This window comes from Dipodomys merriami, unplaced genomic scaffold (assembly GCF_024711535.1).
Source record: "Dipodomys merriami isolate MVZ:Mamm:240054 unplaced genomic scaffold, mDipMer1.0.p SCAF_6, whole genome shotgun sequence".
In the NCBI taxonomy this organism is placed as follows: domain Eukaryota; kingdom Metazoa; phylum Chordata; class Mammalia; order Rodentia; family Heteromyidae; genus Dipodomys; species Dipodomys merriami.
The window spans coordinates 20,393,137-20,633,754 of record NW_027206179.1 but is presented as its reverse complement, the minus strand read 5'-3'; the positions used below and the strand labels follow the sequence as shown (position 1 = coordinate 20,633,754).

The following is a 240,618-nucleotide window of genomic DNA, read 5'->3' as shown; positions in this document are numbered from 1 at the left end:
GCTCAGTGGTAGTGTTTGCCTAACCTGCACAAAGGCCCTGGATTAGATCACCAGCACCACCAAAAAGAAAAGAAACAATTTCAGAGTATGTCATTTTCAGATTAGTCTTCAACCTGTAAAATTATTAGAGAAAAATTCAGCTTGACAGGGATAGTGAGGACAGTGGCAAATCTCCCAGACCATCTTGAGGGGTCAGCTGCTGGTACTGGTTTAGGATGTTCTCCCAGCAAAGTGCGCCTTGCCCATGGCACATGCTGGTGGTCCCTGAGCCCTGTAGCAGTGGTGTTTGTGATATGAGTGTCCAGGGGGCCTTGTAGCTGAAAGCTCTTGTGAAGGAAGCAGATACACTGAAGGCCTAGAATGAGAGGATCAGCATTTTCCAGCTGGAGCACTGTTTAAGGAAAGTGGCCTTTTGTCTACCCCATCTGTTGTCTAACACATCAAAGTAATAAGATGGCACCTTGATTGCCTAGAATTTCCCATGGCTTCTCGCTCCAGCTATGTCTGCCCCACATCCCAGGTGAGGTCAACCTTACCTGGCCTTTCTGGCTGTTCCCCCCGAATCCTCTTTCGCCAGTTTTTCATGAGTTCAAATCTTCTCTCTCCTTGGTAAGTTGTTAAATATGTTCAGCTTTATGATAATGTTTATATGTTTTGTTTTTCAGTGCTGATACCAGGGCTTGAGTTCGGTGACACAAACCCTTACTTGCTTTCTTGTTTATGACTGATGCACAATCAGCACCAGATTTTTTTTTTTTGTCAGTCTTGGGGCTTGAACTCAGGGCCTTTGCACTGTCCCTGAGCTTCTTTTGCTCTACCATTTGAGCCACAGTGCCAACTCCTGGATTTTCTGTTTATGTGGTACTGAGGAATCGAACCCAGGGCTTCATGCAAGCTAGGCAAGCACTCTACCACTAAGCCACATTCCTGCCCCCTCCTTTAAAAAAAAAAAACAAAAAAACAGAGCTGGCTTCAAAACAGGATCCTCTGATCTCAGCTTCCTGAATAGCTTGGATTATAGGCATGTGTCACTGGCATCTGACTATGATTGGATTTTTAATAAGAATAAACAAGTAACAATGAATTCCTCCTTTGCTTGTAGATAACAAGACATTGTTGTGCTTAGTACCTAAACTAAGAAAATGTTTCTCCAAATTTATATTTTTTCTCCTGTAGTAGAAACAGATTGTAACCATAGTCTTGGCCTGCAAAGATATGTGTAGAAAATAACCCTTATCTTTCTCAAATACTCTTACTTTGATAAAGTGAAACCTTCCTTCTGATTTGATTCTTCTTAGCTATGTGATTTGAGTGTGAACACTTAAAAATCATTTTTTTGTACTTTAATTCTGAATTTCTTCAACTTGTTCATTTAAACTTCTTACCTACAGTCTTATATTTTGGTATACATTTCTGCTTTTATTCTTGGACCCAAAGACAATTTAACATTCTCATTCATGAATTATCCTGTAAAGAAAATATGGCTCTAAAGCTGTCCTGTTTTATCCTTTGAGTATGTTTAACAAAAACTAGACCGTATGAATGATCTGGACCTTGATAATCACCATCTAAGAAGAGGTCACAAGTTGTTGCACAAAGTATAGTTTCCTGAGGACTTACAGAAAGACTCATGGTCATAGAGCAGCAAGACCCATGAGTCCCTGCAACTTAGGTCAGAGGGGAGGGGCTTATATAATGACCAGGACAAAAGTGGGTTTCATCCAACCTGGACCATTCCTAGGTTGTATGGAGATACCACTGAATACATCAAGCATGCTGTCACTGACAGCACCAGGGTTGGGCCTGAAAGCTACACATCACTGCTTGCGTTATCTGTAGTGTGCAGGAAAATGGGGAGTAGGAAAGGTCGGGATACTTGGAGGGTTACAGCCTCACTATAGTTTCAGGCAGATCAAGCTGGATTTTAATAATACTTTGTATATAAAGGCATGTATTTGTTGACTGGACTTTTGATGATGAGTAGTACTGATTTGAACATTTTAAATTAGTGTATAAGGACTTAAAGACACCATTCCAACATTTCTCAGATTTTGAAACGTGCTATTTGATTCCAGAAAGTTACGCATTTTAAGATACATAAAGCAACATTGACTTGTATACTTGTTCTCTGATCACTGACAGTTGTTAAAACAAATCAGCACTGGCAGAACTTGGCCAGCTCCTCTCCACACTTAGTTTGAACTGTTACCCATGGAACCAGCCCAAACAAAGCTACAAAGAGGCTAATTGAAATCAGAATGCTGGGTCACTTCTCATTCAAACAAAACAGATGGCCCTTCTGCCATACTTCTGTCAAACTTGGGGAGCAGGGAGAGCCTTTAAAGGCATTTTTTACCTCCCACACATGCTTAACTTGCTCCTTAAAGGAATTACACATTGTTCTGAAATGCCTGCATGGGGGAAGGGAGGCTTTTCTAAAGCAGAGCTTTTTCCCTTTATTCCAAAAGTTAACTGAGAAAGCATTTTGGTAAGGACATTCAGAACTTGAGTTTTCAGCTCAGATTATGGAAATTTGTTTTTATTTTATTTTTGTACCAGTACTAGTACTTGAACTCAGGACCTGGATATGCTATCCCTTAGCTTTTTCTCTGGTGCTTTACCACTTGAGCCATACCATCACTTCTTGCATTTAGTAGTTAATTGGAGATCAAGAGTCTCAGATTTTCCTGCCAGGCTGCTTCTGAACATCAATCCTTGTATCTCAGTTTCCTGAGTAAGATTACAGATACGACCATGGGCTCCTGCTAGGGTGCCATTTTGTAATAGAAATCATGATGACCTCTGTCCTTCGCAGTATTGAAGTTTGTAAACACAGTAGCTTGGCATTTGCAATATTTATCCAAATTTTAGCTGGTTTTCTATGTTTAGAGTTTCTGTATATTATAAAGAAAATCATTATTTTCCTCCAGATTATAATGTGACCTCTGTGGAAGAAGAGAAGATGTTGGAGGCAGAAATGAGAGCATCTTACATCATCTCCCTCCAGCATTGGAGAAAGAACTGACTGGTAATTTATTCTGAGGCAAGTAGCTGATGAGGGAGGAACTAGTCCCTTTAAATCAAGGGAAGGGACAATGATTACAGGCCTATAATTCTAGGTAACTTGAGAGGTAGAGATAGGGGGATCAAGGTTCAAGACCTGCCTGGACTTCAAAGCTCACAAGAGACTCCATCACAGCTAATATCTAAGTATGGCAATATGTGACTATGGGCAAGCACGATGGCTATGTGCAAATGTACCTGTCACCCAGCAAAAAAAGGTAGCACAAAGAGGAGGACTACAGTCCAGGCTGGCCCAGACATAAAAAATAACCAACATACAAGCCAGGCACCAGTGGCTCACTCGTGTAATCCTCACTAGAAAGCTAAGACCTGAGGATTGTGGTTCAAAGCCAGCTCACCCAGAAATATCTGTGAGATGATCTCCAATTAACCACCAAAAAGCCTAAGTGGAGCTGTGGCTAAAGAGGAAGAATACTAGCATTGAGCAAAAAAAAAAAAGCTCAGACCTTGAGTTCAAGCCCCCAGCTCCCCCCCCTCTCTCTCCCTCTCTCTCTCTCTGTCTCTCTCTGTCTGTCTCTGTCTCTCTCTCTCTCACACACACACACACACACAATAAAGCCAGAGTGTTCAAGCAAAAGAGCTCCTACTTAGCAAAGCACAGGTCTTAAGTTCAAACTCCTATACTGCTTTAAAAACAAATTAAAACAGAACTGAAATAAAAGTATCCATCTGGCAAGGTGTCCGTGTAATCCTAGCTACTCAGGAGGCTGAAATCTGCCAGCCAGGGCAGGGAAGTCTGTGATACCTTCAACTACCAAAAAGATGGAAGTGGAGGTCTGACTCAAGTGGTAAAGCACTAACCTTGAACAAAAAAGCTTAGGGACAGCGTTCTAGCCCTAAGACCAGCACAAAAAAATATATATATATGTATATATATGTGTATATGTATATATATATATATATTCGTGCATGATATATGTGTATGTTATATATATATGTATTAATATGTAAAATTATAATTTTATGTATATATAAAAAATATATATATATCTCCATCTGAGGGAGCTCTAGAGCCTTTACTTCCTCTGTCCTAATTTGACTCTAACCTAGATAGTGAACAAATAAGGGCTGTTTTCAGGACATGACTCTCAACCTTTTGTCAAAATGATATTCCTTATTTTTAGTTTCTGTTCTATTGAAATTTGGATCCTGACCACAAAATGCCTTTGCTGCACTGAATGCTTTTGACCTCCGTGGGTGTCAGCAAATGTGCAAGGCTAGGCAGGCAGATGCTGAATGGCCCATTGACCAAATCCAGCCATGTTCTAGTTAGTTCTGGATGATGGGGCAGTGGGGCCACAGCTGGACTGAAGAGGGCTCACCCTGTCCCTACCCATCTGTAGGCTAATGATGGGACAGGAATATTTTGAGTATTTTTTCCAGAGCCTACTACACAGCAGATTGTCCTCTCCTCTGGAAATTGTCATCTGAACCAAAAACATAGAACTGTTTCCCTTGTGGTCTCTACTTCCAGCCCAGACAGAGAAATATGACTTCTTAGACACTCACTTTTTCTGGTGGCTCTCAGCGGGTTTCCAGGCTCATAGTGTCCATATTGCCTAAGAACTTGCTAGAGATGCCCAGTTCTAGACCTGCTGACTGGCAAATTACAAGCTCTGCAGGTGGGCCTAACACTCAGGCTTCAAGACATCATCCAGTGTTTCAGATGCCCACTTGTGTTTGAGGACCAGACTTTGAATTGTGGGAGTCTGCAGCAATTTGCAGTCTCAATTCTGCCTGGCCAGCTGCTGCTTCAACATGTTCTATTTGGGCTCCTTCTTCAGACAGTATCAGGCAAAAGATATCCTATAGATCTGAAAGTCATGGGAGTGTCAGTAGGTGGTTGTTAAAACCTTAGATGTAGCCAAGTGGTCACCAAGTGGCACATGCTTGTAATCCTAGCTACTCAGAAGGCTGAAATCTGAGAATCACGGTTCAAACCCATCCCAGGCAGAAAAGTCTGAGACTCTTATCTCCAAAAAAGCCAAGTGGCTCAAGTGGTAGAGCTCTAGTCTTGAGCAAAAAAGCTCAGAGACAACATGCAGACCCTATTCCAGCACTAGCATATATGTGCACACACACACATACCCCTCAGATGTGGTAACATTGGTCAGGACAAATAGTAGATAAAAAAAATCATCTGGGTACCGGTGGCTGAGGCCTGTAATCCTACCTGCTCAGGAGGCTGAGATCTGAGGGTCATGGTTCAAAGCCAGCCAGGCAGGAAAGTCCGTCAGACTCTTATCTACAATAAACTACCAGAGAACCGGAAGTGGTGCTGTGGCTCAAGTGGTAGAGCACTCACCTTGAGCTGCAGAGCTGAGGGACAGTGCCCAGGCCCAGAGTTCAAAAAAAAAAAAAAGAAAAGAAAAGAAAAAAGAAGCCTGGCACCAACAAGGCCTAGATGAAAGTCAGTGAAGATTATAACATCTAGCTTTTATTGAACACCTACTGTATTACAGGTTCTATATTTTTACCTACAATAGTGACTGCCTCTTTGTTTAATTTTCTGCGTGTAAGTAGAATGTTGTAGATGTGGTCCTTGCCACACAAACCTGTGTGGGCCCTTGTCATGGCCCCTCATGGGAACAGGACCAGTAAGAGACCTTCAACTGAAAACAAAGCGGAATGCAGAAACAGCAGATCAATAGGCTGGGCAAGATGGCAGATCAGAAGGATCTACCATTTTTATCTCCATGAATGAGAAGAGTCTAGTAACTCAGAAGAGACTAGATTCTGAAGAAGAAAGGAGAAGATGAGAACTAAGGATAGAGATCGTGAAGGTGGAAAGGCAGAAAACTAGAGAAAGCAAGAAGGTCATGTATCCCATAAATCTTAGACCTAGTATCAGGATTTGTGAGCCAGAGATTATGGTATGGAAGACTAAGCAGTAAAGAAGGCATTGTGTCTGCCCCCTTATTTTAGAGGGCCTTCATAAGATGTCACTTTGAAAGAGGTATTGTTGGAGATTGCATTACCAAGAAATAATCTTGGTTCAAAGAGTCTTGGGACACCTTGCCATAGAATTTGGTGGAAGTCAGTCTTAGAGGTAGATGAGAGGGTATCCAACAGGGTCTTCAGAAGTTTAAGCAGAAGGAACTACATTAGAACCTTAGATGCCAGAAGCAGTTGCTTGACATGGCCTGCTGGAGACAAGGGACTTGGATTTGGAACTCTCAGAAGAGATGCATGGTATGAGTTAGCTGCTCTGCTCTGTAGAGGAAAACAGTTATGCCCCAAAACACCAGCAGAGGCACCATTCAGGGCAGTGGTGTGGATGCTGAAAGTTTGAGTGCTGCAGTAGATCAGAGGCCAGGGCAGAAAGACAGGTTTCAGCCAGAAGGATGCTAAGTATTTAGTCTTCTGTCTGTCCCTGGCTCCATGTGTCTACCCTCCAAATCACATGACAGCCTCAGCCTCTTGTATCCACACACAGGTTTGTATATGCACACAGCCATGTATATGACAATTTCGGGAAATTCACATTTTTGATTTTTTAGATAAGTTGGTCTATTGTTAATGTTTTAGTTGTTTTCCTTTTTTATCTACTTGTCCTTGTTGATTTTTCCATACATCTGATGTAGGTAGTTTTGTACTGTCCATCCTATTAATATTTCAGTTCTGTTTTTCCCTCCCTCCTTTACTCTACCATCATCATATCTGACTCAGTACCTTTCACTATAAATCTTTTGGGTTTTTTTGTAATACTAGGATTTGAACTCAATCAGAAACCTAATTAATAGAACACAAGCTGAAAATAGGGTATTAAAGACTTAAAGTTAAAACAGAGAAATCAGATCAATCAAAGACATTGAAAAAACACAAAAAATATGAGTGGAATCTATAAGGCTTCTGGAATACCATTAAAAGACTAAATATTGAACAGGTACCAATAGCTCATACCTGTAATCTTAGCTACTCAGGAGACTGAGATTAGAGGATTGAGGTTTGAAGGCAACTCCCAACAGAAAAGTGTATGAGGCTCTACCTCAATTATCTAGCAAAATGCAAGACTGAAGGCATGGCTCATCCTAAGTTTCAGCTGTGATAGCAGTGCATGTGTGCACACACAGACACACACAGCTGAGAGAGAGACACAGAGACAGACACAGAGAGAGAGACACAGAGAGAGAAAGGCGGTCATGGGCATGAAGGAGAAGAGATTCAAACTAAGGTATGGCTAATATATTTAATAAAATAAGAGCAGAAAATGTCCTTAACCTTCAGAAAGAGAAGGTTATCCAGGTTAAAGAGTCTTATACCACACCAAACAGGCAAGATCATAGAAGACCCTAAACTATAAGGATCTATGAGGGAATACTTTGAAAGGTATACTCAAACTAGAAAATCTTGCCATACAATGGCAAGCCCTCTAGAATTACAACAGATTTCTCAGCACAAATTCTAAATGCAGTATGGCATGGAAGGACATAAAAGCTTTGAAAGGTAACAATTGGGAACCTGGATTGTTGTAGCCAGCAAAGCTAACCTTTATAACTGAGGGAAAAATAAAAAACCTTCCAGGATAAACAAATGCTAAATCATTTATTACCATTAATCTGGTATGGCAATTTAATTTTTCTGGGTCCAAATTCACTGATTTTTTTTTTTTGTCTCATTACCTGTACCTTTAGAATTTTATACATTCTTCCCAGCCTCAGGAACACAAAGTTGTTTGACATTTTTATACTGGTTTTATGTATTTACCTTCACAGTTAGATCTTGATTATCCAAAATTGTCCTGTATATATAGTATTTATTTTTCTCCAAATAAACTGATTTTTCTTGTCTTTTCTCTTTTTTTTGGTACTGGGGATCGAACCCAGGATGTTGCACTTGCTAGGCAAGCGCTTTGCCACTGAGCTACATCCCAGCCCTAAACTGATTTTTCAACAACCATCTATTAAAAAAAAAAAAATCTAGCCAGGCGCCGGTGGCTCTTGCCTGTAATCCTAGCTACTCAGGAGGCTGAGATCTGAGGATCGAGGTTCAAAGCCAGCCTGGGCAGGAAAGGCCGTGAGACTCTTATCTCCAATTAACCACTAGAAAACCGGAAGTGGCGTTGTGGCTCAAGGGGTAGAGCGCTGGCTTTGAGCTGAAGAGCGCAGGGACGGTGCCCAAGTCCAGAGTTCAAGCCCCACGACCAACAAAAAAAAAAAAACAACTTTCTCCTATGTTTGTCTTATTGCTTTTCACATGTCTTAAAAGATTCCTATGTCTTTCAATGATGCAGACTTCTTTGTACTTTTTTCTGCTTCCATCTGGCTTCTAGCCATTGCAGGAAGAAGACACCTTATTTTGTAATACACAAAAGATTGATGGAGACCCTAATAATCCTCCTGTGATCTGTAATAGTAGAAGGAGTTCTTCCTATCTCTCTGTGTTTTGGATCCGTCTTCACCTCATTTCCCCTTGACTCTAGTAACCACTATTTTCTACTTCGGTAACAGCTGAAAAATTGATTCTTAAAAAAAAAAATTGATTCGTGCTTAGAAATAGTCTCATTTTGTATTACTGGGACAGGGAAACATAACAGAGAACTTTAAAAACTCCAAGACTCAATGAAATTGATACTTGCTTTACTTAAAAATTTCCTGGTGAGGGGCTAGGAAGGTAACTCAGTGGTAGAGTGCTTGCCCTTGCATGCATGAGACCCTGGGTTCGATTCCTCAGCACCACATAAGCAGAAAAAGCTGGAAGTGGTGCTGTGGCTCAAGTGGTAGAGCGCTAGCCTTGAGCTGAATAGCTGAGGGACAGTGCCCAGGCCCAGAGTTCAGGTACCATGACTGGCAAAAAAAAAAAAAAAAATTTCCTGGTGAGCCAGGTGCCCGTGGCTCACACCTGTAATCCTAGCTACTCAGGAGGCTGAGGCCTGAGGATCACAGTTCAGGAAAGTCTGTGAGACTCTTTTTTTTTTTTTTTTTTTTTTTTTTGGGTCCGGTCGTGGGGCCTGAACTCTGGGCCTGGGTGCTGTCCCTCAGCTCTTCAGCTCAAGGCTAGCGCTCTACCACTTGAGCTACAGCGCCACTTCCGGCTTTTTTCTTTTTGCTTATGTGGTGCTGAGGAATCGAACCCAGGGCCTCATGCATTGTGAGGCAAGCGCTGTACCACTGAGCCACCTTCCCAGCCCGAGACTCTTATCTCCAATAAATCACTCAGAAAACTGGAAGTAGCCCTGTGGCTCAAGTGGTAGAGCACTAGCCTCGAGCTAAAGAGCTCAAGGACAGAGCCCAGGCCCAGAATTCAAGCTCCATGACCAACCAAAAAAAAAAAAAAAAAAATTCCTGGTGAGAGCCTTGCACCTGACACCCCAATGGAATGAAACAGAACAAGCAATGCATTTTTATTGTTACTGGTGTGAGCTTATGTTCACTGAGGGTTGGCTGTCCAGGGCTAGTTAGGCTGGACAACAGGCTGAAGCATCTGGGTCAGTTTGGTTCAACTGCAACTCTGTGCATCTCTGTTCCATGGTCTTTCATGCTCCTAGATTGGTTGGCTTGCGTAGGACATGCTTTTCTTACTGGGATAAAGGCAGAGTAAGCAAAAGCATTCAAGTATCTTCTAGGCCTGAAGTCTCCCTGGCCAGTGTCTGGCCAAGCTCAAACTCAAAGGCAAGGTGTGCCTCACCACACCTGTAATGAGAGAAAAGGAAAGAGCTGCAGTCAGCACACAATCTACCGTGCAGATTGAAGTATAAACTCCACTGTCTGGATTCCAGGATTCTAGGGCTGGTTTCACCCCATCTATGCAACCCAAGCTCCTCACTTTGGGCACCCTGGGAGTCATACAGAAGCTGGGTAGAGCAGGATATTCCAGTACCAAACCTTACATCAACCATAGGCCAAATTTCACATAGCTTCTCACTACACAAAAAGGGGCCATCTGGGTGCACTTATTACTAGTAGTTTATACAACACCAACATTGAATAAGTTCTGCTCTAGGAAATAGACTGAAGCAGAAAGAAGGATCTTTGTCATTTTTTAATTTTTTACTTTTGGGGTTAAAAAGTATCTCAATGGATTATTTTTTCAATAAGTAGTGGTAAACATTTATTTTTGGTGGCTGGACTTGGATGCTCCCAACTTCCTTTTTTGGGGGTTTGAAAGTTTGACTACAGAATTGAGAGATATGGTTTAATTCGTGTGTGTGTGTGTGTGTGTGTGTGTGTGTGTGTGTGTGGTTTCTCTGGCTGGAAAATAAAAGCTCTATATTTTTTCTGTATCCAATATACTTCAAAGTTTTAAAAATTTGGATAAAGCACATCAGGGTTATGGGTGTTCTAGATTTTTGTCTTTTTATAACTTCTTCATATTTCACATTAGTTTGACCTTGGGTTAAAGGAATGCTTTTGAAAAGAATAATGATTTGATCCTAGCAATAGATATAGCAAAAAATACTGGGGTCAATATGTTAAAAGCTTAAAAAAAGAAGATGAAGAAGAAAAAGAAGAAGCAGAAACCACATTTTGCAAACTTTAAACTTAGGACTACATGAATAAGAGAATTTCCAGGCTGTATTCTTTTTTTTTTTTTAATGTATGGTGTGAATATATTTTCCAAAGTTTATCAAAGTAAAAAGTTTGAATTAGGGAAACTCAGCTCATTTTCCCAGGTTACATAGGCAATTTTTCTGGATTTGTCTTTAACATTTTTATGGCTATTTTGTTTCTTCTTTTTTCACACAAAAAAGTTGAACATACCCACATGTGTTGGGATTTTACAATATGGCCTGAAATATATGTTTCAGCAATGTATTGAAGATAGAAAAAGCTAGTTTTAAGATAGTATGTATTGCCGGGCACCAGTGGCTCATGCCTATAATCCTAGCTACTATGGAGCCTGAGATCTGAGGATCATGGTTCAAAGCCAGCACAGACAGGAAAATCCATGAGACTCTTATCTCCAATAATCCACCAGAAAACCGAAAGTGGTGCTGTGGCTCTAGTGGTAGAGCACTAGCCTTGAGCTGAAGAGCTGAGGGACAGCGCCCAGGCCCAGAGTTCAAGCCCCACAATTGACAAAAAAAAAAAAAAAGTAATATGTATAAATGACTTTATTTTTGTTAAATCCAGACAATATAATAACTTACCTCGCTTTTGAATATGAACTTTCTCCTCAAATCCCTAGTTTTTGTTGTTATTGTTTTGCTTTTGTCGGTCATGGGGCCTGAACTCTGTGCCTGGGTGCTGTCCCTCAGCTCTTCAACTCAAGGCTAGCGCTCTACCATTGAGCCACAGCTACTTCCAGCTTTTTCTACTTATGTGGTGCTGAGGAATTGAACCCAGGGCCTCATGCATGCAAAGCAAGCACTCTACCACTGAGCCACCTTCCCAGCCCCCAAATACAAGTTTTTTGTTTTGTTTTGTTTTGCCGGTCGTGGGGCTTGAACTCTGGGCCTGGGCACTGTCCCTCAGCTCTTCAACTCAAGGCTAGCACTCTACCACTTGAGCCACAGTACCACTTCCGGCTTTTTCTGCTTATGTGGTCCTCAGGGCCTCATGAATGTAAGGCAAGCACTCTACCACTGAGCCATCTTCCCAGCTAGTTTATATATATATTTGTCTGTGACAACTATTATTATTTATACAATACTTAGTACTGTATTGCTTTTTAGTTTTGTTTTTGTACAATGGGGTTTCTTTTCGTTGTTGGTGGTAGTGGTCATGAAGCCTGAACTGTGGGCCTTTGCGCTGTCCCTGAGTTCTTTTGATCAAGGCCAGTGCGCCTTGAGCCACAGCTCCCCTTCTTTTCTGGTGGTTAATTGGAGATAAGAGTCTCACAGATTCCTACCAGGAATATCTGGGCTTCGAACTGCGATCCACCTGAGTAGTTAGGATTACAGGTGAGCCACCAGTGCCCAGCCGGGATTTTCATTTTAACGTGTCCATTTGGGAATACAGTGTGTCTTGATTATCCCTGTTAGCACTATCCCCACCTTTGGTCTTCAGCTCCACCCAGACCTGAGCTCCTCCCTGTCCTGGAGTTCTCGCCCTACAGCTGGCCACTCCCTCTCACCGGCCAAACCCACTCGCGCATGCGTTTTACCTCACTTCTGCCCTGGCTTTCCGGAGCCAGACCAGCAACGTGGATGGGGCAGATATTATGTCCTCTCTCCCGAGGGGATATGGCCCCTCTAATAAACCCTGTGCTGCCTGCCTCTGCGTGGTCCTCTGGGAGGGTCCTGAAGGATTCTTACAATCGCCTCTATCATTCTCCCCCGTCCCATATATACACATACATATATAATATATATATATATGTATATATATAATATGTATATGCTCATATATAATGCACTGGGTCAGATACTGACTCATATATAATATATGATATATATGAACATGTACATAGGACCATGTATTTACACATAATTTTCATTTTTAGGTCTAGCATTTGTATTTGAGAGAAAACATGTATCCTTTGTCCTTCTGATCCTGGCTTGCTTCACTCAACATACTGTTTTCTAGATTCATCCTAAATGGGATATTTTTTAAAAGGAGAATTGAATATCTAATCATTTGGCATTTTTGCATGAAGAATTCTAAAACATCCCTAATTCTAAGGAAACTAATAACCCTCTAGTTCAGGTCTTGTTTTAATCATAGAAATTATCTGGCTAGCAGTAATAGCAGATATTAGGTGGAAAATTACAACAAAGGATTGAGATGGGAAAGTCTGAAATACCAATGTGTGCCTCCTTCATACCTCCAGCAGGGAATAATGGGTTCCCAGAGTAACCTAAGTGGCCCATATGCCCAGAGTTCTGGTCTGGGTTTGTGCTTTGGAGTTAATTGTCGTTACATGAAGAAGCTAAAAGACCATGGGTAGGGAAGATCCTGTCGTGTCTGCTTAGATATCTTCTCTGGTGCAGCCATTATTGCCATATTAAAATAAGCTTAAATGCTAGGAATGTGCATTGCTTTAGACTTATGCATATAGTATTTAATTTCTTACAAATCTAAAGGAAGAGAAGATCTAATTTAAATTTCTCTCTATTCCAAATTTCTTCTACTAGAATTCAGATATCTGAGAACATTTCCCTAGATTACTTAGGAGAGTTATGAGCAGCAGGGCAGTCTCACTCATGTTTTTGAAGGTCCGTTATGTGGCATTGCTCCCTTACCTAGTAAAACAGAGGAGTGAAAAAATGACCTTGGCCTTTCACCTTATCACAGCAAAAAGTTTAAGATTTGTTTTGTGTTTTTGATTCAAATAATTCTGAGAACAGTTTTTTAAAAAAGAATAAACTGAGAATCTCAAGCCACATGAACAGTTACAGGCCTTTTGTTGGATGGACCGTTTTCTATCCCAGATCAAGATCGTTGATGCCATTGTGGGCAGGGGTGCCCAGAGTCAGCAAGTGAGGATTAAGAAACAGCTCCGAGCAATTAGATCACATAAAGTTCCAAATGTCTAGTTTATCAGAATGAATCCAAGTTTGGCTCCTGTTGCTAAAAGAAAAAAAAAAGTGATGTACATATTACTTACAAGCAAACCCAGGGGCATGCTGTCTATTATCAGCAATAAACAGATTTGATTCTTTTGTAAATGAGATTGGCAGGGCCCCAGGGGATTTGTCATAGTCAGGATAATCCTCCAATCATCTGCCTGCCCTATCATGGTAATAGAAAAACTGTGGGTAATAAGGCTGGTTAACAATCTTCTTGTCTGGTGCATTAAAGATAATTCCACAGAACCCAGAGGGTCTTAACCAAATGGCCCCCATGACATGGTTCAGCATTACACATCTTACCAGGCGTCATCTCCACCAGGGCTGCCAGCTTCCTATCAACTGTGCAGGTTGCTCAGCCCCTGCTTTGTGCACAACCCAGGCTGAACTGCATTTGGACTTGAATGCAACATGGGAGATGGAACTGATCCAAAACTCAGTGGCCACAAAGGTAGAAATGAAGATGGTATCAAACCCTCCAGGGGCAGGGTGGGAAAGGAAAGGTTCCCTTGGGCCAGGGCTCACTAGTGATGGGAGCTTAGTGAAGGTGACACTGCAGTTCCTCTTTTATTTTGTCTTACTATCCAGATGACTTAGGTGTACTATTTTGAATAAGCAATACATGCACATGTCTCAGAATTTTTAATTGCAAAGGAACACCATGAAAACAGTCATCTATCCTGTCCTACTTCTGCTGGCAGGTGACTTTCACCAGCATCATTTTATCCTTTAGTTAAAAAAAATACAAGAAAGTACGAACAAGCCCTTAGACTTCATGCTAACTGAAATAAGCCAGTTGCAAATGGACAAACATATTCCACTCATATGAAATCTTAGATTTATAGAGACAAAGTATGGTAGGCAGTAGGACTAGAGAGGGGACAGAAGAGGTAATTTTTAATGGGGGCAGATTTCTAGACTGGGAGGTGAAAGTTCTGTAGAGGGAAGGTGGTGATAGTTGCACAACGTTATATGAACATGAATGTGCTGCTTAATGTTTTGTGTGTGTGTGTGTGTGTGTGTGTGTGTGTGTGTGTAATATAATTACCCTGCATCTAATCTAATTTTTTTCTCACTACCTTATTTTTTTTACAAAGCTAGAGAGGCTTATTAGTTGTATTAACTTATTATTTATTAGAAAGTCCTACTAGCTTTCATTATATTGCTCCAGATTTGGAGCACTGGTTTCAAGGACACTCAGGAGCAGGTATATGAATACAAAGCAAAGGGAAGCAAGAGCAAAGAAAATACACTCTCTAGATGACAGCCTGGGCAGGCACAAGGAGAATGCTAAACTGGAGTCCCCAAAACTCAAAAACTTTTATTAGGGTCTGTAGGCATGGTCGCCCTGGATGCAGGATTCTGTGTCACTGACTCTCAAAAGGCAGCTATGCATCTTCCACGTCTCCCACGCCTCGCAGGGAAGTTCCATGGTCAGGCCAGGGTTGTCATTTTCCCTGGGTGACAAAGGGTTTCAGGTCAACAAGACCTCCCTGTATGTCACACACATCTCAATAATAGCAAACCAGTATGTGATTACTCACCAACATCCAAGCCATTATCATAAGATCAGTTTCCCAACTCTACCACCAACTCCTATGCAAAAGAACACTAACGGAAGATAGCACCCATGTAAGTGCATAATGTATTTTCAGGTAGCCATATGTGACCAAGGTCTCTAGTTAGAGGTGAACAATCCTTTTAAGACCACACACAGAGAAAAGGTTCTAAATATCATCTTGAAAAATTTCTTCCAGCCATGGCGGCACATACCTGTAATCCCAGCACCAGAGAGGCAGAGGCAAGAGGATCTTGAGTTTGAGGAACTGCATAGAGAGACCCTATTTCAAAAGAAAAAAATAATCACACACACACACACACACACACACACACACACACACACACACACACACACACACACAAGCAAAACCAAAGTCAAAACAATTGAAAGTGCTCTTGTAAGAAACTTCTGTGCTCAGGCAAGCAAATGTTTGTTGATTGTGCCTGGCACCAGTAGATGATGTCTGCAATCACTGCAGTCACGTATTGGGGTTTAGGAGTGTTTTGAAAGCAGGCCTTTAAAACTCGTTGGTAGATGGAGGAACCTCTGGGAAAGTTTTCTTTTACTAGGTATTTCAGGGTCCTATTGTGTTCCAATAAATTACTGCAAGCCAGGTTGCTTCAAACAACATAATTTGACCATCTTACTATTCTGAAGGCCAGAGAAACAGCTCTTGTGGGGGTATCTCCCTTTGGGAGGGTGGAGAGGGGAAGCCATTTTGTGGCCTTTGCCAGCTTCTAGGGGCTACCTGCATGCGTGGCCTGCAGCTCCTCCTTACACCTTACATGCTTAATATATTTCCAAGCCACATTCCTGTCACTCTGACTTCACACTCCTCCTCCTCTAACTCCTCTTCTTCCTCTTCCTTTTCCTTCTTTTTTTTTTTTTTTTTGCTGGTCATGGGGCCTGAACTCTGGGCCTGGGCGCTGTCCCTCAGCTCTTCAGTTCAAGGCTAGTGCTCTACCACTTGAGCCACAGTGCCACTTCTGGCTTTTTCTGCTTATGTGGTGCTAAGGAATCAAACCCAGGGCTTCATGCATGCAAGGCAAGCATTCTACCACTGAGCCACCTTCCCAGCCCCCTTTTCTTTCCCTTAAGACTTGGTCTAAAGCTGGGTGCTGGTGGCTCACACCTGTAATCCTAGCTACTCAGAGGCTTAGATCTGAGGATTGAGGCTTAAAGCTAAACCAGGCAGGAAAGTCTGTGTGACTCTTACTTCCTATTAACAGCCAGGAAACTGGAAGTGACAATGTGGCTCAAAGTGGTAGAGCACTGGCCTTGAAGCAAAAAGAGCTCTGGGACAGCACCCAGGCCCTGAGTTCAAGCCCAAGACCACCACCAACAACAAAAACAGACAAGGTTCAACTGTGTAGGCAAGGCTAGCCATGCACTTGTGATCCTCCTACCTCAGTCTCCTAAGTGCTGGGATTACAAGTATGTGCCACCACACCCAGCTCCTTCCTTCTTATAACAAACTCTTGTAATTATACCGGGTCCATCCACATAATCCCTCTCCCCATTTCAAGATTCCTAACTTAAAACTTTACACCTACTAAATGACATGCTGATAGGTTTGGGGACATTAGGATGTGCAGATACCATTTAGAGGCCAGTATTCAGCCCACCACACTAGGAAATTAAGAAAAAGCAGAATAATGATCAGTCTACAGAGCAAGCAAAAATAACAGGAAATTATGGAAAGAATACATTTGGCATAAAATGCCTCAAGATTCAACATTTTGAATTCAACAAATATGTTTGAAGCATCTGCCACGGGCCGGGCCCTGTTCCAGGTGCTTGGGAGACCCAGGGATTAAAAGGCCAAAACCCTCCCCTCCTGAGGTTTTTGTTCAAAACATGTGATAAATAAGCATGAAGACTTGGGTGTGGCTCACATGGTGTGGCATTTGCCTAGCAAATGAAAGTCCCTCAGTTCAACCCTTTGTACCTCCAAATAAATGTGAATAAACAAGCACTTTAACAATGAGATGTAAGAAATGTAATGGGGAGTGGGGGGGAAGAGGGTGGTGGCCGGGGCACTGCCCGCCTACTGACGCTAGGGGGAGCTGAAGTGCAGTTTTGGCGACTGACGTTGGAAAGTCAAAAAAATCAGACTTAAGAGCGTTTGGGAGCCAGAAGGAATTTTAGAGGTCATGTATTCTCACTTCTTTAGCTTACAGAAAGGAAATGAAGGCCCGAAAAGCCCACAATGTGGTTGCTAGTTATTCTGTATTTGGCCTAAATCTCAGAGACAGTCTCTTCCTCTCTCCCGAAGGAGCCAGACACAACCACCACCCTTATCAAAGGCAGCGCTGCCCAGGAGGGCGGCTTGGAGGGTTTTGTATCATAGCAGCAGGAGGGAGGGATGATCTCAGAGCCAAGTTCTATCTGTGCCACTGTTTAAAAATCATTCCACAGAACTTCTAATAGGTCTCTTTCTGAGTGCAGGATTCTGAAGTCTTAAATCAGTGACTCCTGCTCGCTCAGCCTTTGAGACTCAACTTTGGTGAAAATAACCTACATTGGCCAGACACCAAAAGGAAGGAAAGAATAGATTCTGATAAAGAGCCTTTGGTGTTCTTACTGGAAGAATAAAGCAGCTTCATTTTCTTAATTGTTCTGCTCTTTAGGACTGGAAAGTTATTTGAATGTGTCAGGAAACCCATAGATATCTTTATCCATTATATCCTTGGGTGTGCCTATTTGCCAATACAGAGGCCAGATATTCCTCAAGTTAATGATAAAAATCCTTTGAGCTGTATTCCAGGACAATCCTTCCAAGACCCTGTGGAAAAGAGGAAACTCATTTCACCCAGGAGGACTGTATTTGTTGAGGGCGATGTTGTTCTGAGATTGGAGTACAGGCCCTGAGATCCACCAGCAACACAGCATTTAAAAAAGCAGTTAGATCATGAACAGTCAGCTCCTAGATGAGTCTCTGATCTCCTCTGTGTTCTCTCTTCCAGTTCTACTTTCCCCTAAAGACTCACCCATTCAAATCTCCATCACCATCTCCTCTAAAAGTTGCTCCCTGGGCCCTGTCCTCTTCTAGCAGAAGGAATTAAAATATTCTATCAATCAATGTATTTAATCAAAGTTTCACCAGACTAGAGAGACTTCAGGAATGAAGATCCAAAGGACCCCCCCCCCCACACACACACCAGTGTTTTGTGCTTGGACAGCCATGAGAAATATAATTAAACAAAATGATATGACCTAATGGTAATAGCCTGAGGCCTCCTGCAGGGCCTGTCAGCTCAAATTCTCCTAGGCCTATGTGGCTTTCTTCCTCCAGGGTGTGGGGCAGGTTCTCCAGGAACGCAGGTCTCCCAGGGAGAAGGGAGAAAGTGACCTCTCTAGGTTTTGTGGCTTGTTTTGGAAGTAAGCTGTGGTTCGTTTCTATGACCCTCTTTGGGGAAGAGGAACTCTAGTTTTTGTGAGTCACATTAGGTGCGGACTAGAATAATCAGTAATTAAAATGACATTCAAGACAATGTTCTGAACACCAAGACAATGGGAAAATTATCATGAACCAGGTATCAACATCCGAATTGAACAAAGGGTATTTCTGGGTTTTGCTTAGCCCCGGCTTCACGGTGGCAGGGCGGGGCACTGGCTGGGCCGAAGCAGGGGAGGCCTGGGGTGGGTGCGGTGTGGGAGCCGAGGGGACTCAGGGAGGGGCTGAGCAGTCTGTCCTGCTGGACAGGGATAGAATAACACCTCCGTCCTGCGGATACTCGCACCCACGCTCCCGCTCATCTGGACTTTTCCCCAAGTGTGGCTGGCCACCGGCGGGATGTAAAGGGCGGCCTGCCGCCGGGCTGAGCCCGCACGCCCGCCCCGAGAGCGGCCGGCGGCCGCTGACACTGGCACGCGCTTCGCAACGGAGTCTGCACGGTCGTTCTCGGATAGCTAGCAAGCCATGCCTCCCGTGAGGCTCACAACCGTTGTTTACCAGTTGAACACAACGAAGAAATCCCTAGAAAACTGGCAGACAAAGTTCACTCAACAGGACAGAGGGAATCGGTGCGGTCCACGGAGAGGCCGAGAGGTCGCGGAGAGCGCGTTCAGGGTGCCAGTCCGGTCCGCAGGGGACGAGAACGGGCGTGGCTACGGGGTCTGGTGGGCGTGGCTACGGGTCTGGTGGGCGTGGGGAGCGGGGGCTCGCCACAGCGGGAGGGGCGGGGCTAAACTGCGACGGGGCGTGGCGGGGGCGTGGCGGGGGCGTGACAGGCAGTCGGGAAGATGGCGCAGCGTCTGTTGCGGAGGGCGGCGCGTGGAGCGGTGGCAGCGACGACGGCGCAGCCCCGGCTGTGAGTGCAGGTCCCCCGGTCCCTGGGCTCCCGTCCCGGGCTCGCGAGGTTCAGCTTCCCGCCCGCCCCCCCACTCCACCTCGGGCCCGAGCGGGGACCGGCGTGCGCCTGCCCCCTGCGGCGGAGGCCGGGCCTCGGGGCGGGAGGGCCCCGGCGTGGACTCGGAACGGGTGCAAACTAACACCGGGCGACCGGGCCGGCCGGCCGGCCCCCCGGGGCGGCGCTGCGGGTCCTGATTTCGGGGGCTCTGGAGCTGGCCGCGGTGCTTGCCGCTCGGTCCGGGCTGCCAGCGCGTCCCACACGTTTAACGCGCCTCACAACTACTGAGGGTCCCCAGGAACTTCCGCTCTGTCTTGTGGCCAGTGGAACAGGGAAGAAGCGTGTCAGACCATTTACGAATAACAAGCCAGTCCTACCTGAACACAGATGACGTGTTTAGTGAAAAATACACTCACTTTAAATATTTGAAAAAGGCCTGGAGCCCCTGGCTCACTCCTGTACTCTTACCCACTCTGGAGGCTGAGATCTGAGGATCACGGTTCAAAACCGGCCGCGGGGGGGGGGGGGGAAGGAAGGACAGGGGGGCTGGGAATGTGTGTGTGTGGGAAACAAAACAAAACAAAAACAGCTGGGACAGGAAAGTCCTTGAAACTCTATCTCCAATTAACCAACAAACCTGGAAGTGGAGCTGTGGCTCCAGTGGTAGAGTGCTAGTCTTAAGCACCAAAGCCCAGGTCCTGGGTTCAAGTCCCAGTACTGAGGAGACAGGAAAACACGAGGGATTAATTTTATACTTTTCGATTCTTTTTTTTATTTTTAATTTAAGAAAACACAGCAAGAATAAAGCAATTCAAACCTCAGTATTGGGGGGGGGTGAAGACACCTACAGTCCAATAGCAGGAACCCTCACAAGAGTCTCAGAGACCCACCAGTGCCCTTGAGCCTCACCTTGAGAACCACAGGCCTAGATTTGCTCATTTGCTGACTATTGGCACACACAGTATCATTTGTTTTCTCTGACCCTTGTGTGAAGAAGTAGGTAGTCATGTTTATTATGGCAGCAGAATCAAGAGGCTAAGCTTCTCTCTCACAGCCCTCTGGCCAGTAGTGGCAGAGTTAAGTTCTTGGCTCCTTCAGATTCTGTGGCCTGTGAACAGTGACTATACTCCATCACTAACTCTGATACCTAACAGTGAGTGCATTCCATCACTGTCTCACCCAGTGCTCCGTGCTCGTCACTCCCTAGCACACATCCTCCATCTCAGCACACCTTACACACACCTTATCAAGGTCCTGAGCTTTGCAAAGCTTCATCATGGATCCTGGTGCCTTCACCAAACTCCAGCATGCATTTGTATCACCACTCCCCATTGGAAAAAGTGTGTGTCCCAGAGGACTGTACTTATGTGCACTTGCTCCCCCTTTAGTCTTCCAGACTCCTCTCATTTCTAGCATTCCTTTTTTCTGCCTGTGAGAGTGAGGTGGTTTCAGGCATGGGCAACACACTTAGATGCTCTGGTTTATTTTAAAGATTGCTTTACTTGGGCTGGGAAGGTGGCTCAGTGGTAGAGCGCTTGTCTTGCATACATGAGGCCCTGGGTTTGATTCCTCAGTATCACATAAGCAAAAAGAAAAAAGACGGAAGTGGTGCTGTGGCTCAAGTGGTAGAGTGCTAGCCTTGAGCTGAAGAGCTGAGGGACAGCGCCCAGGCCCAGAATTCAGGCCCCAAGACTGGACTCCCCCCCCCAAAAAAAGATTGCTTTACTTCCCAGATGGTTTTTTAAATTGAAAATCTTAAGCTTTGCAATTTGACTAATGCACAATATTACATATCTACCATTAGCAGTAGTGTATCAAATCTTTAGTCCCTAGAAATCCTGTGGCACTCAATTATTCACCCATGCCCTCCTCCCTAGTCCTGGCCATTCCAGCCAGATTATTCCCATGTCTGTAATTTGTTTTTTCCAGGGTGTCACATCATGGGAATCACACCATATGTAGTCTTTGTAGATTGGGTTCTTGGACTTAAAATATTCATGTGAAATTCCTTCATGTTTTTTTGTGGCTTGATGCCATTCTTTTCTGTTGCTGAATATAAATGTACCACAGTTTATTATTGAAGGACATTTGGGTTGTTTCCATTTTGTTGTTTATGAAAAAGCCTGATCTGTTTATAATATATAGTATATATTATAACACAAGTTTTTGTATGGACATAAATTTTCAAATCAACTGGGTAAATATCTAGGAATACTGAATGTAATTATTGAATTGTTTGAAGTAATCTGTTCTCATCTTCTGCACATTTCTCAACTGAGTTGTGTGATGTCTATATATATATATTTTTTTTTTCAGTCCTTGTCTATAGGTAGGAATCCATTATCTTATTCCTAAGCTGTTTCTGGCTCATTCTTGAGGTCATGGGAATCTCCAGAGTGATGAGTGGACTCAGTGTTTTTGAGTTTTCTTAGCTTGTATTCCACCACTTGAGCCATACTGCCAGCACAGCTTTTTCGTGGCTGTTTCAAGGAAAAGTTACAGACTTTTCTTTCCCTGAATTCTGACCTTCCAGGTCTCAGCCTCCTGAGTAACTAGGATTACTGGTGTGAACCACCAGTGCCAAGCTGTTTATTTGTATTTTCTTTAAATTCATTCATTTTTTTAAAGTAGGAGCTGCCAATTTATGCATGACCTCCCTGCAGTGCCCCTCCCTCCCCACCAATGGGGAAGTCCCCAGGTAAAGTTTTAGGGATACAGGTTTCCAAGAAGACCCGGAGAAGAAGGTGGGCTTCTTGGGGTGGGGGTGGGCCTTCAGTAAATATAATGAAATATTTTGTGAAGAGTTGGTAATTGGAAAAACAATGTTTTCCCTACCCCTGAATACAACTGTAGCTGTGTTCTGTTGTTACACTTTGCTTGTTTATTCTGCTCCACATGACTTGTGATCTCAGCAGGTTAAGTTTAGAATTTTATTAGGCAATAAAGGAAATGTTGAGGAAATGGTATTTTTGTTGTCATATGGGTCACACGGGTATGATTTGAAATCCATTGTGATTCAAACAGGTTTGAGTTATTTTGTGTTGTTGGTTGACTGTTTTATAGCTTATTGCTCTGGTTTGAATGTGTCCCTCCAGAGCTCATGTGTTGGAAATTTAATCCCCAGAGCAACAGTGTTGAGAGGTAGAACCTTAAAGAGGTAATTAGGTATGAAGGCTGTGTCTTATGAATGGATTAATGCTATTATTATGGGAATGGGTTTGTTATAAAAGTGAGTTTGACACCCTACCCCCATAACAGGATTTGAAATCAGGGCTTTGAACTTGGTCAGCTGGTGCTCTACCAGCTAGAGCTATGCCTCCAGCCCAGCTTTTGACTGGTTATTGTGGATGTATAATTTTTCTTAGATTTTTCTGCTCCTATTGGCTTTGAACCATATACTCTGGCTCTCAGCCTTCTACGTAGCTCAGATTATAAGCGTGTGCCACAGGTGCCCTCTCTTACTGTCTTACCTGCCATTGAAGGATGATACAGCAAGAAGCCCCTCACCAGATGCTGTTGGCACATCTTTGTCTCCCAGCATCTAGAACTGTGGAAAAAAATACCTTTTTCATTAGTTTTCCCTCTCCCCAGCCAGACAGGTTGTCACTATGCAGCTCATGCTGGTATTAAACTTGTGATCCTCCTGCCTCAGCTTTCCAAGTGTTAGGATTACAGGAATATGCTGCCACACCTAGTAATCAGTAACTTTTCATAGAAATTACTCAGGGTGTGGTATTCTGTTATAGCAACACAAAATGGACTAAGACAGTTAAATAACTCTGGTGAATGACTTAGATAATAAAAGGCTCAGAATGGAGATTCATTCTTTCCTTTCTCCCTTCTCCCTTTTTTCAGTTCCCCTTTATAAACCAGGTTTAAAATAGCTTTCAATTTAGCTGCCTTGATTTTGTCCTGTGTCTATTTTTTTTGTCAGTTGTGGGGCTTGAACTCAGGGCCTAGGTACTGTCCCTGAGTCTCTTTGTGCTCAAGGCTAGTGCTCTACTACTTGAGCCACAGCACTACTTCAGTTTTTGAGTGGTTAACTGGAGATAAGAATCTCATGGGAACTTTTCTGCCTAGGCCGGCTTTGAACCACAATCCTCAGATCTCTGCTTCCTGAGTAGCTAGGATTACAGGCATGAACCATTGCTATCCACCTTTTTAAAAAAATTTTTTTTATTTTTAGTATAAAGGTGATGTCTATTTTAGTTTGTGACTTAACAACCCAGCATTGGTGATGCTCTTGTTATACCACATATCAGTACACACAGTGTGTACACACACCCACACACTCACACTATACATATTATATAACCATATATTCTTTCTTGGAAAAGGTAGAGGTAAATGTCCCTGTCCACAGATCTGTATAGATGCCCCTATTATATCCACGGAGATGAGTTTATATGTGAACTTGCTAGGTCAAGGGTATGGCATTTGGTACTCTTTAATGCTTGCTATCAAATTACCTTCTAGAAAGTCACTCTGGCTGGACTTGGGGGTTATGTCTGTAACTCTAGCTACTGGCTTCAAATCCCACATCCACAGGATATGACCATCTGATTTGAAGCCAGCTAGGGCAAGAAAGTCTGTGAGACTCTTATCTCCAATAAACTACTCAAAAAAAAAGCTGGCAGTAGAGCCATGGCTCAAGTGGTAGAGCCCTAACCTTGAGCACAAAAGACCAGGGACAGCACCCAGGCACTGAGTTCAAGTCCCACAACTGATTAAAAAAAAAAAAAAGTTGATCCATCCCTGGCTTGCAGGTTGCCTGTTGGAAGCTCATCTGCACCTCCTAGTTGCCACAGGCCTGTGCAACAGAGTTCTGACTGGTTGTACATCTGGCAGCTGCACACCTAGAAAGAAGCCTGTCCCCTGGCTGTTAGCACTGGCACCTCCCTTCACTCCTGCTGCCTCCACTGGCACTCTGACCCAAGCTGGAGCATCCTGTGAGTGGCCAAGAAAGACTTACCCCTCTAGCAGGCTCGCTCTGAACGATACTCCAGGCAACATCTTTCTCTTAACTAGGCTTTAGAGACTGACAGAGGTGTGCCTTAATACTAAAAGAATGGAAGCAGGTCGCATTGAGATTTTAATAGAAGACTTGGCACGGGCCCGTCTGTCAGGATGCCGCCTTCCTCTCGCTGTGACTTGGCTAAGAAGGAAGAGGGGTTTGTATTTGCCAAGTTCTTGCAAATATTAGTACTTTGCTAATATTAGCTTTCAGAACCACAAATACTGGAAAATTTAAGAGAACATTTTCTCCTTTACTGTCCTAATTGATAGTGCTATGTTGCTGGGCACCGATGGCTCACGCCTGTAATCCTAGCTACTCAGGAGGCTGAGATCTGAGGATCTCGGTTCAAAGCCAGCCTGGGCAGGAAAGGCTATAAAACTTTTATCTCCAGTATACCACCAGAAAACTGGAAGTGGCGTTGTAGCTCAAGTGGTAGAGCACTAGCCTTGAGCTGAAGAGCTGAGGGACAGCGCCCAGGCCCAGAGTTCAAGCCCTATGACCAACAAAAAGAAAAACAAAAAACGTTTTCTTTACTTTTTGTGCCAGCACTGGAGCATGGGGCTTAAACTCAGAGCCTTGTGCTCTTGCTTAGCCTTTTCTACTGAAGGCTGGGACTCTACCACCTGAGTCACACTGTACTTCTGACTTCTTGCTGGTTAATGGAAAATAAAGGTCTTGGATTTGTCTGCCCTGGGTTGGTTTGAACCACAACCTTCAAATCTCAGCCTCCTAAGTAATTCGGATTACATGCATGAACCACCAGTGTCTGCTTTTTAAAAACTTCTGTGGCCAGCCGGGCGCTGGTGGCTCACGCCTGTAATCCTAGCTACTCAGGAGGCTGAGATCTGAGGATCACGGTTCAAAGCCAGCCCGGGCAGGAGAGACCGTGAGACTCCTATCTCCAATAAAACCACCAGAAAACTGGAAGTGGCACTGTAGCTCAAGTGGTAGAGTGCTCGCCTTGAGCTGAAGAGCTAAGGGACAGCGCCCAGGCCCAGAGTTCAAGCCCCACGACCGACAAAAAAAAAAATTAAAAATAAAAACTTCTGTGGCCATTAAAACATCATTGCTGGTCTGGGAAGTTGGCTTAGTGGTAGAGTGCTATCCTTGCGTGCATGAGGCCCTGGATTCATATCCTTAGCACTACATAAACAGAAAAAGCCAGACATGGTGCTGTGGCTCAAGTGGTAGAGTACTCGCCTTGAGCTGAAGAACTGAGGGACAGCGCCCAGGCCCAGAGTTTCAGGCCCCATGACCGACAAAAAAAATTATTGCAGGGACTCCAGTAATACAGAACCAGCCTAGCAAGTGCACAGCCAAGTATTTCCACCACATTACCAACCAAAAAAATCAATAAGAGCTCACTGTGGTACTTTGTGCCATTTTGGTTTGGAAATAGTGCAGACTTATGTAAAAGCACTTACATTCAATTTGCTTTCTTATTTAATTTCTATCTTTTTTATGAGAAGGAAAATACTTTGACATTATTGGGGGGCCAAAAGCAAAAATATAGGATAAAAAAACGGCACTCCCCCCCAATCAATCCTATGCCTCGTGTGGTTTGGCCCTAAAACACTGGAGGGCGCTGTAGCAACAGGAGAGCTAACTCATTTGTGCAACTACCCCTTACACAGAGCCGCTCTCCCTGTTCATTTTTAAGGCAAATCAAAGACACATGGATGGGAAAAGAAATATTTCTAATCTGCCCTATAAACCATCCCTTTAAAAGTTTCTAACAAGAAGTAGCTCTGAGCTCCAGCCTGCTCTCCAGGCTGCCTCTGCTGCTCTGGTGATTGGGCACTCTATCCCTTGAGTCTCACCAGAGAGATTTTACCTACCATCCTGCTCACCCAGCACCCCACTCCAGCACATCAGCCACTGCTTCTGTGCTCTGCCCCCCTCTGCCTAATGTTTTTTCCATAGCCTTGTTTCCACCAGTCATTTGTATTTATTTGTGATCGTCTGCCTGCCCCTTTCCACCCCCTGAATATTCATGACAGCAGGAATTTGGCCTCATTATTCTATAAACCTCAACCCCCAAAAGTCAGCATTCCATTGTCCAGAAAGGAATTACTGCCCTGAAACAAGAAGAGTTTGGAGAATTCTGAACTATAAAATAGTGTTTTGAGCTTTGAGTTATTTTGGTCCATTTGAGCTCATTTTGATTAGACCTTGAAGACGATAAAAAGCTCTATCCCAAACTTACCAGTACAATCTGTGCTCTCCCCCTCCTCGGCAACTCTCCTGGGAATTGAACCCAGGCCCTCAAGCATGCTGAGCATGTACTCCCACTGGATCATCTCCCAAACCTCTGCACTTCGTTGGTTTTTTCTGCTTTTCCCTGCCATGGTAGGAGATCTGTATGCTCACATGGTGTTGCTCCTCTGTCTCTATGTCCTCAGAAGGGATGGCACCTTCATCATGTTCCCTCTCCCCAAAGAGGAGCTGCCACCAGGTCCTCGGCTTGAGTCTGTCATTCCATTCCACCTTCTCTCTCAACCCCTGTCAATTTCAGCATTTATCTATGAAATAGTCTGGATATTTCATACAAATAGGATCATACAGTATGTGCCAATCTGTGATGGGCTGCTTTCCTTTAGCATATTTTCTAGGTTCATCCATGCACTAACAACAGGAAATATTAAGCCTCTTTCTGGGAGAAGATGACTACCTGGGTCCAAGGACACAGTCTCTTCCTGCCCGCTGTGCTTCCTGGGAGCGTCCCGTGCTTCCTCACACCTACCCAGCTTATCCTCAGATGGGAACATGTCTGTTTCCCTGTTACAACTGGAGAACCAATTCACCTTGTGCCTGTGCCCAGCACAGTGCCTGGCACGGAATAGGCACGGGCTGAGGAATCGGAGAATGAGCGCATCAGATGGGCGCAGAGGCAGTTCCACTGCAGAGGGGGGGAAACAAACTTTTTATGTGCAAGTGTGGGTGTGTGTATGTTTTCCCAGATTATAGATTTGTCTAAACATTCTTGCTAATTGAAGATGTCAAGGCTGAAGGTTCTTTCTTGGCTTGAGTTTTTGAACACAGGCCAGGGCTGTTTTCAGATTCCTCAATATTCGCTTCTCTGGGAAAGAGTTATCAAAAGTATATAGGAGATGTCTCCTGTACGTACTGGCTAACATTGTTGGTTTACTCATTTGAGTTCTGGGTACACAGGACCCCTTATTGTCTGCGTGTGGCATTACCCAGCCCTGAGTTGCTCTGGAAGACCCTAGCCAAACCTGTAACTCCTAAGGGCACACTTCCCTGCCTCTAATTAGGACCAACTCAGCACCTAAAAGACGCACAAAAAAAATAGCTATGGTTTAGGGGCCAGTTACTGGTGAGGCAAAAAATCCAGGTCTGAGGACAGCCAAGGCTGAAGTGCAAGACCCTATCTGAAACTCAGAACCCAAGGAGCATGGGCGTGGCTGCAGGGGTCAAGGCTCTCCATTTCAATCCCCATACTGAAAGAGAGGGACTGAGAGAGACTGATGGATAGACAGACATAACAGAGACAGAGTGCCGTGGTTTGGGCTGAGCGGTAACTTTATGGTAGAGCACTTGCCTAGCATTCAAGGCCTTTCATTCAAGCGTTGATCCCAGTATTGCAAAGCGGGGAAAGCCATGGTTTTTCAGCCCAATGAAGATTGGGCTGAAGATTCCCAGGACCCAAAGTAGCATTGACTTCCATCCTTTTCAGTTTTTGTTTTTTTCATCAGTCCCCCCACCCATACCCATACCCCTGTGACCAGGGCATAGCTTAAGAACTTACTAACCACTTGGCTTTTGAGTGTCTCTTCTCAAGCCAGTCCACAGCCTGTGTGGAGCATGAGTCCCCACTGGGTCTTCTCTGCAGTTTGTTTGGTGCCCCTTGGGCGACAGGTAACTGGTCGGCCAGGTGCTAGTCTCCTCATCCCTGTCTCCTCTCAGCACCTGGGTGGAGCTGTGCTGCTAAGTAGCTGTTTCTGAAACCAGCTGGAGAACTCCAGCTCTGTATGGGAGCCACTGGGCACTGAGTGTTAGCAACTAGCCAGTGACCAGCAGGGATTAGCAGATTTTAGACTCCACAAACATTTCATGTGTGAAATGCGGATTCCAGGCACCAGCCCACAGAGCAACTTAGGAAGATGGAAACAGCACCGTGGGCACAGGTGGGTTTCATTAATTAGTACACTGTTTGGAGGGAATTAGCAAAGAATGTTAATATTTCCCGGATTATTGTTAATGAGGGATGAGAAACTCAGCTTTTTATCTTCACAACCATATGGTTTGCCGCTTGATGTAGGCTTTCTCTTTTTCTGAATGTTTTTAAACTTGATTTTTATTTTAGTAAGGACAGAACTTTTCTTGCAGAATGCATTTATTTTGTCCAGCAGGATTTTATTGTGTGGGAAAGTATTTACTTCATAGAACAGCTTGTCACACAAAACGTTCTAGAACATATCAGTGGTAATGTTTTTGAGTGAGAGAGATGTATGACACATTTCTTTTTATTAGACACAGCGCATGCATACTTTTGGAAAGCATGAGAATGGTGTCCCTTCCAGGTTCTGCGTAGAGCTTCTCAGAGGGGCGACGGGAGCAAGTTCCAGGATCTTTCTGTGCTGGCTCACCTCCGTTCTAAGATGCATCCAGGCTAAGGCTGGGTGGGAGAAACACCCAGGGGAGCAGAGTAATTCTACCACATTGTCTGGGTGCAGATAGTCAGCAACAGTGACTGGACTGAAATTTCATTGCAAGTGGTGATGCAGGCAGGGCTACATCCAGAATCCTATGGAATGCCCAGGTGGGACGACTATCGGGCATCTGGACCATTCCCGGAAAAGCCAACTTCTGAGCAGACCTTAAAAGATGACAGGAGAAGTGGTACTGTGGGTTCAAGTGGTAGAGTGCCCAGAGTTCAAGGCCCACAACTGACAAAAGACAAAAAAAAAAAAAAGGATGACAGGATAGGGAAGGGTGTTCTGCTGGTGAGAGAACCACGTGTGCAAAAGTCAGATAGGATGCGATAGGGTGTGAGCTGCCTAGAAGCACGGGTAGGGCACGGGGCTGAGCAGGTGGGCTGGTTCAGGCTGAGGAGCAGGCAGGCCTGCCTGGGACTTGTAATTTACATCCTGTGGGCAACAGGAAACCAATGTAGATGTGTACTGTCCGTCTACCCCCATCAGGGCCTTCCCTGTGTACTGTGGTCTAGAGGGTAGTTCCATGTTTTTTCAGCTCTTGCTGCTTGTCTTACTTGAATTCCACTCCAAACGAACCTTGCGGCCTGGGAGGTCGGGGTGGGCAGGGGTCCCTCCTCTACTGTACTTGCAGCACTTAAATAGTTGTTGTTGCAAGCAGCTTTCAGGTGACTTCATTTCTCTAGGACAGCACACTTAGCTTCCTACATCTGCAGCTGATTTGTGAAGAGGCCTTAATGAGAAACTTCAAACAGTTTAAATGTCAATTACCAAAAAAGTGAGGTTTTCAAGTTGCAGTATTCTGCTGCATTGGTCATCAGAATGTAATCCCAGGTGGATGTAATTTAAGACAGATGACATTCCAGAGCTTCAGTTACAAAGGACTTCTGTATGTGAGACTCGGCGCTGGCTCATCGCTGCGCTTCCACGAGGACTTACCTCTGGGCTTACAGTCCCGTCTGGCTCTGTACTGCTGCCTGTGAATCAGAAAAGGACCAAAAGCTGCTGTGTGCATAAAAAATGTCAAGTACACAGTAAATGTTGTAATCATTCCAGTTTCAGCCCCTACACTTTCAAGAGGGAGCAAGTATACATGATCTGGGCATACATAGTAGCGCAGTAGTTGAGTGCTGGATCCCATTCCCAACTCTTACCATAAAATAAAAACAGGAACAAACAGGAAAAGTACTTGTGATGTTTTTGTCAGAGGTACAATTAATAGGATAGTATAAATGTCTAACTCAGAAATCCTGATTTGTTTTTCCTTTTCTTTCTTGCCACTGCGTCCTTTTCTTATGTTCTTTCCTTTGTCTCTATTTTTTTTAAGTTAAGATAAAATTCATGAAGAAAAAGTTGAATGTGGTGATGAGTCTTACTTTAGCAGAAAGTAAAACCAAAAACATGCAGAATAAATTAACCCTGCATTTTCCCGTAGGTCAGTTAGTGGGTGTTACATCCTTAGTCCTTTGTCCTACAAAGTAAGTAATTTTTGGCAGCTGGTTTGGTTTTCACCACTTCTAAGCCTGTGACAAATGATCCTGGAAGATGTTTGGTCTTAAAAAAGGAAAGCTTCTTGTGTGCGAGTTCTAAGTTAAATTTTGTTGTTTTAGAAGGCTTTTTTATGTAAGCCATTTATATGGAATTTTGCTTCATTTGAATTGGAAAGTTTTTAAACTAGTTAGAGTCTGACATACTGAACTGTTTTTCATAAGTTTTGGCATCTGAAAGTTAATTTATCTTTTCTGTCTGTTTCTTTGAGACAAGATTTTGCTATGTAGTCTAGACTGGCCTCTAACTCATGGTCCTCCTGCCTCATACTTCTAAGTGAAGGGCTTACAAGCATGTGCCATCACAGCTGGCTACCTTTTCTATTTTTAAGATACTGGGAACTGCACACCAGTGGCTCACGTATATAATCTTAGCTACGCTGGAGGCTAAGATCTGAGAATAGCAGTTCAAGGCCATCCAGGGCAGGAAAGTCTATGAGACTCTTATCTCTAATAAACTACTAAAGAAGCCAGAAGTAGAGCTGTTGTTCAAGTGGTAGGGTGCTTGAGCTGTCACTCAAATGGCACAAGTTCATGTGTGTGTGTGTGTGTGAAAAAGCACTTATTATTTCTTAGTAAACTGCTCTTTTGTTTATTCTGGTCCTGGGACTTAAATTCAGGGCATAGGTGCTGTCCTTGAGCTTTTTTGCTCAAGGATAGTACTCTACCACTTGCTTGGTACCACTTGTTCACACTGGGGGAGGGGGGGAAGGAGAAAGAGAGAGAGAGAGGAAGGAGAGAGGGAGAGGTCAGGATTACAGGTGTGAACCACCAGTGCCTGGCTCTAGTCAATGGCTTTTGAAAATTGAAATTTTTTTACGTTTGTTTTTGTTTTTTTTTTTCAGGCAAAAGAATGTAGATAAAATCTCTTAGACCTGACAGTCGATTTCAATGCCAATAGTCAAACAGAAATATCTGAACATGTGATTTCATGAATTTTCTGTTGTAAAGGCTTCTAGGCATTGGTTTCTTTCAAAAGCAGCTGATTGGTGCTATATTTGGCATGTCACATGGTGTTAAAAATTCATATAAACGTAGAAGTAGTAAAATGTTAAGTTTATAGACCCATGGGGACCATTTTGCTTGTATTGCTAACAGGATTACTTTTCCAACTTAAAATAATCTTTGTGTTGTGGGCATGTTTAAAGTATTTGAATGTCTAGCTTATCTGATTAGAATATGAAGTTTAATATTTTCCAATACTTATTTCTCATATGCAGGACCAACTATATCTATCAAATGTGAATATTTAACTATAAAGGATCAGACTTAATCAGCTTTATAGTTGTGAATTTAGGAAGTGAATTCACATCACCTCTATCTCCAGAGAGGCTGTTTGGTGACTTATTCCTGATTCTCCAAGGTAACACACTAGAGCTCATTTGAATTAATTATCAGTCTGGGGAGTTGTAGCATTCATTTGAACTATTGAGTGGAAAAGTTTCTTGTGCTTAGAGAAGTCAGGGGCCAGAAATAAGAGAGGGTCCCGTCCTTCCCCGGCCGCTTCTCACCTGTGACATTGCACCAGGGTGGCAATAAAATCACAGGAGCTCATTTTATGTGAAACCATTAGCAGCCTGAGAATTCAGGACTAGCTGCCTCTCATACTTTAATACACTGGAAGGTGTCATTTATAAGCATAGAGGGCCAGCAGGAAGGCAGAACAGGCTTGTAAACTCGAGCTTTCGGCCCCAACAGCAATGATTTTGTAATATAGTTTAAAGTCTTACGTTATCAGAATTACAAATGTGTCTTTTAAGTGTGGTAGACAAGTCCTGTGAAACATCTGTCTATAAAAGGTGACACAATGGCCAGGTATTTATGACTCACTATTGTGGTAGTGGTGCTTCTGTTTCTGATGTCGTAGATTAGGAAGACTGGCAGTCCCTTAGTGTGAAAACTAAGTAAAATAGTTTCTTCTTCTTTTTTTTTTTTTTTTTTTTTTGTCGGTTGTGGAGCTTGAACTCTGGGCTTAAGAGCTTTCTCTCACTCTTCAGCTCAAGGCAAGTGCTCTACCACTTGAGCCACAGGGCCACTTTTGGTTTTCTGAGTGGTTTATTGGAGATAATAGTCTCATGGACTTTTCTGCCCGGGCTGGCTTTGAACCACAATCCTCAGATCTCAGCCTCCTGAGTAGCTAGGAATTTAGGCGTGAGCCACTGGTGCTTAGCAGTAAAATAGTTTCTGTTTGTATGTGTGTGTACGTGTGTGCTGGCCCTGGGTCTTGAACTCAAGACCTGGGTATTATCCCAGAGCTTGTTGTTCAAGGCGAGTGCTCTACCATTTCAGCCACAGTTCAGCTTCTGGCATATTGATTAATTGGAGATGAGGAGACTGATTAATTGGAGATTGATTAATTGGAGGGCTGGCTTAGTGGTAGAGTGCTTGCCAAGCATATATGAGACACTGGGTTCAATTACTCAGTACCATATAAATAGGAAAAACCAGGCCGGGCGCTGGTGGCTCACGCCTGTAATCGTAGCTACTCAGGAGGCTGAGATCTGAGGATCGTGGTTCAAAGCCAGCCCGGGCAGGAGAGACTGTGAGACTCCTATCACCAGAAAACCGGAAGTGGCGCTGTAGCTCAAGTGGTAGAGCACTCGCCTTGAGCTGAAGAGCTGAGGGACAGCGCCCAGGCCCAGAGTTCAAGCCCCACGACCGACAAAAGAAAAAAAAAAAAAGAAAAAGAAAAAGCTAGAAGTAGTGCTGTGGCTTTAGTGGTTGAGTGCTAGCCTTGAGCAAAAGAAGCTCAGGGACAGTGCCTAAGCCCTGTGTTCAAGCCTCAGGACTGGAAAAAAAAAAGTCTCATGGACTCTCCTGCCAGGCTGGTTTTGAATCTTGATCCTCAGATCTCAACCTCCTCAATAGCTGGGATTACAGATGTGAGCCACTGGCACCCAGCAGTAGTAGTGTTCATTGAAAAACACATATATCACCATGATAGTTTTTTGTTGTTGTTGTTGTTTTGTTTTTGGGTCCAGTCATGGGGCCTGAACTCTGGGCCTGGGCTCTGTCCCTCAGCTCTTTGCTCAAGGCTAAAATCTCTAACACTTGAGCCACAGCGCCACTTCTGGCTTTTTTCTTTTTGCTTATGTGGTGCTGAGGAATTGAACCCAGGGCCTCAGGCATGCAAGGCAAACGCTCTACCACTGAGCCACCTTCCCAGCCCACCACCATGATAGTTTCAAGCAGCATAGCTAGCAGGGAGATTCCTGCCTGGAAATCTAGAAATGGTGTCTGGTGCCCAGTCCCTGCTGCTTGTGCCTCCAATACTTCCAAAACTGACGCAAGGGTGTGGCAGGCCGAGGTCTGGGGGCCAGAGGAGTAAGGAAGCATTTTTCAGTTTCCCTTTGGATCCTAGGGTGGCGGGCTCCTGATGTGGGGACAGGATGTGGTGTTCTGAGGAGTGACCAGTATCCCTGACAGTGAACCAGCCCAGCTCCAGTATTCCTGTTGTTCTTTAACTGAAACCCTGAAGAAAACCAAATGAATAGGTGAGAATTTAGAAACCTGTTCTGTAGATTGAGAAAAGCATCCAAAAATCGATCTGAGCATAGTGATGCATATCTAGAATGTTCCCAGAAGTGCTCCCGGCCCGCACCTGCCTGTGCTTCCCACCTCCTTTAGTTGGTAGAGGTGTTACTTGGATTGCCATGTGATCTGATTGGTCCTCACGATTCTAGGTCCTGATGTATTAAGAGAGATAGATCCCTCTGCAGCTCTTCTCTGCACTGAAGCCTTCACTGCTTGGCCTTTTCTGGCAGTGGGTGTGTATCTCCTGAGTCTCAGGGGTGTCTGAAAGTAGTTCCCACCAATAAAGTGTGAGCCAAAGTAACATTTCCATCCTTTATCCCAAGGTCTGTTCGTTTCCAGGAAGTGCACATGGGACAGAGCTCAGGTGATGTGACTGCAAACCAAGAGATAGTTATTATCCCAGCAATGCAGACCTGGGCCTTGGTCCCAGTTGCTCAGGTGCCTGGTTTAAGTTCAGTTCTTTGTGAAGACTATGCGCCAGTGCCTTTCTCTTTAAAGATGATGTTTATTAGTTTAAAGACAACTTCTGTGAATGCACCTGTGTAGAGTCAGGTACAATTTCCTCTAGTTGTGTGGCCAAAAAAGCCATGTACAGCAGAGTCCCCTCCTAGCCCCAGGCTGAGATATTCCTGGAGTTGTACACCTGGCTTCTCTGTGTAATAGGTAGCCTTGTGTACCTGTCAGGGAGGGTGTCCAAGCGCCCTCAAGTAGATGCTATTTGGATGGTGGATACAAATCCTCACCCTTGCTTTTGAAGTGGTTTGTGATATGACTGTTTAACCTTAACCTTCACTGAGCCCCTTACACAATGCCTTTTGAGAGGGATATTGTCCTGATACACTGTAAAGTGCCTCATCCATGTGCATCCTGGTGCTTCATTGGCCTTTGCCTCTCTTTCTTTCCTTATGTCCACTTCTTTATTCAGGAGACACTTACAGTGTGGGCATTCATGTGACCGTGGCATGTTTTCTTTTTGCAGTTGAGGGTGGTTTTAGTAGGGCTGCTGGTTAGTATGCTTTCTGAAAAATAGGACCAGTTATCACACAGGCCCCAGGCTGGCAGGGGTGCAGATGGTTCCGAGTGTGCTAAAAGGGGAAGGCTGGAGTCCGGAGAGTGCTGGCAAGGGGAACTTTGCTAGTTTCACAGGTTTTTACTAAAGTAGTTCTGAACAAGAAAAGCGTTTGATGAAATCTTACCTAGTTCAAAGACATTATTTTTGGCCTTTCTTTTTTCTTCTCTCCTTTCTTTCCTTCACCTTTCCCCTGTGACCTCCCATTCCAGCTGAGCCCTCTTGTCCCCAGTTGCCCTGTACTGCTGATCTTAACCCCATCTTTGCCCTCTGCTAAATCCTATTCTTGGGGAAGACTATACTCTCTTGAGCGCTTTCCATAGGCCCAGCACTGAGCATTATGTTGGCTAACAGATCATTAGGAAAGTGTTCCTTTACCTGTTTTACAGATGAGAAAAATGAGATTCCAGGAATCTTGCTGAAGTTTACACACTGACTAAGGAGAGAATCAGGATCACACTCTGGATTTAAGCCATTTTTTTCCCAAGTCCTAACATCAGCCATTTAGTGTGGATACCTTTGGAAAAGAGAATTCTTTTATATTACTCCCCAAAAAAGGATTCTATTTTAAAATACCCATGAATTGGGGAATCATTAAGTAAGTTATGGTTCAGTCATACCATGGTAATGCTGTAGCTAGCTGTAACTACAAGGTAGTTCCCATGAATGGTAATTTGATTGCTTTACTCCTGCTATCGATTGTATTATCTTCCCTGGTAGATACCCTCCCTGTAGTTTCTGCCTGATTCTACTTGAATCCAGCACCTCTAATAGCAGGTACTAAAAATACCTTACACTCTGGGTGCCAGTGGCTCATGCCTATAATCCTAACTACTGAGGAGGCTAGATATGAGGGTTGCAGTCCAAGCCAGCCCAGACAGGAAAGTATATGAGCTTTTACCTCCAATAAACAACCAAAAAATACCAGATGGAGCTACACTTCAAGTTGTAGAATGATAGCCTTGAGCACAAAAGCCCAGGGTCAGCATCCGGACCCCGAGTTCAAGCCCAAGGACCAGCACACGCAAAAAGAGACCCCATGCAGGTTTTATTAATGCAGTCTATACAGGGAAATCTCAAAAAGAAGGGAGCTACAGAAGAGGGAAACTCTAAAATCTTTATATGAAATGGCACAAATCCATGGCTGGCCACTAAACTATATGGCTCTCAAGAAACCTGATGAAGCCAGGCACTGGTGGCTCATGCTTGTAATCCTAGCTAATCAGGAGGCTGAGATCTGAGGATTGCGGTTCAAAGCCAGTCTTGGCAGGAAAGTCCATGAGACTCATCTACAATAAAACACCAGAAATCCAAAAGTAGTGCTGTAGTTCAAGTGGTAGAGTGCTTGCCTTGAGCTGAAGAGCTGAGGGACAGCTCCGAGGCCCAGAGTTCAAGCCCCACAACCGACAAAAACAAAACAAACAAACAAAAACCTGATGAAATAGTAGCACCGGAAACCAGGAGCTGGTGGCTCATGCCTGTAATCCTAGCTACACAGAAAGCTGAGATCAGGATTGCAGTTTAAAGCCAGCCTGGGCAGGAAGGTCCATGAGTTTCATCCTCAACTGACTACCAAAAAACTGGAAGTGGAGCTGTGGCTCCAATGGTAGAGCACTAGACGAGTAAAAAGCAGCTCAGGGACAGTGTCCAAGCCCTACAACCCAAAAAAGAATTAGTAGCATCAGGAAACGGAAAGAACTCGGCAAAAATAGTCTCTGTTGTCTACCACAACAGAGACAAAGTTTGATTTGTATTTATTGGCTGTGCTAGAGTAAAAATTACTCTTCAAACTAATATGCAAAATCCAAATTATATACAATATATCACTCATAGTGCCCAATTCCCTACTAAAAATCATTAGTTAAAGGGATAACAAGATTCATTGTACTCATAAGCTGGCACTCGTACAACTAATGCTTTTTTTTTTTTGCCAGTCCTGGGGCTTGAACTTAGGGCTGGGGCACTGTCCCTGAGCTTCTTTTCTCAAGGCTAGCACTCTATGACTTGGGCCATAGCACCACTTCAGGCTTTTTCTATTTATGTGGTTCTGAGGAATCGAACCCAGGGCTTCATGCTTGCTAGGCAAACATTCTAACACTAGGCCACCTTCCCAGCCCTATTTTATTTTTTGATGATGTCACATTTCATTTCTCCTTGAGCTCCTACATTCAACAGATGCTCTGTCTTAGACTCCTGGATTTCTGGGACTACTGACATGAGCTACCATGCCTGGATCTGAATTACATACTCTAAAAGTAGTGGAAATTAGGAGTTATTTTTAAAGAAAGGGTTTAAAAATGCACATTAGCTCAATTGAAATTTTTACTGGCTAATAGTGCTTAAGAGCAGATTTCAGGTATCAGAAGAATTAGTGAACAAAAAATAGATTGTACCGGAGTATAGCTCAATGGTAGAATGATTGGCACTGAAAAATAAATTTGGGGGATGGTACTGGGGTTTGAACTCAGGAGGTTAACATTGGTATGGTGCCAAGGTGGTGGAGCTTCCCCGTTAACAATGTGTTTGCTTGAACATGAAAGTACTATGGTTGAATGGAAGAATTAAAGCCACTCTTGCTGGGTACCAGTGGCTCACACCTTGTAATCCTAGCTCATCAGAAGTCTGAGATCTGAGGATCATGGTTCGAAGCCAGCCAGGGCAAAAATGTCCATGAGATGCTAATTTCCAATTAATCAGCAAAAAGCCAGATGTGGAGCTGTGGATTAAGTAGAAGAACACTAGCCTTGAGCAAAAATGCTGAAGCACAGCACCCAGGCCCTAAGTTCAAGCCCTGGACTGTCAAAAAGAAAAAAAAGAAAGGAAGGAACAAAGGAAGGAAGGAAGGAAGGAAGGAAGGAAGGAAGGAAGGAAGGAAGGAAGGAAGGAAGGAAGGAGCAAGCCACTTCTTTCTCTGAGTGGAAAGCATCCTGAGAACTGGTTTGTGGGGTAGATCAAGCCCTGTTGTTGCTCTAAGCTATTTCCACCAAACCCAGGCACTCCAGTGTACTTCTTGTCTTTTCAGGAAGATAAGCAAAGAAGAAATAAAGTTGCAGAAGAATGAAGTACATATAAACTATGGAATTCTCACATACAGTGTTCATGCATGTGTGTGAATGATGAGTACATGTCCATATGCCTGCACCTCCATCCATATTTCCAAAGCATAGTTTTCAAACATAGCAGAAACATTAATTTGGATACAAAGAAGCTAATTCCAGATTTTATCCGTTTGTTGAAGTCAGCTCAGTGATGCTATTCACCTACACTTGTTGAGCTCTTACTTTATATGATTGAGTTGTTGTCATTGCATTTCTTTAAGCTTCTTACTAATTGGGTTTTTGTTTTGTTGTTTTGTTAGTCATGGATCTTGAACTGAGTTTCTGGATGCCATCCTGAGCTTTTCTGCTCAAGGCTAGCACTGTATCACTTTGAACCACAGCAACCACTTCTGGGTTCCTGGTGGTTCATTGGAGTTAAGGGTATGGCTTTAAACCACGGCCCTCAGATGTCAGCTCCCGAGTACCTAGAATTACAGGCATGAGCCACCAGTACTCAGCTTGCTCATTCTTTTTTCTGGGCAAGTGCTCTACAATTGAGCTACATCCTCAGCCTGACTTCTTTTTACTTTTCCCAAATTGTTGAGAATGTTAGTTACCCAGAATTAATAAAATATATGTGCTATTACATATACAAATACAGAGACATCCACACACATACACAATTATGAACATGTCCTGTTCATTTCACAAAATAATGCGAACAGATGTTTACTAACCACCTCCTATGTTTCAGTCTTTGTGCTAGCTAAGAGGTTTTAGCAGTGATCCTAACAGAATGTGTGCTGTCTTAGAGCCAACAGCCCCTCAAAGGAGGGGCTGAGAAGACAACGCTGGTGGAGCCTTGCCATGCATGCACACATGCGTGCATATGGGTTATGCTCTCTGAATGAACAGTTTCTTCTTTCAGGAGGCCAATAAATTCCCCAGTTTAAACTTAGGATTCGCTCTCCCACAAGCAAAGAATGGGCACTGTGGAACATTGTGGGGTTTGATGGGTTTTTGTGAGTGCTCTTGAGGTCCCAGCTGCCATTCATAATATTTTTGTCCATTGGGAAAGAAGCAAGTTCTTGGTCAAATAGTACATCAAGACCTTGTCCTAAATGAAGTGCTACCTTTATGTATCTTCTGTATGTAACAGTAAATATGTTCATCCCTTAAGTAGTCTACCATGCTGCTTCTAACTTCTGATCCAGGAACTCAGGGTGGGGAAGATGTGTTATTGAAGGACCATAAGGTGTTTGAGACTGACCATCTGTCTGCACCCCATACCAGGCTTTAGGAGAGGACATCTTTTTGGCCTTCAGGAGGATTTTATAAAGTCTCTTGATCATAGAAGCTACTAGGCCTGGGCACTGATGGCTCATGTCTGTATCCTAGCTTCTTAAGAGGCTGAGCTCTGAGGATCTCGGCTCAAAGCTAGCGTAGGCAGATGAATCCAAGAGACTTTTATCCCAGTTACTAGGAAAAGCTGAAAGAGGTGTGGCTCAAATGAAAGAATGCCAGCCTTGAATGAAAAAGCCAAGGAAGCAGGCATGAGTTCAAGCCTCACTACTTCCCCCAACAAAGCTGACGGGGCCTCATAGCTTGTAATATAAAGAAAGAACCTAGTCTTCCAGTAGGGTTGGACAGGCATCTTGTCTTATCAGTCAGACAGGCAGGCAGTTTGTCTTTCTGTTGTACTGGGCCTTCTATGCCCAGGGATACTGAGGTGAGTGAGGGGACTGCGGGCCATCTGCTCATGCTGACCTCTCAGTCCACTGGGCATGTGTGTGGTGCCAAGATACACAGTAGATTCAAGCACACAGAGCCTCGAGTCCACTGCATCCTCACCTAAGAAGAGTCAGGTGTCCAATGTCTTAAATGGTTACAAGAGAAATCAGAAGGGGGTTCCTTCTTTAGAAGTGCAACCCAGTTCTTAAAAAAGGCAAATACGAAGTCTTAGCAAGCCTTAGCACCCTGGCTCAACGAAAAGTAACTGGGCTGCAGGCTTATGGGTAGAGGGTATTAAAGAGACTATAACAGTGTACATCTCAAGTCAGGATTTATTGGTCCTGGGCTGGGGTGTAACTCAGTGGTAGAATGTGTGCTTAGCATTCATGAGCCCTGGGTTCAACGTCCACCAACATGTGCGCTCCCTCCCCCCTTCTTTCTCTCTCTCTCTCTGTCTCTCTCTCTGTCTCTGTCTCTCTCTCTCTCTCTCTCTCTCACACACACACACACACACACACACGCACACACACACACGCGCACGCGTGCACATACACACACACACACACGCACGCACACACACACACACGCGCACGCGTGCACATACACACACACACACACACTAAAACCTTTTAGGGAAGCCCCTCTCCAACCTACAGCTCCCTAATTCAATAGTACCTAAACTTATATAATTGTAAAACCCACTGATATAGAGCTACAGTTCTCTCCCAAACACAGCTCCATGATAGGTGGAACTTATTTTGGTGCCTATTTTTTCTGAGGTCTATAAAAACTAAATGTGTGAAGGGAATGTATGCAGATTCTCTTGGGATTAATTAAACAAGATTCATAGAAAGAAATCAGGGAAGATTTAGGATAGTGAAGATGAAAAAAAAAGTAATTTTCGGGATAACAGCCGTCAATTTTTTCCACTCGAGTGTTTTTCCGAAGGGCAGAGGGCAAGAAGCATCATACATCCTCTCAAAGCTGAGACACATTTCAACATGGAGATATTAGAAGCAAATTTGGTGCCCAAGACAGGTGCCAGATTTTAATTACAGTTGGCATTTCTGAGCATGCTTTTGGCAGAGGTGGCCATCTTGTTGGAAAAGCCATAGATTTTGACACTAGCAGTATGGATGCCCAGTTGAGAAGGATTGAAAATAATTTCCCTCCTATTTCCATCCTGTTGCTTGTGAGAGAAAACGTCAGTAGTTAATATTTAAATAAGATATTCTCTGTTCAGAGAAAACAGTTGTTGGTTGGAATTGTCTTCGTGGCTTGGTGTGTTGGCTCTCAGAGTAATAATTTCTATCTTAGAGCCTTTAAAAAAAAGACCCAGTAAAAACAATAAAAGAGGATGTTTCATTACAAGAAATGAAGTTGGCATGTACCAGGTTTTCCATTAAGGTCCAGGTCACAGACAAATAAAGAAAGTATGCTAGGGGGGAAAAATCCTTTTTAAAAATAATTAGGGAGCTGTCTGTTTTGTTCACCAGATGGAAAATCCGTAGTTGTGGGTGGTCTGTGTTAGAGAGGGCATCTCACAATTGGCAAGGCGATGCCTTTAACTTTTCAAGTCCTCGGACAAAAATCTCAACACCACTGAATGTTCAGAAAGCTCTGCATACGTGTCAACCCTTCTTGGCTCTGCTCCCCTCAATTTTATTTCTTTTCTACGAAGAATCCATAGGTAAACTGGTCATGGAATGCCAAAACTAATAGTCCATTGTTCTTTGGATGTGAAACAGTCTTCCTGTCAGCTCGGGTTTCTGCGGCTTCACTGGCTGGCCATACATTGTGCTGGCGATGTCATTGGTGGGCCTTGTCAGGGATCAGAGGCCCATTTATGTAGTCCACCGGAGCAGATAAGGCAGCTAAAAGTGCCTGAGGCCTACGACATCATCATAAGGTTGTGTTTTGAAAGATATGGCACCATCACTGATGTTCAGGGCTTCCTTTGATAAGTCAATGAACAGATAGGCTTTACTCACTGCTTTCTTGGACTAATACTAATTAAACATATTAGTAGGTTTAACTAGTAGGGATGGGGTTTGTGGTTGTTAAATTTTGTTTTTTTGGTGCCAGTACTGGAGCTTGAACTTAGGGACTGGGCATTTTCCCTTAGTTGTTTTGCTCAAGACTGCACTGTACCACTTGATCCACAGCTCTACTTCCAGAATTTTGCTGGCTAATTGGAGATACGAGTCTCATAGTCTTTCCTGTTCTGCTGGTTTTGAACCTTGATCTTGAGATCTCAGCTTCAGCTGTAGCTAGGATTACAGGCATGAGCCAACAGCACCTTACTTCACAAGTAGATTTTAGCAAACAGTAGTTTTTCTTTAATATGTATCAAAGTATCTTTTTCTTTTTTAGTTCTGTCTTACATGTCACATGACTTTACATCTGCAACTGGGTCTTTGAATTGTTTTATATTTGAATAGGAGCTGTACATATGTTTACATTAATATTTCGTTCATAAATTTATTCAACCTTCCAAATTAAAGAAAAAACTGCTAATGATTATAGATGAGCTATATTCCTAAAATTATCTAGGGTGCTTAAATATATAAACTGTCACAGTGAGTGAAGAAAATCCTGGAGACATGACTCTTGGCTTGGATGACCACATGGTCCTGTGAGGGTTTATTAGCTCCATGGCCTTGCACAGATCCCGCACAGTCTGCCCTGCTTCTGGGCACTGAGCAGTGGGTTTTGCAAAGCAGAATTTCACTTAAGTTTTCCACACTCGTTCTTTCTGCACTGTGCTATTAATAGCACCCTTTTGTTGTTCATGCCAGCTCTCTTCAAGCATGAGACAATGACATGCGGAAACCAGTTTTAACTAAAATGCTACCCATTGGCACCCATTTTCTGTTTGATAGCCCAGGTGCAGCCTGTGAAGAATAGCAGTTCCCTTAAAAGCCATGTCGTGAAGGTGATGCAGCTCTGTAGATATATATGTGATGCGTTTTCCAGGTCAGTCTTACTCATTTGCCATTGAGAGATGATGAAAGGTGGAGATATATGAAGCAGAAACAGCAACAAAGGTCTTATATCCCAAGTGTTCTGGGGATGGTTTTTTGTTTTTTGTCTGTTTATGCCTGTACTAGGGCTTAAACTCAGGCTTATATTCTTGCGTAGTTTTTTAGTTCAAGGCTGGTACTCTACCACTTGAGCCACGGCTCCACTTTGGGCTTTTTGCTTGCTGACTGGAGATGAGTCCCAAGGATTTGTCTACCTGGGCTGGCTTTGAACTGAAGTTGTCACATCTCAGCCTCCTACGTAGCTAGAATTGCAAGTGTGAGCCCCCACTGCCTAGGATGGATGCCAAGTATCTGTGATTCCTGATGAAAAAGAAGTTGAGCAGGGGGAGGAGATTCAGGGCAGAGTTGGAAGGCTCAGCTGTGCATCTACTTTTACTCCCACTGCCAATGAGACAAACTATGTGACAGATCCATCTCATTGACCTCCTCCAAAACCTCACTAGCTCCCAGCACTGAAGAGGAAGAACTTACATGGCTGTGTGGTTTCCTATGCATCCTTCCGGAATCATCTCCATCCCATCCCACCTCCCTGTCCCTCTGGTCATGTGCAGAATCTCACTAGGAGGAGACCCCAGCTCTTCCCTCCCTCCCTCCCACCCTCCCTCCCACCCTCCCTCCCTCCCTCCCTCCCTCCCTCCCTCCCTCCCTCCCTCCTTCCTTCCTTCCTTCCTTCCTTCCTTCCTTCCTTTGTTTTTGCTAGTCCTAGGGCTTGAACTCAGGACCTGGGCACTGTTCTTAAGCTTCTCTGTGCTCAAGACTAGTGCTCTACCACTTGAGCCACAGCACCACTTCTGGCTTTTTCTGTTTATGTGATAATGAGGAATTGACCCAGAGCTTCATGCATGCTAGGCAAGCACTGTACCACTAAGCCACTTTCCCAGCCCGTGCCCACCCCCCCACCCCCCGCCCCAGCTCTTTCTTGACTCTTCACTATTGCTTACACTGACCCTTTGCTGTGAGACTGCCCTTTTTCTGTGTGGTAAAATCTGCTAATCCAACATCCCCTCCTCCAGGTCCTGGAGTTGAAGAGAACATCCTAACATCCTTCTCTATAAATCATGACTCATGATCACAGTGGTCCCAAGATGGAGGGCTCTGCACATGCTTGACAGTGATCCTGGGGTAGACAGGACCACGTGAGCAGCTGCAGGATCCTGGGATATGTACATTATTAGGGACAGACAGAAAAGCCACTCCGAAGGGCAAGGGCAGCATAGGCTGTGGAGGGAGATTGAAGGTCACATTGTGCAGGTTGTTAAATTCTAGGCTCAGGATTTCAGACCCACCAGTTCCCAACTTGCTCCTAACTCCTGGGCAAGTGTCTGTACCTGCCCACGTGATGGCACCAGAGCTTCTCATCGGTACGCCACAGTCCAGAGAAATGGGATGTCTCACTAGAAAATAATTCCACTTAATCTTGGACATTTGTTTTGACAATTCAGATAACCACATGAGAAAATGCTGTAATTTTTTTCATTGTCCATTTGCTTTTTGTTCCCCCCCTCCCTTCCTTTCCTTCTTTCCTTTATTCCAATCTCTTCCCCCCTCCCCAAATCTCCCTTCTACTATGCTAGTTTTTATTAATCTTCCATTCTACTCTGGAATTTCCTGGTCCAGATCTTCTAGCAGACCAGCACTTCTGGTTAACTTGTTCCTTCTGCTCATGTGTATGTAGATTCTAGGGAGTGGATGATATACTCAGCACAGCAGGCCAGGGATTCCCATTCCCCTACTCTTGTCCAATGATAGTGTACAAACTAATGTAACATTTATGTTGTGGCCAAGAAGGCCTCCAAATATGATGGCATTGTATCAAAGATCATTTATTTCCATCATCTAAAACATGGGAGGAGGTGCAGCTTGGTCCAGGACTCCTGGCCATGTTCCTTTCCTCCCTCCCTTGGCATTTCCCTCTTCCTTTCTATCAGTGGATGAATATGCATTGAGCATAGGTCTTCCCTGGGTGGCTCAGAGCTAGATGCTTAGTGAGGACATACGTCCTTTCACTCTGCCTTCTGCAGCTCACCTTGTACCTCTTATACTTTGCTAAAGGATGGAGCAGGTCCTTCTGTCCTGACATCCCATCAGCCAGAATACTGTCCAGGAATGCGCCTAGATGTAGGAGAGGCTGGAGACAGTTGCCTTTCTTAGTTGGGCATCTGTGAGGCTCTTGCTGTTATCCCAGGAACAGATAGTGCCCATGATTGCATTTGCATCTCAAATCCAATGGGTAGCTGAGGAGTGGGAAGCTGGACTGTGCTAGCTGAACGCTGTGCCCAGGTGACCTGGGCCAGGGAGTGTGACAAGGAGGGACCCTGGGACCTGAGGGGCCCACCAAGTGGTACAGAGGACCTGCCCAACCCAAACCTTCTGCCCCTGAGCCTTTTTTCTATATATTACCCTGTTGCATGGGACACAGGCTTGCTCCCTGTCAAGATCGCCAAGGTAATCACAGGAACTCTGTGTTAATTGAGTGCTATGTGCAGGGAAGTGGGTAGAAATGAGTGGACACTGCATGTGGGCTTCCTCAGAGCCAGTAGTGAGCCATTTTTAATTAGGTAGCATTTGGAAGCCAGTTACAGTGTTCTGGTCAGTAATCCCAGCACTCAGGAGGTGGAATCAGGGATATCCAGCCTGGGTTGCATCACCAGACCCTGCCTCAAACACACACACACACACATACACACACACACACACACACACACACACACACACACACACGAATGAATGAGCGAGAAGCTGAGAAGAAGGGAGGGATGGAAGAAGGGGGGAAGGGAGGGAGGACTGGGTCAAGGTCATACAGGTAAGAAGCTAGTCCTCTTTCAGAACTTGGCCCTTCACCTGACCCTGCCACGTGGGCTGCTCAGCCAGGGCTGGGAAATGAGATCATGTTATTGAACCACCGCTGCAGTCCCCTGACCACACACTCAAACATGCAGCGAGCATGGTCTTCCTAGGTTGCTTAGTGAGGGCATGATGTCCTTTTGCTGTGGTGCCAAGCCTGAGGGGCAGGCGTTGCCATCCCACGGTCATGTGAGTTCAGTGATTGTGAGGGTTGATTGCGTCTAGATGCCCAGCAGAACCAGGATTCAGGCCTGGGCTGCTCCACAACCCATTCTCTCCCATTAGCTGGTTACTCATAAGAGCGTTCCTCTCTCCCTGCCTGACCTTGTGGTCAAGGGCAATAGTGGTTCGTTTTGTTACTGTCTGGACATGGTATGCTTATGCGTATCTGCTTATGGGGGTGTGCTCACGGCATGAAGACGGGACGCTGGCCTCTAGAGGCTGGGATAGAGCGGAAGGTCAGTGGCCTCCGTCCATTTCTCCCACTCTGTCCCTCTCTCCCATGCCTGATGAACTGAAGGCTGCCTGCTGGTAAGCTCTGTGCTCTGTGCTCTGTCCTGGGGGGTAGGAAGGGTGTCTCTCCCATCTCAGTAAGGTGGATGGGTTGGGCTGCTTCCACGCTGTGATTATTTGTAGTAGGGAAGCTGTAGGCCTCGCTTCTGGGCCTCTTGTCAGTAGAAGGCACAGCCCTGCCTGGGCGGCCTTAAGGCAGGCAGCAGATATGGTCTCACCTTGCGAAAACAAACACCACTGTCACACTGCCCTTGACTCTTACCAGGTAGCACGCTGCCTGAGGAGGTTGGTTTGTGAGTGAGCACTGACCACTCACAGACCGAGTATTTCCTCCCAAAGGTTAATTCGCTGACATCGGAGTTGGCAGATGTGGGCCTTGGAGCGCCCCGTTCATGGAGTCAAGCCCCTATCTGTGGCCAAAACAACCCCTTTGGGGCTTCCTGTGTGGCTCCAAGGCTGCTCCATTAGAGGGGGACCTGATACCACACATTGCCTTTGTGCAACTACCCCACTTTGGACTCATCCATCTCCTGAACTATTTCTTGAGGGCTTTTAACGATTATTTTGTAATTAGAGCAAGAAGGTTGGAGCTGCTGGTGTGATGTAGAATGGTGCGGGGACACGGAAGACTGCCTCAAGGAGTGTAGGTAGAAGCTCTAGGGTGCAATTTTTAGACAGCCACTAGATGGCACTCACGCACTGGCATTCAGACCAGTCCATGATCCCACTTTGGGCTTCTGTAAATCTCACACGACAAGCCAAAGCTTTGTATTTGTCATTTTCCTACCCATTCATCCCTGTAACCTCTCTTGTTCTTCTGCAGATAAGTAGTTAGATGTCCTTTTCTAGTTCATTTCACTCTCTCAATATTTAGTGATCTTAAAAATATGTTCAAACACTTCAAGACTTGTTAGCTGAATTATATTTTCACTGTTCTCCTAAGTAAATGTTTACTCGGCAGTAAATCCATTTTTACAGAAGGGAAACTTGATTCTCCCACTTTGTCATTTCAAGGCTATATTCAATAATTGAGGGTGAGGGTTGCTTAAAAAGAATAGGTAAAAGATGCATTCTTAAAAGATTCTAATGCAAAAATATGGACTGGTAAAGTGTATACAGTATGTTCTAAGAATAATGTATTATTCGATCACTTTCTATTAGAGAATTTTCAGCAAGCCAAGATTCAAATGCAAAACATCTTGCTGCATATGGTGGGGGGTGGGGGTGTTAAAGGGAGATGGGTTGGGAACTCTCAGGTGATGTTCTTATCTCAGTGAGGTGTGAAAACAACCCCCACATCCTAAATTCATCCTAAATTCAATAATGATAAATTCATCACTGATGAATTTAGTGAATTTAAATTAGATGAATTTGATTGTGGGGGGGCATAAAAATTCATGTGTACATGACACCTAAACTGGATTCTGGTCCTGCCTGCTTGAGGTTCTTCCTTAGCTGTGAAGACTGTCGGGAGCCGCTGGGAAGGGGGTGCATGCAGACGCGCTTCATCTGTGTACTTCTTAGCTGAGATAATAGTGCTCTGGGCCCCACTGGTAGGGTTAACCTGTACGCTGCAGAAGGACAACAGATGGAAATTCTGGTTTGCAGCCACTGCAGAAAAATAAAAACATGTTCCAAAGGGAAAAAGGATCTTGTATTTCTGCGTCTGAACCTTTGATCTGTGTTCACATCTGAAGGGAGGGCTAAACCTTTTGGTGGAGACACATGGCTTTGCATCTGTGAAAACACAGCTGTATAGAGCAAAACAAAACTTGAGGAAAATACAATGGTTTTGCTGTGTCAGGCCCACTGCTAGCGCTCAAATTCTATACAAATATTGTCTTTTGATAACTCGTTCAAAAAATCCTTCTTGACTTTCCATATAATTGCTTAGTAATGTTATTCTTTTAAATTCGGCTTTGGGGCTTTTTTTTTTTTTTAAGGAGTTAAGACATACATCTTATCTTTGCTTTTAAAAAGGCAAAAAAAAAAAATAATGGATTTTAGTCAGATTGCAGTAACATTACCTAAATACTAACCTGGTTGGTGGCTGGAAGGGGAGAAAATTAAACCCTATTTGAAGAAAGATTAAGGTACAGTTCTAATTTGGCTCTTGAACTCATTTTTTTTTTAATACGGACCTGCACTTTATCTTGTAAGCTATTGGCTAGTAAAGGCCTTTGAAGCGTTCCCTGAACTTAGCTGCTTTGTTTGGAGCAATTATGATTTGTTATTGAGTGAATGGAGCAAGCCCTGCGTTCATTCATCTGCAAATAGTGGTCTTAGCACGTTTCCCGATCCTCGGGCGGCCACCCCGGCCGAGCCGCCTGGTGAGCAGCAGCCCAGTGCACGTTCCCCCCAGCGCCGCCGGGCCGCGCCAGGGGCGCAGGGGCGCCTGGGGCGCCTTGGCCCTCCCGGCTCTCCAGGGCAGGAGTGAGGCCCGGGCTGCTGCAGACAAAAGCCTGAGGATGCAGCCCGGTGCTGGAAGCCGAAGGCCGCCGCTTCCCCCCCAGCTCCCTCCAGGGCTGACTCCCAGCTTTTGAAGGCAGTGGGCGCCCAGGGGTCGTCCTTGTGCGGCGTCCTCCCCTCGGCGCTCCCTGACACCCGCAGCCTCACCAGCAGGCCGGCCTGGGAGACACAGAGGTGACCCGTGAGGTGTCATGGTCCCCACCCCACCCCCGTGGCTCCAGGCGTGCACGGGAAGCGGTGAGCGAGCCAGGGCGTCCTTCCAGGCACCCAGGAAGTGTCCCCTTTGAAGTGCTGGTCCCGCCTCCCCTCGCGGGAGGGAAGGAGGCAAAGGAAACAGGGTGGGGACCCCGGGCCACTGAGGAATGCCGACCCAACGTTCCTCCCCTCATCCTCCCGGCCTTTCAACTCTGCCCTTTGAAACTGTGGGGTTGGGCGGCCAGCCTGCAGCCGGCCCTGGCCGTGCGCAGGCCTCTCCGGGGACGGGGAGCCAGAAAGTACGAAGAAGGTGGGGATGGGCTGGCCCTGCGAAGGGGTTCAGCCGAAAAGGAACAGAGAACCCCCCCCCGCCCTCCCCCCCCAAAAAAATCCAAACAACAAAATCCATCGTCCAGTCAGAGCCTTCCTCACAGCTGCATTTTGTCCCTGGGACTGTTGGTGTCACCCGAGCCTCTTTTTTTGCAATCTGAGAGGACTGCAAAGGACTTGAAAAGCCTATTAAATTTCGGGCGAAACACATCAAGCTAGCCTTTGATGCACTGTCCCCTAATTCAGTATTCAAAGGTAAAGGATCCTACCCCCTTCTCTGCGCTTTTTACATAATTAGCGATGCCCCTCCCCCAGTGGCAAACAACTAGTGGCTTCCTATTTTTTTTGAAGTAAAAGATCAAACTTTTAATATTACCTATTTTATGTGTTCTTTGCTAAATATAATTACTACTTTTTCCATGCACCCTGCATGTTAAACTTTGACAGATATAAGTTGTAAACGTTTTTTCCTCTTCACATTCATTCCACTAAGCACAAAGCTATATTTTTCTTAATGAACGGATAATAATTCTGAAACAAGTGCTGAGAATCATAGGGTGTCCTAACGGGCCCCTGACTTGTGATTTAATTTTAGGGGACAGAATTCTAAAGTTCAATGGACTTTCACTGTTTTGCACGTGCGGTGTGTAATCGCAAGTTGTGACCTTCCCAGCCTCCCCCAAGGCCTTTTGTGTTCTTATCTGTGCATTTCAATACTTGCTGGGGAAGTGCCTTAGCTTTCATTTCATATGCAAAAATCCACTGGAATTTTTGACGCCCCCCTGTCCATTCCTTGGTGACTTGGTACTGTTTTCCATTGTTTGGTTGTTGATGTTGGCAAAAGTCATTTATTTGGTGATATCAAGGATGCTCTGGCTTATTCTTTAGTAGCATCCAGTGACAGTCCATTCAAAATAGCTTAAAAATTAATGCATGCCATTGAAACGGTTACATATTAATATCGTTTTATATTCACATCTAAATAAGGTGGGTAATAATTAAAAAGTACCATGCAGTAATAGTAATCAAAAGCCAGTAAAAGCGGTTAGCATTCTATCAAAACCTGTTGTGGCATAAATAATTGATACCTTATAAGCCAGGGCTCTGAGCAGAGGCTGCTCCCAGGCCTGCATGGCAACAGCAGTCTCAGAGTCACGGGACCCAGTTCAGGACATTCTGTCACCTGGGTTTTAAAAGCTTGACAATAAGGCCACACACAAACACATTTTTCAGAGAATCTCTTTGGCCTATCTCGAGAGGGAGGAGATAGTGACATTATTTGCAGGTCTTTAAGAGAAAGAATAGAATCCTGGGCTCCTCGTGAGCTAGGTGCAAATGGGATAAATTGAGGCACTCCACCGAAGCATCCATCTTTTTTAAAATGATGTGATTAAAAAGGACATCTGAGAGTAAATTTATGAAGTTGTTATGGCAACTGAAATACTTGCATTGAAATGTGTGTATCAAAAACATGAAAGATTGTAGGAAGCCCGAGAAACAAGCCCAGCATTGTGCTTGAGAAAGCCACTTGAACAGTGGTAGCCAAATATTATTCCTCCGGCGGTCATCCTTCAGGGTAACTGCCTCGGTTTCCACTTTTTGAAATGCCTCATGATTGATGCTTTTATGGACAGTGTCGCCCCAAGTCCCCAGACCTTGTACCAGCGTTTACACGTTGGTCCTCTGACCTGTGGGGAGCACGATCTCTGTATTGTGTGCGATGCGGGAATTGTACTCGCGTTGCCTTTGAATTTGCTCATAAGTTTATCTTCTTGTGTTCTCCTATTAATGTCCTCTTTGTGACCAGTCTGTCCTTTCCTCCCGGCGTCCACTATTCTGACACACAGTGGCCACGTACGAACAGCCACATTCAAAACGGCCCACATGTTGAAATATTCCATAGAATTCTTGGCTGTCTTCTGAAAGTGGTGTCTCTTGTACGTGATTTGATTCTGTTTGAATTTGTCATGTTTTCTTTGAAAAAAGAATTTCCTCAACAGAGATGAGAATAGTTGTTGCTATAAATTACAGGCAAGGATATTAAAAATAACATGTGCTTATAAATGTGTATCTTAGTGCACTACAATTTGCTGGAAAATTAGTATCTTCAGCCACACTCAGACTTTTTTAGTTATCAGCTTTCAGATATATTCAGTGTACAGAAAATTGTTCAAGAGATGTTATTGAAGATTCTTTGCAATACATTTCAGAGTACTTAAAACTTAAATGAAAAGATGGTTAATGTCAACTATTATAACAATTTTAGTAGGCCAGCCTCTGAAAATGTTGCTGTCTTAAGTGGGGAAAAAAAAGTCTAACAAGATGTTTATTTGCATCAAAAATTTTTAAAAGTCATTTCTTCCTCAACAATATTTATTGTTGAATGTTGATTACCAAGCTAGTCTCTTTTATTTAAGCATAATACCTTTAGCTTTAACTAGCTTTAATTTCTAAAGCTGAGCAAAGCAAAAGACTAATTTCCAGAAAAATTCCTTGGAAGCCATGCATTAACACTTTTTACTCTTCACTGAGATTACTAGTAGAGTTTTTAGCTGGACACAAATGCCTGATACAAAATTTCCCTTTCTAGCTCTTTAAAGGCATTTTTATTTTATCACAAAAAGTAACTGCTGTTCATCTGTCAGGCTGATTATTTAAAATGTTTTTATTTAGCCTGTAAATCCATTTTTGCTTATGCACCTGTTAGTAACCTCGTTTTTATATAACTTCTTTATTTTGAAAATTCACAAGTTGAAAGTGATACATCAAAATGATTTTTAAAGGGTTTCAAGTGTATTAAATGGAAGAATTTGGAGTCTTTGCAGACATTTTACAATCATAGATTTCCTTTTTTTTTTTTTTTCTCCTTTCATTGGCCTTTCCATTTGAAGGATTATTTTTTCCCTAAGTGTGATTTCCATGCTTCCAAAGTGGATACTATTTTATTTCAGGTGGGTCGTTTAATAGTTTGTTGATGTTTTCAAGGTCTCTAAACAAAGTCTGATGTGTTAACAGTCTTATTAACGATGTTAAAATAGAATTAACAGCTTGTGGATGCCTTGCGAGCACAATAGCCTGTCGGTCTCCCCTGCCCCCTTATAAATTGTGCCCCTGCTGTCTTCCCTTTGTTTCAGGCCCAATCAGCAAACTAAACTTTTGTGGAGCGAGAAGGCAGTTCAAGTGTTTCTGCGGCAGCTGAAGGGAGGAGCTAATGTGGAATTTATTGGGAGACCAATCAGTGCTGGGGGAAAGAATGACCCCAAATTGGGAAGAAGGACTTTGCTGACCTGCGTGGCTCTCTGACCTTTCCTTGCTGTTTTGTGCCTTTAAAGAGTTTTACTTTGGTTGTTGTCTACTTTATGATGCATTTACTGAGAGCCACAGAAGTTTTAGAAGACTTGGATTATTTAAGATACATCTCCTCACAGATACAGTTGTGCTTGGCGCTTTTTAGTAACGGCTGTCTGGATGGATGTTAGCTCTCAGTCTTAAAAAAAATCTGACAGGAACTATGAATATTTTTTAAGAGAGTAGAATTGTCTTGAGCCAAAATAAATTCCAGACCTCTTCTACTGTTTTTCCCTTCACAGAATTAGATTCACACTGACATTAGAACCTGGTTCTGTTCCGTTTCATGTCCTTTAGAAATTAAACATATGTGTTCCAGATTGTCCAAACATTGTCTTTGTCAAGTAATAACCACAAAGTTTTGAGGAGACACTTTAAAAAAATAGAGTTATTATTAGTCTTATTTTATGCATTAGTAACACACAAGATAAACGATCCCCCTTTGAAGTACAGATTTAGGGCACAACCTGACAAATGGGTGTGGTCATTTTTCCCTTTGTCATCATCTGATTTCATACTTCATACAGTACAGCACATTTATAAAATACTCCCCCATTCTCATTGGCATTACATCAGTTTTGTTGCAGCATAATGAGACACTGTATTTTTTCAGCTTGCCTGAGAAATATGTTCATTTCTTGGCCTTGTTCTTTCATGTAATGTGGTTTGTTGCTTATGTTTACTGCTCTAGACGTCCAAATATAGTGCTAAGTAGTCACTGGCAGTACAGAGGAAAGATAATGTGTCTGACAGCATGCAGGACACTGAGCATTTTTTTAAACCAAACTTCTATAAAATTATCCAAATGTACCCCTAAAATAAGGAATGAGCTACAGATAATGAACAGTGGTTTGAAAATATAATCATTTGTCAAGGACTAGGCTACCATGAAAACAGGGGAGTATGAATCTGTCCCTTCTTGCACCTTATTTTGTGCTACTTAGTTAAAACCCCAAGGGGAATATTTTCTTCTGCTTTATAAACCTTAAGAATATACATGCATTGATTGAACAGTATATAAAACTGGAGCAGACAGTGTTGTTTGGTCCTAGCCATATGCATGGGTATAAATAATACTGTTTTCTGGTTGGCATTCTTGAGTGGTGCAGCATTATTAGAGACATTTTACCTGGCCAAGGAAGATATCTCCACCGGTAGTTCTCCCTCAGCCCATGCATTGCTGCTCACCCCTCAGCCCGTGGCCCAGTGTATCCTCACACTCCTCTGCTGGGCAGCAGAGCTGTCTTGTACTCAAATGTAACTGGCCTCATTTTTGGTGTGCCCGCTGAGAAATGTGCCTGGCCTTCGAGTTGGGTATATGCCTAAGGATGTGGTGCCATGCTGCCAGCATCAATGCCAGAAGATATCAATATTATGTCCACCTGATGCAAGTGCCCGGTGCATGTCTGCATGACTTGAGGACACTAAGAAAGCCAAAAGGATTAGCCACAAACAAAGCAAGCTTGTCACCTCCCTGCAGAAGCCAGCTGGCATCTCTCAGGGGCAACCTGAGTGACTCCATTTTCACCAAAGCTGGGCTCAGACAAATCCTACGTTACCACTACAAACTCGAGTCTGTTATAGGCCTGAATTGTGAAGGGACAGAGGAAAACACATCAGGAGCATGAGGAGGGATCCTGGTTCTTTTGTTGCCCTCAACACACAGAAGACTGCAAGTTTCATGAACATTTCATAATCAGAATTTTTTTTCTTAAGAAGTTCTCACTCTCTCTTCCTGATTGACTTTATAAACTTAAAGGTAAAAACAAAAGCCAGTGGTCCCAGCATTGGCTTTAGTGAGTGACCTGCATATATTATAATTCTTCACCACTGACATTTACCAGAATAAATCCATGTCACCTATGTGAACTGGATCCGATGTGGCCCTGGGAATGGCGACAGTGCTTTTTAGGAAAAAAAAGAGTACAAATAGAGTTTCTGACAACTTGACTACTTTTGCATTTAAAATTTGTCAAGCAGAAAAATTACTTTTGTTGGAAATCTTTGTATTTCCTTGAAGTAGATACTTAAAGGCAATGGTAAAGAGCCACTTTGAAAGTACTCCATATAAAACATGCTTCTTTAATTGTAAGGGAGATTTGAGGAAAGGTGGTATTTTTCATAGTTGTTCTATAAGAGCATTGAATGATGATTACTATGACTACTGAAAATATCTTACCTTTGGCCTAACACTTCATAAGTTTTAATGTACTTTTACAAACATTGCATATCATCTTTGAAAGACTCGAAAGGAGGATATTATTATCTTAGATTTCTAGAGGAAGAAATGATAAATATACATGTATTTCTCACATGCCATACAATGCCAGCTTTGTATATTATCAGAAGAATTACATTTTAGAAATGATACTTGGTATGCGGATGTCTAGAAAACACAAATCTGGGACTGAGGAAGTTTTTAATTCCACAGAGCACCTGTGAAAGATGACCAGAAGTAGGAATAAGATCAAGTAACAAAGGACTGTCCTTTTATAGCCCCATTAAATGAATCTTATTTTTATGATAGCTTTATTTTTATATTTGTAAAAAGCCATAATATGCTATGTAATTAGAGCATAAGAATAAAACTGGAAAATTACCCTATATTTTAAAGACCAAAATTCTCATCACTGTGTCATAAGAGAATAATGCTGTCTCATTAAAGGGTAGTCTGATTAAGACAGACTTTTTTGAAATGAAAATTTACAATATCCAAAATATAATTACTCTTTTTTAATTTTTAGTGCGTACTAGTTGTACAAGCAGTGGGTTTAATTTGTGGCATTTTCTTTGGTCATGTTCACCACTCAGTTACCCTGATATGTACTATAAAAGATAATAATTTTCCCTCACTGGTTAAAAGCTAAGGGGCCAGGGAATTTGGGGGTTCATGTCACTGCTACCATTCAGAAATAGAACTGTTATCGGCATAGGAAAATCTGATTAGTGTTTCTAAGGATTATAGAATAGCTAGATAGGGAAGGAGTCCAAACTGCTAAAGGTTAAAAGTGATTTGTTACACTAGGAAAAAGACCTTATTTAAAAGAGAGAGAGAGAGAAAGAGAGAGAAAAAAAAGAGAGAGAGAGAGTACACATTTCCTAAGAATTAAAACTGTCTAGGTGATATTTTTAATATTCTCATAATACTTCATATCATTTACACAAAATATTTTGTTGAAGCAAGCATAGGAGGGAGGATTAAAATGAAAAGAAAACAAAGTGTTTCTTTTTAACAAGATAGAAAATCTTAGCGGTACAGTTTTAGATGATTTTTAAAAAATTCAAGTAAGCTTTCACAGTTTAGTCCAACAATAGTCTCTTCATATAGCGTCCCAAAGGATTAAAAAAAAAAAAAACAACTGTGGGGAAATAATCATTTTATGAAATGTATTTAGAATTTCCCTGGAGCCACTGTGAGAATCCAGCCAGGCTTCATTTCTGTCGTTCATTGTAATAGTTGAGTGTACATTCTGCATTCTGGGAGTTGAGAGGCGGTATTAGATGTTCATGATTTTCTTTAAACAACTCTAACATCAAAATGGCCAAACTGTTGGACGGATACATGTTAGATAAAACAGATGGGCTTCTCAGATCGTGCACCGTTCAGCCGTTTGATGGAATTCGCGCCACCCTGACCAGCGAGCCCAGATGGCGCTTAAATCTGTCACTCTTTAACGACCCTACTGTTTTTAAAAAATATTTTTATATTTGAGCCCATTCACTTAATCTGAGAGATTAATCATTTCCAAGATATGTCTGGGGAGGGTCTGACTGAGCGTTTTGCCTGTATGAGCGGACAGAAAGAGGGAGAAGAATGGCCCCGGGCTTGGGCAGGTGGGGTCTGGGCAGGTGGGGCCTGGTGGGCCTTGGGCTTTGGGATTTTATGGGCAGCAGGGCTGAGAATCCCACCCAGAGATGGAGGTAAGGGACGAGGGAAAGGGGAGGGAAGGACATTTGTGAGCTGAGATAAAGCCTGTTACCAAGCACAGAAGCTACTGCCTTGGCCAAGCTTTGATCCCCTGCAAGTGACTGAATGAGTGCTGGCTGTGGCCAGCCCAGGGTGGCGATGAGCAGCCTGACCCGCAGGGAAATGAGATGACCCAGTAAGTGTGCTGTTTGGAGGAGACCCCAAGATACCACCTACAGACTGAACCTCTCAGAGAAGGTTCTAGAATCTACTCTGTACCAGAACTCTCAAGTGAGCATAGGCTTTTTCCCAGATTTTTTTTTCTTTGTCTTCAATTATTATTTTCAAATAGTCTCCTGAAATATTTCCAAGATTTGGGGCATGCAATGCTGGTCATTCTTTCCTTCCAGAATTTCTAACCTTGGACCTATTTTCAGAATGGCTTGGGATTGCTTTCTATTCCTGCTGGGATAGAAAAGAAGAAAATGAGTTTGGGGTTTGTTTGTTTGTTCTTCATTATACAGCCATAGTTGTTGGTTTTATTTTCTCCTATATGAATGTGATGTAGCAGGTGTCAAAATATGCTGCAGAATTATCAACATTAATGTGAAAATTTTCCACTGCTCCCAAAGAGTCATTAGCAATGGAAATGCCCACCTGTATTCATAAAAATAAAGAGACCTTGCATCTTGCTGCTTTTAGAGTTGTCTCTGGTTTTATCTAGGTGCTCTGTGACAGTCTCCCATGTGTACCCCCTGTGCTGCATTGGCCTCTATAGCCCTCACTGGGAAGACTCCCCAGGTGCCCTAGCTTCCTGTGACCAGAACTACAGGTGGTTTCAGGTGGTCTGAGGTGATACCTTTCTTTGGAGGCATGTTGACTTTAATGCACCTGGGAGGGGAGGCCAAAGAATTATGTCCACTAAAAAAACAAAACAAACCAAAAAACTTGGTTTAAGAAAAGTAAATATGTGGGCTGGGAAGGTGGCTCAGTGGTAGAGCGCTTGCCTTGCATGCTCAAGGCCCTGGGTTCGATTCCCCAGCAGCACATAAGCAAAAAGAAAAAAGCCAGAAGTGGCGCTGTGGCTCAAGTGGTAGAGCGCTAGCCTTGAGCTGAAGAGCTGAGGGACAGCACCCAGGCCCAGAGTTCAGGCCCCACGACCGGACCCAAAAAAAAAAAAAAAAAGAAAAGTAAATATGTGATAGCGCAAATGATATGTGGCTATCCAGACACTGTGGTAAATGGATGAAGAGTGGTAACTCTGGAGTAGCAAATGAGTTAGCAGAAACAGAGGGAAGCAGATACACACACACACACACACACACACACACACACACACACACGCATATAATTTATACATATATATATATCATTTGATATATATATATATAAAATTGCATTTTAGGAAGATGAATTCACAGCAATAAGCAGAGTGGGCTCCAAGGTGTGGTGGAAGCAAGGGGAAGACTGAAACAGAAAAGCTAAAGACAGAACAGAGCAATACTGCCAGAGTCCTACTCGATGATGGTGGTGACATAAACGTGGTGGAAAGGGAAGAGTGAGTGAGTGCTAAGGGTTGATAAGCCAGATGCATTTTGGGTATATCTTGAAGCAAAACCAATGAGATTTCCCAGTGGACTGAATGTTGCTTAGTTGGAATAAAAGAGGACTCAAGAAGAGGGTCACCAGTGGCTCACACCTATAATCCTAGCCACTCAGGAGGCTAAGATCTAAGGATTGCAGTTGGAAGCCAGCCCAGGCAGGAGAGTCCATGAGACGCTGATCGCCACTAACTTACCAAAAAAGCTGCAAGTAGAGCTGTTTCTGCAGTGGTAGAGCACTAGCTTTGAGCACAAAAGCTTAGGAACCACGCCTAGGACCAGAGTGCAAGCCACAGGACTGGCATGTGCGCGCGCGCGCGCACACACACACACACACACACACACACACACACAATTCATTTTGTTAATGATTTTTATTTTATTTTTGTTGTTTCACCATCACCATGAGCAATTCTGTTTGTATCTGTGTTTCATCAGCCCAAAGGACACATATGCCATTAGCCATTACTCCCCATGTGTCCCCAAACTTCCATCCTTTGCAACTACATTTATTGTTTGTGTCTCTGGGTTTGCCGATTATGAGTATTTCAAATAAATGGAATCACGTAACATGTGACAAATTTCTTTCTGTGACTTTCATTTAGCATAATGTTTTCATGTACTGACATGTGCCAGTACTTCATTCCTTCTTTTGGCCAGATAATCTTTTATTGTGTCATATGCCATATTTTATTCTTAATCGGTTGGTGGAAATTTATGTTGTTCTTATTTGGGGGCTGTTATAAATAATGCTCCTATGCACATTTATGTATAAGTGTTATCTGGACATGGTTTTCTGGGGTAAATACTTACAAGTAGACTTAGATTGTTGCTTTCTTGATGGTACTCTCTAATAACCTACATCATCAATATTATCATAATTTCAGGACTACAGCTCAAAACATCAAGCAGAGTGAGAAGCAGGAGTGAGAGTATTTGTCTTTGTCTGTTTCTAGAGACATTTCAGCCATAGTGATGTCCAGTACTGACTTTACTCCGCTATGGCTGTTTCCTTTTTCTCTTTCTGGAGAAAATGCAGTAATAGTTTCCATCTATGCATGTACAATATGCATTGACATATTGGAAAGCTAAAGTTATTTCAGAATCTGTTGTTTACTTTTAGCTGCATAATAATTTTCAAGTAGATTTTCTTACAATCTCTCCAAAATAAAGATGCCAGGAAAGGCAGCCAAATACAGTGACTTTGAGAGGGAGGGGAAAAAGGCTTGCAATTGCTTATCACGCCCTGGATTTTCTTCTGGGGCACACCAATTAAAAATCTCAAACATGTGGTTTTTCCAGTGAAATCATGTTAGTATAAAAGAGTTTTTATCAAATATGAACGCACATGTGTGTGCATACATGCATGTGTGTGTGTTTAAAACATTTCCATAATGAGTTCCCAAGTGCTTTTTTTTTTTGGCTGTGGTTATTAAAGCTTGTGTGTCTGCCATTTATTTGGCAAAGTGCCTTTAGTGAAGAAAGGATATAGTGTTCTCTTGGTTCTTTGCCCAAAGTAATTTTGGAGAAGTCTGTGACTGCGTTTAGTTCATGTCATTCATTGGAGACAAGTCACTGTAATTACATTTGATCACAATCAGTTTACAGTTGTTTTATCATGTTTTCATGCTGAATATCTACTCAGACATCATAGCAAAACTTAATGGCTACTGTTTTATTTGTGCATAAAATGTTTTATAGCCTTCTTGTGTGTGTGTGTGTGTGTGTGTGTGTGTGTGTGTGTGTGTGTGTGTGTGTGTGTGTGTGTGTGTGTGTGTGTGCAGTACACATCGGGTTTTAATCATCACCATTGCTTAGTGAGAGGAAAGCAACGGATAAAGAACTATCAAAAATCCTTGACTACATAAAATTTTATATCAGGTCACCTTACCATAAAAGATTTTGAATGTATTCTGGGGCTTTTTCTTCCAGCACACCCCATGTTGTAGAATGGGTACACATTTAGAGTATGAAATACAGAACTTCATTCTCGTCAGATCCTTTGCATTTGAATGTGTTTCCCTTGGAATGGTCACATCTTATTTTCAGTGGTCTTTGGATGATAAAGAGCAAAAAACACCGGAATATTGATGGTGGTGGAATTTACGAGCAGGGTGTCTACTTAACCATAAGGCTCAACATTTTGTCATTGTTGTTTCAGGTCTGCTCTCACATCTGCATGGTGGCAGAGTTACCTTAGCCGTGTTATTTACAGCTGCCAAATGCTGGAGGCCCGCTTGTCTAGGACAGTCCCAGGCTTGCTAAATTGTGGAGGCCTTGATTCCCCAGTGAATTGGGGTGAATTCACTTATCTCCGAAGTGGCAATTCTCACCAGGTCTTATTTTCCCCAAAAGGTTGGTCCCACGTTCTTCCGAAAACTGCTCTTGGTCTATATGTTTGAATCTACAGTGCTGCAGAAATTTCTGTTAGAAAAGTGTAATTAATAGGAAACTTTGACATCCAGCTGAGAAAATTAGTTTGCATCAAAAAAGGCAAGATAAAGGATTAGAGAAATTTTAGTTCTAATCTAATTAACACCAATTAAAAGATGCAGATGAATTTGCACCAACAAATTGTTAATTATGCACCAATTTGCCTTTTCTGCAACCAAACCCAAGTCAAGAAGGTATTATTATCTTTTCTTGTTTTAGGAGATTTACATAGTGGGTTTGTTACAATCATCTTTTATCTAATTAAAGAAAAAAGTAGGTGGCAAGAGTTAGTGTGAAATATTTCAATCTCCTAATATTTTAATTTAGGTTAACTCTTTAAAAACAGAAAGTACAGGATATTGTATTGGCATTCCTTTAATTACCACGTTGAGGACCTACTAAGTGCAGATAGTTGCTCTGTTAATGAAAAACTGAGCATTTATGTAACTGTATTTTTCCTTACTAAAAATATTTTAACTTGCTTTTTGTCCTCATATACTGCCACTATAAAAAAAAAAAAGTCTTTGACTGGAATTATATAGCTAATTAAAGTGTGCCCTGAATACATGTTAGAAAAGGAAAGTTGAGCTTTTAGGTCCCCAGACATGTGCTTACTGTCTTAGAACTCTTTTACAACATGACCTTTTAGGGTTTCCAGCACAGATTCTCCTCACTTGCAGGGTCTGTGTTCTGCTTACCAGTGATACTCAGTTGGCCGCTGTGCTGGGACTGCTTTTTTTCCTTGTGAATCCCTCTTACAGCTCCTCAGATGGTGCTGTGAGTAATTGTGCAGGGGGTGGTGAAGCACAGACCTGTTATATCTGCAAATGACACATCTGTCCAACTGCCATGTAATGAGTAACCACAAACCACTTTATACGAGCTGTATATCTTCTTTCTGAACTGGGAAGAGGAGGGTGGCAGGAAGTCTGGTAGGGAATGGGAAGAAGACTATTTCTATGGATTCCTCTAGCCATTAATTACGTAGGAAATGCTACAGCTGCCCTCAGACTTCCAAGTGCTTATTAAGAAAATGTTTGACCATTCTAGGATGCATTTTGTCTAGTGCATGTTCTTTGACATTAAATAATTGTTATCTCCTTGAGGCAGTAATAAATATAAGAATTTAGGGGCTGGGAAGGTGGCTCAGTGGTAGAGCGCTTGCCTTGCATGCATGAGGCCCTGGGTTCGATTCCTCAGCACCACATAAGCAAAAAGAATAAAAGCTGGAAGTGGCGCTGTGGTTCAAGTGGTAGAATGCTAGCCTTGAGCTGAAGAGCTGAGGGACAGCGCCCAGGCCCAGAGTTCAGGCCCCACGACTGGACCCCCCGCCAAAAAAAAAAAAGAATTTAGGACACACAGTTTGTGTTTTTCACTATTTGTGCTGGGAATTTTTGCATTCATGACTTGGCCTGAACAAACGGTAGTGTTTTCCTGGATAATAGTAGTTTGAAGTCGGCAATGCATATGACAGCAAAGGGAAGGAATCTTTTATAAACATCTTCTTCCTCCACACATTGACAAGATGATACCTCCTAAACCTTGACATCTAGAGCAGCCTGCTCCCTCTCTGATAATACAGTATACTCTGTCCCAGAACATACTTTTTCCCAGAGTTCACATTTGTGTGAAATTGTACATCAAGCTAAAGGTGAATAACTTAGCCCATGATATCCACTTAATAGGGTTAGGATAACAGAATTGTCTGGCTGATATTCCTGTGGAGCTGAAATAACAGAATAATAACTATTTTGACCAACTTTATAAACGATAATTGAGTCAGGCACCAGTGGCTCATGCCTGCAATCCTAGCTACTCAGGAGGCTAAGATCTTAGGACTGTGGTTCAAAGCCAGCTTGAGCAAGAAAGCCTGTTGAATTATGGCTCAGGTGGTAGAGTGCTAGCCTTTATCACAAAGGCTTAGAGACAGCGCCCAGGCAGGCTCTGAGTTCTAGCCTCGGGATGCACCCACACATGGGCACACATGTATGCGTGCGTGCGTGCACACACACAACAGAGGAAAGGAAAAAGATAATTGTCAACTAGTGTTAGCTTGGTGGTAGGGAACTTGCTGAGCTCTGGGTTTGATCCCCAGCACTGCAAAAATAAATGAGGCAATTTTTTTTTATAAGGCTTCTAAAAATAGCTGATGGGGCTTGCTGATCAGCAGACAGTTGCCCTCCCAAATCCAAATCCTGAAGTTGTTAACACTTGTAGAAAGGCTTATTTGGTGTTTTGTGTGTGTGTGTGTGTGTGTGTGTGTGTGTGTGTGTGTGTGTGTGTGTGTGTGTGTGTGTGCGCGCGCGTGCGAATGTGTATGTGTGTGTCCAAGTCCAATTTGGGCCTAGATACTCAAGAAGCTGAGATATGAGGATCGTGGTTTGAAGCCATCCCAGACAGGAAAGTCAATGTGACTTTTTTTTTTTTTCCGGTTGTGGGGCTTGAATTCTGGGCCTGGGCCCTGTCTCTCAGCTCAAGGCTAGCGCTCTACCACTTGAGCCACAGAACCACTTCTGGCTTTTTCTGCTTATGTGGTGCTGAGGAATTGAACCCAGGGCCTCATGCATGCAAGGCAAGCATTCTACCACTGAGCTACCTTCCCAACCCTCAATGTGACTTTTATCTTTAATAAACTTATCTGGAAAGTAGAGCTCTGGCTCAAGTGGTAGAGCGCCTGGAGCAAAAAGAAGCTCAGGGACAGCTCCAGACCCTGAGCTCAAGGCCCAGAACCAGGTTGGGGGGCGGAAAGGCAACGACTTTACAATGGAATTCCTCTTAAATTAATGGACCTATTTACTCATGATTCTAAAAAGGAATCAGAGGTTCCCCTAGGACAGGGATTTTCTAGCAAAGCTACTACTGCCTCACCTGTAGGGGGCAGTCCTCCCAGCCAGTCACAGCAAACTCGGAATGAGTCTTCTCCTTGGCAGATTGGTTATGTTGAACAGTTTAATGTATTTCTACAAAACCTACCAGTCTAATGATGTGGTGAACTAAATGATCCCTTTGGAAAGAACAAATAACAAGATAAAATGTTCCGAAATCAATTTATTTTTCACGTCTGCCACCCCTTTAAGATGGAGCCATAGGTTAAGTGAACACTTGAACTGAAGTTCACTATATTGTGTGTTCCTGCTCAGAGGATTTCACAAAGACCTTCTTTTATAAAGAAAACAACCAGCCAATAAAATGGTATTAGAGCACATTATATATGTGACCAATCATTTTATAAATCTGATGTAAGCCTTTAGGCATAATTGGAGTTCTTAGCAGAATACTTTGGTTTTTAATATTTCTATGACCCTCTAAGGGGGACTTAGCAATTACTCTTAAATTTCCAAAGTGGTGCATGGAGTTTTAGCTGTGTGATTTCCATTAAAGCCCATAGGAGTCTTGTTGCTAAAACATCACACGACTCATGAAAATGTGCTCCTTCTTGGGAAACTGTTAGAAGTAATGGGGATGGAAGTATGTAGCCCAGCATTTCTGGTACATTTACAGGCTTTCTGTACTTGTTTCAAATTTTATACTTTTATAAAACCTCCACAGATGTATAAGAATTGAAAGGGGGAAAGTCTATTATGTGTTTTCCAAAAGTGAAGGGTAGAAAAAAACAATAGAATGAATTTTTAAAAATTAAGAAATCAATTGTAAAATAATTCTTTAAAACCCCAAATGTTTAATATCATCATCTTTGTTTTAAAATTAATACAGAAGTTTCTAGATTTTCCTTAAAAATGCAACTTAAAAAATCTTCTATTATAGTCATATACAATGATGGTGAGTTTTTAGTAACATCCCCTTACATCACTTTCATCCCAACAAAACTTCATTTCTTCAGATGCAGGGAGAGTGTCTTCCCATAGATGAGAGTAAGGCCTAAAAGTAGGAGTGCCCTCTGGTTTTGAGATCATCTATGCATTACTCTGACATCCTTACCATAAAGGGGGCTGTTACTCCTATTATACCATACAGGAGAAGGGTTAGAGTCACATCTGTCACTTGGCAGATTTCCCCATGATTCTAAGTGATGCCATCCAGGAGGAGAAGGTGAAGGGGCTGGGAGTTGTGTGGAGGCTGTTACAGGAGAACTCTCAACTAGGGGGTCTTAGGAAGACCTTCATCCTACCCAAACTGTACGGAAGCTCTGAATTCTTCAAGAACATCCAAGTGCTTCTCTTGAGCACCATTCTCCCAGATCCACTAGGACCTAGCTTGCACAAGGCGGTAGGCCCCACTCACTGGCCTTTCCTAGCAACCGGGTCCCTGGAGCAGAGGCTGGAATTCTGTTTCCAGATTCCTTTAGGGGACATAGGCCAGAAGCTAGCCAGAGATATAGAGGTATTGGTTTAATTGCATTAAGAGAAAGGGAAGCTAGGTGTCAGTGGTTCAAGCCTGTAATCCTGGCTCCTCAGGAAGCTGAGATTTGAGGTTCAAAAGCAGCCTGGGCAGGAAAATCTGTGAGAGTCTTTTTTTGGGGGGGAGGGCAGGGGGTCTGGTCATGGGCCTGAACTCTGGGCTGGGCGCTGTCCCTCAGCTCTTCAGCTCAAGGCTATCACTCTACCACTTGAGCCACAGCGCCACTTCTGGCTTTTTTTCTTTTTGCTTATGTGGTGCTGAGGAATCGAATCCAGGGCCTCATGCATGCAAGGCAAGCGCTGTACCACTGATCCACCTTCCCAGCCCCCTGTGAGAGTCTTATCTCCATTTAACCACCAGAAAACTGGAAGTGGAGCTGTGGCTCAAGGTGATAGAATGCTAGCCTTGAGCAAAAGAGCCCAGGCCCTGAGTTCAAGCCCCACGACTGACATCCCCTCCAGAAAGAGAGAGAAAGAAAAGGTGAGAGAGAGAGAGGAGAGAAAGAGAGGAGGGAGAGAGGAAGGAGGGAGAGGGAGAGAGAGAGAGAGAGAGAGAGAGAGAGAGAGAGAGAGAGAGAGAGAGAGAGAGCCTCCATGACTGGCTTGAGTTAATTATTGTTGGCTCAGTTTCAGTGTTGCCATGTTTTGTTGTAGATTAATTTATTAAGCAGTCCTGAATTATCATTTTGACTAATTATTAAATCTCAGGAAGATCCTATAGACGTTATTTTCCTCTGTAATGTCAGGAGAGTAGATTTTAGGTAAATCTTTAAAATAATGGTGGGCAAACGAGCTTTACAATGTCGGTGGGGGGGGAAGGGGGGGAAGGAGAAGGATTGGGATTGGGGGGGAGGGGGGAGGCTGGGAAGGGATGTGAAGGGTAAACAAAAGGAGGAGGCTACAATGCTTGGTAAGAAATGTACGCATTATCCTGCCCATGTAATTGTAACTCCTCTGTACAGTATGTTCACAAATAAAATAAAATAAAAAATTCTTTTCTTGAAAATAAAATAAAATAAAATAATGGTGGGCATTATATAGAACCAATTTTTCTTTCCACTTAGCAGACTCATAGTTCACTTAGAGCATCAGCTGGGGGGATGAGCTGGGCACTGGGTTTAAAGTGTCCCAGCTGGAGTCAGAGTTAAGGACTGAGTAAGGGAATTTCAGAATGGCTGAGGAGAATATCTAGGTACAAATGGGAGGAAATAAGCCATTGTTTCTTTAAAAGCTTAGTAACCTCAATAATGAGAGGCTATGAAATAGTTCTTTTTAGAACAGTAACTTCTTAACTTCCCAGCCTTAATAGCTCCAAGGGTCACTGGAGGAGAGCCCCAGGGCTACACCTGCCTAGAGTAGATTAGGGTCCCACTGCAGCTGTCTTCATTTGCAAGACTAAGGTGTAGCTGAAGAGGCTGGCGCTCTGCGTGGCGCCTCCTTCTCAATCTCCGTAGGCTGGCTTCACGGATTAAGTTGGCCATTGCAAGCCAGGCACAGAAATTGCAAGATGAGGCAGGTAATGATTTCCTGGGTTTTATGTGTTAGCCCTTCAGAGATCTGAAGCAGGAACCTTCTACTGGTCTGCCTTGAATTAGCCATTCCTTTTACAATCAGCTCTGACGAGGAGCAGTTGCAGAATCTTCTAGCATGTCCATGGGCCATGCCACCATTGGCATACTACTAAAGGGAACCAATGCTCTTTGAGACCTATAGTTAGTCATGTCGGGTCTGTGGGTTGGATACGCTTTTCCCTGTAATGGGAATTTGTTTCGCAGAAAATACAATTAGGATAATTCTTGTGTGTTCTCTCCAGGAAGGAAGTAGTATACTGCTTTTGAATGGTAGGCTAAATGAGGGAACCATTAAAGGGGTTTTAATAGACTTTTGAACCAAAAGACATAAGGGACTCTAGTTATGTTGCCTTAATTGAGAAATATTTTGGCTGTGTGAGGAGACTTAATCAAGTTTTCATTACATACCTGGTCAGGGAGCCGGTTGAATGTTTCTTTAAGCAATTGGGTAAAATGCGCATTGAAGACTTGTTAGTTCTGGGAGAATTTGGATGACGTGCTTACCATATCTCCTGTGGGTGCCAGAGTAGCAGATACTTGGTTTACTGTGTTGGGTTGAATGCTTCTGTTCTAATTTCTAATGAACTTTACCACCAGACTACTTGATCATGACTAAGCCCAGGAACAATGCAAATGGAATTGCCCCCTGATGGGGAGGAATGGGCCCAGATGGCCCTTAAAAGGTGATAATTAGGAAATATAGCATATCTGAGTAGCTAGCAAGAGAGAAGCTTGTTAAAGACAGTCAATCTGTTTGAAGCAATGGTCTTTCCTTTAATTATATGCATTTTCATTTAGAGTTGCTTTAAAGTAAAAAAAAAAAATTCCCAGGAAAAATCATTAGTAGCTACTAGAAACCACACACATTTTTTGTTTCAAATTATCTTGAAAATTATTTTCTTTATACAGTTTTGTTCCCAAGATCTGTGTAACAGACGTGTGTGTGTGTGTGTGTGTGTGTGTGTGTGTGTGTGTTTAGGGGGCCATTTTGGGTTATTTTAGCTCTTATGTTAAAACAGTAGGGGAGTAATTAAAAGTGAGAAAAATATTGGTATATATTTGTAAACTGAGCTCTTAAAATTAAAATAGTTGCAGGATATTACAGTCTGTGATTTCATATACTTTGTAAGATTGCCTTAAATGTATTGCCTTCTTGGCAACATAATATCTAGATACTTTTCAAGTATGTCATACATATTTGCATGTGACAAGTTGGGATTTTCTAATAATTATATTTTTATCTGAATTAGCATATTTGTATTTGCTAATGATACCACTCATTTGGCTATTCTTGAGTCAGTTTTTTTTTAAGTGTACAAACTTGGCATCACTTTAAGAATAACAACTGAACTAGGAACAAGAATGTATCAGTTTGAAGAGAGAGAAGAAATATGCCTATCCTACCTCTTCTAGCTTCTGCCTAGAATGCAGGATGGCGAAAACGATGGTCCAGGGAACTGGGGAATTAAAGCATAGTGCAGAAGCTAGAGTAGCTAGAAAGCAACTTTCCCCTGATTTGTAAAGTCAGAAAATCAAATTACATTGAAGTGCTAAATTACATTCTTCTGAATCTTTTGGCAGTCATATTTGGGCAGATGAGTTGCTTTCCTGAAATTACTCAACACCATCATTCATTCTGACAAAAGCCAGTAGTACAGATGCACCTTTGGGACCGAGGCCAAGGTGAAGCCTGCATTTTCCAGGTCTGCCCACTCAAGTTTGGAAGGACTCACACACCAGGCACCAGCCTCTCATCCTTAGGACTTAGGCACTGTGGCTGAAAAGCAGGGTCGCAGGAGCTTAGCTTAATACATATTCCTAAAGCAGCTTCTCTATACCAAAGTCTCTTACAGAGTCTGACATTTTAAGCTGTGTCACTGAAAAATGGATCTGGCTTCCTAGCTTCAGGTTTCCAGGAGCAAACACACCCAGACAGAATGGAGGGGCCCTGGCTCTTCAGTAAGCTGCAAGGCCGGGAGGATCCAGGGTGAACACAGGGAACTCGACCCACAGAAACGTTTTCAACTGTATCCTTGTAATTATTAACAGGTCGTCCCAAGTCTTCTGGCTCAAACTTTTTGTTATCAGTGACAAATAGAAACTATCTCATGCAGGCATGCTTAAGGGAAAACAAAGGCAAGAGGAAAACGGGAGATAAAAATCATTTTTATTTTTAAATTCATGATTCTCAGCAAGGAAGGGTTTAAATCCCATGTCTCCTACGCTCTCTGTAAATGAGAGTATGGTTTTTGGAGATTGAACGTAATGATTTCAACTTAAATAATTTCAAGCAAGTTCCATGTTTACCAAAGGAATGTGTTTGTTTACTCTTATTTTCTAGATGCAACATGACTTGAAACCTTTCATAGTTGAACATTTTTATCCTTCACAGAGCAAGCTGCAAAGGGGCAGAGCCTCTAGTCTAGTTGTCTAGTAATCGTTGTTTCAAAAGGTAAATTTGAGAGCTACAACTACCTCTTGTGAAGGTAGCCAATACCTGAAAGCTCAGGCAGTAGTTGGAATTTTGTTTAACAGCAAGAGCCTGTTGAAATAACCCAGGAGGTGGATGGCTATTGACTCTGCATTCCTTTTAGACTGTTTTATTAATTAGATCTCAAAGACTCAAATAGGTTCCTATTTGAGTAGTAAATTGCATTCCATTTGCAAACTCCTTGGACTAAATTTGCATGTGGCCTAAAAGCTAACCACATGGTTGTGTTACGTGGCATTTCATTTCCCTGTAAGAAAGGGCTTCTCCCCCCCCCCTTCTTCGGTATCCCCCACCCCCAAGTTTTATTCACTTTCCTTTTGGGACCAGAAGGTGGCTAGTGGTTTGGTCATCTGGCACCGTCTCTTTTAATTGTTAAATTCACCAAAGCCATCAGACCTTGTGGTACTAGGGCTAGCAACGTCCAAAGTTCTGGTCCACTAAGTTTTCAGAGTTCTTTGTTGTTTATTTACAAGGAATGTTTTCCGCTTCTCTCTTTGCTTTGAGAGCTGATTAAAAGAAACCATTCAATAACAATAAAAAAAGTAGTTTTTGCTGTAGATTCTTTTTCCTTGAAATGTTCTGTTTCTTTTCCTCTCCATCTCCACCCCACCCCAATCACCAACTCCCCTCATTCCCAAGAGTCTGGGACTTTGTTTAAAAGTATTTTAGGAGTCAGACTAATATCACCCAGCTTGAGGACAAGAGAGAGTTGGATGACGCCTCCACACCACATTGATGCAATCATCAGCATTCCACATCTATTTTCCAAGATGATGTGAGAATGTTCCCAAACAGCCACCCCTCCGAGGATGCTGGGATTTCAACCGACCTTCCTGTCATTCGCTTGACTCCCAAGCACAACTCTTTTGAAAGAATTAATATCAAACTTACATATTAAAATCTATCATTTAATAGGATGGGTTTCTTTTCAATTCATACTTCACAATTCAACAGGGGCTCTCTTCTAGTTTAAAAAATCATTAATCACATACTTCTGACATTTTCTCTTTCAGTTTTCTCTGGGGGGGGGAAAGTTATTTGAATAACAAACAAACAAACAAAACCCCCTCACTGCAAGTAGCTGTCAACCTCCTACTCGAACAAAAGCTTTCTCTCACATTGAGACCTGCAGTGCTTTGTTTAGTTAGAGGCAGGAGGGTGGGGTAGACCCAGTGCTGAAAGGGCTGGGTTAATAAGCACTTTCTGGGGTTAGTATCTCTGATTAACTCTTGGATTGCTTGCTTTGGGTTGTTGACCTGCTTTCATTGACCCTTCAGGACTGGTAACACGGCAGCCTTCTCTGCGTAGATGTTCCTCCCTAGAATCGCTGAAGGCAGTAGTAGTAGGCATAGGGATGTTTCTAAGCAGTGTGGTGGTTTTCAAACAAACAGAAAGCAAAAAGTTCAAGTACTACTTGTTTGTTTGACCTATGGAACCTCTTCCCTCCCTCTCTCCCCCCTCCTTTTTTTCCTTCCTTCCTTCCTTCCTTCCTTCCTTCCTTCCTTTCTTCTTTCCTTCCTTCCTTCCTTGCTTTCTTCCTTGTACTGGGGCTTGAATTCAGGGCTTGGATGCTATCCCTGAGCTTTTTCACGAAAGACTGGCATATTACCATTTGAGCCACAGCTATACTTCCAGCTTTTTGCTGATTAATTGGAAGTAAGAGTCTCACAGACTTTCTGGCACAGGGTGGCTTTGAACCTCAATCCTCAGATTTTAGCCTCTTGAGTAACTAGGATTATAGGCACAAATCTGCTAAGGCACATTTTCTTAATAAACAGGTGATCTAGAGTTGTAACTAACTTTTAGACACAAGTTTTTTGCGCTGTTCCTGAGGGTTGAACTCAGAGCATCAGCTAGTGCTCTACTGCTTGAACCATACTTTCAGTTCCATCTTTTTGTTGAGTAATTAGAGATAAGAGTCTGTTTGATTTGGCTGCTCAAGCAGGCTTCAAATCTCAATCTTCAGTTCTCAACTTGTTCTTCTCTTCCCTGCCAATCACTTATCTTTCTGAATCTGTAGTTTGCCTATTCTGAACATTCCCTATTAATAGTAGGTGATTTTGGCCTTTTGTGTCTGGCTTCTTTCATTTAACCTAGTATCTTTAGTTTCTTTAAGGATCATCCTTTGAGATGTAGATCAGTACTTCATTCCTTTTTTTTTTAAATTGTAAGAAAAGTTTAAGGTTCGAGAGGACAATGAGAGTCAAGATAGAAGCAAACTTTACAAAAAGCAATTTTTATTAGAGAAAATCTGAGAGAGCCTCTTGGTCTAGAGAGGAGTGACTCTTGCAGACCTTGGGGGCGTGGCCGCCAAGGGGATGAATGGAAGGGAGGGAAGCAGCCCAGGCTGGGGGTGGATCCGGGGAGGGCCGCGGTGGGGGTGGGGGGTGGGGAAGGAAGCTGGGACTATGTTGATTGGCTCATCTGGGAGTAAGTTATAGGAATACTGAAACTTAGATCTCCCTGTGATGACTCCATTGGACTTAGCAGGGTGAGGCCTCTGCAGAAGTTGTTTCTATTTCCATCAGTAAAATTTTCTTTTTTGTTAAAGCTCCATTCTGGGAATATACCACATTTTGTATATCTGTTCACCCAATGTTGGATATTTGAGTTGTTTCTACTTTTAGACTATTAAGAACAATTCTGCTATGAATATGTGCATACAACTTTTTGTGTGTGTGTCATGTTGTTGGGTTTGAACTCAGGGCCTGCCTTCTGTCCCTGAGCTTTTCTGCTTCCAGTTTTCTGGTGGTTAATTTGAGATAAGAATCTCACAGACTTCCCTGCCCTGCTGGCTTCAAGCTGAAGTCCTCAGATCTCAGCCTCTTGAGTAGCTAGGATTACACGAGTGAGCAACCAGTGCCCAGATTGTGTATAACTTTTTTTTTTTGATTTTTTTAAAATTTAATTTAATTTTATTTGTGAACATACTGTATAGAGGGGTTACAATTACATGGGCAGGATAATGCGTACATTTCTTACCAAGCATTGCAGCCTCCTCCTTTGGTTTACCCTTCACATCCCTTCCCAGCCTTCCCCCTCCCCCCCTGTGTATAACTTTTTGATTAAACTTTTTTTTTTATCTTGGATACCTAAAAGAGGACTTGCTAAGTTATATGGTTTCTCTAACTTTCTGAGGAAGTGAGATGCATGACCTTTTGTTCTCATATGATGAAACTAATTATGAAGCAGCTTCTGTTTATCATCATTAGGCCTCTTTCTTCCATTGGATTTTTTTTTTTTTTTTGTCAGTCATGGGGTCTGAATTCTGGGCCTGGGCGCTGTCCCTCAGCTCTTCAGCTCAAGGCTAGTGCTCTACCACTTGAGCCACAGCGCTGCTTCTGGCTTTTTCTGCTTATGTGGTGCTGAGGAATGGAACCCTGGGTCTCATGCATGCAAGGCAAGCACTCTATCACTGAGCTACCTTCCAGCCCTCCATTGGATTTTATATTTCTTGCAACAGGCATTTTCCTTGTTCATCTTTTCATCTTATGTACTACAGTCCCCAAAAGCACATAGTAGGTCCTCAGAAAACTGTAGGCAGTGGAAATGACCAAAGTTCCTTTACCCTTGAAATCACCAGCACACCTCCATGCGTGCGCATTTTCTCTCTATCTAACAAGTACAGTACAGAATGCAGGATGAAGCTCAGAACCTGTCCACAGAGCCTGATAGCTGGGCACACACTCTTCTTATCTGCTTCAGGGCCTTTCCCCTATCCTTGATTTCCTCAGACTGCCTCCTCCCCACAGTAGCAGATCCTCTAAGAGAGATTATTTTAAGCTCCACTGAGACCAAGGCAGAGGCAGGGCTGGTGAAAATCTGGGCATTTGAGGGCAAGCTTCCTGTTTGACACAGTTCAGCGCAGACTCGCACATCTGCTTTCCAGAGGATTTGAGCAGAGACACTAAGACACCTAGCCAGGCTTTGGGAGCACTTTGTACAGAGAGTTTAAGAAAGATTATTTTAAGACTCTTTGAAGGTAGAATCAGCATCTTTGTGACTTTTTTCTACCTTTCCTTAGGCTCCTGTGATTTTTAACATGTATGTCAGGTGGGATTTAAGGGACAGAGCCAGCCTCTGCTGAATTGGCCACCTTTGATGTTACAGTACTGAGGAAGGGAGGGACAGAGGGAACAAAAGTTGTAATTGCCCAAATTTACAATAGGTTCCCAGCAGCGGCCAGCACAAAAGAAATGTTAATGCAATAAACTGTAAGTGGAAGGAAGCTAAGCAGGATTTATGGCTGGCACAAACCTCCATCAAGACACTGAAACTCCTTCCTTCATCCCCCAGGCATTCCAGTGGGCCGCAGGACAATGGAGTTCATTTGAAAGTGGTGACCACTCTGTGTCCTCCCTCCCATATGTCCTGAAACCCCTCTATAAAGCAGCTGCTGCGAAACCTGACAGAACAGTTGCAGGGCGCGATCAGGTGTGGAAGGCCAAGCCTAGAAAGCTGGCAGAGCAGGAGCACACATCAATTATGTGCATGCCTGTGCCATAGCTGCAACTGATACATGCCTTTTCCTTCCACCAACCGGCCCCGGGCACGGCCATAGACACAGCAGATGGCCGTGGTGTTCCTGTGTTTCAAGCACAGAGTGAGAGGGTAGCCTGGCATTCCCCTCCGCCAAGGCCATGCTACCAGTGGCTGCTTTTCACACTTGTGGGTTTCATTTCAGTCTAGCTTTGCACATACCTTTACCTGAACTGGGGTGCGGGTTGTCCCCTCAGTCAGATGATGGCTGGCCTGGTTTGCTAATAAGTGGAAGGGCACAGTCTAAATGGAAAAGTGTCCTCTGAGGTCACCGAGACAGCTTCACAGCTCCGCGCCATGAGTCCCCCGGCACCCAGTGCATTCAGAGACAGTCTCTCCTACAGGGCCTGAGGCCTATGGATTGAGGTTCTGGTGCCGGTGGCTCAGGCCTGTAATCCTAGCTACTCAGGAGGCTGAGATTTGAGGTTCATTGTTCAAAGCTAGCCCAGAAAGGAAAAGTCCATGAGACTTATGTGCAGTTAACCAGCAGAAAACTGGAAGTGGCGCTGTGGCTCAAAGTGGTGAGCACTAGCCTTGAAGGACAGCCTTGATGGGATAGTGCTCAGGCCTGAGTTCAAATTGGGGAAAAGTACTCCTCATTGGATAGTTTTTGTTGTTTGTTCTGATCCTGGAGTTTGAACTCTGGTCTGGGCACTGTCCCTCAGCTTTTTTGCTCAAGGCTTTTTTTTTTTTTTTTTTTTACTCTACCACTTAAGCCACATCTTCACTTCTAGCTTTTCAGTGACTAATTGGAGATAAGGGTTTCACAGACTTTCTTGCTCAGGCTGGCTTTGAACCTCAATCCTTAGATCCCAGCCTCATGAGTAGCTAAGATTATAGGCGTAAGCCACCAGTACTTAGCTGGTTTTGTTTCTTTTTTTTTTTTGTCGGTCATGGGGCTTGAACTCTGGGCCTGGGCGCTGTCCCTTAGCTCTTCAGCTCAAGGCAAGCGCTCTACCACTTGAGCTACAGCGCCACTTCCGGTTTTCTAGTGGTTTATTGGAGATAGGAGTCTCACGGTCTTTCCTGCCCGGGCTGGCTTTGAACCGCGATCCTCAGATCTCAGCCTCCTGAGTAGCTAGGATTACAGGCGTGAGCCACCAGCGCCCGGCTGGTTTTGTTTCTTGAAACAGGGTTTTGCTTTGTTCCCCAGGCTGGCCTCAATCTCACAGGCTCAAATGATGTTCCTGCCTCTGTCTTCTAGTACCTGGGACTACAGGCTTAATCCTTTATTATAATGCTCTGTTAAGTTCTGTTGGCTTCATTATTGTTGTTGTTGTTGGGGGGGCCGGGGGGGGGGGGGTTGGGAAGGGGAGGGCTGGTCCTGGGGCTTCCTGAGCCGTTTTTTGCTCAAGGCTAGTACACTACCACTTGAGGTACAGCTTCCCTTCTGACTTTTTTGAAGTTCCTTGGGGTTAAGTCTCATGGGCGGTTTTGAACCCCAGTGCTTTCTTTATTATTTTTTAATATTAGTTAATATTACAGGTGTAGTAACAATTGAAAACACATGAGATTGGACTTGGGACTTAGAAAAACCTTGAGCTGCAATGCAGTACTCTGTTTCTGTGATCTGTCAAATGGGTATAATCAAAGTCTTTTACTTTATAGTTGTAAACCTCTGGGCTGATGGTGGTTGCTATTGTTTGCAGTAACCTTCTGTTTAAGTCCTCTTTTGTGTTGAGGTTGACTCTGTTCCACGCCACCAGCTGGCAAAGCAGCAGGTCATCAGGGCACAGGAGCCACAGGTAAATCTGGTGCCATGCCTTTTGGTGGCATGGTAATAGCAAAGAGATTAATTGAGGATGTTAATATTGCCTAAGATTTCTCAGGAAGTCTCCCAAGGCACGCAGAACAGAACACAAATCCTTAGAGCACATTTGTCTTCACATGATTCTAGACATTGTGAAGACCTTTTGTCTTGTGGCATTTTGTGCATTTGTCAGATGAGACTAACTCAGTGTTGCATGCCTTGATGGAGTTGCCAGTCACGGATCAGTGTCACTTCTAGGCCCCCACCAGAACTACATTCAAGCCATGAGTAGTTATGCAGAGTCAGAGGTTAAATGATTTGGGAATAAAATGCCATTTGACGTGACAGGAATGAATCCTCGGAGGCCTACATTTCCTGTGGGACTTGCTCTCACAGTTCTCCTGTTAAGTAATTTTATTAACTGAAGCAAGGAGGGGCATGTGGTGACAGGAAAAAAAATTTTGCCAACATTTTAATCCTAATCACAAAATTTATTATGTGTTGCTTTCTATGCATCTGTAGCTATAAAACTGTAGAAAATGAAGAAAATAAAAATTCTAATGCATTGTTTCTCTTCCCAGGTGTTATTTAAAGCATTGTATGGATTGTCAGAAAGATTAATTGTTGCTTGCAGCTAAACAGATGATAAATTTTAAAATTATATTATGACTATGTGTCAGCATAAAAGCTCTAGGTCCCAAGTGTGGCGCCTTTTTCTGTTGCTGTTGACAAGGTTCACATTTTATAGCACACCGCCAGAAGGTGTTGACATACATTCAGATTACTGATTAAATGTTTTAAAAACGTGCCACTCAGAAACTAACCCTGATGTTCTACAAGAGAGTCATTTTTTAGGAAGATTTTTTTTCTTTCCCTTCACCATTGACGTGGAAGAAACTTTAAACATTGCCATTTTAAAAAGCAGACTTAATGTTATCTTACTTTGCTATCTTCAGTTGCAGCTTGAGAAATAAAAGGGCCCTCCGAAGCCTCCTTTCTGCCATTCTCCTTAGAAAGAAAGGGAGCAATGTGGTGTAAAAATGTCTCAGTAGAAGGTGCTAAATGGTGACTTGTAAACACCCCTGGTTAGCACTGGATGCAGGTCGCCAAGCAAGATTAGGGAGATGAGGACAGGTCCGAGATTGTGCATGCCTTGTAAAACCCCCTTGTTTCAACTCTACCTTTCAAAGCTGACTTAGCCTTTGTACCTCAAAGTCTAGAAGCTTCCATAGCCCTTTCATCCTAGAAGGCATAGGGACATCACAGGTCATGATGACCTTTTGAATTTTGTGGATGAAATGGGCTGGTCTTTAGTCCAAAGGCTTTAGCAGCTCCTGTGCATATTTGCTAGAATGATAACTACAATGTGTCATGAATCAACATTTAACAGTTTAGATATTTAAAAGACATATCTCTGCCTAAGCCTAGTGTAAAAGATCTTTAAAACAGACCTTGTTGTGGTGATTTACCTGTAATACTAGCTACTCAGCAGTTTCCACAAGAGTTAGTGTTCAAGGCTAGCCTGAGGAACACAGTGAAACCCTGTCTCAAAAAAAAGTCATTGTGGAAAAGCTGGACTTTTCCCCCTCTTTCTGATTGTCAAGATTCCTTTATCTTTTTTTATTATTATTTTTTATTTTTGGGTCCGGTCGTGGGGCCTGAACTCTGGGCCTGGGCCCTGTCCCTCAGCTCTTCAGCTCAAGGCTAGCGCTCTACCACTTGAGCCACAGCGCCACTTCCGGCTTTTTTCTTTTTTCTTATGTGGTGCTGAGGAATCAAACCCCGGGCCTCAGGCTTGCAAGGCAAGCGCTCTACCACTGAACCACCTTCCCAGCCCAAGATTCCTTTATCTTATCGGTTCTGGAGTGTAGATGGTTCCTCTTGGTACGGAGTTCAGTTGACATTGATTCTGTGATGTAAGTCAGCTATAGCCCTTGTCATTGTCACCTCAGTGAGGTTCAAGGTTAGAGAGAGAGACACAGTGACAGTTCCTGAAGGAACAAAAGCCCCCAAATCATAGCTACTATTTGTGGAGCATTTAATGCAGAGCTGGAAGGTTATACTTATTGTCTCATTTAATTCTAGCAACATAACAACAGCTAAGTGAAGAAGTGTGTGTGTGTGTGTGTGTGTGTGTGTGTGTGTGTGTGTGTGCACATGCGCGTGTGCGTGCGTGCCTGCACGCCTGTACTCAGCAAGTCCTGGGGCTTGAACTCCGGGCCTGAGCTCTGTCGGTCCCTGAGCCTAATCATTTGAGCCACAGCTCCACTTCTGACTTTTTGGTGTTTAATTGGAGATAAAAGTCTCATGGGCTTTCCTGACCAGGCTTGGAACCTTAATCCTCTGATCTCAGAGGAGCTAGTTACAGGTGTGAGCCACCGGCGCCTGGCATTCTCTTTTCAGTCTGAGGCTGCAGTGCCACCCAGTTTGTGTCCATTTGTCCTTGCTTCTTAGCTTCCTGTGTGCTCTCACTTCCTTAATGCCTTCTTTCTTTAACTGACTTCAGTGTAAGGTTTGCAAGTCAGCTGTTTGTTTTCTTCTCACCTCCTGCTGGCTTTTAATGTGTAGATGACTTTGGGAGGTGTTTGCATATTAAATAAATTCTTTTCTTTACCTAGGAGTTACAACCAGAAAGATTATCCATCTTCTTTGTATACAAAGCATTTTTTTTTCCCCAGTCAAAACCTCATCTGCTGGGTGTAGACTAGAAAGGAAACTTTCTTCTACCTACTAGGAAACTGGAAACTTCCCTTACGTTGATGCCAACAGCCTAAATTTATACCTACGTGGCAATGCGGAACATAGATAAAGGTCAGCTCAATGCTGGGTTTTAACAGTTTTATATTTGTAAAACAGAACCTAAGCTGACTGTGTAGAAATATCCCGGTGTTTGCAGTTGTCTGGGGGCTTCGAGAGAAAGTGATTGCACCTGCGAAGGTTACTGGTGTAAAGACCATTTATGTAAATTCTCAAGCCTGTAGTAGGAGAGGAAGCCTTCTTTGTATTGTTAATCACTTTCAGCTCTTTCCTCTGAATGTAGTTCTTGGTTTCCTCCAGCCTTGTGACGTGTTCTTCACTTATCTGATCCATTGATGGATAGTTACAGAAAAGATCTGTTTATTTTTGGTGGTCCTGTGGTTTGAACTCAGGGCCTGGGCTTTGTCTCAAGGCTAGTGCTCTACGACTTTGAGCCACTACTCCACTTCTGATTTTCTAGTGGTTAATTAGAGATAAGAGCCAGGGCTGTCTTTGAACCATGATCCTTAGATCTCAGCCACTTAAATAGCTAGGATCACAAGTGTGAGCCATCAGTGCCCACTGAAAAATTTATTTTTTAAAATTATTTTGATGGTTTCTTTCTTTCTTTGGGAGTCTGGTGACCCAGTTATAGGGATGTTCATGGAACATTTAAAATCCACTTGTGAGCTGGGTGCCAGCTCATCTGTAATCCTAGCTACTCAAAAGGCTGAGATCTGAGGATCAGAGTTCACAGCCAGCCTGAACAGGAAAGTCTGTGAGACTCTCATCTCCAGTTAATCACCCCAAAAGCTAGAAGTGAATATGTGGCTCTAGTGGCATAGTCCTAACCTTGAGTGAATAAAGGTCATAGATAGTGCCAGGCTCTGAGTTCAAGTCACAGGACCAGCACCAATAAATAAATAAATAAATAGATAGATAAATAAATATAGTGATATAGCCAGGCACCCAGTGGCTCATACTTATAATCCTAGCTACTCAGGAGACTGCAATCTGAGGCTCTTGGTTTAAAGCTAGCCTAAGCAGGAAAGTCCATGAGATTCTAATCTGCAGTTAGTTACCAAAAGGACAGAAGTGGAGCTGTGGCTTAAGTGGTAGAATGCTAGCCTTGAGTACAAAAGCTCAGGGACAAAGCTCAGGCCCAGAATTCAAGTCTCAGACTGACAAAATAACTAACTAAATAATATAAACAAAGCTGCTAGAAAACATATAACATCCCCTTGAGTCAAATATGCCCCCAAATAACAAAAATATAAAAAGTAAGCCAGAATTTTTTTGTATATTCAATTTTCCACCCTCCAGGATCCTCTAGCTAGCTTGTTTGTTGGGGGCTCCTCATTGCTAAGGCTCCACTAACCTCCGAGGCTCACAGTCAGGTCAGTCAAGTAGGCACAGACTGTGCAAAGGCAGGGATGACTTTAGAATTCTTAATAATTGTGAATTATCTGTATCATATATTCTGAGACTAAATTGGAAGGTAATATGGAGAAAGTACATCTCTCTTGGGCATTCAGTCTAAAGTCATTTTTAAAGGGAAAAACACATGCAGTCAAGGTCAAACCTCTTACATGTTAAACTAGATCTACAGGTGGCTGAGTGGGTGGATGTACACTTACTTTCTCTCTAGCACTGGAGGAGATTTCCAGTTCCTTAGCCGAGTACCAAAGTGAATCGAGGCTAGAAACCTTCAAAGACAGAGAAGACTGTCAGGCCCTGGTGGCTCACACCTGTAATACTGCCTACTCTGGAGGTTGAGATCAGAGGATTGTGGATCAAAGCCAGCCTGGGCAGGAAAGTCTGTGAGACTCTTAATCTCCAGATAACCAACACTAAGAAGTATGGCTCCAGTGGTAGAGCATTAGCCTTGAGTGAAAAAAATGAAGGAAAGGGCACAGGACCTGAGTTCAAGCACACACACACACACACACCACAGAAGACTGAGACCTCTACACACACACACACACACACACACACACACACACACACACACACACACACACACACACACACACACACACACACACACACACACACACACACACACACACACACACACACACACACACACACACACACACACACACACACACACAGAAGACTGAGACCTCTACCCAGTGTCTAGGTTCTTGCCATTGTTGGAGGAAGAATTTACAGACTAGACAAAGTATCTGGAGGAAGCAAAAGTACAACAATGAGGGATCAGCCCAGACTTCTCAAGAGAGTGGCAAATTTGCAGGCACACTTTAATGAATGGGAGGATTATTCATGAGCTAAGGTGGGAAAAGGTGTAAATTCTAGAAATGGTTGGATTTTCTTACAACAGTCTTTACTCCTCTTTTCTGTTCTTTTTTTTTTTTTTTTGTCGGTCGTGGGGCTTGAACTCGGCTTGGGCGCTGTCCTTCAGCTCTTCAGTTCAAGGCTAGCGCTCTACCACTTAAGTGACAGCGCCACTTCTGGCTTTTTTCTTTTTGCTTATGTGGTGCTGAGGAATCGAACCCAGGGCCTCATGCATGCAAGGCAAGCGCTCTACCACTGAGCCACCTTCCCAGCCCCGGAAGGAGAATATTTTGATTATTTTGTTTCTTTCACTTGCTCTGCCACCGAGTTCCATACTGAGTCTTAGAGTGTTTTGAAATCTGAATTTAGACACAAGTATCGCACTTAGTTTCCAAAAAAGGATAGAGGCTCATGGGATTTTGGGTATGTGGGACTCTGTAAACCAATTCTGTTTTCTTATTCACAGTGGTTTGGCTGGGCCTGAACCCTCTGCAAATAATTCTTTTTCTTTCTACTTTTTTTTCTTCCAAGTACAAGTAGTTGAACTCTAGGAATTTAAATGTGATGAGAGCTTTTGTTTTTTGTTGTTTTGTTTTTGGTGTCCTGGGGATTGAACTCAGGGTCCGGGTGCTATGCTCAAGGCTAGCTCTATACCACTTGAGCCAAAGCTCCATTCTGGCTTTTTGGTGGTTAATGGAAGACAAGAATCTCACAGACTTTCCTGCCTGGGTTTTGAATCCTAATCCTCAGATCTCAGAATTCTGAGTAGCTAGGAGTATAGGTGTGAGCCACTGGCACCTGGCATTTGTTTTGTTTTTATTGGTTGTTTAGAGAGAAATATCTGTTCTTGATTTTGAGGTTAATTACTTGGAATATCACTTTTCCTTCCTTCTCCCCTCCGTCCCTCCGTCCCTCCGTCCCTCCGTCCCTCCCTCCGTCCCTCCCTTCCTCCCTTCCTCCCTCCCTTCCTTCCTTCCTTCCTTTCTTCCTTCCTTCCTTCCTTCCTTCCTTCCTTCTTCTTTTCTCCCTTTCTTCCCCCACCCCTCTGTCAGTCATGGGTCTTGAACTCTGGTCCTGGCTGCTGTCTCTCAGCTCTTTAGCTGAAGGCTAGCATTCTACCACTTGAGCCACAGTGCCTCTTCTGGTGGTTAATTGGAGATAAGAGTCTCACAGAGGTCTGGGGATGTGGCTTAGTGGTAGAGTGCTTACCTAGCATTCATGAAGCCCTGGGTTCGAGTTCTCAGTTACCACATAAGCAGAAAAAGCTGGAAGCGGTGCTGTGGCTCAATGGTAGAATGCTGCCCTTGAGCAAATGAAGCTCAAGGACAGCGCCCAGGTCCTGAGTTGAAGACCCAGGACTAGCAAAAAAAATTTTTTTAAGTCTCACAGATTTTCCTTCCCGGGCTGACTTTGAACAGCCATCCTCAGATCTCAGTCTCCTCAGTAGCTAGGATTATAAGTGTAAGCTACTAGTACCCGGCTCTTTCTCTCTTTCTGTCAGTCCTGGGGCTTGAACTCAGAGCCTGGGTGCTGTCCCTGAGTGTTTGTGCTTAAAGCTAACACTCTATACCACTCAACCACAGGTGGAGATGGACTCATCTGGGTTTTTAAACCTCAATCCTCGGATCTTAGCCTCCTGAGAAGCTAGGTGTGAGCCACCAGCAACCAGCTTGAGTGAATATTTGAAACACTAGGTACTATAAAAATTCTTTCTGGGGCTGGGAAGGTGGCTCAGTGGTAGAGCGCTTGCCTTGCATGCCTGAGGCCTTGGGTTTGATTCCTCAGTACTACATAAGCAGAAAAAGCTGGAAGTGGTGCTGTGGCTCAGCCTTGAGCTGAAGAGTTGAGGGATAGCGCCCAGGTCTAGAATTCTGGCCCCATAACTGGTTAAAAAAAAAAAAAAAAAACAGAGAAGAAAAAGAAAAAAAAAGAGGAATTCTTTCTAAAATGGCAGTCAGTCATGTTGCTTCCACGACCGTTGACTTGGAATGAAGATGCTGATAAATCTTGTGATTAGTATAGTTGCCCACATTGTGCTTTTTCTAGGCTAGCTCTTCAAATATCATCTCCCTTACATTTGAAGATCATTGTGGATTTTTTTTTTTCACTAAAACTGAAGCAAAGAAGCCAGGTGCTATAATCCTAGCTACTCAGGAAGCTGAGATCTGCGATTCACAGTTTGAAGTCAGCCCAGGAAGAAAGTCAGATAGAATTTTTTTTTTTTTTGCCAGTCATGGGGCCAGAACTCTGGGCCGGGGGCACTGTCCCTGAGCTCTTCAGCTCCAGGCTAGCACTCTACCACTTGAGCCACAGCACCACTTCTGGCTTTTTCTGCTTATGTGGTACTGAGGAATCGAACCCAGGGCCTCATGCATGCAAGGCAAGCACTCTACCACTGAGCCACCTTCCCACAATTAACCACTAGAAAACCAGAAGTAGAGCTGTGGCTGAAAGTGGTAGCACACTAGCCTTGAGTATAAAAACTCAGGGCCAGCATCACTGGACATGGATCAAAATGAACTAAGCAACTCAATGGCAGCGATGGGAGGGAAAGAACAAGTGGGATGCTATGCACAACAAAAATGTACATATCACCCAATGTGGAAGAAATAACTGTATTGCAAAGCTCATAGAACTCATAAATGTTATAGACCATGATAGACAATTTGCCCCATGAAAGTTAGAATGTGTTTGTGACTTTAACTAAGCATCACAATCCACAATACTGTGAAATTTGGGAAATTATGTAATCACTTAATCACAATAAAAAATTTGAAAACAAACAACTCAGGGCCAAGTGACAGTAGCTTACGGCTATAATCCTAGCTGCTCAGGAGGCTGAGATCTGAGGATCATGGTTCAAAGCCAGCCCAGGCAGGAAAGTCCATGAAACTCTTATCTCCAATTAACCATCAGAAAACGGGAAGTGGCCCTGTAGCTCAAGTAAAGTGCTTGCCTTGAGCTGAAGAGCTGAGGGACAGCGAGCGCCCAGGTCCAGAGTTCATTCAAGCCCTACGATCTCCGCTCCCCCCTCCCCCCCCAAAAAAGGAGTCTAATGGAGATTCCTCCACCAGCACTCAGTAATTGCTTAACTTTTCTAAGCCTGATTTTACTCATTTAAAAAAACGGGGGGGGGGGGGGGAGTCGGGGGGGGTCTGGGGGGGGGAACTGCCGGTGTCTCACGCCTGTAATCCTAGCTACTCAGGAGGCTGAGATCTGAGGATCGCGGTTCAAAGCCAGCCGGGGCAGGAACTCCGTGAGACTCCTATCTCCAATAAACCACTAGAAAACCGGAAGTGGCCCTGTGGCTCAAGCAGTAGAGCACTCGTGTACAGCTGAAGAGCTGAAGAGCTGAAGGACAGCACCCAAGCCCAGAGTTCAAGCCCCATGACCGACAAAAAAAAAACAAAAAACAAACAAAAAAAAAAAACGGAGGATGCCAGACATAATAGTGCATGGGTCTGAAGCCTGTCTGGGCCATGTAGTGAGACCCTTTGTTTGTGAGGGGGCAGGAGGGCAGAGGCTCAGATGTAGAGTGTTCCAGCACTGAAGAAAAAAAAAGCTCCAGGGCTGGAGGTGCAGCTCAGTAGAAAACACTTGCCTTGCATGTGCAAGCTTCTGGGTTCTAGCACCAAAAAAATTAAAGTAGTCCTATATAAACTGTTAACTCCTAAAGATTGTTTACATCCATACCATTGACAAGAACTGAGTTTATGTAAATTCTTTCACTAAAAAAGAATTTTAGTTGGGTGCCTGTAGCTCACACCTGTAATCCTAGCTACTCAGGAGGCTGAGATCTGAGGATCACGGTTCAAAGCCAGCCCGGGCAGCAAAGTCTGTGAGATTCTTATCTCCAATAAGCCACCAGAGAACTGGAAGTGGTGCTGTGGCTCAAGTGGTAGAGTGCTAGCTTTGAGCTGAAGAGCTGAGGGACAGCGCCCAGGCCCAGAGTTCAGGCCCCACGACCGGCAAAAAACAAAGCAACAACAACAAAAAAACCTTGTCAAGAAGAGAGCCTTGTTACTGTTTCAGTGGCTGAATTTACTCTTAGTTTTAGATTGGTGACTTGGTTTTTTGTCTTTGCTTACTTTTAAAGAAACTTGAGATTGGACAGTGCCCTCCCCTCCTCCCCCAGCCTTCAGTTGTAGGCCCTGGGCCATGCAGCAGGGTCACATTCTGGACTGGGCTGTCACAGGCAGCGCACAGAGCATTTGTGCTTCCCAGGCACCGTCTGCTAGGTTTCTCTGCCCCAGTGGAGCTGGGAGAAATAATAAAGCTGTTATTATTTATACTCTGTGTGTGTTTGTGTGTTTGTGTGTGTGTGTGTGTGTGTGTGTGTGTGTGTGTGTGTGTGTGTGTGTGAGAGAGAGAGAGAGAGAGAGAGAGAGAGAGAGAGAGAGAGAGAGAGAGAGAGAGATCTTTGTCATTGAGATTTGGGAAAGCAATGTAGGGCAGAAGGGAACCTGTGAGTTTTTAATCCAGTCATTGGGAGAGGCAAAAGGAGAATAGTGTTTCCAGTAATGTTGCCTTCCTAATTTCCTCCACATCTTTCCATTTCCTTTCTTTGTCCTTTTCTCAGCTGTCCTTTCAAGTGATTCTGTGACCTCTGAACTTCCTACTTCCAGCCCTTTGCCTCCCTCCTGACCCAGCAGTGTTCCTAGCCACCAGTTCTGAGGTGTCCCTCCTCCATTGCACTATATCCCCAAAGAGCTGATAGAACTCAGTATATGCCTTGCATATACTAGGCAAGCACTCTTAACTCTGACTTATATTCTTAGCCCTTAGTTTCTTGTGACAAGATCTTACTATATAGCTCAGGGTTGCTTTGAACTATGTAGTCTAGGTTAGCCTTAACCTCCCAACTGAAAAAAAAATCTGTGTGTGTGTGTGTGTGTGTGTGTGTGTGTGTGTGTGTGTGTGTGTGCGCATGCGTGCGTGCTCATATATATTTCAAATACTAGGGTTTGAACTCATACACTTTTCTGTCCAGGCAGTTAAACAAACTTCAGTCCTCCAGATCTCAGCCTCCTGAGTAGCTAGGATGTGAGCCACTGACCCCTAGGTTTTCCTTCACTTCGAGGAGACTGGTCTTGCTGGCCTTTTATCCTTCTAAGTAATTCTTCTTGGTTTCATAAAAGGATTTTAAATCCTTAATTGGACCCTAAAATCCCAATACTCTTCGGGGTGACTGTTAGGTTTTTAAAAAGAGGTTGCTGAGTAAGAACAGCACCACACATGTGGTATTCAGGTAAGGGGTAGGTTTATTCATCTTTCTGGCTGGCACCAGGCCATGTTGGCTGGGAAAGGCCTGGGAAAGAGAGCTGGGAAAGAGCTGGAAAAAGAGAGTTGGGAAAGGGAGAGAGCTGGGAAAGGGAGAGAGCTGGGAAAGAGAGCATTTGGGCCTGGGATAGGCCTTATCTAGAGTTTGGGCAGAGAAAGGTGTGGCCACATCAAATTCAGAGGTGACCTCAGCGGATGCAAATGTGACCTCTTCCAGGTGTGCCAGGTACTGGGTGGAGACTTTGCTGCGAGGAGGGTGGAGTCTGCTCGCCATCCAGGAGCGGACCTTACAGCAACTTTTTTTTTCTTCTATGCCATTTCTTTTGATAGTGACATCCTTTTTCATTTATAATAATTCTAGAATCTTATTTAGATGTGAGCCACTGGTGTTCAGCTGTATTTTTTAAATGAAAATACAAATTTTCAGAAAAGATACAATTTACAGAGTACAAATACAGAGTAATTAAATAAAATAATTCTGGTATTCTAAAATAATTCTAATACTGCTACAGGTGTGACCCACCAGCACCAGGCAAACACAATTTATTTCTCGCAGTTGTAGGGTTGGAAATCTAAGGTGAAGGCTGCAGCTGTGTTGGTGCGGCTCGCGGGTGTCACGGTGTCCTCACTGGGTAGAAGCAGTAAGGGCTGTGTCTCTAGACCCCTTTTGTAAGAGCACCAATCCCATCTGTTAGACCTCTGCCCTCTTGACTCAGTCACCAAAGATGCAACCTCCCTAGCCAGCATGTTGTGGTGAGAAACTGAACATAAGAATGTGTGGGGAGCCAGGTACCAGTAGCTCATGCCTGTAATCCTAGTTACTTTGGAGGCTGAGATCTGAGGATTACGATTCAAAGCCAGCCTGGGCAGTAAAGTCCATGAGACTTTTATCTGCAGTTAACCACCAAAAAGCTGGAAGTAGAGCTGTGGCTCAAAGTGGTAGAGCTCTAGTCGTGAGGATAAAAGCTCAGTGACAGGCCAAAGCCCTGAGTTCAAGCCCCAGGACTGGTATAAAAAAAGAATTTGTGGGGATAGAAGCATTGAATCTATGGCACCATTGCCTTCCTGCTGTGAAGGATGAAGGCACACTTCTCCTAGGTGTCTTTTGTCAACCCCTTCAGGGTTTATACTCTCCTGATGGAAATACTGTTCACAGCTGAGCCAAACCGTGCCCTATAATTAAGCTTGCTTTCTTCTTCGGCTTTTGCCATTCTTACAGAACCTTGTTCCCCTCCAGTCAGTAATTGACTCTTTAGTAAAAACTAGTCTTTTCTCCAAGCTCTCTGACAATGTTGTCAACATTAAGCAGTCTATTTTGGGGATTCAGAGAAAAAGAGTACCCCAGGGTTGGGGACGTAGCTCAGTGGTAGAGCCTTTGCCTGGCTTACAGGAAGCCATGGGTTCCACCTCCACACCACAAAAAAAAATGAAACAAAGCAAAATAAACAAACAATAACAACACCACCAAAAATAGTCCTCTAAACAGTGGCAATTTGTATGCCTGAGTACTTTGAACAAAAGCAGATTGTATTCCCTCCAAACCTGCAGTGCTCTGACCTTCTCCTCCCTTCTTGTCTCCCATAATCAAGGCTTAGAAGTCAGAACTCTTCTTCCCTGGTGGGTTCATGGAAACTATAGCCCTTCTCCTCTAAAGTATGTAAAAACTGAGAGGTACCTAGTGACTCACACCTCTAATCCTAGTCACTCAGGAGGCTGAGATCTGAAGATCGAAGTTAAAGCCAACCCAGGCAGACAAATCTTCCTCCAGTTAACCAGCAGAAATGCTAAGCAAGGGCACAAGGTCCTAAGTTCAAACCTCAGTACTCTTTTGCTCTCTTACACACACACAGACACACACACACACACACACACACACACACACACACGCACACACACGCACCCCACATACCCTGACAGGTCTTGGTCATGCATCTCCCTTCTCCCTTGAGGCCCCTGATGCTGAGGAAAGAAATCTACAAAGAAGTCAGAAAGAATCTAACAGCTGGGCCTTGCCAGCCTTCCTCCTCAGTCTGTTACCATTGCTTCCTATCCTTTTGTACAATCACATTTCTTTTTAGTTTGTTTTTGTGCTGGAGATCAGCCCAGGGCTTTGCTCATATGAAGCAAATGTTTTGCCACTGAGCTCCATCCTCAACCTCTCCAATCCTCTTTCTATCAGGAACCTAGGAGCGAACCTAGACAGAGTTCCCTGGATGGTAGAATCTCCATTTCTGAGGCATCCATGTCATATAAAACTGGTTAATTTTTTTTATTCTTTCCTTTTGTTATAGAAGAAGCAGGCTTGCTATGTCCCTTATAATGGGCCAGGAAAGGGAAGTACCTTTCTATTCCTGCACTATCTACACCCTCCCTTCCTCTCTTCCTTTCTCCTTCCTCCCTCCCTTCCTCTTTCCCTCCCTCCCTCTCTCTTTCTTCCTTCCTTCCTTCCTTCCTTCCTTCCTTCCTTCCTTCCTTCCTTCCTTCCTTCCTTCCTTCTTTCTTTCCTTTCTTTCCTTCCTTTCCTTTCTTTTGGCCTCCCCCCTAGAACTTTCTGTCCTGAATTTGCTGTTCTCTAGGCCAGCTATTATTTGCCTCCAGGCCAGCTTTTTGCTCACTAATTGGAAATTGAATTGATCTCTCAGGCTGTGCTGCTGGGTTGGCTTCAATCCTCAATCCTCCAGATTTTAGCCTCCTGAGTAGCTAGGATTACAAGCATGACTCATCTGTACCCAGTTGTTTTTTTTTTTTTTTTTTTTGGGTCCGGTCGTGGGGCCTGAACTCTGGGCCTGGGCGCTGTCCCTCAGCTCTTCAGCTCAAGGCTAGCACTCTACCACTTGAGCCACAGCACCACTTCTGGCTTTTTTCTTTTTGCTTACGTGGTGCTGAGGAATCGAACCCAGGGCCTCGAGCATGAAAGGCAAGTGCTCTACCACTGAGCCACCTTCCCAGCCCCCAGTTGTTTTTTTTTTAAACAACATTTTATTTCTGTTTTCTTGATGGTATTAGGGATTGCATTTAGGAGCTGAATGCCACTGGAACCCAGCTTGTTTGTATATTTGAAACCAGAGTGGTCTGCATTATCACACTTTATCATAAACCTTATTCACTTTCACGCTTTCCATCCCAATTTACCAGCCCAATTTATCCAGCTGATCTGGATGAATGAATTAATGAGTGAATTAACAAAATATCCATTTCCAGAAACAAATAGAAGCAGTGTTCCCTTGTCAGGGTAAGCAGAATTTACTTCTCTATGAGGATGAAAGTAAGGAGAGTTCCTAGGGAAAAAATTAGTTCTTATATACTTCTTTTCTTTCTTGAGCCATGGTCTTGTATGTACTCGAATTCACAGTGCTCCTGCCTCAGCCTCCTGGGTGCTGGGACCACCTAGCTGCACCACTGTGAGCTGTTCGTGTGCTTTATCTTAAAGTCCCAGGGTGATAGAAACCTTAAACCGCCTTACATTGCTCGTTACATGAAGGCAGCCTGACAACTGAGTTCTCTTTTCCTTTGCTGGTGGCTTCACACAGCATCTTTCCCATGAGGAAGGATTAAAGAGTGGCAGAGAGCAGGACACTGGGCCTGTTTACTTCCCCTGTGCTCCATTTTTTTTTTTTTTTTTAAAGAAAAGCGTGCCTTTGATGAGATATAGCTGCAGGCTCTTGTTTTACATTTTACGTCAGCTACATTGTCAGAGCCTAGTTATTGATGCCGTGCCCTGTTTTAATTCACACTTCTCTGCTAATCAATTACAGCGTTTATCCATTAATCAGGCATCCTGACAGGGTCAATAACTGCTTTTTGCATCTTGTGCCAGGCTGCACGTTGTCAAGGAAAGAATAAGGCTCAGGAGCAAGCTTTAAAACATGGTGTGACTTTCCCAGGCTGGTGGACTTCCGGAGCAATAAACATCTACTGGGGGATTTCATATGGTGGTTTTAATATATTTGGTCGATGGGATTTTCTCCCTGAACACTTCATTAGCAGGGCTCAACGTTAGTGAAGTGTAGACAGGTGTGCTTCTGTTTAAGAAAACCAGAAACATCAAAAGGTAATTATTCTCATCACACACCAAAGATTGTTCCACCTACAAGTAGTGTTAAAGCACAGGCTTCCTTCATTCATATACAGTGTTTACAAACAGTATCTTGGCAAGAGGTTTAGAAAGTAAAACAACTTAAAGCCCAAATGTTTGAAGCTGATGCTAGGTTAAGAAAAAAAATCCAAAATTGATATCATATATGTCTATAATTACAACGTGAGTAGAGAGGGAAATAATCTTTAAACAAAAAGCTGAATTTCCCTTCATAAATTTCCTGAGGCCTATTTTGTAGGTGGAGTGATTGGACTTGCGTCCCCATGTTCTCCTTCACGTCCACGAACTCATTTTCCACACACCTTCGCCTTTATGATGTGTTACCACACACACAGATGTAAATTGGTGCAGAAAGGAAAACTTTGCATTTTGGGAAGAAAGAGGAAGTAAGCCTTCACTAGGATTATAGTGTGGATCGCTAAGTTACCAGACGGACGATGGCTCCAGGTTTCAGTGGTCCTCCTTTTTTTTTTTTTTCCTTTTCTTTCTGACAGATGTACCAACATTTAATTGTTTTTCATCAAGGGTGGAGAGAAAAGACACTTGTGTAGATTTTTCAATTCTCCTACGTGTCACTTGGCTGTCCTCGCCATTGTCTGGCCCCCTTTCTCTCACCCTTTTCGCTGCAATGAGTTGTGTCATCCCCTCATGGTCAGCACTTTTGTTGTCTTTGTTTTTTGCTCTACCTCAGAAGTCCATCTTTTCTTTCATCTCCTTCCCATTCATGCATGAGGGAACAGTTGTGCCCTGTTGTGGGGATGTTCCGCTGGCTTTCAAACAGTAGGGTTTCTTTTTATTCTCTTCTGAGAAGTACAATGGGGCTGAATGTCTGTTACAGAATGCACACGCTAATATGCCAGGTTATTTGGTTTCTAAGAAGTCAATAAAAAAAAAATACTACATTTAGGTTCAGTCCTTGGCTTCCTTTTTCTCCTGCTCCCTTTTCAAGTCTTCTGTGATAAATCGGTTTGTTTCTGATTGTAAAATAGAATCTTCCATATGAAATCGAAGGGTGGAATCAACAAACACTTAGAGGAAAAATGTTTTTCTGGCGGTGGAGTATTTTCGCACTAGGCAGGTTGGCAAGCTGCACTCCCTGAAGAGCCTCGAAGCCTCCAGGGCTAATTAATGGCAGCCATGACTCTGAGAAGATTTAAAAAAAAAAAAAAAAAAAAGAATGGATCCCAAGTTGGTCTTGGCCAAACTTTGCAGTGTACAATACTAGCACATGTCTGCATTTCGAGGGCTGCAGCTTTGATGTTTTCATCCAGGTCATCTAGGGTTCTCGTTTAGGGGGGAGCTAGGAGCAGAGGATGCCGAGATACAAACACAGCCCTAAGATCAGCACAGCTGCAAAAGGCTAAAGACATATAAAAAGCAGATGTCTCAAGACACTTTGTTTTCATATTCAGGAACACTCTTCAAAATCCTCCCTAATGAGGTCATAAAAGAAAAAAAATGGAACAAGTGTTTCTTGTGTACCTCGCTAGGGCGTGTCGCTGGGGTCACTGGCCACCAGTATCCTATTTAAAAAGGGATTGGAGGAGTTCAATCAAGCATTGCATTAAGAGGGACACTTTGATTAATTCTTTCTCTTTTCTTTTGTGCGACAGATAATTTCAGTAAATTCGTGATACTTTCTTCTTAGCCATTGCAGAGGCTTAAAGTTTGGGATATGTCCTGCTGAGTATTAGCATTTATCGGCCTACATGGCTAGGGTGAAGGGGAGCATGTGGCAGGCAGCGCTCTAATCCCTGACAAGCAAGGCTGGTCTATAAACATGACTGTAATCTGGGATGTTGAATTAGGAAAGAGCTCACTTTCGGGTTGGAAGCAGAAGCAAAATCTTGATGTAAAAGAAGACCCAAGAGTAAAAAATAAGATGACGATTTTCCCCAGGAAATGTTGGGAAAGATCCTGGATCTGCCTCTTTCCCAGAGATTTCACAGCTCTGGTAAGTTTCAGGGAAGGCTCTCCAAGGAAACAAAAGCTAGAAGGGGAAAGTGAGGGCTGACAATGCGAGCCTGAATGAGGGCGGTAGGCACTGAAGCTGGCCCTCGATGGGCAGGCCAAGGTAGGAAATACCATTCCACTGTCATTTGTTTTCTTTAATTTACCAACTGTTTTGTTAGTTGGGCGGCATCTGAGCAACGGAGGGCCACGTTAGCACCATTCTCAGGAAAGCCAGTGGGGAATGTTAACTCTGCTTGTTTTGGTTCCCAGGCAAGTTAGGGAATATTTAAAGTGCTTAGTTTAAAATTCGGTCACATGCCTACTGGTTTTTAAAGCTGATTTTGGAAATATATGCAGTGCTTATTTATTGTTTATCCATTTGCTGTCTGTATATTTAGGTACCATTGAAAAGTTGAGTTTCGGTCCTGATGGACGAACGGCTCCCAGGGAGGCACCATGGTGGTCCCGAGTCCCCCTTCATTTTTAGCTCACTCCATACACTGGAGCTGTTGCTTTCTGCCTTGGTAATCCAGCTACTGCACATGCGCTGAAGGCAACAGGTGAACAGTCTTGACCCAGGAGGATAGTTTTTGGTGTGGATAGCTAGAGTCCCTCCTTTTCCATATGCAGCATGTTTTTTCATGGATTTATACATCAGATATATTTGTGTTAAGTTAGAGCAAGATTTCAAAATTAATTTTAGAATGTTTTGTGATAAAAATTTAGTAGCCAATCATAGATTTTTATCTGAGTGTTTGATTTTTAAGTTAATAAGTTAAGTAGTTGTGGTACTGGGGATTGAACCCAGGTTCTTACTCATGCTAGGCAAGCATTCTACCCACTTGAGCTACGTTCTCAGCCCAAAATTGATCATTTTAGAATTAATAAAATATTAGACTTCTCACTGATTCTCTTTGTGGTAACATTTCCATATTAAGAACCTAAAGATGAACTCATCCATTTATCAAATACTATTTATTAAATCAGGCTCATCATATTATATTATTGTTGTAATTATCAATGCAATTATTTCTTACTTTGAATTTATAATGATTATTGTAATCCTCAGTATCCTTGTATTTGGAAATCAGCTTTGAACAGATTCCTTGGGCTCACCTTAGTTCTTGGCGTGTGAACTGACGTTTTATAATTAACACACTTCTGGATACTTAAAACTGGGGAGATCCTTTGGGGCAGTGTGGTGTCATGGAAAGAGCCTAGGTGGCCACTGGCCCTTTCTTGTCTGAAGAGGGACGAGTTGGCAGTTCAGGTGAAAATCCACTCTGATATAGCGCTACCCAGGTAGCTCCACCGCTCCCTTTCCCCACTCCATATTCTTAGGAATTGGTTTCCACAGAAAGTGGAGCCAGAACAATAGAGTGCAGGAGTGCATAGTCAGTTTCATTCCTGTGGAAAGTTTCTTTTTAGGTCTGGAGACTATGCCTGCCTCATTTGCTTGCTTGAAGCAAAATCGCAGAGGCTTTTTGTGCTCAAAGCTAGCACTGTACTACTTAAGCCACAGCTCCACTTTGGCTTCTTTTTTTGTGGTTAATCGGAGTTCAGAGTCTTATGGACTTTCCTGCCCAAGCTGGCTCTGTGATCCTCAGAACTCAGCCTCCTAAGTAGCTAGAATTACATGCATGAGCCACTGGTCCCCGTATGAGGTTTTGTTTTGCAGTGCTGGGGATGGAACCCAGGGCCTCTCATATATTAAGCAAGTTCTGTACCACTGAGCAATATTCCCACCTCTTGCAGTTATTTTTTAATACTTTCTCCAGTGGATTTCCTTTTTCTCTTAAATGTATCTTTTTCAGAAAACCATTGTTGAGAAAAAAAAACTCCCTTAAAATCAAATCTGCTTCCAATTGCTTCCAGGATTTCAGTTTTTTTTCCAAATAAAAGAGAGAGGAGTAGAAGGTCATCTCCTAAAATTGGAAGATCATGGTCCTCTGGGCATTTTGTCTCTGATATTAAGTAGAAAATTCATTTTACCATTCTCCTAACAAACCTTCTTAAGTCAGATCTAGCATCTAGGCAATAGCAAAAGTGGGCCAACTAGAAAAGGAGCCGTTGAAGGAGAGACCATCAAAAGGTCTGGGCTTGTCGAGTTAGACCTAGTTCTTTCTCCCACGGCCAAAATGCAGTGACTACTAACTGGAGAAAAATGTCTGTCGTGGGTCAGATCTCACAGGGAAGAATACCTTTTGTTCTTCTCTATTTACAGAGGATATTAGTATAGCTGTTACATGTTTCTTTTCATGACTTTTGTGATGGATGTTCTCTAAAGCCTATTTGATATAAATCGGGGCCTCCTCCATACTTAATTTAAATATAGCAATTTTCAATCTATTTATGACACTTGTTCTTTCTGCTTTGGAATGCTGAAAATACCTTTCTGCCTGATTGTGTTCTGAAAGCACCTTTAGGCCTTGCTAGTAGAGCCAGAGAAAGCAGGAATGGTTAAGGGCCAGCAAATCGTCTTCTTCCCATAGGGCAGGATGAAGGGCTGTGTTAAAAGATCCCTCTCATCTTAAGCAGAGAATAAGTAGCACTGAAAAGAATGATCTGGACTCTTTTCTCTTGTCTGTTATATGTGTGAACTCTTAAGAGGTGGAGAGGGTGTCTTTGTGTGCTGTGATGTGCCTGACACATTGTTTGGTGACTAACAAATGTATTCGGGCATTTATATGGAGATAATGTATATGTGATCTTAACCAAAGACCCTCTACTTATAGGTCACACACTAAGCCTTTCTTCATCAGCCTTTGTGATTGTGTTTCTTTGTCAACCACCTTCCTGAGTACCTGTTATCCTTAAGCAAAAGTCATAGGAAATATATCTCGGCTGAGTTTCATCTGGTCAGTAAGATATATGCCTTTAGATGTATGGATCATTTTAGGTCTGCATGTCTTCAGAGTTTGTTGGGCTTCAGAAATGTGCGTAAAGGGAGATGGACCAGAGGCTGCATCACTTCTTTACCATCTCCAGGGGACCAAAGAAAGTGCAGATGGCCATTGGCCATTGGTGAGGCATAAGGATCAGACTGAAAAGACTCTCAAATCATGGTTTTCTTCTGCTGATACAGAAGGGAGAGAGACAGTGCTGGATCATGGCCTGGCAAGTCCCTGCGTGGTTCTACTGTGTCACTGCCCTGGCTTCCCCCTGCCACCTCTACCCTTTGTACCAGCTTATCCTGATGAGTGCTATTTCAGACCGCTGGAGGCCTGGGACCAAGTAAGACTGGAGCCATCTTTCCAAGAGCTTGCCACTAAAGTGAGCACTCAGGGAAGTAGCTTCTTGGTTGGGCAGCTAGAGCCTCACCTTCCATGTTGATGTATTCCATCTTATAGCTGAGTCTCTTTTAAAATATGACTGTCACTACAGGGAGAACCTGTCACTCCCACAATCTTTAGTTACTGAGACTCAGGCCAGACAGGAGGTTCAGAGGTGGGTTGTTGTAACTAGGCAGGATTGAGGGCAGTAAGCAAAAAGCATTTGATGGTTTCGCTGACTGGCTTCTTTGTTAGTGAGACCCCCAAGACTAATATCTGGAGTATTTTCTTCCTATTTTTCCTCAGGACAGACCCTCCTTGGCCAATAGGAAGGTCAAGGCCACTTGTTCCTCATGTCAAAATGACAAGACAATATACAGGGGATCCTTGAGTGTTAGACCTCAGGAGTTCAGGAACCAGCAGAACAGCCCAGAGTCAATTCTTCTGTGGCCAAAGGAGCCACAGTTCCTGGAATCCCAGCATCCTCTAGCACAGGCCTCCCCATCATTTCTCGTATAGAAGTGGGGGTTGGAGGAAAGGAAGCAGGTCCTGGCTTTGTGGTACTTTGTTATCATGGGCCCATATTGGGCCCACATTGGCAGGTTCCACTAAATAAAGAAACATAAACAGGGCAGAAGAGTTGTATGGATTGGAAAAGCTATTAGAGCCAGCAAAGCCTTGTTTGAAAGTTGGGACAACTTCCATTTCTTTTCTTACTTAAACAAAAAGCCTTGGAGCAGAATAAACAACTATCTGTTTTGCCTCAAATTAGGAGAAGGATGCCTCAAAGCATCTACATCAAACTTGCTGACAGTATCTCTGGGAAAACAGAAGCGTGTGCAGTTGATTGGACCATGAAGGGTAACAGAGAAGGCCGTGCATGCATTTCAGCGTGAGCAGATAAAGGGCTCAGTGGGGAGACATTAGTGGAGAGATGGGTCTCAGGACAGAAGGATTATGATAATGAGTCATGGAGTTGTGATTTTGCTATCTTGAAAGGGTTTTAAAACCTATAGCCGGTTCTTGACCTCAGGGAACCACTCACAAATTTTAGGTGTCATAAATATCTGAAAGAGCTTAAAAATAGAGCTAAAATATGAAAATGCAGTGGTAGAAAAGGCTTTCATGACCTTTTTCTTATCCATCAACTTCAACAGGACAACTTTATGCCTGACCCAAATGAGGTTAAAAACGAAACACTTTTCTTTGCCACTTTTATGTCACTGTATTTCATTTAAATGATTAATAAAAGCACATTGATTAGTAGATTAACAAATATAGTTTTCCCACCCTCCCCTTCTCTTTATTTCTCTGACATGGTCTTGTATGTAGCCTAGGACTGACTCCATTTTTTTCTTTTGGTGCTGGACTTGGGACTTGAACTCAGGGCATAGGTTCTGTTCCTGAGCTTGTTTTGTTGTTGTTGTTGTTAAATAAGTTTTTTTATTGTGAAAATACTGTACAGAGGGGTTACAGTTACATGAGCAAGGTAATGAGTACATTTCTTATGAAGCATTGTTGCTTCCTCCTTTGTTTTTCTCCTACCATCCGTTCCTTCCCACTTCCACAACACTCTCCTGAGCCTTTTTTACTCAAAGGCTAGTGTTCTACCACTTGAGCCACAGCTCTACTTACAGCTTTTTAGTGGTTAATTGGGGATAAGAGTCTCATAGACTTTCCTGCCCAGGCAGGCTTTGAACTGCAATCCTCAGATCTCAGCCTCCGAGTAGCTAAGATTACAAGTGTGAGCAGGCCATGGTCTTATACTTGAACTTGTGATCCTCTTACATCTACCTCCTGAGTGCTGATATTACATGAGTATGACATCACTCTTGACTTGCTCTTCTCATGTTAAGTGGCTTACAAATAGTAATGAGTATATGATTAAGGGAAATGACTTTATACAAAGCTAACTTAATAGCTAGATTTTGCACTCATGTATTTATGCATGATATTTTAATTAGAATCTGCTATATAACAGGTATAAGGCCAGGATCAGCAAAGAATATATATTTTTTTTTTTTTTTTTTTTTTTTTTGTCGGTCGTGGGGCTTGAACTCTGGGCCTGGGAGCTGTCCCTCAGCTCTTCAGCTCAAGGCGAGCACTCTACCACTTGAGCTACAGCGCCACTTCCGGTTTTCTGGTGGTTTATTGGAGATAGGAGTCTCACGGTCTCTCCTGCCCGGGCTGGCTTTGAACCGCGATCCTCAGATCTCAGCCTCCTGAGTAGCTAGGATTACAGGCGTGAGCCACCAGCGCCCGGCCCAGCAAAGAATATTTTGTAAAATCACAGCTCCCTAAAATAATATCTCTTGCAATCAGTTTTTATCTATTTCTCCCTCAAATATTGCCTACTGCCTTGTCATTGAGATCAGAGACTTATATTTATTTTTAATACCCCATAATCTCACTTATATAATATGATGTAGGGATGGCTGAGGACAGAAAAATATTTTAAGAATTGTAATTTCTGGTTGAGCATGATAGTGCACATCTGTAATCAAGCACTCAGGGCGAGACAGAAAGATTGCAAGTTTGAGGCCAGCTTAGGCTACGAAGTGAGACCCTAAGGTAAAAGAAAAAGGAAGAAAGAAAGAGGAGGAGGGAAAGAAGGCGTGGAGGGAAGCAGGAAGGGAAGGAAGGAAATTATATTTCTGGAAAGTTGATAGCACCAGAAAAATTAACACATTTGTCTAAGATAATGCCTGTGAGAGAGGTTTGTTGAGGCTGAATGAAACCCTTGTTGTAATTTGGTCCCTAAAACTCCAATTTATTGTCAAAATTACTGCCCACACTTCCTCCTTCTCCTAAAGGGAATGAAGATAAGAGATTAAAATCTTGCCTTGCACCATCTGAGTAACCATTAAAACCTACAATCCATAATCTGTTAAAATAATAATAATAACCCTCCTCTGTTTGTGGGATTTCTGATTAATTTCTTCCACCCTGCTCTTCAACCCTGCATTTTTGTAGTCAAATACTGTCTGGATTTTTGTGTACCAATTACCTCCCTCTTTACTTCTCTTCTCCCTTCCTGTTCCCTACCCTTGGCTTCCCTCCCTGCGATCACAAGAGGTTCTAGGTTTTGTATTTTACAAGGATGCCATGTTTGCTAACCTTAAAAACACAAACTGATCTGTTATAACTTGCTCCCAAAAGAAATTTGCTGGCATCAGGATAGGAAAAATAAAGAACAAGAGAGACCTAGAGTTTAAAAATGCAACAATAGCTATTCAGGAGGCTGAGATCTGAGGATCGCAGTTCAAAGCCAGCCCAGGCAGGAAAGTCTGTGAGACTCTTTTTTTTTTTTTTTTTTTTGTCATGGGGCTTGAACTCTGGGCTTGGGCACTGTCCCTGCACTCTTCAGCTCAAGGGGAACGCTCTACCACTTGATCCACAGCACCACTTCCATCTATGAGACTCTTTTTTTGTTGTTGTTGGTCTTGGGACCTGAATTCTGGGCCTCGGTGTTGTCCCTCAGCTCTTCAGCTCAAGGCTAGCACTCTACCACTTGAGCTACAGTGCTACTTCCAGCTTTTTCTGCTTATGTGGTGCTGAGGAATTGAACCCAGGGCCTCATGCATGCAAGGTGAGCACTCTACCACTGAGCCACCTTCCCAGTCCCTGTGAGACTCTTATCTCCAATAAACCACTAGAAAAAAAGAAGTGGCACTGTGGCACTAACTAGCCTTGAGCTGAAGAGCTGAGGGACAGTGCCCAGACCCAGAGTTCATGCCCATGACTGACAAAAAATGCAACAAAACAGAAGCAAATATAACATTGACTTTTGTGATTCACAGCAAAGCCACTTTCCTTTAATGTGGTACAAACTAGTAGATGTGGCAGCAACTTGAAACTTCCCAAGTTAACAGGGAGCATCAGAGCGCTTGGAAGGTTTCTTGGGTCTCTGAATGATAACTGGGCTGACCACTTGACAGGTCCAGGCCTTCAGTCCTGACTGTTCTTCCCTGTCACAGCTATTATGCCCAGGGTCTCCTGGGTGACTTATGACCTCTTTCTGTGGAATACTGGATACATTGGTTTATGGCTCAACCTGAAGACAAAATTCTGTTGTAAACTGTCTGTTTGCTTGTGTGTATGCGCATGCTCTGCTACTAAGGGTTGAACTTAGTGCCTCACACCTTTGATCAGCTTTTTTGTTCATGGCCACTTGAGCCCCAATTCTAGTCCTGAAAACAAATACTCTAGTCAGGAATGTATGGGCCAAATTGGATCACCACCCATTTCTGTTTGTCTGCTACCAAAGAATGATTTTCCAAGTGAATAATTTGATTATTGGGGCATTACCTTTGAACCTCAAACAAAATGCTGTCTCCCAAAAGAATTTCATTTTTCTCATGTGTGGAGCTATAGCGACAAAAAATTGTATGCCATTTTATTTGCAATGCCATCAGCAAAAAAATCTGTAGAGATTTGTATTCCTTCTTATTATATAGGAACTATACAATTTCTTCATGCTTGTCTCTGCCTACAAAGACTGGCATAGTTCCTATCTGACCTTTTTAGGACAAAGTTTCTGAGCCCTGTTCTAAACTGTCACAAATGGCGACACTTTTGATGGGAAGGAGAGGTATTCTTACTTAATTCTTTGCCTGAATTGCAATATTTCCCCCTCTCCCCCCAGTTGTGGGGCTTGAATTTGGGGCCTGGGAGTTGTCCTTGAGCTCCTTTGCTCAAGGCTAGCTAGCACTCTACCACTTTGAGGCACAGCTCTACTTCCAGTTTTCTGCTGGCTAAATGAAGATAAGAGTCTCACAGACTTTCCTGCCAGGGCTGGCTTTGAACCATGGTCTTCATGTCTCAGCCTCCTGAGTAGCTAGTATTATAGGTGTGAGCCATCAGTGCCTGGCTGAATTGCTATCTTGTCCACTTGCTTATGTGAAGCCATTTTCTGGCCATGAAGCTTAGTGTACATTGTCTTGAATAAAGCCCCAAGAAAACTATCAGTTAGGAAATGTGCTATAATAGTGTCAGCAACTGTCTGTTTGTAGATTACAGAATAAAATAGACCTGCATCTCCATATATAAAATAGGCAACACTAATAATAATCCTACTTTATGCAGTTGTTGAAAGATTGAGATAATGCAAATAAGGGAGCAGATTAATGTTAAAAAGAAAGAACATTCTACCATTGAGAATTTAAATTTGCTTGCTTTATTGTAAGTGTAGTACCTTTTATTTTAAGTGGTACTGTGGTACTCAACACCTAGTGTTTAGTCCTGGGAACCCCCACATGCATGAATTAGACAGGGAAGCCTTAGAGGTGTGCCTGGCATTGTGGAGAAAAACACCTATGGCGTTCACTGAGATGAAAGTGATGGGACCACCTGTGTTCCTCCCTCTGTGATGCACACATGCATTTTTCCCACTAGAATTTGTCCTCCTCCCTCCCCCAGTAGAGAGAAGGACATTCTGAGACCCGTGAGATCTCATCTCTTCCTCTCACCTACTGTTCCCCCCACCCTCTGCTCCTCTTCCCAATTGAATAGACCCATCCCAGCCCTGGGCTTGGACCTCCATTTCCAACCTGGCATTCTCTGTTCTCCTTTGATGCCCCCCAGGGGTTAGCTTAGATGCCCCCAGGGGCTAACTTAGCTGCCCAGTTGCTATTTTTTCTCATTAATATAAAAATGAAAGGCAAAACCCTATGAAATTCCTTTTTTTTTTTAGATATAAATGAATAGACACAGGTAATCATGAAGCCTTATTTTAGAGCTGATTAAAATGTTCAGATTTATAGATAGCTCATCCAGCAGTTCCGTTCTGGGGGCTGGGAAGTGGGTAAGTCCCTCTTTATTATTTGTAGTACGACCCCTCAGTGTGGAAGCTGTTTTTCAGGCCTCTTGGCAGGTGTGTTTTCTAGAGGGAGCAAAGTGCCTGTCACCATCTGTCTCTATCTCTGGTGAGGCTTCCCACACATCAAGCTCAAGGAGGTGGGTGATGGGGAGTGTTCTCAGTAATACTCTCTGGTGTGTGTGTGTGTGTGTGTGCGCGCGCGCGCGCACGCACACGCACATGTGCATACACATGCAGTGCTGGGTGTTGAACCCAGGAACTTGAGCTTACAAGCAGGCACTTTACCCCTCAGCTACACTGGTGGTGGTTTTATTGCTTAGACTTTTATGCAAGAGGCACTCGTCAATCACATTACATGTACCATTTCACTGATTTCTCCCAACAACCCCTTTAGCATATCTAACTCTCAAGGTGCAGTTACACCAAAGGTGTCCTCAGCACTAGGACTATTAAACTCAAGAGCCCAGGCCCTGACTGCTCCATTTTCCTGCCCCCTTACCCCTTTTTCAGTAAGAGTGTGGGGGGAGGGTTCAAACCATTGTTCTTCCATGAGCCCAGACATGAAGAGTTACGTGGGCAAGGGAATTATTTATCACATTTTCCTCATTCTCTGAGCTCAAGTAAAACAGAATCATCCTAAGTGGGAATTGTGTCCTGGTTGCTAAGCCTCTGGTCTCCCCTCAGCTCCAGCACTCATCACCGCACAGATGTAGTCATTCTCTAAGCTGCAGGTGACAGCAGAGCCAAAATGCAACACAGTGAAGCCCTCCAACTCCAAGGAAGGGTTTCTGTATTTTGATACTTTCTAAGCTATTTGGTGGCTTACATGAAATTACATGCGAGTTAAATCCATTGAGTACCTTGGGCTGGAAGTTTCAGGCAATGAGAAATGAGCTTCCTGGTAATTGAGAATGAAGTTAAGGAAGAAAATTTTATTGTTAATCAAGGGCTTAATTGCCTCTGGGACATTTTAAATAAATGCTATGCGGTACTTAAGGAGCAATGCTCTGTAAGTGAGATGCAAAAATTCTTTAATTAAACCATCATGGGTATTCCCTGATTGAAATATCTGCCTTTATCTTAATAGTTAAACCTTCATGATTCATGTAACAACTCAATCAGGAATGGAGTAAATTAAGGGCTCTTTGAAGGAACAAATCAATTGTGTGAAATTGATTGGAATTATTTGGGGGATAGTCTTCTTTGTGCTTTGTTATATTGACAGAGTATTCTTGGTACATTTTATATTTAATTGTCTTCAGCCATGTTCAGCCTGCAGGGGACAAATTGAGACCATGATGTAGTATAGGGCAGACAGTTATTAGAATTTGTCTACGAAATGATATAAGTGTAAGGGTTTCCTGGCCATTAAGAAAGAAAAAACAATTTTCCAGGTGATTACTTAGGTGATTCCTATCTGGATAACATAAGGTTATCCAGATAGGAAGTTGCTCAGCCATTCATTCATTCATTCAGTCAACAAACCTGAGTATAGTCGAGCCCAAGACCTTGTGGTTATTGCTGAGAAGCTTACACAGGTGCCAAAGAAACTAAACAGAGCCAGAGATCCAAGGGACACACACACACACACACACACACACACACACACACGCACACACACACACACACACACACACACACACACACACACACACACACACACACACACTCACCACAACCCCAACAATTAGATATTCGAAAGTTTTGACTTCCTACATCGCTTAGTTTATAATAGCAGAAGCGCCTGATATGAAGCTCCTTGAGTTCTTTTGAAAAGGAGGGGAGAAGGGCAGGCATGTGAGAGGAAGGAAGGGAAGGAGGAGACAATGCATCTGTCACTGCCCTGCAAGGCATTCTCTGACTAGTTGGACCCTCAGCTGTGACTTGTGCCATTAACAGACGTTATCATGTGAATTCAAAAAGCACAGAAGAATATATCTCAGTGGCAGTTTTCCAGTGCAGGCATGGTTTGTTTTTCTGAGTATACGCCGATTTCATTTAATAATTTAGAAAAAAAATGCTACCTGAAATTACCAAAGTCTTAAGGCATAAGATTACTTCTACTTAAAAAAATCATGCCAGTGCATGCCATTCCTCATTATGATAAAAATTATACTAGTTAAAATAGCTTATTAAAGACAATATACACTTCTAAAAAAAAATCATGCCCGGGCTGGGAAGGTGGCTCAGTGGTAGAGCGCTTGCCTTGCATGCTGAGGCCCTGGGTTAGATTCCTCAGCACCACATAAGCAAAAAGAAAAAAGCCAGAAGTGGCGCTGTGGCTCAAGTGGTAGACCGCTAGCCTTGAGCTGAAGAGCTGAGGGACAGCGCCCAGGCCCAGAGTTCAGGCCCCACAACCGGACCCCCCCACAAAAAAAAAAAAAATCATGCCAGGAGCTGATGGCTCATGCCTGTAATCCTAGCTACTCAGGATTTGAGGATTGTGGTTTGAAGCCAGCCTGAGCAGGAAAATCCATGAGACTCTTATCTCCAATTAACCACCAGAAAACCAGAAGTAGTACTGGGGCTCAAGTGGTAGAACGCTCACCTTGAGCTGAAGAGTTGAGGGACAGCACCCAGAACCAGAGTTCAAGCCCCACAACCGACCAAAAAAAAATGTAGAATGAATAATCTACAAATGAAGAGCTGAAATAGCACTCATAACAAAAAACTTCAAGCCCTTTGAAAGAACTGAGAGTGTGACTCCAATGGTAGAATGCCTACTTAGCAAGCATGATGCCTTGAGTTCAGTTTCCTGTACCTTCAAAATTAATTAAGATAAACAAAAGGTTTTATATTTTCAAAGAAGCACAGACACACTTGGGAAGATGGGGAGGAAAGATAGCATGTGAAACCATGTTTTCATATGTTGTAAATTAAGGACAGATCTGTGGTGTAAGACCATGTGGCCCCAGTATTCCTAGCTTTCCCTTCTGGAACATCTGTGATGGTGTTGAAATCGCACTCAGGTCTTGGGCCATTGTTATGTCCCAGTGAATATAGAGATCTCTTTAGAATTGCACAGGATTCAGAGCCATTCATTCTGCTCTAACTTCTTTGCCCTGGGAAGAACTGTTCTTGACAAGGACAAGTATTCCTACACACATAGTCTGTGAAGAAAGGAAAATATGCTATATGCTCCATCCAGGGAACTGCTAGCTGATTTTCCATGCAGCATTCAATATGTCTTACTACTGACCTGATTTCCAAATGATTTGGGCTTAAAAAAAAATAGTTTAAGTCTAGGAAAATGGAACCTCACCACAGCATTCTCTAGGCTCATGTTATTTTTCAATGATTTTTTTTTAGTGTCAGAGGAGATCTATCTGAGTTTTTTTCTCTCTCTAGTGAACCACTGCCTTGGTGAGCTTGGTGGCATGTACACAATACAGTTAGCATGTATAGGAAGAGATAGAAGATTCTCATGACAAATTCTTCCTGTACTTGGCAGAATGATGGTGTCTATGAAACCCACTCCTGCAGTGACTTCAATGCGAAGGATCTATACTTATCTCAAGAAAATGCTTATCCCAGCCTTGTGTTGCAGGGCTCTGGTGTTAGATCTTGTTGTTACGCTGGTTCTTTTTGATCATTTCCCCTCTCTGTCAGTCCTGTGCATATTACGTGCCATCTTACCCTGGTTCATATGCATTTGGGAAAAGGTATCATTAGTGACTTGATGCCTGTGTTATGACTTAACAAGCTAGAAAGTCAGTGTGTATAGATTTTGCATCCCTCAAACAGAGATTTTTTGATTCCTAGACAGGTCGCCTGTAGACTCTTCCTGGAGGCCTTGGCTGCTTGGGACACAGATTGTAATCACAGCAATTAGCACTGAATTTTCAAGTGCTGCTCTCCAGCTTGACCTGGCAGCATTTAAGCAGTGTGCACACAGCTGGATCAATGGCCAGCATTGAAGGGCCCAGACATGGGGCTGTGCCCTGAAGCCTGTGGTGGGCACCAGCCATCCGTGGGGAATTGTAGGAGCCATCAGGGACAAGAGGCGGTACAGAGACCTGGGGCAGCAGGGGAAAGAAACCCCAAGTTGGCAAAGCGCCATGTCCATGGGAATTGTGTTGAAGATCCTAAGGGAGGGAGACAGCAGTGCAAATTCATTAGTGTTTCTTTTGCATGCTTGTGTCAGTTTAGGGGTACTTTTATATGTCCCTTGCTAAACAGTTATATTCTTTTTCCCAAAGAGAAAACATCCACAAATATGAATCCAAAAGCAAATGAAAAAAAGAAAAAACAGATACTGTAGGCCATGAAACAGACACTTGGGTGCTGTGGCAAAGACACTGCAGTATGCACTTATGAAAAAAGTTATTGGGAACTATGGTAGTAGTCGAGGCAGGGGATCCAGCGCAGATGGGTTCCTGTTACCACTTCCTCTGCCCAGTCCCTGCATGTGTGGGATCTCAACCAGCCGAAAGGGAAGGGAAATAAAAACATGGCAGCCAGGTGATGTTAGGCCCCTTTGAGGATTAGTGGTCTAGTTGGAAACCTGAAGAATGACTCCTGAATAATCAATATACTTAGGCTTATAGGAAATTAACTCAACACAAAACCAGTTGCCAAGTGTAGTATGTCTAAGGATACGATGAGTATAGTTGACAAAGCATTCTAGATAGATTTTTTTAACTTTCTTTATAATTTATACTGCATTTATTTCATCTATAGTGTCACATCCAAAGGTTACACCAATTAATAGCCACCTTTATTTTAAGCCTGTGATCTAAGAGAAAATGTATTGGTTCAGTAGCTGCTTTTTGCAACCCTAAACAATTCCATGGCTCTGCTATAGTCTTACAATTTACTAGGTTTTTTTTTTTTTTTTTTTTTTTTTTTGCCGGTTGTGGGGCCTGAACTCTGGGCCTGGGCGCTGTCCCTCAGCTCTTCAGCTCAAGGATAGTGCTCTACCACTTGAGCCACAGTGCCACTTCCAGCTTTTTCTGCTTATGTGGTGCTCAGGAATCGAACCCAGGGCCTCATGCATTCAAGGCAAGCACTCTACCACTGAGCCACTTTCCCAGCCCCACAATTTACTAGTTTTAAGTAGCTCTTTAAAGGACATATATATGTGTATATATATGTGTGTGTGTGAATATATAAATAGATATTTTGCATACTTTATTATGTGAATAATCTACAAAATTCGAATTCAGATGTCTTGTATTGTTTATCTGATGTACCTTTCTTTTTTATTGTAAAGGTGATGTACAGAAGGGTCTAGACAGATTTAAAAAACTAAGACAATCTAGGTGCTGGTGGTTCACAACTATAATCCTAGCTACTCATGTTAAGATCTGAAGATCACTGTTCAAAGCCAGCTCAGGCAGGAAAGTCCAATAAACTATAAGCTGGAAGTGGCACTGTGGCTTAAGTGGTAGAGTACTAGCCTTGAGCAAAAGAAACTCAAGGACAGTACTCAGGCCCTGAGTTCAAGACCCCAAAATAAAAATAATAAAAATAGTAATAAAAAACAAAAAAACAAAGACAAGTTAGTTCCTTTTACCATTTGGCATCAGAAGTTCGTGTAAGGTTAAACTTTGAGGGCGTGCTTTCACATTTTTTTAGTTGGCAGCATTTGTACTGACTTAAATTGCTAGAATAATTATATGGAAAATGAGGGCAATTCTGTGTTTAAATGGACTGATGTCGGATATCTCACTTGACAGTCATTTTGTGATTTGAATGTTCACTTGACGTTGCCCTTACATGTTCCCACATAGTAGTTTTCAGGCCATAATTACATTTGCCACTGATTTGTACCTTAGAAGGCATTTCCAGGTGCCACTGCGACACACCGTACTGTATGTTCCAGTGATGGGGAGTGGAGCCTTTCCACTGTCATCTGCTTTCAGAATGCCTTCTGTCAGCAACACCCTGCAGTCTGGAGTTCTGGAAGAAGTTCTTTTATGCTTGACAGCCCATTTAGGCACACTCCTAGCATTTTTTTCCTGAAATTCTTTTATAATCTTAAAGAATTATTTTCTCTATTTGGTGCCATTCTGGGGCTTTAACTCAGGGTCTGGGTGCTGTTCCTGAGCTCTTTTGCTCAAGGCTAGTGGTCTTCCACTAGAGCTAGAGGTCACTTCCAGCTTTTTTGGTAGTTAATTGGAGATAAGAGTCTCACCTTTCCTGCCAGGGCTGGTTTCAAACTGTGACCTCAGATCTCATCTTTTGGATTATGAGTCATTGACGCCTGCTCAAGACTTTATCTTAACCAAAGTCTAGTAGTGGCACATGCCTGTCATCCCAACAACTTGGGCAAGAACAAGGAGGAGGATCACAGCCCAGACCAGCTAGGCATAAAGTGAGACTTGAAAATAGCCAATGGAAATGGTATGGTTCAAGTGGTAGAGTGCCTGTCTAGCAAACACTGAAGCTTGGGTTCAAGCTTTACCACCACCAGAAAACAAACAAGCAAACAACCCCAAACTCAAGACAAAAACTTTATGTACTTTATTTTTTCACTTATGTGGCATAATTTTCCCTTCGTCTGCATTTATCTTCATTGTAAAGCATGTCTGCTCCTAGTGAATACTTCAGTGATGTATATTTGGAAAAGTTATTTGGGCTGGGAAGATGGCTCAGTGGTAGAGCACTTGCCTTGCATGCCTGAGGCCCTGGGTTCGATTCCTCAGCATCACATAAGCAAAATGAAAAAAACCGGAAGTGGCACTGTGGCTCAAGTGGTAGAGTGCTAGCCTTGAGCTGAAGAGCTGAGGGATAGTGCCCAGGCCCAGAGTTCAGGCCCCACAACCAGACCCCCCCCCCCAAAAAAAAAGAAAAGTTATTATTTCACCTTCGTTTTAGAAAAAAATTTGTAAAGCAGAGAATTATATATTGTCAGCCTTTTTATCTGTGAGAAATCTGGTTATTATTGGCATGTGACAGTATCCCGATTCTGACTCCTTTCCATATTTTCTCTCGCTGGTTTTGATGTCCCACTTAATGTTTTTAAGTGATTTAAAATTTAGAAATCTATGCCAAATTTTTAAAAAGTCTTCACATTTTGTCTTTAAAAGTAACTGTGAGATTAGATACATCTTACGTTTACTCTGTATTTTCTGAATAAATTTGAATTTTTTTTATTATATTATAGATCCTGCTAGGTTGTTTCAGATTGAAAAGACTCAGCAATGTTATTACATACATCTTTTTTTTCTGAAGTGCAAAAGTTGGACGGGACCAGGGACTATTTCATTTGGAAGGCATCCATTTTCTTTTTTTTTTTTTCACTCCCTCCCCCCTTCTCTGTTTATTTTATTTTGTAGTTGGAGTACCTATCTCTTTTTACTTTGTACTTTGGCTCTCTCTTCTTTTGTTGGGCTTTACAATTTGCACTAGAAGATGGTAGTGGGCTTTTTGTTTTGTTTTGGTTTTCTTTTCTTTTTCTTTGCATATTCCTCCCTTTCAGGGAAGAGATTGTTGCTGACCAAATTTAAAACACTTGGGTGTTTAGAATCCCTGCAGAGCCATTTTAAGTATTTGGACTTGTAAGGGCCCCAAGCAATAACTACCTGAATTGCTTTTAATTACACAATATAGCTGCATCATTTTACTTCAGATTCTTTTTGATTGATGCTACAAGCAATTGTAACCGCGGATGATGGGATTAAGTGCCTCTTCAAGTGACTTTAGCTTCTTGGGGGAACAAAGGGAAAGAAGAGAACACTTAGTTCCTTTTTGCCGGAGCAGCCTTTTTCTTCACTTGCCATAAAGAAATACAATTAACAAACATTATCCCCAGAGGTAAATTGAAATGTACATGCAGACAAGAACTGCTCTTGACTGCAATTAGACATATATGAGCCAAGATATTCTGGCCATTCATTAGTGCTAATTGTTTGAGAAACAAGGCCAGAACAAATGATTAAAATGTAGGTGCCATAACTAGGATTAATAGAATGTGTGATAAAATGCACACTCTTAGCTGTTGTACCCATGAGCGTTCGGAAAGTAGCTCTGATTTGACAAATGCTTGGTTCAGCTCCGCGGTGAGCTCGCAGTGTTTGCTGAAGACCTGGTGATGTTTATAACAAACAGCTTCTATCTTTCTTTCTTAATTAGTGGGAATTACTGTGCAAATGTTGGAATATCCTTTTCCTTCCCTGTGCTTTTTTGATTGTTATCACAGTCTCTTTTATTGAGGGGAATCAGCATAAACAAGTTCTTAGGTTTCATTTCTTCGCTGTGCTTCTCTAAAATACTGGACACCAGGGAGAGCCAAGGGCAAGTTGTTTTTGTTTTTGCTAAATTTCAAAATAGTCCCTAGTCTCATATACACTGTAGTTGGAGGAAAAAATTAACTAGATCTCTGGCATTTGGAACTTGAATTACAGTGCCAGAGATCTGACAGTCAGTATTCTATAAGGTTCTTAAAGGCTGAAGGGACTAGGTTAGGGATCTGTCAGCCAGACTGAAAAGCGCTAAGCCCTCTGGGACTTTTCTTGTGCAAGTGATGTGGCAGAATAAGGACCAATTCCAAGATATAGATGGCCTTCTTCCTGCTAGCCCCAGGTTTAGGCTCTGGGATTAGCTAGTCAGTAACAAAGGAGTGGAAGACACAAAAAGAAAGGGGAAGAAAGGTTTGAGATGGAAGAATGGGAAGATGGAACACTTGAGAAATAAACTCAGGGTGGGCCCGCCCAACAGAGGGTGCTTTAGGCCTTCTCATTGGCAGCTCTGTAGCCTTCTGTTCTCTGCTGACATTTCTGCAACCTGACTCAGGAAGCCACCATTTGGAGATTGTCCCTTCAGTGCCATGAAACATGCTGCAACCTTCCCGTCTCTGGAGCATGGTCCTTGTCCCTAGCATACCTTGTAGTGTATAGTAAGCTCATTCTAAAGGAAGGCAGATCATATCAGTGTTGGTCTAGGTTGGATTTAAGACTAAAAGGGCTTTCAAAATGTTACCACATTCCAAGGACAAACACAAAAAAGTTCCTGGCTCTCTAGTTTCTCTGGATGACCTATTCCATTTTTCTTGGCTTATCACAGAAACAATGACTTGAGTCATAAATTCACTATAACATTGATAATTACAGATGCAGTTTACAGAAAGACTTCACTCTTAATTTCTAATTCTCTTCATAGTTAGCATAAGTGTTACTCTCTGAATTGGACCAGTTTGGTCCATTGAAAACGAAGTGGCAACATAATAGAGTGGTTCATTTTTGGAGGAACTAAAAATGAACTGTTTTATACTTGGGGCTGGTGTACTGCTAAGTGTGGCATAAATTAAAAAAAAACAACAACACTTAACCTTCCCCCAAATTAGAGCAAGTTCTAGAAAGTCTTGCCTTAAATAGATATTTAAAGTAACAAGTGCTTAATAGTATAGTACAATGAACATCCTTAAAAAAAAACAAACAAACCTAGATTATGTTAGAAAAAGCTTTTGTGATCACATCCATATGTTTAGTTTTTAATTTTCATCACACTTAGCTCTGAATAATTAAGAAGGAAAAAACAATCTTAATCTTATTGTGAGTCCCACACAATCAAAGCACATCCACGTGATTCGTGATCACAGCTTGTATTCACAGCTTTCGTGTGTGTGGCATGGGCCTGGCAATTAGACTCAGACTGTGTTTTTTCTCAAAATTATTCAGTGTGAGCAAGAGATCAATATTAAACTCTCCCCAAATCTACAGATCAGAATAATCTAGGGACTGTGGCTAACAAAATAACAAAATTCCAAGCTATGTAATATTTTGGCTTCATTTCATTGAGAGTGGCACTTGAAAGGAATTTTTGAGAGAATCTAGGAAGAAAGCAGAGATTCCATTAACTCAGATCATTTTCACAAGTTTTTTTTTTTTTTTGTAAAAAAAAATTAAGATGTGGAAAGAACTATTTTCTTAAAATTGTAGAGCCATTTTCTGGAGGAAAAATAATTCTGCCATTATTATTTTCATATCAAAGAACCCAGTCATGGGAGAGACACATTAATTTGACATGTTTAGCAGCTTTTGAGCTTTTGAAAAAACTGTAAAAGAATCCTAGCTACATCTGTCACATTGACAATCTTTTTTCCTGACCTTTAACAGTAAGTTAAGGAGAAATTGATCTCTCTAGTTTACATTTTCTCAGGCACTTCGAAAGCTCTGAGCAAGCCCAGCTTTTTCTCATGGAATAACCCAATACTGATGGAATCTCTAGCTGGAAATGTTTAATGGGTGCTTTTGTTATTAAATGCTTTGTATTTTATTAATACAACAATATTATTATTTGTATTTTCTTATTAATAAAATACAAGTGATTATTATTTTGCCAGAGCTCGGGTTTGAACTCAGGGTCTGGACACTATCCCTAAATTTTTTTTTTTTTTTGTCAGTCGTGGGGCTTGAACTCTGGGCCTGGGCGCTGTCCCTTAGCTCTTCAGCTCAAGGCGAACGCTCTACCACTTGAGCTACAGCGCCACTTCTGGTTTTCTGGTGGTTTATTGGAGATAGGAGTCTCACGGTCTCTCCTGCCCGGGCTGGCTTTGAACCGCGATCCTCAGATCTCAGCCTCCTGAGTAGCTAGGATTACAGGCGTGAGCCACCAGCGCCCGGCAATCCCTAAATTTTTTTGATCAAGGCTAGCACATTACTACTTGAGCCACAGCTCCATTTCAAGCTCTTTGTTAGTTAATTTGAAATAGAGTCTCAACAACTTTCCTGCTCCAGCTGGATTTGAATCTTGTTCCTGAGATCTCAGCCTCTTGAGTAGCTAGGATTATAAGGCATCAGCCACTAATACACAGGTAGTTACTCATTTATTTTGTGTGTGTGTGCCAGTCCTGAGGTTTGAACTCAGGGCCTGGCACTATCCCTGAAATTTTTTACTCAAGGCTAGTGCTCTACTACTTGAGCCACAGCCTCACTCTTGGCTTTTTGGTGGTTAATTGGAGATAAGAGTCTAATGGACTTGCCCAGGCTGGATTCAAGTTACAATCCTCAGATCTCAGCCTCTTTGAGTATGAGCTACCAGCACCTGGCTTTTCATTTGTTTTTTTTGTTTGTTTGTTGTTTGTTTTTTGTCCGTTGTGGGTCTTGAACTCTGGGTCTGAATGCTGTCCCTCAGCTCTTCAGCTCAAGGCTAGTGCTCTACCACTAAAGCTACAGCGCTACTTCCAGTTTTCTGGTGGCTTATTGGAGATAAGAGTCTCACGGACTTTCCTGCCTGGGCTGGCTTTGAACATGGATCCTCAGATCTCAGTCTTCTAAGTAGCTAGGATTACAGGCGTGAGCCACTGGCACCCAACTGGCTTTTCATTTGTTTCTGACAGTGTTATTATATTGTCCAAGCTGGTCTCCAACTCTTGGGCTCAAGGATCCTCCTGCCTCAATCTTCCCTAGGACCGGAGACTATAGGTGGGCTGACTCCACTGCTTTTTCTTGTGGGTATCACTGGTAGTACCATGGTAACAATATTTGAGACATTCTCCATACTGTTTCAGTATATTAGCTATATTGTCTTTTCTCCAACTAGGTTCAGATGATATCTTCCTAGTCAGGAGTGTAAACACTGAGCAATCTCTGTGTTTGTGTGTGTGTGTGTGTGTGTGTGTGTGTGTGTGTGTGTGTGTGTGTGTGTGTGTTTGTGTGTGTGTGTGTGTGTGTGTGTGTGTGCTGGTCAATCTGTGTGTGTGTGTTTGTGTGTGTATGTGTGTGTGTGTGTGTGCTGGTTACTGGGTTAGAACCCAGTGCCCAGAGTATAGCCTCTGTCCTTTAGCTTTTTCATTAAGGCTAGTACTTTATCACTTCTTTATCACTTGAGTCAGATTTCTACATCTGGCTTTTTTTTTCCCCCCTGGTTAGTTGAAGATAACAGTCTCACAGATTCTCCTGCTTGGACTGGATCCTCAGATCTCAGCCTTCTGAGTAGCTGGGATTACAGGCGTGAGCCATGGCATCCTGCTGATTGAGCAATATTAACAGAGGGCTATGCTTCTAATGTTCATCCCTGGCCAGTTGTGGAACCCTCTCCCTTGTTATTGTTTATGCACAGTGTTTCAGGTCCCAAAATCATAAAAGGTCTCTATTGAGCAAAGATGCTCCTGCTTGTGACGGCAGGGCCTTAGGTTTTTGTTTTTGTTTTTTTTTTTTTTTTTGTCGGTCATGGGGCTTGAACTCTGGGCCTGGGCGCTGTCCCTCAGCTCTTCAGCTCAAGGCAAGCACTCTACCACTTGAGCTACAGCACCACTTCCGGTTTTCTAGTGGTTTATTGGAGATAGGAGTCTCACGGTCTGGTCTTTCCTTCCCCGGGCTGGCTTTGAACCGCGATTCTCAGATCTCAGCCTCCTGAGTAGCTAGGATTACAGGCATGAGCCATCGGCGCCCGGCTTTGGGCCTTAGGTTTTTAACTACAGTGTAACCAGACACTCCCACATCATGTATCTGACAGGTGCTGTGTATGCAGGCTCCCTGCATCCATCCATCTTCCTGGGCAGAGTCCTGAGTAGCCAAAGGATCCTGGACCAGGGTCTCAGCAGCATTAGCAGTTAACCAATAATGAACGACATCCTTTGAGCCCTTTGTGTTTCCTGGAGCCCCTCCAGAAGCAGCCCAGAAAGAGCAGAGATGCTAATCGCTTTGTGCTCCCAAATGTGGTCAGTGAAGGAGTGCAGGTTTCCCTCTTGACCCCAGTGTCACTCCAGGAGAAAAAAAAAAAAAAACAAAACCCTCCAGCTTTCCCTTCACATGAAACCTCTGCTCCTCCTGCTCTCACCCAAAGGAGAGCAAGAAAGTGGGATTAAGGGGCTATCCTCCAACCGGCACAAGCTCTATTGTTGTTCCCCTCAACACTAAACAAGGAGCTTTGCAGAAAAACAAAAGGCTCCTCCTTCCCCTGCCCCCACTCGCCCTTCCTTCTCCCTCTCCTCTTTCCTTCCAACTTCACACTTCCCCATCTGCTGCTTTCCCTCTATCACCCATCTTCTCCCTCCCTCCCTCCTGTCCTTTCTGTTCTCTCCTTTTCCCACCCAGTTCCTGTCCCCTGGTTCTCCTTTGCCTCTTTACCTCCTGTTTAACTGGTTTAGACTTGGCTCCTATAAAACCCTTCCTTTTCCTTCTCTTCAGAAAAGTGTCCTTCCCTGATCTTTGAGGTACTGCTGAGCACCCATGGCACCTTTACTGACACAATGGGGACCCATTAGTGGGCACCAGGGTGGTATGGGGCTTCCTTGTTCCTGGGACTCCCCTCCCCTCCAAGGCACACACATGCATAGACCATTAGAGCTTGGTGGCCACACCAGGTGGTCTCAGTGGGTGGCAGTGAGGTGCTACTAGACAGTCAGCTTTTCCTCCACATCTGGACCACTCACAGCCCTTACTGAGGAGGGCGCAGCTTGCTGTGGACTCAGTGCTGCTGCCTGCAGAATGAGTGGCAACTTGAACCACTCATGTGTTTGAATATGGAATGATAGCAAGGATGTGACATGACAAAAATTTACTGCTAATATTAGGTCTCTTCTCCTGTCCTGTCCTGTCCTGACCTTCCTCTCCTTTCTTTTGCTACAAGGCCTTGCTATATTGCCCAGGTTGGCTTCCAACTCCTGGGCTCTAGCAATCTTCCTGCTTCAGCTTCTCTGACACATGCTACTATTCCCAGTTCTTTAATTTTATTCTCTTATGGTAAAATATACAGAACATAAAACTTCTATTTTAATCATTTTTAGGTATACAGTCTAATATCTTAAGAAGACTTCATGGGCTGGGAAGGTGGCTCAGTGGTAGAGCTCTTGCCTTGCGTGCCTGAGGCCCTAGGTTCGATTCCTCAGCACCACATAAGCAAAAAGAAAAAAGCCGGAAGTGGTGCTGTGGCTCAAGTGGAAGAGCGCTAGCCTTGAGCTGAAGAGCTGAGGGACAGCGCCCAGGCCCAGAGTTCAGGCCCCACAACCGGAATCCCCCCCCCCAAAAAAAGAAGATTTCATGCAACTATCACAACCATCCATCTCCAAACTTTTGCATCTTCTCAATCTGAAGCTCCATATCATCTATACAATGGTTCCCTCAACCCTCTGCCCTTTTCAGCTTCTGGAAAGCACCATTCAACTTTTTGTATTTTGTTTTTAAGCGACAGGGGTCTTAATATATATCCAGGCTAGATTCCAACTTGAGATCCTCCTGTCTCTACTTCTTTTTTTTTTTTGGGGGGGGGGTCCAGTCATGGGGCCTGAACTCTGGGCCTGGGCACTGTCCTTCAGCTCTTCAGCTCAAGGCTAGCGCTCTACCACTTGAGCTACAGCGCCACTTCCGGCTTTTTTCTTTTTTTTCTTATGTGGTGCTGAGGAATTGAACCAGGGCCTCTGGCATGCAAGGCATGTGCTCTACCACTGAGCCACCTTCCCAGCCTCTGTCTCTACTTCTTGATTACTGAGATTACATCTATGAACTATCATACCCAGCTACATTCAGTTGCTGTTTTCATGAGTTTGACTCCTCTAGGGACCTCATAAATAGGATCCTAGAACATTTGCCCTTTTGTGAATGGCTTACTTTATTTGGTTTAGTGGGTGACTTTACTTTTTGATGTGGCATTTGTTTACTTTCTCATTCTGTGTGAATAAGAAAGTGCTAGCACTGAGGTTACTTGTAGAAACTAGATTTGGCCTTTGAGGAATGAGTGCTTGACACTGGTCCAGCAGGAACTAGGATGCGGCTTTTCCTCTGCTCCAGTCTGTCTTTGTCCTACAGCCGCCTTTTCCCAGGGTGTCCCTGGCAGAGAAGCATAGAATAGACAAGGAGCCAGACACCAGCCATGGTGGCTCAGGCCTGTAATCTTATTCACTTTATTTACTCAAGAGGAGGAGGGAGACCCACCTACCCATCCTGAGCCCTAGCTTTGTACATGGGCCCCCAGGAGCTGCAAGGCTGACTGGCAGCCTGTGGCTTACATCCTGAGCCCTGTGCCGTGCCACAGAAGTGAATCCCCAGTGCACTGCCAACCACTACCCTGAGCATAAAATGGAGCACTTGAGTAAGGTGTAATCTAATTGTCAGAGAGTTTGCCCTGGCAAAAATGTCTTCTTGGCCATCCTGAAATGGGCTACATATTTATTTGTACTTGCCCCACATAGTATTTGCACAAAGGGCCTGCTCTGTGATAGGGGAAGAGGGGGGCAAATAGCTGGATTTTGTTTGCATGTGCACGGAAAGCTTCTCTTTCTCTTTCTCGGTGCACTGTTGCCATAGCAACCAGAACATAGTTCTTCAAAATAGGGAAGGAATCTCTTGGGGCACTTGGGAACTTAGCAAAGTGAGAACATAAGTAAGGCTCAATTATAGATGCTGGCGTAAATACCTGATTATTAATAGGCATAGGTGTGGTAGAAATTAGTAGGTGAATTTTTCTGTCACCCAGAGAATAGAAAAGAAGTGGTGAGTGGGCTCTTCCCTCCATGCCAGTCTTCTGCACATATTACCATTTCCCAATGAGGTCAGACTTTAGCTTTTCCTGGGTCATAACCAAGGAGATGGCGATGGAGTAGACCCTTGGAGGCTGCCCCCGGAGTGTGCTTCTGTCTCTGCCGACTGGCCAGCTCTTGCCTTGTGCACCCTGATACTGTCGAGCCCAAGACAGCTTTGTGTGTCTTCCTGCACCAGCCCGGCTGTCCACGCTACCCGCCTTGGAGACAGTTATCCTTCTCCTGGCAGTAACTCTCTGGTCAGGTAGAAACTTGTGGAATCTTCCAGATCCTGGAGATGGAGGTGCATGGTGCTCTAGCCCCTTCTCTGTTTCATGCATAGTGCTGGCAGCCCTCCTGCACCTCCTTGTCCACACTAAGTCTCCCTGTAAGGCCTCTTCCAGGAGCTTTTTTTTTTTTTTTTTTTGCCAGTCCCAGGGCTTGAACTCAGGGTCTGGACACTGTTCCTGAGCTTCTTTTGCTCAAGGTTAGCATTCTACCACTTGAGCCACTTCCGGCTTTTTCTGTGTATAAGGTAATGAGGAATTGAACCTATGGCTTCATGCATGCTAGGCAAGAACTCTACCACTAAGCCACCTTCCCAGTCCCTGAAGCAGGAGTTGATATAATCCTTCAGCTCCTGCCCTCAGCTTATTGTTTCCCACCACCATTCTAGCCACTTCTACAATCCTGCCCCTGCCTGGCACAAGGCTGTCACCTTTACTCCAGTCTGATCACATGTATCCCCTCTTTCAGCATCTAAAGCAATTTTTTTCTGAAGAACTTTTTTTTTTTTCTTCTTCCCCCTTCAAGGCTTCTATTCCTTTCCCAGTTCCTGGGAGCTCTGTGTTCAGACCCTTAAGCAGTTGCAAATGAGACAACCTCCTTCTCCATTAACAAAGACAAGTTTACTTATCTCATGGTGGCACTGGGATGAGAATCCAGTTATAGTGCAAGGACTTTGGGTTCTGGCCTCCTGCCGCGCCCACACGTCTGCAGTAATGGTCACTACTGAGGCAGGCACGCTCAGAGCGGAGAGGTGTGATTTCCAAGTCAGGAGCTCTTATCGCTCAGCTCAGCATTGTCATTCTCCATAGCTCCATTGATAGAAAGTTGTGTCATTGGTACCCAGTCCCTTTTGGAAACAGAGCAGGATTTGATGCTGGTACCAACCCCAAGTCCTACATTGGGTTAATAAGTCCCTCGGGCTGTGCTGTCAGCCTGGTGCAGACTATCACCATTGGCTGCACTTCAGAGTCTGTCTTGAAGCTTAAAAGACACCCATGCTGGGGTCTCGCTGCAAGTTTCCTCAGAAGGGCTAATTACTTTGGACTTCTTCCTGGGTATGGCTTTGTTTTTGTTTTTGTCAGAGTTCCTAGGATGATTGTAAGGTGCAGCCCATGTTGAGACATCTGTATATGCCCTCAGCTAAGGAAACTATTATCAGTTTAGAAGTCATATACACCAAGTAAGAGAGCCTTAATGGACATTAGCTCCCCCCCCCCCCAGGCCTGGGCCTGGGCCTGGGCATTGTCCCTTAGCTTTTGTGCTCAAGGCTAGCACTCTACCACTTGAGTCATAGCTCCTCTTCCAGCTTTTTTTTTTTTTTTTTTTTGGTCTGGTTGTGGGGTCTGAACTCTGGGCCTGGGCGCTGCTGTCTCTCAGCTCTTCAGTTCAAGGCTAGTACTCTACCACTTGAGCCACAGCACCACTTCCAGCTTTTTTCTTTTTGCTTATGTGGTGCTGAGGAATCGAACCCAGGGCCTCATGCATGCAAGGCACTCTACCACTGAGCCACCTTCCCAGCACCTCTTCTAGCTTCTTTGGTGTTTAATTGTAGATAAAAGTCTCATGGAGTTTCCTGTCTCGGCTGGCTTTGAAGATGATCCTCAGATCTCAGCCTGGGTAGCTGGGATTCCAGGTTTGCGCCACCAGCACTTGGCTTACATTGGCTTATTTGATTATTGTTATTTCAAGTATTGTTAGCAGTTCCAGTGCTATTTTTTAATCGGAAGGACTTTTCTGTGGGGATTTTTTCCTTCCAAATTTGCTATATTTTTACTTGTGGTTTTATTAATTTCATGTCATCTTCTTGTATATGTATATATTTTGAATATGTATGGGCTGGTAGTGGGACTTGAATGTCAGGGCCTGTCACTGTCCCTGAGCTTTTTCACTCAAGGCTAGTGCTCTACCACTTGAACCACAATTATACTTCTAGATCTTTGGTGGATATTGGAGATAAAAGTATCATAGACTTTCCTACTTGGGCTTCAAACCTTAAGCCTCAAATCTCAGCCTCCTGAGAATTTAGGATTACAGGCATGAGCTACTAGCACCCAGCCTAGGAGAAATGTTATTGGGGTAGATTTTTTTCCCCATACATTGGGAAAGTCTAGCACAGTAGTCCTTCCAGTCAGCAGCACATTAACATCGCATAGAAAACTATTAAGACCCAAAGCCTAGGTCTGTTCCACTGACCTCAGATTTCCTGCAGCTGGGGTGGTGGCATCAGCAGATGATGCCAGTAAACTGTCAGGTTTGAGAATCTACAACCCAGAATATTATGCTTCAGATGTTCCTGGGATCTGCTTCAGCTGCAGACCCACGTGCATTAGTCATGGTGAGCTCTGGAGTCTGTAATCTTAACCTCTTCCCAACAGCAGATTCTTCAGCCAAGAACCTCCTCTGAGGCCAGAGGTGCTGGTCTATAGCAATGGAAGAATCCAGAGGGCTTCAAAACTCACCTAAGCCTAGGCCTGAGAGCAGTACTTTAATTGCATTGAGTAAGGCTTAGAATTTGGCTTCTTTTCTTCTTTCAGTACTAAGGTTGAGGATCTCATGCTTTCTGGTCAGGTACTCTACTGCCGAGCCACACCTTTAGTCTCTTTTCCTGTTTTGTTTTTGTTGTTGTTGTTGCAGTGGTTATTTTTTAGATAGAGCTTGCTTCTTGCCCAGGGACAATCAGCCTGTTTTAGGCTTCCCATCTCACTAAGATGACAGGTATGCACCATCATCTCAGTGCCTCCATTTGAGTTGGAGTTTGAAGGGCTTTTCTGCCTAGGCTGACTTGTAACTGTGATCTTCCCATTCTTATCTTACAAAAAAGAAGATTATAGGGGCTGGGAAGGTGGCTCAGTGGTGTGAGTGCTTGCCTTGCATGCATGAGGCCCTGGGTTTGATTCTTCAGCACCACATAAGCAGAAAAAAAAAAAGCTAGAAGTGGTGCTATGGCTCAAGTGGTAGAGCGCTAGCCTTGAGCTGAAGAGCTGAGGGACAGTGTCCAGGCCCAGAGTTCAGGCACCATGACCGGCAAAAAAAAAAAAAAAAAAGAAGATTATAGACAAGAGCCATTGGTACCCTGCTCAGAATTTGACTTTTAAAAAGCTCCTCAGGCTGGGCACCAGTGGCTCATGTAATATTAGCTATTCAGGAGGCTGAGATCTGAGGATCACAGTTCAAAGCCAGCCCAGGCAGGAAAGTCCATGAGACTCTTATCTCCAATTACCCATCAGAAAACCAGAAGTGGTGCTATGGCTCAAGTGGTAAAGCGTTAACCTTGAACTGAACTGCTCAGGGATAGTGCCCAGGCCCAGAGTTCAAGCCCCAGGACCCTCAAAAAAAAAAGCTCTTCAGGTCATCGTTGTACTAAGTTCCAGGTTGTGAAGCAAAATGGTAGTAGGTACTAGTTATGTCTCTAGTTATATCAATAGTTAATCAATGGCATAAAGTGAAGAAGAAGGCAGGAGACAAACAAGGCCAGGAGAGGCTTCCCCTCTGGAACACCAAATCTGTACCGTGGTCCCCTGTAGGGAGAAGGTACCATAAGGCTGCCAGATTTTTTTCCAGCTCATAGTAAGCCTCTTATTTGCATATTGTTGGAATATATTTACATGTTGACTGTTAACCAGTCCTAAGTCAAACTATATAAAATAAGATCGAGCTTGTCACTTGCTGCAGTTACGTTCATCAGCAGTGTCAGTGTAGAGCAGAAAACAAGCACAGAACAGATTTTGGAACCATGAAGGTGGAAGAGGGAAAGGACTCAGCTGCTGGAGGGAGGAGAGAGGCTCAGGAAGCCCTTCTTCCTGAGCTGTGGCCACCATGACTGGGCTACTGACGGCCCCTCCAGACTCAGAGTCCGCACATGCTGTGGCCTGAATCCCCGCACCTCTCCTTTATTTCAAGCAGTTTCGCTGCTTTTGATCTTTTCCAATCTAGCCTGTGTGTCACAGGGAGTCTTGCCGGTCCTATTTCCAGGTCTTTCTTTTGAGTGACCCTCCCTGCATCTTCTGGGAATGTTCTGAACCCTTATGGGCTGCCTCCCAGCCACTGCACACAGCCATACAAGGGCGTTCCTTGAGCAAGGCTCCTGACTAGGGGTCAGAAGAACTGACCGTCACCTTGCTCCATTCCCCAAGCCACACTGCAATAGGAGCACCAAGCACCCTTTTCTCCTATCCACTGAAAGGATAGGAGAAATCCTTTTTGAAGTCTATATATTGAGGGCTGGGAAGGTGGCTCAGTGGTAGAATGCTTGCCTTCCATGCATGAGGCCCTGGGTTTGATTCCTCAGCATCACATAAGCAGAAAAAGCAGGAAGTGGCACTGTAGAGCGCTAGCCTTGAGCTGAGGGACAGCACCGAGGCCCAGAGTTCAGGCCCCACGAAGAAGACGAAGACGAAGACGAAGAAGAAGAAGAAAGAAGGAGGAAGAAGAAGAAGAAAGAAGGAAGAAGAAGAAAGAAGAATCTATATATCAAGATGGCATTGTAGAAACCCTGTGTGGGGTACCCATTGGTATTCATTAACTGCTTACTAAGTGAATGAATGGATTAATGCATGAGCAAAAGACCGGAGAGTAGGCAATGAGGACAAGTAGAGATTTTCCTGTCATTTAGGTAAAAATGAAAGAGGCTGGAAAAACAGAGTATAAGTGTTCTATGGGTGCAAGTTGAGGAATGGAGGAAAGAAGGAACTCATCATGGTTGGATGATGGTTCAAGGATGATGGAGAAGAAAATGGAAATTACTTGCTGCTTAGTCACCAGTAACACTGACTCTTTCACCAGAATGCAGGTGAGGTGGCAGATGAGTCCTACTGACTTGCTTCTGAGCACTTGGCTTTGGTTGGTTGCTGAGGTCTGAATGTGGTTTGAGTTTTTCCCCAACAGTTCATATGTTGGGAGCTTGTTCCTCCATTGGAGATGTGAGTGTTGCTGGGCTCTTTAAGAGATGGAGCCTAGTGGGAGGTTCCTAGGTCATGGGGGGGGATGGGGGGGTGGAAGGGATGCCCATGAAAGGATTTGTGTGTTTTTAGAGGATTCCTGAATTGTTTCTGCATTTTTTTTTTTTTTGTCAGCCATGGGCTTTGAACTCGGAGCCTGGATGCTGTCCTTGAGCTCTTTTTGCTCAAGGCTAGTATTCTACCACTTTAAGCCATAGCACCACTTCCAGTTTTTTGGTGATTGAAGGTAAGAGTTTTATGGACTTTCCTGCCTAGGCTGGCTATGATCCTGAAATCCTTAGATTTCAGCCTCCTGAGTAGCTAGGTCTGTAGGCATGAGCTTCTTCGTGTGTATTTCATACATCGGCTGTGGACATAGTAGTGTGTGCGTATAATTCTAGCATGTGGGAGGCAATGTTAGGAGAATCTCAGGTCCAAAGTCAGCCTAGGCTAATAGTAAGACCCTGTATAAACTAAACAAAATCCAAAAAGGAATTGTCTTAATGTCTTTTTCTAGTTTGTCTACCATCAGGTGTTTCCCAGAGAGTTTCTACCAATTTGTTTTTTTCTTTTGGGAAATATTTTCCTAATTTTATGGTTTTTATTATCTTATCTTGTGGTTATTCAAAATTAAGCCTTTGGATCTAAAAATCATGTGAGAGCTGACTTGCTCTTCTTTGATCAAATGTTATGATCTAAAGCACCATTTCTGCTGGACAGACTTGTAGTGAGCTGAAAGTACAGTGAGAAAAAGGAGGAGTGGACATAGTTTAGAGCAGGCAGGGGCTATGATTAATAATGGAGCTGCTCCTGCTCTGCACACATCCATCTCAAGCAGCTAAAGTCTTTCTGACTGGCTAAGGTTTCCCTGTATGTCACTGCCTTTTGTAAATCTTCTCACAAATCTGCAGAATGATGAAGAGGGGAAGCTTCTAATAAACGTGTCTTTAATTACTGAGCTAGATGTGGTCTTCCATCCAGTTCTTTTTACTCAGTTAAGATGGAGCCAGCGTATCCATCTTTTCTTAAAACTAGACTTGAATACTGTTTTTTCTACTGTAAAAGGTGCATTGGCAGAGAGAGAGGCCCATATTCTAAGGCCAGCATCATTTGTTGATTTTCTGTCTTTATGTGCATGTAACTGTAGACAGTACAGTTGAACATCTCTAATCTGAAAAAATCTGAAATCTAAATATTTTTTTAAATTTAAAACTTTTTGAAAGTACTGTACCTGAATTTATATGCTAGGTTACAGTGAAAACACAGGGGCAAACCAAGCATGGTAGGACAGGACTATAATCCTGGCACTCATGAGGAAGGAAAATCTCCTGAGCTATTTAGTGAGACTCTAATTTAAAAAACCATGGGCTAGGGATATAGATTAGCGGTAGAGTGCTTGCCTAGTATATAGAAAGCCCTGGGTTCACTCCCTTGTGTTACAAAAAAATTAATGGCAAAAAATTACCTTCAGGCTATGTGTATGTAAAACAGAAATGCATTTTATATTCAGACTTGAGTGTCATCCCCCGGATGTCACATTAAGTACATACAAAATTTCCCAAATTTAAAAACATCTCAAGTTCCAAACATTTCTATTCTCAAACATTTTTGCTAAGAAATACTCAACCCGTATTAGTGGTTAGTAACGTTTGAATATACCTTTTTCATCTCTTTCTCCACGGGAGCTATCTGCACAATATATTGATACTGGAAGTCGTTTTCCAGGAAGAAATAGGTACTCCATTCTCCTCCTCTCAGAAGATAATGCCAGTAAACAGTGCTGTCTATTTTTTAAATTTCAGCCCAAATGACATTTTGTTTCTTGATTACTTTTGTTATGATTATTTTCTTGGTTTCTATGTGAGCTTGTGTTCTGCTATAATTTAGAAAGATTATTTGTGTGTCCTATTTTTCATTAAAATCAGGTTTTTGCAGGGAGGAGGCTAGTATCATGGCTTCAATGGGAAAATGCCTGCCTAGCATGTGTGAGGAGCTCTTGAGTTCAAAACCCCAGTATCTTAAATTTTTTTTTCACAAGTTTGTAAATAGAGAAATTGTATTTGGGACTAACCCCAGTTGTGTCTCCTGCAGGACAGCCTCCCTGGCCGCTGGTGCCTGCAGGCGCCGCTACAGCCTCTGGCCCAATCGCAAGTACATTCCTCGGAGGGCAGTACTCTACGTCCCTGGGAATGATGAAAAGAAAATAAGGAAGATTCCAAAGCTGGAAGTAGATTGTGCTGTGCTCGATTGTGAGGATGGTGTTGCCGTGAATAAAAAGGTAATGGCGTGGCTTTCAGAGGGGAAGAGAAACAGAAATCTCCTATTCTTGGGATTAGATCTCTTACTACTTGGATGGAATCTGCTATACTCATCTTCTGCTGATTGCTAATGTGTTTTGGATCCAGCCCTTGTATGAGTTCTCATTGTGTGTCTTTTCTCCCAGAGAAAGAATTTAACCTATATATATATATTTTTTTTTGGGGGGGGGGGTCCGGTGGTGGGGCCTGAACTCCGGCCCTGGGCCCTGTCCCTCAGCTCTTCAGCTCAAGGCTAGCGCTCTACCACTTGAGCCACAGTGCCACTTCCGGCTTCTTTCTTTTTGCTAATGTGATGCTGAGGAATTGAACCCAGGGCTTCATGCATGCAAGGCAAGCGTTCTACCACTGAGCGGCCTTCCCAGCCCCCCCCCCCAAATATATTTAAAGTCATGACATTCAGTAAATGTAATTGCCATGTGGATAGACTGAGCCACAGTGTTCCGGAGGAAGTTCTCATTTTCCTTCTTAAAGGGAAACCCCACACAGACCCTTTGGATTACATGTAGCTTCTGGCTGATTTCCTCATGGTCTGGTTAAAGCAATAAGTCTTGGAAAGTTCCTAGTCTTTGAATAGGTACAAAAGTTTCTTTTCTTCTCTTTGTCTCTGTTTCTCTCTCTCATTTGGCTTCTAAAACAGTATATTTTTTATTGTTATTGTAAAGATGATGTGCAGAGGGTTTACAGTTACATAAGTCAATTAATGAGTACAATTCTTTTTGAACAATGTCACCTCTTTCTCTCAGTTTTTCCCTCCTGACCTCCCTCCCCTACAAGTTGTATAGTTCATTTTCATGGTAGTATCTAGTGAGTATCACTGCTGCATTTGTTCATCCTTTGTCCTACCATTTCTGTGCTCCCCCCTTACCCTCCTTAAACAGATAAACTCACGTATAAGACAGAAGGTACAGAAATAAAAAAAACAGCAACAAAGGAGACAAAAAAACTACAAAAAACAAAAAGCAAAATACCATAAAACCTTTTGTTTCTATTACATGGAGTTTATTTCAATAAATATCATTTTATATGATCGTATGTATATAGCTGTTGAGCCTTTGTGATCCTCTTCTAAGAATATCCCTCTTTGGTCTCACTGTGAGAATATCTAGAATCCTGTATAATTTATCATGTCCAAGTATATTTTTTTCTTTGTCTTTTACTATCAAGTGTGTTTACTTATAGATTTGTAGGCATATTCTAGTTACAACAAATGAGGGAAACAATGCAACCTATGTTTCTTTGGGTCTGGCTTACTTTACTATAATTTTTTCCAATTCTTTGTATTTTCTTATGAGTGGTACAATGTCATTCTTTCTGATGGAAGCATAGAATTCCATTGTGTATATATACCATATCTTCTTGATCCATTTGTCTGCTAAGGAGCATCTGGGTTGATTGCATATCTTGGCTTTGGTTAACAATTTCTGCAGTGAACACGGTTGTGCTGGTAGCTTTAGTGTGGCCTTGTTTGTGGTCTCTATTGGATAAATGCCCAGGTGTGGAATTGCTGGATCATAGGGAAGCTCTATGTTTAGTCTTTTGAGAAACCTGCTTTCCAGAATAGTTGAACAAGTTTACATTGCCACCAACAGTGTAGTAGCATTCCCTTTTGGCCACATCCCTGTTTTTGTTAGTTTTCTTCATAATGGCCATTCTAACTGGGTGAGGTGGAATCTCAATGTTGTTTTGATTTGTATTTCTTTTATGGCCAGAGATGTTGAACATTTCTTCATGTGTCTATTGGTCATTCTTTCTTCTTCTGAGAAGTCTCTTTATGCCTTTAGCCCAGTTATTAATTAGACTATGATTTATTTGAGGATTTATTTTGGGAGAGGTTAATTTTTTGAGCTCAAAGTATATTTTAGATATGAGACCCTTATCTAATGCATAGCTAGTAAAAAATCTTCTCCCATTCTGTAGGCTTTCTATTTATCTTGCTAGCTATGTCATTTGCCATGCAGACACTCTTCAGTTTGATGCAATCCCATTTATCCAGTCTTCCTTTGATTTATTGTGATTCTGGATCTTCACTTAGGAAGTTTTGACCCATACCTAGGAATCATACCTCTTCCCCTAATATTTTCATGGTATTTGGCCTTCCATTGAGATCTTTGATCATTTGGAATTGATCTGGTACAGTGTGCTATATAAGGATCTAGCTTCAGTTTTCTGTGTGTTTACAGCCAATTCTGCCAGCACCATTTGTTGAAGAGGCTGTCTTTCTTCCATCATGTGTATTTGGCTCCCTTATCAAATATTAGGTGGCTATAGGTCTATGGGTTCATTTCTGAGTCTCTATTCTGTTTTATCAGTCCTCAGGCCTATTCTTGAACCAGTACCAAGCTGTTTTTATTACTATGGCTTTGTAATAGAGTGTGAAGTTTGGTATTGATATTCCTCTGACATTGTTCTTCCTGCTAAGAATTGTTTTTGCTATTCGGGGTCTTTTATTATTCCATATGAATTTTTGGATTGTTTTCTCTATATCGTTGAAGAATGTTTGTGGGATTTTAATGGGTATTGCATTGAATTTTAGGTAGCTTTGGGCAGTATTGCTCTTTCATGATATTAATCCTTCCAATCCAGGAACATGGGAGGTTTTTCCATTTCCTTAAATCTGCTTTAATTTCTTTTTTCAGATTTTTAAAGTTTTGATCATAGAGATCTTTCACATCTTTAGTTAATTCCTAGGTGTTTTTTTTTTTTTTTGAGGCTATCACAGATGGAGTTGCTTTCCTGATTTCACTATTGCTCTTCTTGTTGTTGGCATACAGAAAAGGTATTGATTTTTGAGGGTTGATTTTATACCCTACTACCTTGCTAAAGTTTTGGATCAGCTCAAGTAACTTAGGGAGGAATTTATAGGGTTCTTTAAATACAGGACCATGTCATTTGCAAAGAGGGATAGTTTTGCTTCTTTTTTCCCAAATTGGATCCCCTTTATGTATTTTTCTCACCTTATTTCTTGTCCTAGGAATTCCAGTACTATATTGAAGAGGAGTAGAGAGAGTGGACGTCCTTATCTTGTTCCTGATTTTAGAAGAAATGGTTTTAACTTTTCACCATTAAATATAATGCTGGCTGTAGGTTTGTCATATACAGCCTTTATTATATTGAGAAATGGTCCATGGATTCCTATTTCTTGTCAAATGCTTTTTCTACATCTATTGAGATGATCATATGGTTCTTGTCTTTGCTTCTGTTGATATGTTAATTATATTAATTGACTTACATATATTGAACCCTGGAATAAATCCTGTTTGATCATAGCGTAAGATGTTTTTGGTTAGTTGTTGAATTCAGTTGGTCAGATTTTTTTTGTCAGTCATGGGGCTTGAACTCAGGGCCTGAGTGCTGTCCCTGACCTCTTTTTGCTCAAGGCTAGTGCTCTACCTCTTTGAGTACCAGTTCTGCTTCTAGTTTTCTGGTGGTTAACTGCAGATAAGAGTCTCACAGACTTTCCTGCCAAGGCTAGCTTTGAACCATGATCCTCAGATCTCAGCCTCCTGAGTAGGTAGAATTACAGACATGAGCCACAGTGCCTGGCTAGTTGGCTAGAATTTTTTTTTTTCTTTTGGTCAGTCATAGGCCTGAACTCTGGGCCTGGGCACTGTCCCTTAGCTCTTCAGCTTAAGGCTAGCGCCCTACCACTTGAGCCACAGCGCCACTTCCCGCTTTTCTGTTTATGTGGTGCTGAGGAATCAAACCCAGGGCCTCATGCTTGCGAGGCAAGCACTCTACCACTGAGCCACTTTCCAGCCCTATTGGCCAGAATTTTATTGAGGTTTTTTGCGTTGATGTTCATTTAAAAAAAAAAAAAAAAGGGTCTATTGATCTCTTTCTTTGGTGATTCCCTATCTGGTTTTTGGATGAGGGTCATGCTGACTTCATAGAATAAGTTTGGTAGTGATTTGACACAGCCTTGATATGAAGCTAAGGCTGCTCTCAATGTATCCTCTTGCTTCTGCCTCCTCAGTGCTGGGAGTATTGGCATGTACCACTGTACCCAGGCACATGAGGGTCTTATTTGGTGGTTGTCTGTGGATGTAGTTGGTTCCATTTTGCTTTGCTTAACTTTGTTTTCTGGATTTTTATAATGAACATGGATTTGTTTAATGACTAGGGGAAATATGTAAGACTTCATAATAATAATTTATGTTTTAATGAAATCTGTTGGTAAGACACACTTTCACCTTTGTCTGTCCTGTCTCTGGACAGTGAAGGTCAGCTGGAAATGGATTGTGGGGCTGGTGGGTAGAGAGATCTGGCCATCTGGACTCCTGCCTATCTGGTTGCCTCTAACTCCAGACGATCTGAAATAACCTGATTGTACTGTACGGCTTTCTAGATTAATTGCTTTCCTCAGAGATTCCAGAAAACAAATATTTTCCTTAATTTAAAAAATAAAGCTAATTTTCACATCTTCCCACTGGAGAATCCAAGGCTTTCTAAGTATTTGGAAAAGGATTAGAATAAGCATAGTGAATCTAAAATGTCTGCAACATCTTTGACATGTGCAAAGAAAATATAATTAATCTTCTTTCTCCCAGAGGTAAAACTAAATAGGCCTTCTTTTTCTTTCCTTCTTGAAGGCTGTAATGTGATTCTGGTATGATTCCTCCTGAAATTTATGTAGTATGCTTTAAGATTAGATAGTAAATTGTAATTCCAGTTCTCTGTGACCTAGGGCAAGTCACCTTACTTCTCTGCCTCACTTTCTTATCTGTACTTCAGGGATGACAATATCTTCTTTTGTCAGGGACAGGGATTATTACGTAGGGAAAGTTGATAAAGTGCCTGGGAGTAGCTTGATTTCCTATAAAAAGCAGATTAGATAAAGCTTCTAGCAATCAAGATTATAGGGGAATTTTTTTCAGCACTGTAGCACAGTGAGCCATTAGGTACCCAGATAAAGTTCTAATTATATTTCATTGCAAGTCTTCAGGCTATCCTCTGAGATGTACCTGAGGATGCTTCCAGTCCCTCACATGCATTGGAAACACATTCCAAGGTCTATTCCCACTTCCCTTCTGGTTCAACTGTGTCCGAAGCCATCCTTGTATTCACAGTAGCAGGAGTTGCATTTCTACTTAGGGCAATCTATGGGAGAGAAGAAGAAGGGGGGGGAGGGGAAGAGGAGGAGGAGGAGGAGGATCACACTTTTCTGCATGCTAAGATTAGAGTCACCTAAAATTCTCTTTAAAATCCACAGAAAGTCCTAGTAAGCCTGGGTAGTACTTGTAAAATCACTTTTTTTCAGGGTTGGAGGTATGGCTAGTTGGTAGAGCAAAAGCATCAGATACCAAGTGAGAGTCCCAGTCTCAGACATAAAAAAAATAAAAAGACACATTGCTTTTCGAGTAATTTCTTTTTTTCTCTCTTGCTCTCTTTTGAAATCCCCATATCTGAGCTTGAATTCGGGGACTTGCATTCTGACTTAGCTCTTTCTGATCAAGGCTGGCACTGTAGCACTTGAGTCACACTTCCACTACTTCTGTTTTTTGTTTTGTTTTTTATATTTTGAGTCTTGAACTTAGGTGGGGCTGAAACTCAGGGCCTGGGTACTGTCCCTGAGCTCTTTTGCTCAAGATGAGTGCTCTGCTTTTGAGCCACAAGTGCCCCTTCTGGTTTTGGGGTGGTAAATTGAAGATAAAAGTTTCTCAGAGACTTTTGCCTGGAATGGCTTTGAACTGGGATCCTCAGATGCCCACCTGCTGAGTAGTTGGATTACAGGCATGAGCCCACATGTGCATAGCCATTTCTGGCTTTTTGTTGGTTAATTGGAGATAAGAGTCTCTGGAATTTATCTGCCTGGATTGCCTTCTAACCTTGATCTTTAGATCTCAGTCTCCTGGGTAGCTAGGATTATTTGCCCAGCTATTTTTTTTTTTTCATATAGTTTCTATCTAGTATTTAATTTAATTTTATATATTTCAAGTTACAGCTAGACAGGCTAGAACCTGTCAAAAAAATTTTGGATTTTTATTTCATCATCTAACATTTATATAATCTGAGAATTTGATAAGCACACCATATGTAAATTTATCAAGTTTCCTATGTGAATGTTGAAGCGGTTGGGGCCAAGTGTTGCACAAACATGCGTTAAGAACTTCTGTTAGAGTTTATTTAGCAAACTGCTGCTGCTGACTAATGCCAAGCATTGTAATTTGCATGACAACCCAACAAGATATTGCTGTTCTATTTTGTTTATAAAGAAAGTAGGGCAAACTGAGGTCATGTTCATGATGAATACTGGAGATGTGGGTGTCAGTCACCACCTCCCAAAGTCTAGGCTTTTAATGAGGTTACTATAAGGCTTATGATGATTGCTTTTTCACAGCAGAAGTACATCCTCAGTGTATCTGCACTTCATTTTTCTGGTTTCTTTTCTTTTTTTTTTTTGCCGGTTGTGGGGCCTGAACTCTGGGCCTGGGCGCTGTCCCTCAGCTCTTCAGCTCAAGGCTAGCGTTCTACCACTTGAGCCCCAGCACCACTTCTGGCTTTTTCTGCTTATGTGGTGTTGAGGAATTGAACCCAGGGCCTCATGCATGCAAGGTAAGCACTTTATTACTGAGCCACTTTCCCAGCCCCTTTCTGGTTTATTTTCTATCCCTCTCCCCTCCCTCCACCCCTCCCTCCCTCCCTCCCTCACTCCCTCCCTTCCTCCCTTCCTTCCTCCTTCCTTCCTTCCTCCTTCCTTCCTTCCTTCCTTCCCTCCCTCCTTCACTTCCTCCCTCCTTCCTTAGTCTGTTTCTTTCATTCTTTTTTTTTTTTTTTTTTGGTCGTGGGGCTTGAACTCTGGGCTTGGGGACTGTCCCTCTTCAGCTCAAGGTGAGTGCTCTACCACTTGAGGCACAGCGCCACTTCTGGTTTTCTAGTGTTTATTGGAGATAAGCGTCTCCTGGACTTTTCTGCCAGGGCTGGCTTTGAACCGTGATCCTCAGATCTCAGCATCCTGAGTAGCTAGGATTACAGGTGTGAGCCACTGGTGCCTGGCTTTCATTCTTTTTTGACATATGTCACTATGTAGCCTAGGCTACATAGCCTCAAGCTTCCTATTTTTGCCTCTCAAACACTGGTTTTACAGGCTTGTACCACCAGGCCTGACCATATTAAACTCTTATTTTAGATTATTTAGTTATAATTTTGCTAAGTGAGACTATTATTTCCTATTTTGACTTTCTTGGAATTATTCAAATGTAGTCACTTCATTTTATATGCCATTTTCTTCTTATATTAAGAGACTAATTTCATTGGCTCTGGATCGAGTGTGGGTTCATAATGAAAACAATAGGAGTTTCCACAAAGCAGTTTGTAAGTACATAATACCATCTAGCAAGCTCTAATCATGTCCCACTGATCCAATTTGTGTGTAAGTAGCTCCTTCATGTCAAGAATGGCACTACCCGCTCACCTTCTCAAGCATCAAGGATAAAAGATGACTCTTCTCTTCCTTGTTAAACATATGGCTGTTCTAGCCGCTGGTGCTGGGCCACAGTGTGAATACACCAAGTAATGCCCAGAATTCCTCTGAATTATGAACACTAGGAGAAGCTAAAAAGCCACTGGTGCCCGGCTGTGGTATCATTTTTACAGAGGTAAGACTTAGAAAATAGGTAGGAAGATGGATATCATATTCTTTGAAGTGTTTCTTTCACCTATAAGAACATAATTTGAAGGTTAAAAAGACAGACTTAGGGAAGTGGCGCTGTGGCTCAAGCTGTAGAGTACTGGCCTTGAGCTAAAGAGCACAGGGACAGCACCCAAGCCCAGAGTTCAAGCCCAGACCGACCAAAAAAAAAAAAGACAGACTTGGGAGCCAGGAGTTGGTGGTTCAGGCCCATAATCCTAACTACCCTGGTGGTTTTGGTATGAAGATTGCAGTTTGAAGCCCGCCCAGACAGGAAAGACTGTAAGACTCTTATAATTAAATAACCACCAAAAACCAGAAAGTGGAGGTGTGGTTAAGGGATAGAGCACCAGCTTTGAGCAAAAGAGCTAAGGGACAGCACCCAGGCCCTGAGTTCAAGTCAGAAGAAAGTAGGAAGAAGGAAGGAGGAGTGGGGGGAGCAACAACAAGGACAACAAACTTGGGCTAGGGATGCCTATGAGGATCTAAAATGTTTATTCCCGCACCCCCCCCAAAAAAAAAAGAAGGAAAGAAAGGTAAGAAAGGGAAGGAAGGAAGGAAGGAAGGAGGGAGGGAGGGAGGAAAGAAGGAAGAGAGGGAGGGAGGGAGGGAGGCAGGGAGGGAGGGAGGGAGGGAAGGAAGGAGGGAAGGAAGGAAGGAAGGAAGGAGGGAGGGAGGGAGGAAAGAAGGAAGAGAGGGAGGGAGGGAGGGAGGGAAGGAAGGAGGGAAGGAAGGAAGGAAGGAAGGAGGGAGGGAGGGAGGGAGGAAAGAAGGAAGAGAGGGAGGCAGGGAGGGAGGGAGGGAGGGAAGGAAGGAGGGAAGGAAGGAAGGAAGGGAGGAAGGAAGAAGGGAGGGAGGGAGGGATGGAGGGAGGGAGGGAAGGGGAGAAAGAAAAAGAGAAAAGATGAGATTTGGAGTCAAGTTGCCTATCTTGCAGACAATGTGACCCTTAGGGAAATTATTCTACTTTTACTTTAAAATAAGCAATGTGGTAATAGTATTAGAAGTGCCTGGAACCATGCCTGGCACTGAACCAGCCTTAATGAGAGTGTGCTAAGTATGTAAATAGCGATTTTCTTAGCTGTACTTCTGGCCAAAGGTCTGACAGAGCAAAGTAGCTGCCAGTGGCTTAGATTGCCAAGGCAAGGTTCGTTGGTTTTGGCTTTGCTATTTCAGGAAGCCAAAACCAACCAGCTATGTAGCCTAGGCTGACCTCACGCACAAGATCCTCCTGCCTCAGTTTCTGGAATGCTAGGATTGCCACCACATTTAGCTAGCTGGCAATGATCAACACCTTGCATTTCTGACTCTTACAGGGTAGTGTAGTGGGACACATGGGCTTTTCCAATTTTGCAGTTTTTTTAAGTCTCTTCCTCCATTATGGTAGACAAAATGGCTTTGCAGACAGAAAAATCTCAATGTGTCACTCAGGCTCCTCCCATGCTGCTTCACAAGAAGGAACTGAGTGGTGGAGTGACTGCTTAGCGAGCGTGAAACTGAGCTCCAAACCCAGTACTGACAAAGACGGCTCAGAAAGATTGTTTCTCCTCCCTCAGGAAACCAGAAAGGACATTATCTTTCTCTGTATATAGGTCTTTTTTTTTTAAACTTTGCATTTCTGTGTGGAGTCTTTGAACAATTCTGAGATGCAAAGCAGTAAAAGTCCAAGGAAGACAGGAAGTGGGTCTGTGAGGTGAGGCCTGTGGGCTTTTCAGAGCAGGGAGAACAGGTCATGGTCCTGGGGTGAGGTGCACTTCTGGTCAGCTACCCCATAAAAGAGGCACACCCAGGCACCAGCAAGGACCTCTGGGGAGAGCAGAGTCCCAAGGAGTGCCTCTTCCCCTCCACCTGCCCCACAGGGCCGAGGACCCAGAGCTGACGAGGGGACTAGCTTGTCACAGCCATCCCCACCTTGAAAAGCAAGAGGAAGTCATTTACCTTTTAAGTGATGATCAAGGATTCAGCAGCCCCCTGGGCCTGTTGGTTGTTGGTTGGTCATGGGACTTGAACTCAGGAATCTGAGCACTGTCACTGAGCTCTTTTTGCTCAAGGCTAGCACTCTACCACTTTGAGCCACTTTAAGGCCACTTCTGGTTTTCTGGTGAGTAATTGGAGATAAGAGTCTCACAGACTTTCCTGCTTGGGTTGGCCTCTAACCACCATCCTCAGATCTTAGCCTCCTGAGGAGGTAGAATTATAGGTATGAGCTACCAGCACCCAGTTGCTACTGCGCTTTAGTATGAAGGATTCTGCTCCTCTGCCATCTGTCCTGGACATCAGGACACATTAAAGGCCTCAAGGAAGGTTAGTGAGTTTTTGTTGTTTTCTTAAGGTCAGACCTGGGGCTTGAACTGAGGGGCTGGGTGCTCAAGGTTAATGTTCTGCCTCTTAAGCCACAGCTCTATTTCCAGCTTTTAGGTGGTTAATTGGAGATAAGAGTTTCACAGTCTTTGTTGCCCAGGTGGTTTTGAACCATGATCCTCAGATCTCAGCTTCTTAAGTAGTAGGTAGAATTAAAGTATGAGCCACTGTAGCCCCAGCAGGAAGATTAGTCTTTGGGGAAGAGCACACAGGAAGGCAGCACAGCACTGGCAAGGGCTCTGTGGCTACATTCTTCCAACAACAATTCCTAGAGGGCCTTCTCTGGCTATGGGGCAGGTTCTGCAGACCCTTGAGGAATCCCATTTGCCAGGGTGAGATGTTTAAGACGCAACCTCAGCTGAGGCTGTGGCTTATCACTACTGTTCAGTTATACAAATATGCTTTTCTGACACTCACTCGTTTTTCCTGTCTGCAGTGCTGGGGATGGAACTCAGGGCCTCACACAGGCTAGCTAGGCAAGCTCTGAACCGCTGAGTTACAAGACCAGCACAGTGTCCTCCGTAATACTTTTTATCGCCATCCAGACGGAAGATCCTTTTCTCCCCTGAGCATGTGTTGGCTCTCATTGGCACTCTCATTTGCACTTCCTTCTTTTGTGTGTGTGCGCATTCACACAGCCACACACACACATACACACACACGCACATAGATATTAAAACCCCATTTGTGCTTACATACACACATATGCACATACCATACAGGTACACAGATCCATTTGGCTCTACTTTAAATTTCTCAGTGTTGTCACTTTTGTTGAAATAAATGAGGAGAGTGGCTAGGTGTATTCTCCCCACAGGGAGCAAGCTAAAGGATGTGCAGCTAGCGATTAATGTACACTGGGGCATGGCGAGCTGACTTCTCTTCAATAGGGGTATGAATTAGGATGGAAGGCTCCTCTCTCAGGTGCCATACCTTTATTAAAAGACTTAAGAGCTTGGGAGATTTCTTCAATAGCCATTGGGGCATCCGTGAGTCATTTGGGAACAGTATGGAAAGCTGAACCGTGCTTAGGAACTCAGCAAGGTCTTTTTGATCCTTAAAGGTTCTGATATAAAAACCTGTCCAGGTTTTTATAAAAGTAGTAAAGTGTTTTCCATCTTTTTATTAATCTCATCATATCCTTAAATAACCTTTTTCCTTCAGAAGAGTAATTGTTTACAAAAAAATCCAAACAAACTTTTTTTTCTCTCATTTTTTTTTATTCTTCAAACCAGGCATCTTTGTAAGGCAAACATAATAGTCAGCAAATTTCCACTTAATGAGCGCAACAAAGTCTCTTTACAAAAGGATGTGATCTTTAAAATTGTCAATTATTTCTTTTCCTGCAATTCCTGGGAATCCAATTAAGTAAGACTGACTATGATCCACAATATGATATATCTGACTACAGAAAGCCCAGACCTAGCCAATAAAACAGATCTTTGAGTTCCAGCTTAAAATTAAGATTAAAAAGAAAGAAAGAATTCAATTGAAATGATCTAAAGCTTTATACATGGGGAAACTAGTCTTTTCCTCTAAAATGAGGTAAGAGATAGCATGGAGACTATAGTGCAACACCATTAAACTGGTGGGGGATGGAGCTCAGTTGCTAGAGCTCTACCTAGCATGCCTGATGCCCTGGGTTTGATTTCCTGTCCCCCCAGATCATTAAACTAACTTATTCCAGTTAGAAGCACTAAGTGAAATTGCTTTTTTTTTTAATCACAAGACATAAACCACAGATGATTTTCCCAAATAAGCCCAATGGTTTTCAGTCTGCTAAAACTCTAACTTAGAAAACTAAATATTGTGTAACTATCACCAAAACAAAGAGCATAAAATCTTACATAAGGACACATTTAATATCAAAATGCAAGTTGTTGCCAGGTATTGGTTGCTCATACCTGTAATCCTAGCTACTTAAGAGGTTGAGTTCTGAGGATCACGGTTGAAAGCCAGCCTGGGCAGGAAAGTCCAGGAGACTTTAATCTCTAATTAGCAACTAAAAGGCCAGGGTTGGAAGTGTGGCTCAAGAGGTATAGAGCAACTAACCTTGAGCTAAAAAAGCTCTTGATTTCAAGCTCCAGTACTGGCACAAAACAAAACAAACAAAAACAACATATAAAGAAAACACAAGTTTCTTTCCAGATTTTGTTATTTCACTGGCCACAAATCATTGCACAATATTGAAAACCACCATGTTTATATTTAAGGTATAATGTAATATTCTAATTTACAGAGACAAAAATTCAGGTCGTGCTTTTGCCATATTCTTTTATATGCATCAGAGTTTCTCAGTAGGATCACACTGGTAGCACTTTAATTCTTACTCTATGCTTGTCATGTAGGCTAGCAAAAAAATTTTTTTTGTAAGAGAAAAAGACAAGTGTGACTTGTCAGGGCAGCTGTCAAATCAGGAACTAACCCCAGGGAAAGCCTGCTTTTCTATTAAATCTTCAATAGCAGTAGATCTATGCTGTTGCTTTCAATATACATTTTTTTGTGCTTTTCCTCAGGTGATACAGTTGTACTAGCGATTTGTTGATCAGAAATTAACCTCCAAGAAGTTAGCACTGGATTCCGAGACCATCAAATCTAAGAAGTTGTGCATTCTCTGGCACATTATTGATTAACTCCAGAGAAGCGGCCCAGAGGACCTCCTTAGACATGTGTCAGAAGAACTAAAAACCAGAGAGAAAGATAGGACATGAGACATGGAGCTAGCCTGAGATAAAAATAGGCTTCCTCCAAACACCTCAGGTTTTCCTATCAGAAGATGAATTCTTGGAGCTTCTTGAGGTATAAATATGAAGCTAGGGTTGAACACGAGTTGGCATCCCAGTAAGCATTTCACCCACCCTGTCCAATCCCTTTGCTGGTGTTGGAGGCTGGCTGCAGGGAGTGGGGGCTGTGGGTTTCAAGGGCTTATCATTTCTAGAGCTGTGGATAGTTTAGATCATGGGAGATTTAGGAACAGTAAATTTAAAAAGAAAAGAAACAACAACAAAATCCTACTCCTACCTAGTCTGTCAGAACAAAGGTGCTTGAAGTAAATATGAAGGGTCCAAATTTGGATTCAAAACTTGAGAGGATTAATAGAGCCAAATTCAGTACTTCTCACTTGTTCTGGCACCTATCACTCTTCAATTTTGAGGGTCAAAGGAGGAACAGGCCTTAGTATTCCTTAGCAGAAGGAAGTTTTCCACAGTATTCCTAGCTCCTACTTTTCCTAACACCAGACTCTGGAGCTGACCATGGTGCTGACAGCGGTCTGAGAATGATTACTGAGACCACTCAGTGGCTGAAGTTCTAAGTGCTCTGCATGGAGTAAATCATTTCATGTTCACAACTCTGTGAAAGAGGTATTCTTATTATCACCATTAACAGATAAGGGAAGAATAGAAAGAAGTTGACAAATTTGCTCAATGTCATGCAGCTAATAAGTAATAGTTTATACCACAGGGCTGCACTTTTGATTACTGTAAAGTGTGTATATTTTTAATGTCTCTCTCTTTTTCTGATGACTACATTTTATTAAAATTACTATTAATACAGTCATACAGAACCTTTAGAATTCTTACTTGTTCAATATCAGCAGAAGGAGCCAAGTTAACCCCCTCTTAAATAGACAGGCAGGTTTCTGTGGGTTGGCATCTTGGAAAGAAGATAGAGATGAAGTCTGCTTGCATTACTACCTATTCTGTCATGATGTTCCTACACCTTAATATTGTTCCATATAGACTTCCCTGGTAGACTCTTGGCTTTGTAAAGAGTATTCTATTTTATTCTCTGAACTCTGCCCAGCACAAACATGCATAGAAAATAATGGATGAATAAGGGAGTTATATGTGGTCCACACACGGTAATTGTTGTTTACTTACATATTATTTCAATAGTAACAAATGCACTAAGCTGTGAGAATTATAATTTCTTTGTATTACATGTTTGTCATATATCATTGGGATGTTTTCATATGTTCTGTATGCATCTAAATTTTTTTTTTGAAATACTAAGGTTTGAACTCAGGGCCTGTACTTTCTAGGCAAGCACTCTACCACTGAACCATAACTCCAGTTCTTTTTTGTGCTAATTTTGAGATAGAATCTTGCTTCCTGCCTAGTCATGTGCCTATCTATCCACTTTAGGCTTTCGGTAGAGCTGGGATGACAGGCTCATGCCACCATACCCAGATTCTTCCTACGGACATGAAATCTTATAGACTTTTCAGCCTGGGTTATCTTTGAACTGAATTCCTCCTGATCTCAGCCTCCCAACTAGCTAGGATTACAGGCATGCATCAACAGTGCCTTATGAATGTTAATTTGTTATAGATGCATCTACAGAGACAAATGAAATCCAGATCTAAAATAATGATTTGGACAATTTGAATGCCTCAACACATGTATGACTGAACTTTTATTAGATTTAGGCTCTTGTGCATATTTAAAATTTGACAGCTTTATCTCAGGAAGGTAATTCCATTGACATAAAAATAACTCTGGGGGCTGGGAAGGTGGCTCAGTGGTGGAGTGCTTGCCTCGCATGCATGAAGCCCTGGGTTCGATTCCTCAGCACCACATAAACAGAAAAAGCTGGAAGTGGCGCTGGTAGAATGTTAGTCTTGAGCTGAAGAGCTCAGGAACAGCTCAGGCCCAGAGTTCAAGCCCTATGACCCCCCCCCCAAAAAAAAAAAACCCAACAACAATAACAACAAAAATCCTCTGATCTCTCTCTTAGAAGGCACATAATCATTCTCTGTCAACAGAGTCTGTAATGGCAGTTCAGTAAGAGTTGAATGAAATTTCTCATTTGAAGCTGAATGTATTGCCCATGGGTTGTATGGTTTTAACCCAATCATATTTTTGTTATGTTATGTTAGCATATGGAAGATTCTCATATCTGCTGTCTCAACTATTTTCCTCTGTGTGTGTGTGTGTGTGTGTGTGTGTGTGTGTGTGTGTGTGTGTGTGTGTGTGTGTGTGTGTGTGTGTGTGTGTGTGTGTGTGTGTGTGTGTTAAACAACACTCCTCAGCTGAGCTCTTGGAGGACCAGGCCTATTTTGACAGCTCCCCTTAGTCCATGGATCACCAAGCTTGTTCTCTGCCAATATGTTTCACATGATTTTGTGGACACGTGTAATGCGCCTGTACGACTTACAAACACCCGTACATTACTACAATAATAATTGGGTTTTGATGCAACTGGAACTCAGTAGCATTTCCTTTTGGCCACCAGTACTAGGCAGGAAAATTATAGTCTAACTGTCTTCCTGTTTATTGATAAACAAAGTGGGCAGCCCAGCAATGGAGCCTGATTAGCAGTTTGCACCCTTTGTGAAAGGATAAACAGAACCCTACTGTTTTCTGTGTGGGACTGCAATTTACATCTTTAAAGAGGTTGGACTGCCCTGAGATTCATGTTCAACTTCCGAGTGCCTGGATCGTCTTTGATATGTTACATGTCAGCTTCCTTGTTTTCCTCTCCTTCATCTTGAAACAACATTTGCCAGCGTTTCTCTGTTCCCATCTGGCTTCCCATAAGCTTCTCCATAGTCACCTGTCTGAAAAAGGAGGAGAGAGAGGGGTGGACAGGAGAAGAAATATGTCTCTGTTTCAGCTATGCCTGAATTTTACATTCCCAGAAGGCCCTTTAATGCACACTCCATTTTTTTAAGAGACAGTAGACAAAAAGAAATCTGTCTACCATTGTCTTTGCTCCACAGAGATCATTTCTGATCTCTCTCCCCTCCTCATCTTCATCTACCACCAAAAGTGTTCTCCTCCTTTGTAAAGTGAAATACTGTATTACCCTTCTGCCTCAGTTTGGTATAACGTTCTATTGTGAAATTTAGTTTAATTAGGTTCTTAAACTAATAGGTAATGGACCAAGTAGTTGACTCTCTCTGTAATTATTTTCAAATGAAAGGCATGAAGATCATTTTAATTTGAATTTGCATGATGTAAAAGGGAGCATAATAAATACATGTAAACATGTGTTAATCTGTTTAAACAAACTTTCCCATAATCCTTACAGTATGTAAACAACATTTGTTCTGCCTGAGAGATATTGCATGATTGGGCCCATGAGACTCCAGTTATCCTACTGAACAGTTTCCTTTTATAACTTCAAAAGAAATGTTATATACTTATTGGAGGTTGTAGGGTATTAAGTGTAGTTAGACACAAATTGTACTTCACCTATTTCATTAATGCCGATAGGGATTAAATTAGATTTTATAGCTGTTGTAGAGTCTATTTTGCAATTAACTCAAGGGATTTTTAAATTCTGGAAAACATAATCCTATTATAAAACAAGCAGCTGAATTAACATTACTCAGGAAGGGACTCTTCATGGATTAGCAATTAAAAAAAAAACAAAGAAAATCATCAAATTCTATGGGGATATTACATGATTTTTTCAAAGTGAGAACAAGAGTTCTCACTTTGAAAGAAATGGAGGAAGTTAAATGTCCAAACATGCGATTACTTAGAGCCTGTTCTTCTTCCAGGGGAGGGCACCCGAGGCAGAGAGGGGCAGCTGGGAGTGGCCTTGTATTCATTGTCACACACGCACTTCTGTTGGATTCGGGCCTTGTTTTCACGCTTAACTCCTTACCACTTCCAGAGTTATTAGTATCACTAATTCCCTGCTACCACTTTCATAATATGACAAATGTCACTTGAGATTTTTTTGTGTGTGTTTGTAACACAAACTGATGAGTGATTGAATGTCTACCTTCTGTGAAATTAGCAATGCTTCTGCAGTCATTATTAGACAATAGAATCTGAGACTTGGAACTAGAGGATCCTGGGCATTAATTAATTAATTAGGATGATATTGGAGTTTGAACTGAGGGAGGGGCTTCATGCTTGCTAGGCAAGCACTTTACTACTTGAGGCAGGCCTGTAGGCTCATTTATTTATTACAGTCCTATTCTAGGTTTTGTTTTAAATACTAAAGTGAACCTTTCTTTTTACCATGCATGTATATGTGTGTGTGTGTGTGTATCTGTCTGTGTGTTATGATGTAACAGCGTTATGTGCATATATATGTATATATATTTATACACACACTTAATAGTGTATGGGTGGCCTTATTCTTTTAGAGGACTTTCCTGAAGTCTTAGTGATTGCTTTCACTTGCAGATGAGGGTTATTATTAGAGCTTGCAGAACTTGCCAATTTTCATTTGCATGGGTATCATCTTAGCAGATAATCACATGGGTATCAATCATTGGCATATCATTGTGTTAGATAATTGCATGGACATCAATCACGTGTGTATCTGGAGCAAGGCATCACGTGGGCCTCAATTTCACTCTCTGCACTGAAAGTGGGGAAGGATGTGTCTTTGTGGAAGGTAATCACGTGGAGATCAATCGCTTAGGTGTTGAGGTAGACACAGCTGTGCACATGCAGCACATGTTTCAAGGTGGCTGATTATGTAGATGTCAGTCATATCAACACACTGGTTTTCTGGTACCGGTTTACATAGGTAGCCAGATGTGTGACATGTTTGCTTATGTGGGAGAAGAGGCTGGGTTCAGGTGCCCACAGTGGCTTGGCAGTGCCAGGTGGCTGTATTGTCCATAGCTGGGACTTCACCAGGGAAGCTCTGGAAAAACCATTATTACTGTCCAATTGAGGTTATTATTATTATTATTTTTTTTTTTTTTGTCGGTCGTGGGGCTTGAACTCTGGGCCTGGGCACTATCCCTCAGCTCTTCAGCTCAAGGTGAGCACTCTACCACTTGAGTTACAGCGCCACTTCTGGTTTTCTGGTGGTTTATTGGAGATATGAGTCTCACGGTCTCTCCTGCCCGGGCTGGCTTTGAACCGCGATCCTCAGATCTCAGCCTCCTGAGTAGCTAGGATTACAGGCGTGAGCCACCAGCGCCCGGGGAGGTTATTTTGTTTGAAGATTTTGGCTCCTGCCAAATGGAAATGCTTCTGGGAAGAATGTGAATGAATGTTGTGAGTCCTGTAAGTTTTGTCTTACTCAGTATCCATTTTTCCTCCTTGAATTTTGTTTTCAGCCCACATTTTCTGAGTAAAACTTCAGCTCCAATGGAGTCTGGGACCCAGGACAACCAATCAGTGACCACTTCCGGTTTTCTGGTGGTTTATTGGAGATAAAGAATTTCACAGGCCGGGCGCTGGTGGCTCACGCCTGTAATCCTAGCTACTCAGGAGGCTGAGATCTGAGGATCGCGGTTCAAAGCCAGCCCGGGCAGGAGAGACCGTGAGACTCATATCTCCAATAAACCACCAGAAAACCGGAAGTGGCCCTGTAGCTCAAGTGGTAGAGCCCTCGCCTTGAGCTGAAGAGCTGAGGGACAGCACCCAGGCCCAGAGTTCAAGCCCCACGGCCGACCAAAATAAAGTTTCACAGACTTTCCTGCCCGGGCTGGCTTTGAACCGTGATTCTCCTGAGTAGCTAGGATTACAGGCATGAGCCACCGGCGCCCGGCTAACTATTTGCTTTTTTTTTTCTTTTATTTTTTTGTTGGTCGTGGGGCTTAACCATTTGCTTTTTTAAAATGGTGATAAAATAAGTAGAGAATAAAATTTCCACTCTTTTTTTGTTTTTTGGGGGGATCCGGTTGTGGGGCCTGAACTCTGGGCCTGGGCGCTGTCCCTCAGCTCTTCAGCTCAAGGCTAGCTGAGCCACAGCGCCACTTCCGGCTTTTTTCTTTTTGCTTATGTGGTGCTGAGGAATCGAACCCAGGCCTCATGCGTGCAAGGCAAGCGCTCTACCACTGAGCCACCTTCCCAGCCCCTTCACTTTAATCACTTTCAAATTTATGGTTCAGTAGAATTAAGTCTGTTTGCATCTTTGTGCAATCATCACCATCATCTATCTCCAAAACATTTTCATCTTCCCAGAGAGTCTGTACCCATTAGACAATTCCCCAGCTCCTTTCTCACCCATGATAACCACCATTCTACTTTCTGCCTTTGTAATTTGTCTAGTCTGGGTACCTCATGTAAGTGGAAACTTATCATGTTTATACTGATGTCCCCCAGGTTCATCTGTGTTGTAAAATTTTCAAACTTTCTTTAATTTTTAATGCTGAATAATATTCCATGGTATGGATATATCACATTTTGTTTACTCATCCATCTTGGTGCTGAAGTTTGGATCTTGACTGTTGCAGGCCCCAGGGAGGCACTTTTGGAGATGGTAGAACCTTTGAAAGGTGAAGCCCTAAGAAGAATTGTTACATTGTTAGGAGTATGTCCTCAAAGGGAATGTTTGGATTCCAGTCCTTCTCCCCCCATTCTTTCTTTTTGATCATGGCAATGAGGATAATGGCTCTGCCACTTGCTTCTGTCATGATGTACTTCCTTGCCACAGGCTCAAAGTTAAACAATAGATTGGAGCCTTCAAAACTGTGAGCCGCATAATTATTTTCTCTCTTTAAACTGATAATCTCAGGTATTTTGTTGTGGTGACAGAAAGTTGACTAATACACTAGGGTTGTTTCTGTTCTTAGTTATTCTGAATAATGTTAGTATAAACAAAAATCTGGTTAACTCACTGTTTTTCATTTCTTTGCTGATATTTTTATTTATTTTATTTTATTTATTTTATTTATTATTCTGAGGGACTTCCGTACAGTAAATATCATAAGCTTTTAAACTATGTACTAATCAAGATAAATAAGCTTCTTTTGTTTTTAGATAGGTAACTTGTGCTGAAGGGTAGCTGAGCACCAGCTTAGATAAGAACTCATTCCAGTTGCCTTGAGCAGGCTGAACACTCAGTCCTCCCCTCATCTCCCCTGATTGCTGGAATTACAGGTGTATGCCATCCAGCCTGTCTATGAACAAGTTAATTTTGGTGAATCGGAAAGTATAATCATGCAGAGCCTAGTGAGTCAGGAGAAAAACAATAAGTAGTGAAATAAACACTTGCTGAGAAATAGAAAAGTGCAGACAGGAAACTCCTCGTACCACTCCACTGAGCCCAGTGTTGATCCTGCCCCCTCAGGGTACTGAAGCTGGGAGGAAGGAGGGTGAGGAGGAGAGGGACCCGGGGGAAGCTCTGTAAGTGCCTGCAGGGGTTATTTCTAGGTGCTTTTGCATCCATTAACTTATTTAATCATCAAAACAACCCAGCGGGTGCCCTTATTTTTATAGACAAGTCTTGTCAGGTACTTAAAATTTATAATTTTTATTGCTTTTAACAGCAATAAAGAATATCTTTAAAAGGGAAGAAATCATAATGACTCTACCAACTTGTAATCTACCAACTTAACACAGCATACTTCCCTGTTCTTTTCCAGTCTTGATCCTTTTACAGCCTTATTTTTTGTGTGGTTGCATTGTTACAAGTTTATGTCCTGCTTTTTATATTGCCATAAAAATCTTTGTATTTATTATTTTCACAATTGTTTAACAGGCATCAAAGGTTTCACTTCACTTCAGTCAACCATTCCTCTACTGATGAATATTTAGATTATCTACGTTTATTTACTATAGTTTTATTATGACTTAAAATCTGATCATTTCAGCTATGAAGAGCTTCATGTATATAATTCTTTCTTCTTTGACTTATTTCTTTAAAACAGATTTGTAGTACTGGCACTTCCAGATTAGTGGTAGAAATATTTTATAGCTTTTTGTTATATATTGCCAAAGTATTATATATCTATATATCTATATATATAATATCTATATTATATATATAACTTTTTCAGATATTGGTAATATATTTCCAGCAGGCATATTGGAGTAAAGTCAATGGCTGATTCTGTACATTAACGGTTGCTTTTGTTTTACTATATGGCACATGCAAAATTATACTTTTTCTTTAATTTTTTTGTGAGGGGATCAGTCATGGGGCTTGAAGTCAGGGCCTGGATACTATCTTTGAACTTTTTTGATCAAGGCTAGAGCTCTACCACTTTGAACCACAGTTCCACTTCCACTTTTTACGTGGTTAATTGGAGATAAGAGTCTCACTGAGGGCTGGGAAGTTGGCTCAGTGGTAGAGCGCTTGTCTTGCATGCATGAAGCCCTGGGTTCGATTCCTCAGCACCACATAAGAAAAAGCAAAAAGCCGGAAGTGGTGCTGTGACTCAAGTGGTAGGGCGCTAGCCTTGAGCTGAAGAGCTGAGGGACAGCGCCCAGACCCAGAGTTCAGGCCCCACGACCGGACTCCCCTAAAAAAAAAAAAAAAAAAAGAGTCTCACTGACTTTCTTACTTGGGCTAGCTTCAAACTGCCATCCTCAGATCTCAGCCTCCTGAGTAGCTAGGATTACAAATGTGAGCCACCAGCATCCAGCTCTTGTCTTAATTAAAAAAAAAAAAAAGATAATAGTTTTCATGTGTATAGTAAGTATATTTTCATATGTATTTTGTCTCTCACACCTTTAGCTCAGCTATTGGGTGACAGGAGCAATATTATATTTTGATTAAAACTTGTTAACAATGATAGATTCAGTTCCTACCTTTATAACTTCCTTGACCTTGGATAAGTTGTATTTCATTTCTTTAAGCCTCAGATTTTGGAGGCTTAAAAACAGAAACTTCAGAGCTTGGGATGTGGTTCAGTAATAGAGTAATAGAGTTCTAGTAGGTACAAAGTACTAGATTCAATCCCAATAGATAGGGAGGTAGGTAGGTAGATAGATAGATAGATAGATAGATAGATAGATAGATAGATAGATAGATAGATGATATAAATAAATCTAGAAGCAGTAATAGTCTTGTATTGCTACAAATATTAAATAATAGATAGTAAGCCACTTTAGCACAGTACTTGACACTTAGAAGATACTCAATAAATATTGGGTATGATCACCATAATCACTTAGTATCCTTCCCTTACTAATTTCTTCTTCCAGCTGGGAAGGTAGCTCAGTGGTAAAGCGCTTGCCTTGCATGCTTGAGGCCCTGGGTTCGATTCCTCAGCACCCAAAAGCAAAAAAACAAGCCGGAAGTGGTGCTGTGGCTCAAGTGGTAGAGCGCTAGCCTTGAGCTGAAGAGCTGAGGGGCAGCGCCCAGGCTCAGAGTTCAGGCCCACGACGGGACCCAAAATAAAAACCAAAACTAGCCGGGCGCTGGTGGTTCACGCCTGTAATCCTAGCTACTCAGGAGGCTGAGATCTGAGGATCGCGGTTCAAAGCCAGCCCGGGCAGGAGAGACCGTGAGACTCCTATCTCCAATAAACCACCAGAAAACCAGAAGTGGCGCTGTAGCTCAAGTGGTAGAGCGCTTGCCTTGAGCTGAAGAGCTGAGGGACAGCGCCCAGGCTCAGAGTTCAAGCCCCACGACCGACAAAAAAAAAACCAAAACTAATTTCTTCTTCCTCCTTCCCTCCTCCTCCTCCTTCATCATCATCATCATCATCATCATCATCGTCATCTATTGTAAAATCAGACTCCAAATCTTCTGTTACATTTCCTTTCACTCTTGGCTGGATGGGTTAGAAGGATGAAAAGAGAGAAGTGGTAGGGTTAGCTCATCCATGGACACAATCTGGTCAGACTAAACATCATTTTGAGGCTAGATGTCTGTATCTGCATTGTTACATCCACAGTGGTCTGGAGGGGTTGCAGGTAGAAAGGATGTATAAAGATTCCATTTTAGCCACTCAGCACCTCCAGTTTGATTGGGTTCATACTGTGTGTTAGTCTTTTTCTTTCTTGGCTGTCACAAAAGTTTCCAACATTAAGAAAGAAAAGATTTATTTCAGCCCAGCTTCAGAGATTATATACTGGTGGGTCAGGCATGTGGAAGAGTCTGTTCACCTCATGGCCAACAGGAAAGAGAGAGACAGAGAAGGGCCTAAGGAAAGGATATACCCAGAGACATGCCCTTAGTAACGTATTTCCAACATGCCTTATCACCAAAGGTCTGATGGGTACAGAAGCCATTGGTAGCTGTAAAGTATGTGCAGGAGTTGAGACCTAGTACACCTGTGACCATAGCAGCATTGTTTATAATAACCAAAATTTAGAAACAGCTTGTTTCCATTAGTAGATGAAAAGATAAAACAAACATGACCTATATGTACTAGGGAATATTATTTAGCCTTCAAAAGAAGGGACAGCCGAGCACTGGTGGCTCACGCCTGTAATCCTAACTACTCAGGAGGCTGAGATCTGAGGATCACAGTTCAAAGCCAGCCGCCGCAAGTTAATCACCAGAAAACCCAAGTGGCGCTGTGGCTCAAGTGGTAGACCGCTAGCATTGAGCTGAAGAGCTGAGGGGCAGCGCCAAGGCCCAGAGTTCAAGTCCCACGACTGGCCAAAAATAGAGAGATTCTGACAAATGCTTTAACATAGATGAACCTCAAAGACACTGAAGGTGAGTGAGATAAGCCAGCCACAAAGAGACAGATACTGGATGATTCTACTTGTAAAATTCATAGATACTAAAAGTACACTAGTGTTTTCCAGATGCTGAGTGTAGGGGAGGGAAATGAGACATAGTTTCATCTGGGCATGATAAACACATGCCTGTAATCCCAGCACTGTGGAGTCTGAGGCAGGAGGATTGCAGCCAGCTTGAGCTGCACAGTGAGATTCTATTTCACAAAACCAAGTGTGAGGGATGTAGCATAATGACAGAGCACTTGCCCAGCATATGCAAGGCCCTGGGTTTGATCCCAAACACCCCCAAACCAGCAGAGTTTCTATTTATGAAGATGAAAAATGTCCTGGTGATGGTGGTAGCCATGCAACAATATTGAATTTGTTGGAAAATACTTTAAGATGTACTTTGAAATGTTTTAAATGCTATGCTAAGTATATTTGAACAATTCATTTTTTGTGGTACTGGGATTTGAACTTTCACTTTCTAGGCAGGTATTCTACTACTTGAGGCAAGCTCCCCATTCATCTTTTTTTTTTTTTTTTTGCCTTCGTCATTTTTCTGACAGGGTCTCAAGCCAAGGGCCCACCTCAGACCACAATCCTTCTACTTGTGCTTCCTGCATAGCTAGGAGTATAGATGTTCACCACTATAGCTCTAAATAAAATATTTTCTTTTCTTTTTTTAAAAATGTTTTCTTAAATAACAAGAAAACAAAAACTAGCTGAGATCCAACTAGGAATATGAAGACTATGAAAAGAGGTTAATAGAAAGTAGCAAATTGCATGAGTTTATCACTCAAAGCAGAGGAAAGAATTAGGTTAGAATGAGGATTAGACTCAAGAATACCCACTCTGTCTGAAGTGACAGCTGTCAGAGGGCTTGATAGCCCTGCTGTTTCCATCCTGGGCCTGTGTGTGCTGGGGAAAGTCCCAGGTCTGTAAGAAAGCTCCGTGCCTAGGGGCATGGCCAGTGGTACTCAGTCGATCGTCCTCCACCATGCTGGGTTTGAGATAGTTTCTCAGAAGTCCATACCACTTCATTTGGACAGAAGCACCAAGATTTTTGGCAACAAATACAGGGGATTTCCAAAGTATCTTGTGAAAGCTGTCTGTGAGGTGGGAGCTGCGTCTTCAGGCCTGGCCCCTTCATTTGGCACCTTTCCCCCATGGGGGACCGATCCTGACGTGAAGAGAGGGATGGCTGTGGGCCCTGGGCTGTCACTGTCAGTGATTAGATGTTTTTAGCTGTTATGCCCTTCCATCCAGGGTGTGGCGGCTGGCGCCTCTGGTAATGAGATGATTTCCAGGGCTTATGTGTTTGAGGCCTGCCGGCTTCCTCTTGGCCCTCGTTGCTGCTCTCCTTGGCAGCCTCAGAGTTTACTGACATTATCGCCAATGTGACATGTTCCTCTTGGCCAACACGAGAATAGAGGGAAGACATGCCAGTATGCAATCAGAGAGAGCCCATAGGAGCTTCAGGGAGAAGCACGAAGCCAGATGAAGCCACCATGCTTGTCTACAGGGAGCCAGGCACAAGCTTGGTGATCTGATCTAATGAGCCCAAATTCAAGAGCAACCCATGCTGGAGTTCCTCCAACAAGCGGACATCTTCCCCTGTACTGGAGTAACACAAGTTCTTGGACAGCACAGGAGTTACTGTTGCTAAAGTCACGCATACTAGAAAATGGACTCATCCTATAACACACCAAATAATGATGGAGCAGCCACCCTGGCAATACAAGGCCTCACTGCAGGAAGGGGGGGAAGGGGGGACCACAGTGAACAGTGGAAAGAGCCCCTCCTCTCACAGAGCTCATGGCGTCATTCAAGCATGTGTAGAGTTGAGAATTGTCATTCAGGATGAGAAGACAAAGTGCAAGGTACAGTGGGTACATACAACAGGACAACAAGCGGACATTGGACAACAGCAATAATGGCTTCTTTTCCTTAGGAGATCTTTCTAGTTGTCGGTGTCAATTCCATTTTCTTGTCCTGATGGGGAACCAGGCACCTCCACTTTGCACGAACAACTTTAGAAGAGCCAGGCGGCCTGCATGAGAACAGTGGAGCCTCGCATGCCCCTTGAAGGCGTTTACATCCCAGGACCATCAGAACCCCCAAAGTGACCTGATTTCCATCAATCCCAAAGCCAGCCAAGCAAGGTCACATTTGTAAGGCTCCCTCCTGGTGACCCATCTAGAAAACAATGAAAACAGATGCAAGCCCTGCTGTGGTACAGAAGCCCACCTCGGGAACCAGGGGGTCAAGTGCCCATTATCCAGGTAAGCAGGCTCTCCCTAGGAGACCAAAAATGCATGTCAACATGCCAAGTGGAGGGAGTTGGAGCCACCAGGGCCACCTGGGAAGGGAGGCCTCAGCCAGGCAGTGCTAATAAAACCGGACAACACCACAGCACTGGCGTGGTGCAGCCAGGAGAGAGGCAAAAATGGGGCTGGGAGGAAGGGCCTCCCTTCTTCCAAAATCAATGTCCCTGTTAACTTGGGCAGAAGAAAATCTGACAGCTCTGGAAATCTGCCCAGTTGAGGCAAAAGAGGAAGCTGAGAAGCAGTTGGAGCCAGAGAAAGCCCAGAAATGGCAGGCGAGATTAGTTGCCCATTGGGGACCTGGGGCACAAGCTCTCTACTCTGCTTTTACCGACGCCCCAGGCACAGGTGCCACTGCTGTCTCCACATGACCTCCCAGCTGCCCCCTAAAGCAGCCTGCCCCTCTGATGGGCCTGGCTGGAGCTGTTTATCAAACATCCACGGAACAGACGACCACTCGGCCACACACCCAAGTTTCTGGGGGGCTGTTCTATTTTGTTCTTAGAGATATGACAGGAGAGGCCACTAAAATACTGAATCTACAGAGAAACAGAATTCTCTACAAGATGATTCTAGTGGAAAAACACCATTTTATTGACAAAGCGATGCTGTCTAACCAGTCCATAGTATTTATTTCAAGCCTCTTATAAAAAGAGATTGGTCCAAATCCATTGTCCTCTTTTGGCAATTCCAAACTCACAAAAGCTCTGAAAATCAAAAACTGTATCATAAATTTGTAGCTGACTGTCATGTCAAAAAAACTGCCATGAGGCTGCATACTACTGTCATGTCTTTGTGTGAGTATTCCGGCATTTCACACTAAGATTCAGGAAGGATATAAATTGCCTGTCCAGGTACTGTTTTTCCATCATAAAGTCCAGCATATTCTTAGGCTTACTAAGAAGAGATCATCTACTCATATTGTTATAGGCTTAAGGATTTATACTCCTAAAGAAAACAAAAAAATCCTAGAGAAGGCTCCATGGAGCCCTTTGAACTATAAACACTTCATTGACATATAGACTTTGGGTTCTTTTTTTTTTTTCTTTTGCAGAAATTCCTTTTTTAGGTCATCTGACTCCAGATTTTAATAGAGGTAGTGTGTGTGCATGTATTGAAAAACACATGAGTTTGAGGGCCAGGTAGGCAGCTCTGTGGCAGATCACATGCTTTGCATGCATGAGGTCCTCCAACAATATACACGCACAGCACACACACACACGTACCACACGTACGTGCATGAGTTTCAGAATCAGAAGGGACCTAGTCATGATTAATTGCTCACTTGGCCTTGGACCAAATGTGGACAGGGTGAAGGCTACCCACACTTTTGGTTTCAGGTTCCATGAAGTATAGCACAGGTGTGAGGGACCAAGTGAGATGCTCAAAAGAAGACTCTTCTTCAGAAATGGGAGAAGGAAGGGTAATCACATGATCGTGGTCTTTACTAGAGATGGAGATAACACAGGCTGCCTCACTGGGTTTGGTAACTCAGGCCACCAGGGATGAGTAGTGGTTGGGTGATCAATACACCCAGAACCCTGGGTGATAACAGTTCTGGTGAATGAATGAGACTGTGGAGGGTCCCTGTTGTGCTAAGGCTGTGACATCACATTCTGCTGAAATGGATTTGGCTCTGTTTCATGCGTACCTAGCAGATTTACCAGATTGTGAAGATGAATGTGTTCTATGCATGTGGCTGATTTTTGCATGCATCTGTTCACTGATCTAAACCTTCGTTACATCCTGCTAGGAGAATAAAAGCCTATAATTTCTCCTTTTTTGAATAATAATTTCTGAAAATCCTGCATCAAAATGGTTAACCAGTTTTCTGATTTCTGCTTAAAAATCCTATACCAAAATGATTAAACATTTTTCTTTTCTCATAGGGAGAAATAAATGAATTGGTATAGCTATATTTTCTCTAGATTTGCAAAGATCTTAGTGGAGGTCTTGTGCTTGAGAACATGGTTTTCAGAATAGAAATACCCAGCATAATGCAAACATGAGTATTCACTGTATTATTTGCATCTGACATTAACAAGCCCTTGCTGGCTTGCCACATTTCCGTTTTAGATGACATTGCTGTCTCTAAATGTCAGTGGTCAAGAGCATGAACAGTAATATTAGTACTTTGCATTTCTGCAATGCTCTTATTGCCCTTAATTTGTAGACCACAAATTACTCCTGCTCAGTGCTACATTCTTTAGTGTTCTCGGGGTAGGATGTGCTAGTCATTATTGAGATGGACTTAGGAATCAGTCAAACTCAAATATGGTCCCTGTGTCTTCTGCTGACTTCCTGAGTATCTCGACTTTAGTCTTGATGTCTTCATGGATGCAAATGAGGATAATGACACGCTTGTCCCACTGAGTGGATATGAAGATTAAGCAAGCATATACATATATATATATATATATATATATATATACATACATACACACACACACACACACATTGCACAGTATAGTATTTGGCACTTAATAAGTGCTCAATATTTCTTATATATCCAAAAAGCTCTTTTATTCCTTCTATAAGGACACAGTGAGAAGGAACCATTTATGTACCAGGGAGTAGGTCCTCACTAGACACCAAACAGGCTGGTACTTTAATTATCCCAGCCTCCAGAACTGTGAGAAATAAATGTCTATTGTCTTATAAGCCTCTTAGTCTATGGCATTTTGTTATAGGGCCTAAACACAATAAGATAGGCCCTAAAGAAGAGAAAAGCATGGCAAGGCAACTCTTCTAGTGCCTCTGGCTAAGATTGTTATGGGAACTGGTAAAAGGATCTCAATATGTGCAAAAGTAGGGTTTTACTTTCTCCTACTCATTGATAATAGGATAATGTTAAGCAAAGATGCAAATAACACCAAAAATATGAATAAGGGCCAGACAATTATGTAGGCATTTCTCATTCTTTCTCAGACAAGTCAGCTTGTAGCCAAATTCTGTTTTTCTAGAAACTGAATTTATCCCTAGTTATTCTTTCCTTCCCAGGGATAATTTTCATTGAGGTCATAATATGTTTCTTTAAAACCAACAACCAAAAAAAACCCAACAACAAAACCAAAAACAAAAACCCAACAACAAAACAAAACAAAACAAAAAAACCCTCTGATTTGTATATTGGATGTCCTTAGAGATAAAACTCTTTGCTGTTTAAATTTCAATGCATCTTCCTATTTTTAATGTGTGTGTGTGTGTGTGTGTGTGTGTGTGTGTGTGTGTGTATTAGTGTGTGTAAGGCATGCATGGGGAGAAGAGAAAATGGGAGGAGGGAGAGGAAGAGAAAGAAAGAGTATAAGCAAACAGGATAATTGAGAAAAGACTTGAAAATTTGAGCACTGGGCTAAAGTTGTAATATATGAATTCCAATATCAGCTAGTCACCCAAAATCCATTTCCTCTTGACATACAAATTATATTTCTCAGCCTCCTTTATAGTTATGTATTGCCTTGTGATTCTGGGCCAACAGACTGAGGATTGAAATAATGGGTACTGCTTCCATCCCTTGCCCATAAAAATTTCTACACTTTGATATGTTCTTTCTTTCCTGGGTTGGACAGAGAGAGAGAGAGAGAGAGAGAGAGAGAGAGAGAGAGAGAGAGAGAGAGAGAGAGAGAGAGAGAGAGAGAGAGAGAGAGAGAGAGAGAGAGAGAGAGGGAGGGAGGGAGGGAGGGAGGGAGGGAGGGAGGGAGGGAGGGAGGGAGGGAGGGAGGGAAGGAGGGGAAGAGAGACTTGAATATTGTGGATTAAATACATAGAACCACTGGCAGCACACACACACACACACACACACACAGATTTGACAGGAAAGGCACTACTATTGTGTTAAGCTTCTGTAATTGCAGGGTTTCTCTGCTACAGTTGCTCACATTGCTGTAGTTAAAGCATGTCGTGAAGTTGTTTTAACCTCTTCAGTTTCTCCAGATATGAGGTAGAATTTGCCTTTTACAAAGCCCCAATTACTCCACTGAGAGGTATATGATGTGCTCTTCTTATTCTGTGTTCTTTTCCAGCCCTTCCTTGTGCATTTTTACTTAGTTGCAGTGAGGTTACATATAATTTTATATTTAGCTTTTTTTTTAACTTAAATATTGCAGACATTTCTCCCCATAGATTCAGGGTTCACCATTGTAAATGTTAATTATTCCATCAAGTTTAAAATCCCATCAGGCCAATGTGCCCAAATCATCTAAAACTAGTGTGAAATGCTGCTATTATGTCTTAATTTGAGAAAACTCAGATAATCAAAATTTTTTAAAAAAGTATATTGAGGGCTGGGAAGGTGGCTCAGTGGTAGAGTGCTTGCCTTGCATGCATGAGGCCCTGGGTTCAATTCCTCAGCACCACATAAGCAGAAAAACCTGGAAATGGTACTGTGATTCAAGTGGTAGAGCGTTCACCTTGAGCTGAAGAGCTGAGGGACAGCGCCCAGGCCCAGAGTTCAGGTCCCACAACCGGCAAAAAAAAAAAGTTTATTGAAGCAAGAGAACTTTTAAATACTGATTCTTCAAGTGTTTCTAAGATGTTAACTTAAATTGCAAATGTTTAATAGACACTCATTTCCTAGTAAACAAAGCAAGGTGCCTGAATTACTATTGAATATTGAATGTAAAATTATGTAAGCAAAGACGCATGTGGGAATTGGCTTATATGATAATAGGGACAATAAGTTCTGGGATCTGCTGTGTGGGAGCTAGAGAACTAGAAAGTCAGTCTCAGCCCAAAAGGACTGAGAACCAGAAAGAGCACTGGTATATGTTTCTTGTTCAGAGATTCAAGAACCAGGAATGCTAATGGCAGGAGCTAGAAAAAATAGATATTCCAGGTTAAGAAGGAGGAAAAAAACATCCTTTTTTATTCTATTCATCTTTTAATTCTATCCCCATCTTCAACAGATTGGATGATGCCTATACATATTGGTGAGGGAAATGCAAAAAATCTCTCACAGACACAACTAGAAATAGTTTTCCAGTTATGTGAGCATCCCTTAGCAAAGTCAAATTGACATAAAATTAACTATCAGAGATATACACTTATAAAAGTAGATCTTCCCACTTGATAGCTGCTGATTGCAGAGAATCTCAGCTTCTTTAAAGCTATCCAGATGATCTTCCCCAGTACCAGCCCTTTTATTGTGTATATTTCTTAGCACAGGATGAGGAAACTAACACTAATGCATGAGCTCAGAGGCCAAATTTTGCTGTGTGTGTGTGTGTGTGTGTGTGTGTGTGTGTGTGTGTGTGTGTGTGTGTGTGTGTGTGTGTGTGTGTGTGTGTGTGTGTGTGTGTGTGTGTGTGTGTGTGTGTGTGTGTGTGTGTGCCAGTCCTGGGGGCTTAAATTTAGGGCCTGGGTACTGTCCCTGAGCTTTTTCACTCAAGGCTGTACTCTACCACTTCAGCCACAGCACCTCACATCAGTGAGCTTTTTTTTGTTTGTTTGTTTTTGTTTTTGTTTTTTGGGGGGTCCGGTTGTGGGGCCTGAACTCTGGGCCTGGGCGCTGTCCCTCAGCTCTTCAGCTCAAGGCTAGCTAGCGCTCTACCACTTGAGCCACAGTGCCACTTCTGGCTTTTTTCTTTTTGCTTATGTGGTGCTGAGGAATCGAACCCAGGGCCTCATGCATGCAAGGCAAGCGCTCTACCACTGAGCCACCTTCCCAGCCCTGTTTGTTTTTGGTAGTTAATTCCTGCCTGGGCTGGTTCTGAACCATGATTCTCAGATCTCAGCCTCCTCAGTAGGTAGGATTACAGGCATGTGTTACTAGTACCTGGCTACACATGAGTGTTAAGGTGTCCATTAGACATAGTCCAGCCAGGAGCTGAAGGTCAGCAGAGGGCAAGGATTAGAGGACTGTATTCATATGTATTCCTACTTACATCCATTGCTGTTGTTTGTCCAGATGTATCAAATCTAGAATTTACTGCACAGACGAAATATAACAGCATAGAAAATAATAGAAACCAATCAGCAACTTGCAATAATACCCGTCTGTGTACTGCTGCCATAGTGTGTTCTTCTTGTCCTGTGGCACACAGAATAATGCATGCCTATCTGAATGGGTGGCTGTGTATTTGTACTAATCCCACAAGTGCTCTAGTCCAGTTTCCATTGGGCAAATGACATATTTTTAATGAAATGAAGATGTAGTCTATGAATGCCCATAAAAATATAACCTATGTACTCAGAGAGAGAGAGAGTCTTAACTCTGACCTTCTTACTATGGTCTGCCCAGTAAACATCTGTGCTCCATAGTACTGAGGAGTTGAGGCTAGCTGATAGAGAGATAACTCTCTGTTACAATAAATCTCATAAAGGCAACTTTCCCTAGTTTTTCCCAAATCTTACTCTGTAAAAAAAACCACTTTCAAATATTTTTCTTGCTATTTATTTCCATATTTTCTGGACAGTGTGGTTATACAATTATTGCTTGTTTTTTTATTTTATTGACCTCCTATATAAGATGAGAATTAAACTCATCTTCTTCCCTTTTCCTCTACTACTATCCTCCATATATAAATATGTATGTGAACATATAAGAGTCTATTAGTATTCACTACTTAAAATGAATATATAATTACTTTCAAAGTGGTACATAAAATTCATGTGTTATATTTAGCTTTCTTGTTTTTCTGAAGTTAACAATTGCCTTGGAATTAGCTAGTGATATAATTTTTTAAATTAACTCATAGTTAAATTTGAACTCACTCTTTATGTTGTAAATATACAATGCCATGTACTCTTTATTACAGTATCATACAGGATAATTTCTTTTTCTTTTTTTTTTTGGATCTGGTCATGGGGCCTGAACTCTGGGCCTGGGCGCTGTCCCTCAGCTCTTCAGCTCAAGGCTAGCCCTCTACCACTTGAGCCACAGCACCACTTCCAGCTTTTTGCTTATGTGGTGCTGAGGAATCGAACTCAGGGCCTCAGGCATGAAAGGCAAGCGCTCTACCACTGAGCCACCTTCCCAGCCCCAACAGGATAATTTCATTACCCTAAAAAATCTCCTTGCTTCATGAATTTAGCCTCTTCAGTGTGTTCCTGGTGGCCACTGATCTCTGTAGTTTTGTCTTTTCTAAAATGTCATAGTTGGAATCATAGGATATGTGATATTTTCATTTTCTTTCAGTTAACAAAATACATTTAAGATTGTTCTCTTTTTTGTGACTTTATAAGTCATTTCTTTTTACTGGTGAATAATATTTCATTGTCTGGTTGTACCATCATTTGTTTGTTCACTTTCTAAATTGGCTTCAATTTATATCCTCTCAAGCTCTAACTAGCTCTGCAAAATATCTCAAGATACATCAGGCAACTTTTAAATTCTAATTCTTCCCCCATAAATGCATTCTGAGCTGGCTGTCCACCAAATTGTTACCTGGTAACTTCTTTTCATTCATCCAGGGTTAGTACTTTGGCTTAATTTCTGAGTTGGAGCTTAACTTTCTAAAATTGGATCATGTCTTTTTCTTTCTTGATTTATTCCCTCATTTTAATGGAGCACATTCTTTAGACACTTCCTCAAGAAAGAGATATGAAAACTAATTTGTTTTTTGAGACAGGTTCTCACTATGTAGCTTAGATAGGCCTCAAACTCATGTTCCTGCCTCTGCCTCTCAAGCAGAGGAATTGCAGGTATGTGCCACCACACCAGGCTAGAAAATAATTTTTTTTTAAAAAAGATTTGACATGCCTGAAAAGGTATTTATTCTGTCTTCAGAGTTAAGTTTCCTGTACTGACATGTCAAGAGAAAAGCAAATTGAATTCCTGGTGGATTGCATAAGCAATTAGAGACTTCCTGAACGATAGGATTTGATTATTTATTCTATTTTCAGTCTAATTTTCCTTTGCTTGAAGAGAAAAACTTCTGACTAATATCCCCCTTACACATAATGGTTTTACAAATTGGCTTGAATTGACTTTACTTCATTAGTTGAACATTAGAAATATAGGTCTGTATCACAGCACATGAATGATTGTGTTCACTTAATACTATTTCTCTCCCCACGTTTGGATTGAAGCAAGTACTGAATAATTAAAGCAGAGACTATTTCTGGCAAATAAAACAGTTAATAGTTGGAAAGGTATGTTTGAGTGAAGATTGTTTATAAACACACCTCTTGCTGCCAAGATCTTAAAGTCTAATTAATTAGTATCAACCCAGCCCCGCCTTTCTGCTTCTATCATTTGCTTTCATCTTCCTTCATTTATACACACTCACATTAGCACATGTGCACACTTCATTATCTTGATTTCTCTTTTCCTCTTTCTCTTAGTCTACACTGGTTTGGGCACAGAGTTGGCTTGCTTTCTAGCTGTTTTATCCCCTCACTCCATCAAAAACCATTTCTGCATCTCTAATTTCATCAAGATATGCCTGACTGAGAATGTCAAAACCACTGAGCAGAAGTGTTTAATCCAGAGTTGGTTCAGATTAAACCAGTGATGATCAGCTGAGGAAACAACCTTGAATTCCTTCCTAATTATTTGTGGGGATGTAAGTCTTCACTTTACAGTGTAGATTCACACCCTTGTCTTCACAGCCCCACCTCTGGCTGTTCATCATGCAGGCTTCCCACTGACTTCAAATAGGAAGTCAGGAAAGACATGGGGAGGGAGAAGGAAATCTTCCCAGCCATATGGGAACAGTGCCTCTGAAAAAGGTTTTCCATAAGCAGAGTGTCTCTTCCTGGTTATTAGAGAGGCAGATTCTGGCTACATTTATGTAACTCCAAGAAATAAGGTTTATTGTTTTTTTGTTGTTGTTGGTTTTTTTTTTTGTTTTTTGCCGGTCATGGGGCCTGAATTCTGGGTCTGGGCGCTGTCCCTCAGCTCTTCAGCTCAAGACTAGTGCTCTATCACTGGAGCCACAGCGCCACTTCCGGCCTTTTCTGTTTATATGGTGCTGAGGAATCGAACCCAGGGCCTCATGCTTGCAAGGCATGCACTCTACCGCTGAGCTACCTTCCCAGCCCCATGAAGTAAGGTTTAAAAGGTAGAGCTTGTCACTGGCAACAGGCCCCCTGGATAGCAAAAGATAGTTCCAGTCCTTGCTCAGCAGTCTGATAACACAAGTCTGTTTACTTCTCTGAGCCTGAGAGCCATAATCTGGACTTCATTTTGAAAAGTTTATGTGAAAACATAGACTGTATCAACAATATAGCACCATGCAAATGTTACTTATAATTAGCAGACAGAGGGATACTTCAGAAATATTTGAGAACAATGATGAGGAAGAGCAAGGGACAGGAACTGTGCAGGTGGGAAGCACAGCTCACCATCTATTGGCTGAAATTGAAGTACCTCAGAGACCTTTGAAGAACCTGACAGAACTCATTACATAGTGGGTCTTCCTCCCTCCATTTCACCTATGTACCAGTGCCCTTTGTGATCACCCCACACAGGGCTTAGGATGTACTGCAAATGGCCCTCTGGTGAGGAAGACTACAAAGTAGCCTTGATCTCTAGTGTATCAGTGGCAAATCATGTATGACATGATGTATATCATATATATGTCTATCACATGCGTATCACAGTATATGTGACATAGATACAGTACATACATGCAGAATGCTGTATATCACACATAATGACTGAGCTGTTGGGGAGCCACTCCAGGGTCTGTTGCACAAAGGAGAAAGCTGGAATCTTCATGAAATTAAGATTTTCCTTGTTTCTTCACAGTGTGGAAGAAAGCTACTATGATGGTGAATTTCAGGCGCCAACTTACTGGGTAGGCTATTTTAACATTATGTAACCAAACACAATCTAGTTATTTCCCAGAAATACACCTGTAGTCAGTTGATTGTATGAAAGATTCCCCTCCATATTGTGAGTTGCCAATAAAGCATTGTAAGCCAATTTGAGGTTCCCTGGGTAAGAAATTCTGCCTCAGGATGACATCAACTCCTGCCTGAGTTTCCAGCCTGCTGGCTTGCCCTACCCATTTCATACCTCAGTCCACCATCCCACCAGCCAGTTCTTTAAAATAAGTCTATCAGTATCTCCTACAGCTTCATGTCCAGGGGGGCCTTGGCAGACACTGCTGCCCTTTGTCAGGAGATTACCTTTTTCTTTTATTTTTTTTTTCTTTTTGCCAGTCCTGGGGGTTGAACTCAGGGCCTGGGCACTGCTCCTTAGCTTCTTTTTCTCAAGGCTAGTACTCTACCACTTTGAGCCACAGTGCCACTTCCGGCTTTTCTAGTGGAGATAAAGTCTCATGCACTTTCCTGCCCAGTCTGGATTTGAACCATGATCATCAAATCTCACCCTCCTGAGTAGCTAGAATTACAGATGTGAGCCACCAGCACCCAGTGAGATTACTTTTTTTTTTTTTTACTCTTTTTTAACCAAACACGCAACAGTTCAGGGTTTGAAATATTTTCTTTCCACGAGGACAGTCAACTGCATTATTTAAATGGCAAACCTTATCAAGGAATCTCAATTGTCCCATGTGAACATATTCCCAATCAAAAGGAATCTGAGTATACCAGTGAACTAGAGATTATCTCAGAGTGCCAAGACAGTAGAACTCAAATTGGTGGCTTTGTTTTGCAATGAGCTTGTCTTTCTTCCATACTAGATTTGAAAAAAAAAATGTTATTCCACAATTCTAGGTTCCAAGATCTCTGTGGAATGGCAAGTTCCTCTATGTTTAGGTTGTCATTTTTATTTTCACAGCCAGTCCTGGAATCCTTTACAGACATTCTAGTCACGCTAACACTATAAACCACAAATGTCATAAACCTTACCTTTGGCCAGGCCAAGGCATACCAGTCTGGACCTGAGTTCCGTGAGCCATTTACCACAGACTTCAGTTCGAAGCAGTTCCCTGCAGGGTGATGTGTGAACCTCTTCAATTGTCCGTGACTGTGTTCTGCATACACATATCGATCCCAGTCTCTTAATTCCCAGTGCTGTTGCCCTGCCCTTCTGTCTGGCTTGGGTAGAGCCCCTGAGGGGCAGGAGACAACTCAGAAGCACCAGTGCCATCAGATTCCCTTAATGGTAATACTCCATCCATCGAGCCAGTGGTCTCCAAAGCGACCATGAGCATAGTCCTGTGGATAAGCAATGTAGCCACAATCATAGAAAATATCCTTATTCTGTGCCTCAGGACCCCATACATGGCTTGACATCCAAAGGCAGGTCCTCCCTCCCCTTAGGAGACTGTCAGCCCTTGTCACTAGTCAGCCCAGGGCTGCTCAGAATGACGGCAGGCACGCACTTGCACTCCCCACCAAGCACACTGCCCACCTCAGCCCTTGCCACCTGGAGAGCCCAACCGGGGCCAGGCCATCAAGCCTGGTTCTGCAAACTGTGCAAAGCTTGTCATCAGCCAAGGTCCTGAAATAGTTAGACTTTTATATGCACAGCTCAGATTCTCACTGTCTGCTGAGAGAAGCCCTAAATATCAGGATGAGATGTGACTTTGGAGGGAGCCTTCATCTCATGCTAGTGACCACCTGCAATGGCGCACCTGGGCAGGAAAGAAGGGCTCTCATTTGCCCAACTAGCCAAAAAGGTGGCTATTGTCACAAGTCCATGTGTTGGAAAGAATAGACATCAGAAAATGCCAGTCTCCCCTTCCCTTGATTTAGAGATTTTATTTCAATTAGTGCATTGGGAAGAAGTCAAAATTCCCCTCCTTCTAGATGACTCTCTTGGGACACGGACCAGCAGATGGCCGAACACAGTAAATCTCCTTCCTTCCTTCTTCCTCCCGCCTCCTTTTTTTTTTTTTTTTTTTAAGATAGGGCCTTATACATACTCCAGACTAGCCTTGAATTTATGATCTTGCCTCAGCTTCCCAAATGTACTGGCCCAAGTGTAAAAGCCACCACACTGGCTATTTTCAAAGATAACATGCGATGACACCCTACAGCTTCTGTGATGGCAGTGTTGTCCTTTGAAGAACTGTTTGAAAAGTAGATGATTAGCACAAAAAGAAAAAGAAAAACTATAGCAGGGAAAGAGAACAGAAGATTTCTATTTTTAGCAAAGATGGATGGACACACTGGAGATTTGATTCACAATTATTTCCAAATATTCCAACACACACATCTCAGACAGGGTTTCTTGAGAAGACTGAGAAGAGCCAGGGGGTTGGGCCCACTTTCCCATGGTAGTGACAGCTGTCCCCACAGAAACAGCCCAATTTGTCTCAAAACTGCAGGTTTCACTAGCTTGGGCCTCTCATCAAATTGGTTTTACATGCATGGGAATTATTTTTAAGTACTCTAAAATGGTATCATTTCCTGGATGCAAATTATTTGGGTGTATTTCGAAGCTAATTAAAAGAGAAATGTCCTATTTTGTAAAGAGCAGCATTTCTACATTTTAAAAATCAGATGTTCTCAGTGGGGAGCAGGGTTTTATCTTTGTCAGTGTTGGCTTTTGCTAAGTGCATCCCAGATTGAAAATCTAAATGAAATAACTACCAGGGAAAGCATGGGGGAAGTTTATGTTGGAAAAGCAGGAGGGAGACACATACACATATATAATACATAGACGATTTATCTGCAAATTTAGAAAGCCTTTTTATGTCATTTTTTTTCTATCTTGCTAGTTCCTCATTATTTCACTATGAGCATTGCAAATATGGAAGGCTGCAGAGGTGCCAGGCTCCATCATGGTGTCCAAAAATTGGCTTTGTACATATGCTAAATTAGAGATTGGCTGGCAGAAGCAGTTCGCAGATCCTAGATTGGCAGGGATTCCTCATGAAAGAAGACAGGGCGTCGAGCCCGTGGGACTCACTCTGCAGCCAACAGCAATGCAACATGCTCTACCCAACATGCCAAAACCTGTTTTAAAATAAATTCTGAATTTTCATCAAGCATCAGTTCCGGCCCAACTAGCATGCTCCACAAAAACCCAGGCCCCTTTCCTGTTTATAAGGAAGGATTTATGTTGAATCTTGCATGGGGCAGAGCTTTAAGACTTTCTCCTTAAGGACCAGGTCATCTTAGCCACCTTCTTTCATGGCTAGACCACCCCAGCAACAAAGAAAGCAGGTAGAAATCTTGCTGTTTTTGTCTTCGTTGGACAAAGCATATTTCCATGGTGGTTGTGATGAGAAGAAGAATTAATGCAGTGAGGAAACATATCAGACAGCCAGAGCAGATAAGCCTTTGCCAAAAGGATCCACCATCTGGGGCTTTTCTCTCAGTGTATTGACCAGAAAATGCCCTTATCATTTACAAGAAGATAGCTGATGGGATTTTTTTTTTCTTCTGGAGAGATCTTCTTTCTTTTATAAGCAGTGCTATTTGATACATAAAAACAGCTTTGTTAATATTGTTGTCATTGTTGATTTTGGGTTCCTGTTTAATTTTAAAGTCAAGCTCTAGAAAAGGAAATGAGGAAGTGAGTTCTTTCCTAGCTCAAAGAGGAGGTTTTGGCTTAAATGATCACATCAGATATATCTCTGAGCCCATTTACTTTAGCTCCATTTGCTTTACTTTTTCTCTAAGAGAATGTGAAGAATTAAGAACTGAGAGAAGTGACCAAGACCCTCACTGCCCTCGGGGGATTCTCCTGAGTATGCGAGCTTCATGAAGAGAGAGCTTGTGTTCCCGCAGCTCACACACAGTAAATATCATCATCTACACTGCTGTCTGTCATCAGCAGAGACACATCAAGAATAAGGGCAGGACATGGAGGCATGTACCTGTTATCAAAGGGCTGGGTGCAGGGCCACATGCCTGTCAGCCCCAGCAGCACAGGGAAGCACAAGTAGGATTGCAGACCCAGCTGGCCTGCTTTGGAGAAAAGGAATGGAGATGCCTATATTGCAAGCTTAAACCCCTGAGTTTGATCTCTAGTAATGCCCAAAAAGAGGAGGAGGAAGAGAAAGTGGAGGAGGGGAAGGCAGCAGTGGCAGCTTTGTGTCTCACTGCATACATACGATCTTTATTACAGTGCCTGCTTGGGCATCAGAAAACTTAGGTTCTAATGCTGACCATGTCCCCCGCATGTTGAGTAACTTTCACCATTTTTAAATTGACTAACTTTTTCTAAAAGTAGTAGATAATTATGGACCTATCTTCAATCTTAATATTACCTGATTTTATGGCTAGACATCTGTTTAAAATACGTTCTCTGAAATATGAAAGATAGCTACAAGTATCAAATGAGAGAAGCAATACTACTGATGGAAAGAATTACTCTAAGCCTGTGCCCTGAACACATGGTTCTGAAGTATCTTCTTCCTCTTCCCCTTGGGAGATTCTCTTCTAATATTGATGAGCAGCAAAATGGGAAACAATCAATGCAGAAAAATTGGGCAGCCAGTCATGTCTCCAGACAGTGCCATGATATGTAATGTAGAATTAGAGCCAGCCAAGAACTGAGTGGTTGTAGGTGCCACTGGGCTAAGAATGTTGCAGAGGAGTTAAGGATTGTTCTGAGTCTTTGTCTCCCCTAAATGTACTGCCGAAGAATTCACATAGTCCAGAGACTGTTGCTGTAAAGAGAGGTCAGGTGGGGAGGCGGATATAGAAAAGGAAGAACTCACCTTTATTCTCATAGCGCCTTTCAGGAACTACCTGTTTCACTATTTATGGGGTGGTTATATGGTGACTTCTCCTCAGTTCCATCTAGAGAGCCTGTCGGTCAATGTGATCTACCTGGAACAAGGGCCTCTGGCAATGGAGTTAAGAATCCATGTGTGAAAACACCATGTTTATCCAGGTGGAACCTAATAGCAAAAATGTCCTTATGTGAGACACACAGGGAAGCCATAAAAAGCATAGGTTGGAGGGGCTGGGAAGGTGGCTCAGTGATAGAGCGCTTGCCTTGCATGCCTGAGGCCCTGGGTTCAATTCCTCAGCACCACATAAGCAAAAAAAAAAAAAAAAAAAAAAAAAGCATAGGTTGGAGACATGGGGCCACAGGCTGTCGGTGGCCACTGGCAGAGGCCAGGACAGATCCTGTAAGGGTGGAGAATAGCTTTGCTGATAACTTGGTTTCCAGAACTATGCAAAAGTAAAATTCTGCTGTTTTAAGTGGCCAAATCTTTTATGGCAACCTTGGGATATAATTCATTGGGCAATCTATTATCTCTTTTCCTGTTGACATTGTGGTTGGATATCTCTCTGTCACTCTCTCTGTCTCTCGCTCTCTGTCTGTCTCTGTCTCTCTCTTTTTATCTCCCTTTCTTCCTCCTATGCTCTTTCCCTTCCCTCCCTCTCCTGCCTCTGGTCCTGGGGCTTGAACTCAAGGCCTATGTGCTGTCCCTTGGATTTTTCACTCAAGGTTGGCACTCTAACACTTGAGCCAGAGTTTCATTTCTAGATTTGCTGGTTAATTGGAGATTTTCGTGCCTGGCTAGCTTCAAAGTTCTGTGATCAGATTTCATCCTAAGTAGTTAGGATTACAGTTGTGAGCTATATCTCTTTTGAGTAAGCTTTTTTACTATTGTACTGTTCACATAATACATGTTTTTTTGCATCAACCAATGTTCCTAAGGTTTTTTTTTTTTTTTAGACCCCACTATCAGAGAAAAGAGCTTCATTTTCAAAGTTCTTCTGATAGGTTTGTTTCTGTACCAGATCCACTCTCTTAATTAACTTAATTTTAAGGTATTTCAGTTTCATTGAGCAATAGTATCAATACAGCCCTACTGTTTTATTACACATTTATTAAATAGTCAACTATGTCGTCTTTTGGCCAGAATTTGTTGGACTGTTCTCAGAACTCTGTTTCAATACATATTTTGAGAACTGTTTTCCAACATAACCTTCATTTTAATTATAGAATATGATGTGCACCAATTTACTAACTCACAATTGAGGATGAACAGCTTACAACGTTAGTGGCAATATTGGGTTTATTTCTTTCCAAATGGGTGGGGTTTTTTGGTTGTTTTTTTTTTCAAGTATCAGCACATTGTGTTCATGTTTGTTTTTTACAATCCAAATTTCAGCATCTGAGCAACTTTGCTTTGCTGGTTGACTTCCATTAGGAAAGCAATTGCCTTGTGCAGCCTTTGTTTTCTGACTCTTCCTGGCAGGTTTGCCTTTCCATGGTGTAGAGCCACCAGACTGATCTGCTTCTTTCTCTTCTACTGTTCTGTTCCCATGCTAGCTACAGGTGGGGCTGGGCAATATGGGCTATGTAGGTGGACCGCATGCTCTTCTCCAACTCAGAGGAGTGGTGGAGAGTGGATCCAATAGCTGTGAGCAGTCTGTGTGTGCTCCCTGCACTCCTGTGCACACATCGCCCTGCGCTGCGGAGACTGGGAGCCTGAGACATGAATTCTGCTCACTTTTAATGCCAACTGGTTGTGAGACTTGTGGACAAGTCTGAGCGCTCTGTTCTTCAAGCAGGTGATCTCTGTGCTCCTCGGGCCTCCGAGAGGACTGGGCCAGCAGCTTCTGGTCAGCCCCTCAGCCAAGGGAACCCCTGAACTGGGCTGTGGTGTGCCAGCCAGGAGGTTCGAGAGGCTCTGCATACACCCTGCATCGCTGACCAAGGACTTAGCCGGACATGGGTGAATGTCATTCTGAAGCCCTTGGTGTTGGGCTCGCGTGGGGCCCCAGTTCTCTCCACTGGCTGCCACCACCCTGGTGTGGCGGCTTGTGTGCGCTTCCTCCAGGCCGGGCCAGGCGGGTCTCACCTCCGGCCCCTCCGGGCCCCTCACCGCCCCAAGCGGACGCCAACCCTGCGCGGTGGCCGTGCGCTGTCCGTTGGTGACTAGGGCCAAACTCCATGTATAATCCGCCCCCTCCCGCCCTCCTCTTTGTGTGCTTTAAAAAAAAAAGCGAAAGAGCTCGGTTACAGGAAGAGGGGCACGAAAGAGGGTACTCCGGCCGCGCGGGGTTCCGGGGGCCAGGCGGGTGGCTGAGCCCCGTCCTGCGTGTCCGCGGCCGGCCAGCGTCCTGGGGGAAGCGCGGCTGGGATCCGGCGTGGGGCCTGCGCAGTCTGCCCCGCCGAGCCGCACCGGGGCCTTGCGGGGCGCAGAGAGCGCCTGGCCCGGGGCCCCACCTCTGGGGCCCAGGCCGAGGCCTAGACGCCCAAACCCGCGGTGGCGCGGGGCTCCCGCGCCCCGCGCGGGACACCCACCTGCGTGTGCTCGTGTTACACGCCAAGAACTTACTGGGCGCGGGAAGAGGGACGATATAGCCGGAACGGTGGCGCCCGCACCCGCGGGGGGTGCGGGAGGGAGGGCCTGGCGCCTGCGGGGAAGGGGGCAGGGGAGGGGGAGCACGCGCGGTGCCGCCGGCAGTGCGGAATTAGAGGAGACCCGGCTAGGCCAGGACCCGTGCGTGAGTGCTGTGACTCAGCCCAGCCGAGCCCCGCCATTCCTCCACAGTGCCGGTCCTGGAGCGGGGGAGGGGGGCAGCCTGGCCTACACCCACCCACCCGGGTCAAAAGAAGGGTTGCCGTGGCCACCACCATCTTCTCACCCCCAGGGGTTGGACCTTTTATTTTTCCCTACTTTTCTTGTGGATCTTAGGAGAACATAGATGAAGCATAGAATGTAAATACCTGTTTGACCGGGCGCTGGTGGCTCACGCCTGTAATCCTAGCTACTCAGGAGGCTGAGATCTGAGGGTCGCGGTTCAAAGCCAGCCCGGGCAGGAAAGACCTTGAGACTCTGATTTCCAATAAACCACTAGAAAACAGGAAGTGGCGCTGTAGCTCAAGTGGTAGAGCGCTCGCCTTGAGCTGTAAGACCGCAGGGACAGTGCCCAGGCCCAGAGTTCAAGCCCCACGACTAACAAGAAAAAAAAGAAAGAAAAAAAACCACCTATATTTGCCACCTAAAAGAAATAAAGCCTGTTCAATTAGGATTTTCGTTAAGAAATAATTCAAAAGTATGACAAAAAAAAAACAATAAATGAGCAGCTACCACAAGATGAAGGCATAAGTGACAGCAGGCAAATATTCAAAGGTGGGAACAACTGGTAGTGTTTATTAACATCTCTTTTTTGTCTTATTGTTCATTTGTTTGTTTCTAGTGCTGGGGCTCTGTCCCTTCTGTGTTTTGCTCAAGTCTGGTATTCTACAAGTTAAACCACAGTTTCACTTCTATCTCTTTTGCTAGTTAATAGAAGGTAAGAATCCCATGGACTTTTCTTGTACTGCTGGCTTAGCACCAGGATCCTCAGATCCCAGCCTCCTGAGTAGCTAGGATTATAGGTGTAAGCCACCAGCGCCTGCCACCTTTTTTGTTTTAAAGCCTCACCTACTTTTTTTTTGGGGGGGGTGGTGTCCGGTCGTGGGACCTGAACTCTGGGCCTGGGTGCTGTCCCTCAGCTCTTCAGTTCAAGGGTAGCACTCTACCACTTGAGCCACAGTGCCACTTCCGGCTTTTTTCTTTTTGCTTATGTGGTGCTGAGGAATCGAACCCAGGGCCTCATGCATGCAAGGCAAGCGCTCTACCACTGAGCCACCTTCCCAGCCCAGCCTCACCTACTTTTAAAGTAGCCCATGAGAACTGTGATATAGTTTTGTGTGCCTATTACCAATATTTCCTTGCATTCTACTTCTGCCATGACATAGTTCATTTCCTTGCTTGATTTCTTCATTCCTGGTTCTGACTAGTGAGTAAATGAATTGGCATTTAAGATGCTGATCAGCCACACACAATATAGCTTTCTTAGACACTTCTGCTTCTGTCTGTAAATTCTGTATCTTCTTACTTATAGAAACAAGACCCTCTGTGCCAGCACCTTAGAGAAATGTTGTTGAAGGAACTGGCACATAGATGGGCGTCTCTAACTCCCACGTGGTACCTCATTCAGAACTTACCTCTGCCAGCCTAGAAGAGGTGTGGCCCAATATACCCCCAAATTTGATATGTCCTCCAAAGTCAGGGAGAGTTTTGCTTAAAAAAAAAACAAAACAATGCTTGATAAGAAATGTACTCATTATCTTGCCCATGTAATTGTAACTCCTCTGTACAGTATTTTCACAATAAAAAAAAAAATGGTTTCATCTGGACATTGGTGGCTCACACCTGTAATCCTAGCTACTCAGGAGGCTGAGATCTGAGGATCACAGTTCAAAGCCAGCCCAGGCAGGAAACTCTGTGAGACTCTTATCTCCAATAAACCACTCAGAAAAACGCAAGTGGCACTGTGGCTCAAGAGGTAGAGTACTCGCCTTGAGCTGAAGAGCTGAGGGACAGCACCCAGGCTCAAAGTTCAAGTCCCTCAACCGACCCCCCCCAAAAAAAAGGTTTCTTTGAGACGAGAGAAGATGGATGGGGGAGAGTGCCGGAGGGCGAATGTGACCCAGCCAACGCTGTATGCATCTTTAGATATGCCACAAGGACACCTGTACAAATAATTGGTGCTAATGAACAATGTAAAATAAAAATAAATCAGTTTTTTTTTTGTTTGTCTTGGAGGCTGAACTCTGGGCCTGCGTGCTGTCCTTCAGCTCTTCAGCTCAAGGCTAGCACCCTACCACTTGATCCACAATGGTGCCACGTCCTGCTTTCTTCTGCTTATGTGGTACTGAGGAATTGAACCCAGGGCCTCATGCATGCAAGGCAAGCACTCTACCACTGACTGAGCCAATTTCCCAGCCCCAAATCACAGAATATTTTTAAATTGGTTCCTGATGCTCACATGAAGAGGGCAGTTGGGTTCTGTTTCCAGAAATGGATCCCAAGTTGGCCTGAGAACTAGCACGGAAGCATGTGAGCCTCACTCTAAAACTGCTCACTCCCGCACAGGGGACACTGTTATCTCACGCATGTCTGGAACTAAGGCAAGGCTGCCTTGTTAAATTACGAACCCATCACTCTTGATTTACCATTTAAAAGAGCGAAAAGACCTGGACCTTGCCCTGCACGGGTGATCCACTGCACCTGCAGCAAATGGTGCGTTTTCCTGCTTATAATGAAAAAGGTAGGTGCAAAGTCGTTTGATGACACTGTTCCCTTTTGCTTGTTTACTTTGATTCTCCCACGCAGACTGCGACCCAGCAGGAGGGCTTTTAAACCAAAACAGTTAATTACCTCCTCTAACCCAGAGAAGTCGTGAAACATAAATACAGCAGAGGGAGAAAGGGCAGCTTTGCTCCAGGCTGTACTTTGTACCAGTTGGGGAAGAGAGCCACCTTGTCGTACTGCGTGGTGGAGGTAGAGGGTGAGCAATTAGCAGGTGTGTGCAGGAGGCGGCCAGCCACTTGCCCGATGTCCACTCCATCTCTGGCCAGTACACTGGAGCCTGTGAGTGAGTCCCCAAGTCAAAATCCCACATGTAAACGTTGGATCCAAAGACAAAGCCTAGTGTCTTTGGGACCAGAATCCTTTTCAATTGGGCCTAATGAGGTGAATTTCTCCTCTGACCAAGGATGGAGACTCCTGAAAGGTATTGGGGCACAGGGCAGCCCTGGTGGTGTTTAGTGGCTGATAATTTATGTCCTACCCCCACCATCACATCCCCCTAGTGGAATGAGCCTTAGCCCTTACACCGCTAAATGGTGGGCTGGCCTCTGCCCCTTTGGCCTCTCTTTTGTCTTTCTGTTCATCTCCTTCCTTTAGCAAGAACACTCCTTCCCTGGCTTTATATATACTGACCTTCCACTTTTTAATTTCTTCTTTCTCCTCTGCCTTTTTTTCCCTCCTTGATGTTCCCTGCCCAATCTCCTGCACCGATTGAAATCCAGACTAGTCTTCAGAGCCCAGCTCAAGCCCTAGCTTCTCCTCCCATCTCAGGCAGAAATGCTGCCCTTGCCTGTACAACCCTGCTGGGGCTGTCCCACTGACCACTGTTATTTCACTTCCAGTCCTCCGGGCCTTTCATCACCAGCCACATCTGGTGATCAGATTCCTAGTGTTCAACAGGGAATGATTTGTTTTTATCTTTCCCCAGTGTCCCCATGTGTCACCAACCCTTGGAGTAGTAGCGAGCATTTGACTAATTCTTCTCCTAGTGGCTTAATTTAAAAAACAAAACAAAAAAACAGACCAGGGTTATCAGGAAGAATCTGGAAGTGATATTCAGGATATTTTCTCTTCAAAATCATGACCATTCTTAAAGAAAAAGACTCAGGTATCTGCATATTTTCAATATCTGGACTTAAAGTATGTAAAACAACTACATGAATGATTGTGACTGTAGTTTCCCTCTGGACTCTTCTCATCATGGAGAGGTGGCCCCCTGGAGAAAGCACCCCATTATTTCACTCACAGATTATCCTTCCTGGAGCAAATCTTTAGCTCCATGTGCTTCTGCTACCCTGCTAGAAACCAGGAATTATAATACTGCTCCACTGAGGGACAACAAAAACAGTGAGTAGAGAGCAAAGAAAATAATGCCAGTGCAGAGAGCCAAGAGCCTGTAGATTCCACAGTTTCACAGACAGATCAGCATGGCAGTTGTTGTTGGACTTGAGAAAGACAGTGTAAGTCTTTGGTAGGCAAATACTATCTTAAAAGGTGGTAGTACCAGGCTGGGAAGGTGGCTCAGTGGTAGAGCGCTTGCCTTGCATGCCTGAGGCCCTGGGTTCGATTCCTCAGCACCATATAAGCAAAAAGAAAAAAGCCAGAAGTGGCGCTGTGGCTCAAGTGGTAGACAACTAGCCTTGAGCTGAAGAGCTGAGGGACAGCGCCCAGGCCCAGAGTTCAGGCCACACAACCGGACCCCCCCCCCCAAAAAAAGGTGGTAATATCTGCCCATGGTTCAGTAGTCAGCTCAAGGCCATAGCTTCAGTCCCTAGAATATAAGTAGATAGATAGATACACAGACGGATGGATGGATAGATTTAAAAGGTTGAAATGGGCTTAGAGTCAGTGAGTCAATGGCTGACACATGTAATCCCAGCTTCTCAGAAGACTGAGATCTGAGGACTGTAGCTCAAAGCCAGCTCATACAGGAAAGTCCTTGAGACTCATATCACCAATAAACCACTAAAAAGCTGGAAATGGAGCTATGGCTCAAGTGATAGAGTGCTAGCCTTGAATAAAAAAGCTTAGTTATAGCACCTAGGCCCTAAATTCAAGCCCCAGGACTAGCATACACACACACACGTACACACACACACACACACACACACACACACACACACACACACACACACACACACAAAATGGTTGAAGGGCTGGGAAGGTGGCTCAGTGGGAGAGTGCTTGCCTCCCATGCATGAGGCCCTGGGTTCAGTTCCTCAGCACCACATTAACAGAAAAAGGTGGAAGTAGCACTGTGGCTCTAGTGGTTGAGCACTAGCATTGAGCTGAAGAGCTCAGGGGCAATGCCTGGGCCCAGAGTTCAAGACCCATAACTGACCAAAAAAAAAAAAGAAAGGTTGAAATGGGAATTACTATGTTGTTAAATGTTTTACTCCAAAATTTAAAACTAACCAAATGATTGTCTAGTTCTTTTCCCAAGAAGAACAGCCATAAATGCATGAAAGGGTTTTCAGTGTTATTAGTTATAAAGGAATCATGAATTAACCACAGTGAGAGCCCACTTCCCACCCACTGAGATGGCCACAGCCAGGAAGACATGAAAACAAGTGTAGATGCAAATGCCAAGCTACTCATTCATGTCTGGTGGCTACAGAAATTCATATGACCACTTCAGAAAAGAGTGAATGGCTTCTCAAAAGGTGAGCTACCATGGGACCTGGGAGCTGTCCTTTCACTTAGACACATACTCAGAAGGAGTAGAATCATGTCCACACAAAAATTCTACATGAAGCCGGGCGCTGGTGGCTCACGCCTGTAATCCTAGCTACTCAGGAGGCTGAGATCTGAGGATCGCGGTTCAAAGCCAGCCCGGGCAGGAGAGACCGTGAGACTCCTATCTCCGATAAACCTCCAGAAAACCGGAAGTGGCGCTGTAGCTCAAGTGGTAGAGCGCTCGCCTTGAGCTGAAGAGCTGAGGGACAGCGCTCAGGCCCAGAGTTCAAGCCCTACGACCGACAAAAAAAAAAAAAAAAAAAAAAAAATTCTACATGAATATTCATCGAGCATGTCTTATAAGAGCCAAAAGATGGAAACAACCCAAATGTCCTTTCACTGATGGTAGGCAAATAAAATGTGCTATCCATACAATGGAATATTATTTGGCAGTAAAAAGGAAGTATGGACACATGGTACAACATGGGTGAACCTTGAAACATTATCCTAAATGAAAGGAGCCAGTCACAGAAGACCACATAGTGTATGGTTTTATTTATCAATTCCAGAGTGAGCAGACTGTAGCGGGAAAAAGTCACTAGTGGCATATAATAAATAGGTGAATTATGTGTTACATGAATTTTATCTCTTTAAAGCCAGTACCAAAAAAAAAATCACAAACCTAAAAATAATCTTCCCAAAATTATTTCTTATGAGTAACAAGTAAAATAAAGATTAAGTTATTTTAATATTCTATTGTGAAAAAATCCAAATATATACAAAGGTAAAAATAATAGTATAAACAACCCCAACATATTTGTCTAGGTAAAAAAAAATAGGAACATTCTAAAGATACCTTTTCAAAAACTTTCCCCAGTTTTATTACAGAAAATTTTAACATCAGAAAAGTTAAGATGATACAGTGAATATACACATATCAACCTGTTGTATTATCCCAGTATGTTTACTGCTTTCTTTAACTTGCATCTACCCAAGTATCTGTCTTCATGTCCATTCATCAATTCATATTACTTGGACAGCAGTTCATTTCCTCTTATGTACTTCTGCACGCATTTCATTGACTAGAGGCTAATGTTTATTTATAGTTCTCTTTATGCATTACAGGTGAAATACAGTGAGATGGACAAATTTAAATTCTCTGTCTTGTAATTTTTGAAAAGTTATGTAAAGGCTTACATGACTCATCCATTTCTCTAATATCTTTTAGAAATAATTGCTCAGAGATCATCAGAATGAATTCTTTTAATAGATTTTTCTATAGTATCATTGTGTTTTATAGAGTTTTCTTCATTTCTGGATTTTACCAAAAATTCAATAAGCTTCCCATTCAGACATATTCCAAGCCTTCTTAGCATTTCAAATAAAAACTGATTCCTTTTGTTTTTTTCTATAAACCTGTGTCTTAAAGTAGCTTTCGTTATTAACGCATCAAAAACTTTGCTCTATCAAAATGTACAGGTTTAAAATAAACAGGGCCTGGCTTGTAGATACTTATAAATAAATCAGCATGTGATTTATGTGTGTATGGTATATTCAATATCACTGTAGATCTTTCCTTTTTTAGAAAACGGGCAAATTGTGACTTCTTTTTCACCTAGTGGAAAAATCAGAAGAAAGCCAATATAATCAAAGTATGTTATATACATTTTTGAAAATGTCACAATGAAACTAATTATTTTGTACAATTAATAGGCATTAAAACCCTATTACCTTGCCTAACAAAATACAATAATGGTTTCCAAGAATCAGTGACAATTCATGTTTTTCAATGCAATCTCTATGATTGTTATAAAATATTTGTGCTGTCCCTGATCTTTTTGGCTCAAGGCTAGAACTCTACTACTTGAGCCACTGTTCTATTTCTGGCTTTTTGGTGGTAAATTAGCAGTAAGAGTCTCACAGATTTTCCTGCCCAATCTGGCTTTGAACTGTGATCCTCAGATCTCAGCTTCCTGAGTAGCTAGAATTACATGTGTCAGCCACTGTGACAAATGTTATATATTTATACAAATACAATATAAATTGCTAGTAATTGTCTATATTGTACCTTAGGAAGATTTTTAAATTAATTTTTTAAGTAGTTGTACAAAGGAGTTTCAATTCAGGATGTCAGTTTATGAGTACAATACATCTTGATCAATGTCATTTCTTTCATCTAGGAAGTTTTTTTAGTATAACTGCATAAAAAAAAAATCATAGCCAGGTGCCAGTGGCTCAGACCTGTCCTGCTTATACTCAGGAGGCTGAGATGTGAGGTTTGTGGCTTGAAATCAGCTTGGGCAGGAAAGTCCATGAGACTCTTAATTACCAATTAACCATCAAAAAGCCAGAAGTGGATCTGTGGCTCAAATGGTTAGAGCGCTAGCCTTGAGTGAAAAAGCTCAGGGACAGTGAGTAGACTATGTGTTTAAGCCCAAGAACTGGCACCAAAAAAAAAAAAAAAAAAAAAAGGAAAAGGGAAAAGGAAACATCATATATATATATAAAAGGTTATTGTCAGGCTCCCGTCTGTAATCCTAGCTACTCAGGAGCCTGAGCTCTGAAGATTGTTGTTCCATGCCAGTCTGTGAGACTCTTACCACCAGTTAACCACCGGAAAGCCGGAAGTGGTGCTGTGGTTCTAAGTGGTAGAGCACCAACCTTCAGTGCTGGCCCTGACTGAGTTCAAGCCCCACCACTGACAAAATAATAAATAAAATAAAAAAGGGTGTTCTTTAAGTAGAACAAGTCACTCAGACATATTTTTATTCTTTTTAACCAAATTTGACTTTGACATTTGCCACACTATTTTTGAAAAATGCTGATATTGGGGCCTTCAGCTCAAAACTTGGACCACCTCATGATGTCATCTCTACCGGGGCCTGTGACAGCATTTTACACATTAGATGCTGTGGAAATGGGCTGATAAGATGGGCAAGTCCACAAAAGACAAAACTAGTATTCCTGAGTAGAGGACATGGCGACTTGCCTTTTGTGAGATGAAAGTCTTAATGATATGTGTGTGTGTGTGTGTGTGTGTGTGTGTGTGTAATATGATATATATTTAAGACATATATATGTGTGTATGTGCATATATATATAAAATGCTGTGCATCTCCGTGAGTTCAGGAACTGCCTACTATGTCTTAATGGCCAAACCCTGAGGCCTGGCTTCCCAGTGCCCTGCGTGTGGCATGCAGCGTGCGCCACCGTGCGCAGCACTGCAGGCCAAGGCGAAGGCCTTCCCTCGGGGACTGTGCAGATGCTATTGCTTCAGGCACTTACTGTCATTGTGCAAGGGAGCTGCTGCTGGACGTGCACTGGCAGGGCCAGGCCCCTGGAAGCCGGGAGCTGGTGCGCAGTGCAGCCCTCCCGCCCGAAGGCCCCACCACACCGCACCACCCGAGGGAACCGCGGGTTCTTGGCTCGATTTCTCCTTTAATTCTGGAATAGGCAGATCTCCCGTGCCCAGGTGATGGAATCCAGCTGCTCCCGAGCTCCCGCGCTGCTGCGCAGGGAAAAGTTTCCTGGCCCCGGCCAGCCGTGGGAAGCCCGTCCTTCACGCGGGGCCGCCGGCAGAGGCCCCTGGGCTCACGGCGTCCCGCGCTGCTCCTGACGGGCTGTAGGGCCACTGGGCTCCTGGGAGATGGAATGGAGCTATGGATGGAGGCCTGCGTTCCATGAGTCAGTCTTTGCCCGCCCGCCAGGTGTGTGCGGAAGGCTCGGTCACCCCACGGAGAGGCCGGGCTCCTCGGGAACAATCCCCTCTGCCTCTGGGGTGCAGGGTCCTCTTTCAGATCCCTGTCCTTTTTCCACAGAGAAGTTCCCCTTCTCCCCGAAAACAAACCCCAGCAGGTCACTAAGGGACATTCTGAGAAAGGGGCTAGGGCCTCCAGTGTCGGGCTACTCCTCCGAAGGAAGAAGGAGTTGGAATGATGGGCAAGGCCAGGAAATAGGAATGGAAAGGGGGAGGGAGGAGGATGGGAAGAGAGGAATGGAAGAAAGGGCGGGGGGGGGGGGGAGAGAGGGACAGACAGACAGACAGACAGACAGATTGAATGTCTTTGTTTTCACAACTGGGTTAGACTGATTCTCTCTAACTGCACGCCCAGCGCTTAACTTCATTGTTCTTAGAAATTGCCTTTCCTCTCAACCCAGCAGATGGTCTGGGTGTGTTTGCTAGCACAGTGAAGTATTTCACCATTAAAATACCAAAAAGAAAAAAAAATCAACATGTGTGTTGGCTGGTGTAAATTTAGTGAAGTTGTCGGACACGGTGGGACGCACACTTGGTGTATGTAAATTGTAACAAGCAGCCGCCTGTTAACAAGAGTATTGGGTGGCATTATACCTCCCCAGTCATGTCTCTTGTTGGAATGGTGTGCAATGATGAAGAGGAAAGAGCCAAAAAAAAAAAAAAAAAAAAAGCCCAATAAAGTGCTGAGCTCATTATTATAACATGAAAAGTTCTAATCAGATTATGCCTAAAATTGGATTTAGGTACTTCATTTGCAGCCAATTTCGTAAGAGCTGAATTTTCCTAAGAAAACAGGAATGTGCTGAAACCATGGCAATCTGACTTCAAAATAAAAACCACAAACAGGTTTAGAATATAAGCTTTGAACAAACAGCCTCTTCAGATCCAAGTGAAACAGCAACACGGCTTAGCGGTCAGACTGTGTGACAGTTAACACTTTAGGAAGTTGACAATGCCAGGGTTCCTGCGTGGCAGTGTACATTAGAAGATGGGCATGAAGCTTCCAATAATTGGTGGGGGTTTTATTCTTCATTTAAGAAAAAAAAAAGGTTCTTGTTATATACCCTTGCTGGCTTTGAACTCACGATCTTTCTGCCTTATTCTCCCAAGTGCTGGGATGATTGTAAGTGTGCACCACTTTATGTGTTCATTCTAATAATTTTGAAGGTCTTGGGGCACAGTATTGGGATATGAATTTAGGGTCAAGTACTTGCTAGGCAAGTACTCTGTCACTTGACCCACACTCCTAGCCCTTTTATTTATTTATTTAGCTTTACCTATGAATAAGGTGTCTTGTTTTTGCCCTGGTCATCCTCTGACCATAACTATACCTTCCATCTACCTGAAACTGCAGATGTGGACCACCATGCCAATCCTTAATTTAGGTTTTAAAATGCATTTTGGGCCAGATGCCAGTGGCTCACACCTGTAATTCTTGCTCCTCAGGAAGCTGAGATTTGAGTATCATGATTAGAAGCCTGCTCAGACAGAAAAGTCCATGAGACATTTAACCACCAAAAACCCAGAAGTGGATCTGTGGCTCAGATGGTAAAGCAATAGCTTTGACTAAAAAGGCCCAGGAACAATGCCTGGGTTCTCTGAGTTCAAGCCCCACAACTACCACCATCACCAAAAAAAAAAAAAAAAGCATTTTGGCTTAGCCACTCTAGTGTTCTCCTTTGATTTCCCAGGAAATCTATCCCAATAGATGGAGGCAAAGCTGACTTGCAACTGAATGAAAACCTGGGAGTTTGAATGCTTACAAACTGGAACAATTTGTAGCTTGTAGGTTGTCCAGGCTACATGAGCATGACACATTTTAGGGCTTCTGAGGACAAGGTTCTAAACACCTGCATTACCAAGAAGTGGGAAGAATTCCTCCTGCAGTTGTAGACGGCCTTAGAATCACAATATCAAACTACTTTCTGTCCTTCATCTTCAGTGTTTCTGTATTTAGTGGCTGCAAGTAGAGTGCATGATGGATGAATTCCAGAGCTGTGGAGTAGCCAAAGGCGTGACATGGAACCAAATCACTATTGGCTACATCATCCCTGATTTAGCTACTATGAGCTTTCTCTAGCTTTGTCTAAGCATGGCCTAATTATTGGCAGCCAAAGCAGGATTCCACATTGCTGTCCTAAACTGGTCCTATGTACTTACTGTTTCCATCTGACCCGACAGCTCTAAGCTACTGTTGCCTCACACCATTAACTCAGACTACATTTGGAAGCTTTCCTTGCTTCCATGGAGTCAGCCTACATCCATCTGGTTTAGATTTACTGTTCTGAGTCATCTCATTGATTAGATTTAAACTCCACATTGGCACAAATAAGTCTTGTCTCTATTTTTCCTAGATAAGTATTGCTATTCAACTGGCTATATATTGTTAAAAAAATTTTTTTAAGTGGCGCTGTGGCACAAGTGGTAGAGCACTCACCTTGAGCTGAGGAGCTGAGGGACAGCGCCCAGGCCCAGAGTTCAAGCCCCACGACTGACCAAAAAAAAAAAAAAAAAAAACTTCCCAAATGAAACTACTTTTGATAAGTATTCATTCTGTTGAGGGCTGTTGGCAAGCTGGAGGAATTTGTTTTTGAAATTGAAATTGGCAGGAAGTAATGGCGCTAAGTGCTTTCTTTCTCTTGATACTTCTTGATACTACCCTTCAGCCCTCAATATACCGCCACCTTCGTCACCGACTCAAAGGCAATCAATAACATATTTGGCCTCATCCCATACAATTTTGGGAGGAATAATTCAAATATTGAAGCGGACTTTCAACCTTGCAACTTTTCATAACTGGAGAAAAAGACTGTCAAATCAAAGGGAAAAATGTATTTGTCAAGCACTTTCTGAGGGGATTTCATGGTGATCTTAAAGCTGTCTTGCACCTGAACAAGTGGGAAATTTTCTTCTAAAATAGTGTCAGAGTCCTTTGAGCACCTTCCTAATTGAATGTCAAGCCCGAACTCAGTGACAAAAGAATACGATAACAATAATAATAGGCTATGATACTTGGGGAAAAAATAAAAACAAATCCTTATTTTTTCCCAAATGTGAATCTGACAGATTGACTGCCATTATCCAAATGTCATCCAGTTTCTTACATTTCTTAAGTGAGAAAATGCAGAAAAAGGACATGCTTAGGCTTTAGTTAATGCCCCATCAATGAACAATTGCCTATTAATTATTCTACCTTCTCAATCGGACAGCACCACTAATGAACAAAATGCCACTAGTATTTAGAAATACAACAGTGTGTGTGCTGGTGGATCCCAGCTTTGTACAGCCATCTTGAATGCAGATAGAAGCAATTACTCCCCTATTTGACTGGATGATTTATCTCAAATACCACTCATTTGATGGGCAGGAAATGTGTGAATCTCACAATGGTACTCAGACTGAATCCTCATAGCAATTTCATAGACTGTTTGATTATGTTTCTGTTAACAATACAGATAAACTTAGGAGATTCATTTTCTTTATACAGAATGAAGCTCGAATGAGAATAGTGAAAACACTTGAAGAGTTTGATCTGGGTCCAACTGAAAAGTGTGTTCGAGTAAACTCGGTATCCAGTGGCCTGGCTGGAGCTGACCTGGAGACTCTCCTCCAGTCCCGAGTCCTGCCATCCAGCCTAATGCTACCGAAAGTGGAGGGTCCTGAAGAAATTCAGTGGGTGAGTAGCTAATGCTTTGCTGTAAGACACTGGGCCAGCTAAGGAGTAGCAGATAAAAAGATTGGTGTGTCACTGGTTTTTTAAATGCATACAGAGAGGAGAGAGAGAAGGGCAGTGAGCAAACGGAGTAAGCACAAGCACCTGTTTCCTTCCCCTGGACCGAGTGCTTTGCCCAAAGCATTCTGTACAACAGCTCCACTTTTTGAAGAAAGGTGCTTCTGCTTCCTGATTGAACTTGTAGTGTGATGAACACACCTCTCATGGCCCTCACAGAGCAGACCCAGGACCGTGGTTTGCCTGCGTGTGGCATCCCTGTTCCAGGCTGCAGGCCGGAAGCCAAGGCCTCCACCTGGAAGAGCTATGACGTAAGGGGCACCTGCTGAGATGCATTTGAAATCATCACTGGCAGTGAGAGGACACTCGCTGCATATTAAAAAATGAACCCGAAGGAAGGGAAGAAAAGGTCACTGCTTAGGGCAGCTAGAGGAATAAACAGGAAGCTTTTAACTAGTGGTTTTAATTAGCACAGATATTATTTCCTGAACAGTTCTCTAGTGCGTCCTTTTTTTAAATTGTTGACAGGTGTGCTTGCGTTTCATGACAGACCTATCAGCCAATAAAAGCCTGAAATATAAAGTGGATGGCATGTCACATTACTTAAGAAAACTTTTGAAATGGGTTCAATTATAACTGTGCTTGTTTTCCTTGCGAAATAAGGAAAGGCTAGATATTATTGGGGAGTTGCTGTTATTCTGCAGGTTTCTGTGGAACGAAATAACCTTTTAGTTGGATTCCCCCTGGGACAGAGCCCGAGATCTAGAGATGCTGGGTGGGTTTGTTGTGGGGATGAATGGGTAGTGTGGGACCACAGTGATATCTAGTATTATCTTGAAGTTTTTGGAAACAGCAACAGCTCTCCTCTCGTAACAACCTGGTGAAAGTCCTTACCTTTTTCATTTTTATTTTTTTAATACATCTCTATATAGCAGATCTGTCCTGTTCAGTACAGGGATCACCTGACACGTGGTGCCTGAGCCCTTGAAATGTGGCCAGTGCAAATTGAGATGTACTCAAAGCATAAACTACACACCTGATTTTGAAGACTGGCTACTCCCCTTGTGAGATTTTTCTTTAAAAGGATGTAAAATATGTCAATAAACTTTCTATTGATTGTACGCTGAAATGTTATCGAGGATCTATCAATTTGGATATAAGAGATGATGAAAATAAATTAACCTCCCCTGTTCCATTTTACTCTTCGAATAGAGCCACTAGAAAATTTAAAGTTGTACACATACATACCACTGTTTCTGTTAGATATTTCTTCAATTCCATCCTCAGGGACTAGTATTTACTTAGTAAAGTGGAGTTCTCCTGGCAAGGATACCCTCAGACTCGGAGAGACTGGCGTGATTGTGTTAATGGCCTAAGGGCTCAGACTCCATTCAGATATGTCTTAAGTTGATGGAAAAGGACTCTGAAGTCACTTCTCCCTTTGGTTTCATCGTTAATGCCTATTTATCACCAGCATTACCCTTATTTAAGAGGGGGATACCCCCAGACTTCAGCCAAGGCCTCTGTACTCTGTTTCAAATTCTTGAATGTATGGGACATGCTGAAATTTAAATAGAACTAACTCTCCCTGAGCAGAAGTCGTCTTTGGAGCTGTTTATTTTTTCCTCTCCGTTTGTATTTATGCGAAGCGTAAAAACCCAGAGCCTGATGCACAACTGAAAGATGGGCTTACTTGTTTTCTTTTGTGTGAGAATCTCTTGCTCGCCTTTTGTGGCTAGTGTGGGTTCTTGTTTGACTGGCACGGCTTATTGGACTATAACAAGCGTAACTCGGCCTCTTTTGTCGCGGGACAATTCTCCCACAAATCCCGAACAGTGAGCATTCTTCCAACACACTATTGGGTGTGCACTGGAATTGAAAGAATTGCTGAGCCCTGCTACTTCATCTCCTCCCCAATCTCTTTGTAAATTTTCCCCCTTCTTATCCTCCCCCTCCCCAGCCCCATCCACCTCGCTGAAATGAACACTTTACCAGGCCGGAAACATTTAATCGTCTCCTTTTGAAAAAAATTAATTGAAACTTCTCCACTAGTTACCTTTTGTGTTAGTACTTAATGCAATTTTTTAAGAGAGAGGGGAGAAGGGGAAGGGGAGGAGGGGCTAGCATATTTAATTTTTTAAATGCCCTCCTATTGGCTTAAAAACAAAAGACACTGAAGATTTGACTCAGTAAGAACAGGGAATATCTTGTAAAAAAAAAAAAAAAAGGTTTACCTAGTTGTAAACCTTATGGTTTTTGTAGTTAAAATGATTATCACAAAGAATAGTAACATTGCAAATGTTCTCTAATGAGCAAAGAAAATCTACTTGTTCATAGTCAACTCCCCCCCCCACTAATATTTCACTGCCCATTCTCTAGCTTAATTGTGACATAAATTATGTTTTCTTTTACCTTGCATTGAAAACCATGAATTTGGTCACATCGTGGCCTTCTCTGCTTTGGTTGAGTTATTCCTTTCCGTGGAAGTTACTAAGGGAGGTGATGGTGTCTACAAAGGGAGGGGCAGGGAACAACCGGGAATCATTCCTCATTACTGAAAGCTGTGATTTATTTTAGCCTAATTGTAAAGTTACTGCAAATTGCTCAAAAGCTTTTTAAAGATCCCAGTGATTAGATTTTTTTAAGGGGGGGGTACACAGTAGAGGAGGGGGCAGCTAAAAGGGGAAATAACACCTCTAATCCCGCTTCTGGTAAATAGGCTGCCAGCTTTTAAAATGAGTTTCCTTTCTATTAGTCAGAATATTATGCTAAGCCTTAAGCATTAGTTTTTTTATGTTGCCATAGCAGCCTTATTCCTGCAGGGTGGTGACCTGTGATGATTACAGTACAAAGCTTATAGGGTCTTGAAACCCCCTTTGAAGATGAAAAGTCTTTGATGGTTTATATTTATGCAAATCTCTTAGATATGATTTACCCAACTGAGACTGAATGGAGAGATGATTAAAATTCCCTTTTCCTTTGATATCAATTAATGGCAGAATATTCCTTAAATTTTAAATGAATATATGTTTTCATCTTTATTTACAAAAATATCTTTATCATACCTGTATTGCTTTTTTATCTTCCCACATCTTATTAGATCTAGATAGACATAATAGATTTACAATTTAGATTGTGGGTTTTTTTTTTTCCCCTTTTGAAAGGGGAGGTGGGGGGAATCTGGGCGAGAGCTTTTGTATGTTTCCAGATGATAGATTTTTGGAATTTGGGCTACCCCACTGGCAGCACAGAGCTAGCTGTGAACTGGTCTCATGGAAAAAATTGGCAAGCTTTGGTCTTCAAAGAATTAAACTTCCTTTTTAAGGTCTTCCTAGGTAAGCTAAAAAAATTTTGAAGAAAAACCTTCAGAACAAAGGGTAATGGTGCTATCAGGAATAATATAGAATCCTTGTAGAAGGCAGCTGAACAGTTACACTGATGGCAGTGCTGGGCACGAGAAAAACAGAATGGCAGGTAGAGGAGCCGGCATTGTTTTAAGGGCCTACTATTTGCATTTAATGCAAAGAGGGCTATAGGTCTCAAGTAAATATGGTTTCAAGGGAAGCATTTAAACTTGCATTCTCTCCTTCCAGTCTAACTCCTAGGCCTCAAATTGCTCCTCTGGGGGAAGGAGATTGCAATGCTTGGGGTTTTACATTTAGTTTGGTGGGAACTTTGTTACTTTTTTTTTTCTGTTTCCTTTTTTTTTTTTTTTTTAATTCTTTTGTGTAGAGGAAGAAGGCTGGGATATTACTTCCTCAGGTCAAAGACTTAAATACTACTTCTGTGGCTAGGTTTCAGGGGTTGTACTTTTCCCCCCACTAATCACCTATGACACTTTTTAGTTTTTAGACAAATTCTCATTCCACTTAAAAGGCCGAAAACTTGAACAACCAATGAATTTAATCCCCTTTGTGGAAACTGCAATGGGTTTGCTCAATTTTAAGGTAAGAAAAACCATAATGTGATTACATAAGTTAGTATTTGATTTCTCGTTTAAAGAGAATTGTTTTGAATTTTACCATCTACTTAAAAAATATATTTTTAGAAGGGCTTATAAGCAAGATTAAACCTTGATCACTATTTGTTATCTGTAATAGTCCAAAAACAAAGTATCAGCATCTTAGAAAACAAAGAAATTGATTAAGGAAAAAAGAAAAGCTTCCCAGTCCTAAATCTGGAAAACAAAATATTGACATATCCTAGTAATAATTAAGTAACTAATCACTTTATACATATGTGCTTTGAATTATTACATTTATAAGGTAACTGTACATAAAAAACTTATATTTTGTCACTTGTTTAAATTAACTTGGTTCATTTTCTTTCCATTTGAAATTTTTCTGGCTTCTTTATAGCAGTCTTAGTTCTAACATCTAGCAGATAAGCTCATTGTTTGTAAGTTGATGTGCACAAATAATTTATGGGCTATTATTTCACTTTGCCACATTAGAACATAAAATATGTTCTAATCCACATAAGCCAAGTGTTTTTAACGTGGTATGGGTGCATTAAATGACCTGCCTTCCCAAATTCTTGGCTAGCTTTTTGGTCTTCTTTTATAGCGTTTTGAAAATATGCATCTCATTCCATCTGACCTGAGAACAGTCACCTAGCACTCCCTGCAACCTCCCCTCAGAGTTTCTAGCTCTTTTTGTTTCTTTTTCTGCCTCTTCTTCTGCCCCAGAGAGCAAAAGGAAGAAATCACTAAAAACAATGGAAAAGGTAGTTGCCGTGCTCTGGAGAGAAAATGTGTGAGCAAATGTTTAGAAGAAACCAAGACCTGTGGGATGGTACAGGAGGGGCTGAGTGAGGATGTTTGGGGGCTGCCTGCAGCCTTGTCTTGTGTCAGCTCGTTTGCACAAATAGCCACCAGCTTGTCCAGCCTGCCTAGACCCCTCCAAATAGAATCAAAAGCACATTCTTTAGATGCAACCAGATTCATACAGTGATTTAATTTTAAGCACTGTTTTACCATTTGATTGCATAATGTACTTAAGGAGCCCTTCCAGGGCCTGAAATGAATCAGCAGTGTCCCCACCAGTTTCTCATTTCTTGCCACCCATATCTATATTAGCAGGTTACATCTCTACCTTCTGAGATTCACAGTTCTGTCTGTGATGAATATTATTAATCTTTATATTCATTTACAAATGTCCAAGTTGCTTTCTTAATATATCATGAACGACTTGTTGCATTTTATTTTCCCCTCTAAAGTTGTAGGTTTTGTGTCCATGTCTTTAATCTTGAGACCATTTACTTGAACCTAATGTAAATAATCCAATTAGTTTGATTTTAAAATTCTTTCCTTCTCTCCTGTGGTTTTATGTCTATTATTTGAGAGTCTTTGGAAGCACAAAAACAAATTTGAGGAAAATATAAACAAGTTATAGTATAATCACAATGAGTAAACTCAAAGTTCCTCTAGAAGTTGGATGACATACGTTGAACATTAGAAGCATGTTCACTGTATGGAAAGCTATATTAACATAATCCACTAGGCAAGGCAAAGGCACACAGAGCACTTCTATGACTGATACTAAATTCCTGTGGGAAGGGTTTAATTTGGACTGGACTTATAGGACTGCTTCAGCCTACTAGGGTTAGGAGCTGGGTCTCTGTTACTGGGGTACCCTGGGCTCCCACAATTTGTGCGTTTCTGTGAGACTCGGTTCTGTTCTGCTCTTTTCCAGGCAGTATGTGAAGAAACAGTAAAGATTGGGCCTCCACTGGGCCTTTTTCTAGATGCAGTGGTTTTTGGAGGAGAAGATTTTCGAGCCAGCATAGGTGCCAAAGACTTCTCTCTCTTCCTCATCTGTGTGTGTGTGTGTGTGTGTGTGTGTGTGTGTGTGTGTGTGTGCCCGCACGCGTGTCTATACTGTATACAATTTTTTCTTTGCCCCCCTCACGGACATTTACATAACAATGTGTATTTACCAACCATGACAATGGCTTTTCCCCACTTCCTGATAATTTAGGGCTCCTCAGAGCTGTCCTGCTTCCAGAACACTACATTTTTTACTTTCGTTCATTTGTAAAGTAACTGATGAAAAGCTTGTTGCACATTGAAGAGTATACGTTGCTCCTAATAAACACACTACCTGATCAGCCTCATGGTGGCTTAAATGTTCTGTCTTCACATCAGTCTGAGGGCTGGCTTGCCCCTTTCAAACAAATATAAAGTGCTTTCACATTGCCCTCGTGAATTATTTTTCTACATTAAATGTAGTATGTAAATATTATTTAAGCCAGACCTTAAATTTACTTTAAAATATATTCCAAAGCCCTTCTTATCAAGTATTTACTGAGGCCTTGCTGATTTTGGTTTTCACTGATGTTCCCCGTTCCTAAGCACTGAGCTTCTGGCCAGGGTGTTGGTGTAACTGGGGTGGGTAGTGACACAGAACCCATTTCCAGAACAGCATACCATTGACCTGGAGACATTTTCCCTAAGCAGCCAGTACCACAGACAAGCAAACAGTGAACGCCATCCACACACACATACACCTCCCGTGTGAGGTGAATAAAAGGAATTTATTTTAATACTAGTGCTCCCTGGAGACTTGTGTGTCCCACAGCTTGGTGGACTGGAGAAAGCATTGCTCCCGGAATAAGTAACTTTCCCTTACTCCCTCCACACCTTGAAGTGTTGGGCCCAGAACCTCAGTGAGAACAGGACATTCATTGCAAACCCAGCACAGTTGGGCAAGCCCGGCTCAGCCATTGTGCACTTATGTGAGCAGTCAGCCGTGTCCCTGCCCGCTTCTTAAGCCACTTTCTGTGGTGCTGTCGTTGGACTGACACTTCCCAAACAATGACAAGATGGAGAAAAATCTATCAGGAAATCATGGTGACCCTAATGCCACCTCCTGAAATAAACAGGGCCTTTCTTTGTGGCATGTAGAAATGGTTATATTGAGAGACGCTCAGCCAGTGAAATAGACATGTATGTGGTTTAGATCTGCCCCTCTGTGTCCCTCTCTTCCTGTACATTTGAATAAGTATTGTTCTGAGAAGCATTTCCCAGGGAGACACAGCTGTCTGTACAAACTGAATTTTTATAATAAGTGCCTTTCCAAAGTTAGTAAATAAATAATAAATGTTTCTCAAAGTGAAAAGCCTCTATTTTCTGTCCACATTCCTGTTTTCAGGAGCAACAAGTAGTAAAGAGACCCAGGACATCCTCTATGCCCGGCAGAAAATTGTTGTGGTAGCAAAGGCCTTCGGCCTACAAGCCATTGATCTGGTGTACATCGACTTCCGGGATGGAGACGGCCTTCTCAAACAGTCAAGACAGGGAGCTGCCATGGGCTTCACTGGTATGACTTCTAATGTGATCTTTGAAAGCAGTGTTTAGATTAGCAACTATCCCAGCAAAAGAGAAGTAGAACCAGAAAACGCATCTCTAACATCACCAGAAGTCTCATATATTTATCCCCCTATCTGCCACAGGAAAAGTTCCAATAGAACTGACAAACAAATCACATTTTTATTTGGCTTTGAAAAATCAAAAGATGGTCTACTCATTTTATTTTCTCTTCACATTCATTACCACTTGTTTTTCTATCCTCTTCAGTATTTTATTATAGTTTTTAGTTAAGTCTTGGGAAGGGGTGAGGCTGTTTCAAAAATGGTTTTGAGTGAATTGTTAGAAGAATTAGGAATGATGTGTAGAAGACTTTCCCCAAATAGTCAAAATATTAATTTGTTTCTTTAACAAATGTTGATATCATCTGTGATCTGATTTGCACACATAACTAGTTTTTCCTTCTTTGGCCACTCCAAGCCCTTCTCTCCCCCATTTCCCAGTTAAAGTATGGGCGCACCTGGCAACACGTGGGCCAGTGACCTGTGGGGTCAGCAGAGGCCTCATGGGGCGCAGGTGAGCATCTGCCCATCGGCGTACCTGGTAGCTCCTGACCTCACAAAAACAGGAAGCCACTGAAAATGGTGGGTTTTACCACAGAAATATGAGAAATGTGTATATTTTTGTAAAAGTACCATAGGACCTTTTGGCCACTATGGGGACCATAGACCAGCAGTCCTTTCTTGTTTGTTTTCATGCTGAAAATGCTAAGAATAGTACTAGGAAATACACCAAGTAATGAGAGAATGAAGCAAGTATCACTTCTATCAGTATTTTGATACTTGTATCTAATTTGCATTTGCTGAAAGAAAAGTCTCATAATGTCCTCTGAAATGTAAAAGATGGCTGGACGGAGTATAACTTAACCCAAAACAAAATCAAAAGACAGAGTAATTAGTTAAAGAATAATATAGTTATTTTAGAATTAAATAAAGCACTGAAATTTGTATTTTTAACACAGAACTAAAATAATCATGAACTTCTAATTCTTTGAATAAAAAAAAGGAAAGGTGATCCCTTTTAGAGAAATGTTTTTCCATTATCTGAACTATTCTTTGAATGACTACTCCCTATGTATAATAGTGACTGAGAAAGAAAAGAGCCCCCTGACATGGCCACGAGGTGGTTCTTTTTTTTTTTTTCCGGTTGTGGGGCCTGAACTCTGGACCTGGGCGCTGTCCCTCAGCTTTTCAGCTCAAGGCTAGTGCTCTACCACTTGAGCCACAGTGCCACTTCCAGCTTTTTCTGTTTATGTGATGCTGAGGAATCGAACCCAGGGCCTCAGGTATGCAAGGCAAGTGCTCTACTACTGAGCCAGTAGGAGGTTGTTCTTGTCCCTGTCTCTTTCCAACAACTGGTTAGGATGTGGCCCAAATGGAAAACGTTGGAGGGAAAAAACTTCACGAAATCTATCTAATAGACCCTGATGTCATTTTCCTAAAATGTGTGGCACTGGCTGCTAGGCAGCCAGATGTTGCCCTGTAGTCAGAACTGACTCAATAGAAAAGAGAGGGTCCTGGCCTCTGCCACCAGCCCCCAGAAATGACCTGGGCTTCCTCAGCTTCCTCTGGGGTGCTGTTTGTCCCAGAGACTCTAAGGGGGTGGGAGAGTTTCTGCGGGGCACAGGAGTGAATTAAATTGGTCCCCAATTTAATCACAGAAGACAGGCTATTTCAAATCCGGTTTAAATTTCTAGACTGTGCCCAACTCAGCACGAGAAACTTATGGACCTGGCACTGTTGTTTCTCCACAACAGGGAGTATTAAATCACTGAGAAATGGAGGCGGGGGGACGGGGAGGAACTGAGGGCATGGTGCCCATTGCATATTCAAGTGAACACGACCATACGCGGGGCCACACACTAGAACCATTCTGTAATTTTTAAAGAGAAGGTCTTTGTTGCCCCAATTATATTTCTACAGATAAATAAAAGGCAATTAAAAGGTATGAGATTATGTATAGTATTTGTTTAAAGAAATAAATGCTTTTACTACTTTAGACTACTCATGATCTGTTTGGCATTTAATTTCCATACCTTACGCCTTTCAGGAGAAGAGAGGAAAGGAGAGAAAAGAAGAAAGTCCAGAGGGAGGACCTGTGGGGGGGAGAGAGCAGGCGGGGACCATGAAAGAAATATAAGTACCCTGGAATACCTATCTGGACCAGGTAGTAGAAAGGTTTAAAATCCACAGGAAAGATTGTGTTATCCACAACACTGATAAAGAAGATTGAGTTTGGGCTATAAGAATTTTCTGTACTTTCAAAATATATATTTCAAAATTTGTCATGTTTTAAAAGTCATATACCCAAATGGGGGCTATAGTTTCTTTACTACAGTCATTATTTCCTGGGGTAACAATCCATGTTGATTGACTTTAAATCGGTGCATTGGCTAGATAAATAGTTACTAACTTTAGGTTTTGTTTTTTGTTTTTTTTTTTTAATAAAAAGACACTCGAACTAAATCTTGGAATAAAGCTTTACCAGCTGACTTAGTCATTATAGTTACTCTGGGGATGCATGCTGAGAAGAAAGATTATAAATATGAAGCACTATAGGTTTTCTTCTTTTTGCAGTCTTTTGTAGAAGACAAAAATGACACCATCATACAGTTACCTAAAAGACTTGACAGGTATTGATTTAAAGCAAGATATATCAAGTGGCACTGTAAAAAGGATTTCATGGTCATAAATTTTAATGTCGTCCAATTTTGCACCCTCTCAGTAACTTGTCAATAACAACTCTTCTGGATAAAATATTTGCCTCATTCTCACATGGCATTAAAGCCTGTGGCTAGTTGTTGGAATACATACAATACAATAAAAGAGAAGTTCACATATGAATGTATGGAAATTTCTAAAACCTAAAAATAGCCCAGTTACCAAAATATAGGTACCCAGGTGCTCTCAGAGATTTCATAGTATTGTAAGTAGATTATTTGCTCCTCAAATTACAGTACCTATAGCAGGAAGTTGCTATGAAATATGCTTTGTTAATTATGTACATAATTGTAAGTTATGTAAATAACTTAGAAAATTCAGGGCTAACAATTAGTAGAAAATGACTACCAGAACTGGCAACCTTTATTAATAATATAGTAACAATTGTTATATTACAAAATATAATCTCAATATCTATTATTGGAAAGAGCTCTTATGTTGTTTCCAGATATTATTCTTCAAATAATTTAAAGTTCTATGATTTGCTATTTGAATAATACTGCTATTAAATAATTATTATTAAATAAATTAATAAATTATTTATTAAAATAATAAATTTAAATTATTAAATAATAATTACTGTTTAAGTAATGTTTAATGATAATACTTAGTAATTTAATATTTAACAATAGTGTTACAATTATTTATTATTTAAATAATAGTGATTTAAATAATCATAAAGTACTATTTTTATATAGGTTTTTTAATGTTTTATTAGTATGCTTACAGAATGAAATAGCAATGAAAGGATTTTGTACTTATAGCATGGCAAAGAAAAGATATTAAACTCCTTTAAATGAAGAACTAAAAATCCAACATTGTTCCTATTTCTATTCCACAGAATAATTGAAGTAACAAAACTTTATAAAAAGATTTTATAAATGTATAAAAAAATTATAAATGCATAAAAACATTTTCTAAAACATTCAGGTTGGTTTAATGCATACTAGGTAAATATTAAAACAACTATTTTAAAAGCTGAGTAAATTAATATACCAACAAATATATCCAAGAGAGTGAATGAGCATTAAGAGTACATTCATTTTTAAAGAGGCAAATTGTATCTGTAACTTTATCATGTAATAAAACAATCTTACCATTATTATATCATTAAATTATCTTGCATTTTATTAATGGCCTAATTAGATTTCACATTTCCCTGATTACTAAACTGTTTTTTTCCCAACAACAGCATGATTTCACAGAAGCCTTAGACACATAAATCTGTACGATATTTTTATTTAAAATCCTTAATCTGTATGATATTTTTATTTAAAATCCTTAAGCTTCAAAAAGAACTAAGTATTTCTGAAGGTATATCTATAGAGATAGGAATTTTTTCTAGCGGTGTGTAAGGTGCTTATGAAGTGGGAAACAGCTGCCCTTCATTCCAGAAGCAAAAAGGGAAAATCTGCATGTATTTTCGATACAGAAGTTTTCCGTATACTTTCAGTAAAATAGAATCATCTAAAGGCCACAGCATTCAAATCTGCTTTCTACCTTAGGTATTAAATACACTATTTTATTGAAATAAATACGTGTTAGAAATGACACATGTTCATCTTAAAGGAAGAAAATTAATATTAATATTGTTGTAATGTCTGTTTCTATAAGCTATATGAAAACGGATGTGCTACTTCTACAAGGTATCGTGGGAGGTGTCATAATTCTACAAAATAAGCAAAAGACAACTTGCCACTATTGGGACATTTGATGATCAGTTTTATTCTACTTTAACTCCAAATGATCACTCTAATTTGCAGACATTATCACCTAAATTCCCAAGCAAAACAGTTACTCAACAAGCTGCCTGGCCATTCCACCTGTAACTAAAAACAGAGATTATCTGCACTGAGGTGGCATTTCTATAGGATCAGAAACACAATTGTTTGGTTATTATGTGATACGTATTCTGGAAAAGCTTGCCTGATTATGGTTTGGTTTTATTCTGTTGTGTGTGTGTGTGTTTTTTTCCTACAAAAAAGTTTGCAGTTAGCTATTTAGCATATAGTGAGACATTTGGAGCACACATTTTGTTTGTACATCTGTCCATAGGTGAAATTCTGGTGTGCTTACTCTCTTCAGGTAAGCAGGTGATCCACCCCAACCAAATCCCCGTCGTCCAGGAGCAGTTCACTCCCTCCCCAGAGAAAATCCAGTGGGCTAAGGAACTGATTGCTGCCTTTAACGAGCACCAGCAATTAGGAAAGGTAAATGTTTTGTCACCGCCTTGGGTAAAACAGGGGTTTAAAATACTCTGGGGGAGAATGGAAAAAATGTTTGAATAGCTTGAGGAAAATTCATTTTATTTGGTGATGGTGGGGTGAAGGGTGAGACAGTTGGTGAAGGTAGATTTCCCCTCTCCATTCCTAAATATCTCACTATAGCTAGCTCTCCAGTCTCTTGTTTTATCCTTTTCATAAAATACATTGGCATCCTTAGAGAAAATAGAAGTCTGTTTAGTTTTTCCTCTGTAGAATTCCATGCAGCATCATATGAAAATAATTTTAGATCAAAGTGAGAGCAAGTTGTAATGAAATAAACACAGTTTGAACCAAATGGTTCTTGTGGAGAAAAGAAATAAATTTCAAGTTATTTTAATTTGAGGGAGGGGCACAAAAAAGTACAAAAATCTCCTCTGGTTTAATCATTTAAGAGTGGGAGGTTGTATGTGTGTTTGTACCGATTTCTGGACTTGAGATTTGGATAGAATGGAAAGCAAATTAACACTGGAGAACGGTTGTTCCTAATTTAGTGCATCATTGAGCCTCACGTTTCCTGCTCTGTGGGTTTCTGCTATGTAAATATTGCAGTGGTAATGCACAATCTGTCTCCACTTTGTGCCAGTAACACTTAAATTAGGTGTCGCCTGAAGGAAGATTTTATGCTAGTTGCAGCATTGTCAGTTAATTATCTTAAAGGTTATTTGCAATAATACCGTTTGCCTCTTTTTAAGAGGATAGGAGGGAAAGTTGCATCTATAAATCTATCCTAGAAGTAATCTCTAAACTCAGCCTTGTGATTCCCATAAGGAATAAAGTTTTGATGCCTTCAATGCAGATTTACTTAGGAGAAAGAACAATGAAAATAATGAAGGTTTTGAATGTTAAAGTGTCCCTTCTTTAAAATTTTTAAAAAATTAAAAAGAAGAAAAGCAGGTGCAGTGGTAAAATCTGAGAGGTCCGTGTGAGAAGTGACCTTTGCCCTTCCACCAACAGCAAAAACACCTGAGGACCCCAGGACTTGTAAATATGGGTGACAACATTACATGAGTCCTTCCCTATGCTATGGCCTTCAACATTGACCTTCAACCCTGACCATGCATGCACACATGCAAATGCACATGCATGCATCCTCATCTTTGCACAGACTCACTAACAGTCAGAATATGCTATATTGGAAACATCTATACTTGCTTGGGTGTGTGTCATTTCATTATGAAGATCATCCTTTCATTTTGCATCCACAGTGGCCATCAAAAATAAATAGGGCAGTTCATAGAAAATATTTATTTTTCTTTTTTTTCTTAATCTTTAACTAGTTGTACAGATTTCAATTCAACATGTCAGTTTATGAGTACAGTATTGTGAACAGTGTCACTCCTATCATTCTCCCCCATCAAATAGAAAAATATTTCTGTGTTGACCTGTTGTATTTTGTCCATCTCTACATCTTAAATCAAAACTCCAGATCCAGCCAGGTACTGGTGGTTCACCCCTGTAATCCTAGCTACTCAGGAGGCTTAGATTTGAGGATTACAGGTCAAAGCCAGCCTGAGAAAGGAAAGTCCATGAAATTCTTATCTCTAATTAACCATCAGAAAACTGGAAGTGGAGCTGTGATGCAAAGTGGTAGAGTGCTAGCCTTGAGAAAAAGAGCTCAGTAGCAGTGCCCAGGCCCTGAGTTGAAGCCCCATGATCGACAAAATAAAATCCTCTATGAATAAGCAGACATTCCCTTACAGAGAAGACCAAGGACGAATTTACACATGCGAACAACTCCATCCACTTCCTTCTTGCTAAGTAACAGCTAGCCTGCATGAATACACATACCAACTTCCTCTACTTTATTCTTTACACCAACTAAGGATGCACATATGACAAACACTGCTATTGAAATAGTAAACTGAGGCAGCGTGTACTCCATTAACACAACAGCGCAAGAGTTGCAGGGTGAGCTGGCAGAGCTTCCATGAACCATCCTCACTGCCTTGCATGTTGCGTAGCAAGGAAGGTGGCCACCTAGCCTTGTAAGCAGTAGGCTATTAGACAGGTTACCATCCATTTCACTAACCTCCAAACAAAACTCAAACCAGAAACATTCTTTTCCTAACATTTCGGTTCTTGAATAAGAGAACAACAACCTTTTCGTTGTATCTTGAAAATGTTGTTCCCAGGGGAATTGCCCATGCCTTCTGATTAAGTGTAAAATTCTGAACCTCTCCTCCCTGCAAGAAGAATTGCCCTCTTGTTGGGAGCATAAGCTTTCACAACACTGTGGTAGGATGGTTTTTCTTAAACAACCATAGAAATTCGAGCGGAGGAGAGACAACCTATTAGGTCATTCCTTTCCTTCCCAATTTGTGGAGGTATATTTCCTACAGCAAATTCTCCAGGTGCTTTGTCCAGCAATGTTCAAATTATTCATATAATGGAGTGTTCAGTTAGCATGTTTCTTTTACTTGCATATAATCTATCTGGCCACAAAAATTGGTGACACTGGGTCTTGAGGGGTTCTTGGATTCTTGGAGTTTAATGGTACGGGTTCTGTTCATAAAGATTTCCGTATAAATAGGTAATTTAGTTGTAGAAAGAATCATCTCCAACAAATGTCTAATCTATTTAGCTTCAAATGGGAATCAGTTGATGAAAACATGGACTCTTCATTATTTCCCACAGCACAGATGACTCTTTAAAAATTGAAAACTGATGGTTTATGTCATAATGAGACACTTGGACATTTCTAAAAGACTTCCCCCTAATTGAACAAAAATGTCATTCAAGTAATTTAACTAGAAACAACCCAAGAATGTAAAATTATATATCTTTGCATTTCTGTATTTTCCTGCTCCTATCTTAAATATTTTGCCCAAAGACCAAAGACATAGCTAAGTTCATAGTTAATACTGAGTCATTTGTGTTTTCTATAGTAATAACAATTACGGCTATTGTTATTCAAACATTAACAGTCCTACTTTTTCTTTCTGTCTTCTCCAAAGGACAAAATTAATAGAAGTAGTTAGATCATGAAAAGATGATTTATTGGGGTTCAGAGTCTTTGATATCACAGATTTTGTTTTCCTTTATTTCAATGGAAAAAAAGGATGTTGTAGATGTGGAGTTTAATGATTTTAGCGTCATGTCAGGGAGAAAACCACTTTAAATTAGAAAATAATAATAATCAGCTCATTCACCTATTACTCTATGGCAGGTAATACTTGGGGACTGTGTTGTTTCAGCAGTCTCAAGAAGTCTTTCAGGCTAAAGAATTTGTCCTGGCATAGCAATCCCCACTAGTCAGATGGAAGGTAAAATTAGGGACTCAAGATTATCTTCTTTCATTAAAACTGGTCAGCATCTATGCTCCTATTATATTTTTTTGGAGGGGGGTTCAGTCCTGGAGCTTGAACTCTGGGCCTGGGCACTGTTCCTGAGCTCTTCAGCTCAAGACTAGCGCTCTACCACTTGAGCCACAGCACCACTTCTGCCTTTTGCTGTTTATGTGGTGCTGAGGAATTGAACCCAGGGCCTCATGCATGCGAGGCAAGCACTCTACTACTGAGCCACCTTCCCAGCCTCTGCGCCTATTTTAATTCCTCAAACTGAAAGCTGTAATTTAGCTAATAATAGCAGTTGTGAGGTACCCATCCACATGTGAGTCAAACTGGTCTTCCCATCCTTGCAGAAGAACGTACTTTGAGATGCAACCAGCATCAGATTAATTTTATTAGCTTTAAATTATTGAACAGAAATACTGCAGTGAGGATTTCCATGTTATTTGTCTTAAATTTATAAAGGATTTTCTTAAAAGTTAGTTCCATTTTATATTTTCTTTCATAATAATGGTGATTACAACAATATTGAAAATTCTCCATCCAGAACTAGATTTAGTATTGACTTACAGAAGAAATTGGACTTTAACAGTTCTTTATTCTTAACCTAGAATTTTATGTAGTATGAAAACTGGATATTTAAAATAAAAACTTCACAAGTAAAGAATTAACATTGATATAAATAGAAACTAACTTATGTAGAAATAAATATGTATAAGATACATATTAATATTAAGTATATTTGAAACTATTTTTTCACATCTGTATTGTGAACTTAGTGTTAATTTTTTTCTTTTTATTTCTTCATTACTTACTGGGCAAAAATGATAGCTAGAGGAATGAAAATTTATTGCTTTTTAAAAATAATAATCATAGGGAAATTCAAATGTAAGAATTACATTTCTTTCTAGAAAAATGTCAAAATTCTAACAAAAATTTGAAGGGAAATAAACTTACATACATGTATGTATAATTCATATGATAGATTTTTAAATTGCTTTCTTAGAACACACATGTTTATTTTTGCAATATCTGGCTACAAACATGATTGCTTCATTTTCAGTTTTCCAAGCATCATTCTGTTTTATTCATATTATTGCAGTGTTTTACTTGGCTTTGGGAGAATTGTGTTTAATGTCTTCAATATTTTTCATTTGTTGTTATAGTTTCACAAGCTGGTTAAAGACCTAAAAGGGAGAAATTCATATTATAATCTAGATTCGATTAATGACCATAAAGGTCAAAAAGAAGGTCAGTGCCTGACATAGCAACTGTAAATGCCCACACATACGTTATAATTTTACTCATGAGCAAACAATAGTGCAAATTAACAAGAGGACATTATATATACCCTGTAACTGGAATATAAATTAAGAACTTCTCTCTTAATAAAGAAAATAGGAAGTCAGAATTGTTTTCCTCATGTAAGTCTTTTCATCTAGAAAAGTGCAAACAGTTATAAATCTCCCCTCCTCCATACTGAGCACAGAAGGTTTTCATAGGTATCTGATTGCAGCTCACACACCTTTCCTTTATGTTTCCAAATGCAAGGCTTTACAAAAGAAATACTGTTCGGTCCAGATGGCCTTCTCCAAGGCTCCCTGAGAGAACTCGAGAAGTCTCTCTAGCCAAAAATATTGTTTCCGCTTATTCAAGTGCCAGAAATCCCACTGCCAGCCTTTCACGCACATCAAATAAACCATCTAAAGATTTGGTTGTTGTCTTTGTCAACTGAAAGGGTTGATTCCACTAATAGATGACGATCCTTGCCAGCCATCCACCCTACCACCCACAGCCTTTCCCCTTTATTTGTGAGCAGGAATACTCAAGTCAGCACTGAGGCATTTCTGGTGGAAATGAAAGATGAAGGGACAGAACTCTATTTTTGAGATTCTTAGTAGTTGCTTCTTTCCCTTTCTGTCCTTGTCATTTCGTATTTTCAGAACTATGTGCCATAATATTTTACCTGAAACTGTCTAATTCTTAGGAATCAGAGAATCTCACAAAAATGACTTGATGATTGCTTTGACTAACACCAAATAGCAAATCTTTAAACCAATGAAGCAAAATCAGTGCGATCACACCCCAGTTCACATTATTTTCAATGGCAAATGTATATAGTTCATTATTAGAGGTTAAAAGTATTCATAGATAAAATCTGATAACTGTGATAAACCTGATAATTGAATTATTTGCATCATACTTAATTTATAACACATTCCTAAGAATATTGTAATCAGAATTGTTTTTTACTCTCATTTATATTTTTCTGGAATTCTGCTTTTACTCTCACTTTCTATTTTTCCTCTCAATTTTGAATTCTAGAAAATGTTATTCTCAGTGGATAAAAATCTCAGAAATCCTCTACTGAGGGCCCTTCTATTTATGACTGATCCAGGAAAGGTTCAGCAGATATGAGTATGGTTAGCATCAATGTGTTTCAGCTGGATGACAGACAACATCATGCTAGCGACAAACTAGTCTTAAAAGTATTCCATCACAATCAGAATGTGAATTTGGGTGTTTCAAACTTACAAACACAAGTGTTTTGTTTTGTGTTGTTTTTTCCAGAAACTGATAAGAAAAGAAACACCTATATCTGTTTTTCCAGGCCCTCCTCTGTCCCTGCCCACACTGTTCCCCGCTTCCCAACCCTGCTCTGTTCTTGTTCACTCAACCTGCCCCCCAATAGCACTTCTTGGTCAGCTCTGTTCAGCATAACACCCATTCCATGCTAATCATAAGCATTCATTCAGTCTCTGAAGGTAGGATGAAGGAGGCCACACATAAAGTCCAGAGCTCACGCAGTTCCTTCTTGCTTTCAAAACATGCACCTGAAGTCATGTTCTCAGTTCTACCTTTGCCACACAAACAAACCTTGGCTTTCAGTGTCTTTTAAGGGCAAGAAGAGGACCATTTTAATTCTGTAATCACTTGGTCTCTCTTATTCTCCATGTTTCTCCTTCTTGGGTAGTCTGGGTCTATAGATGTGTGTCTGTGTGTCTTCGCCATTCCTCCCTTGGCCTGCTTAGCTGAATTCTTTGTTCCTTCTTTTTCTTTACACTTCTTTCTCTCTCCCTAGACCCTGTCCTCACCCACCACATCCTTCCCTTCTCCTTTTTATCTGATCATAATGGAGAAGTTTGGAGCAATCTTTTTATATTGGATGTATTTAGTAAGGAATTTGATCATTCTTATTTATATTAAATAGGTAAATGGAGTTTTATTTTGTTAAAAATAGAAATTAAGCATTTCTAGAATTTCCTGTTTTCTTTCACTCTGTGTTAGTGGGCCTCTACAGGGGAAAAGAAAGTGGGATAATTTCTCATCGCCTCTCTAGAGAATAAAGAACTCTGTCTGTTGCATTGCACGCTTCCCTGAAGCACCCAGACAGACTAGCACCTAGAGCACACATTTACAAATACGACCCAGCTAACTGGCTTCCAATTTTTTGACAGTGCTCAGAGGAGATTATTGGGTGCATTTTTATAGACTATACATACTCATCTTCTGCTATCTTGTAGAAAAATGGAAATAAATTTTATTCATCAGCCAGTGCTCATCTGGTATACTTTAAAATACACATTGGTATTTTAGCAAATCTTTTAAAGTATCAGTTAGTTCATTAGCTCATTTGTGTCTGCTTTCCAGAAAACAGAATAAGCCTAGAAGTATAGCATTACTGGTCTTAGCTATACACTTATATAAAAATGTCATTTACTGTCTATCTCATAGGCAACTGCAGTTGATATTTGACATGCAACATTTTAAATTATATAAAAATTAAACATTGGTTTATTTCACACTTATTTAAAAATAAAAAATTAAATAAGATTCCCAGTTTCGAAAGGAAATCTGTGGCTAAGGGTGCAGCTTAATGGTATAGCATTTTCCAAGCATGTGTAAGATGCTGGATTTAATCTTTTAAAAAAAGAAAGAGAAATGAAAGAAAAGAAAAAAGAAATCTGAGATAAATGTGATAGCTATAGAACTCCATGTAATTTCTAAAAAGCCAAGAAATTATATAAAGCTATTTTTATATAAATGGAAAATTAAACATAAAGTCTAACTTGTTAGCAAATCTAGAAAGTATTTTATATTTCAACGAACTTATAAATTAGTCATTCTCATCTTAGTAAATAGCTTTCTATGTGGTTTGAGCTTTTTACAGTTTCCCTTATTTAAAAAAAAAAAAAAGAACACTTATCTATTCCTGTAGGGTCATTATGCCTATTGTGAAGTAAACCTTGGCTCCCTGGGTTTTCCCTGTGTTGATAAAATAAGGATCCTCGCATTCCACATAGGCCCTCCATCCACTGAGTAAGATCACATCCGAAGACAGGCAACCAAACATCTAACTCAGCCCTCCTCCCCTTTATCCATTGCCTCAGCCTTCCCTACCTCACTCCTACCAATCTTCCTTCCAGGCCTTCTACTGCTTCTTTTCTTTTCTCCTCTGCCCTTCCTGGAACTCTTGGTAAAGTCCTAAATTAATTTGCCAAATAGAATACATGAATGTCCCTACTTTCTATATAGAGCTAGAACTAAATAATTTCAGGCTTTCTTTCTAAAATGCAAAATGCCAATGTTCCTGCCGAGGTCCACATTCCCTGAAATGTCCTTCAGACATGACTGGCTCTTCATCCATCTTTGGGAGTGCTTCTTCCTTCTCCAGCCCATCTGCTGTCCAGTCCTCCTGTCCTGTGAGCCAGCCCCATGGCTTCAGATTAGGGACATTTAATGAGTTTCTTCTCCAGCTGATAATCTTAAGACTCTAAATTCTATTAAATCTACTTGTTTTCCATCTGAAGTTCTGTCAAGTCTCTGATTTCTAAAAAAAAAAAACAAAAAAAAAAAAACAAAAAACTACATTTCTGATTTGTAAGAGTTCAGAGGGGAGAAATTCCAGACATATATCTTCCTGCATTTTCAGCAACACCATACTTCTCAAACTCCTTTTCATTTTTTTTTTCAGTACTGAGAATCAAACCCAGGACCTTACATATTAGGCAAGTGCTCTGTCTCTAAGCTGAATCCCAGCACCAGCTATAAGAACTCTTACAGCTCTTAAAGCTCCTCTGAAGTCAAACTCTATTATAATTCAAATGTTCTGCTTCTCACTGGATGTTCATTGGTAAATGGAGTTAAATTATTTCTGCCCAATAACAGTAGCAATTTGTAGTGGTATTCCTGATGGTGTAATAGTAATCAGAACACAGGGTCCTAGTTTGGGGAATGATGACAGAAATCACGACGTGACATGTCACAGTGGCTGTAGCAGTGATTACCGTGTGGAGGATCAGCTCCTCTCACTGAAATCCTTGTGTGTAATGACCCAATAGGGAAGTGCCATTCCCATTTGACAGATGAAGACACTGAGTCTGGCAAGGTAACTGTTGCTTTAGCTCACACAGCAGCACTAGATGTTCCTGGATCCATTCAGGTGTGGCTAAGTACAAAGCCTGTGTCCTAACTTCCGCCTCAAGCAGCCTCCAAGGGGAGAGCCCAGAAAAGCAAGATCCGTCCTCCCTGGGTATCTTTGTGACCCTTTATTCCAGCCTCAAGCTTCTGAGAGCCACCTCAGGATGTACCTGCACTACAAAGTGTTCTATTTCTGTCTGGCAGGAAGTCACAGAGGGCTGCGTGGGGAGATCCGTGCTCTGTGGCCTTGCAGGCCAGCCCTGGCCAGGCAGCTGCAGCTACACAAAGACCACACGGGGTTTCCATTCTGCTACCCAGTGGTGGCTCAGTACTCTGAGTTTTGTTTTGTGCCAGTACTGGGACTTGAATGCAGGGCCGCATGCTCTCACCTGGCTTTTTTCCCTCTAGCCTCACGCTCTACCACTTGAATCACAGCTCCACATCTGGCTTTTTGCTGCTTAAGTCTCCTAGACTTTTCTGCCTAGGCTGTCTTCAAATCTGGATCCTCAGATCTCAGCTTCCTGAGTAGCTAGGATTGCAGGCATGAGCCACCAGCACTGGGTAGTATGATGAGTTTTGAAAGCCAGAGTTACACTACAGGAGAAGGTTCATGGAAGGAGTAGAGGATCTGGAGGACCTGCTGAAAGCTTTAACGTGAAGAATCGGTCTTGCTGCCTGGGACAGATCCCGTCCTCCTACCTTCTCTAAGCTCTGGCTCTGAGGCTGGGACTGAAAGGCTCTCCCCAGGCCCTCAGGGTGCTGCTCCCACCCTACTTCTCACTGCATTCCTACACCAGGTGCATAGCCGACCCCTTCCTATCTTCTACCTGATACATTCTTACAGTGACTCCAGGGCTTCCCCATCGGCAAAGTCATCTGTCTGAATGCCAGCCACAGATTGGCATAATGTGAATTGTTGTCCACACAGAATGACTTCAACTGAACTTTTTGAAATTTCATGTAGAGATACATTAGCATCTGTAAATTATCTGGCAATAGGAATAAATGGCTGCTGCATTTTAATTCAAAATATTACTAAGATTCTATCAAATTATCACTACAATTGGAAACGCTAAAAAAGAAAAATGTTCTCTATTTCCCAAGCTGTCAGTAATATTCTTTAACTGTTTTTCATGACAATGTTAAAGATGAGTATCCATAAAACAAGGAGTGGCTGACGTGCAGAAGCAAGTATTAAGAATAAACATTCCCTTTTTATTTCTGCTAACAAAGGGATGCCTTAGATTCTTTTTAGGACTCAAAATAATATTCACGTATTATTCAGTGTTAGTGTTTCTGACATAATCATTATGATAAGTACTTTCAGGTGGGAACTCAAATGATAGATGCTATATCCAGGTGGTCTCACATTCAGTTGTTAAAATTCTATTTTTATATATTTTATTTTCTGCCCATTATTTAAATGTTATTTTTTTCAGCCTTATCCTAAGTAATATTATCATTGAAATAACAGTATCGGTGTGGTATTATTATGTTACATCAAAATAAAATTTTAAACTAAATAGTGCCTAAAATAAATGTATATTCATTTTAATAGTTTTATATCACCATATCAGGTGCTAGTTGCCAGCCATATTTTGGAGCCCTTCCCCTCAGTTACCCAGCTTGGGGCCCGCTAAGAGCCCAAATCATCATCAGCCATGGCCTGGCCTCTTCTTCCTTCTCTCTGAGCAGATGCATTTGATCCTTTACATCTGGGCTTGGACATCACTTCCCAAAGGGAGTCACATCTCCCATCCAAAGCTTTCCCGCTTCCCTGTCCCTTGCTTTCCAGAGTGCAGACTCACTTACAAGTAGACGATCATTTCTACTTATGTCTATGTGATGTGTTTTGTCCCATTAGATAGGATGCTCCCTGAGTTCAGGGGCACATCTGTTTCACCCACTGCCCCAACAAACCCCTGTGCCCAACTAGACCAGGCACACAGGAGGTTCTAAATAGTTTAGGGAGAAAATGAGATGAGGACAGCTTGGAGGGGTAGGAAGTAGGGCCTAGGCCCTGTGACCATTTGCCTTGTACATGCTAGAGAAGGGCTCTTCCTCTAAGCTGCACCCCGTACCTGGCCCTCCTTTAGTATCTGCCATCCCTGTCTGGTTGGCCTTTATGAAGCATCTCCTATGAACCTGGTGTACCTAGCATGTCCTAGTATATGACTGTGGCAAGTTCCAAAACTTTGAGACCTAGCCTCATCCTTAAGGGTCTCCCCGCCCAGTGAGAAAGACACAAGGCATTCCAGTAATAGCAAGAGAGTGAGGCAAGAATGTAAGAAGGGAAGGAGAGGTGGTCAGGAAGACCATCCAGAGGTGGCATCTTCTCATATCTCAAAGCATTAGGAAAAGTTTGCCCAACAAAGGGTAAAGAGCTTTAGAGAAAAGACCAAAGCAGATGGCAGAGGTGTGTATGTGTGTGTGTGTTGGAAGGCAGTGTCCTAATGGGCTTTCCAGACACTAGGCTGAGAGAGGAGATATGGCCTTGGACTCTGTAAAGTCAAAGAGAGAGAATCAAGACCATCAAATCTGCTGCTGAGCCCATTAGATCTGCTTCAGAGAGATAACAGCCCAAACTCAGTGAGGAAGACACACACATACACACACACACACACACACACACACACACACACACAGAAACATCCCAGCTCCACCAGTGAGACAAGTGTTAGCCAGCACAGTAGCCACCACCTCTCCAGGAGCTCTGGAGGCCTGACACCCAAACTCTCATCACAAGTGGACACTACAACCACACTGTGCCCAAGGACTCCGGGTGGGATAGACAGAAGGCCTGCTGTGAAGGCATTCAGTGGGAGCACCCTACCTCCCTTCTGTGAGATGTTCAAAGAGCAGGTGGCTACTAGGAAGAGCAGTCACAGGAAAGGCCCGGACTGATGGACTACAGTCAGTGCATGGTACAACCAGGACCCAATGGGAAAGTTAGCAATGGCCAGCTGACTACAAATAGCACAGGAATTCACTGAGCAATGTCATGGTGAATAATCAATTCACTAAGAGCAAGAAACTCTATGCCACCTTAGAAAAGGTGTCCCTCAGCCTGAGAAGCAGCAACTGTGAAAGCCGAGCTCCGGTGTTACCACAAGTGCTGACCTAGGGCCTTTCTCTAGGGGGATCACAGCATCATCAGAATGTGCAGAGGGCACCCAGGATACCCAAAGAAAACAAAGGTAACAGCAAGAAGTACACTAGTGGGGCTGGAAATGTGTTTTAATGGTAGAGTGCTTGCCTAGCATGCATGAAGCCCTGGGTTCCAATCCTCAGCACCATATAAACAGAAAAAGCCAGAAGTGGCGCTGTGGCTCAAGTGGTAGAGTCCTATCCTTGAGCACAGAGAGGTTCAGGGATAGTACCCTGGCCCTGAGTTCAAGCTCCAGGACTGGGAAGAAGAAGGAGAAGGAGAAGGAGAAGAGGAGGAGGGGGCGAGGGGAGGAGGAGGAAGAGGAGCAGGAGGAGGAAGAGGAGGAAGAGGAAGAAAGAAGAAGATAAACAGGAGGAGGAGGAGGAAAGACAAAACTATCTGAAGAGCTAAAAGCCAGATGTACAAAGTATGCTGACTATTTTCTATGGATGTATGTGATCACTATGCTAACTGCCACCCTCACATCACCAATTTGCCCAGCAAATCAAAAGCTGGATCCTCGGCAGGAAGACCTTCAGGTCTGAGGAAGTGAATGTGAGTTTCTGTGCCTGACTATGATATCATCAGTAGTGACCAGGATGTCAGAAAGTCCACAGTCCGTGGCCATTGTTTTCCTTTTTCACAGATGACATACATAAGCCTTTCAGGGGTCCAAAGTGGTAGACCTGTACAGAGTGAGAGTTGCCACACCTCTGAAGGAATCACAGTAGTTCACTGTGGCATAAAAGCTCCATAGCACATGCTTGGTGGGAGAGAAACAAGTTTTACCCTTCTTCTCTACTTACAAGCTGCAGAGCAGACTTGCATAAGTTTCTTAAGCTCTTTGTGCCTGTTTCCTCAGTTACAAAATAAGGATGGATATGACCTTAGAGAGACAGAAAGTAGAATGGTCATTACCAGGGATTATAGGAAAGCAAAACAGCAGTGAAGTATCACTGATGCCTGATTTTTTTTTAAAAAAGAGTGTGAGCACACTTAAGACTACTGAACGTACACATGAAAATGGCAAAGATGGTGAGGTACCAATGGGTCATGCCTGTAATCCTAGCTACTCAGGAAGTTGAGATCTGAGGATTGCAGTTCAGAGTCAGCCCAGGCAGAAATGTCCATGAGCCACTTATCTCCAATAAACCAGCAAAAAGCCAGAAATGAAGCTGTGGCTCAACTGGTAGAGCGCTAGCCTTGAGCAGAAAAGTTCAGGAACACTTAGGCCCTGAGATCAAGCACTAGGACCAGCAAAAAAAAAAAAAAAAAAAAAAAAAAAGGCGAAGATGGTAAATTTGCGTTATGTGTCTCTTTAACCAAAGTTAAAGAGAAACATACAATGGGATGAATCAGTATCTACCTGTGTGTGGTATTAATAACTGCTTTAAAAATTCTAGCTGTTAGCCGGGCGCTGGTGGCTCACGCCTGTAATCCTAGCTACTCAGGAGGTTGAGATCTGAGGATCGCGGTTCAAAGGCAGGAAAGACCGTGAGACTCCTATCTCCAATAAACCACCAGAAAACTGGAAGTGGCGCTGTAGCTCAAGTGGTAGAGCGCCCGCCTTGAGCTGAAGAGCTGAGGGACAGCGCCCAGGCCCAGAGTTCAAGCCCCACGACCGACAAAAAAAAAAAAATTCTAGCTGTTGTTATTTTATTGTCTTGGTTTTTAAGGTATTTAATCATGAACATATTATTACTTAAAGGTATTTTAAACAAAATGGTAGTCTGAGTCTTCCAGCTGATGGAAGTTGCTTGCTTGTTTTAAGATGGGATGCCAAGTCTTCATGAAAGAATAGGGCAGTGAAACCAAAACCTTCCTAAGTCATCCATTAGAGAACGCTGATACTCTCCCCAAAATCAAAGTAGCATTTTGACAAACTATTATTCCAAATCCTGAGCCTTTTAGATTTCCCATGGAAACCCATATATTTGAAAATAAAGCCAAGAAAAGTCAAGATTATACATTGATGTGTGAAGGCATAAGGATATCTTACAAGGCAGACTAATGCTTAACATGAAAATCCACAATTCGCAGAGATAATTGAAATATAAAACAAAAAACAATACTGTTGTGTTCTCCACTACGAAAGAAATATACAAGAAATCAAACAAAGAAGTCATTAAAAGAGCCTGTCACCATAGAAGGGAGAATGATCTCCCTGTCTCGAAAAGCTACAGGAAGTATTTTCCATCTTGGCCCTGCATGTCAAAACACAAAGCAGTTTTGGGCAACAGGCCTAGACCCAAAGGCATCATTTTGATTCTCAGCGCTTAATTTTGATTTCTTGTGCATCTATGCTAATTTAGTCTCTCCAGCCTATTATTGAAGCCCTGGAAGGACAGATGTGCAGTTTTACAGGGCCATAATCCACTTGGCGGGCGGATAACCCAGAGGCCTTTGGTCTTCCTCGTGTACTCCAATAACAAAACTAGACGATTGCCTTATAAAACAGCAGGTGACCCACGCCCTGATTTCCATGGGCACTATCCTAGGAGACCTCCTCAAAACCAGATTCATAAAATTCGTCATGATCAGAGAGATGACCCAGATTAGCTCTGGGTGAAATAAAATCAGGCCATTCTAAGGGTTTAAATAGTAAAAGGTGACCAGGTGATACACAGGTATCATTCACAGGCTGAGAAGAGCAGGTATTACTGGAGAAGAATCTAATGCTATTAGTCTTTTAGATCGCTCTTGAATAAAAGATAAATTTTGAAGATGTGGCTAAGAATTGCCTACAACTTATTTATGCTCTAATCTCCCCCTTATCTGTATAATCCTAAGTGATTGGCTCTTGCTTACCAGTCCTGGAAGCCCTCAGCATTGATTGTGTACAGGTAGTACCCTGTGAGATCAGGAAATGGGCAGCACTATATGTAGCTATCTACAAATGAACCATAATCAGCAAGGATCAGGATTGTTCCAAGCCACTTCCAGGTCTCCAAGAACCACCTGGACCCCACTCACAGCCACATCCTTGCCAACAGGTAGAAGGATAGAGAGTTGAGATGAAGGGCTGCAATTGTAAGCCTGGAAAAGAAGTCATTAAAAGAGCATGGGTTCTAGGCATGCTGTCTCGTTCATTTAATTCTCCCCTTTCTGATACACTAAAGAAACCTCGTCTTCCTGCAGGAGTCCATGCTGAAGACTGTGTACAGATCTCAAAGGTTTCCTAGTCACATAATGTTGGAAGATCTCTTAACCACTCTGGGTCTTGGTTTCCTGATGCAGGACAGAGCCTAGGTGCTATGGCACACACCGAGCATTTGTGAAAAAATTTAAATTAAAAAAAAAAGAACCTGCAGGAAGGGAAGCTCGGGAATATCACAGATATGCCTCCCATTCCTACCACTCAACAGATGTGTGACTTCTCATTTATTATTATTATTTATGTCAGACTCAAGTTTGGTCACCCCGCTCACTGTACACTTGACACAAGAGCCCTAACTCCTTTTACCTCAGTACAGTCCTACCTCCTATCTCCTCATCACCCTATAACAATACCCACGGACCTGATCATGCAATCTTTCAAACAATAATCAGTTGCCAGAGCATACTACGTACTTTAGAGTCCTCAGTATTTCCAAAATTATGTAAGGAAGTATTTCACTTTTTTTCTGTGTGTGTTGTTTTTTGTTGTTTTGTTTTTGTTTTTTTTTTTCTGCTTGATTTCAAGAGTTAAAAAGAATAGTTGGGGCTGGGAAGGTGGCTCAGTGGTAGAGTGCTTGCCTTGCATGCATGAGGCCCTGGGTTCGATTCCTCAGCACCACATATGCAAGGGGAAAAAAAGCCGGAAGTGGTACTGTGGCTCGCATATGATGGGTTTTCCTTCTCCATGAAAATACTGAAGAGAAGGTAGGGGGGAAGAAATCTTTCCCTTGCAATTTACTTTGGCTTTCTCAAAAGTTGGACAGGAAAGTCAGCCTAATTCAGGTGGAATCTAAAATGTTCTTGCTGTACAAGTGGGCAGAGAAAGGAAGCCTATAATTTCCGAGCGTTCTTTCAGGAAGTTTGTATTCTCTGTTTTCCAGGGAGCTTTTACTTTCCGAGGGAGTATGATCGACATGCCATTACTGAAGCAGGCCCAGAACATTGTTACGCTTGCCACATCCATCAGGGAAAAATGATCTGTTAAATGAAGCTCTCATCAGGTGGGCCGAACATATACAGTGTGTTTCTTAAAGACAAACTGTAATACTCAAGGCAACTTGTTAGCATGCCAGATTGGGCCTCCCTCCATTTACAGTTCATGGTAATCATGGAGCGTTGTTGTTATTGTCTTACTGGCCAATTATTCCTCTAAAAATGAACTTTCTTACTTTGGGGGTCCAAGCTCATGATTTTATTGTTATTAATATGTTACAAATAGAGATTTATAATTTCATGGGGAACGTAGAAATCCTTGGGAAATAGAAATCCTAGATGGGCAATGAGAAGAAATTAAACCTTCAGGAAAACAGATCTTCCCCAATACACAAACTGCCTCCATCCTCCTTGGGTTACATTTCACTAGTAATCTGATCCAAACAAGAGCGATGGCATTGAAAACATTATTAAGTGTTATATTGACTTGATACCTTCACAAATAAAACCTTCAAAAATGTTTCCTATGAACCTCCATCCCACAGATAGCACCTCCATACCCTCCCACCGCAGGGTAGTGAACTGGAAGCCTTCCTCTTGGAAGAATAATCAACAGTCACCAGCAATTAAAAAATAATAATAAATGTGCACAAACACAAGACCATCCACTCTCCCCTTTCTTTTCCCGTTGAACTGTTAGCCATTGAAGTCATCGCCCCCTCTCCCCACCCCCGTAAACGTATGGCCAGGACAGGACTCCTTCAGCCATAAACTTGTAGCGTCTAGGAAGACACAAAGCCACGAGCCTGGTGCATGCGGGCCTCCTCGAGATTTGCATCACATTAGAGGTGCTGCTCCAGGTCATATGGGTGGTGTGGTTAACGGGCTTAGTAAAGCTGTTTTGAAGAGGTTAACCCAGCTTGTAGTAAGGGTAAATAAACATAACAACCAGCCATTGTTCCCTATTCAGCATGTACTCATATTGAAAGCTAAAGGGTATTGAAGCCGCAAGGATCAACTTGTGCGTGCCAGAGGACGCCAATGAAGTTTGAAACACCAACAATCAGAGATTTTGTTTCTGTTCCTCATTAAATCATGAGCTTTTGTGTGGAGACTCTGGACGACTGTTCTTTAAGAAATTAACAGAATGGGAAGTTTAAAACTCTACACCAACCTTTTCATGACCTACACAGCAGCCAGACTGCTGCTCTTAGACAGACACCGCAGGGAAGGCTGTTCTGTTTATTGAAATTTGTAAATAGAAAACAGTTGTTTTTCTGTTTCATTTTTCACTTCTCCCTACACCCATTTGGTTTCTTCCCTTTCTGGTCCCTGGCGTGTGCCCCGACTAGGGGTCTACTTTTGCCTCATTTCCCTCGGATCCTATAGAAGCCAGAGAAGTGAGTAGAGGTGAAGGTTGGTTGATTACAAGCGCCAGTCACCGCAGTGCTGGGTGCGGGGCAGTCCCTGTGCTAGCTGGCATGGGGAGGGAACAAAATCCAGAAAGATGGTTCTGGGGAAACATTCTTGAGATACCAGCTAATATTCCCGAACTGGAGACCCTAAGGGACCCTCTTCCAATGACATGGGGGCTTGCCTGCCTTGGCCGTGGTATCCCCTCTCCTACAGAGTCGTCCCAGTCCTTTTATTAGGTAGGGCCCTATCATTCTTCTTCACCTGGGGTGCCCTGGCCTACGCCAGTTCCTGGAAAGGCAGATGGAAGCCACCCGTCCTCACTCCAGGGTTGAGAAGAGGAAAGGAACCTGGCGTCCTGACTCCTTCCAGAGGCTTCTGGCCTGGCCAGGCTGTGCTTCAGGCCTGAGGGCGGGGCCGCAGGCCGCAGGCCGCAGGAGAAGCACCCAGCAAGTCTTATAGTCACAGCTGAGAGTCAAGAAGTCAGATATATGCGACTTAAGCTGGACCACACATGCATACCGCCCGTCTCCACTCAGAGCACACACAGGAGAAGATAGGGGTGACGTGATGCCCCTACCTCTCAAGTGCACACCCCCAGGTGTCAGTAATGATTCACATCAGCTGTGAGAGAAGCAGAGGATTCAAGTGATAGTTTCCACCCTAGGGTGCAGGCAGCTCCTAACCAAACTAGCAACTCACAGGGAGCTAGAAGCCTCCCTTTGAGAGGGCCTTACCTGGGCATGAGCAGCCCTGCACAGAGCTAGGCAGGCCTCCGGCTCCAACAGCATTAAGCCCCAGGTTGCTACCGGCCCTGTCCCAAACTACATTTGCTCACACAAAACAACCTTGTTGTTAAGTCTCTTGGAATATCAGCTTGACCTGATAATCTTGTGGTTCCATTTATAATAGGATCGTGAGACTGGGACCCACAAGAACTTAAAATCTGGAGCAAGGCCCCACACTCTGTGCAGGCCCTAACAGGGTTCAGTTATGGCCAGAGCCCCATTTGTCCTGATGGCCAGCACTCTGGGACAAGGAGATGGTGGGCACTCACCGCCTCTCTGGCACCATGTGTGGAGAAGGTGGGGGCCCCCCAAAAAACGAGGGAAGGGATTGGACCCTGCCCACTGTTCGCACAAGATGGGAAATGAAGTCTGCAGAATTCCTCCAAGCTGGGAGCCACACAGGAAGAGGAGCAGGCAGCCAATCGAATTCATTAAAAGCCATACCTGTTTATATTTTGTGTAGCTCATAGCAGCCGCTTCACCATATCATCCCCCTGTTATTAATTCTTGGGGGCTAAATTATGGGTAACACTATTAAAACATTATCAGAACTAATGAGAAACAATTACTTAGAAAATGAGCCAGGACAAGATTGAGTTGAGAACATCAGTGGTGATCACTGTAGATTAGTTTAATAAATCATCAGGTTCAAGGCAAGACTGACTGTATGCATGCACAGCCTCGTCACGGGAAAATGAAATTGAGATTTTTTTTTGCATAATTTTTTCATTAATCTCAATAGGACCCGTGTGGTGTAGATTGCTTTATTCCCCTAATACCTTGCCTGAGGGAGGGGGGGTACCCAATAATGTCTTCATTGTTTTACTGAGGTCTTAATGACAATCTGTGACAAGCTCATTTTAATGTATAGAGAAGTATATCAATAGCCATGTGTTACTGGAAGGGTGAAGGGATCGCCCCATCTGAGGGGGGGGGGGGGAATCTGCAAAGCACCAGTGAGGGAACTGTGGACATCCGGGGGCTTTTGCTTCAGATCCCCAAGTTTCTAACGCCCCTCTCCCCCCCCCCCCCACATCCCCTCCAGGGCTGGTGAAAGTCTGCCCCAGAAGGAAGACTTCAACGATTTGAGTTTGGAAGCCACTGTGGTGTTCTGCTGGTCCCAGAACTAAGTGTGTGTTCACCCTGCTAGGACAAGATGCCGCTCTTCTGAGCCAGCAACGCCTTGCAATCCCTAGTTTCCTGGGAGTTGGGAGACTTCCTTTGAGGGAGGGCTTGGCCTTCTACTTGGGGGATGCTCTCTGCTTTCACAGCTGCCCCCCGCCCCCGACCTCCCGTTACTTAAGTGTTCCTTCCTTAAAAAGCGATCGAGGGTACGCAACAAGCCCTAAAACTTCTAAGAGGGTCTGGGCATGTGGGTGCAGGTGGGGTTCCGTACCCAGGCCGCGGGGGCCCGGCCGCCGGCACCAGGGCGTGGCGCGTGGCCCCCGCCCCGTCCTCGGGCAATGCAGGGAGTGCGCAGTGACCTGCCCTCCACCGTGAAGCGGGAACGCGTTCGGGGGGGGGGGGGGAATGATAGCTTAGACAGCTCCCCAAATGGAGACGTCCGTTACCGTCAGATCCCCAACTTGGCACCCGTGGGCGGCGAGGGGCGGCGGCCCGGGCGGGTCCGGCAGGCGGCGGGGTTCGTGGCTTGGTGGAACTCGGCGCCTGTTCGGCCGCGCGCGCGCGCGCGCGGGGGTCGGCGTCCGCCAAGTCCCCGCGCCACGTCCCCGGGAGCGGCGGGACTCTGCTCTCGCTCCTTCCGAAGGGACGGGAAGGGAAGGGCACGGCGGGCCCGGAACCCAAGCGCTGCCTGGAAAGGACACCCCAAATCTGGGCCCCCCACCCCGTCCTCGCGCTCACCACCCGGGCGGCGGCTGCAGCGCAGACCCCGAGACCAAGAGCGAGCCCGGCCCCGGGCCTCCTTCCCGGCCCTGCCCGCGAGGCGCGCGCAGCCACGGGGCGCCGGGGCGCAGCAGCAGCCGTCGGGGACCGGCCAGGGCCCCCGTGGGAGACGTCGGCTGCGCGGCCAGGGGACCGGTGGGGGGACCGGGTCCCGCTCGCCCGCCACGGGCCGCCCGGACCCCGCGAGCCGGGCCGTAATGGTGGCAGATCAAAGGCCGGCCCGTGTCCCCGCGGAGCCCCGGACAAGCCCCAGCCTTTGTGCGCCGTTGCTAGGAGCCGCAGAAAGCAAGAGAAAGTGTCAGGAGCATGCTAATCAGACTCGTTACAGCGCAACAATAACGTCTCTCTCGGGGAGCCCAGGCCCCGCGCACCCCGCGCCGGCCCCACACCTGCGTGGGGCCCTCGCGGCCGCCCGGGGAGCCCCGGCCTGCCCCGCCCCGCCTGCCCCCCCCCCCGGCTGGGAGCCGCCGCGGCCCGGGGAGGGGCGCATCGCGTGGGTCCCACGCCCCCACCGTGCCCCGCTGCGGGCCGCCGGGGCGCCGCCGCCCTTTCAATCTGAACATTCACCTGACTCAAGTCAAGAGAGAAAGCCTGAACTCCGCTTTAACCCACTCTGCCCGTAACCCAGGCACATCCAGACAGAAGAAACGTCTCTCCCTGAGTTTTCCCAGGGAATCCCTTCATTTGTTCCTTCAGTCATTCAACAAACCCCAGTTAAACCTACGGGGTGCAAAGTAGTTGTCTTTAAAAATAATAATAATTGGGACTTATCTCAGATGAACTTTTTGTTCAAAATTAAAATGGCATCCAGGTGTCAGTGGCCCACCCCTGTAATCCTAACTACTCAGGAGGCTGAGATCTGAGGACTGCAGTTCAAAACCAGGCCAGTCAGGAAAGCCTGTGAGATTCTTATCTCCAATGAACCACCAAGAAATTGGGAAGTGGAGCCATGGCTCAAGATGTAGAGCCCCAGGACTGGCACAAAAATTAACTAAAATTAAAAAAGAGTTAAACTAAAACGGCTTTGTAGATATCCATAGAGAGAGAGAGGCTGTAAAATAATAGGAAGTCTTAAAAAGAGATACTATTGGCTACCACAGAGATAATAACAAGGGACATTTGAATTAAGAATTTAAAACATTTGGAAAACCACAAGCCATATGCTTCCACACAGGCCTCTTTCCTGCCTCTCCTCTGTGTCAGGAGTTTGGCCAGGCAGCCGCGCTGAGACGATCCTGCACCTTGCCTGTGGTCTGAGGAATGAGGTCAGCCCTTCTGTGTTTGCACACGGCCCCTGAGACTTGCCCCAGGAAACCCACAGCGTTCTGGCTCCTTGCCCCCTCCTGTCCCCTTGGCCATACACAGAGACATCAGTTGGCCAAGGCGAGGTGATTTTCTTCCAGACTTCCAGAACGCTAGGCCAAAGACCAAGATTGCCGTTGCCATGGGGGCCGAACCCCTGCCAGGGCAGCCCCACGGCTGGAGATTCTCTTCCAGTCCCATAGGCTGTGGTGCGCACCACATAATTATAGGAGAACTGGACATGTTCCCCAGAGGTGAGAGTCCTGGGCCTGGAAGGAACTTCGGAGAGCTTTTCACTTATATTAATAAAAGGGAGAGTTAATAGCCTGAAATTCCATCTCACAAAGGGGAGAAGGGGGCAGGGAGGCTGTAGCATAACAGTTCAGCTATCTGCAAAGGGGGGAAATCAGTGAAAAGTCTACAGAATGCCAGCTAGGTAGATCGTATGGGTTTTGTTTTGTTTTAAAATCACAAATCACATTGCTTTAGTTCTTTAGATGCACTGATAGAATCAAGAGAACTGGAACAGCCAGGTGCTGGTGGCTCTTGCCTGCCACCCTAGCTGTTCAAGAGGCTGAGATCAGAGGATAGAGGTTTAAAACCAGCCCAGGCAGGACATAATGCTATGGCCTTATCACCAATTAACCACCAAAAAGCCAGAGTCAAGTTGTAGCCCAAGTGGTAGAGTGCTAGCCTTAAGAGAAAAAAAAGGGAAAAGACCTAGGCCCTAAGTTCAAGTCCCAGGATAGGAACGAATATATGCACACACACACACACACACACACACACACACACACACACACACACACACACGAATGCACACACACTCACATAAGCACACAATAAAGGCCAAATGAGTTTCATCTAGGTTCTAAGCCTGCATTATAGCAGAGGCTGGGAACCCCACAACGGCAAACTGGCTTCAAAGAGTACTTCCATCAAATGTACCCCATTTTCTCATTTGCTTCTATTGGCAGCTGCTGGATATGTTCTCACAGGAGAATGTTGGTGACAAATTCCTGTGCATCCTGGACACCCGGTGAATGCCAGGAGAGCTCGAAGGCTCTGTGGTTGGTAAGGATCTCCTGGCTCCACTGCTGGAAATGGAAATTTCCTTTAGTGCCAGCTCAGAAAGAAATGTGATCATTTTTGTTCAGGCCCTTGATTTGGTGGATGGAAACTGCAGTTCCAGGGGGATTTGCTGGTACTGAGTCCTGGCTGAGGGCAGCAGCCGCCACATGGGAAGCAACCATAGATGCTAAGGGCACTTGGTCCTGTGACTGCAGGCGCAGCGGTGGGGCTTGCTCAAGTGCATACTGTTGGCAAATCCAATCCTGGACACAACTCAAGTTTCCAGATTTCCTCCGCTAACCCACACAGCTACTTGGGAACTCCTCAGATTCTGTTCCTTAATTCTGTAATGTAAGCAAGCTCCAAAGGAGCTTTTTGAAGCAGAGAACAACCGCCAAAGCCTCTTTTTCCACAACTGCCTCCCTCAGAGACAGTGCTTGACCCTGCAAGAACATCTGAACTCACCACAATTCAAACATACCATCATCAAAAGCAGCCAGAGTGGGCCTGGTGGCACACTCCTGTAATCATAGCACTGGGAAGGTTAAGGAAGGAAGGGCTAGAGTTCATGGTCAGTCTGAGCTACATAGTAAGGGCCTGTCTCAAAAAAAAAAAAAAAAAAAAAAAGGAACAAAACAAATGAACAAACATCCTGACCAAAAAATAAAAAACAGTCAGGAAACTGGGGGCTGGTGCTTCATGCTTGTAATCCTAACTACTCAGGAGGCTGAGATCTGAGGATCGTGGTTCAAAGCCAGCTCAGGTTAAAAAAAAAAAAAAATTCCAGTGAGACTTTTTTTTTTTTCATCAGCCATGGGGGCTTGAACTCTGGGCCAGGGGCGCTGTCCCTCAGCTCTCAGCTCAAGGCAAGCACTCTACCACTTGAGCCACAGTACCACTTCCAGTTTTCTGAGTGGTTTACTGGAGATAAGAGTCTCACAGACTTTCCTGCCCGGGCTGGTTTTGAACTGCGATCCTCAGATCTCAGCCTCCTGAGTAGCTAGGAGGAGACTCTTATCTCTAACCACTCAAAACCCAGAAGTGATACTGTGGCTCAAAGTGGTAGAGCACTAGCCTTGAGCAAAAGAGCTTAGGGACAGCACCCAGGCCCTGAGTTCAAGCCCCAAGACGGACAAAAAAAAAAAAAAAAAAAAAGCCAGAAAGCTCTAGCTCTGCACACAGTTCCCTGAACCTTCTGCAGAGTTTCCAGCTGGGCTGGTTTGAAAAAGCTGAAATGTCTTGGGTTGTCTAGGAAAGAAGTCCCTGGAGAGGAATGAAGTAGCAGGATCCAGACATCAAGGACAGAAGAGGCATCACCCAGTCAGCTGTGCTGGGTCCTCTCTCTCTCTCTCTCTCTCTCTCTCTCTCTCTCTCTCTCTCTCTCTCTCTCTCTCTCTCTCTCTCAGCGCGCACACACACACACACACACACACACACACACACACACACGTGGCCCAGCTTCCCTGACCTACATCATTCTTTACGGTTTTGCTCATCCCATCATTCTCCCTCTGTCTCCTGTCAGTGAATTCCTTGTCCTTTTCCTTTACCTTCTTGTCTTTTACCTTCCCACCCTTCCCTTTCCGCGATCCCCCAAACAAAATGACCAAGGCAGCAAAGAAAGCAATGAAAATGGGCGAAATTTCCACCCGAACTCTGTGTTCTTTTTTGGGGGGGTCTATTTGGCTTCTTAAAGTATGGACTGTTGGGAGATAGCCCCTAATGGGTTCGTTTCCTGTGAACTTGGCTTGGGATGTGTGGTACGCCTATTTCACTGGAGAGACCCTGAGTGCAGATGACAGTTAATATGCTTTGGGAATCAAAGTAGAAATGTTGATGTGAGTGCTAACTAATCAGTAAATTAAATATTGCGGCTAGAGCTGTTCTTCCCAATGTCCTACATCAGCTCACACTGTCAGGATGCAAAGCCAACATCCAGATTCTGTTTAAGTGATAACAGTAGGGCTGGGGCCTGGCACTGGTGGCTCATGTTTGTAATGCTAGCTACTCAGAAGGCTGAGATCTGAGGATCCCTGTTGGAAGCCAGCCCAGGCTGTAAGACCTGGGCTGTGACACACACACACACACACACACACACACACACACACACACACACACACACACACACACACACACACACACACACACACCAGAAGCTAGTATATGTATGAGTCAAGCGGAAAAGGTCAAATAATGTGATGTTAGGAAAATGAACCCTTAGATATGTATTTTAATGTTTTTTTTTCTTTCATGCATTTGTTTCTAACGCATTTATAAGATTATCTCTTTGTTGCTTTGTATGTCCCTCCCCCACAGTATAACCCCTGCTTTCACTATATTTGATGTCAGTATAACTTGTGGAGGAGATGGGGAAAAACAAGTCGTTTAAGGATACAGGTGGACCTGTTGCAACAATAAGTACAAGTTGTCATGTCGAAAACGAGCTTTACAATGTTGGTGTGTGTGGGGGGGGGTAGAAGATTGGGTGGGGGGGGAGGCTGGAAAGGGATGTGAAGGGTAAACAAAGGAGGAGGCTGCAATGCTTGATAAGAAATGTATGCATTATCCTGCCCATGTAATTGTAACCCCTCTGTACAGTATGTTCACAAAAAATAAAATTAAATTAAAAAAAAAAAGCGGGGCTGGGAAGGTGGCTCAGTGGTAGAGCGCTTGCCTTGCATGCCTGAGGCCCTGGGTTCAATTCCCCAGCACCACGTAAGCAAGAAAAAGAGAAAAAAGCCGGAAGTGGTGCTGTGGCTCAAGTGGTAGAGTGCTAGCCTTGAGCTGAAGAGCTGAAGGACAGCGCCCAGGCCCAGAGTTCAGGCCCCACAACCGGACCCAAAAAAAAAAAAAAAAAAAAGCGAGAAGTTGAGCTGTGGCACAGGTGGTAGAATGCTAGCCTTGAGAAAAAAAAATGGGCTGGGAAGGTGGCTCAGTGGTAGAACGCTTGCCTTGCATGCATGAGGCCCTGGGTTCGATTCCTCAGCAGCACATAAGCAAAAAGAAAAAAGCTGGAAGTGGCGCTGTGGCTCAAGTGGTAGAGCGCTAGCCTTGAGCTGAAGAGCTGAGGGACAGCGCCCAGGCCCAGAGTTCAGGCCCCACAACCGGACCCAAAAAAAAAAAAAGCTAAGAAACAGAGCCCAGGCCCTGAGTTCAAACCCAATATCAGCAATAAATAAGTAAATGAGACAGGCAGGAGGTATAGCTCAAACAGCAGAACCACTTGCCCATCAAGCATGAAGTCCTAAGTTCAAATCTTAATACCATATACGCACATAAAAACGATGGAAAGTACAATCTTGGTACTTCATTATCTTTCAGAAGAAATTTAATAAGCAAACTGAAACTCATATGAGTCTCAAGTAATGCTTGTAATAAAGTTTAACTTTATGTAAAGTTTACATGTACATACAAACTTATAAAATATATATGCTATATTATTTACATATCACTTATAAAAATTGACATATATGACATACAATTTGAGATTTCTAGTCTACCCATAATATTATTCCTTTTTTTCTGATGACATTACCAGAGAGGTAGCATCAAATGATTAGTATAAAAATTTATGAGAAGGAGCTGAGTGCTGGTGGCTCACGCCTGTCATCCTAGCTACTCAGGAGGCTGAGATCTGAGGCTTGCGGTTCAAACCCAACCCGGGCAGGAAAGTCTGTGAGACTTTTATCTCCAATTAATCACAGAAAAAGCCTGAAGTGGCACTGTGGCTCAAATAGTAAGAGTGTTAGCCTTGAGCAAAAGGAGCTCAGGGATAGCACCCAGGCCTTGAGTTTAATCCTCAGGACTGAAAAAAAAAATTATGAGCAGCATTCCATTTTAGAAATGTTAACCCCCCCCCCAAAAAAAGATCATTTTTATAACTGCCTCACTAAAAGCTTTTCTGAAAAGTCTTTGTGTCATCTAAGGAATTTCACATTGTGAAATATATTTGTGAGAATACTTAATGTAAATATTTCAAAATAAGTAGCGTGATTTTACCCGCATCACCTCTGAAAATGAGTGCCAGTTGATGATTTGTTCAAAATCTTCCCAGGCCTTCTTCTTTCCCCCTCAGAGAGCATCTGTGTTCTATTAGGGCTGTCTCTGTATGTGTGTGTGTGTGTGTGTGTGTGTGTGTGTGTGTGTGTGTGTGTGAGAGAGAGAGAGAGAGAGAGAGAGAGAGAGAGAGAGAGAGAATGAACTTTCATAGCCTCTGGTGCAGCATCTATAAAAATTGTGATGATTTGAAGACTGTACCTTTTTGTTGTTGTTGTTTTGAATTTCTAAAACTTCTCTTTTTTACTCTTTTATTATCTTTCAACAAAACGAAGACTGAAGAACCGCTTTAAGAAATGTTATACGTTCTCGCCGAGCCCAGTCTGCTGACCTTCAGGCCATGGAGCGAAACCTTTCTTTTAAGTCAAGCATCCCCCATTGGGAAGCACTCCAGCTTTTTCTTTTTATGAGGAATTTTAACTGCTGGACTTAATTTAATTATTGTATTTTGTACATACTCCCAGAAGCCCCAGGGCATGAGCTTTGCTTTTTTCCAAACTTTCAAATAAATATCTTTAGAAATGCATGTTTCTGATGGCAGTATAACTTCTTTGACTTAGATTTCGGATCCAAAGTCCAAACGTGACTCTTGCTATTCCTGCCTGTGCACACATAGCTTCCCACCTTAGCCCTCTTCAGCAGACAGCTGGGGGCCGGCACCCACAGGCTGCAGACATTTGCATCCTTGGAGTGGGTCTCCAGACTTGTCTTAATGAGAAAATAACCATCTCTAAAGCTGAGCTGCATTTTAAAAATGGGCTGGCTCTGGGGCATGGTGTGTAATAAGAAGGTTCCCCGAGCAGACACTGCCAGGAATGTTGGAACACACTGGCCCCCATGACTGCCGCTGCCACCATCTTGTCTGTAGGGTTTTTAGAAAGTTCCTATACACAGATTCATAGGTTGATCCTCCAGCCTCCCTCAGCATAGGCTCAGTGGGAGTCTGCACATGCATGCACGTGTGTGCGTACACACACACACACACACACACACAAACAGAGCTGTCATCCAGAGCTAAGACCAAAGATTCTGTCTTGTGTATACTTAAAATACATACAGATTATACAACTATGTAAAGATAATTTTTTAAACTAGAATAAAAAATACATATAGAAAAAGGTAGTATTTGTCTGGGAGTCAGGTGATGCTGTCAAAACAAACTGCTGAGCTGGGCACTGCTTTTCCTAAAAACAGGGGCAAAGACATCGGCCTAAGGAGTCCTTAGTCCCCAGAAGGCGGCTGGGCCCAGGTGTTCTCTGGGAGGGCCTCAGGAGGGAGGGAGACGACTGCACTACCAGGCAGAGGCCTCTGGGAGAATCCTGGCAACGCAGCTTAGCCGCCATCATCACCTTTCCTCCCCTGAATACCTTCGCCCTTTTCCTTTCAGGCTGGCCTGCATGTAGGTCAACCCGACAAGGGGCTCTTCAGTCATTTTGACTGGAGGGCCTGGGCCTCTTCTGACGCCCATGACCTCCCAGGAGAGAGCCTGGAAGCTTTGATGGAAATGATTTGCCTTGGGCTAAAAGACCTCTGGTTGGCCACTCTTTACCAGCCTAATAAGGCCAGGACCTAGGACATAGATGAAAACCTTTTTTCTTTCTTTTTTTTTTTTTTAGCAAAGGAGATTTGGGGATGGAATGATTCCAACTATAGAGTTACTATGAGAGTTATGGTAAGTGAACACATGGCAGTCCTCCATAGAATCTCTTCACTTCTGTAGCAATTATTTACCACCTGAGGTAAGTGGGGTGACAGCATGTGGGTGGCAGGGAGGTGAGCATCCTGCAGAACCCCTCCTACGTATGCGCTACAGAGCAAGTGCAGAGCTAAGGCCTTTCCTACTGCTTTTCTCTCTGTCTCTGTTCCACTACTTTTTGCTCTCTCTCTCTCTCTCTCCCTCCCTCTATCTCTCTCTCTCTTTCTGGTGTATGGCGGGGGGGCCTTGAACTCAGGGCTCAAAGCTGGTACCCTACTCCTTAACCCACAGCTCCAATTCCAGTTTTCTGGTGGTTAATTGGAGGTAAGAGTCTCATGTACTTTGCTGCCTGAGCTGACTTCAAACCAGGATCCTCAGATCTCAGCCTCCTGAGTAGCTAGGACTACAGACATGAGCTACCAGAGCACAGCTTCTTTATTATCTCTTAAAACAAACATGCAAATTAGCCAAGAACCTAGCTCCAAGTCTAAGACAAAAAAAATAAAGACAGACAGAAAGACAGACAGAAAGACACAAAGACAGACAGAAAAACAGAAAGAAAGAAAGAAAGAAAGAAAGAAAGAAAGAAAGAAAGAAAGAAAGAAAGAAAGGAAGGAAGGAAGAAAGGAAGGAAGAAAGAAAGAAAGAGGGGGGATGTGGATGAGGAGGAAGATGTCAAAAAATGTCTTAGCAGGAGATTCTTGGGAAACCATAAAGAAAGTTTACAAAAAAGTTAGACATGTTTAATGGTAAGGACAAATGCTGATTTACCTTGAACCAAGTGCTGGTGGCCCTGAGCCTCAGCTTCACTATCTACAAAAATATTTTGGTGTATTTTCTTCCTCTGAACTTGTTGTAGTTACACTGTAACAATAATGGCAGCTACCATCTGTCCAGGGCCAACTGTTCCTCATATATATATGTGTGTGTGATGCACATATTTTGGTCTCAAACAACTGTATGAGGTCATCACATTATTGTTACAGTGTGACTACAACAATTTCAAAAGAAGAAAATACACCAAAATATTTTTGTATTTTCCTTACTCCCGCCCTTTCCCCCACATGGTACTAGGATTTGAGCTCAAGGCCTTATCTTGCTAGGTAGGTGCTCTACCTTCAGCCCTTTTAGCTCTGGTTATTTTTGAGATACAGCCTCACTTCTGCCCAAGCAAGGGAGAGCAGGCACATGCCAGCATGTGTAGCTTCCATGAACGCGGGTTCTCATAGACTTATCTGCCTGGGCTGACCTGGAACCTCAATCCTCCTATTTTCAGTCTTCTAACTGGTTAGGATTCTAAGTGTAAGCTACCTACCCTCAATTTCCTTTGTCACACATTTGTATTTCCACGTTTGCTTGTCTTTTCATTTTTATTTATTTATTGTCAGTCGTGGGGCCTGAACTCTGGGCCTGGGCACTGTCCCTCAGCTCTTCAGCTCAAGGCTAGCACTCTACCACTTGAGCCACAGTGCCACTTCCAGCTTTTTCTGCTTATGTGGTCCTGAGGAATTGAACCCAGAGCCTCATGCATGCAAGGCAAGCATGCTACCACTGAGCCTCCTTCCCAGCCCCCCAAGTTTTTTTTTTCTGGTCTTGAGGTTTGAATTCTGAGCCTGCGCACTGTCCCTGAACTCTTGTATTCAAGGCTGATGTTCTACCATTTGAGCCATTCTTACACTTCCAGCTTTTTGTGGTTAATTGGAGATGAGACCTTGCCCAGCCTGATTTCAAATGGTGATCCTCAGATCTCAGCCTCCTGAGTAGCTAGGATAAGCACCTGGCTTATAGGTCAATTTCTTAAACCTTAGTTGGAGTTAATTACAAATAAACATCCCCTGGAAACACTGCTTTGATCCTGACAGGGTCATGCCTAAAAGACTGGAGTAGAGAATCCCAGACAATATCTGGAGCCAGAGGTGCAGCTGTTTGGACTCTGGGCATAGCTGTCTTCCTAGGGAATCTGACCTGTGTCTCAAGATTATCTCTCTTCCCTGGGATGGATGGACTTGTATGGGCTGACTATCAGAAAGAGCCCCAGAGAGTGTCAGAGTTAGCAAAGTTTCAGCTCACTCTGTCACCCAGTCTGTCCAGGGTCCAAACAGACTTTTCCTTCGCTATTGGACAATACCTGTTATTCAGTTCCTGTCCTCAGTGGCGGCAGAGAATTAGAAAAGTAGTCCAGAGGGCGCTGGAGGCAAAGCCTCCATGGAAGGAAAGTGACAGTAAGAGTAATCCTGAAAAGCAAGAGTTTGAGCCCCAGCTCTCCCTCCCAGGGCTCCTTGCGGGGGCAGAGGGCCGGCTGCTCTGTTTACACACCTGGGCTCAGTACAGGGGAGGGAGAGGGAGGGCTGACCATTTGTGGGATCAGTGCTGCTTCCAGACTGCACTGCTACAGGCAAGTCTTCAAAGGCATTCCAGAAGCCAGAGTATACACTCTGTCATCGCTTCATAACACTAGTAGCTTTCCTCTAACACACAGGATGAAATAGCTCCACCTCGCCAGGAGGGAGCCAGGGTTTCTCCCATCCACCATCACTGCGGCCTCTGACTTGAAATGCTAGACCAATGCATACGGACAATGAATGTAAAGCAGGGGGAAGATGACCCTGCACTCTGACTTTAGCACGCAAGTATGAAGGGAGGGCATGGGTGCAGTCACAGATGATCTGTTCTTGTTGAACAGAAAAGAGTATCGCGTTCTAAAATACCAACCTTGGCCTTGGGAGGTTGGAATTAAACCCGAGGCAGAAAGTTCATCTACTTTTGTCATCCCCAGGGTCTAGCATGGCATCCGCCCTGATAATTTTTCATCGACGGCATGAGTTAACGAAGGAACACATGGGAAATATTTTCCTCTCAATTGTGTTCCATGCTGGAGATAAATATACACACAGTCTCACTAGAAGCCCATCTAAGTGATTGAGCCAAACCCAACCAGTAAAACTTATCACAAATACAATGTGATTCATTCTCAAATCACAGCACCAACGAGTGCTCTCAGTCAGCACTGTGAAGAATGCATGTATAAACACCTTCTTCACATAAGCATATTCAAATCTAATCCTTCCGAAATCACCATCTATCAGAAAACCAAACAAGAAGCAAAGGAAGTATAATGCTCTAAAGAATAATGCTCTATGGAGAATGTATATAACAGAGAAGCAGTACTGTGGCATTTAATCACACACTGGCATGAAACTGAGGTCACAAAACAGTGTGATCTTAGACAAGTTTTTTGTTTGTTTGTTTTTACACTGGGGCCTCACATTTGCCACTTGAGCCACATCTCTAGCCGGTTTTTTTTGTTTGTTTGTTTTGCTTTTTTTTCAGTTGTGAGTCTTGAACTGAGGGCCTGGCTGCTGTCTCTGAGCTTTTTTGTTCAAGGCTAGTACTCTTCCACTTTGAGACATAGTCCACTTCTAGTTTTCTGGTAGTTAATTGAAGATAAGAGTCTCACAGACTTTCCTGCCCATGTTGGCTTTGAACCATGATCCTCAGATCTCAGGCTCCTGAGGATTGCAGGTGTGAATCACCAGCACCCAGCTTCTAGCCCTTTTTTGTTGTCACCGGTTTTAGAATAGGTTCTCTCACTTTTTGCCCAGGCCAACTGGATGATGATCCTCCTATTTATGTTTCCTGGGTAGCTGGGATAACAGATGCATGCCACCACACCCAGCTTTTTATTGGTTGCAGTGAACTTTTCCTAACTTTTTGCCTGGGCTAGCTTCAAACTGAAATTCTTCTGATCTCCATAGCTGGGATTATAGGTGTGAGCCACCATGTCCAGTTTATGCAAGTTAGCTTCTAGGCTTCTGTTGTCTCATTTGTGAAATGTGAATACTACTCAGGCCTATCTCTTATGGTTGTCCAGAGGAATCAATGAGGTAATATTTTAAAACACTCAGAGGAGCGCCCAGAAAGCACTACAAAACAAATAAAAATCACATGAAATAAAGCTCCCCCCTCTTTTTGCCAGTCCTAGGGCTTGAACTCAGGGACTAGGCTTTGTCCCTGAGGTTTTGTGCTCAAGACTAGAGCTCTACCACTTTGAGCCACAGTGCCATTTTAAGCTTCTTGGTAGTTACTTGGAGATAGGAGACTCACAGAGTCTCCTTATGCTGCTTATGCTGGCTTTGAACCTCAAGCCTCAGAGATCTCCGCTTTTTGAGTAGCTAGGATTACTGAGCCACCAATGCCCAGCAAAGCCCTCTCATCAAGAACTCCACCTGGCTTTCTCTTTGTCCCCTCACTGTTCTCTGATAGATTCCTAACCAATGACCACAACGCCAAAGCTGTGGACTCTGACTGGTCAGAGAAGGAAGAATTAGATTTTTGTGTTATATGATGAGCATTCAAAAGACTAAAAAAAAGGAAGAAAGAAAGAAAAAAAGGAAAGATAAATACGCCTCAAGCCGGGCACAGGTGGCTCACACCTGTAATCCTTACTACTCAGGAGGCAGAGATTTGAGAATCGAGGTTCAAAGGCAGCCTGGGCAGGAAAGTTCATGAGACTCTTATCTCCAATTAACGCCAGAACACTGGAAGTGGCACTGTGGCTCAAGTGGTAACTCACCTTGAGCTGAAGAGCTCAGGGACAGCGCCCAGGCCCAGAGTTCAAGCCCCATGACCAACAAAAAAAAAAAAAAAATACACCTCAAAGCCAAGAAGCACCTACATCCAGGGTCACAACAGCATCCCCACTGTCCCCCACTCCTCCCTGGTCCAGGGCAGACCCTGTGGGGCGTCAGCGTCCTTTCCAACGAAGCCCAGGCAGCCTCTGAAGACTGTCCACACAGAGCCCCTGAGGGACTGCTAATCTGGACCAGGGTATCCCTGACCCAAATCTTAGCTTTACCATGGGCCCCAGTGTTGCTTTGGCTGTTGGAAACCCTAGGCCTCCTTCAGAGTGCTCCCCTTCCTCCCTGCCCTTCACACCACCCACCCTCCCGGGTGAGGGAGTGTTGGGGGCAGGGCAAGGCCTTGTGCTCCTGTAAGTGGGGAGGCCCCGGCTTGGACAGTGTCTTCTCCAGCTCTCCTCACCCCTCCCAGCTATACCATGCTGTGGATACTTAGGGAAGGTTTACCCTGTTCCCCCACCTCCTTCTGGCTGCTCCCCTCTGACTCAGCCCCTCCCCACTATTGTGCCTCTTTCTCTGACTACCACTCCCCCCACCCAGTCTCCCACCTTAGATGTTGCCTCCCGCCTTTGTCCCTCTTCTCTATTTCTCCCCCTCTGACTGTGCCTCCTCAGTCAATGCTTGCTCTGCCTTGGACAGCTCTCCCAGTTACATGTGAATCTGCTACTGCATCCTCCTGTGGCTTGGTCAGAGAAACTGGCCTTATACTCCTCACACTCAGCCAGTGCTTCAGCCCAGCAAACTGACCCCTGACTGGCAACCCCGGGTCCTTCAGGGTCAGCATGGGACTCTTCCCATGCAAGCTGAGCAGGCAGCAAATCCCCAACCAGCCCCCGGCCAGGCCAGGGCCACTCCCCAGCTCCTTTGCTCTTCCTCTGTCAAGCTGTGCACTAGAGAAAGCCTCTTCTGGTGCAGCAGGAAGCAATGAGCCTGGGAACCGTGGCCTGACAGGGGACTAGATCCACCCAAGAGTGGAGGGCTTGGCCCTGGAATCCTCACCAGCCTAATCTCAGTTTGTGCTATGACGCTACCTCTTTTAATTGCTCCAAATAAATATCTTGAGTAATTTGAAGAAAGCCATCTGCGGTGGCTTCCTGGGCTACACCGTGTTATTGCCAGGGAGTGCTTCGGGGTATTGTTTGCTGAGAAAGGTGTGACATAAATTGAAACTCCTTTTGCTCAGAGCTGAGTCCAGAAAGTCCGTGCAGTGAGAAGCATTTCTCACCGTGTGCAAACTGAGAATTGTCTGCAAAATTAAATTTTCTGATTAAAATCTGCATTGTGGGACCTCCCACCGTTGCCAGCATTTCGCTGACAGAAGCTCCTATGCAGAGTGGCAGCCTGAGAAGGCTGTGGTCATGGGTGGTAAGCTGGCTCGGCTCACAGGCATACAGACGTTGACTGGTTCATCGTTTGGACGTGGCATTCTTTGTGCAAATCATCTACAGCCGAGCTCACGACCGGCTCTCCAGCCAGGGTGCAGGTGTGTCTGTCTGCAGCACCCTTGTGTCTCCCAGGTACCCTGTGCTGGGCCACAGCACCCATGTCCAGCAAGGAGAAATATGCCAATGAAGACCCAAGCAAGCCAGTGTGCATAATCATCTGCTGGATTTTAATGTAAAACAGTAGTTTCCTTCATAAAATTATTGTTCTTGAGAGAAGAGGGAAGATAAAGGAAAGGATGAAACCCAGAAGGAATTCAAATTTACTATCCCACCAGGACCAGCATGCCCACAGCTTTTCTTTGTAAGAAATTACTTGCTGTTCCCCCCACTCCCCCCGCCTACCCCGCGCACACACACCCCAGCCTCTATGCCTTTATGGCTCACCTCCAAGACCAGTCCTGAAGTCATGCCAATAAAAATCCACAAACACCTCTGCACAGCCTTCCTGACAGAGAACTCCAAGCTAATTACTTCATTTCACAAATGCAGAATCGGAAACCAAAAACCCAAGTCTTTTGTTTTATTTAGTTTTGTTCGGCGTTTGATTTTGTCCTCAGAGCCCCAAAGACTGCCTTTTCATCTTTCATTCTGCCCAACTTTCTGATTACCAGTAAACACCCACCAAAAGCCAACATCAGCCAGATAGATATAAATATATGCTTTTTTTTTTTTTATCACCGTCTAACCATTAGAATAGATTGTCCTCTTTCATTGTGTAAATCATGTTGTTGCTTGGGTAATACAAAATAGCTTTGACTTACAAAGAAAGGCACAGAGAAGGGAAAGAAAAAAATAAAATTTTAGCAAAATGATTGATCTGTAGCAGGATGGCTGGTATTTTGATAAATAAAATGAAGCCAAATGAACAACCTAGTCTAAATACAATGAATCTTGCTCAATCTTTTTCTATAAAAGAACACCAAGGCTGCAGGCAAAGCCAGTGTGTTGGGCAGGAGACACAAAGACAGGGACGGTGGGCTGAGGTCCACAAGTTCAAAGGCGCAGACCACCTGACAGGTACCGAAGTGGAAGAGGCAGCATCACAACTCACACTCAAGCCCCACTCAGAAACAGGAAGCGCCCTGTCGATTCCTTTGAATACTCATCAGCTGTTTCTATGAGAAAAGTCAAAGCCAAGAGTGATCGCAGACATCTGCAAGCCCAGGAGAAGCATGAATTTGAGGCCAACCTAGGCTACACAGGGTCAAAGTATGAAAGGGCAGAGGATGTAGCTCAGTGGTAGAACACTCACCTTGCATGTGAGAGACCTTGAGTTGGTCCTCAGCATCACACACACACACACACACACACACACACACACACACACACACACACATACACACACACACACACACACACACACACATTCATCAATAATGGAACAAGCCCAATGGGAAATTATTCTTACTTTAATGGACTGGCTGAACCTACCACCCTCTGCCAATGCCCAGCAAAGGTGCTCACAAGTAGGTGCACTTGGCTGTGGGGCAAGAGGGCATCCCAGACTAACAGTAGAGCCATGTTGTCCCGTCACCACCCAGGAATGATGGACTGAAGGGTAGACCATCAGCCCTGTCCTGATATGGGACATTGGTGGAGATCCCCAAAGGATATAAAAATCCTGATCTTTTCCATGAAGCTGCACAACTGGATCAAATACCTACCTTCTTCTTACATCTGTGTGTGTGTCTCTCTCAAGACCTACCTCCCCCCATCCCCAGCTTGGGCAGTCTGGGTATTCTTGTGGGTGCTCCCAAGGATCAAAGTCTAGAACATGTCCTATGTGCTGTACTGAGGTAAGAAGATATCCCGATAGTGAATGATAAGGAATAACGCACCGGTCTCATGACCCAATACCACCAAAATTTCCAAGAGACCCCAGAAGCAGAAGGGACTTCCTCCTGACTTGGTTCCAGGAAACGCCTCTATTCTCGAAGGATATAGTTGGCTACACCAGCTCGCTTTCCCGTTGGATCCCCAAAGACAAAGGCTGATCCCAGTCCTTGATCCACAAATAACTTCCCATCGCTGGAGATCATCTGGACCTTCACTTTCCTCACCAGAGCCAGGTTGGGTGGGCGGTGCCCACCATTCACCAGACAGAAAGGATCTGATGGGTATGGCCTGCCACCTCGACCTCTCTTTTCCCCTTCATTTCCTCACCTCCTCATCTCTCCATTTTCCCCTTGGTATGAAGTATCTTTTCTCTGTCTTCTAACCTCATCCTTTCCCTAAGTTCTAGCTCTTTCTTTTGGGTTGGCAGACACCAGAGGGCAACATAATCTCGTCTTCTTGCTAGTTCTCCCATTTCACCAGTAGAGGGAAGAGTTTGAGAGAACCTGCAAGAACTTGAAGGACATGAGAATGATTTTGAAATGTGGAATTAATCAGTGCGACAGAACAGCTCTAAAAGCATGCAGTCCCAAGGCATTCTGTCCCCGTTGGTAAATAATCTGTAATGAAACTGTTTAAACATATATTAACCCATTAGAGCTCTACAGTGACAGAACTTCTGTCTGGGCTGTGTTTTTCCATCTGGGCACTTATAATACCTATAATACCTAGCTACTTAAGGGGCTGAGGTCTGAGGATCCTGATTCAAAGCTATTCCAGGCAGGACAAATAGTAATACTCCTCTCCGGTTAGCCACTAAAAGCCAGAAGTAGAGCTGTAGTTCAAGGCCTAGAGTGCTATCCTGGAGCCAAAAAAGATAAAAGGCAGTGTCCAGGCTTTGAGCTCACCCCCCTGCTCCCAAACACACACACACCCAAATTTCTATTCCATGTGATACCTAAGGTTATATTTGCAGAAGCATCACATTCTTCAAGGGAAGATTCTCCATCACTTGCTCATCATTTAGACTTTTGAGATCTGATTCTGATTTTGGTTCAGAAATCCTGGGTAAGGCCTTTAGCCCTGAGTGTCTGGTTTGGGTGCATACTGCTTCAGCAGTGCCCATGCTTTAAGGGTGGCAAATGGGCTGATTTGGATGAGCGAGACTGAGATCGTCAGAACTGATGAACCATGCAGAGCCCTGGGGTGTTAACAGCCAAGTAGCCCTCCTCAAACATGGCTGGGGCCAGCTGAGAGCAACTTCACCACTTCCTCCCTTTCTGCCAAGCACACCCTGGAAAGTAGAGAAGGTTCCTTTGAAAAAAAAATGTTTGCAAGGGAAGGACTCCAAAATTAAAAGTATGCCACTGAGTTGACTGTTTATCCAATAATCATCCTGACCAAGTAAACGTAAAAACGTTAAGCAAGTAGACAATACAGAGCTAAGCAGACTGCTTGGCCACAGTAATTTGCTTTCACTATTTGGACCTAATTACCTGGAGATTTGCTGCTTGGTATCCCCAGAATTGGAACCATTTCCAAAGCCAGGGTTTTAGAAGCCAGAAGTGGTCTGTGTAAGATCCTAAGCGCCTGTAACTCTCTCCTTTATCCTAGATGCTGGATTTATCCAAATAACTTTTTCACTTCTTCACCAATTCCTTTCTCTGATTAATGATCACGAATATGGGTTATCCTCACCCTAAAGTCCAGAAGGAGACTTGAACATTCCCATGAATCATTTGAAACTGGGGCAGAAATCTTGATGTGCACATTTGTGACTCTGGGGAATGGGCCCCAAACTTCCATTCAATTCTCAAAGGACTCCAGACCTTCCTTTTCACTATACCTTCATGTTGACTAGACTGGAAGTTCCCAGTGAATGCACAGGAATGGTATATAGGGGTGTATGAGCTTCTGAACACAGCTCTGGGGGACTGGGCAGGGGCAGGAATGGCCATAGCTGGGTTTCTTATGCCAAGTACTGTCCTCTGTCCACAGCAGGTGAATTCTGGTAACTAGCGCAGTAATCCTGCAGCGATCCCACTTACCACCTCTGCTCTGCTTTTCCTCCCTTGCCTCCACCACCTTAACTATCCAGGGGAAAGCTCTCCATCTGCCCGGCTGCCTGCCATGCCCTCTCCCAACCTCCCACCCACACAGAAGCTCCTTCTCGTTCATCTCAAGGTTCTGTGAGAAAATGAATTTTTTTTTCAATGAGTCAAGCTGATGGCATAACATAACAAAAACAGTTTCAACATAGTACCCAACCAATGTGTACATCTTTCATGTGTTGAATTTAAAACAACTTAAAAAAAAACTTTCTTCCTTTCTTCATTTTATTTTTCCTTCATCAGTCATGGGGTTTGAACTCAGGGTCTACACAGTACCCCTGAGCTTCTATGCTCAAGGCAAGCACTCTACCACTAGAGCCACAGCTCACTTCTGGTTTTCTGGTTGGAGATAAGAGTCTCATGGACTTTGCTGCCCAGGCTGGCCTGGAAGCGTGATCCTCAGATCTCAGCCTCCTGAGTAGCTAGGATTACAGTGGTGAGCCACTGGTGCCTGGTTTTTCCTTTCCTCTCACCTGATCCTAGATAAAACTCTGATCTGAACCTTCTAGCCAACACTCCACTTCAAAAATGTCTCATCTCTGGGAAGGGGCTATAGTTTAGTGATAGAGTGTATGTCTTGCACACATGAGGTACTGGCTTCTACCCCTAATAGCCTCTAGGAGGACCAAGTGCATCCCACTAACTGTAAGCACAGGTACTTGTGAGGTGGTGCTATGACACACACCATCTGTGTAAAATCAGGAACATAGGTGTTGGACCTCCCTTGGGAAAGCAGGAGGGGGGTCTGCTGAACATGTCACTGCCCCGGAGGCCTCCAGGTTTGCAGAGTTCACTTTGCTACCAAAGAAAAGTCACAAGCCCACAAAGAAATCTTTCCTTACCACCTATCACCACGAACTCTAACCTCACAGATCCACGTCTAGACTTGTTTCAATGGCAGATAGGATCTCAAGATCTTCTTAAATATTTAGGCCAAGACAAGTCAATTCCTTTCTACAAAACTGACAATCAGACAATGCAGGATCACTCTACTTGGAGAGCATAATCCCTGGCAAATCCTTTAGGAAAACAGTCAATTAGAGCCTGAAAATCACTCACATACATTTTTAAAACTTTGTCATAATCTGGAGTCATAAAAAAAACTGCATGATAGGATCCCTAAACTAAATAATTTATATATATATATATATATATATATATATATATCCATATACATTATTACCTATACATTTTAGAAAATAAAATCATGTGTAGTTATGCAAGTTGCAAACAAATTTCAATTTTGTTTTTAAAATAGTCACTGGGTTGCCAGGTGCTGGTGGTTCAGACTTGCAATCCTAGCTATCCCGAGAGTGAGATCTAATGATCGAGGTTCAAAGCCAGCCCTGACAGAAAACTTTGAGAGACTCTTATCTCCAATTAACCAGCCAAAAGCCAAAAGTGGAGCTATGGCTCAAGTGATAGAGTGCCAACCTAGAGCAAAAAAAGCCAAGTGAGACTATGAGACCCTGAGGTAAAGCCCCATGCTCTCACAAAAAAATAAAAAATAAAAATAAATGGCTGGATTTACAGAAAATGAGAGCTGAGCTCTCCTTTGCATCCATATGGTAATAATCCATCATTACAGGATTACTGGTTATAATTCACTACCCCACAGTTGATCCTACCCCACGAGTAACTTTCAAGGGCCAGATGACTACATTTGGAGTAGAGGGAAATGAGAGAGATTTGCAGCACAAGCAAATGAACATAAACAAATGAAACACTTCCATTCACAGACCTCAAAGTCAACATCTTGCTTAAGCCATAAAAACCACACAGTTTTCACTTGATGGATGTGTTCAGACCCCAGTTGTCAAAGGCCTGAAAATTTACATATTACAACAATAATTACAAATATTCCTGATTTTGGCAACAAGAACCATTGGAAATGAGATCCTTGTGATGTTTGTTTCTATTTCCTGTTCAATTGAACCACCCAAGTTTGTACACAGTACACATTTCTTTCTTTTGTATTTTTGTGTTTACTCAAGTTAAAAAGTACAATGTTGTCAACATCTTTGCATTTTCCTTTTGATTGATCTAATTCTGAAAGCTGTTTTCCTATGGGTTCCTGTTGTTTGACCCCATCAGAGTAGATAAGGGCTTTCTAGGGCTGCAGCTGGGCGTAGGTCAATGGCAGAGCACTGCCCGGTGTGCACAAGGTCGTGAGTTCCAGCTCGCACATTGAAAAAAAATTGAGGGGGCTGTTTACTGATACTAACCAAATAAAACTTTGGTTTGTTTGATTTGAAGCAGGGCCTTGCTACGGAACCCAGGCTGGCCTTGAACTTGAGATCCTCCTGCCAGCCTCTTGAGAGCTAGGATTATAGGCATGTTCCACCATGACTGGCTTTAGGGTTTTAATTGAGGGCCTTTCCAGGCTTGCTTAGGAAGCTCTATACCAACGGAGCCTCCAGTGCTTTTTTAGTTATTTTTCAGACTGGGTCTTGCTTTTTTTTTTTTTTTTTTTAACCCAGGCCAGGCTGGGATCACAATCCTCCTACATAGAGAAGAGATCACAGGCACATGCCACCACACCTAGCTTATTGATTGAAATGAGGTCTTGCCAAGTTTTTGCTCAGGCTGGCCTCAAACTGTGATTCTTGACCCATTGTGCTTGGCTTAATATTTTTTTTGACATAGTTTTCAAAGCCTCCTGAACATCATTATACCACCCTGTCCCCGCAACCATCTTATGAGGAGAGGGGCAGGGAAAAATGTAAAGCTACTGCTGTGGTCTGAGACCCAGCATCATGGAGTTCTACTCAGCCCCTGCTGACAGCCATTTATCTTCTAATATAGTTTCTCTGCTAAAACCTAGACCCGCAATGAGAAAACTGAGCAGAGAAACAATTCCATGCCTAGTGGGTTCCTGGACTCAGGCAGTGTCCAAATCCCAATTATATCTTGCTGTTCCTGGGTTGAGTGACCTGCCTCTTGCCTTCTCTACCCAGCCTTCCTTAGCTAGGCTCATACCTTCTGAAACCTTAGCTACTCAAGAGGCTGAGATCTGAGGATTGACATTCAAAGCCAGCCCTGGTAGTAAAGTCCATGAAACTCCATCTCCAATTCAATCGCAAAATATTGGACTGTAGCCATGGTTCAAGTGGTAAAATGCCAGCTGAGCAACAAAGCTCAGCACAGTCCCATACTGGTATGAAAAAAATAAGCTGAGTGCTGATGGCTCACACCTATAATCCTCGCTACTCAGGAGGCTGAGATCTGAGAATCGCAGTTCAAAGCCAGCCCAGGCAGAAAAGTCTGTGAGACTCTTATCTCCAATGAACCACTAGAAACCCAGAAGTGGTGCTGTGGTTCAAGTGGTAGAGTACTAGCCTTGAACTGAAGAGCTAAGGGACAGTGTCCAGGCCCAGAGTTCAAGCCCCACAACCAACCAAAATTAACTAAATAAGTAAAAGGCCCTCCTCCATCCACCTGCCCCCTAGTTGTTCTTGGGGGCCCCACTAAACCCATGTAACTTTCTGTTGTAGTTCCCATCACATTTGAACTGTCCACACTCATTGCCTTGTATATTCATGTCCTGGTTGTACAACAAAGGGAAGAGCAGGACAGTGTCTGTTACCTGCCAGCACCAGTCCCCAGCAGCTACCATTCATGATTACTCTTGCCAAACAAGTACTCAAAAAATATTATCTGAGCCGGGCGCCGGTGGCTCACGCCTGTAATCCTAGCTACCCAGGAGGCTGAGATCTGAGGATCGCGGTTCAAAGTCAGCCCGGGCAGGAGAGACCGTGAGACTCCTATCTCCAATAAACCACCAGAAAACCGGAAGTGGCGCTGTAGCTCAAGTGGTAGAGCGCTCACCTTGAGCTGAAGAGCTGAGGGATAGCGCCCAGGCCCAGAGTTCAAGCCCCATGACCGACAAAAAAAAAAAAAAAAAATTATCTGAATAAATACTTGCTGATGGTTGCATAACAACATGGATTACTTAAAACCACTAAACTGTAAAAAAAAAAAAAAAGGGGGGGTAAGGAGTGAATTTTATGTTATGTACATAATGTCACAATTTAAGAATGTTAAACATCAGCCCCTCCCCCCTTCCATCAGTCCCCATGTCCAAGCTGGCATCTCCTAGGGCAATCATCCTGGGCTCTAGTCCGCAGCCTGCCACTTGTCCCTGGGTTGTTAGTCCACAGAGCTCTCGGCTCTGGGCTCCAGCCAGCTGAAGCAGGCCTGGTGCCTCATCTCCTTCATTCTACACCTTAAGAGTCCATCTGCCTCTGAGGCCTAGGCTCGTGCACAAACCCAGCCCACAAAACTTCACACACTCCCCCTAGAAAGACAGGTGAACAAAAAGGATAATTTCTCCCTCCCCCTAGCCCCCTACCCCCCATCCCCGCTCTATAAAATCTCATCTCCACCTGTTGATCCTACTCTAGTGATTAAGCCTTTATAGTGTGCCAGTGTCTGTGTAAACATTTTTAATCATCCTATTTAATTCCACAACAATGAAACAAGTTTGTTCATTATCTCCATTATAAAAGTTGAAGCCAGGCAAGGGTGGCTCAACCCCTATAATCTTAGCTACTCAAGAGGCTCGGATTTGAAGATCACAGTTCAAAGCCAGCCCACCAAAATTGCTGGAACTAGAGCAGTGGCTCAAGTGGTAGAGCACAGCACCAGCCCTGAGCAAAAAAGCCCAGGCCCTGAGTTCAAGTTTCAGGATCAGCACAAAAATGGAAAAAGAGGGCTGGGAAGGTGGCTCAGTGGTAAAGTGCTTGCCTTGTATGCATGAGGCCCTGGGTTCGATTCCTCAGTACCACATAAGAAAAAAGAAAAAAGCCGGAGTGGCGCTGTGGCTCAAGTGGTAGAGTGCTAGCCTTGAGCTAAAGAGCTGAGGGACAGCGCCCAGGCCCAGAGTTCAGGCCCCACTACCGGAACAAACAAAAAAAAAAAATGGAAAAAAGAGATGGACAGAGAAACAGAGGGGCTTAAAGATACTCATCAATTTCATCAATTTCCCCAGGTCCCAAAGCCAGGAAGGCTGGAAGTGCCAGTTCAGAAGAGAAAGTGTCTCTGATTCACAACCTGCATCCAGCTACAACACAATGGCAGACCATAAGAAATCATCTGTAAACACAAGTCCTGGTGACCCCGTCTTCATTTTCCCCTCACTGATGCTGAAGTTAACATTTAAGGGAAAAGAGAAAATGCTTGCTATAATCTAGCCAGTGCTCATCCACCAAAAGGAGGTCACAAAAGACCAGATGCAAACTCTAAGCCCCAATCTGGACAGAAACAGGAAGTCCCCAGGTGATGGATCATAATAGCCCTCTCTAGGAAATTCTGAGACCAGAGGCTCAAAGCAGACCATTGCCGAGTTTTGAACAACAGCTCCATTGGCCTGTTAGCTTTAAACCCCAGTATCCAAGTTGTGATCTTAGGGAAGCTTGTTAGGAGAGTTTGCACAGGAAAGCAGCTAGGACAATCACATTCTGGTCTTTCCCCAACACAGATCAGTAGGACTAGGCTGCCTCTCCAACAAGAGGCCGCACATCGGTGTTTAATTTGGAAGTTGATAGCTGCCTAAATTTGGAGATCTCCTGTAGGTGCACAAAGAGTCCTCAATGGTGGCTGGCAGAAATCCTTAGCAAAACAAAACAATCCTCTGGGTTGTTGGACTCACAAGCAGCACTTTCACTCCCCACCGCACTATCCCTGAAGAGGCTGTTTTGATTTGAATTACAGGGGTCTGTGTGGACTGCCTGCGGTACAAATGTGCATGTGACAATGGACACTCCTTTGCTGGCTGTCCGGTGTTATTTCAGACACGGTTGGACAGATGGGCTCTGTTCTGAGTGGGGAAAGGCCACACCTCAGAGAGGAGATTTTTTTATAGGCTTGTCAATTCCCTGAACACAAAGTGCTTCCTTCTCCTCCCTAGAGTGGAGGCTGGATTGAGGTAGAGCAATTGTAAATATGGGACTATATCCCTTCCCCCTGCCTGCCCCCACCCTCACCGACAGCATCCTCTCTTCGAGTCTCAGGGCCTGTACTTAATTTCGGGGATCCTGGCTGTGCTGGCCCCCCTGTGAAGCCCAGACTGCTACCATGTGCAGCACATGTGTGTGCGGCCCGGCAGCTGTTGGAACATAGTAAATCCATTCACATACTGACATATCCCAATGACTAATTCAGGCTTAGTGAGGAAACACAGCATCTGACAAGCAGAAACAACTGAATTACATTTGGAGGGGTGAGGAAATGACACCCCCAATGGGCTTGATCTCACCATTTGGTTTGGACTGGGGAGCCCTGGTAAGCTCACTGTGGGAGGCCACCCAGATGTCATCCTTGCCAGCCACCAGTGCAGAGTCTGAGGACAGGAAGAGCCAGGCAGGTGTTCGGGGAAGGGGCGGAAGAGGTGTAGGAGATGGTAGTTTGGACTATGCTGGAGATGAGTGAAACTCAAAGATCTGAAGAGAGAGGCAGTTTCATTTGTAGTTAGATACATGGGCTTTGGAATCAACAAAACTGGGTTCTGATCCTGGCTCTACCACTTTTTCTATGACCAAGCTATATAACTCATGCCTCTGCTTCCCTGTCTGTCAAATGGGAACAGAAACAGGATTCTTACCCAATGGAGCCACTTCAGGAATAATTAAGAACATTACATAGAGCATTCTGCATATGCGTGTATAAAGCCTGGCTGACAAAAGACTGTTTATGATAAGGTATTGATCAAAACAGTGAATTTTCATTTTATTTTGTTGGTTGTGGGGCTTGAACTCAGGGCCTGGGCACTATCCTGAGCTTTTATGCTCATGGCTAGCACTCTACCACTTTGAGCCATGGCACTACTTCTGGTTTTCTGGTGGTTTATTGAAGATAAGAGTCACACAGACTATCCTGCCCAGGCTGCCTTTGAACTGCGATCCTCAGATCTCAGCCTCCTGAGTAGCTAGAATTACAGGCTTGTAAGCCTCTGGTGCCTGGCCATAACAATGAATCTTAAATGAAGGTAAAGGTACTTTGGGTTGTTCACTATGCTGATAGACACGAAACTAATCAGCCTAGCTACAAAGACAGTGTGGAATCAAATGACACATAGGAAGAATAAGTTCAAAAGGTCTATTGTACAGCATGATATCTATAGTTAATAAATGATGCATTCTTAGAAACTCACAAGGAGAGAACATTTGTAAGTATCTCACCACAAAAAGGGATAACTATGTGAGGTTAACGTATACGTTTAATGAGCTTAACACAGCCAGTCTACATGTGTACATATTTCAAAATATGTTGTGCAAAAATACAATATTTGCTTATCAATTAAAAATAATTAAGATTTTTTAAAATTCATAATACTTATTAGCTAAAACACACTCTTATCACCCTCACTAGAGCAGAGGCCCTCCAGCTCTTATCAGTTGGGAACCATTCTTTGAGCCCTAGCTAGAAGACCCAACTGGACTCTGTTCTGAGTCAGACCTCTGCAAACACTTCCCTGCCTCACATCCCAGGTAGTTCCCCTAAGACAGACGGCATTGATCTTCAGCCATTGGGTTTGGGATGCTTCAGATCCAGAATTTGCTGAACTGGATATGGTAAAATTATTCCCTAGGACCAAACAAATATTGTGCATTACATCGAACACAAAGAGCACAGCAGTGACAGCGGTCACCAGATTTCTACTGACAAAGTGCACCCACTGAGACTGTTCCATTCCATTTGGACACTGTGAGTCCACCAATCACAACCCACCCCGGCCTCCTCCTCCTTCCAGGAGATAGCAGGGAACAGCTTGTTCACATAGGTTACCCGACCCAGAATTTCATGGCCGTAGCACCTTATAAACAAGCTGACCAAATGAAAAATGAATTATCCACAACTAATAACCACTAGTAAACTGGAGCAAATATGGATCTGATTATGCGAAACAGGAAAAGTTGAAAATTTCCACATGCTTCATGATTGACTCCCCTCCTGTAGGGAGGGCATGGCAGGCTTTGCTGAGCTGTGTGCAGCCACCGCTACTCCCTTCCCCAACCCCAGGCCCCAGGCCTTCCCACTCTTCTCACCCTCTCCCAGACTCTCTTTGGGCCTAAGTATTGCTTTGGTTTTTTTCCTGTGAAGTTCATCATTTCTGGGCCACATTTTGTTTGAAGCCCTATTGTTTGCTGTCTTATCAATGTCAGAGTTTGAGCTCAGGGCCTTGCATATTACTTATTACTTACTCAGCTGGCACTCTACTCTGTGAGCCGTGCCTCCAGCCTACCTTTTTGCTGGTTAAGTTAGAGATGCAGTCTGGTGGACTTTTCTGCTGGTGCTAGCTTCAAAATCTCAATCCCTTGACTATCAACCTGCTAAGTAGTTGAGTTACAGGCATGAGCCACTTAGTACCAGACTCCATACTTTTTTTTTTCTTGATGACAAACAAAAACCACAGAACACTGGTGTGTTTTTGGTTCTCCCTGTCTCCCGGTGTCCTGGTGCATTTCAAGTGCTTCCTTGCTTTACAGCATCGTTGTCTCCACCTTCCCTGCCCCACGTTGCTCGGCTGCTGTATACTAGGGAGAACTTGAGGAAGCATCTACAGGTTTCCTTTGGGCCTTCCTCTTTCCGTGACTACCAGTAACCAATCATCGCCAAGCTATCTGAAGATGCCGGACAGAAGAAACTCTGAGGGTTGCTGTTTCCTGACACCATCACAAAAGCTGCCTTCCAGAACTTAAAGCAAGAGAATTATTGAAATATGTTTCACTGATTTATTATTTATTGTCCCTTGGGTGGCAGGAAGTAGCTGGCGGAGGACACATCACTCTGTGGTCAATGGAAAACTCTCAGGTTTCTACCTAGGACCCTAATTTATACCACAGACAGGGGAACCAAAAATAGGAAAGGAACAAAACACTCTGTAGATGAAAGGCTGGCTGAAGAGGAGGGGAGGGAAGGAGGGGAGGGAAGGAGGGGAGGGAAAGGAAGTGGGGAGGAACTTTGAAGGCAATGAGGGACGGAAGCTGAGGGACCCACACATGAAAGGGGAGGCTGCCTAGGGAAGGAAGCCATATCTGCCGTCAGGATCCAGGATCCAGAAAAATCTCACCTGTCTACAGGAATAAAAGCCCAGCTGCTGAAAGAAACAGAGGCCTGGACAACCCCAGGAAATGGATCCTTAACTTCCGGGCAGGGGCCCAGCCATATAGCACACAGCAGTGTCTCACCACAGATGGTCACAATGTTGTACCACCAGGCAAGCCCCCCCCCCCAGAAACACCCACCCATAGAAAAAACCAAGACATTCTTGGCAAGAGAAATGGACACAAAGCTCACCATGCACACCACCATGACTTACTGCCTGATGTCCCCCAAATAAAGCAGAGATACAATGTCTCCAACCAGACCAGAGAAGGCTTCTTCCCATGAGCTGATTTCTAGTTCCTGGCATCCTCTCTTTGGGAAAGGGGCCTTTCAGCCTTGATAGTCTAGGGGCTGGTCTACATGGCAGTGACAAGGAGCAAGACATGCTTGATTTGACAGTCTTGGGTGTCACTCGTTCATACTTTCCTTGCTGCACATCCCACCTTTTACTGGTTCACAAGTATAAGCCCCTCCTGACAAGCCATTAAACCCAAGAAACGCCAGGCGGGTTTTCTCCTGCAACAATCTCACAGGTCTGTCTGCAAGGCCCAGCTCCTCTGTGGAAGCTGGAAAGGGTGAGGACTGTTCTCTCCACAGGTACTTGTGCTTTTCTGCTCATTCCTTCCTTCCCTCCTTCCTTCCTTCCCTCCTTCCTTCCTTCCTTCCTTCCTTCCTTCCTTCCTTCCCTCCCTCCTTCCTTCCTTCCTTCCTTCCTTCCTTCCTTCCTTCCTTCCTTCCTTCCTTCCTTCCTTCCTTCCTTCCTTTCTTCCTGTGTCATTAATAGGGCTTAAATTCAGGGCTTTGTGTTCTCCCTCTAGCGTCTTTGCTCAAGGCATGGTTCAAAGCCAGCTCACACAGGAAAGTTCAAGAGATTTTTATCTCCATTAACCACAAAAAAGCTGGAAGTGGAGGAATGCCAGCTTTGAGTGAAAGGCTAAGAGACAGTGCCTAGCCCTGAGTTCAAGTCTCAGTACTGGCATAGAAAGAAAGGAAGGAGGGGGCTGGGAAGGTGGCTTAGTGGTAGAGCGCTTGCCTTGCATGCATGAGGCCCTGGGTTCGATTCCTCAGCACCACATAAACAAAAATGAAAAAAAGCCGGAAGTGGCACTGTGGCTCAAGTGGTAGAGCGCTAGCCTTGAGCTGAAGAGCTGAGGGACACCACCCAGGCCCAGAGTTCAGGCCCCATGACCGGACCCCCAAAAAAAAAAGAGAGAGGGGAGAGAGAGAGAGAGAGAGAGAGAGAGAGAGAGAGAGAGAGAGAGAGAGAGAGAGAGAGAGACTATGAAGAAGTAGAGAAGTGGAGGAAGGTAAAGAAGGACGGACATCATCCATTCTTGAAGGCTGAGGGGCAGCGCCAGCTGCTTTTCATAAACCACTGTGTTTAACACAGGTAATCTGTG

At 43.2% G+C, this 240,618-nt stretch overlaps 1 protein-coding gene across 7 annotated transcripts; it reads left to right on the top strand.

Annotated features, from left to right (window-relative positions):
* Window positions 1-19,329: 19,329 nt before the first annotated feature.
* Clybl (citramalyl-CoA lyase) lies at window positions 19,330-218,917 on the top strand. Of its 7 annotated transcripts, XR_011367885.1 has the most exons (10): window positions 19,330-19,408; window positions 123,622-123,808; window positions 179,319-179,507; window positions 183,407-183,508; window positions 185,255-185,348; window positions 186,713-186,880; window positions 191,703-191,857; window positions 207,805-207,924; window positions 214,242-214,338; window positions 218,667-218,917. XR_011367885.1 is itself a non-coding variant. In XM_070002682.1 (9 exons), the coding sequence occupies exons 1-8, from the start codon at window positions 19,341-19,343 to the stop codon at window positions 207,898-207,900; spliced, it is 1,059 nt and encodes a 352-aa protein (XP_069858783.1). In that variant the 5' UTR covers window positions 19,330-19,340; the 3' UTR covers window positions 207,901-207,924; window positions 218,667-218,917. The 7 variants fall into 7 exon arrangements, 6 of the variants coding, with proteins under 6 accessions (XP_069858783.1, XP_069858785.1, XP_069858784.1 ...); XM_070002682.1 differs by lacking the exon at window positions 214,242-214,338; XM_070002684.1 differs by lacking the exons at window positions 214,242-214,338; window positions 218,667-218,917 and adding an exon at window positions 208,846-208,968.
* Window positions 218,918-240,618: the final 21,701 nt, after the last annotated feature.

Excerpts from the sequence above, each read along its gene's own strand:
- Clybl (XM_070002682.1), top strand. The coding sequence starts at position 19,341 with ATGGCGCAGCGTCTGTTGCGGAGGGCGGCGCGTGGAGCGGTGGCAGCG. Across the intron at positions 19,409-123,621 it reads ACGACGGCGCAGCCCCGGCT|GACAGCCTCCCTGGCCGCTG; the intron begins GTGAGTGCAGGT and ends TGTCTCCTGCAG. Across the intron at positions 123,809-179,318 it reads GTGTTGCCGTGAATAAAAAG|AATGAAGCTCGAATGAGAAT; the intron begins GTAATGGCGTGG and ends TTCTTTATACAG.